This window comes from Danio rerio, chromosome 23 (assembly GCF_049306965.1).
Source record: "Danio rerio strain Tuebingen ecotype United States chromosome 23, GRCz12tu, whole genome shotgun sequence".
Classification (NCBI taxonomy): domain Eukaryota; kingdom Metazoa; phylum Chordata; class Actinopteri; order Cypriniformes; family Danionidae; genus Danio; species Danio rerio.
In genome coordinates this window covers 8,007,622-8,285,000 of record NC_133198.1, presented here as the reverse complement: position 1 = coordinate 8,285,000, position 277,379 = coordinate 8,007,622, and the positions used below count along the sequence as shown (strand labels likewise).

General features: G+C 35.9%; 2 protein-coding genes and 2 long non-coding RNA genes across 18 annotated transcripts in view; 2 read left to right on the top strand and 2 right to left on the bottom strand.

Moving 5' to 3' along the window:
- Positions 1 to 866, bottom strand: part of npbwr2b (neuropeptides B/W receptor 2b) — a 2,588-nt gene extending 1,722 nt beyond the window's left edge. The window contains exons 1-2 of one of the 3 annotated variants that reach the window (XM_005161940.5): positions 815 to 866; positions 1 to 615 (exon numbers count right to left, since the gene is read on the bottom strand). The exon at positions 1 to 615 is cut by the window's left edge and continues 1,722 nt beyond it. In XM_005161940.5, the coding sequence (XP_005161997.1) occupies positions 1 to 461 (461 nt within the window). In that variant the 5' untranslated portion in view covers positions 462 to 615; positions 815 to 866. 3 annotated transcript variants of the gene reach the window in all.
- A 43,274-nt stretch (positions 867 to 44,140) lies between these two features.
- LOC141380639 (uncharacterized) lies at positions 44,141 to 181,381 on the top strand. The gene is made up of 3 exons (XR_012398993.1): positions 44,141 to 44,469; positions 179,402 to 179,582; positions 179,645 to 181,381. It is a non-coding gene; the product is annotated as an uncharacterized lncRNA (long non-coding RNA).
- Positions 175,095 to 177,412, bottom strand: LOC137489086 (uncharacterized). The gene is made up of 5 exons (XR_011008411.2): positions 177,342 to 177,412; positions 176,253 to 176,379; positions 175,991 to 176,076; positions 175,700 to 175,742; positions 175,095 to 175,602 (listed from the first exon to the last, which is right to left on the bottom strand). It is a non-coding gene; the product is annotated as an uncharacterized lncRNA (long non-coding RNA).
- A 46,298-nt stretch (positions 181,382 to 227,679) lies between the features above and the next one.
- The window catches only part of myt1b (myelin transcription factor 1b), a 211,737-nt gene continuing 162,037 nt past the window's right edge, over positions 227,680 to 277,379 (top strand). For 7 of the 13 annotated variants that reach the window (XM_073939823.1, XM_073939820.1, XM_073939815.1 and 4 more), the window contains exons 1-6: positions 227,680 to 227,938; positions 229,392 to 229,439; positions 244,810 to 244,845; positions 249,152 to 249,234; positions 250,223 to 250,281; positions 255,779 to 255,880. In XM_073939823.1, the coding sequence (XP_073795924.1) occupies positions 255,790 to 255,880 (91 nt within the window). In that variant the 5' untranslated portion in view covers positions 227,680 to 227,938; positions 229,392 to 229,439; positions 244,810 to 244,845; ... (1 more) ...; positions 250,223 to 250,281; positions 255,779 to 255,789. Of the gene's footprint in view, positions 227,939 to 229,391; positions 229,440 to 244,809; positions 244,846 to 245,352; positions 245,436 to 248,960; positions 249,055 to 249,151; positions 249,235 to 250,222; positions 250,282 to 255,778; positions 255,881 to 277,379 lie in introns of all 13 variants that reach the window. The other 6 variants (XM_073939813.1, XM_068216861.2, XM_073939811.1 and 3 more) reach the window with 5 other exon arrangements.

The window sequence follows — 277,379 nt, the reverse complement described above, 5'->3', positions numbered from 1 at the left end:
TTGGAGCGCACAGTAGAGAGGACCACCAGGTACCGGTCCACACTCATTACCGTCAGGAAGTAGATGCTCGAAAAGATGTTATAGTGGTCGATGCTTAAGATGATCTTGCAGAGCACCTCACCGAACGGCCAGTAGTGTAACAGATGCTCCGCTATGTTGATGGGCAGCACTAAAGTGAAGAGGTCGTCGGCAATCGCCAAGTTTAGAATGAACATATTGGTCACCGTTTTCATTTTGGGTGCTTTGAGGATCACATATATGACCGCCGTGTTCCCTGTCAAACCTACGGCGCATATCACGGAGTAAATGACCGGGAGAACCACGTACAGATCTGCGTAAAAGAAGTAGTCAGCCGGCGGTGTGCAGTTCAGATCGCTCCGGTTGAAAGAGTTGTGATAGTATAAGTCCATGCTGAAGTTGCATGTCGGGTTTGGGATAAAGGGGCTCGTGATGTTCTCCATACTGTGACAGCTGAGCCTCCGGGGAAAAGTGCTTTACTTTATAAAGCTGCTCTTGTGCTTTCGCAGATCTCTCCACGAGTCTAAGGTGGTCGATGTCTTTCATCTGTCTCTTTGCACATCACGAGATCTGAGAGTGATACGAAACATTTACACTCTGCAGGAAACAGATTATGCACATTGAGAAACTTGGAGCGCGGTTGCGCGTATTATTTATACAACTTTGTTTTAAAGGTAAGGTTAAAAAAATTACTGTATACCTACACCTGTAGCATACACATTTATATAAAAAAACAAAAGCAAAGGCTACATCCAAAAAATGCGATAGCTTGCGGTGAAAATGTGCGAGAACTTACCGTGTAGGATTCTCTTTCTCCATGCGCGCGCTGCGCTTTCTCTCTCTGCATCAGGCAACCCAGCTCGCGCTTTTCCCAAATAGAAGGAAAGAAGCCCCACTGCTGACGTCACATTCTGTCGCGCGCTACCAACGTCTGCCTTTCTTTCTAAATGTTTATATGTGGGTTGTTACCTATATTAATTGAAATATAGTTATTGACATAGATGTCTATAATTTATAACATACATTAAACATTTTCATAGCACAAAATGATTCCTTTTATTAGTAAAAAGATCTTACACTGAGAAAAAAAAAAACAATTTTGTCAAATTTATTTGTTTTCTTAGTCAAAAATATTACATGTCCACACTATTTATACTGTATGGTGATTCTCTCTCTCTCTCTCTCTCTCTCTCTCTCTCTCTCTCTCTCTCTCTCTCTCTCTCTCTCTCTCTGTGTATGTGTTGTGAATATATACACTCACTGGCCACTTTATTATGTACACCTTACTAGTACCGTATTGGACCCCCTTCGCTATTACACCACCACCAGAGATGGTTATGCGTGAAATCCCAGTAGATCAGCAGTTTCTGAAATACTCAGAGCAGCCCGTCTGGCACCAAAAACCATGCCACATTCAAAGTCACTTAAATCAGATTGTCTTGACCATGTCCATAATCATGTCCATGTATGTATGTATGTGTGTGTGTATGTGTGTGTGTGTGTGTATGTATGTATGTATGTATGTATGTATGTATGTATGTATGTATATATATATATATATATGTATATATATATGTATTATATGTGTTTTACGAAGAAACACTGTTATTATACAGACTTTTTCTCGATTATTATGATCAAACATCATCAATAAAGTGCCTGCACTAAAAGTTCAAGAGAAAACAATGTTATTTAAAAGAATTTTCCCTAAATCATTACAATTAAACACCTTTAATAACATGTCAAGACATGCTCATGATCGTTATTTAACAGTTTTATTTTGGATCAAAAATTTTTGGAAAAAACAACAAACGAGATACAACTGATTAAAATTCTCACAACTTTAAAATTACAGTTGTTACATTTTATTAAATAGTGTTTATGTAAAATGTGTAGAGGTTTAAGTTATATGGAATGATTCAGTTACAGATCTTAAATAAAATGGAACTGTAACATGAAGGAGACCCTGACAAATGGGTGCAGATCCAAAGGCGAGCAACAGTCATCACAGGGGCAAATAGATGTAACATTTTGCAGGGAATCCAGAATCATGGTCAAATAACAGGCAAATGGTCAGTCCCGGCAGCAAACAACATAAACAATTAACAAACAAAGCAAGGCAAAAGAAGAGAAACGCGTCATAATGTTCACAGTAGCAGTATAACAAGACTAGGCAATTGGCGCGTGCGTCTGTGCTGCTTTTAAAGTGCATGTAATCAGTTCTTAACAGTCCTCTGACTGTGTGTGTGCAATCAGCGGAATCTAAAACAGGTGTATGTGAGCACTCTTAGTGTGTTACTTTATTAAATGGATTTGATAGTAATAATCTAGGAAAAGTCTGTAAAATAACAGTGTTTTTCTGTAAACATTTTAATGAAAATATCTGTAGATTTTTTATTTTATGCACTTTTTTTCAACAAAGAAATTTTACCTTAATTTTATGGTTTTTGTTTGGCAGCCGTAGCTGCCAGTCATTTAACCTTTTTTTTACTTTGTTTGTTTTTTTTACAGAGGCAGTAATTACAATTTATTACTTTAATTTTACGTAATTTTAAATGTACTTAAAAAACAGGAAAAAACACTAGTATGTCTTTTTTTTTTTAAAAAAACAGACAAATTGCTGTAATTTGTCATTACTTATAAAGTACATAAAATAACAGTCAAGCCGTTAATTTACTAATAATGTTTGTAATTTTTACGAACTTTTGAATATAATTTAAAATAACAGAAAAAATACTGTATAAATAATACTGTAATTTCCCTGTATAAAAAACACAAATGTCAGTAATTTGTCTTTAATAATAAAGTGCCTAAAATGACAGTCAAATGGTTAATTTAGAGAGATTGGTTGTCATTTTACTAAGTTTTGAATATAATGTGAAATGACAAAAAATTACTGTAAAAAATTTAAGGATATTTTCTGTAAAATTAGTTTTTTTTACAGCGTATATATATATATATATATATATATATATATATATATATATATATATATATATATATATATATATATATATATATATATATATATATGTGTGTGTGTGTGTGTGTGTGTGTATAGAGTTGTGTGAAGATTATCATCCGTTTGCGGGCATCCGAGAGACTCTCTAAAAGCGATATTCTACTGTTTAACATGACAGCGGGGGAGCCAGCATGTTGTCTGTCACATCATTTGGGATGCCATGTTGAGGGTTGCTGCACTGAAAACCTTATATTTTGTACTTATTCTCTTTCATCTCATTAGATATTAGTCTGAATCTAATTGTTCGGTTCGTAATGCATACCGAACCGGAAGTCTCGTACCGAACAGTTCAATGCGAATACGTGTATTGTTACACCCTTAATATATATATATATAGGAAATACATGACATATTCCCTAGAAAATCAATTTGTCAGAAAGACTGTGCAATCATGCATGAACTATTATCTGTCTTCTCTCATTATTTTAATTATCAAATATTAAGTGGGTAGAATACTTATCCAGCCAGGTGTCAGCACTCCAGACAAGTGCAACTTGACCTTAAGAAAAATCAGCTAACATTTTTCAGCAATTATTATTTTTCTTTTTAATTTTTTGCAAGCTGCATGATGTACAATAATAAAAAAAAAAAAGTAGTGAATGTGAGGCCAGTGATAGCTGACTGCTCAGTAAAACCACAGCCAGGTATGATAATCATGAATGACTGGGTTATTGTTCAGCATCAGATACCACTGATTGGCTCAGTGTGCCATGATCCAGTCATTTTAAGAGTGAGTGATTGGTATATTGTTAGGCTTAAGATGTGTTGATGGAGGATTCACAGCCTGCAAGCTTTGACTGACAGCCTGTAAAAATGACATGGAAGAACTCCAAAACCTATATATATATATATATATATATATATATATATATATATATATATATATATATATATATATATATATATATCGGTAAGACTTGAAGTGGTTGTTCATAAGACTGTCATAAACTCTTTATCATGACATGACAAATCTTTGATTTCTTTGTCTTTGGTTTCCTTTCTTGTGGAAATTCCTAAACGTGTGGCCATTGCTGTCTATAGAAAATAAAGGAGGTCTCAGAATTTATCTCAAATTTCATAGTTTGTGTTTCGAATATGAAGCTCTCAGGGGGTTTGAACAACACAAGGGTGTTATCAGTGGCAGAAGTTTAGTCATTGGGTAATCTAACTCAAATACAACGTGCAAGCTTTAAAAACCTTACAGTAAAAATGTCCAGTTTCAAAAATCAAGCTGTGCACTGTGTGTTGTTTAGATGTCAAGCTATCGACAGACCCTCTAGACATAAAACTGAAGTATACTTTGGGTTATTGGCTTGTCATGCATAAAGGTCTTTTGAAGAAAGTAAATTCTGACCTGCTGAGATCTACTTGTATAAAGGGTTTGAAATGAACACCCACCAAACACAGGTGGTAATTAAATGGGGCATGTAATGCAAATCAACCCACCAGCCAATTTGGCATGTTATGATTTATAAATAGTTTTCTATCACCTTGCACGCTATCAGAGCACATCTTTTGGGAGCCTAAAACATTATCAAAACAAACTTTAAAATGGGTCGCACACTGAGTGAAATCCTATCTTTTAAATTCAAACATAGAGTAATACAAATCTTGCTTTCTTTCACTTTCTCGCTGTTTTTGGCACTCATTAATTCAGATTCGCCAACACCACTTTGTTCTGTCATTGATCTTCAATCATGTCTAATACATTTGCGCAGTAGCACCCTTGCAACTTTCTAGCTACACACAGTTAAACGTGTACATTACCTTCAATATTGAAGTGAAAAGCATGAAAATGTTAGCGTTCAGAGAGTACTATAGGTGTCATGATATTTTGGGTCATGATTTTCATTATTTTTTATCTGATTTGTTTGGAGTGAAAATGAGTTGACTTTCTTTCAATGGATGTCATGACAGCTCAATAAGCTAAAGATCATTGACTGTGTGAGGAAACAGCTGATAACCTATTAATCTGACAGCCACTAATCTTCAGCATCTAAACATTGATAAAAAAATGCCAACAAAATAAAAGCTGACAGCATTTTTACAGAAATCTCTCCAAAAAAATGTTCAGATGCGAAAGACTTTAAATGCTGTCTGAACTTTTCTTCTATAATGAACATTTTTCTCAGCTTCCTATGTTTATGTTTATTTACTTAACTTTAACAGCAACGAAAAAAACAATTCATTGACATAAAAGTACATTAACATTACTGTTCCTACACATAGGAGCCTGAGAATAATGCTGATTTTAGAAGTACATCTCAGCAAGTGCCACGCAGTGGGTAGCACTGTCGCCTCACAGCAAGAAGGTCCCTGGCTGGGTCAGTTAACATTTCTGAGTGGAGTTTGCATGTTCTCTTTGTGTTTGCATGGGTTTCCTCCTGGTGCTCTGATTTTCCTCCACAAGTCCAAAGACATGCGCAAGGTGAATTAAGTAAGCAAGTAAGCTAGATTTTCCAAAGTTGTATGTGTGTAAATGCATGTGTATAGATGTTTCCCAGTAATAGGTTGCAGCTGGAAGGGCATCCGCTGAGTAGAACATATGTTAGAAATGTTGTAGGTTTGTTCCACTGTGGCAATCCCTGATTAATAAAGAAACTAAGCCGAAAAGAATATAAATGAGTAAACGAACAAACAAACGAACGAACAAACGAATGAAATTTTAGCAACAAGAGGATTTTGCATCTGAACTCTTCAGTTGTATCTGCAAACATTGACCAAGTCAGGAAAAAGCAATTTAGCCAATAATTGTTTTAGTAAACATGCATTTATCCTTTAGTAAATCTGTGACTAGTTCAGAGTGTTACAAAAAAGTACCAGTCCAGTCACATCAAGATAGATTTTTCCACATTTTAACAGCTGTAATGTGACCAGTTGGTTGAAGTTGTTAAAGATTGTCGTCCTTCTTTATAACTGTATTACTGTATGTGATCCTTGAATTTAGTTTGAGGAAGAGTTTCTGCTAAGGAATCGTGTACAAAATGCTATAATATACAGTCACTTCTTTTGTTTGTGACGCAGTGGCGCAGTAGGTAGTGCTGTTGCCTCACAGCAAGAAGGTCACTGGTTTGAGCCTCGGCTGGGTCAGTTGGCATTTCTGTGTGGAGTTTGCATGTTCTCCCTGCGTTCGCATGGGTTTCCTCCGGTTGCTCTAGCCTGCAACAGGTAAATTGGATAGGCTAAATTGCCCATAGTGTAAGAGTGTGTATGGAGAGAGATGGGTTGCAACTGGAAGGGCATCCACTGCGTAAAACAAATGCTGGATATGTCGGCGGTTCTAAGCTGAAAAGAAAATGAATGAATGAATGAATTACAGACACATGCAATGCAATATTGCCTCTTGGTGGCCTGGGTGCCACCTTGAATGAAGTCACTGCATGCGGATTTAAAATTTTCAAATCAGTCAGATAAGCGGTTCCTCGGTTAAACAATTTGCATTGTGGAACCACTATGTGGTCAAACTGCACTACTGTTTTTACAGTGACCTCAGATCAATCTTGTACAATCATTCATGAGTTTGGTAATGATATCATATTTCTCTTAAGAATTATCGAGATTTTTGAAAAAGTGGCCCTGGCCACTCTGGATGTTTGGTCATCTGGTGATGAACCTTGGTTGAAATGTCTCCAGACTCCAGATTATCTGATTACGCCACTTTCATTCAAATCAGGAAGAATCTAGCACTAGTTCACAAAAAAAGGTTTTTAAAATAAATGCAAAATACCTAAATATGTCTCCAGTGTGACAGCCAGATCTGCCACATGCCCCTTATAGTTCTTATGCCAAAGATTCCTATGATGTTCCTGTGATAGACTGAAGTTGAGTCTGTTGCCAGCAGTTTTAGTAGAGCAGCAGTACTGAGTGATTAGGTTTTTTAATAAAAATATTCAGGGTAAGCATCGGTGACACCCAATTAGTTTTAGGGCAGAAAAGTGGCCTTTGGGCTTTTGTACCACTTACAATATGGGATTCAAAACTACACTTAGGGCCCATTTACATTAATACAATTTTATTTTTACAATGATGTAAATTGTAAAACGTCCACACTGGTTTTCATCTAGCATTTCTGAAAAGCTCTCTGTCTACACTGCACCGCTAAAACGCACATCACGGGACCATACACACACTCTGACATGTACTGAAAGCTGTTTCAGCATATTCTTGAGCTCCAGGCAGTCAGCGGGAGCTTTGAGCACACCTGCCTATCTGAAAGCTGCCAAATGTTGGCCAGTCCATCCCAAATCTGCCTCTGGATGTCATCGCTCTGAAGTTGTTAAACGAGATCTATTAATCAACAATCTATTAAAAATCCCCACACACACACTACCCCAACCCACTCACTCACTCACTCACTCACTCACTCATGTGCCGTTCTCTAATCTGATCTTACAAGGAAACGTTTACGTTTTGTCAGTTTAGTGGCTAATTCGTAAGTTCTGACCAAATGAGCCTGTGTTGCATTTATTTGTCAGGTATGGCAACCAAAATCCAACGTGTGATAGATGAAATTTTTTTAGCATCCAAACAACATCAAGCTGTAACGTCATTAAACGTTGATATTTGGTTGATTTTAGGTTGCGTTGGAAATTAACTAAATTGCAATGTCTGACCAACATTGGACATTGACGTCGGCCTGATGTTGGGTTCTGACGTCACCTTCATTCATTTAATCTTTTTTTTTCAGCTTAGTCCCTTTATTATTCTGGGGTCGCCACAACCGAATTAACCGTCAACTTATCCAGCATATGTTTTATGCAGCGGGTGCTCATCCAGCCGTAACCCATTACTAGGAAACCCATACACACTCATTTGCAAACATACATACACTATGGACAATTTAGCCTACCCAATTTACCTATGACACATGTTTTGGACTGTGGAGGAAAGCAGAGCCCCATAGGAAACACACGCGAATGCAGGGAGAACATGAAAACTCCACACAGAAATGCCAACTGACCCAGCCGAGGCTCGAACCAGCGACCTTCTTGCTGTGAGGCAACAACCTGACGTCAATCTGATTTTAATTTTTTAAACAAAATACAATGTTCCATGACATTGGTATACAACCTCAACTGGATCTCATGTTGACATCTTGTGCCTACTAGTATTAAATTTGAAATGAAAATAAAAAAAAATATTATGCTGAAAAAAAATGTTAGTGAGCCAAATCAGTTAGAAGGTTCATTTCAAAGCACTGATTTCTTTCCACATATCAATATAGCTGCATTTGAAGAGATTAACAAAACAAAAACAAAAAATAAAACTGAAAAATGATTAAAACTCTATTACGGTCACATTTTGTCATATCCAAATCTATTCCTCTGGTGAGATCTTTTTTTTTTCTTCTCCTCAAAATGATTGCACTTGAATAAGTCATCCATGCCGTCAGTGGGTCTCTCTCTTGCTGTGCTTGATTGTTCTATTGTTGGAATAAAAGGATCAGACTCTGCTAATCAGAGTGACAGTGACACCTTAAAGCAGGTTTATTGGGGACCATGAGATGAGGTCACCCGAGGACAGGCCTTTTAATGGGGCACAAGCTTATTGTTAATGTCAATTTAAGGCTGAGCGTTATCAAATACTGATTGGCTTTTAAGAGACGTAACGTGTTAATTAGTGAGGTGGAAAACAGATATCCTGTGTGATGCCCCTGTTGTCATTTCAATTTCATCCCTTTTTTTTTTTTAATTACACCGCTTGTGTTTCTCATCACTACTTCATGATTAAAGGGAGAGATCCCTTTGGCTTTCTGCACCAATGTCTCAATGATGAGCTTCATGAGCTGGAGTACACGGCAGTTTCAGTGGGGACTTGTTGGTATGATTGTCTCTCTTTAGGACAATCAAAAGGAAATTGATTTAAGATCATCAATGCTAATTACCTGCGCATGCTGAGACTGGAGATTCAGAGCTTTCAAACCTGTGGGATAGGGTTGAATGAATGAACTATTATAGTAATAATCTGGAACCCTGGAAGTTCAGACAGCAGGAAAGACCTTTCAGATGTTTAGTAGTAATGTATGTCTCCATGTCTTGTGTGTGTGTGCGTGTGCGTGTGTGCGTGCGTGCGTGCGCGTGTGTGTGTGTGTGTGTTTGTGTGTGTGTGTGTGTGTGTGCTATACTGATCTATGTATAGATGTGCATTGGACCATATACATGATCCGAACCCTTGAAGATGGAAAAATGTATACATTTTATAATCAATCAAAATTGTGTAAAAATAAAGTTGCTAATAAGAACCATAAAGGGCTTTTTTGATGCATTGAAAAAATGTGATTTAGTTTAGCAATGAATCTTTTTAAAGAGCCCCTATTATGCATTAAAAATAGCCTGATCTCACGAGAAAACGTAAGTATTTTACGTTTTGCCAGTTTAGCGGCTAATTCGTACGAATTCGTACGAGTTCAGTCGTACGAAATGGTACGATTTTAAAAAGGAGGCGTGGCACCTGACCCCACCCCTAACCCCAACCGTCATTGGGGGATAAGCAAGTCGTACTAAATTGTACGAATTAGATCGTACGAATTCATACGAATTAGCCACTAAATGGAAAAAGTTACGAATTGCCGTGAGATTGTGTTGATTAAAAAGGGTAACATTTTGGTGTTGGGAGTCTCGTTCATTATCTTCTAAGATGCATTTATTTTTTACCTAGTTTCCTAACGACTCACATAAGATTAGTTCAGCAATTCATTTGTTCTCAAACCCCTCCTTAGCGTGATACTAATCTGCACTGATTGGTCCGATGAACCAGTCTGTTGTGATTGGTCGACTGCAGTCAGCTGGAGTATGGAGAGAAATGCCCACCATGGCTTATCAAAAACTTTGAAGTAGTCAGAGTGCAGAGTGTATGTTTGAGCCATGCAGTTTAACACTAGCATATTGCTCAGTTTCTAACCATAATTAAAAACAGTGACAGACATTCTGTTGTACAAAGTAAGTAGGCGGCTTACTTTGACAGGGTTGTCACTGGCAACGCAAATGAACTGGAAACTTACTTTTGGTTGTATTTGTGTTGATTCAAGTGATGTGACAGGTGCAGGTGTTGATTGTTAATAACATCACTTGCATAGGAAGCGTGGCTGCCTGAGAGTGCAAGCCTAAGAGTGGCTCAGTGACTTTTATCAATGTCCCAGCAGACACTTTTCATACTGGTTATCTAAATCAGAGAATCAATACAGATTATATCTAGAAATTTTAAGACAAAAATGATAAGATAAAAATGATAAGTAAATTGGTGTGTTGCTCATTCTTCTGACAGCTTGAAAGCTGTTAAATTTATATATATATATATATATATATATATATATATATATATATATATATATATATATATATATATATATATATTTCTTGCCGACTTAGTAATTAATCTCTGGGAAACATCCACACATACACACACACACTACGGACAATTTAGCCTACACAATTGAAACCCACGCGAACGCAGGGAGAACATGCAAACTCCACACAAAAACGCCAACTGAGCCGAGGATCGAACCAGCGACCCAACGACCTTCTTGCTGTGTGGCGTCGCCATATATATATATATATATATATATATATATATATATATATATATATATATATATATATATATATATATATATATATATATATATATATATATATATATATATATATATATAATTTATTTATTTATTTATTTATTTATTTATTTATTTATTTATTTTTTACGAAATCATAACATAACAAGAAAAAAAAAAACATTTGTTAGGTGATGCTGTCAATTGTAGCTGTTGCTTGGTAACAGTGTTGACAAAGTTGTTGCATCATGGTTTCTAGGAGAGTTTGTAGTTTTGTACATGCATCTGCAATGTTTTTTATTTATTTTTTTTATTTATTAGACAGAAGATTTTCATTGCTTATGAGCACTGACAGTTACTGCAGCCTGTTTCAAGTTCACTAATTAATTTAGCAGAAGTACTTACATGGCAGTTGCAGTCACTTGATGACTGTATTTAAAAATTAAGTGGTCATGTTACTAAATAGTTCTGTTCTCTCTACGAATCCTAGAAAACAGCATATCTGTTCCCACACAAGTTTAATCTTCAACATTAATCATATGAACATTTATTGATCTGCAAGCATAGAATGATTTACTCTTGATGTCTGCAATTGAAAGTTCAAGTTAAATAAAATGTTACATTATATATTTTTTTTTATTTCAGACTATCAGAAAATATCCTAGCAGCTGAGCTCCTGGCAATATTGATAATCCAGGAGCAATGGATCAACATTAGAAACGCCAACTGACCCAGCTGAGGCTCGAACCAGTGACCTTCTTGCTGAGGTGATAGCTCTACCTTCTGCACCATTGCATAGTCCCACTTCAAGATTTTGCTTTGTTATTGTTAAAAAAGCTATTATTATTATTATTATTATTATTATTATTATTTTTGTTGTTGTTGTTGTTGTGAGGGACCAAGCAGTCAAGGTCAATGAACACAAAGTTTCCAAAAGAAAATTAATTTATTAATTATGAACAAAGTTACAAATTAAAGCATTTGAATAAATTAAAGTCAAATCTAGACTTAAAGCCAACAAACATAACCAAATCAAACAAACAAACGAAGAGAAAAAGAAAAGCAGACCTCTCTTCAAACACACAAACGGGACTTAAATACACAAAAGACAGGGACTAGTTCATTACGAAAAAGAAATTAAACATCACAAACTAATACAAAACAACCACCAAACATATTCAAATAAGACACTTAAAATGAATTAACCAAAATATAAACAAACTAGCAATTCAAATACTACTAATAAACAAAAATAAAGAAATAAACATTCAAACACCCCCCTCAGCCAATTTGTATTTTGATTTAGTCAGGCGGAACAAAATGTCGGCAAATGTTGCCAGCCGGTCCCTTAGAGCAACCAGACCTCCATCTGGAGCACTGACCCATGCCATCCTGGATGCCACAGATAACTTAAACTCAAAGAAATAAATGTCAATAAACCTTGTCAAAAGAACTAGAAAGTGTGCACTCCAAACTAGTAACTTATGACATGAAATTATTGAAACTGAAAATAAAAATGTGAAGTGTATTAAACGGTGTCTGTCCTTATTGTGTAGAATCTGTAACTAATAAGAAATACTAAATTAAGAATTATAAAGTGTGGTTGTGTGTGTGTGTATATACCCATGTTTAATGTGGGTACACGTTGGCCATCACATTGTTGTTACTGTAAGTATTATCGTTGTTGTTGTTGTTGTCATTGTATTTTTCTATTTTTGTTATTATTATTATTACTTTTTATCGTTGTTGTTGTTCTATTTTTCTATTATTATTATTATTATTATTATTATTATTATTGTTGTTGTTGTTATTGCTGTTAGTGTTGTTGTTGTTATTCTATTATTGTATTGTTGTTGTTATAATAATAATAATAATAACAACAACAATATATATATATATATATATATATATATATATATATATAATTTTTTTTTTTTTTTTTTTTTTTTTTTTTTTTTTTTTTAGTGTTGTTGATGGTTGGGTTGTTAATATGTTGAGGTATTATTGCATTTACATGCAAAATTCTTATTAGATTATAAGTAGACTGTTGGGGCTGAGGTTAGGGTTAGTATAAGTTGACATGTACTGTACTTGCAAAGTTTCTTATAGTCAGTTAAAAGTCTGTTGAAGGAGCAGCATCAGCAGATATTACAGTTTTTCTCAAATGTTGGACACCTTCAGGCATATCGTATCCCTCCATTGTTAGCTATCTAACCCCACTAATGTATCCTCTTTTGCTCTGCAAGTTCTGTGCATTTAAACTGCATGTAATGCTTTGAATCCTGACAACTTTTGACAAGTACCATTTACCCTGAGCTCTGTAATCAAACATATTCAGTGGATCAAAGCTTCTACATTTTCTATACAGACAGCATAGCCTTTGCACACCGTAATTTACAGTATTGACATTTAATTTTATATTCATGCATTTGACGAAGGGAGTTTTTTTAAGAACCTGCCAATTAACGGGACTGGTAACTGAAAATACCAGTAAAATGCATAATCAGGCTCACATTTGAAATCATATACATGGTTTTCATAGTTTAATCCCAAAAAGACAGAAATATAATGAAAAGTTTTTACCTTTTTTATTGAGATCATGTGTTAAAGTATGCATGAAATCGAAGACGTGATCATCTTTTCCTCCCTGTTGTGATGTACAGTACTGTATGTCTCAGGGAAAAAGCGAACTGAATGAGAAATAAAAATGTTTGGTGGTATCTGATTTCATCCATGAGGAATTAATTGAAAGGTTGTGGTCTGATAGTGGTGAATCTCATGTAATTGACACCAGCAAACACATCATCATGGAAGGGAAGACGTAAAATAGAATTATATAATCGTTATTATAAAATAACAGTTTGGTTATGGAATTTAATTTAAATTTAATTATTTAAAGCTGATTATTTATTTATTGATCATTAATCCAGTATTCAGTGCTACATAGCAGTGGCTGGTAATGTGAGCATGTATACAGTATCTAATTAATAACAATTAAATAAATAAGCCAATGTTCCTGTTGCAATTATTGGGAGAGAATGCCCAGGGAGAAGTGAAATAGACTTCACAATACATTTAAACCCTTTGCTTTCTAGTACATGATGGATTTATTAAATGCAAAGAAAAAGATACAGTTATTAGTTGGTAAAAAGTGATAATACTCAATAGCTAAATTGTAAAAAAAAAAAAAAAATCCATAAATTAACAGTTTTTTGTTTGTTTATTTATGCCTTAGAATTGCAGAAACTGTCAATTAATAGATATTTTTACAATGTACATTTCCATCCAAAGATGCAAATTAAACTTGTGCACAAAACTGGAATATCGAATAAAACGGTTGAAAAAAAGGGCATAATTTTCATCCAAATCCAATGAGTCAAAGATAACAAAATTATCGCTTTCTGCTATTGCGCCAAATATCCAAAAGGAAAATTTTATTGGTGTCAGTAAGAGAAGCCAATGCGGGCCTTTTTTTATTTGCACCTTAGAAGATGAAGAAAATGAACAAGCTGTGACGTTTAGAGACCACTCTTTGGGAGCATAGGTGCTCAAGACAGGTCTGGGAGGTAATAATACTAAACCACTTTGATGACAGACTTTGGCTAAATTAACTTTATAATGACCAAAACTAAATTTTTGATGTTTTATTATGTGGTCGCTTCACTGGTTTGTTATCTCTTAATTGGTTAATACAAAATCACATGAAATTTTCTCATGCATAATATAATTTATTCTGTAAATGTGTTTTCATCCTAGTTTGTTAATGTGTTCATCTGATAAAAAAATGAATAGGTTGCTTTTTCAAAGTGTATGCATATCTTGCCATTTTCATTTAGAATTTTCATAAAATATTTCAAAATCCACATACAGTTAGGTCTATAAATAGTGGGATATCAACACAATTCTAACATTTTTGACTCTATACACCAACACAATGGATTTGCAACGAAACAAACAAGACGTGCTTTAGCTGCAGACTGTCAGCTTTAATTTGCTGACATTTAATTTGCTTTAATTTAACATCCAAATCAGGTGAACGGTATAGGAATTACAACAGTTGCATATGTGTCTCCCACTTGTTAAGGGACCAAAAGTAATTGGACAATTGGCTTCTCAGCTGTTCCGTGGTCAGATGTGTGCTTTTCCTTCATTATCCCACTTATAATGAGCAGATACAAGGTACAGAGTTAATTTCAAGTGTGTTATTTGCATTTGGAATCTGTTACTGTCAACTCTAAAGATCATTCAAGCAAGCCATCATTAATCTGAAAAAAAAAAAAACATCAGAGAGATAGCAGAAACATTAGGCATGGCCAAAACAACTGTTTGTAACATTCCTAAAAAGTAAGAATGCACCAGTGAGCTCCGCAACACCAAAAAACCTGGAAACCCATGGAAACAATTTTCCCTGGTGAAAAAAAAAAACACGCTTCACAACAGTTGAAGATCAAGAACACTCTGCAGAAGGTAGGTGTATGTGTGTCAGAGTCAACAATCAAGAAAGACTTCACTTAAGTGAATACAGAGGGTTCACCACAAGATGTAAACCATTGGTGAACCTCAAAAACAGGAAGGCCAGATAAGAGTTACAAAAAAGCCTTCACAGTTCTGGAATAACATCCTCTGGACATATGAGATCAAGATTAACTTGAACCAGAGTGATGGGAAGAGAAGAGTATGGAAAAGGAAAGGAATTGCTCATGATCCTAAGATGTGGAGCATGGTGGTAGTAGTGACATGGTGTGGGCATATATGGCAGCCAATGGAACTTGTTCTCTTGTATTAATTGGTGATGTGACTGTTGAAAAAAGTGTGACTAAAGTGTTTCGGGAAATATTATCTGCTCATATTCAGCCAAATGCTTTAGAATTCAGTGGATGGTTCTTCACAGTACAGATGGACAATGATCCAAAGCAGAGTTTTTGAAGGGAAAGAAGTGAAGTTTTATGTAATGGCCATGATTGAGCATGCATTTCACTTGCTGAAGACAAAAGCGAAGGGAAAATGCCCCCAAAACAAGCAGGAACTGAAGACAGTTGCTGAAGAAACCTGGCAGAGCATCACCAGGGATGAAGCCCAGTGTCTGGTGATGCCTATGCATTCCAGACTTCAGTCTGTAATTGAATGCAAAGGATTTGCTACCAAGTATTAAAAAGTGAAAGTTTGATTTAAGATTATTATTCTGTCCCAATACTTTTGGTCCCTTAACAAGCGGGAGGCACATAAACAAACAGTTGTAATTGCTAATTCCTACAGCGTTCACCTGATGTGGATATAAATACCCTCAAATTAAAGCTGGCAGTTTGCAGTTAAAGCCAAAAATGTAAGAATTGTGTTGATGACCCAATATTTATGGACCTGACTGTACATATAAAGAGGTGGGTGAAACCATAAAGTAGCTATTGTGAAGGTCATAAAAAATGTAAAATTAGATGCAGGATTTTTGAATGAAGAAATTTGCCTAAAACAGGTTATTAAAACAAATAAGTAATTGATTACTCACACAGACTCTAGATTTGTCTTCCAGTATGTTCCAGTACATGTTTGTAAGCTTTTACCAAAACAAAACTGTATCTGTACACTACCATAAATGCTTTTTTTTTTTTTTTTTGTTTTTTTTTTTTGTTATAATGACAGTATCAGTTTGGTATGATGCTAACAATGTTTGTAAATTTCATTTCTTAAGGTTTCCACAAAAAATAATTTGTTCCTCGATTTTTGATTTCATGTTGACATGTTTTTTGGGGTAATATAATGAAAACTTGGTGCAGAACTTGGTTTAGTTACAAGGATGGAGAAGTGCTTCCACTTTTGGCATTAGTTAACCCTCTACTGCATGGCGTCATGTTCATTTCCCTGTCACTGTTTTTTTAAGACCAACTTATTATTTTTTTTGTTGGAAAGAGAAGACCTTAGAGCAGCCAATGATGTGCTTTGGTTGAGTCACATGACATGCAGTGTTTTTCTGTAGCGCGATTTCTGACAGACAGGCGTTTATTGTGAGTAGTTGCTAAATGCAAATGTAAACGTTAATAAAAACAAAGGATCAAATTATCCACAAAAAAAAATCAGAAACATCACCTCCGGTAAGTTATGATGACATACTCACTACTCAAATTTTTTTTTTTGTCAAATTAGATTTTTGTAAATCGATCCAATGTGTGTGTTACCAAATGGCAAAACTGTGCAATAGTGGAACATGCAATATTGCAACGGGTTAGCTAGCTAGCAAGGTCAGCTGTGAAACTTTTAAGTTTTAACAATAAAAACATGAATGCTAGAAATATAATGTTGATAAGTTGTATGTTAATGACATTTGTATTATGGATAAAATCTAGTTTTATTGGCAATACTACTTTTGAATAGATATCAATACAGGGAACAGTGTATTAGTGAGCACCACCATGTTCTATGGTAATTTCAAGAAGAAAAGGACAGAACTGGCTCTTCCTGCAGTTGAAAGTGAGGGTGAGATGGGTTTTAGTGACCATGACTGAACATTTGATAGAGACAGTTCAGTTAAGTTAGCTCAGAGGCAGATAAGACAAGCGTAGTATAGTATATTGTATAATATATATATATATATATATATATATATATATATATATATATATATATATATATATATATATATATATATATATATATATATATATATATATATATATATATACACTTTATTAGCTAGTAGCTAATATTCTGATGCATCTGGACATATTAGACTTGTTATTTATTTGTTATATTTACTGGAGAAAATATTTATATTTACTGTATGATGTATATATGATAATACAATATTATTATTGTTTTCAACAATATTCAGCAAAAAAGAATGGAATAAATGAAAGCTGTTGGAATATGAGTTGTCGTAAATTATACATAAGGTGTTATTTATAAGTTCTGTGTTAAAGCTCATAATGCTGCAACACCAAATCAATTATTAATATATATATATGTAAATTAAAAGGAAAGTTTTAAATTTGAAATTTCTAAGGTAGATCCACTATTGGACGTTGTTGCCATATGGCAACATTTCATAAAGTATCCAAAAAAAACATTTTTTTTCACTCTTTTTTACAGCACCTCAAGTTAAGCCATTTTAAGAAAAGAAAAACAGTCAACTATTTTTGTACAGGTTTATCATAATGCGTGCGGTAGAGGGTTAAAAATAACTAACTGAAAATGTAAAGATGGTCTAAAATATATCAGTTAAGATGATGAGTGGGAGACCTTGAAATAGGTGCATCTAGAAGATGTGTCTCTTAAGCTGGATTTATACTTTCACCTGGCGCTGCATCACTTCCGAGGCTTTTATTCGCTGCGTTCGCCATTGTGACAGATAAACGGAGAGGTATTTCGGGAACTACGTCATACCATTAATATCATTCAGTATTTTTAAACTAATTATTTTTATGATTTTTATAAATTATTTGGTAACACTTTATAATAACCACACACTATGTATCATTTACTACGCATTAGCATCTAGTGAATTCATTATTTGTTAAGCATTAACTCTACATTAATAAACGTTAGTAAGCAGTTTATAACTGCAGCTACAAATGCTATACTCTTGACTTACAACCACATTTATAATGTGCCTAATAATTGTATTTTCATACTTTGTTAATAATTTATTTTTCATTAATAAATGAAGTATCGCATTATTTACAAATCATTTGTATTCAAAAGTAGTTGGTGGTTATTAAGATTTTTCAGAATGAGTTAGTAAATGATTAAAAAAACTATTGAAATCAACACTTATATATCATATTATTCAGGCATATATTAATGGTTACTATAAATGTTAATGAATGCTTTATTAACTCAATTTCATGCAGTTTTGTGACCTAATCTAAAGTGTGAACTATTTATGCTTTATAAATCCCTTTTTTTAAACATTTATGATTGTTGTAAGCAGTTTTGCAGCTTATTTATTTATTTATTTATTTATTTTTATTTTTTTATTTTATTTTTTTTTTTTTTTTGTGGAAACTGATACATTTCCGGTTAAAAGAATAAACAAAATTACATTGTTTGTTAACATTTATAATTATTAATAAATTATAAAATTATATTAAAATATGAATGACCACAGAACATGACTTACTCTACAAATAAATTGTATTATGGCAAGAATAAAAGCAAAAACAAAAACATACATCTACTAAAAAAATATAGATGTTTTTTTTAGATTTAGCCCGCTCCACAATTCACACATTACTGTCTGGTTAGTTTCTGTCCTTTACTTATGCTAAAAAGGCAATAATAATCCAACACTCATGCCCTTTATCACCAATGAAGCCTAAAGAAACAGGCCATCAGTATATTGTAAAGCAATAGGTTTGAATATTCCTTCCCAGTGATCAAAGAAATAATTCTGTGACTTCATTTTAGTTTTGTAACTATTAAATTGTTTAAAAAAAATAAATATAAAAATTATATAAATAAATAAATATATAAATCAGTGTTAAACCTATGACTGGTGAAAAACAATTGTGTAATTGTGTACCTGCGTCTCCACTTTTGCCATGACCTCTTTTGGCTTTAACAAACTCATCTCTCAGGTTTTTTTCGAGTATGAACCAGGCTTTAGGCTTCATTTGGACTGTCAAATCCAAATCAGATGTTCAGAAGCTCAGTGTGAGCTTGTTCCATCATTTATGTATAAGGATGAGATTTCTGGAATTTGCGAGATGCTGATGAGTAGGAGTTTGGAACAAGGTGACAGTTTGATGATAGTTTGAAGGTAGCAGGGAGACAGGCAGATTCCGGCAGCTGCTTACAGACTCAGAGCATGCACAAACTCTCAGCACTTAAATATATGATGATGGGCTTACAGATGACATACACATTTTTTATATGTATTTGACAGTAAATTTCGCTCTAGGTGTTATAAGATACATATGCAAGCCTGTAAGTTATGAAATCATAGTCGTATAATAATTCTGTTTGTATATTTGTTGCTGTGCCATGATGTATGAAATCAACACATAAACAATAAATAAAATAAACATGTCAAATTGTATACACAGTTTTGTGGTTGATTCTCAATATGTCAAATATATTCATATATATGAAATTTTCATATATTCACAGCTCTGTACAGGTAAGAAATGATGATAACAAAATCAATACCAGAGCCAAAGGTTTAATGTGCTGCTTGTGGCTGTTTTGAAACACTTTGATTTTGCTGTATTAATAATGTATACAATATCAGCAATCAGATGTTTGAGGTATGATTTTGTTTATTTATTGATTTTTTTTATCTCTCTTATTTTTGCCTTAACTGTAACAGTAAAAATGTGAAATATTATTCAACCCGGGCTCATTATGGAAACGTAGCCCCGCGGACATTTCTGTGGACCGCGATTTACGTCCCGGGAGGTACGTATTCGAGCAGTTTTTGTTTTCGCGGATCCGCGAGAGGCCGCTGTGCATGCTTTTTCGCGTCTCGGGCGCCTCTCGGAAGCGCGCGCTGTTCGAGCGCGAAAAGTCGCCGGATCGGCCGGCTCGGCCGCCCTCCTCTTCCTCCTCCTCCTTCCCTAAACCCGAGCGACGGTTCGCAAAAGCCATCCAGAAAAAAAAAAAAAGCAAAAGCCCTCGTTTTCAATTTCGACCGCGTTTTCGGATCCCGCCTCGTTTATTTTTTGGATTTCGTTTTCCTTCTTACCTGATTTCCGGGACCGCTGTTCCCCGGACTCGATCCCGGTCGTCGTCCCCGTGGCCGGCTCCTCCTCCTCCTCCTCCGGGGCCTCCGCTCCGCCGACGCAACGCTGTGAGCTAAGCGGACAAACTGGTTGCATCGGGAAAGCCCTCCACTCTGAGGCGAGCCGTTAGCCGGCGAGCGCGAAGAGGAGGGCCGGAGCGGCGCCACACCGCCCCGCAGCGTTCGCTCGAAAAAAACTAAACGCGGCCTTACGTACCTCCGGCCACGTAAATCGCGGTCTCCAGAAACGTCCGCGGGGCTACATTTCCAGAATGAACTTGATACTGATGATATTCTTACTGTTTTAAAGGGCACCTAGGTTACCCCTTTTTTCAGATTTAATATAAGTCTTTTGCGTCTCTAGAATGTGTATATAAAGTTTCCGCTCAAAACACCCATCAGATTATTCATTATACCTTTTACAAGATGCTGTTTTATACTGATTTCCAGCAGGGGGTGGTTTTGTCGTACTGCGCCTTTAAGGCGAGTTCTGCCTACTGTTTCTATGTGCCTTCCTGCGTGGTTTAATCTCCTCCCTCGGCTGCGTCAGACAACAGACAGACTTAAAGGAAGAAGGTCTCACGTAGCGTTTGTGAGAAATACTACAGTAAGAACTAACCTTTACTAATCAGTATTGTGAAGTTGCATTAATGAGTCATACACAATATCATTACAAAGTTCACGCATGCACACGCACACGCACACACACACACACGCACGCACGCACACACACATAGAGATACACACGCACACCTCAGCTGACACACACACATAGGCAGACAGACAGAGCGCGCTTAGCTTAGCACTGTTATTGGACTTGTGACAGGATACAGGCTAACCTCCAGTGCTGTGTGGATATCTGTTATGCTAGTGTACAAAATAAACCTGATTTAACTTCCACAAACCGGGATTGAAGCGTCTTCTTTTATAATTGTTCTGACACGCGGCTGTGCTGATGAAGTAAAGCTGAAGTAAATCGCTGTAACTAAATTACACACTTGCACTGTTTTAAAACACTTTAAACATGTGAAACTTACTCTTAATCACATTTGATGATGATTGCTGATCCTAGCGAATAGAACAGACTTATTCCCGGTTGCTTTGCGTATGTCTGTATGGTCTTGTTGACATATACGCGTGACTACCGAAACATGTTAATGCGCGCAGCTGTCAATCAATTTGGTGGGCGGGGGGATCGCACTCCTACGTAAAGTTGCGGTCGGTCTGAAAACCGCTCTAATTAGTCCACCGTTTTTATGTTGCTAAATAGTAAAAAAAGGACTGGGTGTGTTTATATCACCCCAATATGATGGTCTATATACTATATATACACATATGTTTGTCCAAACAGCTTGAAAAGTAGATTTTTCACCATAGATGTCCTTTAAATGAGTATTTTGTACTAAAAATCTAATTAAAGAACCCCTATTATGCATTACAAAAGGTCATATTTTGGTTTTGGGGGTCCCCAATAACAGGCTGATATGGATGCAAGGTCAAAAAACACTTTCATTGTCTTTTAATATGCGTTTATTTTGACCTAATTATTCTAACGACTCCTATATGATTTGTTCAGCGATTCATTTGTTCCTTAACCCTTCCTTTGTGTAAGGCTAATCTACGCTGATTAGCAAACTATAAAAAACGGGGCAACAATTTTATTTACACTTACATGTTATGATCTGGAGGAAAAAGAAACTAGTCCATATGAACTGTAACAGTTACTGACAAAGTCTAATACATAATAGTCTCTGCTCAGTGGCGTAGCGGACGGGCCCGCAGGGCACGCACCGTTAGGGGGCCCCGCGTCGTCGCGATTTTCAATAATTGAAAATACGGCAGCAATAATCAAACTCTTGGGAACAACTGTGGTCGGAACCAAAGGTGGACTACTTCATTCTGATTGCTTGCCGCCAATGTTGCCAACTTAGCGACTTTGTCGCTAGATTTAGCGACTTTTCAGACCCCCTAGCGACAAATCTAGCGACTTTTTTGTGTGTTATTGGGGATTTTTTTAGACTGTCATTTGTCCATATTGTACCGTCCCTACTCTTCTCAACGAGCTGCGTGTGATGCTGCCGGCCCCTCCCCCGCCTCACAGCACAGACAGGCGGCCCAGTCAATCCTCGTACAGCAGCCTCTCCCACCTGCAGCCCGAGAGCAGATCAACCCTCTGCGTACTGACGACAAATGATTTAGCACAGGCAGTGTGAAGGTATTTCCCTTGTACAGTCAAACCGATCTGCTTCTCCTTTATTTGACCAATTTAATTGGACCGTTTATTCTTTTCTTGTTCACAATCACAGATATTTTAGTAACAGTTTCTGAACTTGTCTGAGTTTATTACTAATGAGAGATCACTGCACATTCACTACACATCTATAATGACATACTGTATTCAAACAGCAATAAATTTAGTTAAATAAACATGCTAATATAAAGTGTAGTGCAATTATTAATACCCCTTTATTAACCATAGGCTGTTTTACAAACAGAAACGGTAGAACGTGATGACGTCAGTGATATGCAAATTGACGTACAACGTATCCCCCCCCCACACACACACACACACTTCATCAGGGGGCCCCGTCAGCGATCCCTGCAGGGGGGCCTCCGCATTTTGCGCTACGCCATTGTCTCTGCTGCTTCTTCCTTTAATAGCAAACAGCTGACGAATCCTGCATTGCAGTGTGGGTTATTGTATCGACAATCATAAAAATGACAGGAACAAACACAGCACATGCTTGGCTTTACTGTGGTATTGTTGTGAAAATTAACTTTAACCCTTTATTGCCCACAGCCAAAATTTCATCTGTCAGTGATAATCATCTGTATAAAGAGAAAGGCACGTTCATGTTTTACCGGATCTGGCACTACATATTTGGTGATATATGGTACTGACGTTGATGTGTTCAAGCAAAAGAACTAAATCCAACATGATTCATTTACGTATTCAACTCTGAGTCAACTACATTGTTAATGAATCAATAGTTTTAATCAGTTGCACTTTCAGATTTAAACCTCAGCTGGATCTTTTCATTCACTTTGTGCTGTTACACACTATGGAAGGTCATTTTCAAAAACTCATAATAAGAGCTCTTTAATTCTTGTGGAAATTTCAGAATTGTTACTGTAGTCTTCATTGTCAAATGATCTTTCCAAATCAATGTAATATACCGACTTAGAAACATTTACGATTGTTTTAAGCAGTTTTGCAGCTTATTTATTTATTCATTTATTTTTGTGGAAACTAATACATTTCCAGTTAAAAGAATAATCAAAATTACATTGTTAATACAGGGGCGAGGCAGTGGTGCAGTGGGTAGTGCTGACGCCTAACACCAAGAAGGTTGCTGGGTCGCTGGTTCGAACCTCGGCTCAGTTGGCGTTTCTGTTTGGAGTTTGCATGTTCTCCCTGCCTTCACATGGGATCCCTCTGGGTGCTCCGGTTTCCCCCACAGTCCAAAGACATGCGGAACAGGTGGATTGGGTAGGCTAAATTGTCTGTAGTGTATGAGTGTGTGTCTGGATGTTTCCCAGAGATGGGTTGCGGCTGGAAGGGCATCCGCTGCGTAAAAACTTGCTGGATAAGTTGGTGGTTCATTCCGCTGTGGCAACCCCGGATTAATAAAGGGACTAAGTCGACAAGAATATGAATAAATAATACAGTACAAAAAAATAACACAACATAATAAATTATTTTAAAAGTATATAAAAAAGTATTTCTGACTCCAAAAAGCAAAGCATGCTGAACACATTTTTGTGTGCTTTTTTATTTTATTTTTTTATTTTTAAACCAGTTTTGAGTGCATTAATTTGCTCAGAAACTCTGATTGCCTGTGATTCTACCTTTTGTTTAGGAGGTTGAGTATTTCACTTTTAACCAACAAACCTCTCTACCTAATTTGTCTTTCTCTCTTTGCAATTCTAATACACCATGTGACATTGAGACAAGGCTCTAAATTCAGCGGGAGGTCTATTTCACTCTTCCCTGGGCATTCTCTCCCAATAATTGCAACAGGAACATTGGCTTGTTTACTTGTTAGTAATTGGAGGATTTAGTCATGGAAGGCTGTTATCTGGTTGCATAGAGCTTCTAAAAAATTAAAAGCCTTTCCTATGAGAGTGATATTCAGTGCTGTGCTGTCTGTGTGGCCTAATTAAACTATTTTTTAAACATATATTGACCAAAATAGGATTAGAACTTACAAACTTATACAACAATAAGTGCTATAGAATGAAAATGTAAGCTTACAAAATCTTTTGTATCTCACACTTTATTAGAATTAACCCATTTGTGCCCAAAATTTCCCAAATGGTTTCATGCATGTAGCCTTGTTAATGGTGTCCTATATGAACATGTTTTGCATTTATTTTTTCCAGATTTGTATTTTTCCTAATATGACCTCCTAATAATTATCTATCATATAATTTCATGAATATGAAAAACACAAATAACTAAACCATTTGTCCTAAAGTGATTAAACACACATTTGTTTCCCCAACAAACAACTGTATGTCAAAAAGATAAATTATAATATTTACATTGTTGTTAATTATTAAAATATTAGTATATTAAAAATAATTCCATTGTCTAATTCTCTATTCAGCAAAATCCCAAGAGCAGAATATTTGGTCCCACACTGCAATTTTACAGCAGTCAAAGAAAAAATAACATAAAAAATCTCGAGTCAGAGCCCAAGTAAAGTAAATACTGCTTTCCACAATGGTGATGTCTAACAAAATGAGTATTTTTAGTAAATCTAACCATGACAAAAATAGGTAAACAGGTTAGTAATAAGTGAAGATGCTGATGCTGTTTGTAGAGTTGTTTAATTATCCTAATGAGCTGAGATTTTGAGAGATTCAATGAGTTTTCAGTTAGGTTCCTCTAACATGTTATTTTTGTAAACAAAAACAAAAAAGAAATTCTTCATTCTCTAAAACACCCTGGCACTTTTGAAATCTTCGCCCTGACAAGAGATTCAAACATTTGGCTCTCTGTGTTTGTGTTTTTGTGTGGATGAACTATCAAATGGTGTAAAAAAAAAGCTGCAATTTAGACAATACCCATGTTTGTGTGGAGCAGGGCTTAACTGAATGAAGTCAGATTTATTTGTATTTTTTATAAATTCTGCTTTAAAGTAAAGAAATCATTTAAATGGTTAAGTTAATTTTAGTTAAAATTAACTAGTTTATTTTAGTTAAAAAGTTCAATTTAAAGTTAATTTTAAATATAGTTTTTAGAACCCCCCCCCCCAAAAAAAAAAAAAAACATTAAGCAAGACCAATAACTATATATATTTTTAAACTTATTAACAAGATATTTCAGTTGCCACATTAAATTTTAACAAAGTTTACGAAAAACTCATAAATGCATGATTGTTTGCACACACACACACACACACACACACACACACACACACACACACACACATATATATATATATATATATATATATATATATATATATATATATATATATATTGAATTTAATTTTTCCTTTTTTAAATATTTCCATATGTTTAGATATTTTTTCTTCTAGAGAAAGTCTTGTTTGTTTTATATCCGCTAGAATAAAAGCAGTTTTAAATAATAATAATAATAAAAAAATCATTTTAAGGTCAAAATTATTAACCCCTTTAAGCTATATTGTTTTTCGATAGTCTACAGAACAAACCATCATTATCCAATAACTTGCTTAATTACCCTAACCTGCCTAGTTAACCTAATTAACCTAGTTAAGCCTTCAAATGTCACTTTAAGCTGTCTTTGTGTGAAGAAAAAAAAATGTTATGAAAACTACCCTAATTTGTGAGGGTTTGCATCCATCCTGGAATTAGGGATAGAAGTTCACGTGACAAGTAGCAAATCAGTTCATTTTTTTTTTCTTAAAATATTTTATTTGGTTGTTTGCTTATGTCATTGTAATGTATAATGTAATAATACATTAATAATCTCATGTAATAAAAGAAATGTATGGATACCATAATAAAAGAAAACTGGCAACTATAGTCACTGTTGGGCTTAAATAGGTTATTATAACTAATGTAATTTGTAACTGATTCTTGAAAAAAACTTGAAGTTTTTTTTTTTCAGCAAAATGTCATGAATTAAAGATATAAATGTTTCATAATTAGCAAAAAAAAAAAAAAAAAAAGCAAAACATATTTTCCATTGCATGTGTTCAAAAGACAAAGTTGAAATCTTTCTGTAAAACTGGCAATGATCAGTAGTTAAAATGGAAGATTTGTGAAACCACACAGTCTTGTTTTCCCTGCATATTAAATAAGCAGAACATCAGGGTTGTCATGCTTGCAGGTGAACCTCTAATGTTTGGGAAAACAATCTTGTTCAATCAAAGTTCTGGGTGGTCGTTTAAATAAATCATTTTGATGACAAACTGTGAAGACAAGAGGTTTTCTAAAAATCCAAATTAATAGCAATAATGGTATAGATATTAGGTAACTATTGGTGATTTATTTACAGTGCATGAGCTCCAGTTCAAAAACAACAACAGCTATATACAAGCACAATACAAAAAACAAACAGATATATTATTTACAACATGTAATGCTTTCATTTGTATTCTTTTGTGAGTGAGTTCCCATGATACATAGATTGCTGAGGGGAAAAGTTGGTGGTGCTGATCGGTTGTCAGTCAGTCAATTTTGAGTTCCTCAGGATACCACTTGAACAGTTGAAGTAGTCGATTGGAAGCCCTGTTTTCTGGTCGCCATGCTGTTTCACAATAAAGTCTCCCAATGTTTTGGAGAGCTACAGGAGGCAGAGTATTATCTTCTTCTGCAAGGTTCAAAGACGGCTCAAATGGAAGGGAAATTGAAATCCTCATTGGTGATGAGCAGTGCAGGCAGGTGGTATTTACTAGACCAAAGCTTAAGTTCTGGGTGCAAAAAAGTGTCACAAGATTTTTTTTTTAGTAATTCTGGCATTGGGACCACTATTACATGTCTGTTCTTTCCTGTTATGAACATGCATTCTGAGAGTTATCATCATAAAGTTTTGTTTGGCCATTCAGAGGATGATCATGTTTTAGAAGCCACATGGGGTCTTGTTCTTTAAACAGTTTTCACTGTTGACCACCTAGTTCAGAGTGTGCAGTTAAGACAGGGGTGTCAAACTCAATTCCTGGAGGGCCGAAGCCCTGCACAGTTTAGTTCCAACCCTGCTCCAACACACTTACCTGTAGGTTTTAAACAAGCCTGAAGGACTCAGGTGTGTTTAATTAGGGTTGGAACTAAACTGTGCAGAGACCCCTTTTGGAACTGAGTTTGACACCTGTGAGTTAAGAGGAAAGATGGTTGAGACAATTAGGACAATCAGGAACCACTGATTAGTTTTAAAGCCCATCCATGACTGGAGAGTTTCCTTGATCTCTGAGTCCCCATTTACACGAAAACATTTTAGTTTTAAAGTGCATAAGTTTTGCTACGGCTCCGCCTTCTGTCAACACTACCCTGGAGTTTTTGAGCCCGAAAATGGAGCGTTTTAAAAATGCTGAAAAGGCTTCTTTTTTTTTTTTTTTTTTTTTAATGCTGCTGCTCCATGTCAGTGTGGATGAGGGAAAACAGAGACATCTGGAAAGGTATTCGTAGCTGCAGACAGATCTGGTTAGGTTTTTTTTCTTTCTCAATATTAAGTGCACAAAGTTCTGTCTTGCATCCTTAAGTACAGACTTTGCGAGTTTGATCAGGAAAACAATCTCCCAAGGACACCTAGGGTAAAAACACTGTACTTTGCTTCACCCCGGTTAGGTTCTTAACAATAAAATGCAAATATCATATAAGGAACTGCCCATTTTCATTTTGATATTAACTTAACAGACACTAAAAATGTTGAGGCGTCATGTATCCACACTGAAAAAAATGATGTCTGCAAAATAGTTTCAAACAATTTATTTGTGTTGACTTTAAACAAACAAATTAAATTTGGTCATTTTCAACTTAGTTTGTTTGTTTAAATTCAGCCCAAATAAATTGTAACTTTAAACATTTTAGTAAATCCAAAGAGTCAGCTTCGAATTATTTTTTTCAGTGTACATATTTAAATGCCCGTCATCTTCACTGTATGCATATTTATAACAAAATGTAGCCTATAATATAGCTGCCTCCCCAGGGGCGTTGCTAGGGTCAAAAGGGATAAGGATCCCCCAAAAACAAAGTTCTAATTGAACCAGCTGAACACCTCCTGCAACAATAAATGGTCTATATGTGTTCTTCCAGCTATCTTTGGTATTTTCATTAGAATAAAGTCAATATATAACCTGATGCTAACTGACCTAGCATGTTACAGTAGAATATAGCCATAAAATAATATGCTAAATGCATGTGTGGTTTGGGGCGAAGCACTGGTGCAGTAGGTAGTGCTGTCGCCTCACAGCAAGAAGGTCGCTGGGTTGCTGGTTCAAACCTCGGCTCAGTTGGCGTTTCTGTGTGGAGTTTGCATGTTCTCCCTGCCTTCACGTGGGTTTCCTTCGGGTGCTCCGGTTTCCCCCACAGTCCAAAGACATGCGGTACAGGTGAATTGGGTAGGCTAAATTGTCCGTAGTGTATGAGTGTTTGTGTGAATGTGTGTGTGGATGTTTCCCAGAGATGGGTGGGGCTGGAAGGGCATCCACTGCGTAAAAACTTGCTGAATAAGTTGGTGGTTCATTCCGCTGTGGCGATCCCGGATTAATAAAGGAACTAAGCTGACAAAAAATGAATGAAATGAATGTGTGGTTTAACTATTACAGAAGCAGATGTGGCTGGCTACATCATATCTAGATAAATATAGATATCTATATCAAAGAAAGCTAGTACAATTTATGTTTCTCTAAAAGATTTGCACGTATTCACATTAATATGATGGATATTTTTTGATTACAGTTATTTTATTTCACCAAAACTACACACATTTTATACTGCGAAAACAAATATTGCCTCATCAGCTGTAGTTCCTCAAAATAATGAATGGATGACGACAGCGCAGTGGCGGTAGAAACAGGTACTGCTGAACAGCTGACTGTTTAAATATGTTAAGTGGAATGCGTGAGAGGTATGTGGTAATTTTAGGTACTTGGATAACAAAATAAATGTTATACAACCTATTTTTTACATATGCAGCATATTACAAAAGATCAGGGGCTTTTGACAATCCATTAGAGACTTAAGCCTCCAAAATGTCTGAAAAATATGAAACATACCCCGTCACTTTTACTGAATATTAATTCTACTCATCAATAATGGCTATTCTAATAAGTTTATACAATATAAAAAATAAAGGCAAGCAATCAGCCAATATGCAGAATTAGTGTACGTGGTTACATAAATTAATACAATAGCCAAACTTATCTTTGCGCTCAGCTAAAACATGTTACACGAGAACAAGTAATAGATTTAAAAGACCGATAGATAGAGACAAGATAAATTAGATATTACATTTAACAACTATAGTGAGATGAAATCTAGTGGAATATCCTTCATGAGCAGTCCGACCTGCACTGCTCTCACTTGGGGAGTTGTGCTCAAAGCACCAGCTGACTGTCTGGAGCTCAGACGTGTAGTGTGGATGGGGAGCTTTTCAGAGACGCTAGCTGAAATGCCAGTGTGGAAGTGGATCGTTTTCATAAACAGTGAAACGGTTTCTAAAACACTGTTTTGTTTCTAAAGTAGTTTTATTAAACAGTAATAGTCAGTAAAATAAATTGTAGTCACATTTTAATTTGAGTTTTTAGGATTAGAAAGATAGTACATTTGAATTAAATCACGTGTTGAAAAAACAACAATCTACACTATCTATCTATCTATCTATCTATCTATCTATCTATCTATCTATCTATCTATCTATCTATCTATCTATCTATCTATCTATCTATCTATCTATCTATCTATCTATCTATCTATCTATCTATCTATCTATCTATCTATGTATCTATCTATAATGATTTTAATTTTGCCACTTCACATGTCTATTGTTGAACAAATTATTTCGTAATTACTCTCTTTAACACGAAGTTTCATCTCTTGAACATTAATGAGAGAGTAAATGAGCCATGTGAGCAGGAATTAGATCTCACTGAAAAGCAGCTATTTCCTCAGAGAACAAAAACCTCATCAGAATTTTAATTGCATAAGTGGAGTGCGAGGCCATCATCCGTCACTCTGTGCGTTTATCCTCAGCAACGTGTTTAGTGTAGTTCAGTGTAGGCCGTATCATTAAACACAAACACACACACAGACACACACATACACACATCTGCGAGACCTCTACTGTGACCAGACAAAATGTTTATTATGTGATCCTGTCAATACTGTTCAGATTCAATGCTTTTTTACACCCACTGCTAATAGCTGAGACTGGCCATTGATGTGATGCAGGAGGTGAGCTCAGGAGTTTTACAAACACAAAACCTTACTTGCTTTAAATAAAAAGAGAGATTTCATTTCATGCTGGATTTGAAGCCGAATGAAAAACGAGTTAGTTTTAAGTCAGTGCACAGTTATATTCATATTTGGTTTTTATTCTGTTTATGTATTCCTCATGTTGACTCTCAGGTGCCGAACAGCGGGCTTTATTCTCTATCCAAGCTCCATTATATGTGGTTTATAAATACGGTTCACGGTGGTATGTTTTGGTCTGGATTGTGCAGTGACATTGAACATAAAACATGGATAAAATCTCAAAGACAATGCACTCTGTTCATTGTTCACTCTAAACCAGGTAAAACACGTTTTTTTAAACTAACAAAATAAAAGCTAAATAAAAACACAACATAATATGCAATGATATGCAATGACACTGAACATAAAACATGTGATCATGTTTCCATCCTAAACTATGAATTATCTTTATACGCAAAACTGGAATATTGCATAAAAGATGTACGAATAAAGCAGTGATTCCGTCCTGTCACTGACTCGGTCCCAGTCATTCCCCTCGCTGGCCAGCAGAGGTCATCATCACCGGACTATTGACATTACAGTACATCACCCATTCAGACACTGATTGCTACACACCTGCCACACATTACACTGATCACCTCCACACACATATAAGCAGCTCACACACACACACTCCAGTGCGAAGTCTTGTTCTGCCCCAGCTGACATTACTGAGCGTTTCTCATCCTTGCCTGATCTCCCCATTGCTAACCTGGACTGTTCCTCTACCTTGCCTTGCCTGCCCCCTGTCTTGAGCCCAGCCTTGAATATCGACACTGATCCTAGCCGCCTGCCTCTGACCCATGCCTGCTATATCGTCCTGTGTATGCCAGCCGTCAGCCTATCTATCATATACAACTGTGTTGGATGTGAGTTCGCACACAAGTGCATACTGTGTGCTCTTTATTAAACTGTGTTTAATAAATATACTGCAAATGGATCCCTCTGTGTCAGACCCTTCGTTACACATCCAACGAGTCAAAGTGAACCAAATCATCACTTCCTGATTATCTGTAGCCAATTATCAACAGTAAAAATTAAGTTTTGCCGTGATTGGAGAAGCTGCGTGAATCTTTCCTTCCTTTAATAAATGACTTGCACCTCAGAAATCATTCCTGACACGCAGTGGTCATGCGGTGGTGTTTAAAGTCGTGAGACGCGGAGCACAGATGCTCTTGATTCTCTACGTCATTAATAACATAATAACACTATCACTGAGATGGTTAAGGCATTTTAGAATGACCAAAACAACATTTCAGGTGTTTTACAGTGTGCTCAACCTGCTGGTGTGTCCATTCTCACACATTTTTATCATCACATGATCTCCTAACAAAATCACATGACTTTTTCAATGCGCATACTGGAATTTATGCACATCTTTTCTTATTAAAAGTAAAGTTTATCCTACTTAGTTATACGCATATGTTTTTTATGCCTATTTTTAAAAATCATGTGCATCTTGGTGTTTTCATCAACTGTTTTTTTTATGCAAATCTCAAAAAAGCTCATAAAAGTAGGTGGATGAAAACATAGCTAATGCCACCAAGAACTGTTCACTCTGCTCAATGTTCATTCTGAACAAAGTTAATAAAGGTATTTTAAAACTCACATGCTATCCTTCAGCTTAGTCCCTGATTTAACAGAGGTCACCACAGCAGAATGAACCGCCAATTACTATGGCATGTATTGTTTGCAGTGGGTGCCCTTCCAGCTGCAACCCAGCACTGGGAAACACTCACCTGATATCACCTGAGAACTGTTATGGAATTCCACGAGGCAAGACCACGAGAATTGTCAGACACTAAAACAATAAACTTGAGTAGATCAGCTAGGAAACCAGTTGTTCAACTGTCTCGATCATGCATGCTGAGCCCCACTCTCTGCCCTCTACTTTACCTTTTCAACCAGAGCAGCTCACTCACAAACCTCTAAGAATGTCCAAGTTTTAATATGGTGTATCTTGTGGTTCTATATTCATATTTGGTATCATTTTAAATGTCTCTGTGTGATTGGTAAAGTGGTCTCAATTTCACAGTAGTATTTTATAATTTCAGTTGTATTTGATTATCTGGGTTTTAGCTTTGATAAGATCTTTTCCAGATGCTCCACTCCAGGGAAATGGTCTTCACCTCAACTCCTGACCAGACAAGGGTCTGTGCAATGCTTTTACTGTCTCGAATTTATGATCGTTTGTTGTGATTTGAGTATTTAAGGGAAAGGTGCAGAAGTGTCTGTGGGATTCCCGTAGCCAGGATGCCCTGTTGCAGTGTGTGAGTCTCTGAGCTCTGCACTAAGATTTATATGCTGCAAAGTAATCCTACACGGTCAGGTATTCATCTCTAACTCTTAAATATATCTTTGGGTAATTGATGTTGTTCAATCTGAATTGGCTTATTTTGTTTAAATATGTGAATTGGAGTGTGAAGCAGGGGCGCAGTAGGTAGTGCTGTCGCCTCACAGCAAGAAGGTCGCTGGTTCGAGCCTCGGCTCAGTTGGCTTTTCTGTGTGGAGTTTGCATGTTCTCCCTGCGTTCGCGTGGGTTTCCTCCGGGTGCTCCGGTTTCCCCACAGTCCAAAGACATGCGGTGCAGGTGAATTGGGTAGGCTAAATTGTCCATAGTGTATGAGTGTGTGTGTGGATGATTCCCAGAGATGGGTTAACTTGCCTAATTACCCTAACCTGCCTAGTTAACCTAATTAACCTAGTTAAGCCTTTAAATGTAACTTTATGCTGTATAGAAGTGTATTGGAAACATAATTAGTCAAATATTATTTATTGTCATTAAGGCAAAGATCAAATAAATCAGTTAATATGAATGAGTTATTAAAACTATTATGTTTATAAATGTGTTGACAATCTTTTCACCGTTAAACAGAAATTAGGAACAAAATAAACAGGGGGGCTAATAATTCAGACTTCAGCAGTATAATCAGTTTGACACCATTAACATATACATGACAGCTCTGCAAAGGACTGATGAAATAAATTTTCTATTATAACTTTCAAGTAGTTCCAGGTTTGTTGTTTGTTTGAGATTCACAATGTACTTTATCATTTCTGTGGGAAGTATATTAAAACAAATAAATACAAAAAAAAAATAAGATGATTTATGAATGTAGTGAATTTTCATCCTGTAAACTATAAAAAAATATATGAAAACATAATAATATATTCCATATGAAAGTATTTTTCATTCTTACGAACGTTTAGAATTAATAATCAAGCTCATGCTGTTTTAATGATTGAAAATGAGCATACTTTCCATCATGTTTTTAGTATAACTGATATGTTTGTGACTAAACAAGAATTCACCATGGAAATCTGAAGGCGCAAGGAAATGGCTCATTCTTAGCTCGATGTTGTTGCAGGCAAATCAATATCCTGCTGTGAAACAAGTGTAAAACTGCCTGTATGCCTGTAACCCATGGCGCTTCATGATATGAATATTTTGCTCCAAGTTTAAAGGCTTGCCTGCTAGTTAAATGATGTTATCCTGTCTGCACCTAGCGATTCGCACTCTGCTCTTTGAAGAGGAACTATGGTAGGTTGAAGATGCACTGCAGTGAGTCTAGCTTCAAAACCCCTTTTAGCAACTGACTGCCATGATGAGGCTTTGATATGCCTGTAAGTGTGCCCACCCTTGAGGCTTGTTTTTAGCCTTCACTCTGTGGCTCCTGATTCTTTGTTTGAATCTATGCTTTTAAACCACAACTTTTTTTTTGTTAAATGTTAAACATTTAACCCTCAACGACAAATCTATTAATGAAGAATCAAGCAGTGAGTAAAGGCATTAATGCTTCATATAAAGTACTTAATTTGTGATATATTTTACATATAAAAATAGCTGTAATAAGTGTATTGAAAATAATGAAAATAATTGAAAAAAATAATATTTAACTGCATTTTAGTACAGTATTTTTATCCTCAAAAAAGAAATCAATTTCCAAATGGGTACCACATGTTATTTTGGATTTATATATATATATATATATATATATATATATATATATATATATATATATATATATATATATATATATATATATATATATATATATATATATTTTTTTTTTTTTTTTTTTTTTGACATTTAGAATTCGATTTAAGTAATTTAGCTGTTTTTGTCATATAAAATTGTGTATATAAAGTATTTATTTTATGGTTTAAGTTGTATTAAATGTGTATTTTTTTGTATTTTAAGAAAATATTGTTGCTGTTTCCTTGTTACAGTACATGAAACATTCAAGCTCAAAGAGGTATGTTTTCCACAATTACCTTTTTTTATTTTCAAACATGATTAATATTCAGTTTTATCATGTTTGAGAATATAAATGTAAAGTCTTCATTCAGTCTTGAAATGTTTCGATTTGCTTTCATTGAGAATGCCATGTACCTTTCATTTATTCATAATTTTGATTGATTTAGTGGCTGTCGTAAGTGAATGCTGAATGTACAATTGCTTTGAAACATTTCCATTAGTGTCAGACTTTAATTTCAAGTATTATACAGTACTAATCCTGCAGCATACACTTAAATATTAATCATTATGTGGGTTTGTAAAATTCCTTAGCTGTTGGCATTTCCTCACATTTCATATGGCACTCTACACAGATTTGCAAGTGTTATTCATCTATATATGGCACATATTTGGCACACAGAATGATCCCTTTTGACTAAAATAGTACTGCAGACAAAGCATCAAGCCAGAAATATTGAATTTGTCATTTTTTTTTTTTAAAGCCAGTAGCAAATTATTATTTATTTCAGTTTTTTTTGTAATAAATCTGCAAAAAAATGTTAACAATTCTGTATTTTTCTATCAATATTGGGTGCTGTGTATACATTAAGGGAAAAGAAATGACCTTATATGATTTTAGCAAATGTTTGTAATTTAACAAAGAGTGAAACATTTTGAATCGTCTGAATACTTTCCATACCCACTGTGTATGTATATATGTATATACAGTCATATATAGACTCACCGGCCACTTTTTTAGATACGCCTGTCGAACTGCTTGTTAACCCAAATTTCCAATCGGTCAATGGCTGCAGCTCAATATATTAAGGCATGTAGACATGGTCAAGACGATCTGCTATATATATATATATATATATATATATATATATATATATATATATATATATATATATATATATATATATATATATATATATATATATATATGTATATATATGTATATGTATATATATGTATATGTATATGTATATGTATGTATATGTATATATATATATATATATATATATATATATATATATATATATATATATATATATATATATAAAATTATTTTTTTATATAATTATATAATTTTTTTTTTTTTTTTCCTATCACTGTTTTTTCTCCCACCCATTTTTTTTTCTCCCACTCAGTTTTTTTTCTTCCACTCATTTTTTTCCCCACCATCACATCCCTTCCGGGTCTCCGTACATTTTAAGGTGAAGTGCAAGTGTAAATTTTAAAGTGATCATCATTGTCATCACTATTGAGCCCATCAGTGTTCACCGTGGTTATTCACGTCATCATTCAGACATGTGATTTTACCCTACAATTGCAGATTTTCTGATTCATATATTTATGTATGTGGGTTGAACTGTGTATTATATGTTCTATAATGTCTGCTACTAATATACAAGATAATATACAAGTCTTTTGTTTTTCACTGTGTCTATTCTGAATGATGGTTCTTTTGAGTCCTGCATTTCCCTTCAGGAGTCAATATATATCTAACTATAGGATGAATCAATCTGCATCTTCTCCATCATTAAATGGAGTTCTTGTTTGTCTCAGTCTGTGCTGTGTTGAAGATGAAGCTGGAACAGAATGGAGTTAGTCTGGTAATGTCTAACAGGATTCTTTCACCATTAGGAAGCTTCTGTGACCTTTAACCGAGATGGAGGTTGTGACAGCGGTGAAGGGCAGCTCAGTCTTGTTAAGGCTTAGCTCGAGGTGATGAGTAGATATCCATGTTGATGTCTCAGAAAGAAGGGTAGAGGTGTTCTCAGAGAAGTGGCGATGTTACTGACAGAAAACAATGAAATGTGTGACATTATGACAGAAGCACTAGGTTATTTATTATGTGGTCAAGATCAGATTCCCTTGAGGCACCAATGGATGAAACTCAGAACTTTGCAGCTGATTTGTTATAGGAACCCGTTGTCTCTGTAGAAAAGAAACCAGGAATAGACTAAATCAGAAATACTAGCAAAATGTATTGCAAATATGTCATTACTAAGTTATTACATCATAAATAGTTACACCTATATGTGATTTAGTTGTTATATTGATATTAGTAGTGTGTAATGAAGCTGTTTGTGATGATGTAGGTCTGCAAGGTTTAAAACGTCAAAGGATAAAGGACAAAGGAATAAAGGAGTAATTGTCTCCAAAATAAAACAACCAGTTGTGAACTGCCTAGAATCAGTCGTCAGTAATTCCAGTCCATTTTTGCACAAGCCTGTGTGTGTGAGTGTGTGTGTGTGTGTGTGTGTGTGTGTGTGTGTGTGTGTGTGTGTGTGTGTGTGTGTGTGTGTGTGTGTGTGTGTGTGTGTGTGTGTGTTTGTGTGTGTTTTTTTTATTTTTTATTTTTTACAAAATGGCAGTCAACATAATAGCGATCTTCAATGGCTTGCCACAAACAGTGTCTGCTATACTTTGACAATTCAAACTCTATGGTTGTAGCTGAGGCTTGGAGTTGGAAGAGTATATTTTGGTGTTGAGAAGACACTGTTTTCTGTGCTGTAAAAGCAAATACTTTTGCATACTTCCAAAAGCCTTTGGGGTGTTGCTGTGAATTGAAGAAGAGACTTTTCAGGTATCTTCAAAGGAGAATCCTGTAATAAGAACTCACCATTGCTTTGTTGTTCATCGAAAAATATGAACTAGTGCAGCAAGCACTCAATTAAATACAAAATTAAGGGGCAGTGCTTATTAGTAAAAACTGCAATAACAGGTATAGTTAAAAAGTATTTTGCCTGAAAGTATCATCTGGCCGATTGTTAGACAAAAAAACATTTTGCAATTTGCATTACTTTAGAGAAATTGTACTGTCTTTCACACATAGGCAGTCAAACCTGATTCCTCAGGATGCACCTTACAACAAGGACGGACTAGCCATCTGGCAGACTAAGCATTTTCCCGCTGGGTACTCTTTGGGCCGTGCTGATCATCTTCTTATGATCTGATTGGCCCATTAAAATCTTAACAGCCTATCATTTTTTGTGCATAATTAACTGATGATGCGTCTGTGACTTTCTTAAATAAGGAATTTATTTATTTATTTATTTTTTTGGACAGACCAGTCCATGTAACATAATCTGCAGCCCATTGTTTTTTTCTTCTTTATTGACATTGAGCTCACCCAATTACAAACTCCTATTTTGGGCTCTTTGAGAACGTTCAACGTTAGTGTGTATTTGTCAAAATAGTGGAGAGTCAGACAGATGGAGGAGAAATGGAAAGGAGGCGCAGAGAAATTGCAGGAAAAAAAAGAGACAGGCTTTTTAAACAGATGCCAAAAAATGCGTATGGGCACGTCTGAGCTCCAGCCAGTCAGCAAATGCTTTGAGCACAATACAGCGCACGACGGACAGTTCTTCATGTCACTATAGTTATTAAACGAGATTTTTAATTCATCTTGTTATCTACAGTATATCTAACGACTCTTTTGAATCTATTACTTGTTCTCAGGTAACTCATTTTAGCTGAGCGCAAAGATAAATAAATATATTAATTTAAGTTAGAGGGTACACTGATTCTGCATATTTGCTTGCTTATCTAGATTGCATAAACTTTTATAATGGCCATTATTTAATATTAAAACAGATGCTCAGCAAAAGAGATTGGGTATGTTTAATATGTTCAATAAAAAATTAAGGAGGCTGTTATGTTAGGCTCCATTTTGTTATAAATATGCATACAGTGAAGATGACGGTCATCTTAATATGTAGCTACACGATGCCTTAACATTTTTGGTGTCTGTTAAGTTGTTAATATCCAAAATGAAGAAAAGCATTTCCTTATATAATGTTTTAATTTCATTGTTAAAATGAAGTGAAACAAAGTAGCCTGCGGGATGATGTGAATGAGGTTCACTTAGAAGATTTACCCCTCACCAGGCAGTTTTTGTTATGTTCATTAAAGGAGGAATAAATAGAGTATTTTTTTTTTTTTTTAGAACCTAACAAAAATCTTCATGGACCATATACAGAAATTAAATTGAGATAAATTACTCTATTCATTTCTTCCTATACAGTACATGGCTTTTGTTTTTACATAGAATAGGAGTTGTTAAACATATTCAAGGACATGCAGAGATGGCATTTTGATTGTATATAGTGGGCCGCTCTGGCCCAAAATGCCAAGGCCGATGTTTTGTCCCAGTCCAGCCCTGCCTTACAATGTAAAAACACAAAATATATATTTAAAAAAAAAATTGTACTCTCAAAGGTGTCATAGTATATTTTGTCTTGTTGATTACTTTATAAAGTGGTGTGAGGAGTCCTATATTTTCATTTGAACCTATCTAGGGCAAAATACACGATTGTTGATTTTAGAAAACAAGTCCACCAAAATAAAGATCCATCTATTAAAAAATATTCCAAAAATGAAAACCGTTTGATGTATATCATGCATCATATTAGTTCAGAAAACTGATGATCACCTGTTCCTGTTGTAGACCCATCCAGTCTTGACATCATAGCTGTCTTATTTAATCCATTCAGTCACGCTTTCTTCAACTGCAATATACTTGCATACACACTATACTTTACACCCTCCCCCCACTCCCTTTCCCAACTGCTTCTACCTCAAGTTATTATCTGATTTATTTCCAAACTGTTTACATCATCAAATGAGTAAAAGCAAACTTGTTAGAAGAGGCTTAATTTTAAGGATATGTGACACATGAACAAAACTGTATCACAGGGAGTGACAGAGACAACTGAGGTTTGGATCCATTTGCAGGTTTATTCGGAGTCGGGCAAGCAATGGTCAATACGAGTGCAAACAGGTATGTAAAGGCAGTCCAGACTCCAGAATCGAAGTCAGTATAACAAGCGAGAGGTCAGAAGCCTGGCGGCAGACAGGAAGAACTGGATAAACAAGGCGAGGTAAATACACGGACAAACAAGACTAGAAAACGCGTTGAATCGTCACTTTAAAAGAAAACAAGACCCGGCAATGTGAATGAGTGAGTGTGCTGCTTAAACTGTGTGTAATCAGACTTTGACAATCCTCAGGTGGTGCGAGTGTAATCAGTCAGAATGAGGAAGCATGTGTGTGTGTGTGAGCAAAGTGCATGTATAAATATGTAGTCCAGAAATGGCGGATTTGTAGTCCATGGTTATTGTGAATGAGATCCAGCGATCTCTGAAGTTGCTGGTAATGGTGACAAAAACCAAACCAGGCTCTATCTTAAAATGTACCTCTATATACATTTCTGGATACTGCCAATTATGCACCAGGAGCTATGTTTTTTTTTTCTTTTTCTTTTAGTTTTTGTTTTCTCAAATCCACCAGTGTCCGTTGTGTACACTTTTTCGGATCTCAAATTTTCCTCGCAAGGCCGATATTGACGGACTGTTTGACTCACCGACTGACCAATTCCCCCCTCTCCTCCTTCTCTAAACCCAACCAATATTATTTTAAAAAGCACCATTTAACCCACCAACCCACTTCTCTATTTAAAAAAACAATCCAGAAAAAGAAAAAATCCCTCGCCTGATTTTTACAAAATTTTACCACATTTTCACCCTGTTATTTACTTGTTTATTTAATTTTTGGAATTGTGTTTTGGTTTCACCTGCTTTCAAGAACCGTTCTTAATCGAACTCGTACCCCCTCATTGTGGTCCTCTCCTCTCTGTATCTTAAGTCCACTGACGTACATGGTGAGCTAACTGGACAAACTGGTAACAGTGATCATCAGCTGATAAGTGCGAAAAGGAACAATGTCATACTGCCCTGTAGCATTCATTTTAAAGACAAAATGCAGCCATACATACTTCTGGCTACAAAATTCGTGATCACCAGAAATGCATATGGAGCCTGTGTTGAACAAAACACTCAAAAGCCAACTGAACATGTTGAATAGGCACTAGTAAGGTCAGAGAATATCAGAGAAGTTCACATTTTGTTTATTTTGTTGGCATCTGCAATGCGAATTGGCCTTAAGAATCATATGCCTTTGTTGGACAAAAAATGTAAATTCTGTAGTAATCCAAAAGGCAATGGCAAAATTCTATGGCTTTTTTGTTGAATTCTGTTGCACAATTGTGATGCAGACATATGGATTGGCCTCCGAAATATGTTATTACTGGTGCACTGCATTGCATTCCGAAGAAATTATCACAGAAAAGTTAAGAACAAATTTTGTGGTCAGAGTTTTTGCTTGTTTAAAAGTAATACTCTAAGCTTCAACCTTTTCAAGAACTTACCGTATGTTGCTTTTTCCTCGACAGAGTTGACTTTCAAAGGTTTGGGAGCATACAACTTGCAAAGTTTAACAAATATAGTGCTACCAATTCTTCCTCAGAAGTGCTCATTTTAGCAGCCTACTAACATCATCAAAAGCTCTGGTTCTGCAGGGAAACATAAAGCTGTCATAAGGTTCAACACAGCTTGGATGAGTCTGCAGCTTCATTAAATGGTAAGACAAATATTTATGAGCTGCCGTTCCGGAATATGCCGTTTTACTAAGCAGTTTTCATTCATTTAGATGATTACCAGTGGGATAATATCATGGCATTTTTTTACTGGAGCAATAAATTGTAAAACATTAAATAAATAAATAAAAAACTTCTCATATGAATTTTCTTACTAATGACAAATCAAACCTGTTAAAAGAATCCTAAAGCTGTAAGTGTGTGCGTGTGCTTCTAACCCTAACCCTTAATTTTTTGATTCACTTCAAATGTTGGTATATATATATATATATATATATATATATATATATATATATATATATATATATATATATATATATATATATATATATATATATATTAGGGATGCACGATATATCTGCGGCAATATTGTTATCAGTTGATAATGCTATTTTTAAGATTATCGTTATCGATCCGATACCTAAATTAGGCCAATATCTTTAAGACGATAAATTTCGTAATTGTACCTGCCTGCCTCGCCCATGCGTGGCCGGAACTAGTTTAGACTTGCCCAGTGCACTGTTCACCTTATTCTTCGCCGACGAGCGGGCGCAGTCATTTGAATCTTTTTGGCTCAAGACTTCCGGTCTCATTCACTTCCATTCATTTTTAGACATTACAAACAGCTCATTTTGCTGTTTGGTGTTGCAAACTGATATTGTATTATTATACTCTTCTACTTGATCTGTATAGTCATGCAAACATTTGCTTTTAGAGCAAGTAGTTTGACCATTTTCTGCCGTTTATTATCCCGTCATTTTTATTATTATTATTTTTAGAATGATTATTTATTTTTAGAATAAGGTCAATTTTAGAATAAGGTCAATAACTCACAGCGGTTTATCAATAACTTTCCATCAATAATTCCCCCCCAATTGACAGGAAGAATAAACATAGAAGCATGGCAAAACAACAAAAGAATCTAAAAACGCCTAATAGGATAAATTCATGCCACATTTTCTAAAGTAATACAACCTGTATCTTAGCTTTTCGTTTGTATGGTGGCTCTGAATTGTCAAAGCACCTCTAAAAAAGGCTTTTTCGAACATTACATATTTGTTCATATGTACATCACTGTAACACGTTTTATTCAAGAACATTTTGAGCTGGTTTCAGTCCTTGGCTCTTTCATTTTCATTTTATGTAAAACATATTTAACTTGCTTGTTGATTAAATCCCATTTTGTTATTTAACCTATTGTTTTATGCAACAGTCAGTTGTATGTTAATTTGCTATGAAGAAAAGGAAATAATTCATTTTTTTGCATGCGGATTTATGTAAAATCGTGAATAAAGGTCTATATGATCACCTTGCATTTTTGAAATTATAGCTTTTTTTGCTTTGAGTAAAGACTATTCAGTTCATAAGAGCAGTTTAATCTTTTATGAAGCTTGCTGTATAAAAATATTACATTTTGAAATATTTATAATCATCAGCCTATAAATAACAGCTATTTTCCTCCAAGTCTGAGGAAGTATCGGTTATCCGTATCGAGCAAAAATCTGTATCGGTGCATCCCCAATAGATATATATTCATTCATTCAATTTCTTTTCACCTTATTCCTTTATTAATCTGAGGTTGCCACATCGGAATGAACCACTAACTTTTCCAGCACATGTTTCATGCAGTGGATGCCCTTCCAGCTGCAACCCATCACTGTCATGGTCCTAACATGACAGTCTTCTCTGTCCTGTCGGTGTTTATTGTTTGCCTGTTTGTCCTGTGCTTATTTACATTGCTGTGTCTTAATTTGTGTTGGCCATGTGCTCCTCTTTTCTTTCCTTCTTGTTTTCAATTGTTTTCAATTACCCTGCCCTCTAATTTAGACCTTGTTATCCTGATTGTTTTCATCTGTCTCTTGTGCGCTTTCTTCTATATATTGTTCTGTGTTACTACTACTTTCTTTTACTTTTAGCTACTACTTTCTTTTGTTTGTTCCTAGTGTTTTGTTTTCTAATCTTTATCTTGCCTTTATCTCTCAAACCATTTTTGTTTAATTTTTCTGTCAGTCCCAGTCTTTTTAGTAGTTGATTATTAGTTGTTGTTGTTTGATTGTTTAATTACTCTCTTTAGGATTCTAGAAGTCTTTATTTCAGTTTCTGTTTCATCCAACTGCCAAAGTCAGTCTAGTATGTAAATTTAATTTAGTTAATTTAGATTTAGTTAGTTTTATTATTTTATAGTTTATTTTTGCTGTCTTGTCTAATAATTTTCCATTCCTATCCCATGTCCTGACCTCCCTGGCCTGCCAGTCAGGCATTTTACGTGGGTTGCTTCAGGATCTATCTCTTGTTTTGACCACTGTTGCTCCTACTCCTTGCTGGCTGTTAATTGTAGTACCATCTTGTCTCTACCACTGGCTTCCCTGTGTTGTTGCCCCCACCGTTTGGATCCTGTCTGTCTACTTATTCCTTCTTCTGTCAATAAACCCCTTTGTATAGTTCATTGCTGCAACTGGGTCTGGGTGCAACCAACCATGACAATCACTGAGAAACACTCATACACTCTCATTCACACTCATACACTATGGACAATTTAGCCTACCCAATTCACCTGAACTGCATGTCTTTGGACTGTGGGGGAAACAGGAGCACCCAGAGGAAATCTACGCAAATGTGGGGAGAACATACTGTGGCAAAATTAGATGCTCTCCCATTTTTTCAAAGTGCTACTAGGGGGCGCTGCTCTGACTTTCCCTTCCTAGAGCTTCCAAACCATACTTCCGGGGTCGGGAGGAAGCGGAAGGTCAGGTAGAGAATAGGAGACAATAAAAGAGGGAGGAAAGGCAGGAGAAAGGAGTTTTGTTTGTTTTTGCTGTCCGTGAGTGTTGGTGAAGACTTGGAGAGAGAAGAAAATAAAGATACAAAGGTGGAGAGTTGTTGGCTTTGAAGATGGAGTGTGTGAAGAAAAATACTGTGGTATGAAGGTGATCGTGGACATGCTGGCCAGGCAACTACACTATTGATTCAGTGCGAGGAGTCTGCTGGATCCTCAGGGAATCGAAAGAAAAGGTGGACCTGTGCAGATTCAGCGTTGTTTGCCCGGGTCAGTAACGTTAGTTAATTAACATTCACTCATATTTCCACACAATCCACACATGTTACAACTCCATTTCACAGGCTTTCTTTACATTTATTTTTCTTTCTTGTTTCCGTTATATCAGCCACAGATTATTATTGAATTGTTTGTTTGTTTGTTTCTTACTCTCTTTTCTTTTGTTGTTTCCTAAGCAGTGTTAATTTCGTTTATAGATCTTTAAAACTTTAAGACTGAATAGTGATGAAACTATATTTTTTGTTTAGAAAACATTTTCCTTGTACTGTCAAAAATATAACAGTTGATTTCATTTAAAAGTTTGTGTTGAGTTATATTTATTTCTCCTTTTCTTTTTTTATTGTGTATGGTGGTTGAGTGCTTGCCGCGGCTATCCGGGGTATTAGTGCATTTTTATTATTATTATTTTTTTGGCTAGGTAATCTTGTCTGGCGCTCAAAGGTTTAGTAAATAATACTGATATATATATATATATATATATATATATATATATATATATATATATATAAATATAAATATATATATTATTTTATTTATTTAATTTTTATTTTTTTTAAGGTCCACTGGGAGTGGGATTAAGGGATGTGGAAAAGCCAAACCTCACAGTGTTTATATGGACCAGTGGTTGAGATTTGTACTGCGGTGCAAGCAGCCACCAAAACTGATTTTTGAGATTTGAATTAAATTTTTTTTTTACTTTTCTTATTCCATATTATATCTAAGACTTATGTGATACAAACAACCACCGTCACACCATTACAATACAAACTCCATACAGAAATGCGAACTGACCCAGCCGATGCTTGAACCAGCGACCTTCTTGCTGAGAGGCAACATCACTACCTACTGCACCACCCCATTGCCTGTAATAATATGTATTATTTTACATGTATATATTAGTAAACATTAAAACTGACAATAATAATGATTGCTGTAGAAGTTTTTTTTTTTTGGTCAACTTTAACTAATAAACCTGAGCATAAATAATGGAGGAGGCAGGCCAATGACTGCTGATAGGGTTGAGGGAGCCTGGTGGAATCCAAAGACCAACGAAAAAGAGTGTGAAGCCAAAGAGAACCAGAACAGTTGGAAGGCCAAGATGGAGTCCAGAGCTCAATGGAGGTAATGGATTCTGTTTTCGCGACCGGAGACCATGCTTACTTTGGAATAATGCATGAGGGGATCTGGAACAGAAGGCGGGAGTGGTGGTCCAAACAGATCCATCAACAATGATGGAGATGTGGAGCTAATCAATCAATGAAGTATATGTGGGTCTGGACATCAAAGTAGGGGCTGGGTAAAAATATTTCTCTTTCATTTGCCTGAAATAAATTTCAGAAGCCAGCAGCAAGCTTGTGTGTGTAAACGACACAAAAATGCCCTCAGAAATTGGCTGTCTTACCTGCTCTCCACACCTGACCACACTCTCTAGGATGTTCTGGTTCTGGGGCAATAGGGGGCTCAGTCCTGTGATGATTGGCCTTGTCTCGCTGGCTACCTCCAACTTTTCCCTCATGGATTACTTTATGAAGCATGGATGCACATCAGATCTTCTGGTCTCACCTTGATGGAATAGGAAAGTCATGTTATCCTCAGTGAGGGAGATACAACTGGTTAACAGCACACACAAAGGCAAGGAAACACTTCCCAGCCCACATAAAGTAAATGCTACAGTAATTTCTAGTAAAAACATTATAGGTTATTTGAATCATAGGACAGTTACTTCAGTATTTTTTTTTTTTTTTTTTTGTGGTAATTTTCCATTATAATAAAATACAATTATATCAATAGAACTGTATTACCCAATATCACTAGGTTATACAACTCTATACAACACAAAACATTATTCTTTTAATAAAAGCTAAAGTACACTTTTTAAGTTTATTAGTTCAGAGTAGCACACAGTATACTGTAGCATTCATTAACATGTTGTAAAACAAAACAAACAAAAAAATTGTACTGTCCTAAATAACTGGTTCTAGTTGAATCAAATTAATGTTCTAGTCAACTTGCGTTGGTTAAACTGACTAAAATATTAAGTTTAATAAACTTTGTGTAACTTAGGCTACAAAATTGAGTTGAAACCTAGTAATTTATTAAAATAAGTTTGGCTCTTGGTCATTATTTTCACTGTGTATAATAGATGAAGAATAATACCCTTTACTATGGTATGGTTGAAAAATATAGTACCGTAGTATTTAATTTACTTTAGTATATTTTTATATGGAAAACCCTTCATCAGGTTCTTAAAGGAATGGTTGCTTAATCTGTCAAATTTTGCAATTTATTAATGTATTCTAAACTTTCAGAAAAAAAAAAAAAAAAACGGTACAATGCTGTACCAAAGAAGGTACAAACCCTTGTCACAAGGACAGTGCCTTTTTATATAAATGCACCTTTTCCATTTACAATAGAGAATAACAAAATAGTTTAACACAAATCAAAAGATCTTTTTTTTGTTTGTTTTTGCTAAACATTTCACACTTCGCAAAAATTGTTACAAAAATACATTCCCCCATGTACAATATAAACCTTTTTCTCCAATTTTCTCGCAATAATTTTGTAATCACTTAAAAGTTTATTTAATTGACTTAGTTTTGAAAATAGAAATAGAATTATGCAAACTAATTATGCACAACGATATGCACAATTTTTGATTAGATTTACAATACTAAAATGTCTGCATGAACAATTTGCATATGCAGGACTTTTGCCAGCTCATGTGCGTAGTGGAAAGCAAATGCCAAAAGCTGCGGATTTCAATAATGAGACTGTATATATTAGAAAATGCTCCCCAAATGTTTATTAAAATGCCTTAAATGTTTAGTTTACAATACCTATAGTTTTGTTTTACTAGTTTTGTATTATAGTAATTTAATAATTAATGTTTAGGAGCTTTTTTAAACATATACTTTTAAATAATGATTCATGTTTTAATATGGAAATTTTTCATAAAATCACTTTGGTTTTCCAGTGATATGTGTTTCATAGATATTGTAATAAAGAAGGTGTTGTCCAACACTTATGTACCTTTTTTATGGGAACAATTGTGTACCTTCATTTCAGTTGTACCAAAATGGTACAGAACAGTCTCATAAGAGGTCTTTTCTGTACCATATAAGGTACAACTTTTACAAAGGTACAAAACTGTTCCTTTGAAACAGTAGTTGTACCACCGTGTGCCTTTTTTCTGAGAGTGTTTTGTTCTTCTGCCACACAGCTACTTTTTTTTCTTCTTTAATAAATCCAACAAGAAACTCAAAGAACAAAATAAAAAGAGCTGTAATATGATTCTAGGAACTAGCAAATGATTCTTAGAATTTGCTTTAAAGCAAGACGATGGGATAAAGGAACTGTGGTTAGGTGACCTAATTAGAGACTAAAGAAACTAACCAGTGACAAGAAAATAAGGAACAATGGAAACTAGATCAAATTAGTTCGGAAACAAGACAACACCTATTGTAGCATACATGTGATTATTAACACTACTTTAGACAAAGCCCACATCACAAAATAATTGGGCTGATTTTGAGCCAATTTGTCCCCTTTCGTCAATTCTTGGTAATGTTCCCAGTATCATGGTTCCAAAGATAATCTTGTCAGATTTTCCTTTGGTGTGAGGTGTGTTAAAAGTGAATCAATATGCTCGGAAGAACGGTGGAAGTTTTCTGATGATGAGTTGTAAATATTTAGCATGTTGAATATTTACAGTCAGAAATTATGATGTGTAGAGGAACTCTGAGGACAAACATGCATACAAGTCAAAGATTATCACTTGAAACTAAACAATATCAGAAAGCAAGCTGACAGAAGCATAACAAACACAGACGTAAAGCAGCTCAAATGGAAATAATTTTGAACAGCTGAGATGGAGGATTATTTGGTTGATGTGTGGCAACAGCACAAATGTTTACTTGTTCATTCAGTACACAGCAAAAAATGCTTTTCTTACTTAGATTTTTTGTCTTGTTTCTAGTCCAAATATCTTAAAATTCCTAAATCAAGAATTATTTTCTAGACAAGAAAAACATATAGTCTTGTTTTCAGAAATAATATGCCAAAATTAGGTGATTTTTTTTTCCGTAAAACAAGCAAAATAATCTGCCAATGGGGTAAGCAAAATAATCTTGCGTCAAAAGAAAAAACAAGATTGATTTGCTTACCCCATTGGCAGATTATTTTGCTTGTTTTAAGGAAAAACTCACTTAATATTGGCATTTTATTTCTCAAAACAAGACAATATGTTTTGCTTGTCTAGAAAATGCTTCTTGATATAAGAAATGTTAAATATTTAGACTAGAAACAAGACAAAAAAATCGAAGCAAGAAAAGCATTTTTTGCAGTGTACATCTGCCATATTCTTTGAGATTTTATGTGTGCATATTCAGGACCTAAGCATTTGTTGGTGGGTTATGCCTTTTGACATATTACAGCACACTACAATCTAAAATCTATGAAATCTAGGATTTTTTGTCCTCATCTATATTATCTCATTTTGAAAAAATCGTATAAGTTGTAAAGGGCCATGAAACTCAATTCTTTCAGTTCAAGTCTACCTCAGAGTTAAAAAAAAATAAAAATAAAAATAAATGCTCCGATATGGAAGTGGAATGAAGAGAGCAGAGAGTCAGTTGGCTCACCAACTCAAGATAAAAAAAATAAATAAATAAATAAAAAAAAACATACAAAATGTGAGGAGACATGATTTTGTAGTTTACAAAGTTAAAATACAAAGAAATAAACAGTAAAATATTTAATGCTGGGACATCTACAATAGACTATTTGTAATTACATATAAAATAAAACCAGAATTTGTTATATCATTAAAAAGATAATCACTATAAAAGAGGAGGACTTCTCAGTACAGCAAGTCTCTTTCCCTATCTATTCCAATCATTAGACCTGCCCGTAATCCTGAGGATTTTAAACATAGGCGAACAGCAGCATGAATATAAGCGATGTGTCTGAATGGTAACAGACTCAATTGATAAAAGACAAAGTCCACCATTCTCCAACTCTCATACAGCTCTCCTGATAAAAATGCTTGCTGCACACAAGCCGGTTGGTTGTGTCGGTGGTCCTGACAGCATTGCGAAGAAGCCATACAACAAACTATCATGGAAACAAACACAAACAGTACAAGCCTTAATGAACGGCTAAATACTGCGTGTCCTGCACGGATGTTGTCTCAGCTTGGCAAGTCTGTGGTCTGTCATTGGAATACACCATAGATGAAAAGCACATGCTCTCATGAATAATTAAGAAAGAAGGGTCTTCTCATAGGATAAGAAAACTCTGCAATAAATAACAATGAGAAACCGATGCATCATCACTCCACTAGCAGATTCACACTACGTCACCGACTTTGATCCCACCCCAACAATTATTTTACACACAGAAGTTGAAATTAGCTGAGAAAAGCTCATAATGATCCTGTTTTCCCTACAAATAAAGCTAAAAGGTGCTAACATGGTCTGAAATGGTGACAAAATTTGGTAAAATCGTAAAATCTCAAAAAAGTACTCCAGGGTGTTTTGAACCTTTAAAAGATCTTTCAGTATAAACCCAACCCCATTGTGTACATTTTTAATTCTAGTTTTTTTTTTAATGTACTGATTGTTCATTGCTTTCTTACTGTAAATTATGTGGCATGTGTTGTAAAATTTGGTTCACACTTACGTTTTGTTAAAAAAAAAAAAAAAAGTTTTGATGGAATTAAAATGAACTACTGCTTTGTTTTTTGTAGTTCATTTGAAGAAGTGTGAACCCTGCATTGGGAACATTGTGTGCACTGAACAAATGGACTGAAACCTGTGAGGTGGGTGCTGTGTAACTCCAAACAAACTCTGGTGCATTTTAGGCTGGTTTCCACTGACTGGTACAGTACCGTATGGTTTGGGTCAGTACAGGTCACCTTTATCAGGCTTGCGTTTCCACTATCAAGGGTACCCTTTTGTTGGGCGTGGTGTATGACAAAGTTTAAGTCGCATCATTCTCGCTCGAGGAAATGTCTACAATTAAGCTGTATGAGTCGCTCACATATCAAATGAAAAGCACTTCTCACAAAACAGATGCTTTATACACAAATACTTCTGTATAAATGTTTATTACTTACTTTTCTATGAACAGGAGTTGATTATATCTGCAGATCAATTTCAGTGCGAAATAACCTACTGTAACGTCTGCAATTATATTAAAAAAATAAATACATGCAACGTATATGAACACATACAGCCCCTTACAGTCTCCGATATGTTACCAACTACAGAAAAACTACACACAGCATACATTTATTCCTTATTTAGGTTCAAAACAACACAAAATATAGCCTACAGTCAATGAAGACCTCTTATCTGTGTCTGTAATCTTCAGCAGCATGTGTAGCCTCTGTTAGAGAGTCATTCCATCATTCCCAGTTCATATTAGTCCAAAAGGTAACGATAAAAAGTAAAACAAGGCAGTTTGTTTATGTTTGCTAAAGAAATAATGTGCTCCTTTTTTTTCGTGCTTCACTCTCGCATTTGTCAGTGTCTGACAGGATCGGGTTTTAAAAGCACGCCAATAATCAAGCGCACATTATTATCATCAGCTCAAGAAGTTTATTCCAGATATAGATGCGCACGCAAGTGCAAGCAAGAAAGCGAAACCACTCACGCTTCAGACTGGCTCGTAAAAAACTACGACGCACAGGGTAGATTCTGCTCTACTCCATGGCTTTGTGGCTGTTCATCAAAACGATGACAATGTTTGTTTGAGCCCGGATCGACCATGGCTCATTATTATATGTATATGTAATTCTGCTGTAATCTCTCAGCTGTGTATTTTAAACATGGCGGTTTTTTTGTTTTCATTCTGGCTTGTTGCATAAGCGAATGACATATCTCTGTAAACCAATAGCGTTCAGCTGCGTGTCTAGCTCCATCTTTTGATACCCTTTCTCATGTTTGGTACCCTTTTGAAAGGGTGCCTGAAATAGTTGGTTCTGTTCGGTACACCTTTTGACAGTGGAAACGGCCATAAAAGCGTACCAAACCGAACTGTACCACTAGTGGAAACGGCCATTTGACTGACTAAAATATTCAGCCCAGTATTTTCAATTTGGTGCATCCCCTGTGTAAATGCTTAGCTAAGCACTGTCTATCGATGTATTATTTACGTTTTGGTTCTGATCAAACAAACTAAGTACAATGTTCACAATGTCAGAATTAATGAATCTGTCTCCTACATACACTGCCAAAAATGCTTTTCTCGCCTAGGTTTTGTATCTTGTTTTTAGTCCAAATGTCTAAACATTCTTAAATCAAGAAGCATTTTCCAGACAAGCAACACAAATTGTCTAATCGAATGTCGAAAGAAAAAACAAAATGATTTCTTGATTTAAGAGTTTTTAGATATTTGGACTAGAAACCAGACAAAAAATAAATAAATAAATAAAAATAAGTAAGTAAAAAAAGCATTTTTTTTTTGCAGTGTGGGTCACTGATATTGTGAATCACTGACTTTATTTATCTTATAATGTTTTTAAGCTCCCTGCAATGAATCCTGCTCATAATTTTGGGTTAATAGAGTGCAGCGCCACTGGTTTAGCGATACTAAACCTGAATGAAAAGCCTGTATGTGTGTGATTGTGCTTGTGTGAGTTGGTGGGGTGGGCAGAATGTTTCAATTAAGCATACGTTTGAAGGGTTGTCATGGTGCTGTGACACATCCTGCAGTCTAACGACAGCACAAATATGAATTGATTTTCAGCACAGCAGTAATTACTTAAAACCTTTCTCTATCGTCCTTGCTTCTTGCTTCCTTCACAAGACATACTCAGAAAAAAATAAATAAATAAAAAGCACAGTTTGCTTTGAAAAGTTTGGTGGTTTAAGAATTTACCTTTTAAAGTCTACTTCAAATAAAATGTCATGCAATTGAAGTCTTTAATTTGTGCTTGTATTTTAACCCAATGTAACAGCTCACGCTCGTTGATTGAACACTGAACAGCTGCTGTTTGTTCATTACGTTTTACATCTTGACTGTCATGTCTGATAATTGTGCATTCTATATTTACCACTCTATTACTGATCATTAAAGTCAAATGTGAAGCAAATCTATAAACGCAGAAATGAAAGTGTTTTTGAATCGTCTCTCCTCTAGTGTATGATTTGATTATTATTCATCTGACATTGGACAGATTAAAAATAAATAAATAAGAGGATATCTTGGGGGGAAATTGTTTGAGGATGTGTGGTGAAAATCACACATGGCAAGATCAGTGTTGGGTAAATTACTTCAAAAAGTAATCCGTTAATAATTACTCATTAAAATTTAATTAAGCTACATATTTATTAATAGTTAAAATGGTATTTCAGTCAAAGTAATTTAATTAGCCAACACTATAAAATTTAAACTTTGTTTAACAGGTAATTGTCAATTTATTTTTCAGAATTTTCCAGTTTGTTTATTTATTTATTTATTTATTTATTTATTTATTTATTTATTTATTTATTTATTTATTTATTTATTTATTTTCATACAGTGAAATAGCTGTTGTTTTAAAGATATGTTCTGCAATAAATAAATATTTTGGTAAAACAACATATTTCTGTTTTTTAAAGAAAATGTTCTGTATTTTCAGAGTAACACATAATTTTACATTAATATTTACAGATTATTTATTGATTAAAAGTCAGTCAAATTGTTTTTAGTGAAGATAGTAATCATATTAAGATTAACGTGAGGTTAATGATGTCAAAGTATAGCATATTGTTTGCATGTTGCATATAATGCACGCACTGTAAACTATAGAATGTTCATTTTACTACTCTAACAATGTTGCTATGCTAATTATTATAATGACCAGTGATTTAGCGGCTACGGATCGCTGGAAAACTACATACATGCTTCTTTATTTACTACAACTCCCAGCATGCACCTCACACATCCGGGTTCCTAATTTTAACTGATTACACACACAGTCAGGATCGTTATGGGCTGATTTCAAGGACTATAAACTCAGCACACACAGACACACTGTTGCTGAGTCTTAATGTTTAGTGAGCGTTATCATGCGCTTTCCCTTCCGCGTTTGACTTCTTTACTTTATTTTGTTTGCCCCCTTTACACTTAGGATTATCTCTATGCACCTGTTTGTTCCTGTTTCAACCTTTAATTGCAAGACAATTCTCTTAATCTATTTTATCCTCAACTTTGTTGTCTAAGCATCCTCACATGACACTAATCTTGTCTTTGTTGTTAAACCATGACCTAATGTGTTATTTGAAAAAAAAAAAAATAGATTTTTAACAGTTTTGTTTTTTTCAGGCAAATTATTTTGTAGTTTAACCTAAATATCCTAAAAATATTTGGTAAACTACATTATAGTTTATAGTTGTATTTACAGTATTTTATGACAACAGCAGTTATTTGTACCTGAGCTTTTTTTAATTATACTTTAAAGGTTTTTTTCCTGTTTTAAAGCAGTTTAAAGTGGAAAATTGTATGGATTATTTAATGCATAGTTGCATGAATTAATTAATAATTGAATAATAATTTATTTATTAATAACATTAATTAAAGTGTATAATTACAGTTATCACCTGCATAATTACAGTTATCATTATAAACACATTAATTTGTATAATTACAGTAATACTCTTTAAAATCACATTAATAATATACAATTATAATTACGATAACAAATTATATATTTACAGTAAAACTTTGTAAAATGACAGTAATAATCTGTATAATAGCAGTAATAATTGGTAAAATTTCAGTAATTAACATTTTTTTACAGTTTAAATGCAAATTATCAACAGTAACAAACTGTGATTTAATGAATTTTGACAGTAAAGTATGTTCTGTTTTTCTCTTTTTTTTTCTTTTTACAGTTTTTGCTTGTCATTTTGTGAAATAATTTTCTGTAATTTAATGGCAAATCTCTGGAAGCTCTGTTTACACAGATGTTTTTTTTTTTTTTTACAGTGTACTCAACTTTATCTAATGGGTTACAGTATTATCTTAATAATAATAATAATAATAATAATTATAATAATAATAATAAAACATTAGTTAAGAAGATTAAAATGTGGCAAAGGCATTAAATTCACAAATTCATTAATTTGCTTTTCTTGTTCATCTAAGGTTTACCTCTGTTTAGGCCATCACATCACACTACATTTTATCTGTACATAATATATTTCAACAGATATTAGATTAATAAAAATTGATAACAGACATGTTGTGCATTCCTGATCGTCATCAATACAGCAATACAGCAGTGTTTAAGTTACTAATTCAGTATGATTCACTGACTCATGAGTGATTTACTGTCAGTGTTTGTGTCATTTTTAACTTTATTTTTTTCCTCTTGCTTCCTATTTTGAATTTGGAACCAATCCTAACTTTTTTTTTTTTTTTTTTTTTTTTTACAAAATTCTTTTTTTTTTTTTTTTTTTTAGAAAATACAGTGACAAAAGACAAAATTATCATCTAAACATAGATTACTGAGCCACATTATTTGTAATTTGTTCTGCTTTTGGCAGATTGTGTTGATAATTGTAGAAATTAGCTGCTTCTTTGTTCTTAATTTTCCAATATATCCTCCAACTAATGCCACTAAATGGGTTGTTTGACTCTCCTGAAATTAGACCCATTAGAGCATTTACTAAAATAGGGCTCCTCTACAAGTAAGACATAATGCATTGTGTGTATTCATCGTTGAAGTTTGTGAATTGTGTATCTAAATTGGTGAGAGGTGTCTGGCTGCAGGCTCGGTGCAGTGCAATCAGAGCTGCATCCAATACTTTTTAATACGCTCAGCTAACCCCACCCCTAACCCTACCCATCACAGTGACATCACTCACTCCATTAAGTCCATTGTGTCTGACATTGCATCGATGAGCGATGCAATCTCAGCTTGCATCATAAAGGCTGCATCCAGATACTATTGAATTGGTAGAGCATTGCTTTGTAGTAGTACAACACGACAATTATATCCCAGAACACATACATTGGTACAATGTGTGCCTTGAACTGACTGTAAATCATGTTCTAAAGCCTCTGCCAAATATATCAATTTGGTGATTTTGAAAAAGGAAAAGTAGTAGTTAAGACACTAAGTAATCCACACACTTTTTTATTTTATTTTAATAGACCTACATTTTTGTTGGTTATGGTGAGTTTTATGATGGCGCTGAACTGAAAAGCTACTTGTGAAACGCCAACTGACCCAGCCGAGGCTCGAACCAGCGACCTTCTTGCTGTGAGGCAACAGCTCTAATTACTGCACCACTGCGTCACCCTTTCTCACACTCATCATGCTGAATTCACCTGATTTGCTGACAAATGGTTTGCTGATCCTATCTTTTGCAGTTTGTGGGTCCTTCACTGGGCCTTTTCCGTTTTGAAGAGGAACTTCCCACATACGTTTCTTACTCATTTTACTAGCTTGTGGGTTAAATTTTGGTGGTCAATATGCATTTTTAAATTAAAGACTTTTTATATTAACAGAACTTTCAGACCCAGAAAATAAATTAAATGGAAATAATTAATAGGCGAGGCAGTGGCGCAGTAGGTAGTGCTGTCGCCTCACAGCAAGTAAGGTCGCTGGGTCGCTGGTTCAAACCTCGGCTCAGTTGGCATTTCTGTGTGGAGTTTGCATGTTCTCCCTACCTTCGCGTGGGTTTCTTCCAGGTGCTCCAGTTTCTCCCACAGTCCAATGACATGCGGTACAGTTGAATTAGGTAGGCTAAATTGTCTATTGTGTGTGTGTGTGTGTGTGTGTGTGTGTGTGTGTGAATATGTGTGTGGATGTTTCCCAGAGATGGGTTGTGGCTGGAAGGGCATCTGCTGCATAAAAAATTGCTGGATAAGTTGGCTGTTCATTCCGCTGTGGCGACCCCAGATTAATAAAGGGACTAAGACGACAAGAAAATGAATGAATGAATAATGAATGATTTTTGTGCAGCTCTGTATCAATTGATCAACAAACCAGTACTAATCTGCGGCCCTGTATTTGGGGACCATGGCCTTAAAGGTAAAGTACATATTAGTACTGTGCCTACCTTTGTGGTATAGTACCAATTTACCTGTTTGAGGTATAGCACCAATAATGACACTTTAGGTACAAATGTGTACCTTTAGAAAAGGTAACGCTCCAGTGACCACCTTTGTACTTGTGATTTCTAAGAGTGTATAGATTCGTTTTCTCTGGTATTTAGTAATAACGTAGTGAAAAGGAAAGAATGCATGAAAGGACAAATGACTAATTTGATTCTAAAGATTTTTTCTAAAGTCCATTTTTTCTCTAGTCTGTTTTTCTCTTTCTCTCTCCATTCTCCACATGCCACTGTGATTTAGCATCAGGCTCAGTGTTGTTTGCTGAACTGTGAAACAAAGGCAGTGCTGTGGGACCACTGTGATACGCACAATCACTGTATCCAATAGACTGTTTATCTGCCTTCTCAGTCTGCCATCCTAACATTTTTCTTTTTTGTATTTCAACTCAATGAGCTTTTATACTGTTCCATGATTTAAAGAGTCAAATAAGGGCAGTGTTTTAGTTTCAAATGTGGGATTTCTCAAATAATTTTACTGAATTTTTTAAATCTTTGTTGGGTGATAAAAAATAAAATACAACTTTAAATTAATTATGCTCATACCTTATTTTTTTTGAATGTAAATGGTTGCATCACACTTACTATGGAAGCAAATGAGTAGCATAAATCATTTTTAAATGTAATATGCAAAATGGCTATGCAATATGTTGAATGTGTTGAAAATTAAATTAGATTGTTTGCATTTCTAATTTCAAACACGGTTTTGATATGTAAATTTCATCCACATTTTAATGCTTTATAAATTCCAAAATTAATTTGAATATGAAATACACAAACTAAATTTGATATGTATAAAGTACAAGCACTGTAGCAAAATGATAATTTCAATGTTATTTGTCCTAAATTTATCCTCACGTCTAGGTAACGCAGGATTACACATTCAGCACAACACCGTGGGATGTTTGTAGCAAAATTCATTTTAAAATGTAATACATAAAACGATAATTTCATTATATGTTTAATGGCAATGTATTTCTGTATTTCAGTTAACACTTTCCAAGACATTTGTGCAGTGTTTGCTGCAAAATGAAATCGAAAATGAAAACGATACCATACCAAGTAAGTTTATTTGATGTATTTGTGGTGGTGTGTATTCAAGCCTTTCTGAAATGATGAGTCACCAACACAATCTCACGGCAATTCGTAACTTTTTGATTTAGTGACTAATTTGTATGAATTTGTACAATCTAATTCGTACTATTTAGTACAATTTGCTCATCACCCAATAACAGTTGGGGTTAGCGGTGGGCTTAGGTGTTACGCCTGCTTTTTAAAATTGTACATTTTTGTACGACTGAACTTGTACAAATTCGTACTAATTAGCCACAAAATACTTACGTTTTCTCATGAGATCAGGCTGGATTCAAACACAAATGCTGTTTGCAGTACGCATACTGTACATATGTGCGTTTGCTGACACCATGTGGCCATGATGGTTATTGTGGTTAAAAATTACATTGTAATGTAATTGTCTTTATTACAAGCATGCTCTGTTTCAAAAACTTTTTAAACTTATGAAATGAATTATTGATGTGCACCTGATCATAAAGAATTGTAACCAGTGGTGGGCTGTTATCGGAGTTAACGTGCTGCATTAACGCTAGACTCTTATTGCGCGATTAAAAAAAATATCGCTGTTAATCTATTCTCAAAGTTGGGCTAGGAGGTGGGTCTATTCTACGCAAGCTATGATGACTTTCACCTTGATATTTTAGAGTGGATGTACCGTATACCTGACCGGTGAGGTGTCTGACAAAAAAAAGTGCCCTTCTAAATCAAATCAGCACTATGCCTGACTTTAACTGCAGTTTAATAGTTTCACTTTAACTCATGAACATTTCATTCATGCCCCTGTGACAAACTGGGGTATTGGACGCAAATAAGGAAGGACTGGTGAGAGTGTTGTGGAATTTGGAATGTGGAAACGCACATCAAATGGAAAGAAAAAAAAACTTCCGCATTTCGCAATGTGTGTTTGTGTGTGTGTGTTTGTGTGTGCGGTCCTTAACTGACAGCCGTGTGTGTGGATCTTGTCGCAGAATATGGCGAAAAGTCCTACATGACGGTACTAGTTTGATTGCAGTGTTTACTTCAATACTGCTACTAATATATGCATACTCCACATGTCTTAATTCCATTTCTGTTTAGTTCAGTTATGACTTAAGTCGGATTAAGGTAATCTAAAATCGCTGTTTTGAGCCTACAGTTCACAATTAATGTTTAACTGAATAAACAGTTAGTAAACACAAGTACATCTTGTTGAACCTCATTTTTTATCACCAATTATCAAAGTAGTACAGTTTCTCAAGCAGTTTGTGATGCATTTTGGAAACAGGAGATGAGCCCCTGGTCTAATACACCACCTGGCCTGAGAAACCCATTCTTGAAGACTTAATATTGGGGTAGCACATATTCTGAATGCCTTCGGCAGAATTCAAATGAGCCAATTTAATCTAGATTAATCTAGATTAATTGCGTGATTAATATAGGTTAAAACATTTTTTATCTATGCCCACCTATAATTGTAACATGTTTTAATCTCAGCTTCTTTGCAAAAAAATGTTTTGTGGATATGTGTATACATGTTATTAGAGAATAGCATCTGTTAATCAGTTCGGTGGGCAGGAAAAACAGCACTCTTACATCACGTTGCAGTGGGCCTCAAAATTACTGGCATTTGGATCCTATTTTACCATCAGGAAATTTAAAAAAAGATTCTTGTTGGGTTTATATTACTCCAATAAGTCAGTGGACACACTATACCTACACACAGTTCTGTCCAAACAGCTTACAAAATAGATTTTCATCATAGGTGCCCTTTAAGCAGCCTTTTTTTTTGCCTCACAAAACACATTGTCTGCATTTAGAGACAAAACAATGACATTCATCTCTTTTAATATATCTCACTGTAAATTCAAAATTTAATTTCAGACTGTTCAAACAAGGAATTTGGTTTAGGACTAGCCTTAAGCCTTGTCAGTGAAAAGTTTAGTATTTTGACTAGGGATAAGAACTTTGCTGCACTAAAAGTCATAATGAGACATGTTACTGCTCTTTTCTCTTGCTTCTGTCCAGCTGATTGGAGTGAGTCACTGTGAGCACAATGTCTGCCTGCTGCTGGGCATCCATAAACCTGTACACACCCTCTAATCAGCACACAACACAATCACTGAGAAGAGGCTAGAAATGATTATTTATTTTATTTCAATCATTACATTTTCCTCCGGTTATATTTAACTGTGGTTCACACACACACACACACACACATTTTTTTTTTTTTTTTTTGAAAAGTGGGTACATTGCATAGGTTTCCATTCATGTTACACTATCCAAAACATATATTGTATTGCCCTCACCCCACCCTACCCCTAAACCCAACCATCACAGGAGACTGTGTGCAACTTTACTCTCTGATTAAATTGACAGCCGTGTATGTGTGGATCTTGTCACAAAATGCGGCTTGACGGTAATAGTTTGATTGCGGTGTTTACCTCAATAATACCTCTAATACAGGGGTTCTCAACCTTTTTCACTTCGAGGCTCACCTCCCACTCTGAAAAATTTTTGAAGGCCCAAACTTATTATGTAGAGAAACTGTTTATTTTAAAGCTTTATTAATTAGCTTAATTTATTTATTTATTTTGCCTTCTATTATTCTTTTATTGTTCTACATCATTTTATTTTAAAAACAAGCAATGTATAATGTAAAATACACTGAAAAAAGTGTTGCATGCAGAACTGTTGCAAACAATTTATTTGTGTTGAATTTAAACAAACAAATTAAATTGAATAATGTTTAACTTAATTTGTTTGTTTAAATTCAACACAAATAAATTGTTTACAAACACTTAACATAAACATATTGAGTAAATCAAAGGAATCATCTTTGAATATTTTTTTTCAGTGTATAATAATATACATTTTAATATATATATATATATATATATATATATATATAACGCACAGACAAGTTCAAAGCTTCTGAATTCTTTATTTTAGTTATTTTTTTACAACTGCCAAGTATTTGGGCCTTTTCTTCAGTAAGTGAACCTGACAGGACTACAGGAAACGGCAAAAAAAATGAAAACTGCTGCTGCTTTAAATTAGACCGACTACTATTAATCTATTAATCTGCTGTTCATATCCATTAAAAATAAATGTAAAACACCATAAATCAAGCTAAATTTGTTGAAACGCATCGATCTGAAGGCGGTTGGGTTTGTAGCTGGACATTATTGAAGTTCGCTGACAGGAGTGAACCGCTGTTCACTGAAACACCACCGAGTCTCACTGCATCCTACTGTATGGGCGCGCGTCCTTTATAAAACACTCACAGGACGTTAATTTGAACAACTCTGCGGATATTTTAAAGTGTCCACTCAAAGAGAGCACGCATAGTTTGTGAATCAGCAGACTTGTGAGACTGTGATACAGTACAAGTCGCAGAAAAGCCACAGTCTGCATTTAACAGTGAGGCTGTTTTTCAACTGAGTCTGAATTAGCTCATTCAATCACAGAAAGCGGGAAATACCATTACTTGAATCGTTTTAAGATGACATTTAATAATGAAATCAAATAATTATAGTAGAATATTTAAGTTAATTTTAAGCCATCTCACCTGCAGGTTCGCTGAGGTCCACTAATAGGATGCGGCCCACCGGTTGAGAATCCCTGCTCTAATATATGCATACTCCACATGTCTTAATTCCATTTCCGTTAATTCAATTATGACTTTAGTGAGATTAAAGTAATCAAAAATTGCTGTTTACATGGTAGATTCTAATCACAGTATTGTCTTAATCTTATTAAAATCTTATTAAAGTATTGTTGCCCATGTAAACATACTCAATGTTCGATTCGACCCCACTGTCAAGGCTCTGCAATCTTGGCTTTGCGAAGCAGCATTTTCTGTTTGTACGTAGGCCTACATCAAAAGCAAGTATGCTATGGCTCACACTTATTGACAGTGGAAGATGATTTACGGTTAACGTTAGTCGTGTCAGGAATCCAACCACAGATTGGATGTGCAGCAAGTAATATGTGAATGATGTTTGCGCATACATTATAATTTTTTGGATAATTTGGGAGGGCATGTGTCCTAAAAGTTTGAAAACCTCTGCTTTAAACCACATACTGTAAGCACACACACACACACACACACACACACACACACACACACACACACACACACACACACACACACAGACACGCATCATTAAAGACCTGAGCATCTGGTGGCCTCAAGGATGGCTTTTTCTGCTTGAATGACCTGACCTGGGATTATTTTGTACTCACAGGAAGGTCAGTTAGATCACTTAAGTAACATTGCTATTATAAAACATTTAAAGCCTGTAACCACATGTCATGTATCAAAGGTCACCTTGCACACTCGTGGTATCAAATGTCATTGATTTAAATTATGTAACTATATGTAATGTGGCTGAATTCAGTGCAGCTCTTACTGAAGGACTGAAAATGACTATTAGAAGTTGCAGAATTTAACTTGCTTTTTTAAAGAATTAATTGAATTAATAAAACTGTTGTTTTTTAGAGTTTGAAAGACATGTCTGAAATAAAAATTGTTTTTGTTTGCAGAAAGTGGCTAAGTTACAGAGGCGTGCATGTTCAAAGGCATGGGATTCATAGATATATATATACACTACATATCGCATATAGACCCTGAGCATGTGTCAATAGCGCAGCCACATTTGCACAGTGCTCCCAGGACCAAAATTATTTAATGGCACTAGTCAAGACTAAAGCCAATGTGAAGATGCTGGACTTTAGTGCTGCATACAAGTGTAGTAACAAGCAAACAAAGAAAACAAAGCATAAAGGTAGATTATTTCATAAGTAAGATTTCTTTTTTTACATTTTTGTATGTTACGAAATTTTGTGCTAAACAAGTAATGTTATTGATGATACAGTCTCTTACTGCACTGACTATAAGGCAAAGTAGCACCAACTTGCACTAAATACTAGGCTTATGCTAGTTTTGTGGAATAAATTATTAAATATGACAACACGATGTGCTGCTAGAAATTTCCATTATTGTTGGCTAAGTGAACAAGTCATTCATAACGCAGATTCATTCACAAAATAATTGTTCCCTGCGTTAGAGTGAGAAGTGAAAGCAGGAGAGGGTGTGTTTCACGGAGTAAATCATATTGAACAAATATCGAGGAGAATACATTTATATGCACACATGCTCTTTTGGATCATTTCCACTGACTGGTACAGTACGGGACGGTTGGGATATGTACGAGTCAGCTTCATCAGGCTTGCTTTTTCCACTACCAAGGGTACCCGTTTGATGGACATGGTGTATAACAAAAAAGTTTCAGTCGACGTCATTTTCACTCGAGAAAATGTCTACATTGTCTACAAAAACAGATGCTTTATACACATAACTACTTCTGTATAAATGTTTATTTCTACCTTTTCTATGAACATGATTTGATTACAGCTGCAGATCAATAACAGTGCGAAATAACCTACTGTAATATCTGCAATTATATAAAATAAATAAATTCAACATATATGAACACATACAGCCCCTTACAGTCTCCAATATGTTACCAACTACATAAGAACTACACACAACATACATTTAGTCCTTATTTAGGTTTAAAAACAACAGGAAATGTAGCCCACAGTCAGAGCAAATCTCTCATCTGTGTCTGTAATCTTCAGCAGAACATGAGCACATGTAGCCTCTTGTAGAGAGCAATTCCATCTTTCTGAGTGTATAATAGTCCAAAAGTATAAGATCAGGGGCCTCATGTACGAAGACTTGCGTGGAAATCTTACTAAAACATTGCGTACGCACAAAGTTGCGAACTGCGTACACCGAATCTCACGCATATTCTTTTGTACATCCGAATGAACGTGAAACTGAGCGCAACATGCACGAGCGCAAAACCCCTCCCTGCCTCCTCCCCGTATGAATATGCTAATGACTATGCTAAAAACTTATTTGCAAGTTTTTCCTCCGGAATTAACAACAAAAGAAAAAAAAATAGAGTGGGAGAGTTTAGCTGATGCGGTTAACACAGTTGGGTCTGAACATTGCACTGAGCGCATTAAAAAAATAAATAGTCTGGTTTATATCTGTAAAATATTGCAGCAGTCTTAACAGTCTCAGTGGCGCGTTCGTAAGACACATGTCAACATGTTTTGACACGTTCGAGCATGAACTCGGCTCGAATCCAGCATCTGATGAACTCTTTCTTCTTTTTTTTCCCCGCTACATATCAGATTTTGCCAACTATTTATCACGAGAAAGACAAGTAGGAATCATCAATAAGTTTGTGCATCATATTTTATTTGCACATTTATTGAATGGAAATGTTTCTGATTAACGCATGCAAATTCATCTTCAGATAGTGTCTTTATAGCAATGTGCGTGCAGTAGATCGCTCAGATTACATTGGGAAAACAGGCGACCGCTGCAAATTGTGCTTTAATGTTTAGCTGCTCAACTGTATGGTATGGAAACCTTATTTACCTTCTAGATGAACCCGTCTCATACAGCTGCCATTGCAATGCTCAGACACTTTGTAGAGAGGAATTTAACACAACTGCCTCTAGGAGTCGCCAATGGAAATAAAACAGACACGCACAAAAAATACGCCTGCCAAAAAGCTGCCGTGAAGCTGCGCACATTCCCACGTTCAGTTCATTGTTAGTAAATCCAAACGTGAGCGATTCTGAGCGTGAAACCTGGCGTACGCAAAGTTTTTGTGCGTACGCGACGTTGATACATGAGGCCCCAGTGCTTTACATTAACTCTTTTGATCACCAGCCACAGTGGCTAGTAGATTTGCAATGTTACTAGCCACTCTGCATTTTTACTAGCCACAATTTTGTTGTTGGGAAAATATTTTTTTATATGCATAAAAATGACTTTGACATGCTAAAATTACTTGATTTAGATTTTGTGTTTTGTCCACATGCCCCCTCATTCATTCCCGTTTTGTGTGTCGTGTATTAGCAAATGGGTCATGGTTTCATAGTGTTACTGCAATTAGTTTTTATTTCACATGACTTTTCAGAACTCAGCATTGAGGATTTACCTAATTTATCTCTGACCACACCAAACAATAATTATTTCTTAGCCACAAATTTTAATTGTGTCAAAACAAGCTAAATATAGCTGTATACTATACTTTTTATTTAACAAAACATTTCTTAAAAAAAAAAAAAAAAAAAGAAAAACTATTTACTTATAGAGGTTAAATAATTATTGTCATGTATCAAAAATATGCACAGTAATCTGTCCTGGCTAAAGGTCTCTCAGATCACCAGTTAACTACACATAAATGGAGAGTTAATCTCATATTAAAGCAATTTTGTTGAACAAAAACTATAATTAAACCATATAAACAAAAATAACCATAAGCAAAAGAAAGCAGGTGAAAAACATATAGCCTACTGTGTGATAATGGAAAAATGATCAGACGGTTACGGCCAATTAATAATCTGTTCAAAGCGAAAGCAACCGGTGCAGCTTACAAAAAGACAAATTTGGAGCTCTTGAAAGCAACAAGACTGTGTGTGCATTAGCATTATTTTTTTTTGCCTGACTATTTGAAAGAGAACCGATCAGTGACGTTCCAAGCACGGTTGCTTCAAGGAAGGAAACAGGGGCGCGCATGCCCTTTAAACATTAGCGCGCATCACATTAGCTGTTAGTGCGACTGTTTATCCTCTCATTCGGTATTCATCTGCTTTTTTCTGCTCGCGCGAATGCAATTTTTTTTATTAGTCATGCTGTTTCTCCATTCTAAGATCACATTTGCACACATATTGGGTCATTCTTATAGTCATTTTTTAAGATATAGTCCGCTTTTAAGAAACCACAATTTAAAAATTATTTTCAACCAGCCAAAGTGGCTAGTGGAGGTGTCTGTCTAACTAGCTAAAGCTGAAATCTACCTGCATATGGCGGGTTGAAGGGTGTTAATGTTAAGCCCTGGTTAAGATAATAGTTAAACAAGACAGTTTGTTCACGTTTGCTGAAAAAAACTATGTGCTCCTTTTTTTCCGGCTTCTCCTTTGTTTTCCCACGCTTCACGACGAGCGCAAGCAAGAAAGCGTAATCGCTTACACTTCAGACTGGCACGTAAAAAAAAAAAAAAAAAAAAAAAAAAAAAAAGGCACAGGGTAAAATCTCCTTTTCTTTTTGGCTTTGTGGCTGTTTATCAAGAGGACGACAAGGTTTGTTTGAGCCTGGGTCGACCATGGCTCATTATTATATGTATATATAATTCCGCTGTAATCTCATGGCTGTGTATTTTTGACATGGTGTGCTTTTTTTTTTTTCATTCTGGCTTGTTGTGTAAGCGAATGACATATCTCTGTAAACCAATAGCGTTAAGCTGCGTGTCTAGCTCCGCCTTTTGGTACCCTTTCTCGTGTTTAGTACAGAAAAAGTGGTACGGTACGGTTCAGTACACCTTTTGACAGTGGAAATGGCCATAAAAGCATACCAAACCGAACCGTACAGTACCACTCAGTGGAAATGGGCCATTGGTCAGCAATACTCAAGCGCTCACGTATCTATCGATGGAAAAAAAGTGGTGTAAAATTATTAATAAAAAATATATATATTACCATACTGACCACCAGGAAAACTCCTGATCATAGATATATGTATATGTGTATATATCTCTGACTTTGGATGGCCAGTCCTCCACTGCACCTTGGTCCCACATTCGTTTCAAAAGAGCGGCTCAAAAAAATGGTGGATTTATTAACGCATTCCTTCCAATAGACAACAATTAAATTAAACTCATGTTTATTTAACACTTTTTTACAATGTAGTAGAACTGTGATCCTACACTGGTCTTACGGTTCGGTTTGGTTACGATTATCATGCCATTGATTCAGTTCAATTCGACATCTCTGTACATTGATGATTTACGAGCAATTCTTGTGTTAAAATTTATAAATATTATTATATTTCTATACTATTTGTAATACAAATTTGTCCTTTAATACAAACAGTCAGATATATAAACTGTACCGTTAAACAACACAAGCATTTATAGCAAATAAACAAATATAAATAATCCGCTCGTTTTCAGAGCCTTGTCTACCAAGTTCTTACACATCTTTGATTGGTCACGCGCTCAACAGAAAGAGCTGCGATTGGCTCTTGAGCACTGCTGCTCTTCACTTCAGTGACACTGATAAACGGCAGCGGCGATCACAACTGATCCATGATAGACATAGCACATAAAAAACGGTTATTATTATTACTGAACCCAGTGTTGGGCAGTAGCGTTGCTACAAGTAGTGACCTCCTAGCTTAACTACATTTCTCAGTAGTGTGGTGGTAGAGTCGCTTCTTTCTAAATCAAATAGCTTTTCAGTAGCAAAGCTATTTTATTAGTCGAGTAGCGCAGTAGCGTCCACACAAGCTGCATTTACCGATCGTGAATCAAAAAGTGACAGCACCGACATTCACGGAGCTGTGAGGCCGGTGTCTAGGGGATGAAAGTAAACCATATGATGGCGAGAATGAGGAATTCTTTTTCTTCCTGTTTTAAGCTGTTCAGCAACAAAGATTTTGGTGCATTACTGCCCCTCTGGTTGGCGATGTCGCCAACTAAAACTTGCTTGATTTAAAGATGACTGAAGGAGAGGAGTTATTTCTGAAGCAGGATTCCTCGTGACCTTACCTCTAGAAGTACATGTTAAGATGCAAAACCTAGTTTCTGATGCTGTGCTCAAAAAAAAATACTTTAGTGTGTGTGTGTGTGTGTGTGTGTGTGTGTGTGTGTGTGTGTGTGTGTGTGTATATATATATATATATATATATATATATATATATATATATATATATATATATGTATATATATATATATATATATATATATATATATATATATATATGTATATATATATATATATATATATATATATATATATATATATATATATATATATACTTAAATATATATATACATGGTTTGAGCCTCTGCAGGGTCAGTTGGCGTTTCTTTGTGGAGTTTGCATGTTCTCCCTGCGTTTGCATTTTTTTTCCTCTGGGTGCTTCGGCTTCCCCACAGTCCATAGACATGCGGTACAGGTAAATTGGAAAGGCTAAATTGTCTGTAGTGTATGAGTGTGAAAGAATGAGTGTGTGTGGATGTTTCCCAGAGATGGGTTGCGGCTGGAAGGGCATCCTCTGCGTAAAAACATGCTGGATAAGTTGGCAGTTCATTCCGATGTGGCGACCCCGCATTAAGAGACTACGCTGAAAAGAAAATGAATGAATATATATATATATATATATATATATATATATATATATATATATATATATATATATATATATATATATATATATACACACACACACATAATATAATGCTTATTCCAAAATATTTCCCTTTACTATAAATTACTATAGTATTTTAATTGTGTAACACCTGGTTTTATTGGATTTTTAGTTTTTGCTGTTACATACTAGAATTAGTTTCTGTTTACAGCATAATATTTACAGTTAATAACTGAACTATGCCTTCTATATTACATTGACTGTTTTATTGACTTGGATTTAAGCTGCTTTGATTTAAAAATGAAAATTGCAAAAATAGCTTAGATGTAGCTAAGCTACTTTTGCCTTGTAGCTTTTAGCTTAGCTTGCTACATTTCCTAGGGCGTAGCTTTTAGTGTAGTTAAGCTACATTTTAGGTACAGTAGCTAATAGCTTAGCTCAGTACATTTTCAAGTAGCTTGCCCAACACTGACTAAACCGATACCGAATTGTCAGTGTCTGCATCGCGGTGCACCAAGAAACGATTAATTTTGACACCCCTACAATGTACATTGTGTCAAAGCAGCTTAACATGGTTCTAGTGAAGTCTAAATTGCAGAGTTAAAGTTTTGTTTAGTTTCAGTAGCATACAATAGCGTAGGCAACATCTAATGTAAATATCTGTGCATGGGAAAAAAAAAATAGCGGATACTAAAATGCAAGCAGCCATTTTAAATATTATGGCCATTCCAGGTAGAAATACTCAGAACTGTTTTGTGTTTTGTACTTTTAATAAAATAAGATTGTTAGAATGAAATGCACATACACTTAGGAAATATTAGGCTACTGCAGTTTTTTTTAACAAGTTATTCAATTTAAAAACTGTCAAAAATGTCTGTCCCTGTGAATCCAGTGTTTAATAAAGATTCAAATATAAATACAAGCCTGTCAAGCTGTTCATGCATAAACACGTCAGTAAGATGTTGTCTGAATTGTGCATTTTCACAGAAGAAAACATAATTATGAATGGTTAATTGGAACAAAACCATTAAATTATTAATGCATGTGTTTGACAAACTGCAAAATCATTGAATATTGCATAAGATTTATCACTCGTGTGTGTGTGTGAACACGCAAGAGGCTGGTTTGGTAATTTACTTTTCTTAATATAGTCAATTAGATGCAAAATGTTATTCAGATGACATGACAGAAGATTGTGTTGCTAATCAAGCTCTGCACAATAAATCTGTGCGGATAAATACAATTGATTTTTGAAAGAATTCTAGTCTACATCACGTACAGGATAAATCTCAGTCCACTAAATATCTTAGTTGCAGTCCAGTGAGTTACTAAGTTAATTACTTTGCTCAATACTGTGTCACGTCAGCCATATTTAAAATAACATTGCTATTGAGTACTACTTTTTACAGCAAGCAGCAGTGCAGCATGACAAAATGCTGCCCTGCTGTTTTTTTATGACACACTGAATTGCACAAACTGCTTTAAAGTAGTTTCCCTATTAAAATGAAAAATGTCATAATTAATCAAATTTAGTGGCTTAAAGACAAACCAATGGCATAACTACCATGTCCTGACAAGCAGATTTAACAAATTAAAACACTCATTTGAAGGCATTAAACTGATTTAAAAACATTTGAATCTCAAAAAGCTCCAACACATGTCTTTAAATCAGAGCATCCCTAGTCATTTTAAAGTTCAATCCAACCAGATGTCTCGGCATATGGCAGTTGCAGCTTTACATGGACAGAAATAACCGCTGCCAGTCTTTAGACACTTGCAATCTAGACCTCTTCCTAGGAAATTCATATGCTTCTCCATATGGTGCCTGTAATTTCTCGCACTTGACAAAAAGATACATTATAAAGCTATTGAAAAAGAAACTTCAGTGGCACAAATTACAATTAAATATTAACGAAGATGTTATAAAATCATTAGACAGAGTAAAGACACTTTTAATGAAACATTTTAGTGGTAAATTAAATATTTACCACTGAAAAAAAGTTATCAGAAATATATTCAAGACAACTTTAATGTCCTTGTGACAATCATGTTTATGGCAGATTTATGACCAGTTTTGACTAAGCATGGGACGATAACCCTTTTCAAGGTTTGAAAAAGTCAGGGTTTTAAAATCATACAATTTTCTGCTCTACTGTTTCTAAGGTATGTGTACGATTTTGTATTTACGTTTTTTTTTTTACAGTATCCCCCGCAAATAATGTTTGCTTTTATGAATTGTAAAGAAAATTAATTAAAAAAATAACAATAAATAAAGTCAATAATTTATTTGAATTATTAAGCCTGAAATGTTATACTGCTCCAAAACATTTTAAATGTTTTTCAAAATAAAGTATATTGTGTTCAAAGGGAAAAAAATGTTTTTGATTATTACACAGACATTTAAAAATAATATATTTTAGAGCAGTGAAATCTTGATTTTATTTTATTTTTTTATTTATTTATTTTTTTATCCAAGGTTATCATTCTGTCAGAATCTGATACTGGCCCATGCCTAACAAAAACATCTTAAACAATGCCATTTTTGCTTTTATAATGTCATTCAAACTGCCAAAATTCCATTCTATAGGCCCAACAATGGAATCCAATGAATGGTCAAAGGTTAAATGCATGTGAGCCTTTTATATTGCTTCTGAAATTAATTCAGTTATTTGTTAGAACTTATTTAAACTTGTTTTCACATTCAATCTGACTCCAATTTGATTAGTTCAATTTTACCCTATATGTTTTTAGCTAGTCATATTACTAGTTATGATATAATTTTGATTTTTATATTTTCTTGGGTCTGATATTCTTAATTGTATGTTCATTAGGGACCAAATGCCGCTTAGAGTTCCACACCCTGTGATTGCGTTTCTTCTCACTGACTTATCATTCTGAAGTTAGTCAGAATATGTAGGGTTAACTAACCCCCCATTAGTGCAGTTGCCTCCTGCTCACTCGTACTAAAGGTTTAATTTTAATATGACTTGCTAATAGCAGTGATTCAATAATTAAAAGGTCTTCATGCTGCCTTGCCTCCTGCTCCATGTAGTCAAATGTGACTTAATAATCTATAAAATCATTTCACAACATAGAGGTAGCCCAGACTCCACATCATTTACTGCATACAATGTATTCAGGAGACTCCAGAATTAATCAAAAAGATTAACATTTATTTTCCAGATAAAAGTCTTTTATACCAATTACAGAATCAAACAATAAATTCACAAGTAAATATACAACATCAATTACTCAAAGATAAATCTAAGAGTTTAGATGGAGGTCCAAAGTATACATTGTGTTGAGCTTGACAGCTCTGCACTACGGGCCAGTCTGGATACAGACTTGCGACCCAGAGACATTTCTTCATTCTCTTCAAATTTAATTTAAAGATTTATTCCCAGTTGGGATTTTATCAACATTTATCAAAGATAGTGAACAAATCCTCATTACCAGTCTGTCAAAACTAGCAATCCAGGCTTGTAGATCGCTGGGAATCATTCACTTTCACTTAGGACTACAAATCTGTCTCAATATGGACTACAAATCCTGTCATGCACCACACACTTACACCTGTTCTGTTTTTTTTTTTTTTCGCTGATTGCTAACGCAAACAGCAGAAGCTGTTCAGAACTGATTGCATGGACTTCGAAAGCAGCACAGACACACACACACACACACACACACTATTTGCTGAGTCTTTTTAAACTGTAATCATTATGACGCATTTTCTTTGTCTTGTTTTGCTTTTTAATCTTCACTTTGTCTTATTGTTTATTCCTGTCTGCTGCCTGCCTTTTTGACTATTTACCATTTGTATGACTACGATTCTGAATTTGCCTGTATACATCTGTTTGCTCCTGTGTTGACTGTTGCTTGCCTGACCATTCTTGTTAATAAACCTGCATTTGGATCCGCACCTCCTGTTGTCAGAGTCCTATCACATTACACAGTCACACCTGAGTATTTATCAATATTAGAAGGGAAGGAAAGTTCAGGGAAGAGGAAACAAGAACGTGTCAAAGTCTTACCTGCGCCTTCTTCTTCAGATTCCAGAGTTTTTGGTTTTTTATTACAGGGCACATTTAAGTCCGAGTAACATCCCTCCCTACATCATGATTATAAAGGTGGCATGACAGTCTTAGTAAAGTAATGTGTTACCATACTAATTTCAGTTGAAAAAATTACCCAAAAAAGCAATGGTGTACACAGTATTGCTCCTCATGGAGTTGTATAGAATGTTACTTGTCTGAACACCTGTAAACAGATTGCAAACAATCGTAATACATTACTTTCATTTATTACAGTCATTTATCTTCATTGGCAGTTGGAACAAATGCTGTAGACCATTGTGTTTTATACCAACTGGTGCACCAACTGACAATTGCAAGTGATGTTACTTTTAAGAGGAAGCACTAACAGCAGACCAATTACATTTCTGTTGTTGTCAAAACAGGCATTTTCTTACAGTGAAGGTTGGGGAGGGAATATATATATATATATATATATATATATATATATATATATATATATATATATATATATATATATATATATATATATATATATACATACAGTATATATATATGTGTGTGTGTGTGTGTGTATATACAGTATACAGTATTTATACTTTTTTATTTATTTATTTTTTTTTATCAGATAAGGCATTAACAAGGTCATTACGTTTGTTTCAGTGCATGTGTAATTTGACACATTTGTACTGTTAGGCAACTCAGCATAACTTCCTTCCTAACAGACCATTGAGTAGAAAGCTTGTTTGAGGGACATGATACAAACTGGGGCTCCATCCTGTGCAGAAATGAGCTCTTGTGCTTTTGGCTTGGAGGACTTTCTTTCTGACTTTCAATCCAGCTTACTTTTTAACTGGGACACTCACTCAGAGATAACAACCATAGCCATTAGCTGCAGAATCTTTTCTCTGCTAATTTGATGGTTCGATCATGTGGAAAATGGAGCAGTATTCCAGCAACTGATGCATTTCATTATTTTATTTTAAGCATAGTTGCCCTAACAAATTAACCCCAGTGCTCACTGGACAAACATGACTAATGGTTTTGCAGTGCTCACAAAATGGTACCTGTATAATTTACTTAAACGTTCCATATAGTGCATTGATGCAATATGTAACATTTTCATCTGATACCTATGTGGTAGTCATATTGCTTAGGTGACTTTAAAAAAAAATCTCCAGAAACTGTTGCTCCTTGAATCAAGGTAAACGCTCCTTGAATTAAGGTAAAATCCTCCTTAAATCAGAAGCTTAAAATTACATATACTGTATGTGCAAATTACAATAACACTCGTCAAATGAACCAACTTAGATATTTTTTTAGAGTTGTATTTTGAAGCTTTAAGATGGAAACCATCAGGAATTAATATTAACATCTGCATAATTAGATGCAGTTTTTTTGTTGTTGTTGTTGTTTTTATTAAAGTAGGAGCTGAGTGATTACAGAACATTTAAATTAATTATTGTAAATTGTTTTCCAATTTTGATCCCAATAGTTTGCATCATCAGGTGCACTGAATATTTTCATTTAAGATGATTTCCCCCCTTCATTTTATTTAGGTATAGGTGCCCTAACAAATTAACTAAAGCTCACTGTTGCTCAAGTTGTAGTATACACTACCTGACAAAAGTCTTGTTGTTGATCTCAGTTGTAAGAGCAACAAATAATAACTTGACTTCTAGTTGATCATTTGGAAAAGTGGCAGAAGTTACATTTTTCAGATGAATTATCTGTTGAACTGCATCTCAATCATCACAAATACTGCAGATCTGGAACCAGCATGGACCCAAGATTCTCACTAAAATCAGTGAAGTTTGGTAAAAGAAAAATTATGGTTTGGGATTACATTCAGTATAGGGGTGTGTGCGAGATCTGCAGAATGGATGGCAACATCAACAGCCTGAAGTATCAAGTCATTTGTGCTGCCCATTACATTATAAACCACATGAGAGGCCAAATACTTTAGCAGGATAGCACTCCTTCTCATACTTCAGCCTCCAAATAAAGTTCCTGAAAGCAAAGAAGCTCAAGGTTCTCCAGAATTGGGCAGCCTAGTTACCAGAGATGAACATTATTGAGCATGTCTGGGGTAAGATGGATGAGGAGGCATTGAAGATAAATCCAAAGAATCTTGATGAACTCTAAGAGTTCTGCTAGAAAGCTTACTTTGCCATTCCAGATGGCAAAGACTTTATTAATGAGTTATTTGAGTCATTGGAGAGATGTATGGATGCAGTATTTCAAGCTCATGTGAGTCATATACAATATTCTACTGCACCATGGCTTTATATTCTATGATGTACATTATCTCTGTTAAGTGACAAGACTTTTGTCTAAGCAAAGTCAGACCTTACTGTCCTAATTAAATAATTATAAATCAAGCCATAATCATATTTTATTTTGGTAAAATAAGCATAATCTAGAGGCCTTTTTCGTTTCATTTGAGCCACTTCTGATACCAAATTATCAACTAGAAGTCAAGTTATTATTTTACTGATCCTAAAACTTGGATAGATGACAGGACTTTTGTAAGGTAGTGTACATCAGGAGTTTTACAGCTTTCAGCTAAAATTAACACAAGGCAGTTTGTTTTTTTTTACTCTCTTTCACGTGATCAGTTTTAGAGTAGACTAATGGCAAAATGTCTGGAATTCATTACAGTTTTCATTGACCAAGAACCAGCAATTTTAAACAATATAAAACAAAGTTACTTTTGTTTACTGCCATGTTTAGGGCCAAAAGATTTAAGGTAAATACATTAACATACATTACATAATACAGTAACAGTTCACTATAGAGCGAATGAATCATTTATTCACGAGAGAGAGTTCCATATGACTAGACTGAATGTTTTCAGTTATTTCTAATTACATGAAAGCCTATAACGCAATCAAAATAAAAATAAAAAAAAGGCTTCCGGGGATCAAGTAAAATATTCAGTCAAATTATTGTTTATTATTAATTACTTAAAAACATATTCACAGTTGCCATTATTTTTTATTATTACCTGTCTCACTTACACACTTACTCTGGTTTTTGCTTTCCAATGTAGGCGTCTGAGGACAGAACAGGAGAACAGAATGTATGTGTGTGTTTGCTCAAGGCCAGACCTGAAGCTGGCTGACTGTGGAGGCTTTCAACTGGCAGTCCTAACGCGCTCCGCTCTCTTAGCTTCAGCCTCCTGGCATCACCAGCCTCAAAACAGCCAGATAAAAAAAGACGAACATTTCTTACTCACTGCTCGGTAAGTCAGAGTATTAGGACAGCTCAGCAGCGCTCACAAAGGTTTTTGGAGACATATGTTCATGCTTTATTTTATGGCTTACGACATAAAACTGTATGTATGTTGATGGTTGTGCTTTAGCCTCTACAACAGCATAGGGTTTCACTAGTACTGCACTCAGGAGTACATATAAATACACAACAGCATACAAAACATTTGTGACACAAGACCACAAACCTTAAGTTAAGTTAGCACAGATCTTCCTTGCAGTGGGGTTTTATGAGTAGTTCTCTCTGATCTCTTCTCATAAAAGTATTATACATTTATTTCATGACATTCGTAAGAGTCATTTGATCTGTTTATCTCTTTTCCTGTCAGCTTTTTTGTTGTGTTTACCAAAAACTGCCAGCTATTTTAATTAAAAAAGCAATAGCCAAAAATGAATTGCTTGGGTCAAACTATACAAACCTTATTCTAATGTGAGTAAATTTATACTGAGTATGAAGGTTTTTATGCCAAAACCATTAGAATATTAAGTAAAGATCATAATCCATGAATATTTGTTTGTAATATCTTACTGTCAATATATCAGTAAGACTTTATTTTGATGGTCCCTGTTGCATATTCTGTTGACTAAAAGTTGCATTGCAACTATATGCCACTTAATTCTCACTTGAGTATTAGTAGACTGTCTGTTTAATGTGCTGATAGTGCTTCTTCAGCAGACATTTAACTGACTATAAGAAAGTTTGCAAGAACATGTCAATTTTCACTAACCCCAACCCAACATTCTACTTATAATCTAATAAGAATTAGTTGGCATGTAGATGCAATGTAACTTAAATTCAACATAATGCACTAAAGGGATCTTTAAAGGTAAATTTTTCAGGATTATTATTTTTTTAACCAGATTCCAGATATTCAAATGGTTGGTTTCTTTGCCAACTAAAATATTTTTCTATTCTACAAATCAATTCTCAGTCTAATTCTAATAAATTACACATAACTTTTTTTTTTGTTCCAAAATTAGATATGTAAATGCATTTGATTGAAAAAAAAATTATATATACATACATATATATATATATATATATATATATATATATATATATATATATATATATATATATATATATATATTTTTTTTTTTTTTTTATTTTTTTATTTATTAACTTTTTTTAACTGATTTACCAAATATTACATGCATCTGTTACTGTGTTTTATTAAAAAAATTGAGACAGCGCTGCTTTCCAAACAGATTGGGAAAAACTCGAAAAAATGTCCACAAACAAAGGTTTATGTTTTTATATGATGTGGTAAATTTTAAAAACTAAATTTGAAATATTGAGCTTTATTAGAATGATATGTAATATTTTAAATTGTAAATTAAAAAAAAAGTTTAGAAGAATATTTAATATTTTGAATCATAATTCTTTTGCTGTGGGGAGAATCAGTGTAGGTATGTCATTCTATAATATGTAACACTACATTTATCAAATGATACATTTTTTCTTAAAAATGATGACTTGATACCACTTCATTCTGACATCTTTAAAGGTGAATTTTTAAGTGATATTATTTTTGAACCAGATTCCAGATATTCAAATGATTGGTTTCTTTGCCAACTAGTGTTCTATCCTAACAAATCAATTTTAATTCTCATAAATCACACACGCGACGCAGTGGCGCAGTGGGTAGCACGTTCACCTCACAGCAAGAAGGTCGATGGGTTGCTGGTTCGATCCTCGGCTCAGTTGGCGTTTCTGTGTGGAGTTTACATGTTCTCCCTGCATTCGCGTGGGTTTCCTCCGGGTACTCTGGTTTCCTCCCACAGTCCAAAGACATGTGGTACAGGTGATTTGGGTAGGCTAAATTGTTTGTAGTGTGTGTGTGTGTGTGTGTGTTTCCCAGAGATGGCATCCGCTGCGTAAAAAAACTTGCTGGATAAGTTGGCGGTTCATTCCGCTGTGGCGACCCCGGATTAATAAAAGGGACAAAGCCGACAAGAAAATGAATGAATAAATCACACACAACTTGTTTTGTGTTCCAGGGTCAAGTATGCAAATACATTTGATAAAAAAATTACTAATTTACCAAAGATTACATGCATCTGTTACTGTATTTTATTACAAAATTTGAGACAGAGTATAGATTATCAGCAAAAAGTCTACGAGGCTTGTAAAAAAGCTAAAAGGTGCTAATAATGTACACTGTAGATGATAATATGTACTTGCAAAGATAATACTTTTTACCTTCAAAACTATACAAGTTATAACGATGTACATTTTTACTTTTGTACCTTGGTATATACTGCCAAAATCATAAGCTTTGTGCAAAAATACAAAATCAAACAAAAAGTGCTCAGGGGTAGCTTAAATAATGTGTCAGTGCTTTTTGGGTTTGTAATTTATCGGAATAAATAGCAAAAAGTAAGTCCAAGGCCCTCAAAAAATGTGGAAAAAATATTAAAAAGCCTTTATTGACATGGCTATTCCCTAAAACTGCACCTACTGTATGCGTTTCGGCAAGCCTTTGCCTTTATTAGGGTAACCAAGCTTTGTGCACTTTTTTTTTTTTTTTTTTCTGAGTGTGTACAGTACTGGTATATGGCATATAATTTGCTAAAAAGCTGCTTAGTGTGCTTTGAAAACTATTGTGTGAGAGCATTTGAAGTTTTTGTTTTGGGGTTAAGTTACAGGATTTAAGATTTAATGCCAAATCGCTTGAGTTTCAAGTTGGGCCCTTTAAGCTTTAGTTCATCTTTGCAGAAAAACAACATTGCATCAACCAATGTGTCCGAGAAGAATGGAGAAAGATGAGAAGCTGTAGAGGACACTCGCGTCTCCACGTTCTCTTTGAACATTTCAATAGAGCCCTCCTCCTCACTTTACCTTACAAGAGAGCTCTGAATGTTCCTTCACCTTAACACAGGCTTTCTTTCTCTCTTAACACACATACAAATCAAACTACTGTTATTTTAAGCTCTGTGTCCTGAGCACAAGCTTTCATATAGTGGTTTATTGTGGATTATGCTTATGACGTTAATGCTCGTGAATACAAAGACTGTGGCATTAAGTCAAGGCTAATTCCTTTTATTCTTTTATTGGTCTTTAAATTGGTCTTAATTATAATAGGTTATGTTGCCCTGGAAATAAGAGCTAGTGATTAATACAGATTCATGAGAGATGGCATTTGAAATTCATCATATGGTCAAGGGGTGCAAAACATCAAAATGCCTGCCGAGCTTTGACCAGTGGTATTAGAAAGAGAATAAATTAGAACATTTTAGATTTGAATAGAAATTCTATAAAAATAAATGACTGTACAGATTAAGATTCTGTTTTTCAATTCTTACGATTTAAGCTCAAACAATAATATAAGTTTATATAGAAAGTACTTTGAACAGTTGACTATGCAGTTTTTGAAGTTATTTTTCATTATTTATTATTAGGGATAATTGACGGCAGGCCATTCAATTACTAGAGAATAATTTAGTCTACTTAATTACTCTACTTAATTTAAATTATGGTTACCACACCAAAAGATACTGTTCAGATGTTGTATTTCAAGACATTTTTCAGGTTTGTATCATGTCTGTAAGATTTGTTTCCCTTCAGTCAAGCCAGGAATACACTGTGCTATTTTGGATCAGACTCTGTGCTGAATTTTAACCCGTGTGACTCTTCATTAAATCGGGGCAAATGTAAGCTTTGTACTGCTTTGTTTGACAAGCAACTAAATTCTCATGATTGGCAATGAAATGGTTGGATAATTGTCTGATATGGCTGAAATTTTAGACTGCCCTTGTTAGGAAATCATCAGTGGTGGAAAGAGTACTTGCCTAAATTGTAGTGCAAGTAGAGTAAAAGTATCTGTTGTAAATACTAATATTAACAGTATGAGTAAAAAGTAGACCTTTCAAAAGTACTCAAAACTAGTGAGTAGTGAGTATTACGCTGTAAAATGCTGATGCATTTACATGTCATTTGTGGATGTGTGTAAACGTAACATTCTGTAGTGCATTTAGTTATTGCACAGCAGGCACAGAATGTCACAAGACATTAAAATTAGGTTAGATTTAGGTTATGAAGTCAGGTGACCAAAATTCAGTGTCTAACCAGTGTCTAAGGACAATGTTATTTTGATGTCCAACAACGACGTCAAATGACGTTGATATTTGGTTGATTTTAAGTTGTGATGGAAAGTGACCAAAATCCAACCCCGAGCCAACAACTTAAACCAACATCATATTGATGTCAAAATACTGACATTTATTTGTCAGGTATGGCAACCAAAATCCAACATCTGATAGACGTCATAGTGGTAACGTCCACACAACATCAAGCTGTAACATCATTAGACATTGATATTTGGTTGATTTTAGGTTGGTCATTAGACATTGATGTTGGCCTGGTGTTGAGTTCTGACATCAGCTTGATTTTCATTTCCAAACAAAACGCAACGTCTTCACAAAGTTGGAGTACAACATCAATCTGATGTCATGTTGACTTCCTATGCCTGCTGGGTGTTTAAAGCCATTTTGGACATCATACAGTAAACTTCTGTCATCTTCTCCTCAGTGACATGCATCTAAACATTTTGTGGGTCAATGCGTGTAAAGATGTTGGACATTTTCTTGAACACTTGCTTCCAAAACAGTTTGCTGAAAGTATAAATCACCCTTGTCTTAAGGTTGTTCAGTATAATGCGATTTACCTTCTATATGCAATTTGATTGGACATGAATTACAAGACTGATTTTTCTAATCCCCATAGATAAGAAAAAATAAAGTAGTGACTGCAAGTTGCAGGAAGGTAATGGAGTAAAAGAACTAATACTGCACTAAAAATGTACTCAAAGGGAAAGTAAAAGTACAAATTTATAAAACAACTTAATAAATTACAATTCCTGAGAAAAACTACTGTTACAGTTATTTAAGTATTTGTAATTTGTTACTTTAAACCACTGGGAATTACAGAGTTAAATCAGAACTGCAACACTCACTGAACAAAACAGAAACAGACACACACACTTTCGGGTTCACAGAGGTACAGTGTTGCAATATTAAAGGATATATTCCAGAATACACAGAAACAATTGATATTCTGTTCAAGGCGATGTGGTGGCGCAGTTAGTAGCATGTTCGCCTCACAGCAAGAAGGCCGCTGGTTCGAGCCTCAGCTGAGTCAGTTGGCATTTCTGTCTGGAATTTGCATGTTTTCCCAGTGTTCACAAGGGTTTCCTCCGGATGCTCCGGCTTCCCCCACAGTCCAAAGACATGTGGTATAGGTGAATTGGGTAAGCTTAATTGGCTATAGTGTATGTGTGTGACTTAGTATGCATGGATGTTTCCAAGTGATGGGTTTTAGCTGGAAGGGCATCCTCTGCGTAAAACAGATTCTGGATACGTTGGCAGTTCATTCCGCTCTGGCGACCCCGGATTATTAAAGGGACTAAGCTGAGAAGAAAATGAATGAATGATATTCTGTTCATATTTGTGAGATACAGCTCTGATTAGAGCTTTGGCTTTACATTGCATGCAATCTTACCACACTGGTTGGTACCATGCTGAAATGACATTGAAGTTGCAGAGAGTCTATTCTTGGAATGACAGATTGGGAAATATCTTAGATGCTTAAACACTCTGAAATATATTAAAAAAAAAAAAAAAAACATGAAATGTCTATGAAATTGACAAGTGCAGGTCTGCAGGTGCAGCCACTTCATAATCAGAGGAGTATACAGGATCTTCTGCATGCTGTGCTCCTTTTGAGTTCCACTCTCCAGTGGTGCTACGACACATGCAGCGGTGGTCTATTCTGGATCACACCCATTGTTTAGGATTTTTCTAAATGATTTTAGGTGCTACTGTGCTTTAATGGTCGAGATGTTCAATGATGCTACTGTGCTTTAATGGTCCAGCTCATCAAATTAATTTAATTAATTTAATAAATCCATTTTACATTTGTGATCAGCTACTGCAAGGATTTTTATTATTATTATTATTATTATTCAAAAAATTATGGCTTAAATTTCAGTTTGATTTTCATATATTAGAAGACACTGAATGTACTGTATGAGTCATGTATTCCACTTTTTGGGCGCCTTTGTTTCGTTTTTATGCTTGTCTGCTTCAGTCAAACTTAATTGTGATTGCGTGGAGATAAGCTGGCAATCTTTAAATGTTCTGCTTTGTCTTCGATGGAAAAAGGAAAGATTGTCAGCTTGATGATGAGTAAATGATGACAATCTTCATTTTCAGTGGATAAAACAGACAACAGACTGACTCATACTGTCGTGTTCAAAAAGCTATATGGTGAAATATGTCTACACCACAAACTTTCATATTTACAGAGCTTCATCAACATTGAAAGAAAATATGTTTTAAATGCAATCGAAATCATCATGTGTTGCTTACGATCATGTTATAGTGTTTATGGTTACATTGAAAAGCACAGATCTTTACTTGCTCATCCATTCCGTCAATGACTTCTTAAGAAATGAAAGTGCGGAGGAAAGCTTTGCAGAACAAGTTGTAAAAGTAAAACGGAAGCCATTACGCATAAGGCATCAGGGGACATGGTTTGTTTCTCATAGAGCAATGCACTCAGATGGTAATTGCTTGGCATTCAGAATCTATTCCTGGCTAGGAGACAGAGCTGTGCGCTACTGCATTTGTGCACAGCATAACATGGAGCAGCAGGTGCAATGTGTGAAAAGAGCATTGGGTCAAATCTCTGAAACACAATCAGACAGCCAAGCAATTAAAATCGCAAAGTTCTCAATTAATACTTGAGCAGCCAGAAAGTGCACACTAAACAGTTTAGAGTGGATACTTTTAGATTCGTTTTTGGTACTGAACCCAGTCTGTTTGATGTGAGAGTTCAGTTAAAGTTCAAGTGGTTTCTGTGATTAATATTTCTGGGTTCAAGTGAACACCTGCATGGTTTGCTTGATTTAGGTTATTAATTGAGCAATCTGGCTTGTGCTGTAAAAAAGTGCTAATAGTATTTACCAAATACAAGTACTGTGATTTTCCATTTCTGATTTACAGTGGAAAAAAAAAAATCACAAATGAAAAGTTTCATTTTTGATACGTGAAGTGGACATTAGAGTGTTTTGGGTTACATTTCTGTGATTTAGATATGTTTATTGCATTATGTCAGTGTCATGTATAGTTCAAGTTCAAGTTTATTTATTTATAGAGCACATGTAAAAGCAGTCACAAGACTGACCAAAGTGCTGTACACGAGACAAGGTAAAAAGAAAAAGACAGTATATAAAAACATAGAAATAAGGCAAGAGAAACGCCTGTAAAAATGTAAAATTTAGCAGTAGAAAGGACTATTAAAATAATCTTAAAAAGCCAAGCTAAAAAGGTACGTTTTAAGAAGTGATTTAAAAATAGATAATGATGGAGCCATTCTAATCTCACTCTGTTGAAATAGTTGGGTTAAAAATACCCCAACATATAACCCAAATATAGGTTTTTATACATGTAGCACCTTCCCAGCTATGGGTTATTTTAACCCAATACATTGGGTTGTATAATTAAACCGGTCCCACTTTATATTAAGTGTTCTTAACTACTATGTACTTGCATCAAAAAATAAATACAATGTAATTGTGTTTATAATGTATTTGAGAACACTTGTGAAGCTTTTGAGTTGGGATAGAGGTTGGGTTATGGACAGGTTTGGCGGCATGGGTAGGTTTTAGGGTGGGTTAAGGTGTAAGGGATGGTCAACAGTGTATTTTCAAATGTAGTTACAAAAGTTATTTACAGATGTAATTACATATATATATATATTTAATCAAGCATAAGTACACAGTAAATACATGTATTTACACAATAAGTACATTGTAACAAACTATTACTTCTTGTGTAAGTACATGTTAGTTAAGGCCACTAATATTAAGTGGGACCACTAAACCCAATGCATGGTGAGTTATTTTGGTTAAATTATTTAGGTTATTAAATGAGCAATCTGGCTTGTGCTGTAAAAAAAAAGTGCTAATAGTATTTACCAAATACAAGTACTGTGAATTTCCATTTTGGATTTACAGTGGGGAAAAAAATCACATATGACTGTTTTATTTTATTTGAAAAGTTTTGTTTTTGATTTTTAAAGTTTTGGGTTACTTTTCTGTGATTTAGTTATGTTTATTATATTATGTCAGTGTCATGTATAGTTCAAGTTCAAGTTTAGTTATTTACAGAGCACATTTAAAAGCAGTCACAAGACTGACCAAAGTGCTGTGCACAAGACAAGGTAAAAAGAAAAAGACAGAATTTAAAAACAAATAATAAGGCAAGAGAAATGTCTGTAAAAATGTAAAATGTAGCAGTAGAAAGGACTATTAAAATAATCGTAAAAAGCCAAGCTAATTGGGTACGTTTTAAGAAGTGATTTAAAAATAGATTGTGATGAAGCCATTCTAATCTCACTCTGTTAAAATAGTTGGGTTCAAAATACCCCAATATATAACCCAAATGTAGGTTATTATAGCACCTTCCCAGCTATGGGTTATTTTAACCCAATGCAGTGGGCTGTATAATTAAACCCAATGCATGTTGAGTTATTTTGGTTAAATGTATTTTTTTTTCTATTCTGGTATTACTATTACTACTATTACTAGTATTACTAATTTTATAATTATGATTGTGTAAATAAAAGACAAACAGTATTCAAAAATATTGAAAATTATTTTTTTCCATTACATTTTAGTTCCAGACAGAAAACTAAAATGTTTTTTTTGACAAAAAACAATATTATTGTGTTATAGCTTAAATAAAATTTATAAGGCAAAAACAACATTACACACACATATTAATACAGCTGATTTGTGCTTGTTAAATCAGTTGACTGTTGAAATTTAAAATTTTTACCTAACTGGTTGAGTTATTAATTAAATAACCGAATAAAGAGATGACGCCTCACAGCAAGAAGGTGGCTGGTTCGATCCTCGGCTCAGTTGGTGTTTCTGTGTGGAGTTTGCATGTTCTCCCTGCGTTCGCGTGGGTTTCCTCCGGGTGCTCCGGTTTCCCCCACAGTCAAAAGACATGCAGTACAGGTGAATTGGACGACATTGGCTAAATTGTCTGTAGTGTATGAGTGTGTGTGTGTGTGAATGTGTGTGTGGATGTTTCCCAGAGATGGGTTGCGGCTGGAAGGGCATCCGCTGCGTAAAAACTTGCTGGATAAGCTGGCGGTTCATTCCGCTGTGACGACCCCGAATTAATAAAGGGACTAAGCTGACAAGAAAATGAATGAATGAATGAATGAATAACCCAAAAAGGCACCAAATATTTAACCAAACTGATTGAGTTATTAATAAATAGCTTAATGAAGGTTAAAAATAACCCAACAAAGCACCAAATATGTTTAACTCAACCATTAATTTAAATAAATAACATTTTTTGGGTGCAAGGGGCAAGGTGTTCCACAATCGACCACTGACCCACCACTATCCTCTCTACATTTCAGCCTGGACTGAAAAACTGAAAGAAGATTCCGATCACTTGACCTAAGAGATCTCACACAAGTGTAAAAATGAAGCAGCTCTGAGAGATAGGATGGGTCTAGATTATGGAGGGATCAGTAAAAGCACTTTAAAATCAATTCTGAATTGGACAAGTAGGCAATGAAGGCCCCTTAGAAGAGGGGTAATGTGGTCATGCTTTCTGCTATTACAAATATATCTAGCAGCAGCATTTTGGACTAACTGAAGGCGAGAAACCTGGGATTTTGACATGCCACAGTAAAGTGCATTGCAGTAGTCTAACCGTGATGTAATAAAAGCGTGGACAGCCATCTCTAGAGTGCCGGGATTTAAAAAGTGTTTAACTTTAGACAGCAAACATAGTTAATAAAAACTGGAGCCAATAACCGAACTGATCTGTTTATCTAGTTTCAGTGACTTATCAAGGATGACACCCAGATTGCGGACACGGGGGGATCTGAAGGCAGATAAGCAGCCCAAATCTAGGCCTGAACGTTATCAGTAGGGCTGAAGACAATCACCTCTGTTTTATCCTCATTTAATGATAGAAAATTGTGGGACAGCCAGATTTTGATCTCATCCAAGCAATTTAGTAAGGTACTAAGAGCGAGAAGATCATTCCTTCCTCTTAATAGGTAAGTAAATCTGGGTGTCATCAGCATAAAAACGAAAAGTCACCACATGGTTTAGTGTCTAACCCCATAAAACACTGTGCTCCATCAATACATATTATTGATTGAATATGGACTACGATGGACTACCTTTATTATTATGATGATGGTTAAAAGGCAGATTTTGGTAATTCAAGAAGGTTTATTAAAGGGGTGGTCCACTACAATATCATATTTGAAACTTTAGTTGATGTGTAATGTAGCTGTGTGAACATAAACAACATCTCTGAATGTAATATGCTCAAAGTCCAACGCAAAGAGAGACATTGGTTTTTAGAGAGTTAGCTTAGCAAAGCCTACAGTAAATGAAGTTTGGGGACTACAAAAGAATACCTCCGGGTTAATGAGAAACCCTTCAGAGAAGGGGCGTGGCCAGAGGTCTTGTTATATTATAAAAGAGAAGGCAAAAATGATATCCCAGTGTTGCTATTTTCACAGAGCTTGTTTTGTTTCTGTATTTGTGCTGCCAAAGGACATGACACAAAGAGAGAAGTGCTTACAGTTTAATTTTAATTATGTTCAAGAGAATTATAAAAAAGATATAGCTAGCATTTGACAAAGGATAGCTTCCAGAATCTCTCCCAGTTCAGTGCTGGATTTTACTAAAATCGCGTCAAAGAAGCAGCTCCAACCATGATACAAGAAGCTGTGGATTGGAAGTCACAACCTGTAAGTTTTTTTTATTTGGTAAAATTGATCTATTACATGCACCGTTTCTAGCGTTAACGGTATGTTGTAGGAAGGAACAATGAGAAATGCTGTTTGGCACCGTTAACAATTTAGCTACAAATTCATATTTATCTGTCAAATCAATGTAAACAGCTACAATCTTTTCCAGAGATGCTGTCTCTCTCTCTGTGCGACTGCTTTCTGTGAGTTCTACATTTTAAATAGCCAACTTGCAAAAGATGTGTGAACATTTAATTTTATTTACACATGCTTATAATCTGAATATATGTGAACGTTTGTCAGTTTTATTTTATAGAGCAGGCGCGATGTTCAGTTTTGTCCTCTCCATTTTCTGTCTAATTTAGGCTCAAACTGCTGCACCTAACAGTTACACTGAATGACAGTATTTACACAGCAAAGGCACAGTGCATGCTATTAAGAGGTGTGATGCTTTTCTTGGTGACGTGATCCACAAATCACTGCACATCATGTTAGCTGACCAATCAGAGCCTCTTGGGGGCGGGCTTTCAGATGATCTAGAAAATATGATTGTCATTTTTATGTTAGCTGAGTAGCTGGAAATAATTCAAATAATATATACAGTATGAAAAAAAATAATTTGATTTATTTATTTTTATTTATTTTTTTTTACAAGTGAAGCATGTGCACACATTAATTTGCATCTTATAAACACAACTAAGCCTTCAAAATACACATTGGACCACCCCTTTAACTTATTAATTTATAGGAAAAAAAACTGATAAGCTTGGTAAAATATACAGACTTTGTTGAAACTAAACACAATATCAGTAATGCAAATTTTGATTATGGGTATTTTTTATTATTAAGGTTTTAGTCGTTTTTGAATTTAGTTTAGGTCATAATTTGTGCCATATATTGGCTTAATACCTGTTTATTTTTAGGATATTACTGTTCATTAGTAGTTATATGTATGATCTTATTCTGCATTCCTAATCCTACCCAGAACCTAAACCCAACTTCTATCTAACTATCTATTAATAAACAGCTATTTAGTCGTTTATTAAGGTAGTAGTGTCAGGTAATGATTTGTTAAAGCCATGAATTGTGATCTAATGTAAAGGGTTACAGAATGTTTAAATAATATTCATTATCATTGTATAGAAATGTAAATTACATTTATGTGCATGTTTAATTTACTAATATAGTAAATATTTAGCTTATATTATTTATTTGTTTGTTTGTTTGTTTGTTTGTTTATGGGATTTGTATAAAAAAAAAATAATAATCTTCTAAAAATGAGGTTCATCTTAAGGATTTGTACACCACTAGACATATCATGGCTATAGACATTATTGAGTGTGCATTTGGTTTCACATAAATGCTTATGCACTCTGAATGAATTGTCATTTTAACACTTGCAAAGTGGCAGACAAATGCAAGTGCTGTTTTAAGTGCACAACTTTTGTGTGAAATCGATTGAGACACGCAACTCAGTTACAGCAAAACTGGCAGATATTCTACTCCTCATTATAGTAAAAACTTTAAGGGCTTTAGTGTTTTGGGCACAAAAGGATGATGCATTATCGGAAATGTTTTTGAGAGCTGTTAAATCCAGCTGCCTGGTGTCTGTCAGATAGATCTTTCACTATTCCATGTTGCAGGTAGAAAGCTGTCTTTACAGTCCATTGCATCAGAATGATTTCTCATTCATGCAAGGTTTACTTACAGCACACAATATTGACAACAGATAAGAATCGCTTTCCCATCATCCTTTATTAATATTGACAATATATCATCTGTTGCCAACAGATAGTGAAAGTCTAATTATACAAATACCAGGCTCTAAGGATTATGTGAGTTTGATGGGGAGACACCGACAGATAATCAGTAAATCTGTTTTAATGTCAATAGGATTCTGCTGAAGTATGATATAATTTCATAGTTTAACTATTAATCATATATCTGCATAATCATCATCTTCTTTTTCTTCTTTTTCTTGTCTTCTTCTTCTCCTTCTTCTTCTTCTTCTTCTTCTTCTTCTTCTTATTATTATTATTATTATTATTATTATTATTATTATTATTATTATCATTATTATTATTATTATTATTATTATTATTAATTTATTATTTTATTAATAATTAAATAATATTTCATGTTTTTCCAAATCTATGGTCACAAACACCAGAAGTGTCAGAAAAATCATTTGCATTTGTTTTTATTAAGATTTTTCATATTTTATTTTCTGGTAAGTATGAAGATTTATTAGGAGATTTAGACCATTTAAACATCAATATTTACTTTGCTGTTGATTTCAGATTTTGCAAGCACAAAGGTTTATGATCATTTTTATGATTTATTTATAATGATTCACGGACAAACTATGTTTCAACTAATTTACTGCTCATGCTTCTTTGCAAAGTGTAGTCAAATATATATTAATAAATTAAATAATGTTTTTATTAATGCAAGGACACATTCCGGTAATCAAAAACAGCACAGAAGTATATTTTGTTTACCTTGGCATTCCTTTAACCTTCTATTAACTTTTTAATCAAAAAACTTCATGTACTTTTAATTAATTTTAATCAAAAAATTTAACAAATATCAGTCATATACTCATATTAAACTCATATCAGTTTCCACACACGCACACATACACACAGAGAGACAGATCTGTGCATCTGCTGGCCTCAAGAATGGTTTACCGCTAGAACAATCTAACCTGGCATCTTTTTTTGCTTGTAGGAAGGTCAGCTAAATGCATTTACACATTATACATATGTGAAACGAACAGAAAAAAGAACAGAAAAAAAACACTGTTTAAGACTTTTATCAATCTGATAATTATATACAAAAAATCAGTGCAGGTTACTTTTTTTTTTTTTTGACAGAAGCAGAAGGATCACACATGAAACTTGAATGCTGTTTTTTTTCTCCCTTTTTTTTTGTTCCCTTGGCCCTTGAAACAGAGTATTAGGGGAACTTTTAGCTCTATTTAGAAGGAGAAGGATCACACATGAAACTTGAATGCTGTTTTTTTTTTTTTTTTGTAAACATAGCGGAATAATGATTAAACTTAAGCCCAATCCCAATTCTATTTTTGTACCCGTTCCATTGACCCTTGAAAGAGAGTATTAGGGGAAATTTTAGCTCTAAGAAATGGGACAGCACAACAACACCAGCACACATCAAATGTCATTGTGATCTCTTGCTTCATACGAGATCGATGGTAGCGACTAATGTAGTTATTCCAGTTGCGTATTTATTTATTTTTTCTTCTGGTATTTACCTTCAGGACATCACCGAAGGCAATGATATCATTTTATCATAATGATATATTGTGGCAATAAGCTACCTAACTGTACTGTGCAGTTTCACTGTTGGCATATTCAAATAAACAAAAACAACATTAACATCATACCAGACACTGCGATAATCTAGTTTCCAGCCACTAGACTTTTCTGACAGGGTATTTGAGTGTCAACGAGTGACAGAATGTTGTGTACCACAGAATGTATTATACGCGTACCACAGTTTGAGAACCACTGGCCTATTTATGTGAGGTCCAAGCAACATTTCCAGGTTTTGATGAATAGGCTACTATGTAAATGCTTTAGATTTAAGTACAGCAGTTTTCTTTTTAATTTTGAAGAACAGTGCCATTTTATGTGAACTATTAAAAGCACATTTTAATTTAAACATTTTTTTTTGTTCGTTTTTGTTTTTATCTGCAAGCACAGTTAATATTCAAACTTTTTATAATGTTTAAAGTGGGTGACAATAATACATATTCTTAATAATAGGAATTAATCAGCCTCGTTTTTAAACTGTGCACAGCTGTAGCTGCTTAATTAGGCCTACAACGCTATATTTTATTACTGGTCATTATGGTGGTACTTGGAGAGACAATTTTTTTCTGAGGTGGTACTTGGTGAAAAAAGTTTGAGAACCGCTGATTTAGAACATTCAGATTTTGAAATTATCATTCTGTGTAAGTAGAGCATGGAGAGAGGGTAGGTGAACAGGGATGCTTCAAATGTAATTGAAGGAATGGAGGGGAGCTGGTTTTCTCACGTTTACACCTAGTGGGTTGTGAAGCTGATTGTTTGTGTTTTTAGCTCATATTTGATTTGTCAAAGACATCAAAGTATTTGTGATGTCTCAAGTCTTACTTTAAAGTATGATGGTACAACATGAACGCGGTTATGGATGTATTAATCATATGCTTGCTTGTTGTGAAAATTAATTATATTAAAAAATATTACTAATTTGTGCATCTTCTTACGCCTGTGTGCAGAAATGCTGCCGTTGTAGATGGTGTATTCTGGGAAATGTTCATACTTCTTGGTTTCCAGTGTGGTTCAGGGCTATCTAGCCCTTCCCCTTAGCCCTACACCTTCAAGCTAAATGGAAATGGGACACCATTACTCCTTCACGTGAATGTGCAAAACGAAGGGTAGGGGTAAGGGGAAGGGCTAAGGTAGAGATTTGGGATTGGGCCTTAGGAAGGTATTGCTCTCATTCTGACACAATTTACAATGATACATTTTTCATCTGATTATGGTTAGAGAATGCTCTCTGCATACATTTTTGCTTGTTACTGCTGTGTTTTCTGCTTTGTTTAATTTAGTTACACGTTTTGTTTAGCTTTTGCTTTTAAAAATTCCAAAAATACATCGAAAGAACCAAATTAAAAGGAAAAATCCCACATCCAGATATGATAACATTATATTTTTTCATGTTTTTTGTTTTTGTTCTTTTTGTCAGCAAGCCGACTGCACATTAGCATTCATAAACACCTCAGATTATATATTGCGCTCATCAAACTGCAAATGCTCCTACAACACTCTTGACGACAAAGTTGAATAACATAAAAGCAAACTGCAGCATTTATTAATGTTAGAAATATAATGTTTTAATCTCTATATTTTAACTTTATCATTCAGGCTCAGTGTCACGCCCTGTCTCGGTTGTCTGCTTGAAAATCAAATTTACAGACACTCTGCTTCACTAGAAACTTAAAAACAAAAACATAGTTTGTTCTACTAGCTACTAAATGCCATGATAACACTTCAAATTAACAAAATGTGTTAATGGGGCATTTAAAATAATGAGACCATGTTTACACTTGACTTCCCCAAACTTATCCAACTGAAAGATTTTGACCATTTTTATCATTTTCCCACTTGTCCAAATCAATTTTTTTTATCTATAATAAGAGACACACATGAGGAATCCCCTTCCTTTTTTGATTGATTTTTTTTTCTAGATCATTTAGGAAATCTTTATAATCCACATACAAGGAAAAGTGGAAAAAAATAGCTTCCTTCATGGTGAACCTGGTCAAAAGCGTTTTCTTGATCCAAAGAGACCTAAACAGTATTCACACAAAAAATTGCACATATATCCAAAACACTCTAATTCCCCTTATTGAACCTTATGGGAACTTAATATGACTGAACCCTATGTACTATCAGTTCTAGAATATTTTTATTTATTTTTTTTAAACTATTTACTAGATGTCTTGATAAGATGACCTTTTCCTGTTTGATTTACATTAAGAACAATTACTTCTATCTATCTATCTATCTATCTATCTATCTATCTATCTATCTATCTATCTATCTATCTATCTATCTATCTATCTATCTATCTATCTATCATCTATCTATCATCATGAAATAATGTTTTTGTATGACCCATTCATCAGAAATTCCTCTCAGTTTCTTTATTAATATCCCTATAAGTCTTTTGTAGAAAAACATTATTATGCTTCTATTCAACAATTTCATTGAGAAGAGTGATGTCCTTCCCACAACAAAAATTAAGAGAACCTAAAAATTTTAATAAAACCAGAAAAAAAATAAATAAATAAAAATAAAATGGGAACCCAAGCAGGAGAAATCAAACAAAATGGATGTATAATTCTCTGGCTCAAATCCTGTTACAGACATTGGAGCCAAATCAGAGCATGAGAAAAAAAAAACTGAAGTGACAAAACCAAGCAAAAGATTGAAATTAAGAGGAAACACAAATGAGCTGGCTGTCATTTCCTTGCATGTCTTCAATATTTGCGAATTATATCAGATCATTTGCAAATTATATCATTTAATCAGAATCAGACATTTTTACAAACAAATTCCTCTGTGGTGAGTGAAAAGTACTGTGAAAATGGTTCTAAATCATAGCATGTTTATGGTCAAGCTGTTTCTCTTTGTGGAATGTGAAAACTGATTACTGCCACTCTAAGTGCACTCGAAGTCACAGGTGCAGAGTGTGCGCTAGGCCTGCATGATATTGGAAAAAAAAACTCACATTGCAGTATTTAGTTTTTTCCATGTTATATATTGAGATATTGATGTAATTTCATAATATGAGTGCAATAACTCTATTTGGTAAAAACAAATCATATTTTAAAGGTGCAGTAGGTGATTTGCCAAAAATGCTAACTGGTTAGCACAATATAAATGAAACACAGTCCCTTCCATGCCGTCCAAAGCCATACCTCCTGAAACACAAATGCGCATCCCTAAAACATGACAATAGACAGTCTACCAGATCATGTTATTCGCGAGTTAGGCCCCATTTACACTTAATGCCCAATTCCGATTTGCTGCCTATATCTGATTTGTTTGCCTGTTTGTTTACACGTTGTTTTAATTGTGACCCATATCCAATTTATGCGTTTACACTTGCCATGCAATTTACAATGTTGCGCATGCATAAAGGCGGGTTCTAGCATCTATGCCACACTAGCCACGATGAAAGAAATTGTCTTTTTTTTAGCTCTGCGGAATATGGGAAGTGTAGTATAAGCAGTGAATGGTTTAGTCCAGATTTACCCCCACACAGTTTATGTAATGGTATGGCCCTGATGTGTGTGTGTGTAGTTGAAGATGTAGCCTTTGCCTGTGCGCGCACTGGTGTTGGAGAGAATATTCGTATACGTAGCCCTATATTTTTACAGTCTATGGTGTAGCCCGCAGTGCGTCTATTAATAGCGACAAAAAGCAAAAGTTACACCCAACGACGTTCGCCCAAATTTAAAATGATTTTGAAGCAGAGGTGGGAAAGGGCCGCCATTGCAGCTTGCGCTTATGGTTTATATGCCTTGATGTCCTTCCCCATTCAGAGGAATTTGTGGGTACGAGAGAGATCTCAGGTCTGGTGGGAGCAAATTGTGGCGACTGACCACTTTCCTCCTCTGTGTTTCCTCTGATGTTGTTTACCGCGTCGGCATCTTCACACTTCTACGTCATTATTACGCAGAGAAGCTCCACATTGGCCCAAGTTTAACGATGTACAGAACGGAATGCCTCAATAAATCCGATCTGCCTGTTTACATGAAAGTTGCATTGTCACATATTCGATCTATATCTGATTTATTTCCAAATATGAAGGAGGCCTGAAACCGATGTCTAAATATCCGAATGTATGCGTTTTTTTCGTGTTTACACAGTCATAGAACAGATCCGATCTGTGTCACATATGAGTAAAAAAATCGGAATTGGGTCACATTTAACTGGCAGTGTAAACAGGGCCTTAGACAACTTTACAATAGTTTATAATACTACAATTCTTAGCGTAAAATAGCATTATATCGAGCACATTTTCAGTTAAGTAATCAAGCAAAACTTTTCATAATATGCAATATATCATGCATGCAAGCATCGGTGGTCTCACTTTCTCAACCGCTTTGTCCTAAAGCGACTACTGTATGCTTAGTGGTTGGCTGGTGGGATGCAGGAATTACACTTATTACTAAGTCAAACTTGTATGTTATTTCAGACCGAATATCAGAGTAGCATGGTAAACAATTACGGAGCGCATCACAGGTTGTCATTGTTCAAAAATGAACCGATGTGACTATAAAACTAATTTCACCTCAGTAAAGCAGGCTAGGCAGAATAGCGCTATTTACTTTTGTTGTTAAACTAAATTAAAATCTACATTATCGATTCTGTAAAAGGTCCCTTATGGAATTGAAAAGCACATCAGTCTTTCGCCGGAAGATTTCAGTGGCTTAAAAACACTTCTGTGCATATAACCAATTCATAACACGGCAAAATCTACATAAGCTTTGCTTGACTAAAATACTTTTAAATCATAACATTACCTAAAAGAAATACTTCAATATCATGTTTTCATTGTATTGTTAAAATAGTGAAACAGTGTAGCCAGGATGATGTGAACGACCACAAATCTAGAACTGCTCAATCTTGCAGATTTGCACTCTATAACATCAGAAAGGTCCGACCCTTCCTATCTAAACATGCAGCTCAACTCCTTGTTCAAGCTCTTGTTCTCTTCAGACTGGACTATTGCAACTCTCTACTAGCCGGGCTTCCAGCTAACTCTATCAAACCTCTTCAGCTGCTTCAGAACGCAGCAGCACGAATGGTCTTTAATGAACCTAAAAGAGCACATGTCACTCCGCTGCTCATCCGTTTGCACTGGCTGCCAGTTGCTGCTCGCATCAAATTCAAACCTCTGATGTTTGCTTACTAAGCCACCTCTGGCTTTGCTTCTTCTTATCTGCTCTCACTTTTGCAGATCTATGTGCCCTCCAGAAACTTGCGTTCTGTGAATGAACGTCGCCTCGTGGTTCCATCCCAAAGAGGGAAGAAATCACTTTCCCGAACACTCGTATTCAATCTGCCCAGTTGGTGGAATGAACTCCCTAACTGCATCAGAACGGCAGAGTCACTCACTGTCTTCAAGAAACGACCAGAAACACAACTATGTAGTCTCCACTTTCCTTCCTAATCTGCAATTGTCTCTCTGGCTCCACCACTAACTGTAAACAACTATAAAAACCTACATTTCTAATGTTTTGCTTCTTACGCTTTACACACCTGAAACTTGCCTACAGCACTTATTCATTGTTGCTCTTATAGTTGTGTAAATTGCTTCCTTGTCCTCATTTGTAAGTCGCTTTGGATAAAAGCATCTGCTAAATGACTAAATGTAAATGTAAAATGTGAATGAGGTTATCTAGTACACTGTTCCAGATTTTACCTGACGTGTCCTCGAGAGTGTTTTTCCATATCGAATTTGTAAAGTCTGAACTTACAAGGAGAGGGTGTAGGACTGAACTGTGTGTATGTGTTACGTAGCGCATGCACCTCGCTACGCACATAAGGTTAAGGATAACCTCTGTTAAAAGAGGTCAACCGGATTCCTTGTTCCTGCTCCCCAAGCACTCACACACAGGCCAAGTTGTCAAAAAAAGGGGTAACAGATTTATTAAACAAATATTCCAACATCAGAATCGATCTGCTCACACACACTTCGGCGTAGTGTAAACAGACGCCGTAACCGTAGCAAAATGTATGCGTTTTAAAAGACGTGAGGAGGCATGTGGATTGCTAGGGAGAAAATCTGAGAAGGGTTGTGTCACTAGAACAATGGCAAAAATATAAATATAAAACATAACAAAAAAATAACTTTGATGGGGAGGCTGTAGTGGATTGATAACCACTACTTCAAACTCTATGAAAGTGAATGACGAGGCTCTCGGCTACAGTTGACAATCCAGGGATTGTGCCAGCATGCCGGTGTTAGCTTCAATGTGGGGGACTGTGAAAGCACTTAGTGGATAAAACAGATGTTTAAGGTGTTGTCGCTCCAGGACACCTTTTAGCGAAGCTTTAGGAACTCACTGTGGGAAGGAGTTGTGAGAGGTGTTGTTTAATGACAGTTAAAGAGACTGCTGCTAGCTCTATTTTTTATTGTGGGTTGGTTCTTTTTTCAGAGCTGCTGTAAGCAAACAATCACAAATATCTTTAAATAACCTCCATCAAAGAAACAACTAGTAGAGGATCTACTAAGTAGATCAGAAGCCAGCAATGAGCAATCTAAGGCCTACACAAACAAAGGAAACTAAATGCAAGGCGGCATGTAAAGGAAATCAATAATGAGGCAAAACAAATTAGTGACTGCCAGAAAAGAATAAGCTGAAACAAAGAAAAAAGGGGACTTAGCAAAACAAAAAATAAAAAAAAAACAACCAACCAAAAATACAAATGTACCCCTGTCACAGTGGAGGTGTTTTAGTCTTAATATAGATACAGCATACAGCTTTCCATTCATCTTCACTGAAGAAGCTGAATTATGTATAACACGCTGTCTTAAGGCTCGTACACACCGGGACGCTTTTCGTTTGCATATATCTTTGGCGATTTTCAAGACTTTTTTCCGGATTCAAATCCAAAACGTTATGTCCGTAATTTTCACACGTTAAAAAAATAAATGTGACCTCATGTTGTGTGAATTCCGTTGACACACTGCCTCCGATACTTTTGTCCATCATAAAAAAAATTTGAACCAGGTTCGATTTTTTTTTTCTTTAGTTTTTTAAAAGCTCTTTGAGAGGTGTTTTGGGAATGCAGCGGCGCAGTAAGTAGTGCTGTTGCCTCACAGCAAGAAGGTTGCTGGTTCGAGCCTCGGCTGGGTCAGTTGGCGTTTCTGTGTGGAGTTTGCATGTTCTTCCTGTGTTCGCACGGGTTTTCTCCGGGTGCTCCGTTTTCCCCCACAGTCCATAGACATGTGGTACAGGTGAATTGGGTAGGCTAAATTGTTCAAAGTGTATGAGTGTGTGTGAATGCGTGTGTGTGAGTATTGGTTGCAGCTGGAAGGGCATCCACTGCGTGAACAAAGTGCTGGATAAGTTGGCGGTTCATTCCGCTGTAACAACCCCAAATTAATAACGGGACAAAGTGAGAACCAGACAAATTTTTCGAATATGAATACAAAAAGAAACACAAAATTTCAGACTTAAGTATGCAAAGATCTTCAGGCATAAGTGCCTTTTTTTGCTTCCTCGTTATGGAACGAGTGGAGTGGTATTGTGGTGGAAACACCCCCCTCTCTAAATTTCCAACGCAATCTCACGGCAATTCATAACTTTTTGATTTAGTGCCTAATTTGTATGAATTTAAACGATTTGCTCATCCCCCAATGGGTTAGGGGTGGGGTTGGGTGCCACGTCACCTTTTTAAAATCGTATATTTTCGTACTTGTACACTGAAAAATATGATTCAAAGATGATTCCTTGGATTTACTCAATTTTTTTTAAGTTAGGTGATTGTAAACAATTTATTTGGGCTGCATTTAAACAAACAAATTAAGTTGAACAATACTCAATTTAATTTCTTTGTTTAAATTCAACCCATATAAATTGTTCGCAACAGCTTTGCAGACATCATTTTTTTCAGAGTACAAATTAGCCACTAAACTGACAAAGCGTAAAATACTTATGTTTCATCGTGAGATCAGGCTTAAATTTCATAAAAAGGCTCTTATTGCCAATGCTTATTGAAACATACTTGTTATTTTATTTAGATTTTTTTTCTTTAAAATATTTGTTATAATGTGAAACTCTTTGTGCTGCCTTTTTGGCCAGGAATCTCTGGAAGAAGAGATCTCAAGTCTCATTGGGAATATCCTAGTAAAATAAAGATAAATAAAATAAAAAAAAATGGGACTTTCTCAGCACATCTGTATTGTATTGTGGTCTTAAGATGCACTTACAGTCTTTAATAATTATTATGGCCAGGCTTCTCCGTGTTACTAAGACTAAGAGCCTGGATTATGATGAGGATATTCAGTGATATGAAATGTTATAAAAGAGCAATGATACATGAAATGACAATTATCCTTTTGAAATCAGGGCGATAATCAGGAGACATTATAATCACTCATATAGTGGCTTTTCTAAAGCTTTGATCCACCCAGTGGCTTTCATGACTAAATGCCAAAGTGATTAGTCTTTCATCATGTCATATTTCATCTGCACATGTCACTGTTTATCAACCTTTGATGCTCATTTTCGTTGAAAGTGAAACTTGGTGATTTCCTGACGTGAAGTCATTTTGCTAAATGAAATGTTCAGATTCTGAAATTAGCTATATTAACAGAAAGACTCTGGTTTAATATCTTGTCTGATGATTATAAGAGTCCCTGCTCTGTCAAGAGGTTTATAACAGCAGGTTTTTAACAGCAACCCATTATCACAGGTGGTTTAATCCTGCACCGAGACACTTAAAAAATGATCGCCAACACTGATGGGAAACTTTCAGGGTTTCCTCGGCAACCATTCAGAAATGTGCAGTTGCCTGGAGATGTAACTTTTCCCTTTCAGTGTAGCATAGGTAGGTCACGTACCGGTCCAGGGGCATAAAATAACAGTTAGCTTCTTAGTAGACCATATACCTCTCCCTACGGGAATTAGTATCTTGTAGATGTATAGGTATATGGTTATTGGTGTAGTTTAAAGGGACAAGTTCACTCAAAAATTGAAATTGAGTTGTTGTTTACCCATCCTTTTTTTTTTCTCAGATATAAAGATGCAAAATTTGTCACTGTGGTTGTACCTTTTCAAAAGAGATGCATTATTCCTAATGGGTCCACACTATTACCTTAAAGGTACACTTAAAATGTACACTTACAGCACCTTTAAACACTTTTAAAAAAGATGTAGATGGTTGACTTTCTTTTGTTTATGAACCATAATGACATAAAAGTCCGTTCTTTACAAAGCAGTTGCATTCATGCAACTTGTGCCATGTATTCTATTCTAAGTGTTCTAGAGAACTTTGGATTATTTTTGGAATGAATTTCTTGGTGTTGAATTTCACGTCACTGATTACCTTTGATTTATCAAAATGGTGCATGTGTGCTTTATATGCATGTTGGAGTTGGAGTGCAGCGTATTATTAATTGAGTTAAGATCAATGGTCACTGTCATCTTTTATAACCAAAAATATTTGTAATATTTGTAGTTCCTTTACTCATTTTTGATACTTTTTTTCCTCATTTTGTTGTTAAAAAAGAAAGGCATTTGACATTGGGAAAATATATATATTTTTAATTTTATTTAATATTTGAATGATCTGTCAATTTAAGTGGTGCTTTGAGCTGATTATGGCCCATTTATTACCACAAATACCCCTGTGTCTTCATATCAGGCATTGATACTAGGATGTTAAATTTTCTATTATATTTTTAATATAGGCTTGTATTTTTATTATATTTATTAATTGTGTTCCTCCATAATAATCATGTGCCTCAACAAATACATTACAATATAAACTAATGTAATATAATACATACTAAAATGTTATATTATAAACTATTATAATATATTATAATATTATATTATATTATATTATATTATTATAATTAATTATAATAATATAATATAATTTATTACAATATAATAATATAACATAGGACATAGGTGTTCGTGTGAGTTTCCTCCGGGTGCTCCGGTTTCCCCTACAGTCCTAAGACATGCAGTACAGGTGAATTGGGTAGGCTAAATTATCCGTAGTGTATGTGTGTGTGTGAATGTGTGTGTGTGGATGTTTCCCAGAGATGGGTTGTGGCTGGAAGGGCATTCGCCGTGTAAAAAGGTGTTGGAAAAGTTGGCGGTTCATTCCACTGTGGCGACCCCAGAATAATAAATAAACTATGCCAAAAAGAATCATATAATATATAATTTAATATAATATAATATAATATAATTTATCCAAATATAATATAATATAATATAATATAATATAATATAATATAATATAATATAATATAATATAATATAATATAATATAATATAATATAATATAATTTTGAGGTACAATTTTTACTATTAACAAGCTATTAACTATGACTTTAAGCTACAAAAAAACTACATTTTTGTTTGTTAATAATGTTTATTAAAGTTGTTGGGTTTAGGAATTGGGCATAATTATGCATGTAGATTAAGATTATGCAGAAACACATCAAAAAAGTACAAAAAAACAGCTAATAGGCAGGTGAGGACTATCTAGTTAATGGCAAGAATTGGTACTTAAACTAAAGGGTTACCAATATAATACACTGTTTCAAATGTATAATTAGTATAGATGATTAAATAGCTTTGGCAAATTTTACACATTATTTACACCAGTAGTTAGTGTTAAAATTTGTTGTTAGTAGGCTATTAATCCATAATTCAACTCAAGTAAAGCCTCGGTCACACTGCACTTTTCTCCTCATAGACCTTCTATTCATATGGATACGAATGTGACAGACAGAAACGTAAGCTCATGCAACAAGTTTCACAGTTTACTACATTGTACAGTTCAGGCTTGGTAAACTCTGACCTCACATGATTGTGTGAGACTAGCCGAAATTCAAACATGACCTCTCTAGACAGAAATTAAAAAATGGACCAATCACTTGCCTCTTTTAATGTCTAATTCTTTTGTTTAATCCCGCCCCTTTTCCCAGCGCCGTACAACAGATTTCCCCATGCAAAGACTCTAGTGTGACCACAGCATAGCTTATATCAGATTGACATTTTCTTAAATAGCATAGCTTATCATTAGGCATATGTAATATGTTTGTGATTATAATAAATGAAATTCTAGCTTTGAAATTTGCTTCTGCCTTTTTTTTTTTTCGCAAAAATTTGTGTTTTTTTATAAAAACCCAATGTGTCATTTTAAATATGGTGGAAATATCTCATTACAATAGTTATGTTTCTATATAAATATGTATATTCAATGTACAGATAATGACATCACCATTATATCACATGATTTTAAACAACACAAGTAAAACTGACTACACAACCTTTGTTCAACCTTGTATGTTGATGGAAAAGACAGGCTTTCAGCTTCAAGTGATGATGGTGTTAAGCTTTGCGTTTGCTCCGCAGAGGCCTCAGAAAGCTGTTAATCATCCAGATATTGACAAGAAGACAACAACGATGCTGAAAAACTGTCTGGGGATTATTGTGTATCCATATATGTGTGTGTGTTGTGGAAATTGGGAGTAGTAAAGTTAGCCCAAGTCTTAATCACCATGATGTCGCCTGGCAAAGAAAAAGGAGGTCATGCTCTTTTCTGGAGTCTTCCTGAGGTGATAAACGAGTGTGTTTAGTGCAGTGGCAAAAATGAGAGAAGACACGGTCAAAGAAAGAAGTGTCAACATCTTGGTAAAAGGTAGAGCGAGTTGACAAAGAAAGAGAGAGGGAGACTGATGGACAGGAAGTGGGTGAGGATGATAAAAAGACAATATGCCACTTGAAATAAGTGAAAATAACATTGTAGAAATATACCACTGGCCTATCGGAAGGGGTACCAAAGAATATGAATGCATGGATTTAAAATGCTAAGTATTTAAAAAGTGTTGGTGTCCGCAGAATGCATTGTCCACATGTACCAGAGGCACAGGTGTCTGTGGTCTAGTCTGTGTATAAATAGAGCAAGACATGGCTTAAGGGAAGGCCATTGTGTCATTATGGCACAAGCACACCAATGCACGCACATTTTTTTTTTTTTCAAATTCTATTTATTTATTTTTTGTCATGGTGGAGATTTCAGTGCAGCTGCATTGTTTGTTTTCTTTGCTGATGATACAGTCATTCTCAGAACCTAAACTTAACCTTCAATTCATTTAGAATGAATCAGAGTGTCACATTATACTATGTCACTGGTTTCTATGTTTGTTTTGAAGGTGTCCGATTACATATTTACATGCATGCAAATGAAGATAGAAAACAAAAGAAGAATTTTTCTCATGATACAAATTTTACATCACCTCATTTCTCAGAGAGTCTCAAATTATCAATCTGAAGATTCTGTCTTTCCCAACCCCTCTTTCAAGAGTCTGCACTTTTCTGATTGGTTAGATTGCTAAGTCTGTCATGATTGGTCAACTGCTTACATTGTTTTGGACTGAGGCTCTCATTACCAGATCTGAAGCTCTGGAAGCTTCCTCAATTTGATTTTGCAAGCTGTAGAACAAAAGTAATGTTGAATAATTTGCCATGTCAGTTTGAGCCAAAGTCTGTTATGAAACACTGAATGAACTACTTGATCAGCCTAAACCTTCACCACAAGCACCAATGAGCAGGATGTTTCTAAGTGGTAAGTTTAAAGAATAATAACTAATCACACACATTTGAGCCTGCTGTCTCTCGAGGTTTTTGTTTTTTGCTTCACTTCGTCAATTGGTTAAGTTTTGATCCCCGCCACTGTCACCACTGGCTTGCTTGGATTGGGACGTGTGGAGATGCACATCAATGGATTTGCTCTTCAGTGTTTTAACCTTCAGCAATTAAATTTAAACCACACTAAACTAAACTGAAATTAGACTATGAAAACTGGACTGACACAGTTTCAGTTTACCAAAACGTCTATGTTTAGCGGTGTTGACACAATCTACATTGTAAAATCGCTATAGAAATAGATTTAGATTTAGAAATAGATTAATTGACCTGAATTTAAATAAATTAATTAAATTGAGCGTTTCTGATAAGCTTACGAAGCAATGCATAATCAGAAGCATTTTGATTAGTCTTTGCTGAATGAATTCTCCTCAGAAAAGAATTCTGCTGAAAGAAATCTCCTCAGAATTCTCTTCATTGACAACAAAATGCAAGAATGAACATTTTGTCTCAACAATAAATTAATCAATATACATTTATCAGTTGCTGATATAAAACTGAAGGGGAATCAATGGTTAAATTGGAAAACGAATCAGGCTCAAGTATTTGTTTCTAAAATTTGTTTCTGAGAAATAATAATAACAATAATACGGTAATAAAAACATAGTAAAGCATGCTGCATCCGGGTGTTTAAGTTTTTTCTACCCGAACATTTGTTTTCTTTTTTGCTTAAGGCTGATTTATACTTCTGCGTCAAGCACATGCGTGCTCCAGCACAGCCTGAGTGTAGTTGTATAGCCCTCGTCATGGGCGTGGCCGACGCTGACATGCAAACATTTAACTACACGTAGCAATGATGTGTAGCGCAAGCACTGTGATTGATCGGCTTGGTAGCACCGACGAGTGTAGGATGGACCGAGAGCCTCGCGTACCTGTTGGAACGAGTGTTTACTAGTGTCATGTCCTGTGAAGGAGGTCCACGTGGAAAGTTTTGTTTTGAATCTACTTTATGATTAAAGTTGTTGCACATCCGCCGGTTCCAGCCTTAAAATAAGTGAGTTTGAGCTACTTGTACATTAAGGTAGCTTTCAGAAATCACAGTGCACATTATACTATTTCAATGGTTAAATAGTATAATTTGATAATCACAGTGCTTGACACAGAAGTATAAATCAGCCTCAAGCCGAAAAGAAAACTTATTTTCTTTAGTTTTTAATCATGTGATGTGAGTTTTTGTATTTTGGTTTTGTGAATGTTTGCATGCATTTTATGTGTTTTATGGACAACAGTTTGGTAATCATTGTGGTTTGTGAAAGTGCTATAGAAATAAAGTGAGTTGAGTTAAGTTGAGTTGAGAAAAAAACAAAACCTAAGCGAAGAAACTCAACACAAAGAAACATAAAAACCTCACTGCCAGCTAGTGTTTTGGAAGTGTTATTGTAGAGCAACACACACGGCACACAGCACACAAGGCATGCACCGTGGGTCAAGCCGATCACTCGAAGCAGAAGTGTAAACTCACCATAACAAAATGAACCAAACCGTTTCAGCTGCAACCCATCAATGGGAAACACCCATACACACTCATTCATACACATACACTATGGACAATTTAGCTTACCTAATTCACCTATAGCAATGTGAGGAACCGGAGCACTCGGAGGAAACCCACACAAACACAGAGAGAGCCTGCAATTCCACACAGAAATGCCAACTGACCCATCCGAGGCTCGATAAATGAGAATTTGCATGTAATTGTTTTCGTTTTGTGGCTAATAGCTATGCAATTATTAATGTATACATCTAGCTTGGAAAAAGCCCTTCAATCATACACAGCAGCATTCCTCATTTATATCAGAACAATTTATTAGCATTATTTTATTTCATCATCAGACAATTCCTCGACATTTCTCTTGGCTGTAAAACATTTAGATGTACATTAATAAACAGGAATTAGAAAAAAAAATCCTTATTGTGCGATTGCCCCAAATGGAGTGCCACAAGTAACACTATTGTTGGATATGTTTGATTTTTTTATTTATTTTTTATTTTTTGCAATCTTATGGAAAGTAACATGAAAGTATGTGTTGTGTTATTGTGTTTGCTTGCTTTTAAGAGTAAACTAGGCTTTAAAAGCCTGAGCTGCCTCATTTGCTGCTGTTTCAGAAAAAAAATATTCACAGCATCCAGAATAACAAAGGTAAATTCTCTGGAAGGGTGAAAAGGTTTCCATTTAAAAACTCTTTGTATTCATGCACCACATTTTTCACATAGAAACACATGCCTCTGCCTTGACTTCAGTAAAAATGAAGTATTATCCACTCGGTATAAGTGAAACCCTACTGATTTTATGCTTCGTCAAAAGATCAAGGTAATTGTGTATTGTTCTGTGAGCTGTTTAATAAAATCAGCCAAATGTAGTGGTCAGTTATTTCATGTTAAAGGCAATGAAAATAACCCATTCTTTGTCAAAAAAAAAAAAAAAAAAAGTGAAATCAGAACTTACTTCAGAACATGCTGAGGAACAAAACAATTCTTATTTTAGAAGAACATTTCAGATGGCACTAAGAGGATTTTGCATCTGAACTCTGAACCCATGAAATTCAGATGTGTAGAAAGTACAATAGTCCCCCATGCTGAAGTAAAACGATATGTTACACCAATGGCATTTATTTTTGTTGTTGTTGTTGTTGTTAACAGATTAAGACCTATAAAGTATAATCAAAATGGAATTAAATTGTTTATTTCAAACAGCTATTCATCATTCTTTAAAAGTCAACCTAATTAAACCAAAAGGTGTTGGGTTTTGAAAAAACAAACACTATTTTACAAGATTTTAATGAGCAGGTCATTTTATCTCCTACCTGTTCTTGACTCGTCGTGTCTTTTCCTATTAGTAGAGTATTCTTAAGTCAAAAAAGATAATAGTGGCCTTTATGTGAGATGCTATTAAAAGCTGTTTGATGTCACACCCACAGCTGACATTTCTTTTAATTCATACCAAGATATCAAGAAGAAGATATCAATAGTATTTCTTTTCTCTCTCCTTCCCCCTTTTGTCCTTTGGAAGGAGAATTCAAAGAGATCTCGAAGCTTTTATTGCAGAGCTCTGGATGTGACTGCAACGGCTTGCCATGATACAGCCAATCTTGCTATACTCTGTCACACATTCATGTGGGGGAGTGAAAGAAAAAAAAAACAGAGAAATATATTCTAATTTATATCAAACTCAATAGTCTAAATATAGTGTTTCTTAGTATAAGGTTTCTTTGAAATTGCTTTTTTAAATTTACAAGCAATTTTGTTTAGTTTGAGCTTTATTGTATTGAACAGGCAGAAGTCAGTTTGATATACATCTGGCAAAATTGACTGTTTACAATATATACTTTCTGTGTTTTCATTTGTAAAATGTTCCAAAGAAACATCCCATATTTGATTGGATGTCATTTATTTAAGATAAAATAATGCCTGCATGTTGCAGTTTTTATTTTTTGGACACTTGTTAGCACTCACGTTACTGGCATCATTCATCTCTCACATCAACACTCCACAAATAATAATACTCTTTGAATTGTTAAGAAAACGATTGTCTTTACTTTTTTATTGAAATTTTTATTTATTTTTTTTCTTTTAAACCTTTCTTTCTCCAGACTTCCTGTTGATGTATTATACTTTATGTTGGCTCGAGAAAGTCACTGTTATACTGTTATGCTACTTAAACATTTTTATTTAGCCAAAAATTTACCAACTCCTTCTCCTCTTCGGGCTTTAATGTTATGACCACCAAACTTTGGCCAGACATTTAGACTAGTCAGACTGGAGTTGCTATATCTTTTCAAACTATTCTGACTTTCGGTTTTCCTGAAACTGACCCAGAAAACTCTGCTACATCCCTTTGACTTAACATTGGACCAAATTTTGAAGGATTATAACTTTGAAAGAGAAATTCTTGGAAACATGTGATCTTCCACAATTAAAGCTGTGTAAATCTACATATTAAACTGGGGTGTAAGTTGTACTTCTAGGGTGCAAGAGTGCCCCAAATTTGCCCATTGACTTACAATGGTTAAGAAACTATTTAGCTGGTCATTTTCCAGCCTGCCCAGCTAAGACAAGGCAGGAAACCAGCCTGAAAATGGCCAAAACCCCTCTAAAACCAGCCTGGTCGACCAGCTAAAACCCACCAACCAGCCTAGGCTGGTTTAAGCTGGATTTTTCAGCAGGGCATTAACAATGATTAGCCAAATGCTAACAATGATTAGCTACATGCTTTTAAGGATTTTCTAAGTGCAAAAACATATGCTAGAGTTTGTGTTAGCAACTACTTAGCAACCACCTATCGATGCCATCAACATTTTAGCAACTGCTCAGTAACCACTTAGCAACGGCTGTGTTTCCTGCCAACTGCTGTTCTCAATCTTAGTGCAGTCACATCGGCTTTCTTAAGCCAACATCAAAGTTCATCAATGAATTTTAGGTTCTAGTTTTTACTTAAAATCGTTTTCCACTCTGAAATGCATCAAATTAGATCAGACTTCACTGTATTTTTTTGTCAAGCTCATAGAGTTCTTCTTTCTATTCAGTATTAAAACAATAGCGAATAATCAAAACGAATACTACCTTTCGAACAAATGCTCAACTTTCTTTTCTCTCTGTGCAACGTTGAGAGTGTCACCAAAAGGCTGATTGGTTTGCGTCTCTTGAGACTTTGATGTTCTGGAAGAAAACTGAAGATTCTTTCCTAACAAGGTGTTTCGCTGAGCTTCCTGAGCTTGAGCCCTAAATAGAAAGCTTGCTCTACAATCTCTTTCTTCTCCACCTGTCCTCTTCTTCCAGGCTCGTCTTGTGTAATTGTTTTTTCCCCTTTGAATGCTCTCTCTCTGTGTGTTTTATGGAGATGTTCAGAAGACAGTGATAGGCCAGGCTGAACAGTGCTCATGCATAATGCAGCTGGACTAATGAGCTTCCAGAGTGTGTCATCCAACCAACACATTTACATGCATTTCAAGACCGCTGCTTAATCTGCTTTATGAATGTGTCCATGAGAGAATTATAAAGTCAGACAAGTAGATTTTAATTAAAACATCCCACACACTAACAAAAACATGCAATCGTCACAGTTGTGTTTGTGATTTCGAGCATTTGCCATGGTAATTGAGCGTTGGTTGAAATTGAAGGGTTGGTTGAAAGTCCTCTTTTGAAGCCAGGCTTGTTGCTGTCCAGGAGGATGTTCTGTGTAAGGCAGAGAGCTGATTGAACACAACATGAATGGAAGAAGGGATGCCAGTCTGTAGTTTTCAGAAAGTACTGGGTTAAGAGGGAGTTTTGTAAGGAGTGGTGTTTAAATCTTTTGGGAAAAGTACCAGTGTGAAGAGATTGATGTTGATGATGTGAGTGAGAGCAGGTATCTGGTTTGTGAGAAATGGGATGAGAAAAGATCAAGTGGAGCCCACTCACTCACTTTTCTTCAGCTTAGTCTGTATTTATCAGGGGTGGATACAGCAAAATGAACTTCCAAGTGTTTTGGCATATGTTCTAAACATACAAACTCCGGATAGAATAGCCTCTGGTCCATCCAGCAGTTAAACCAGTAACCTTCTTGCTGTGAGACTTCTTGCATGCCACCCCCTCAAGTGAAGCCATTGTTTGTTGTTGTTTAAAAAAATTAAATAAAAATAAAAAATAAAAAAAGCAGGAACACGTTTCTTATTAAATTTCCAAACCCTTGTCTGTGTGTGTGTGTGTGTGTGTGTGTGTGTGTGTGTGTGTGTGTGTGTGTGTGTGTGTGTGTGTGTGTGTGTGTGTGTGTGTGCACGTGTGTGTGTGTGCACGTGTGTGTCTGTACGTTTTTTAAAGACAATTGCCTTGATGATGGAACATGCTATTTACTAGTTATTTTGCAAAATATTATTTTAATTAACCTTTATAATCAAAATAAAGGTTTAATTAAGTTAAATAGGCAAATTATGTTAATTAGGCAAGTCATTGGGTAATAATGGTTTGTTTTGTAGCTAATGGAGAAAAAAGTATTTCTTAAGGGACCAATTATACTGACCTTCTTCTTTATTTTATTATTAAAAAACTGCAATTATTTCAGTCAAATATAATATATAACTGGACTGTGAAAAGGACCTTGCTCTGATAAACATCACATGGGAAATATATATATATACGGTAAATGCGTAAATGCGGTTAATCATTTTTGTCTGGGGCTGCCTGCTCCCTGGAGTCCTCTGGGGTTCTAGTTCTGAGTTCAAGTCTTTCTCTAGTCTGTAGTCTTCTAGTTCCTCTAGGGTGCGGCCTGAAGTCACAAGCTTTATAAGGATAGTTTTGTACCCATCCTTCAGAGTTGATTGATATGAAGTTAATGCAGAAATTGTCAAGTTTCTTAAATTGTTAACATGTTGCACAGGCATTAAAATGAAATGTAAACAAGTATTCAGCAAACCAAATTGACCCTTCACTAAGCCAAACCAAAACCGCCACCCACCAATCATGGCTTAGCAACCGTAGCTATGCGGAGGGGCTCTCTCAAGCTTTCGAGCGAGGGAAACAGGCCATAGCGTTGTGCTTATGGATTGTGCAAATCTGATACCTGGTATCCCAAAAGTTTGGACAGGGTGGTGGAGTTTTTTCCCTTTTCAAAACCAAAAACCCTAGAGGAGAAATGCCAGTGTGGATCAAGCTGCCTGAGGGGCGCTAAAGGAACGGAGCTAAGTTGGTTGTGTTTTGATATTCCTGACACATTCAGTGATGGCAATAACTCACACACCTCTTACTCTAAACAGATCTAACCTGTATATTACTACAAAAATACAAATCTGGTTATGTTTCACAGCTGTCTTTTTCTTCTTCTTTTTTTCTCTCGATATTATGAACAATGCTCCGTTTAAGCCTTCGCTATAGTAACGTTAGTCATACTAATAGCGAATAGGTCATAATGACATGAGTTATTGATCCGGAAAATACGAATCTGCGAATATGCTGCTAACTTTACTGAACTTCATATTTCCATCTATTTCAAGCTACGAATATTTGAAATTACAAATCAACAAAACAAAACAGAGATGTGATCACAAACACTTGCAATACATTACCAGCAGCTGTTTCTCAGTCATTTATAAAGAGCACACTGACAGTAATACAGTAGGTAACTTACTGTGTACATTGTTATGAGTCAATGATGCTAATATTCGGCACAAATCAATCAATTTCCCCTTTCTGGCTGCTCTTACTATGAATGAATTATGTAGAAGCTCTGTCCATGCGTGTTTCCTTGCCGTTTAGTAATGCGATATTTCATTGCACAACAATTAGTCTATCAGGCTTATTGGCTAAAAATAGAGAAATCACGGTTTAATTAGTTATTATTAGATTATTTTTAAATTTCACCTCTCATGCTGAGCATGAGCTAAGCTGTTGAAAGATCAGCGTTTGAGGTGGCTAGGCTAACCTAGCTTTAATTTTGATTGAATTATTTTCTTTTATCGTTTGCCTATTATGTCGTGAATATACTCCTGTAATGCAAACTGCAGTCCTTTTTTGTCTGGCTTTCTCGGATATCTCACCTGTTCACCAAAAATGACATTATATCCCTGGCAATGTCTGACACCGGCGCTTTCACATTGTAAAAGCCATGCCAGGCACGAAAGCTTGACAGGCATAGCAACAGCAACTAAGGAGGGCGGGGCTTAGCAAAGGGTCAATTAACTTTGCATGGACATCAAACATGAACCATCTATGATCTTGTTTAGCTGTTAAACATGGATTGCAGAAGTATTAAAACCATAATATTAATACATGAATAGAATAAAGAGAATAAAAGTTTACATTAAAAACATTAGTCTTAAGCAAGAAGCTTATAGAAGTTCTCTGTGTTTCCAGTTCTGAGCATTTCTTTGTGTCGTAAATACTTTAGGATTACAACTGACCATCCAGACTTTTCATGGGTAGGAGAAGTTGAGGGGTATTATTTGTTGATGAAAGCAGAATAATTATGTATCTGATCAGCCACAATTATTACAATACTTTAAGAACAGGAAAACCAAGTGAATTGTTAAATAACAGGCAGCTTTGACAATTTTGATTTAAAATCAATAATAAACCTCTATCAATTTTGTAATGTCTTTTGGTTTAAATACAACACGTTGAAAACAGGTTTCTAAGTCATGCCTAAACTGTCAAGAAGTTAATGGTTAGCAAAGTCTTCATTTAGACATGCTAACTTTGCACTGCAAGAAAACACAATTGTTTGAATCGCTCATATTTTAAAATGTCTCGAGCTATGACAAGTGAACTCTTTGAGCTGAGGAGCCTGGGATGCCTTTATTAAGAGCGACAGCATGCAACGGTAACACACTCGTAAAAATTCATCCCTGCCACACTGTCCTGTCAAAATGTCAACAGAATATGCCTTAAATCTCAGGTGTTGCTGGGGCACCCCATCTAGCAGACTGTCAACAGAACAACATACAAACTCTTCCCACGTTTCAAGAACATTTAATCCTTAAAATATTTAATGACTTGGTAAGAATGCTTAAACATTAAGAATGAATTGCTTAGTTAGCAGAGGGAACAATATTTACCTCATGGATGTGGCAGTGTATGAATTAGCAATCAAAACATGTGCATGATCGGCCACTGAAGCCAAGCAGAGCTGTGCCCGATCAGAACCTGGACGGTAGACCACATAGGAAAGCTAGGTTGCTGCCTGAAGTGGTGTAAGTGAAACCAGCAGGGGGCACTTATCCTGCAGTCTGTGTTGGTCCTAATGCCCCAGTATAGTTGTAACGAGGAGACTGACACGGAGGGATCCATTATGCAGTATTTATTAATCACAACTTCACTCAAACACACAATATGCACCTGAGTGCACACACACATCCACAGTAGTAGTAAGGGTATCAAGAATGATGATGAACAGACACAGAGTGAGTTACCAGGCATGAGTGGAGGGTAATGAGCGAGAATCAGAGTCCGTGTATCAGGCTTGGGTCGAGGGCAGGTAGCGAGTATCAGAGTCCGTATATCAGGCGTGGGTTGTGGGCAGGCAGAGAGAATCAGAGTCCGTATATCAGGCGTGGGTCGTGGGCAGGCAGAAGGCGAAGCAAAGTAAGAGACAGGCTGGAGTCGTACACAAGAGATCAGGCTGGGAATAATGCTCAGTAATGCTAGCCGGGGCTGAAAAAGACTTCGCACTGACTGAGTGTTTGAGTGCGGCTTATATGAGGTACGTGGGTCGTTAACAAGATTCAGATCAGGTGTATGCGCAATCAGTGTAGATGGATGATGTAATGCTAAAAGCCCGGAGATGGCGGCCTCTGCTGGCCAGCGAGGGGAATGACCGGGACCGAGTCGGTGACAATAGTGATGTGGACTCTATACTGCTTAGTGATTATACAGCTCTTTTATTATCAGCTGTCAGTCAGCACCCACTCTTTTTTTTTCCTGGTCATTGCATCTTCGCCATGTGCTGTGTAAATGCAGACAATCAGATATGAGTCACTTTTTAAAGATAATGTAGGCAGGTCAGCAAAAAAGTTGGATAGTCGGAATTGACCATCAAGATCTACAGTACAGTAAATGCAGTCTTAAAAGATTCGGTTAAAAAGAATGATTCATTCATGATCAGCATCACTAATACAGAAATAGAACCCATTGTTTTAAAGCAACAGCAAGGATGACTGGAGGAGGACCGGTGTCCTGACATTTTATTCTATCCATCAGACTATGCTACCAACCACTTTATTTGAATGATTTTGAGGTTGAGGTTAGGGACTATGTAAGGGCGTTGTTACAGCTTCATATCACACTACTCCACATTAAAATTTACACTGATAGCAAAATCTAATGGGTAGCATGTTGCATCATCAAAATGTGCTAACTACTTTTTGAAAGGGAGGTAGGACAATCTGACAAGGTAAGACAAAAGAACCACGGCTTGATCACGCCAATGGTATCAGGATTACAGACTCTGAAGCCGCCTTTCCACTGCACACGACATTTGGAAACGACTGTCAGAATACGCCCCCTTGTGGCAGTCGCACAATGTAAAAGCAGTTATCTGTGGTTGGTTAAATGAATGAATGAATACTAGAAATTTAGGCCGCAAAAAATATTGGAGGGAATGTGAAGATAACATAAAACATTAACTTTTTATTACTTTATTACTTGCATTTATGAATAGAATATATTTATATAACCAAATGAAGTCCTATTTCTCATCTCGCCCACACGGACCTGCTTGAACAACACTGGAAAATATCACATCCGGTCGGCTGGTCGCAGACGGTCTAGTCGCAGGAGTTCAAATATTTCAACGGATCCGCATCTCAATTCGGATCTGAATTTTCCACATACGGAAATGATCGGAACTCCAAGAAGCTCCTGGACTATTCTCCATTGGAAATGAATGACTTCCGGTCTGTTGCTTGTCGTGTGCAGTGGAAACGAGGCTTGAAGTGCCATACGGGTCAAAGACCTGCAGCGCAAATTTAATACATTTAATTCTAAAAGACACACCGCATATTAAATACATTTATAAAGACAATAACGAACAACGTTTTTGCTATATGTCCAGTTAGTTTCAGTTAGTTTTGTATCTATGCAAAACAGTTATAGTTAATTCTAGGTTTTTTTTAAAAAACTCTTATTTTTTTTATTTCAGATAATGATAATAAGTGTTTCTTTTTTTTTTTATTCTAGTTTTAATTTGATTTGTTCGTTTTCATACACTGTAACCTTGCAGCCTATTTGTAGTTTCTGCAAGAGAGTGCCCTCTGGTCTACGGATGAGTTTTCCTAGTGATCACAGAGCCATGCTTTCCTGACAAGATGTGCTTGACAATCAAATCGTTTGATGCATCGCAATTTCATTTTGACTTATCGTGAAGCCCTAATTCTAACTCACTTTCAAAAATTAGCCTAATGGAGAGCATAATGTAATTATACATATGCATTTCGCACCGAACTTTCCTTCATTCATTCATTCAAGTTCTTTTCAGCGCTGTCCCTTTATTAATCTGGGCTCAACACAGCAGAATGAACCGCCAACTAATCCAGCATATGTTTTACGCAGAGCACGCCCTTCCAGCTGCAAGTCATCACTGGGAAACAACATACACACTCAATCACACACATACACTACAGCCAGTTTAGCTTATCCAATTCACCTGTAATGCATGACTTGTGGGGGAAACTGGAGCACCCGGAGGAAGCCCACACCAACATGGAAAAAAACCTGCAAACACCACACAGAAATGCCAGCTGACACAGCCGAGGCTCGAACATGCTGTGAGGCGATTGTGCTACCCACTGCGCCACTGTGTTGCCCTAGCATGGACCTGATTTATAAAATTGTTCATCCACTTGCCATTTTTTTCCATTTATAGCATGTAGCACTTAGAAACAAACATAGGCCTTTATCTTCATTCTCGAAAGGAATGAGAAATTATAAATGTGGATCAAGTGCTGACATATTGTACAGTGCAAATCTTAATTTGCATAATTATTCATCCACCCATCAGACATCAATGTGTCTCATTATAACATCTTTTACATATAAAACATCTTAAAGAAATCACATTCAAGAAGGAACCAAATGGAAAATAAATTACGTAATAAAGTAAATCTTGTTCTGACTTATATAATGCAGATGTTTATTTATATAATTATTCGTTCACCTGCAATATGTCTGCATAGATTTGAGTAATTGCTTATCAAAACAACTTTTTTCTTATAACATTAAAGTAACATGTATCTAGTGCTGGTATTTATAATGTGTGGATCTGATTTGTGTAATTTATTCACATTTTTTTCTGTTTATAGCACTGTAGCGCTCATAAAAAAAAAATAATAATAATAAAACAAGTACACTACAAACTTACCTTCAAAAATAAACTAAAGGGAGATCAAAAGGAGGAATTAACCTAAACATTTTTAAATTAAAATGATGAATTATAAATAACAAATCTTGACATTATCATTAGTGGGTTTGATTGAATTTTGTTTGTTTGTGTGTTTTTAGCCTGTTAGCTCTCATAGAAACAAGCACACATCTGAAAGAATGCCAATTTGCTTTCAAAAATAAAAACAAAAGGAGATAGAAAAGGAGAAATTATACACAAGTATGTGTCTAGTGCTGATATTTATCTAGTGTGGCTTGAGTTTTATAATTATTCATAAGCCATTTCCCCCTTTTCAGTAAATTGCATTAGGAAGTTAGCGCTTACATGCACACACATCTTAAAGAATGCTAAGTCGCTTTGAAAAATAAACTAAAAGGATAACAAAAGAAGTGATTATAAAGACTTTGATTCATTCAGAGCTCTCGGATGCCTTATTTTCAGCTATTTATTCATAATTACAGCTGAATTGCGGGATAAAAAAAAAATGTTGCATCTTTGTTACTGCAGCCCACTTGCTGCCTTTTTATTTTGCACAAAGCCGCTTTGATTTCCGTTTTACACATGGGAGTGTGTGTGTCATAATTAAATCCATATTAAATATATTCAGCATGTTCACACATTCATAGATGAGGCTTAATTTATTCAACACAGGTTAAGACTCTGCACAGCATTACAAGACCCGTTGGAGTTAATGTGTGAGAGAGACATTGCTAATGAAAATATTCACAAATTCTCTGTAATTGGACCTGCTGTCTAATGCAATTAAACATGCTTTTTGTTTGCATTTAGATCTTTAAATAAATAAATAAATAATATGTTATGGCTTTAGTGCTTATACAAACCAGCAATTTTTTTGCTTTAATTATTTAAATTTTTTTTAATTTTCTTTTTATCTGATTTCTTGAGAACACTTTAGTTTGTCACAATTAATGCTATTTTACTACTCACTTATTACATGCCTATTATTGAAGTATTACCTTTTTAGTCCTTATAAAGTCTAATAAAGAATACGATTTTATTCTACAGGGAGGCCCATTTACATGGATACATCTTAATAACATGGGAATGGTTATGGAGTCAGAAAAGACTCAAAAGTAATTCACGCAAAAGACACGATGTACACATGCGTAGCCAAATTCACGTGCATAAAACATTTATTTATATTCACAAAAAAATTTCACGTGCACAGAATAAAAATGCATTTTCATAAAATACGTTTCACAAATGCAAAACACAATTTTCAAATGTATAAGAGTGTACAAAAAGTTTTGAATGTTTAAAACTTGCGAGTTCATCCTGAATGAGAATGTGCAATTCCTCTTTCACGTACGAATCCCCCCTGGATACGTGTGTGTGTATTTTTGAGACTTTTCTGCCAGAAGCAGGGCAACTCGTAGGTTGCATTGACAATGCAACTCAAGAGGGTTGCATTGACAATCCAACACTATGGGCAGCACATTGGATACATTTTAAAAGTGGTCAAAAACTTGTAAATAACTCATGAAAGAATAAATTTAAGTTAAAACCAAGCACACCATTGTTTTTCTTGTTGAATTCCCAATAAGTTTGATGTGTCAAATGATCCTGTTCCTATTGAAAAAACAAAAGTTGGACCCAAGCTGGCTGACTTTAAAATGGCCACCATGGTCACCACCCATCTTAAAAAGTTTGCCCCCTCAAATATACTAATGTGCCAAAAACAAGTCAATAATATAATCAACCATTCCCATTTTATTGGTGTATCCACATAAGTGTCCCACCCTGTACATCAGTACTCAAAACCTAAACCCAACTTTCACCTTACTAACTATTAATAAGCAGCTAATTAGCTATTTATTGAGCTAATAGTCTAAGTTAATGGTTCATTAATATAATGAATTTTGACTTGAAATAAAATGTTACTGTTTTCTCAGACCAATTTATACTGTCTGCAACTTATTCATGCATTCATTCATTTTCTTTTCGGCTTAGTCCTTTTAGTAATCCAAGGTAGTGGTCTGCATTCCCGCGGGCGCCGCAGGACCCGACCAGATTTCTGCGGCGCGGGAATAAATTTCCTAATAAATCGCGGGAGCGGTCGGTAACAGGTTTAATTTGGGACGGGAGCGGGCTGTCTAGCAATATCGCAGATATTGCTATGCGAATGAGAGAGAGAGAGAGAGAGAGAGAGAGAGAGAGAGAGCTTTGCCTGTGTGTGTGCTTGGTGCTTGTGTGTGTGTATGTTAGTGCACGCACGCGCGAATGAGAGAGAGAGAGCTTTCCCAGATAGCAAAATACACTTGGGCCAGTTCCGGCTAGATTCTCGCCTGCCGGAGACTTACCACTCAGCCCGGCTCCGGCTGCCGGACTCCGGATGCTTGTGGACTCACTGCCCGATTCCGGCCCGAATCAATCGGGCCAGATGCGGCGGCCGTAAGCGAGCCGACGCTGCCGCATCCGCGCCAGAATCGGCCCGAGGGTAATGTCCTTTTGGTATTACATTGGTACTTGATACATGGTACCACAAGCCTTTGAGTTGATATAACAGCAAACGCCTGTGTGTATGCTTGGTGCTTGTGTGTGTGTTAGTGCGCGTATGAGAGAGAGAGATTTGTCTGTGTGTGTGTGCTTGGTGCTGTGTGTGTGTGTTTGTACAGACAGCTTGGCTGTCTGGACTTTATAGCTGGGGGATTTTCGGTTTTGTTCTCCCCCTCTTTAGCGGGATCGGGCGCAGCGGCCAAAAAACGGGGCGGGTCGGGCAGCGGGACAATAAATTCTTAATATAAGCGGGAGCGGTCGGGTTCGGGCTAAAACCTGGCGGGTGTGGGCGGAGCGGGATTCAAAATTTAGTCCCGCGCAGATCTCTAATCCAAGGTCACCACAGCAGAAGGAACCGTTAACTTATCCAGCACGTTTTTATGAAGCGGATGCCCTTCCAGCCGCAACCCATCTCTGGGAAACATCCACACACACACACTCATTACCACACACACTCATACATACGGACAATTTAGCCTACTCAATTCACCTGTACCACATGTCTTTGGACCGTGGGGGAAACAGAAGCACCCGGAGAAAACCCACGCGAACGCAAGGAGAACATGCAAACTCCACACAGAATCGCAGAGGCTTGAACCAGCGACCTTCCTGTTGTGAGGCGACAGCACTACCTACTGCGCCACTGCGTCGCCCTCTGTCTGCAACTGCACAATCATAATATAAAGAATAAGACACAACAAAATGTCTTTCTGTCCATGCACTGAAGTTTTGTAACAAAAGTACATCCATTTCATTGGCTGATTAGATGCTTGACTGATGTTTCCTCTGTTTGTCCAGATATTAATCAGTGCTTTGAGTCTGCAGGGATGAAAATGAAGCATTAAATCTGCCTGTCTGTTCTTCCATATTTGAAATCCACAAAAAAAGCCTGATTTTCAATTAAACTATGTAAAACAAATGTGAGCTGGACATAAAAATTGCCTTTGTCCCTTTTAAAAGCAGCCAGTAAACTTAATTTGCAATAGGAGAAAAAAAAAAAACAGTGTTGTGCATGATGAGTCATATTTAATTTAATTAAATCTGTGAAGAGAGACATTAAAGTACTGCTCAAACCTGCACACTAGCACGGTGACATACTTTTTAAAAAGTACTCATATTTAAAAATAAAATAATATTCTTCAATGAAAACAGTAAACGCTAATGCCGTTAGTTAAATTCTGACTTACTTAAAAAGGAGCTAAAGGAATAGTTCACCTCCCTCAACAATTAATAATAAAAATGTCTTTAATTTACTTAAGAGTTGGAAAAAAAATAAACTAAATACTAAAGTAATAGCTGTGGATTCTGGTGTCACATTGCTAATCTTATGAATTGAAGTGTTCTGCAACAGAAACTGAACATTATTTAAGGTATTATCACTTCAAATTGACAGTAACAGCACTTTTCCTTTTTTATTTTATAATTATTCTCCATCAAATGTACTCTAAATATAATGTCACTACCTTCACAAGGACATGTGCTTAGTGTGTGCGTGTGTGTGTGTGTGTAGATGTGAGTGCTCATTTGCGTATTGCTCAGTTTGCGATGCAGTTTGCGAATGTTCGTTTGAGCGATGGATTTGGGAAATGGCAAATCAATTCACTACATTTGTAACGACAGAACTTGCGACCTTAGTTGGCTAACCGTGGGTTTGGGAAATGCACTTCTGATTTATGGCTTCACTTTCACATGTCTTTTGATTCTCAACTCGTTTCCTTATTACATAAATAAGGGTTAATATGAATAATCACTAAACCAGTGGCGTAGCGCAAAATGCGGAGGCCCCCCTGCAGGGATCACCGATGGGGCCCCCAAGTTGAAGCCGGGGGGGTTGGATATACACATATACACATAGATATACACATATATCTATGATCGGGAGTTTTCCTAGATGTTAGTATGCATTTTTTTTTAATTATGAAAATTTTTCTACATTGATGGATCACTTATCGCACGGGCATTCCTGACAAAAAGCTTGTGTTTGTGTGTATGGAAATGTACTATTCACTCTCCCTGTTAAATTTGATCTAATCATGTGCTGAAATACAGCTCCTCTTCTGCTTTCACTTCTCATACTGACGGAGGGAGCGATTCGTTTGTGAATGAAACTCCATTATGAACGACTCGTTCGCTAGCCGACAATAATACAAGTTTCTGGCAGTGCAGCATCTCTTTGTCATATTTCTTTTGCATTAATGCTGATTTATTCAACCAACCTAGCATAAACCGAGTGTTTAGTGCGAGTTGGTGCTACTTTGCCTTATGGTGAATGCAGTAAATGACTATAGCTATTATCAATAACGTGACCTGTTTAGCACAAATTTCAAAACATACAAAAACGTAAAAAACTTAATCCTATGAAATGTTCTGCCTTTGTGCTTTGTTTTCTTTGTTTTCTCGTTAATACACTCGTAGACAGCGCTTAAGTCGAGCATCTTCACGTAATAACACTGTCCTGACTAGTGCGGTTGAATGACATTTGTCTTGGGACCACTGTACCAATGTGGCAGCGCTATTGCACATGCTCAGGGTCCCTATGCGATATCTAGTGTATATATATCTATGTCACAAATTGAGGAGCGGGGAAAGGAGGCGGGGTGGCGTGACAACGCGGGGAATCTTTCACAAACTGAGGAGCGATCACAAACCGAAAGTGGCGAGAGCGTCAAAGTAGCCAGAAGTCATTCATTTTTTAACGAGAACCGGCGGCGAGAAACAGCGGCGCGTCTTCATTGGCTATGACGCGGTTCGGCGGCAAGCAATCAGAATGAAGTAGTCCACCGCTTGAGCGGAGTTCAGAGAACACAGACCTGTAAACTTTGGTTCCGGCCACAGTTGTTCCCAAGAGTTTGATTATTGCGGTTCCTGGATTTTCAATTATTAAAAATCGCGACGACGTGGAGCCCCCCAATCACGTGGGGCCCCCCCGCGGTGCGTGCCCTGCGGGCTCGTCCGCTACGCCACTGCACTAAACACCATGTTTCGACACATGTATTTGCCGGCAGCTAGTTCTCTGCAACTCTCACCACTGAAGCTAAGCAGGGCTGCACCCAGTCAGTACCTGAATGGGAGACCACATGGGAAAGCTATGTTGCTGCCTGAAGTGGTGTTAGTGAGACCAGCAGGGGGCGCCCAACCTGCGGTCTGTGTGGGTCCTATTTCCCCAGTATAGTGAGGTCCTGACTCTCAGTGGTCATTAAAAATCCCAGGATGTCCTTCAAAAAAGAGTAGGGGTTTAACCCCGGCATCCTGGCCAAATCTGCCCACTGGCCTCTGTCTATCAAGATCTCCAAACCCTCCCCATATCATAATTGGCTTCAACAGTCTATCTCCTCTCCACCAATCAGCTGGTGTGTGGTGTGCGGTCTGGTGCAAAATGGCTGCCATCGTGTCATCCAGGTGGATGCTGCACACTGGTGGTGGATGAGGAGATTCCTCCCTATGTGTTAAGTGCTTTGAGTGCCCAGAAAAGCAGTATATAAATCTGAGGAATTATTATTAATAATAATAATAATGATAATAATAATAATTATTATTATTATTATTATTATTATTATTATTATTATTATTATTATTATTATCATCATTATTAAATAGCTCATCTTAAGCTGACTTTAAATGTGTGTGCTCTCCTCCTCTCAGAGACTGACCTGAGCGCATCTCTTTCTCTGTCGTGAGATCTCTTTCGAAAGATCTCTTTCGTGCTTTTGAAAACATGAATGATTTGAATGTACATCAATGAATGATGCGCAACCCGTGCTGAAAAAGTTACATTACAGTACATGCTTTTAGTCATCTTCACGTGAAACTGAGCTTTGCAGAGCAACATATGTGTACAACTGGAAAGGGGCCAGTATATGATGCAATAATCATTTTTTATATGAATGTTTTTTTCATAATTGTTCGAAGCCAAAATTGAAATTAAAACTGAGTTTCGATTAATTTCACATTAATACAACACAGAGTAAATTGAAGACCAGTCACATTTGATATTTTTTTCTCTGCTTCATCCGCTCTCTGTCAATGTGCAGTGGTCAGGGAAAACTAGCTCAATTGCATTTAAAGGCACAGACATCTAAAATTCCCTCTGACCCGAGCGTTTACATTTTCAGCCGGGTGTAATAAATGATCTGACAGCTACTTTAAGATGAAACTTCACAGGCACAGTGTGGAAAGTCCAAAAGCTTATTTTTACATCTTGTAAAAAGGGACATAATAGGAGCTCTTTAAATTACTGTCATTAAATGAATACCTGACAAAAACCTTTTCAGCTGAACAGCGTTCTGCTTTTTCGTACATCACCCTATTTAGTTTTCATTCAAACCTTCATCTCATTCTCAATTTCGTGTCCTCACAGGACTGAGAGCAAGAGCATGAATGGATCTGAAGTGAAAAAAAAGCTGTCGGCCTAATGTGAGAGATGAATCGAAATATTCCTGTGTGAGGGTCGACCAAGGTGATCTCTTGCTCTTTAAAGTGTGTGGCAGCTGCACTTAGTCATGTAGATCAGGCTGGAAAAAAATGCTATTTATGAAAATGTGCAGTGAATATCACACATAAACAACATGTTTTAAGGCTTTAAGTACACTGCGCAAAAATATAATATAATCTCTTTGAAATACTGTTCAAACTTTTTTTTTTCCTTTTTTTGATGAAATCTCATTGAAGCAAAACTAATACATTAAAGCTGTGTCCCAAATCGCATACTTATGCACTATTCTACGCCATTTTGTAGTATAAATAGTGTAAATAGTGCGTTCACACTGAAAACTCTAAAAATAATAAGTGCACTTTAATTACCCGGATGATGCACTAATTCAGCCGCTAAAATGAAGTGTGGAATGATGGACACTTCACGCACTCAACGACCGCAGGATTGCTTATGTATCGGAAGGGGCGGAGCTATCGGACGCACATGTTGGATAACTTTATTTAATTTGGATGGTGAAAGCAAAATTCTCCTACGAGAGTGATTATAGCGCCTCCTGATGGTGAATGCAGTTATACTCATGGCAGGTATTATTTGATAATTCGGTCGTTTATATCACTGATTTGGCAACCGTCAACATCATCAGGGAAACGGTTTGAATTTCCGCTTAGTAAAAAAACATTAGTGTGCCATTTGGGACAACACTACATACATATACTATCCTGTTGAGTGTGTAAGTGCATAAGTACATAGTGCATAGTGTATAGTGTGCCATTTGGGACGCAGCTTAAGAAAGTTATTAGTTGTATTATTATCTCATATTTAAGCTAAGTTTTGTCACGGTTTTTGGGTCTGTGTGTCGTCAGTGTTGGATAGGTTACTTTAGAAATGTAATAGATTACATATTAAAAATTATCCTATTTAAGTAGTGTACCTTTTTGATTACTTTATAAAAGTAAAGTAACAAGTGGATATTTTCAACTAAATTATTTTCAAGCATTTATACCAGGCAGGTATGACCTTACAGTAGCACTCTGTTTACTGTTAAAAATTCAAAATCTTTCATCACTTGAATTAAGAATGTATGAAGAACGTACCCCTGGACACAAATACAGGGTGTGAAACAGAATAGCATGCACATAAATCAGCTATAACATACTAACAAACATGAAGGGAAATAACGTGGTATAAATAGGAAGAAGGGAAACGAGAGACAGGTGAAACAAGTTAGGTCAAATGACCTGTGCTTCTGTACTTACAAAAAAAAGTAGATGACAAGAGGTATTCTGTAAAATACAAGGTGACAGGGATGGTTATAAATCATTGCCATGGCAAAAAATGTAAAAATCAATTATCTGTTACTTACAACTTGATTTGAGTTGTAAAATATTTTAAAAGATATACAGATTTTCAGTGCTCTTATTTTCAAAGCTTATGAGCTTCTCATATATATAAAGTGTTTGTCCTGATATTGTTATTAAATCTTAATTAGAAACCTGAACAGCTTGTCCTGTATCCAAGAACACATTAACCAGTCAACAACTAAGGCCTTTGCTCACTCCTGTTTAGATCTTTGTATTTCACACCCACTGTCAGTAATTGTTTTATATGAATTGGATTCTGAAATCTGATCCCTGATGAGCATTAATGTAATATTTGTTCAGCTCAGGTGTATATAGTAAATACTGCAGGATTACTGATTTTAATTTCCCGGGATGCTTAATGGAGGCGTGAGTGGCTTGTTGCAATGTTTTTCTATGCAGGATTACATTCAGGAGGAGGTTGTTGTTTAGATAGTCGAATGTTTTTATAGATGAAGCTGAATTTACCAAGCAAGTAAAAATGAATGATGCAGACCTAGTGTGCCCTGGAGATCTTCTGTTTATTGCCTTTATGAGTGCAGGATTGTAGGGGGAAATGACAGCAGGTGGTGGGAATCTGAAATCTTTTAAAAGAGTTCCATATCTTTGAGATATGTGTGTACTGTGTTTTGAAGCAAAACGGATCACTTGTTATTCTTATAACACATGCATGTGACATGATGGGCTGAGGCAATGGCTAACTGAATTATTTTGAGCTTGTCTGATGATATATATTTTAGCTATATTTTAATAAATAACATAAACATACCAACAGACAGTGTTGTGATAACACATTACAAGTGACACGAGCAGAGCTGCCCGTGGGATAGGCAGTAGGCAAATGCTAAGGGCGCTGTACATCCAGGGGGGCACCAGAAATGAGGGAAGAAAAAGGCAACTTTCACTATTCTTAAAACTAGTTGATATTATGACTTATAAAATAATATGCCCACATTCATTTAACTGCAAAGTGCAAAGCCTATTAAGTAGTAGTATTATTAAATAATGCTAATATAGCCTAATCACCCAAGACACCTCCCCATTTGAATAATTAGACTTTACCTGCTACAAGTTGTTTGATTTTTTTATTGGTCAACAAGCTGAACATGTCAAAATGCCCCAAACTGCCTGGTGTGCAAGGGAGGCAAAAAGGAAAAGGAAGAAAAACGCGACAAAGACAAAGGTAATGTTACGAAAAAGATTATTATTTTGCTGTATTCAAGTGATGATTGATAACGCCATTAACAATTAGCATGACACATACCTGAACCTTTTAATTTCTCCATATTTCCCCCGTATGTTTAATCTTTATATGAAAAGTGAAAGTAGCAGTATAGAGCCGATCTCAAATGTGATAAAATTGCAAGACTTGCTCAAGATAATTAGCTACACTGTAAAAAAAAACCTAATTTTACAGAAAATATCCTTAAATTTTTTACAGTAATTTTTGCCATTTCACATTATATTCAAAACTTAGTAAAATTACAACCAATCTCTCTAAATTAACCGTTTGACTTTCATTTTAGGTACTTTATTATTAAAGACAAATTACTGACATTTGTGTTTTTTATACAGGGAAATTACAGTATTATTTATACAGTATTTTTTTTTTGTTATTTAAAATTATATTCAAAAGTTCGTAAAAATCACAAACATTATCTGTAAATTAACGGCTTGACTGTTATTTTATGTACTATATAAGTAATGACAAATTACAGCAATTTGTCTGTTTTTTACAAAAAAATTGACATATTATTTACAGTGTTTTTTGAACAGTGTTTTTTTAATTGTAATTACTTGCTCTGTAAAAAAAAAATAATAATCGTAAAAAAAAAGGTCAAATGACTGGCAGCTACGGCTGCCAAACAAAAACCATAAAATTAAGGTAAAATGTCCCTGTTGAAAAAAAGTGCAAAAAATAATAAATCTACAGATATTTTCATTAAAATGTTTACAGAGAAACACTGTTATTTTACAGACTTTTCCTAGAATATTACGATTAAATCCACCTTTTTTTTTTTACGATTTTTCTTACAGTGTATGCTTTTGCTTTATTTTAGCCTGAAAGCACGTTAAAATAAGCATAATATATGCAGTTACTTCTTTCCATTAAAGTTGCGTCGATCGTCGCAACCTCTGAATTCAGTAACTGTATGCATGCTGACTGACGGACGCGCTCCGTATGATAAACTGTTCCCAGATCAGCTTCTCTACACGCCATTTATAGAGGAGCAAAGGATTGGGATACTTTGGTGATTCAGGTGTGTGTTTAAACAGACAAACACACTTAAAATATGTAAACATGTCCGTCCTGTGTGTTTTATTTTAAAAAATAAACCTTTATAGGTCTGTGCATTCTTAAAGTGATACCTCTGATATCAAACAAAATACAATGAGAGATTAATTTGCTGCTCTACACTAAATCTAACACTAATAACTAACTTTAACCAATTTGCAAATACAATACAAAGTGAAGTAGGTTTTATAGCTTTATTTAATTTCTGTATGGGCCATTGATTTTAATAGGCTATACCTATTATTTTATTGTCAATTGTTTCTAATGTTTGCTATGTATTCTATCATTTAAACATATTTGTTGTCTCATATTTTTTTACATCCCAACGTTGACAGGTATGGCATAACATGGTTGCTAATCAATAAATAGCTATAGTGCTATATGTTAGTTTTAACATCAGCTAATGTTATGGAAGGGCACAGATGTTATGGAAAATAGTAATAGTAATGTAACTACCCCCATCATTCCTTCCTCAAGTAAATGTATAAATATTAGATATATTTAGCAATAACATTAATTGCATTGGAGTATTTATCTGATGTTTTCCCAGCTTGTAATAGTCAATCAAAAAGCTATTTAGTTTCTTAGGAATATATGTACACTAGCAGTGGAATTCACTGCAATGTGACTGGGCGCCACCTGAAATCTTGCCTAGGGCGCCAAATTGGTTAGTTATGTTATAATATTACTTTACAAATAATGAGTAGAGTAACTTAAGTAACTTAAAGCACTACTTTAAAAAAAATTAAGTAATAATATTTGAGTTGCTTTTTATAAAATGTGCATGGTTACTTAACATGTAATAGCAAGGACTAATAATTTATATATATATATATATATATATATATATATATATATATATATATATATATATATATATATATATATATATATATATATATATATATATATTGTCAGGGGTGGCAAGGAGGAGTCAAACTCAGTATAGACAGAGAACACAAGTTTTATTTACAGGAGAGACACAAGGCAATACAGAAAGACGGTCCACACAATAGTGCAGGGTGATGGCAGGAGAACAGGCTGGTGAGAGATGGAAACTCAGGATTTCAGGATGATACAGATGGGAGAGTCTTGTTGGAGTGGAAAAGGCTGGTCAGGAAAGGGGAAGTTATAAACTTCAGGACAAGCAGTCAGTAAGTAGCTAGCACAACCTCAGGTTTGGGACAGGGGTGACAAACAGATGGAACGTCAAGCCAAGCGGGGATCCAAAGTAGCGGAGACTTAGGAGGCAATTGACACAAGCAACACAACAGGACTAGACAGCTGGAAAGACAAGGAAATCTAAAAGAAAAGCAAGCAAAAACAAAATAGAACAAAGTAAAAACAAGAACTACTTAATAGGGGAAAATAGAGCTCAAGAAGGGCGACTAAGTGGTGGAGTAGGTAGTACTGTCGCTTCACAGCAAGAAGGTCGCTGGTTAGAATCTTGGCTCTGCTCAGTTGGCGTTTCTGTGTGGAGTTTGCATGTTCTCCCTGCGCTGCGTGGGTTTCCTCTGGGTGCTCCAGTTTCCCCCACAGTCCAAAGACATGCGGTACAGGTGAATTGGGTAGGCTAAATTGTCCGTAGTGTATGAGTGTGTGTATGAATGAGTGTGTGGATGTTTCCCAGATATGGGTTGCGGCTGGAAGGGCATCCACTGCGTAAAAACTTGCTGGATAAGTTGGCGGTTCATTTCGCTGTGGCGACCCCGGATTAATAAAATATATAAGCCGACAAGAAAAATGAATGAATAGAGCTCAAGAAATAAAATGAAACAAATAAGGCAGTAAATTAAACATCTAAATCTTTTTTTAAAAAAGGCCATAAGAAATAAGCTGCAGCTAGAAATTAAACCGAAAGTAAAACACAGCAAAAGGAACTAAAAATAAAGAACTAACAAAAGACTAGGGCTAGACTGAGACAAAGGATCAGGAAAATGGCAAGATCAAAACTTGAAATTAATTCTTGAACTATAAAAAGATATAAAAATGTAAATGACAGCAACTTTGCAGAGAGAAAAGAAAAAAGTATATATCAAAAGGGTAAATGAATTTGAGATAAAGATAAAAAAAGATTAAACTAGACTAAGACTAGACAAAAAAATAAAACTAGACTGTATAAAATATTTCAACTATCAAGCACACAAAAAGATAGTGTGACAAACCGTCAAGGACAAGGGGGGAAATCAAAACAATATAAAGGTATAAAGGTGAACTTACTGTTAATAGACAAACAAGGACTAAACAGGGGACAAGGCATAGGAAAACAAGGAAGCAGGACAAGAGGAGCACATGGCCAACACAACAAAAGAGACAGCCATGTGCCGATACACAAAACAAATAAAGAGACATTAAACAGGACTGTAAGGTTTGAATTCTGACAAATATATTGTGATTTCCTTTTATTACTTAAATTAAATACCATCATCCTTTCTTTATCTGCCTCCCACCATCTTCTCCCAAGCGACTTAATTTCTTTTTACAACTCTGCAATCTGCTGTTGTCTCCTCGTGGATCTGCTAGTACTTTGACCTTATATCCCTCCTTTTGTCCAAATGTGTCAAGGCATACCTGATACAGAATTTGTACCATGACCTTGACTTTGTTAACTGCATCACCCTCCTGGATGTTATCAAGGGTAATGCTTAGGTCTTCATCCATTTGTGCACATCTTCCATGTGACTCTTCGTACAGATGTCAGTTGATCTTTCTTTTCCAAAGCTCAATATTTTTATTTATTTATTTTTTTTTGGATCATTTTCAAATCAAACTGGAGAATCGGATCATGTAATGCCCATAATATAACGTGAAAAAAATCGAGTTAGTTCTATACATGTGAACCCTACACTCTTAGGGTGCACTCAGACTACACTCAAAAATATATATTTATTTTCCTCGTTCAAACTACTTATTTAAAATGAGCTGAAAAAACGCAATTATTGAGATTTTATTGGAACAACTTATTTTTTTATGTTTAGTCCACATAAATTTGTTAAAAGTGTAACGTTAACTAAATTTGTGTTGGGGCAACATGAATGACATGAATCCTGCATTATTTACAGTGTAGGTACAGTTGCCATGAACAGTGCTGAAGTGCAATTGTCCCCTCTCTCCCGACAACCTGCACTCACACTGCAATGTGCCTATTAAACCTGAGCATGCTTACATCATCGATGATGCCTTTGTTCAGTTTAACACTTGCTTAGCACAGTACACACTCTCAGAAATAAAGGTACATGAGCTGTCACTGGGGTGGTACCTTTTCAATTGGTACACATTTGTACTTAAGATTCCATATTGGTACCTCAAGAGTATATATTAGTAATTTGAAGAGGAACACTTTTGTACTTTTTAGGTACTAATGGGCACCATTGAGGTATTAATATGGACCTTTTAGGTACAAATTTGCAACTGTTGAAAAGGTACCACCCCAGTGACTGCTCACATACCTTTATTTCTAAGAGTGTACAGATTGCCTTGGTTTTTATCGTTTAAGTTGTTCAGGATGTGGTGACAGTGAAATTATTTTGCTGAACAGATCCACATCTTTTGACGGTCATAACAGTCCTCGCACTGCACTTATTTGGAGGTTTGCTGAAAATGCAGCTGACGTGCAGCGAGGGGTTTGCATCTTTAATAAACAATGACAGTTTTATGTTCATTGAAATTTAAGATTGATTAACTCAATCCATATGAAACAGTTTCCTAAAATTGATGTCAGTTTCGTACTTTGCACTGTACACTACAAGCATACCACACCGAAGGCAAACTGAACCGTGCTCTGGCACCTCTTCCAACCAGGGCTGGGCCAACTGAACCACGCCTGGGCCTGATTTAGAGCACTCACACTTGCCAAACTAACCGGAAAACACGCTTGGACACGTTAAAAGTGTAACGTTAACTGAATTAGTGCTGAAGTGCAATTGTCCCTTCTCTCCCGACGACCTGCACTCTCTCTGCATTTTGCCTTTTAAACCTGAGCATGCTTACGTCATCGATGATGCCTCTGTTCAGTTTAACACTTGCTTAGCACAGTACACACTCAGAAATAAAGGTACATGAGCTGTCACTGGGGTGGTACCTTTTCAACTGGTACACATTTGTACTTAAGATTCCATATTGGTACCTCAAGAGTATATATTAGTAATTTGAAGAGGAACACTTTTGTACTTTTTAGGTACTAATGGGCACCATTGAGGTATTAATATGGACCTTTTAGGTACAAATTTGCACCTTTTGAAAATGTACTACTCCAGTGACTGCTCACATACCTTTATTTCTGAGAGTGTACAGATTGCCTTGGTTATATTGTTTAAGTCGTTCAGGATCTGGTGACAGTGAAAATATTTAGCTGAACAGATCCACATCTTTTGACGGGTATAACAGTCCTCGCACTGCACTCATTAGGAGGTTTGGGGTTTGCATCTTTAATAAACTATGACAGTTTTATGTTCATTGAAATTTAAGATTGATTAACTCAATCCATATGAAACAGTTTCCTAAAAGTGATGTCAGTTTCATACTTCGCATTGTACACTACAAGCATACCACACCAAAGCCCAACTGAACCGTGCTCTGGCACCTCTTCCAACCAGGCTGGGGCCAACTGAACCACGCCTGTGGCCTGATTTAGAGCACTCACACTTGTTAAACTTACCTGAAAACACGCTTGGACATGTTTTAGATTGCATAGTGAGTAAAAGGTTGATGAAATAAGTATACATTTTGTACTTTCTAGGTTATAATAGGTACATTTAACATAATAAAGTTGGTTATGTGGGTACAAATGTGTACCCTTTAAAAAGGTCCAGCTTTTGTACCTTCATTTTCTGAGAACGTAGGTCTTTTAGACTTGTCCACAGTATCTGATTGCCAAGTAGTTCTGCTCTATTTTTTTTTTCTCCAGCTCTGCATTAGGAGGTGAGTTGTTGTGCTGCACACCTGCTGAGAGCGAGATTAAAGTGTTCTGCCCTTCAGCCAGACCTCGGTGATCAGAGATAGGGAAAGGACTGCGGCCAGAACTACCTTCATCATTCATTAAATTAATGTCACACAGGACCTTTAATACTGTAACATTAGACATTTAAATGTTATTAGCCCTTGCTATTGGTTATATTAGTATGATGAAGGATTTAAAGAGATGATAGATTTAGAGGGTGAGATATTTAAATCATACTATATCATGTCATTAATCATATTAATATTCAGGATCAGAACTATGATAAAATACAATCATTTTTGGTTGTTTAACATAATTAAATACATGTTATACTGACAGCCTTAAAGAGGTTAAGTCACTCAAAAATGATATTCACATATCATTTAATTATCATTTGGATTCTTTTTTCTGTTAAACACAAAGTAGATATTTTGAAGAAAGTTGGTAATCAGTAACCAGTAGTGTAGTTTTCCAGCTATTTGTATGCATATTTATATATTTTTTTTTATTTTTTTTTAAAGCTGTTTAGATTTTAAATCTTTTTATTTAAAAACAATGTTATGCACATACTGTTTGCTATATGGAATGCAAAAACTTTGAAGCTAAATATCTTAAAATCATTCAGAATGCAGATAGAACCTTATAATTCCATGGTGATGAAATGTCTTTATGAAAATGCCAAGATGTGCATATATTTTAAAAATACACATGATAAACTTATGCAACTGAGTAGAATAAAAGTTTTATCCAATAAGACAGGATTTGGAACCGCATTGATGGAAACAAATTTATTGAATAATTTCCAACATGGACATCTGAAAAAAAATGTAACAACAATAGGCAAATGATAACAAAGGAGGCATTAATTTACCAACTAATGGACCCACCACATTGCACAACATCTGGAATGTTTTTTCTGTCATATTAAAACGTCTTAGCCAAAAGTCCCTCATCAAAGTGGTTCACTATTATTACCACCCACCCAGAACTCTTGAGTGACTGCGCTCTCAAGCAGTGTTCATTGCATTTTGTTTTCATGTACTGAGGTGCAAGTAATGTCTTACATAAGATGAAAAGTCTTGTACCATAGTAAATACCGCTAATCCATACTGCCAATTAATAGTTAATCTAACTACATCTAGTTGTTATATGTGCCATGTCATTGGACATTCTTTGTAATTATAATAATGACAGTATTAATAAAGTAGGCTAATTTGATGATATTAAAGTGGGAATAGTAAGTTTGAGGTAAACAATTCTGTGTCTTGTTTGCAAAAAAACAAAAACAAATAAGTTTTGTTTTGTTTTTAGGTGATGCTTTTATTTTTATCTGGCAACGCATGCATTCTCAGCACTTAAACTGACAGACAACAATATAAAGGAAGTGTGTGAAAAGATTATATCTGAAAAAACCACATTTGATAAGACAAATGTAATAATCATCATGATATTAACTGTACATAACTTTCAAATGCTATCTAATGTATTATCCCTCAAATAACAGATCTGTCAAACAACATAAGGTAAAACACTGACCATGATTTATAGGCTGTGATTTTTCATCAAGTTTTGTATTTATCTTACCATTTACTGTGGATGTCATGCTATAATTGTGCTATGAAATAAACATTTAATTAACAATTATATAAACCATGTAGAGCATTTGTCATTCATAAAGCAAATCTTATTAAATAATGAAAATACAGTAAAATATAAATATTTTACGTAGTATATACATTATATATATACATATATATATATATATATATATATATATATATATATATATATATATAATCTTTACATTTTTATAGCAAATTGCACTTTAGATAGTTTTTATTTAGCTTAAACTAAAGTGTTAATTAATACAATGATTAACAAACATGAATTCACAGATAATTAAGGTAGCCATTATTCACACATGAACTCTTGACTCATGTTGTAGTTAAAGTTTGTTCTTGATTAGCGCATGACTTAACTTATCATTAGTTTAAAACACATTTATTTTTAGTCTACATATTTGTACATCATTATTTATTCACTGTTATTGTAAAGTTTTAACCTTTTTTCGCGAATTTTAAATTGAGTTTGTGCAAAATGTATGCTTTCTAAAAGGCTTGTTTTGTCACTGCTGTCATATGTTTGTTTAGAGAAAAATATAGCACATATTTATTTATCTAAAAGTCACTCTCTACTTTCATGTTTAATTACTCCAAGTAATATAATTCCTCTGTATGTTACTGTACACTGTGCTGAATGACTCATTGTTCGTTAAATCAACACACAGGTCACAAAGTTTGATAGCGATGTCTTAAGAAGTTGATACCAGAGGGCAGTGGTAATTACAGATGAGATCTCAGCAGTGGGTCTTCAGCGTGACATTTCAAAGTCTGGAGGGGGGAGGATATCTAAACAAGACGCCATATCTGATGTCTCTCAAATCCATCTCTTAATACACCACTGCCAGGGGAAAACTGTCAGAATCTGTTTTGAAAGCAGGGTGTAATCCCGTTTCTGCCCTTGGATCAGAAGAGATACCGGCTCTGTAGGTTAAAGCTTTGTTAGTTCAACTCAAACCATCTAAATTAATAAATGGACAATAAATGGTGTATTTCTGGGCTTCTGCCATTTTGTGAATCACATGCATATGTGTGAATGTGAACTCCGCCAGCTGAAGGCCAGTCACAGCTAATATGCGCCAGAACTCTTTGGCACTTGAAGCGGAGAGGAGATTTCTGAGCCACATCATTGATGGAGGATTACAGGAAAATCCCATTTCCACAGAGGATTTGAGGATCAGAAGATTTCTTACTAGCTAATATTTGAATTACAGCTAGAGAGCAGGGGCTGTTGGATACTTTTATTCAAGAGGCACTGCCTGGCTTCCAAATTATAGAGGCAATGCTTTTGCGGAGCAGTAGGATTTTGTGAATCTCTTATGCATGCACTTTCCTTGATGTTTAACACTGTAACTACCATAATTATGTAACTAACAATTGGCCATAGGTGTCGTGACTGTTCATATAAGACATCATATCGTCATGTCATATTTAAAGCTTCTATTTTAGAACTATTTTAGTATTATTTATATATTTTCTTTCTCTTTTTTTGAGAATTTTGAGTGTCTGTTGTTGTTTTTATAAGGTCAATGCCATAAATCTTTTTGATAACATGGCCTATAAATATGTATAAGTTACTAGACCACTCACAAATGTGCGCACCTCAGTTTGTTAGCAGGCAACTAGGCAACAGAGCCACACATATTCAAAGGCAAGGGAATAAGTACCACATACTGATAGACATGCGGTCAGTTTGACCGCTATGACAATTCAAGAAATACTCAGGACTCTTTTGTGTTTTGTAATTTTAGTATATTATAGTTATATGGATTTCATTTGAACAAAGTTATTAAATTACCAATTTTAAAAACAGTCAAAATTATTACCTTAGTAGTTCTAGTATTAACAATAGTATAAAAAGCAAGACATAATAAAATAAAAAAATTTTATTGTAAATTTGCCAAGATCATGTGGTGATTTTTCAATTGAAGTAATACAGCCATTGCCATATTTCAGCCATTGATAGAAAATAAAAGTCTGAATTTTGGAGGGGTTCATGAAGACCATTTCATTACTTCGGTACATAAAATATGAAGTCTAAAGAAATAGTTCATTCTAAAATAAAAATGCTAAAGAAAATTACTCATACTTGTTTCAAACTAGTTAGTTTTTTATAATATAATAATAATAATAATTATTATTATTATCATTATTATCATTATTGTTGTTATTGTTATTATTATTGTTGTTGTTGTTGTTTTGGTTCTGTTGAACATAAAAGAAGACATTTAGAAAAATGCTGGGAAGCTGTAACCACTGACATCTGTCGTAAAAAAAAAAATACTATGGTGACAGAATTTTTATTTATTTATTTATTTTTTTTAGGTGAACTTTCCTTTTTGGGAAACTTAAAGGAACACTCCACTTTTTTGGGAAAAATATTACAAGTATTATTAATATTACATATTACAAGTCTCCTAGAGATAAACAGTTGAGTTGAACCTTTTTTTTTAATTCACTCAGAGAAGTAAATTCAATCTGAGTGAATTCATGAATTCATTTTAACTTGTCTTAGCATAAAGCATTGGATCCAAAACCAAATCTGAAATTAACTGACCGTTACCATCCAATGAGTTTCCATAAATTTCCTATTCAATCTTTTTATTGTTTTTGCTTGATTTGATATTTGATTGGTTGATTATGAATTTTATAAAGGATTTGTTTATGATCGGTAGGTTGGTTTGTTGGTTGAAAAACCTGCAAGCATCCTATATCTGTTGTGTTTATGATGAGTGATGATTGAGCGTGTGTATCACCGATGTCTCCATGGTTGCAAGACAAACTCCCTGTGCAAGCAGGTGGTCACAGGTGGTCATACTGACAGAAACTAGACAATTTTCAGGCACTGCATAATAACATTATGGCTGCTGCATGGCAGCAAAATTGTTTGATTATTACACCATAATGAAAGTATAGTAAATAAAATAAGACATCATTTTCTGTTGGTCTCAGTACACAATGTAACTACAGAAGAGTCAGGCTCACTCACTGTCCTTTGGCTGACTTCCTGATTTAGCAGGGGTCAGCACTGGAAAAAATAGTCACGCTTTAAATGGAAAAATTATTGAAAATCTTTGCTCATTTTTAAAGTGAATTGCTAATAGTCTAATCTGAATAAATGAGTTATGCTAAGCTAAGTTAAAAGTGTCCCCGCTAGAGATCAGTTGAATAGAAAAAAAAAATGTGGTATACTGTACAATTCATTAAATGTTCTTCTTTTTTGTTTTGATTTCATGTATAATGATGTTTGTTCATAAAGTATTTGTAAACAGATTTTGCACACAAACTTGCCCATACATGTGCTTAGCAAGTGATTCTCATTATCATAATAACTGTCATTATTTCCTTAGGAATGGAGAAGCTGAAATGTTGAATTACTGGTTTATGTTCTTGACATTTATGAGTTATGTATTAGTTGTGTCTGACATTTAAAAGAGTTTCTGTTGTGGTGAAGTTTTTGTGTGATAACTTATCTTTAGGTTGTGGGTGGCTATGTGAAGGCACAATGCATTTATAATAAGAGGACTGGCTGTGCTGATAAACTCGGCAAGGCAAGTACATTTACACAATGGTATTCAAGCTGCTTTAGATGAACAAGAATATTAAAATATTCAACATAAGAAATAAAAACAAATAATTTACATGATTAAAAACAGATAATAATATGTTGATGAACGGAAGACACAAACATTGTAATCTGATGGACAAAGATCAGTGGTCAATCAGTAAAGGCACAGCTAAACAAAAAAATTGCAATGTAATGCAATGTATTACACTTTACTATTTGTTTTATTCAAATTTCTTTGCCATTTATAAAACTTTAAAGTTTACAGATAATGCAACCTCAAACCTTAAGGGCTCTATTTTGACGATCCATGCGCAAAGTGCAAAGCGCAGGGGGCAAACACATTAAGGGCATGTCAGAATCCACTTTTGCTATTTTAAGGACGAAAAAATCCACTTTGCGCCATGGTGCATGGTCTAAAAAGGTTGAGCTTATTTTTCTTAATGAGTTATAGGTGTGTTTTGAGAATAAACCAATCAGAGTCTCATCTCCCATTCCCTTTAGGAGTCAGTTGTGTTGCGCCATGGTGCATTTGCTATTTATATGATGATTTTGTCAGTGGAAAAACTGAACGCTTAACTAGAGAGAAAACAGTTAAAAAGATCATCTACAGCGCTAGAATGCGAGATGAGGCCTTCTCATTATCTGCTTTCACTTTCGCTCTCGTGGATAAGGAAACCTTGAATGCACACACATCAATTAGCCTGTAAATAATTAATTTAGTTTAAGAGAAAAGATTTTTTTTTTATTATTTCTAAATTCAGTTCTAATTTCCAGCAAACTAATAAATGAACAATAATAACAAAGTGTGCGGAAAAAAAATGAGTTATATCCAAATACACATGCTGTGTCTCATATGTCTAAAACTTGACAGGTATACAAATTTAAGCTTTTTTAAATAAAACAAATATAAACATGCAAACAATAAATATTACTGCTAATAAAAATAATAACATTATACAAAAGCAAATTGTCATAAATAAACTGAAAAAGCCTCCCGAGATGAAGAAGGCATGAAAGTATAGTTTTCATATTTATGTAGGAGGGAAAATGATAATTTTTGCAATATTTTAATCCTTTCTATTTATATCCCATGAATATAATTGTTTAATTAATTCTTTTTCATATGTAAAGATATTTGCCTATTGCTCCACATCTTGTGTGTACTAAGCAGTGTGTAAGCGAGGCGCACAACTAACGCGCTCTGTGCTGGACAATAGACCGGCTTTGTAGTGGTCCAAAGAACAGACTATTATAGTTTCTCAAAATAGCAATGTGCCTCAAAACGCCTCCCTTTTTAGACCAGAATGCCCATGGGCGCACATATGAGTTCAAATGCCTTCGCTATTTAAACAGCTTGGTGCAAAACGTCTAAACGACTCTTGCGCCAAGCTGAAACTACCAAACAACAATTGCGTCATGCCTTCCGTCACATTGCGTTGGGTGTATGATAGAACCCTTAAAGTTTCAAAAAGGTTAGGATGTACATTTTTTTAAAGCTTATTCTATTATTCTAAAACTTTTTTTTTCCAGATTTTCTTTCCAATTGATTTCACAAGATATTAATTAAACTCCAATTCACTATAAGTTAAATATAAAATAGAGGATAAATGATTGTCTAAAAAGGCCACGTTCTGTTTAAACAAACCTACATTTTCATTGGAAATAAGGTGAGGTGGTGGCGCATTAGGTTGTGTTGTCGCATCACAGCAATAAGGACGCTGGTTCGAGCTTCGGCTGGGTCAGTTGGCGTTTCTGTGTGGAGTTTGCATGTTCTCCCTGCATTCGCGTGGGTTTCCTCCGGGTGCTCCGGTTTTCCACACAGTCGAAAGACATGCGGTACAGGTGAATTGGGTAGGCTAAATTGTCCGTAGTGTATATGAGTGTGAATGAGTGTGTGTGTGAATGTTTCCATGAGATGGGTTGCAGCTGGAAGGGCATCCGCTGTGTGAAACATATGCTGAATAAGCTGGCGGTTCATTCTGCAGTGGCGACCCCAGATTAATAAAGGGACTAAGCCAAAAAGAAAATAATTTAAGTTTGTTGTACATGATCTCTTTTTTTCACGACTTATAGAAACCTAACATTAAATTTGTATTACAGGTCATAATAATCAGCCACAAACAAACAATTTGGTCAGCAGGAAACTCCAATAGCCTTTGCACAGCCATACACACGGACATCACACTAACAGCTTTCGTTTGCTGAGGACTGCCCGTTAGGCCAACTCACAAATTTCAGACCAACCTGTCACAGGTCATTTTGTTCAGAATTATGTTTAGGCGAACTAAGCAAACAATTCATTAGCAGACAACAGTGCTATCAATAAATCATTCGTGTTATTTTTTTGGTCAGTCATTCATAGACTATGTTGAACACATACTTCTGACTAAACACATATATATTAGTTGATCCTGATAGCAGTCATTGTTAGTTTTCTTCTGTTTGTTTTCAGGAAGACCATTAATAAAACTAAACATTCATTGGGCTCTATTTTGACGGTCTATGCGCAGAGCGCAAAACGCAGGGCGCAAACACTTTCAGGGCGTGTCAGGACGCATTTTTGCTAATTAAAGGACGGGAAATCTGCCTTGCGCCAAGGCGCATGGTCTAAAAGGGTTGGGTTTATTTTCTTAATGAGTTATAGGTATGTTTTGAGAATAAACCAATTAGAATCTCATCTCCCATTCCCTTTAAGAGTCAGCTGCGTCGCGCCAAGAGCGCATTCGCTTTTTACAGGATGCAAAGTAAGTCTAAGTGGAAAAAATTTGCATTTCACAAGCAAACAGTTAACAGTTTTTTTTAACAGAAAACTGTTAAACAGAGCATCTACTGCGTGAGAATGAGAGATAATGGATCACTTTCACTTTCGCTCTTGGATAGGGAAACCTTTACGCACAGACATCAATTAGTCTATAAGTAAATACTTTTGTTTGTTAAGCACAAATATTCGTTTCAAAACTATTTCTAAATTCAGTTCTAATTTCCAGCAAACGAATAAATGAATAATAAAAGCAAAATGTGCTTTTATATCCTAAAATACATGCTGTGCCCCATATGGTCTAAAACCTGACAGGTGGGCAAATCTAAGCTTGTTTTTAATAAAACAAATATACATATGGATATAATAAATAATACTGCTAATAATAATAACATTATAAAAAAGCAAACTGTTATGAATGAACTGAAGAAGCCTCCCGAGATGAAGAATACAATATAAGAATAATATGAGACATAAAAGCAGTGGTTTTTCATATTTATGTAGGCTAGAAAATAATATGTTTTGTAATATTTTAATCCTTTATATTTATATCCTATATCTAATCTTATTATATCCTATATATATCCTTAATATTTACATTTTTTAATATGTAAAGATATTTGCCTATTGCTCTCTTGTGCATATTAAGCAGTGCGTAAGCGAGGCGCAACTCTGCGCCGGAGTTTAGACCGGGTTAGTTTTGGTCTAATGAAAAATCTATTATAGATTGTCAAAATAGCGACGCGCCAGCGGTCCGCCTCAGAACGCCTTCCTTTTTAGACCAGAACGCCTAAAAATGCAAAAACGAGCACTAATGCATTTGCTATTTAAACAGCGTAGCGCAACGCCTCAAAACGACTTTTGCGCCAAGCTGAAACTACCAAAAGACTATTGCACCGCGCCTTGCGCCACACTGCGCCGGGTGTATGATAGGGCCCATTGTCTTAAAAAAACCCTACAGAATTCAATAAATTGAGCCACTGCCTAATGTATCTGACATTCAGTCAACAATGCATGGCTGTGACGTCTGAGCCTGAGACTATTGACCCACCAGTGATCTAATATATACAGTATCTATAATTCACTTGCCATTGATTGGCCACTGGCATTTATTGACAGCAGTCAATGAAAATTCCCCTCAGTTCCTCCTGCTTTAAATTCCCACTCTTCTTCACCCTTAAAAAAGAAATCACAAGTTGTGCAGTGATTAAGTTAGAGGTATAAATTACATTTAACCATAGCGTTTGTATTATGCCGCAGAGTCTGGGCTATAATTTAGCACCTCAATGTGAGCATTCATCCGTGACTTTAAACTTCAGACAGATATTCTGAGTGATATCTGCAATGGCACTATGATTAGCAAAGCTACCGAGCCATTGTATTGATCTATGATCACTGAAAAGGCTTTACAGACTGAGAGAAAATAACAAAGAAGAAGCTATTATTATGAAATTCTGTTGTATTGTCCCATGAAGTGCACAGCCTCATGAAGTCTGATTATTAGTGGCACACACTTACTTGAGCAATCAACAGCAACCAGGCACATTCATCGGTTTAAATCTGATCAATAAAGCACTGGTGGACAGCATGATGACACTCTGACTTCTGACCTTTAAACAGCAAGCAACCAATACAATTTTCAAAAAAACCAGCACAGTGATTATCTAACGTACAATCTGTGACTGTCAAAGGGATTTTTTGGATGGCAGCTGAGACGGGGGGCATTCTGAGGCTTTAGAAGTGGCAGCTTTTTAGCAATTGCAGTCTTTAAATTTAAATGAGCTGTTGTACAATTAAAGGTCTATTATCTTTACAGGAAATGTACTCTGTTTAGCAGTCAGTAATCTGATTGTTCTGTGCATAATAAAAATGCAGTTTTAATTACACAGATGGGAGGCATGGCATGAAAGAGGCTAATTAGAGACTCCTAAGTTTGTCACTGATGGATTTCCATCTTGGATTTGTTAAGCTAAAGATGACATCAGGTGTATCCATGGAAGACAATGGCTGTTTCTCAATTAGCCTTCTTTAGCCATCTTGCTATCTTGTGTAACTACATTATTAACTGCCAAAGTTCAGTTCCAAAACTCAAGTCCGCAAGAAAGAAGGATGTGTGAAAGTTCCCAGATGTGTATTTGAGGATGTCTGGATGCAGACTTAAGCACCGAACTCGCTCTAGAAGTCCCAGAAGTCATTGAAGCCCCGTTTACAATAAAGCACTGATGTATTACCAAGTAAATACATCAGTGGTTTACTTGGTATTACCAAGTAAACCAAGTTTTGCTATGGTTACGGCATCCGTCCACACTACGCCAGAGTTTTCGAGCCCCGAAAACGGAGCGTTTTGGAACGTTGCTGCTCCGTCTCAGTGTGGATGTGGGGAAACGGAGACATTTGAAAACGAAGGTGGGGCTGCTGACATTCACGTCTCTGATTGGGGCTTTTTTCTTAATATTAAGTAGCCTACACACACAGTTCAGTCTCGCATCCTCTAAGTTTAAGTTCGGGCTTCGCAAGTTTGATATGGAAAACAAACTCATAAAGTCATTCACATCACCCTGGCTATGTTGTTTTATAAACACCCTGGCTATGCTGTTTCACTGTCTTAACAATAAAATGAAAACATGATGTGAGGAACAGCTATTTTCATTTTTATATTAGCAACTTGACAGACATCAAAAAATGTTGAGGCGTCGTGTAGCTGCATAATATGAGCGTCATCTTCATGCATATTTATAACAAAACAGAGCCTATAACATTACTGCCTCCTTTCGTTTTCATTGAAAGTACGAAACATACCCTCTCTTTTTCTGAATATCAGTTTTAATAATCAATAATGGCCATTATAAGTATAATGAACAATAAGTACAATAGAGAAAGAAAGCAAGCAATCAGTCAGTTTTGCAGAATCGGTGTCCGCGATTACATTAATTTTTTTTACCTGAGAACAAGTAATAGATTCAAAAGACCAAAGTCGGGGAATATGTTGTTAGATATAGACAACAAGATAAATTATATATCACGTTTAACAAATACAGTGAGATTAGATCCAACGGGAGATCCTTAATAAACGGTCCGACGTGTACAGTTCTCATATGGGTATGTGCTCAAAGCACGCTGCAGCGCATGCCAGAGTGTGTGTGTCTCTGTGTTGTCACGTGATGTGTGTTTTCTCTGTTTTAATGTAGACGGAGAGTTGTTCAGAAACGCTGGGTAAAACGCTGGTGTGGATGCGGATCATTTTCATTCTAAAACGCCGTTTTAAAACTAAAATGCACAAGTGTAAACGGGGCCTGAGACTGAATGAAGGAGGTGGGAAGCACAGTGTTGTATGTAGATTTATTATTAAAGTTCAGAGATATCACTTATCTCAGGAGTTTCCCAAAATGAGACAGTGAAAGTAAACCTTACCATGAAAATCTTAATAAAGCCACAAAAACATTAAGGGTGTTTATTTGCTGAAATTGGTTATAAAATCTGTTTTGTTTGTATTGTGCAAATTATATTTGTAAGGTTTTTGTGCATGTTATATATATTTAAAAGAGGGAAATAATAACTCGTAGTATAAATGGTGTAATATTTAAATAATTTTCCGTAAAAAAAAATTTGTGGAAGAATGCTGGAAGAAAGAAGCATCTCATTTCTTACAAGACACATTCTCTCTTTTCGCTATCTCCCAAGTTTGTTCTTCTGAGGTGACCTGGCAACACCGGTTTTCACAAGAATGCAAGTCCAGTCACTGCCATCTTGGAATTGAGAAACAGTCCATGTCATTCCATGTTTATAAATACAGTTGAAGTCAGAATTATTTGCCCCCTCCAAATTTTTTTCTTCTTTTTTTTAATATTTCCCAAATGATGTTTAACAGAGCAAGCCATTTTTACAGTATGTCTGATCATATTTTTTCTTCTGAATAAAGTCTTATTTGTTTTATTTCGACTAAAATAAAAGCAGTTTTTAATTTTTTAAACTCCATTTTAGGGACAATTTTATTAGCCCCTTTACGCTATGTTTTTTTCTTGATAATCTACAGAACAAACCACTGTTATACAATAACTTGCCTAATTACCCTAATCTGCCGAGTTAACCTGATTAACCTAGTGAAGCCTTTAAATGTCACTTTAAGCTGTATATTAGTGTCTTGAAAAATATCTAGTCAAATATTGTTTACTGTCATCATGGCAAAGATAAAATAAATTTATTATTAGAGACCAGTTATTACAATTATTATGTTTAAAAATGTGTTAAAATATCTTCTCTTTGTCAAACAGAAATTGGGGGAAAAAATAAACAAGCGGCCTATTAATTCAGGGGGCTAATATTCTGACTTTAACTGTATATGATTTGATTTTCTACGTTTCAATTTGTCTTCTTAGTTACAAATTTTCCTCTTAGTTACCTGAGTATGTTTCTGACATGTTTTTATTTATTTATTTTTTTTAAAACTGATACTTCTGCTGGATGATGCTAAGCAATTTGGCATAGAGACCATCCCTCACATGCTAAATTGGCAGTGAAGGTCTGATGTTTTCATTTTCTTCATCTAGTTAATACATAAGCTCAATTCTCCCCTCACCACATAAACACTCACAGACGTGCACACACTCACTCACACCACACTGAGCAGTGTTTGATTGGATGAGCCCCACTTCACTGACCTGCAGGGCAGCACTCCGGCCAAATCAAATAAACACTGATTTACCAGACTGGCAGCAGGATGTGCTGAAGACTGGGTGTATTTTTATGACAAGCAGACAGTTTGTCAGATTCATTTGGCCACAAATCTGTGACATCAGATGATTTAGGTATTTAATTATTATTATTATTTTTTGTTTGTTTGTTTTGAATGAAATGAGTATGAAAGGTAAATTCGCCAAGAGATGGATGTTGTTATATCTTGGGGAGATTGTGACCTTGGATCACATGGGTCTTGTAAAACAATCTCATAAAAGGCCATGAGATTACTGCATCACCTTTGGTGCTACCACTTATCATTTATCCTTGAAAGTGACCTTAATGTATAATGCCATAAATCAGGGGTGAGGGGGATAAACATTTCAAAAAATGCTCTTAGAAAATGTCTAAAGGTGCTGTGGACTTGAAATTTAAACCAGATTTCAGAAACAACAAAAGTAATTCATGCATACAAAGAAAACAAAACACTAATTAGCTTAGTAATTACATTATGTGTAATAAATTAGAATGACACAGGAAAAAGGGATTGAGCACATGAAGAAAGATAGGTGTATAAAGACATGGAAAGCCCAGACAGCAGCTGAAATCTCTCAATAGTTATAAAGTAACCTGACCCTTTGGCAGTGTACATTGTTATTATCTGTTTTAGTCCCAACATCTACATTATTAAATCAAGGTGGACATTTTAGCAACACAATGATCTAATAACAGCCAAGAAATTATTGACTGGTTTCAGTAAAAGCTGCTAGATCAAAATTGATAGACGAGTCATGAATCGTCAATATTTTTGGCTTTGTTAAAGTCACACCTGAACAATGCAATGAAGTAAATTCTTCATACAAGAAACATCTTAAAGCCGTCATTACCAAAAAAGACTTTAAAATAAACTTAAGTACACATGGTGTTATTTCATTGTTGAAACCCAACACATAATTCAGAATGTTTTTTTTTTTTTTTTTTTTTTTTTGATTTGTGGGTTGATTTATTTATATGTTTGGATTGTTTGAGTTTTTACCAAATTTGGGTCAAATTAATGTCAACGGCTCCTTTATGATTATTTTTATCAGGTAAAATTATGATGCTTTCAATACTGTATATAGCTGAATCTACAGTTCTACTGTAAAATTACCTAAATTAGCAAACCTCCATAAAACACAATCCAAAAACAAACTTCTCAATAATTCTTTGTCAACTGAAAATTAGAAAACACATCTACTTTTTTCAACATCATGATGATCATCAGGATGATGATTTGCAATGAAAATTAAGGAAATTAAACTGGAATTAAACCATTTAAAATAGGGCAGAAATATATGAGAAATTTAAATTTTTATGGTAAATTACTGCATTTTTTACCTTTTTGTCATACAGCAACATTTTGAAGTACTAACATCTACACTTTTTAACTTTGTAACATGTACAGACGAAAAACACAACAAGCAAGTGTGGATGAAAAAGTCATGTGCATTATACAAGAGGAAAAAATACAAAAAATCACCACAGTAATGTCAACAAAAATCCACACGAATGCGGTTATGAATGCATTACACATATGCAAAATTGGCTGATCTGTTCGGTGATATAATTGACTGCATGTCACCGCATCCCAAATGACTAAAATTATATAACTAAAGAAATGTGGTGAGCAAGAGCCCTTACCGACTACAATGACTTAAGCATGGCCAGGCCCGAATGTAATGTGAGTGCGGGCTGTCGGGGAGACAGGAGAAGGCACAAGTGTGCTTTGGCCTGGTTTAGGCAACTGAGTACACCCTTAGTCCCTTTATTATTCTGGGGTTGCCACAGCGGAATAACCCGCCAACTCATCCAGCATATGTTTAATGCAGCACATGCCTTTTCAGCTGCAACCCATCACTGGGAAACATCCATACACACACATTCACACTCATAGACCAGGGACAATTTAGTCTTCCCAATTCTCCTACACCGCATGTCTTTAGATTTGTGGGAGAAACCCACGGGAACATGGGGAGAACATGTAAACTCCACACAAAAATGCCAACTAACCCAGCCGGGGCTCGAAGTGATCTTTTTGCTGTGAGGGGATTCTGCTACCCACTGCGTCACCGTGCTGCCCTGTAGATAGTGTATGATGGTATATTCTGGGAAATTTTCATTTCAAGGCCTACCTTCCCCTTCCCCTTAGCCTATTCCTTTAAGCTAAAGATTGTTGAGACACCCCTTCGCCTTCACATGAACGTGCAAAATGAGGTGTAGTGGGGAAGGGAAAAGGGGTAGAAAAGGGATTAGTCCGTTATCCTATTTTATTTGATCATCGGTTTTGATTATTGTTATATATTAACTTTCATTTGTATTTAAATATTCCTCTTTAATTAAGCCCTCTTTATTCATCATTAGCACATCTGTTATTCTCGGGTACTTGTACTCAAGTATTTATAACTGTTATTAATTTTATCATTATTTGAGCATATTGTGAGTAGTAGTTTTACTTACAGTATACTTGAGTAAACTTTTTGGCTAGTCTACGTACCCTTGAAAACTAATTACAAGCAACAAAAACTCCATTTATCTTTTAGGGCACTAGGAAACATTTGACTGGAAAGAACAGCATTTATTGAAGATTAGCAGCCTGTTTTTGTCATCAATTTTGATAAATTGAATACATCTTTGCAAAATACAAGCATTAATTTATTTTCAAACTGCCTTACCCCAGTCTGATGGTATGCTCCTTTATTATTGGTTTGCACATTGTCCTTTTCCCCCTAAAAATATCACGCGTTAAAACTGTCCCACCCAATCTTCTGTGTGTTGTTTTCATCATGTTACCCTCCCCATGTGCTCTTTTGTTCCCATTCTGTCCACTTGTTAATGTTTGTCTTATTATACATTGGCGAGGCAGTGGCGGAGTAGGTAGTGCTGTCGCCTCACAGCAAGAAGGCTGCTGAGTTGCTGGTTCCAACCTCGGCTCAGTTGGCGTTTCTGTGTGGAGTTTGCATGTTCTCCCTGCCTTCGCGTGGGTTTCCTTTGGGTGCTCCGGTTTCCCCCACAGTCGAAAGACATGCGGTACAGGTGAATTGGGTAGGCTAAATTGTCCATAGTGTATGAGTGTTTGTGTGTGTGGATGTTTCCCAGAGATGGGTTGCGGCTGAAAGGGCATCCGCTGCGGAAAAACTTGCTGGATAAGTTGGCGGTTCATTCCGCTGTGGCGACCCCGGATTAATAAAGGGACTAAGCCGACAAGAAAAAGAATGAATGAATGTTTATATGTTTGGCCAGAGGAGAAATGGTCGTATCCATCCAAGCCTGGTTCTCTCAATTTTTTTTTTTTTTCTTCACATTTGCCAATTGGTTAAGTTTTTTTTTTTTTTCTCGCCGCTACTGCCACAAGCTTGCGTGGTTCGAGATCTGTAGAGCTGTGCATCGATAGATTTGCTCTTCAGTGTTTGGACTTTCAGTAGTGATTATTAAACCACACTGAACTGAAGTAAACTGAACTGAACTTAAACTTTAAAAACTGAACTACACTATTTCAATTTACTATGATCTTTTATGTGAAGCTGCTTTGACACAATCTACATTGTAAAAGCGCTATACAAAAAAAAAAAAAAGTGAATTGAATTGAGTTATCTGTGTCACCTGTGTTGATCCCCTGTTGATAATCATTGTTATCCTCTCCAGTGTATTTAAGTCCCTGTGTTTAGTCATTCATGGTCTGGTATACTCTCTGTTAATGCGTCTCTTCATGTCATGTCCTTCCAGTGTTTTTCTCCTTGGGAGTAATTATAATAAATCTACATATTTGATAATGTTGCAAGCCTGTGCCTTCTTCCAGTGGACTCGAGGCATTACAATATTATTATATCACATTAGATGTACCAGTATCTGCCTCAGTGTTCCTTATTCAAGAGAGCAATTTTACAGTCACACTATGATACCAAACATTTTATAGCTCACTGCAGAGTGAATGTCATGGCAAACATGCGGAACAGTAGGCGATCAATTAGTCCATTTATTTATCTTTTATTAAGTGTTTGCACAGTTAATCAAATCACAGTTTGTTTAAAAAGCTTTTAGAGTGGTCTGTTTTTCTCCTCAGCCAAGACTAAAAACCTGTTATCGGACTGCCAAATGGTTCTTACCATGAATCTTGTGTAATCAGATTTACAGAAGTAAGAAGGGATGAGCTCGGAGGATGGATAAATCCTATTTAAAATGCCTCATAATATCTAATGAGATGATAGGCTCCATAAATGAGCACTTGAGCACACGGCATTCTTATTCTTAAAATGTCTTACACTGCAAATGCAAAATATCGAAAGGGAAAACACCAAAGTACACACACTTTTAAGCCACAAAGACAGCTAATAAATTGATTTAAATAATACTACAATGTTTGCACCTCTGGGATTTACTCTTTTTTTTCCCCTCTCCTTTTTTATGCCTACATAATGCCCATCTAATAGTCCTGGATCTTATCAATAGCAAATAACACAGAAAAAAAAAAAAAAAAATATATATATATATATATATATATATATATATATATATATATATATTTTTTTTTTTTTTTTTTTTAGAATATGCAAAAAGGTACATAAAATGGGATCATACAAATACAAAGAAACATCAACGAAAACAAAACAACAACAACAGTCAGGTACTGGTAGGTGCATGTGTGTGTGTGCGCCTGCGTGCAAGCGTGCGTGTATGTGTGAAGGTATCTTGGTGGACAGGTTAAAGTACATATATAAGGGACAATAACAGTCAATAAATGAAGAAAATATCACAGATAGAAATAAAACAGATAGAAAGAAACCAGTCAGTGGTAGGAAGCAATGATGCAAGTAATGTATGATAGTAATAATGACAGTAAAAAGAAAGAAAAAACAATAGTAAAAATTACTGACAACAACAATAATAATAATAAATCACAAGTGCTACACCAACTACTACTACTGAAAGTTAAGCAACTACTACTGCTGCTACTACAGCCACAACCACAAGTACTACTACTACTACTACAATGTCTACTAATACTGATACTACTATGACAACTACTACTACTGATACTACTACAGCGTCTGCTACAACTAATACTACTACAACAATATCTACTACTACTACTGACATAACTACCGCAATCACTGCTACTACAACATCTACATCGACAACATCTACTACTGATACTACTACACCAACAACGACTACTACTACTACTACTACAATGTCTACTAATACTGATACTACTACGACAACTACTACTACTGATACTACTACAGTGTCTGCTACAACTAATACTACTACAACAACTGACATAACTACCGCAATCACTGCTACTACAACATCTACATCAACAACATCTACTACTGATACAACTACACCAACAACTACTACTACTACAACTACAACAACACCTTCACTACTTCTGATACCACTATGCCAACGACCTCAACTACAGGAACTACTACTTCAATAATCACAACTACAATCGATACTGCTACTATGACTACTACTACTACTTTTACTACAACAACTACAGCAATCTTAATAACAACAATGGTATAAAAACTTATGATAATGATAATGTGGAGACAACAGGTGGAAAATATTTAAATATTAGAACAGAAAAATATTATAACATTTCATACAATATTTATTTATTTATTTGTTCACTCTAATCTGTCGTCAGTCATAAATACAAGCCAACATTCATGTCAGCAGGTTGGACAAAAAAATAAATAAAAATAAAAAACTAATATCCCTCTGGCAACTAATGCAGGTGTTTATCATGCTAATCAGTTGGCTTTCAAATAACATTCATTTAAAAGCAGTTTACTTCTTTGAACACATTTAACTCCCGTCTCCTCTAACTTTCATACTTAATCACTATATCTATATACTGTATTCTACATCACTCACATAAGTATTGTTTATCTGGGATAATAACGTCTGACATGAAATCTGAGAACGTTGTTCTAAAATGTTTTTCTGTCAACATAATGAGAACATTCATCAACGTACAAATCACTAAAGAACAAATCTATTAACATTATGAGAACAGTTATAAGTAACATCTTAAAAACTTTACAAGAACATTGTTCTGAGAATGATTCATATTAACATAATGGGCACATTCTTTATGTAAAAACAATCTCAATCATCAACAGTACTGTATGTGCATGTCAAGTACTTTTATTTTATGTAATTATTATTTTATATAGTTGTGTTTTTATTGCTTGAATAGTTTTATGTGCTAACATTTACAAATCTTTTTAAGGAACATTACTGAATGATCTGGGAGTGTTCCTTTGGTAACACTTTACATAAGGGGTGCTGATAAGACCATAAAAATATTCATGACACATGTCATGAAAATGAATGAGATTGTATGAATGCTTATGAGAACTGTCATTAAGTGTCATTTGCTTAGTGATGTCATTTTCAATGCAAATATCAAGTTGTTTGATACATATTTTGATATGGGGAATTGACAAACAAATACATCAAAAACTTTGTCTTTTTTAACTTGATATTCCTAAGACACAAGTTGTCATAAATCTGTCATAAACATGATTTTCATGAAACCATTATAATTTGTACCTGATTGCTTTGGCACTGCTTTGGAAGTGACGTTAATGAGCAGCACTGCATTTAAAAGTTGAATTATTTTAATTTGTCATTGCTAAAGATGCAAGCAATACAGTCATGTAAATTTATTAAGTGCATTTACATAGAAAAACTGTTGAAAAGTAAAAACACATTCTGTGTGATAGGGAAATTGTGAGCTGTGAAAGTTAGTTCTCATTTGCTTTAAGCTTACCGGATTCATTTGTCGCTTGTGTTGACAGAAATGTAATTAATATATACAATACACAACCACAAATTAGAAAAGTTGGGAGAGTATGGAAAATGCAAACAAAATAAAAAGTAGTGATTTCTAAATTTACTTTGACTTGTATTTAATTGCAAACAATACAACAACACATCACTTGATGTGTTCCCCATGGTTTTATTTAATTATTTTAACAATTATATTTTTTTTTAACATAGGCCCATCAAGTACCTGTATCCTCTTCCTCCGCAGCAAGGACTTTATAGTGTGTTCAGAATGTGGTTTTGGATTGTCTTGTTAAAATATGCATGGGAGTCCCTGAAAAAGAAGGCAGCATATTGTGTTCCAAAATCTCTATGTACTTTTCAGCATTAATAATGTCATCACAGAAGTACAAGTTACCTTTGCCAAGGGCACTGACACAACCTCACACTATGAGAGACCCTGGCTTTTGGAGAGGTTGCTTGTGACAGGCTGGATTATGCTTTTCTCTTTTGGTTCGGACCACACTGCGTCCATTTCTTCCAAAAAAAAATAGTATTAAGCTTGCTGATTTCCTTGCTGATTCATTTTACCACAGTACACTTCCTGATGGTCATCCCAGATAACCCAAGAAGACAACAGTGCTACTGGACACTGTTAACATAGGGCTTCCTTTTGAAACAGTACAATTTTCACTGGCATTTGTGAGTGTAACTATGTTTTGTGGTACTTGACAAAGGTTTGCCAAAGTAGTCCTGAGCCATGTGGTGATATCGCTTATAGATGAATGATGATTCTTGATGTAGTGCCGCCTAAGGAATCAAAGATCAGAGTAGTTCAGCTTAGGCTTGCACCCTTGTCCTTTACGAACTGCAATTTCTCCAGATTACTAGAATGTTTTAATTATGTTCTGCACTGTTGAATGTGAAACATCTGTCAGGGTTCTGCCACTCTGGTCTTGTAAATTCATATTTTGGTGGCAGAGTCCGGACATTGGCTCAGTCTTGTCCAGTTTCTGTCATTGTGTGTGTCTGTATGTGCGCCAATTGTAAACACGCTTGGATTGTGCGTGTTCTCACTTGATGCAGGCGCGTAAGGTCTATGCATGTTTGCTATTGCACGCTCCCATCCGGGTGTTCACGTTCATCTGTCTGGAGCGTGGTGTTTCATTCCTAGCGTCTCAGTCTAGTTGGTTTCGGTTCTGGTTGGTGCTGGGATGATACATGCACGCTAAGTGTTTGAGTGCACGGTGAGTGTTTTCATTCATCGTGTACTCGTGTCTCGCGTTCAGTCTTTTGTTGGTGTTGTGTTTAGTATGTGGTGTATGTTTACATGTACTGCGTGCTTGTGTTGTCATGAACATGCGGTTAAAGAGTTCTCTCATTGGCTGCGCGTTCTAATCTCATTTTATGTGAGCGCATAGCTTGTAGTGTCTCTTTGTGTCATGTGCTCTCCCATCTAGTGTCTAGTCCCACCCTCCTTGTTAACCCATTATTAGTTAATTATGTTCAACTGTTTGTCTTAATTTACTTCTCCTTATATTCTCCTCATGTCTGCTGTCCTGTGCCAGTTCGTCATCATATGTTGCGTTGCCCTGTTCCAGTCCCGTCCAGATTCCTGCCAGCCTGCCCAATCTTGTTCGTTTGTTTATTTATTTCATTATTGTTTTCCCCTCGGGTTGTTTATTTTGCTGTTTATTTTATTTTTACTATTAATAAATACCCATTTTCTTTGCATTTGAGTCCTCGCTCTTTTTCCCCACCACAAACCGTGACAACATCCAAATGCCTTCCTATCTTTCTTTGAGGAACATTGTTTATAAACATTTCAATCATTTTATCACGTATTTGTTGGCAAACTGGCGATACTCAGCCTATCTTTGCTCCTATAGGACTAGACCTTTCTTGGATGCTGCTTTTGTACCAAGTCATACTTAAAATCACCTGTTGAAATCACCTGTTTCAAATCACATAATTACCATTTTACCTGATTACTAGCCTAAACTGCTCCTTTCCCAACATTATTTATTTATTTATTTATTTTTTTTTTGGAATGTATTGCAGGTCTGAACGACAGGAAAGACTATATTTACAAATTAAATGATGTTCACTAGACAAAACATGAAAGAGTATGTGTTCATATTGCCAGCAATGAAATACAAGTCAAAGTAAAATTGGAAATCACTATTTTCTTTCTTTCTTTTTTTAATCTTTATTTACAATTTTCTATACTGTCCCGACTTTTTTTCTCTTTTGGGATTGTAAATATTGATAAAATAATGTTGTGACGTCTCATAACAAGACAACTATGAAAAATATGTAAGTCAAATCCCTTCATTCAATGGGGAATCATAGCTGGATCAGACTGAAATATTAGTCTCACCCACCATGATATGATCTAGCGGGCTTTATTGGTTTGTTTAGCCTGAACAGATATGCTACCTACTGTATAATGCCTAAGGGAAGACGGCCCTCAGAAAAATGGAATCTCAGAAGAGAAATGGTGATAACAAGAAATAAGCAAGAGAGGAGCTAGTGAAAAAATGAGCGTTTGTGAGCAACAAATCTCTTTCAGAGCAGAGCCGAGAGAAAGTCCTTATACAAATTTTAGTAAAGCCACATGTGTTTTATCTCACTCAAACAGTAGTGGCTTTGATTCTGTACAAAGGGCAAAATCCCAACAGTATTACACCACGGTTTCATATCCTCTGGATGTTCATTAGCTTCAATTCCCTGGAGATACTGCTTAGAAAGTCACAGAGAGAAATAGAGCTTAAACAAGACTGAGTGCCTCCTAACAATATTCCCCTGTCAGAGCAAATTTTGTCACAGTGTGTCATTTAGCAGGAGCTTGAAACAGAGCTGTAAAATTAATGATTGTTTGCAAACAAGTTTCAATTGGTCTACTGTTGTCAGAGTGGGGAATAAGGTTTTGATATATGCTGTATTTGGGGTTGCTAAACAGTGAAAATACAAATAAATAAATACAATGTGATTTGCCCATAAAGTTTATACCTTTATCTCTGTATTAATGTAAAGTAAAACCCATATTCTATGTTAAGCATTTTGCAGTAAATGTCTAATGAGGAAAGTACATATTCAGCAAAATATGTTTTTAAAATACTGCTATAATTTATTTTTTTTATTATTTTTAATTAATTAAATATGATGTATTGTAAAACAATATTTAACACACAGCAATATAAGTATGCCTGACAAATCAGTCCAATGAACAATGACCCTGTGTTGATAAACTATAGCAGGGTTTTTCAACCACTCTCCTGGAGGACCACCAACACTGCATGTTTCTTTCTCTGTCACACCCATTACAAGGGTTTCAGTCTCTGCTAATGAGCTGATGATCTGAATCAGGTGTGTTTAAGGAGACATGGCAAATGTGCAGAGTTGGTAATCCTCCACCAACATGGTTGAGATGCTGGATAGTTTGGTGGTTCATTCCGCTGTGGCGACCCCTGAATAATAAAGGGACTGAGGTGAAAATAAAATGAATACATGGATGAATGTTCATTAATATAATGAAATATAATATAATATAATATAACATTAAAGAAATACGCAGATGTAAAATTGCATATGTAAGGAATTATTTGTAATTATAATTATAATAAGGCACACCTAAGCCTCAACTCAAGTATGCTCCATTCATTCTAATATAGTCAAATACCTTAGTTAATTATCATTTCATAACTGAAAGAATTCATTGTAGTGATATGGAGCTGTAATGTGGTCAAGACCTGGGTATGCAATTCCATGAAAATAATTAAACAGTGTTCCTCTGCCAATCAGAACTGAGCAATCAACAGCACCATAACATAAAAATATAATAACGACACCTGTATTGTTTTTCTGGTATCACACACTCAAGTTAACAAATATGCAGCAATATTACATTACCTATAATCCAAAACTAATCAACATGTCAGGAGATTTGCATGTTATTGTATTATTTATTTCTGTGAAAAGATTTTCCCATAGGGTTCTCTGCCCAGGTTTGTTTGTTTGAAGTGCTCTCCAACACTGTGTGTCTGTGTGTTGCCTTATATCACAATGCATCAGATGGTACATGTAAATTCTGTTTTATCCTAAGTATAATTCCAACGCACTCCAGAGAATTCTTCAAACTGCGCTGTAGAGCTTTTGTTGTCCTCATTCATTATTCTCTCTCTGGGTGAGATGAGCTACCCCAGTCCACAGCCATCTTAGACTGCAGTAAATAGGTCATGCCAGTCCAGATGTCAGTCCCCGGGGCAGACATGAAGGTTTTGGGGCGAAGGGATGTAAGGGGATCAAACACGGCGTGCTGCACACCTGGAGCTGTTCAAAAGCATTACTGTCATCACAGGTGAGCTTCTATCAAGGCTGTGCACTGAGGACTGTAATCACAACACAGCTTTGTCTAAACTATAGCTATTACAGCTGAAACGGTGGATGTTAAATGACCACAAAGAGCTCCAAACAGATGAGGGCAGATTGCTGTAGCTGCATGTGGTAGCAGGCAAATATTAACACCTCTGCAGCTTTCATGTTCGGTGATGATGCCTTGCTGTCATTATTTAACACAATGGGTACTTCTTTTGGCAAATTTCATTGCTTTTCATAACAAACCTTTTATGTCTTGATTCAATCTTGAGACTTGCAACTTGCTTGACTAAATGGAGAAATCAACTATATTTTTGGCAAATTGTTTTAATTTGAAAATGAAAATATGGATTAAAAAGAAGCCTTGGTTCGAAAAACTAAACTATTGTTAAGTGTTCGGCTTTAAGTAATGAGTTTGCAAACACAGTACGAAGACATTGGTGAAGTTTATTTATAAACTAATTTCAAGAGGATCACATGCTTGTGATTGCCAGTCCCGCATTATTAAATTTGTGATTCACCAATCAGATGATTTCTAAGCCACTATAAATACCCTAAGTTCCATATAACAGCCATCTTCGTTTAGAAGAATCCCCCCTTCCACCCCTACTCCTCCTCCTTTTCTAGATGAGTGGCACGGTGGCCCAGTGGTTAGCACTGTTGCCTCACAGCCACAACGTCACTGGTTGTAGTCTTACCAAGCCAGCTGACGTTTCTGTGCGGAGTCTACACTTTCGCCCCATGCTCACATGGGTTTCCCTCGGAATTTTCTCCCACCAACCAAAAACATGCAACTTAAGTTAATTGACTAATCCAAATCGAGACCATAGACATGCTCCTAGTAAATAGTTATCTCCTAAGAGCAATCACTATGTGTTCGTTAGTTACTACAGCAGGGGAGTTCTCGAGATCTACCTGAGCTCAAACTCCCCTCTCGCCTTGCAAATGGGAGAGAGTTCCAGGCTCGAGGATCTCATGAGCTCAGGGCTCTCTCCCGGGTCAGCATGCCAAACAAGCTTTATAATCAATCATCAGCTAAGTGTGAACTCTTGAAGCATATTTTAAAATCAGATCCTGCTATGAGACACTGTTGTAAAGATCCTCCAGGAATTGTTTTTAAATGAGCCCCTAACTTGCGACAAATGTAAGTGAGAGTGGATCAAGGTTCTGAACGTTCTGATGATCCTTTCATAGTTCCTGAAGGTAATTATAGATGTGGTCATTGCTCACAGTGTAGCTTCACTACATGTAATTTTTTTAGTCATTCCCATTCAGGTAAGATTAAAGGTGTGATTTCTTGCAATACAAAAAATCTATTTCTGATCTATATGATTAAATGTCCTTGTAGTTTAGCTTATAACGGTTAAACAAGATAGTCTTTAAAAACACAAATTGCTGCACACAGAAGTAATATATGAATATATGATCAACAAAATCCTATTTCTGTTCGCTTTAATGCAGTGAAACAAAACATTTTGACATTACGATATATTGGCATTAAACAAGTGAAGTTCTGAGAAGAGGTGGGGATATTGATACACTTATTGCAGAGGGAAGCGTTTTACATTTACACATTAAATACTTTGTCTCCGAGATTAAATCTGGAATTATTACTATTATTACTATTAAATTTGGATTTTGATTTGAATTTTTTTTTTAGTAATTTTATTTATATGTCTTATATTGTCATATAAATATATGTGTGTATATATATTGATGCGATATATTTATACCAGCCTGATCTCACGAGAAAACGTAAGTATTTTACGTTTTGCCATTTTAGAGGCTAATTCGTACGATATTGTACGAGTTTAGTCGTATGAAATTGTACGATTTCAAAAAGAAGGCATGCCACCTAACCCCCCACCCCCACCCCACCCCACCCCCCCCCAAACCCAACCGTCATTGGGGGATGAGCTAATTGTACAAATTCATTAGAATTAGCCACTAAATGAAAAAGTTACGAATTGTCATGAGATTGTTTTGATTTATACACTGAACACTTTGTCTCCAAGGAAGTTAAAATTAGGATTTTTATTTGAAATCTTTTTTTGAAATGGTATGTATGCATCTCATATTGTCATATGTATATTGTTTTATGTGTGTGTGTGTGTGTGTGTGTGTGTGTGTGTGTGTGTGTGTGTGTGTGTGTGTGTGTGTGTGTGTGTGTGTGTGTGTGTGTTTGTTTACTGGCTTGTTGGCTGATTGGGGTAATTGTTTGCAGGTGTAGATGTTGTACTACTATTTCTTGAATTCTCCAATTGTATTGTTTAACCTGATTAAGACCATGTAGGTCAAAACATTGTGACATAAAAAGAGAGATTAAGTGTAGTGACAATAACATGAATAGATTGAGGAAACAATTTGATGTTCAGAATGCACTAAAGATTATCCACAGAGATGATAGTTATTTTTTTAATAAAAGAAAAAAATGCAAAAGCACACATCACAGTCCTTCACATTAAAACACCCAATTTACTTCTATTTTCAAGTGCCTTACTTTATGGTTTTTGTCCTGAATAGACTCAAAGTATTCTCTGTGCTAACACAAATGCTAATGGCTGCTTGACTTGTATTGAAGATGCTTACAATCTTTTTTCGGACTCATTCAGTTGGCATTGTTAAAACCTTAGCTCCACTGTTCATAAAAGTTAAACCTATTTCTTTCTTCGCTTTTAGTAGTTTGAAAGCCTCTATAAGCATTACCGAAGCATTCTCTGGTTAATTTGAGCTGAAGTTCAGGGCAGCAGAAACTGATATGTGTGTTTGAGAGGCAAGACTGCCGACAGTCAGATAACATCCTTTCTTTTACACTGTCACGGAGACTTTAATTAAATCTGGCAGGACATGAATGAAAAAGAAAATATATATGATGCCCTTATTTAATAGATCAATGCGCAATGTTACTTATTATTGCTTTTCATTTACCTGATAAGCTTGATCTGCTCAACTCTGAGGTCAAAGAGGAAATGAGCACAGCACCAATAAGGAATACAAAGATATTCATATCCTGAAACCCAGAACCACCACTGTATACAAGCCATTTATATATGTTTTTGATATTTGTACCACCTGAATATATTTATTCATGGTGAGTGTTTACTAATATTCTTATTATTACTATTTACTACTGATACTAGAGTATACTAATATTTGCAATTACATTTAAAGATATAGTTCATTCCAAAATGAAATTTCTGTCATAATTTACTCACTCTTTAAAATCATTTATATATATATATATATAAAATACTGCTAATAATAATACCATTTTACAAATACAAATTGTCATGAATACCAGCCTGATCTCACGAGAAAACATAAGTATTTTACGTTTTGCCAGTTTAGTGGCTAATTTGTACGAATTCGTTCGAGTTCAGTCGTACGAAATGTTACGATTTTAAAAATGAGGCGTGGCACCTAACCCCACCCCTAACCCCAACCGTCATTGGGGGATGAGCAAATCGTACTTAATTGTACGAATCAGATCGTACGAATTCATACGAATTAGCCACTAAATGAAAAAGTTACGAATTGCCGTGAGATTGTTTTGGAATAACAGAACCCCCCACAGAACCCACTAATTCCCCCCCCCCCCCCCMCCCCCCCCCCCAACTCCCATCCCCCACCCCCCCCCCCCCCCCCAATTAGTCCACTATGTGTTGCAAATGGATTTGCTATTTTGCTATTTAAACAACATAGTGCAAAACGTGAAATTCACAGTTGCACCGGTCTGAAAGTAGCAACAAACCACGCCATACATGCCTTGTGTATTATTGCGCGGGGTGTGCTGTTTCCATAATGTCCTGTTTAATGCATTCTATGTCACCAGAAGGCACTATCCTCAGAATACATAACTGTGTCAACTTCTTGTTCGCCATGTGTTTGCCAGCTGGTATTTTTTAAATAGTACACATAACAAGTGCAACTGAAGCTGTTTCCTGTCAGCTTTGATCAATTTTTATTTTTATTTGACAAGCACACAAACACATATGTTCTATTTAGTTTCTGACCAGACCAAGCAAATGATTTATAGTCTATTCCCTTTTTAGAAGCTATTTGAATGGAAATGTGATCCCACTCCTCATGTAAATTGGATCCCATCATGATTAAGTATTTAATAGTTTTCAGTTGCACACTCTTGATAATCATTTAATCATTCATGACTGTTATCAAAGAGTATTTTCAATGCAAAAACCCTGAAATGCATACAGCACAGTGATTCTGACTGTGTGAAAATGCAACAGGAGCATGTGAAATGAGCCTAAAATGAATTTTAATTAAATCCAGGATTTGCATTTGACACTCTTTGAAGATTTTGGGTCTCGCTACAGCTTTATCTAAGACTCAGTCCCTCCTCAAAGTCTCATTTACACAAAACTGAAAATCTAAATCTGTCATTACTGCTGATTGCTCTGAACTGTCTCGCCATATACCCATTAGAGAGAGATTGAGCTTTTAACTCATCTTTAAGTCTTTGAAGGGGTTCCAGAAGATTGTGCTCACTCTCCAGAGCACCTCTTATTACTGACAATAGAACAAACAGAGCAGTTTTACACTCTCTGAACTGACAATATCGCAGATCAGCAAGACGCAATGCCGCTTATCTTTTGTTTAAGAAGCACTTCAGATCATTTATTTTATAAGAGCTTAAGACAGTCTGAGGTCATTTGCTTTCCAAAATTCTCCCTTATGACTAGAGTAAAGATAAGAAAGTATGAGCAATTGAAGAAAAAATGACTAAATGTGTATAACTATTATATGGATATATTAAACCTTAAAGACTTGCTTTAAGAAGTTTTCTTTGCACTGGCATATGATAACATTAACATTGCAATGTCAGAAAATTGCATGTTTATTTAAGGAAATGTGACATTTTAACAGAAAAACACCTGCCTTTTCGTTTCGATTTTAGTGTACGGTATTGAAATTGACTAGACGCAGTTGGATTGTGGTGGAAAGAGAATGAGAACAAATGGAGTATGTTTATGCTAAGCAGCCCTGCAGCTCTATTATAACTGCATACCTTGGTCAAATAGGATATTCACACTGGATATCGACTCTGCTCTGGGGAAGCAATTGATTTTATATTGCATACAAAGGGGGGAAAAAATCACACATTTCTACTATTGCTTTCATAAATGGAGGTGGTAATGTTAGGGTTTGTGAAGTTGTTTCTATAGAAGTTGACCTGATTTTTATTTTTAATCTTCTTTGCATCTGTCACCCTGTCAAGAAGCTGTGGCTAATGAAGCTGTCAGCATTGTGAACTAATTTCCATCCTTCACACCGCCACCTCAACAAATGAATTAGACAGAGCGAACAACACAGATGCCGCACCCTGATTGGTTTAGTGACAAGAAAGTTCTGTACATTGCTGTCTCTACGGGAGACTCGTGGAGCAAAGATCTTAAACATGGCCAGAGAAACATCACTTTGTTCACCTCAATTAAGTTGAGTTCAATTAGATATTTAGACGCTATAGCCATGTTACAGTGACTTCTCATCTTTTAGTGTATTTATATTCATGTGATATACTGCCAAAGAAGGTTAGATAAAGATTTTTCTTTGCATATGTTGAATATACATTTCCTAATTTGATTCAAGTTTAGTGGTTCACAGTGGCTAATTCCTGTATTTTCCAGCATTTACAATGAAAGAAACTACAATGCAAATGTTAAATCTGCTCATAATTTTTAAACAGCTCAGAATAACATTGGTTTCCGTTATTTAAGTACTATACATTAGCCCAAAACTACTGTACACATATATGTGTGCTTCTAAAAAATTAAGGGGTATAGCTAAAATAGTGGCTACTTATGTGGTATTATGCTCTGTAATAAAACATTATTATTTGCCACTTCAACAGAAAGAAAGAAAGAAAAAGAAAGAAAGAAAAAGAAAGAAAGAAAGAAAGAAAGAAAGAAAGAAAGAAAGAAAGAAAGAAAAGCAAGTACACTGTGACAATGATTGTATTAAAATTGTGCAATAAAGTGCACAAAATCCTTTTGGTAGCGTTGGAAAACTAGAATTAAAACCACAAATCTATCAGCAAAATCATAAGAACAATACACAGACAAACAAAAGCATGAAACAAGCATAAAAAATCCCAATGATTAATGTAACAGACATTGAGGGCCTGTTAAAGAGAATGAATACACTTATGGTCAGCCATAAAGAATGAAAACACTGATGACCAGTCATACAGACTTAATACACCGATGTCATAGAATCACTGCTCAATCATCGTTTTCAATGATGGGGTTTTCTTCATCGCTATTTTCAATGATCTCTCATAAAACATCTTCTGAAGAGAAAATCATCATTAGTGATGAAGAACAATCTATTGAACAAGCTAATTATGGCCAAAAGTTGTTTACATGTACTCAGAAATGCTGATCACCTCTGAATGCACAGATAGGTAATTCATATGAATGCAATCACTGTCTTGTACATGAATACAACCATTTCTATTTTTAAACAAATGGGTTGTAGGTGGGCCAGGTTTGAAATATATTAGGAAACTTGATTAAGGATGATTAAGTGAAGTCAAGCTTTATAGTCATTCCGCTACATGTGTGGACATGCAGAGAAATGAAATTTTATGTCTCGGAGGGCAACGGTGCTTTGTAATTCATTCATAAGTACAAACGCAAAACTGCATTGTGGATCCATTGGCGCCGCTTTAGAGGCGTATCTCGCTGCAGAAGTTGGGACTAGCTCAACTTTACTAGTTAGTTACTATGACCATTTATGTGAAGCTGCTTTGACACAATCTACATTGTAAAAGCGCTATACAAATAAAGCTGAATTGAATTGAATTGAACTTTTCAAGCACTGACGGAAGCATCAGCCAATAAGATCACTGTATGCAAATACACCAGCTCAAGGCAAGGCAAGTTTATTTATATAGCACATTTCACACACAGTGGCAATTCAAAGTGCTGTACATAAACAATAATAAAAGTGACAAGTTTCAGAAAATAAAAAACAAATTATAAAAATTATTTAAAAAAACAGATAAAATGTGTTAAAATAGGTTAAGGGTGTCACGATCCTCCAAATCCTCGATTCGATTACATTTTCGATTCTAAGGCACGATTCGATTCGATTTTTGATTATGAATAATTAATTAATTAATGACCAATTAATTATTTGTAGCCTACCTTAAACTACCTGACCTGCATGGTCTTTGTTTTACCCATAAACAAATCATACAGTAAATTAATAAAGGCAAGTTACACACATAATTACCACCTGTCAATCACTTTTTCTGCTAGACTTGTGAATAGGCAGTGATCTGTGTCGTTATAATAGAGTCGGTAAAAAAAGAAACACAACCAACAGGAACCAGCCAACAGTATCTAAGGTGTGCGCTAAAATGACAAAGTACAAGTGAGTGAAAGATTGAAGCAGTCCTCTGACTGCCTGGACCTGCTGTCTCGAGCGCATGGCTGTGAGTGTGTCTGTGTCTGTGTGGTCATGTGATGTGCATTTTACAGGTAGAGAGGAAGGAGGGCTGCTCAGAAATGCTACACGCCACTGTGGATGTCAAATCGTTGTCGTTCTAAAATGCCATTTAAAAACAAAGACAGTGTAAACAGGGCCTGACTGTGTACTTTTTGCGAGCGGATTTGCAATGGGGGCGGGCGGAGGATCGCGATGCCGGTGTTGTCTATCGGACGAACCGTACGTAATACGTACATAGCAGAGCTTGCAAAACTGTGTTTTTTTGTGTGACAAGCACTTCAACAAGCCTGTTTTTTTCCCGCTTGGCAAACCAAGCTGATGTGACATGGGGGCGTGGCAGCATCGACGATTCTATTTTTTTATTCGATATTATCTTATAACTAGGGGTGTCACGATTTCGATTTTTAATCGAAATCGATCGAAAATTATGCTCAATTTCGATTAAAAATCGAAATCGTGACACCCCTAGTTATAAGATAAGGAAAAAGAAAAGAAAAACATAATAGCGCAGTCTGTCGGACATAGCACAGTGCTCATTCCGTAAAGGCACAGCTAAACAGATGTGTTTTCAGTCTTGGTTTGAATGTGCCTAATGTTGGAGCACATCTGATCATTTCTGGAAGCTGATTCCAGAGTGGCGTAGTAGCTGAAAGCAGATTCACCCTGCTTTGACTGAACTCTTGGAACTTTATAGTTTATATGATCCTAAAGATCTGAGCGATCTATTAGGTTTGTATTCAGTCAGCATATCTGTAATGTATTGAGGTCCTAGGCCATTTAGTGATTTATAGACAAGCAATAATACTTCAAAATCTATTCTGAATGTAACTGGGAGCCAGTGTAAAGACCTGAAGACAGGTGTGATGTGCTCTGATTTCCTGGTTCTGAACAGAATCCTGGCCGCAGCATTCTGGATGAGCTGCAACTGTCTGTCTTTTTGGTAAGACCAGTGAGGAGACCATTACAGTAATCCACCCTGCTGCTGATAAAAGCATGAACAACTTTCTCTAAATCCTCACTGGAACAAAGCATCTAATTCTTGTAATGTTTTTGAGATGATAGTAAGCTGATTCACTAACTGCTTTGACATGACTATTGAAACTGACTTCAGAGTCACACCAAGATTCTTGACCTTATTTTTTGTTGTTTAACCCTTAGTGTCAAGGTGCCCATTTACCTTGAGAACCTCATCTCTGTTCCCAAACGCAATGAATCAGTTTTCTCTTTATTAAACAGAAGAACGTTTTGGCACATCCAACTGTTAATTTCATCAATGCATTGGCAGAGGGTGTCAATGGGGCTGTAGTCATTAGGCAGTAAGGCTAAGTAGATAGCTGTGGTAGGAGATTTGGTTCTTGTTCATTATTTGGCTCAGAGGGAGCATATAAGGGTTGAACAGGAGAGGTGCCAGAATCGAGCCTTGTGGGACACCACATGCCATGGGTGTCCACCTTGACCTTTGGTTACCTATACTGACATAGTAACCTCTCCCTTCAAGGTAAGATATGAACCATTTGAGGATCGTCCCAGACTGCCCAACCCAGTTTTCCAGTCTATTTGTAAGTATGCTGTGATCGACAGTATCAAATGCAGCCCTGAAATCAAGCAGTAACAGCACTGTTAGTTTACCTGAATCTGTATTTAGGCGGATATCATTGATTATCTTTATAAGAGCGCTCTCTGTACTGTGATGTGGTCTGATACAAGGTTAAAAATTGTCTAAACACTCCTTGAAGTTTAAAAACTTGTTAATCTCGTTGAAAACAACTTTTTCAATGATTTGCTTATGAAAGAGAGATTTGGGATTGGCCTGTAGACAGTGGCTCAGACAGTAGCCTATTGCTGACTAATGTCATTGTCTGATGCTGCTGTGAAGATCGCGTCAGCCCCAACTTCACACAAGCCCTCTGTCAAGCGTTGACACTGAATCCCCGTGTGAATGGGGCGTAAGACTATACAAGTACTTTTACATGAGACTGAACAATGTTGTGCAGGATATTGTGCATTAGATGTATTAAAGATGAATATTGTGCAAGAGAGGTATAATGTTTTATATTGCGCAAATAGTTATTTAAGGTTGAAGCAAACAGTGCAACATGATTGTCGTACATTTATAGTAAACATAGTTTTTCTTGAATCCATGTAAGATGGAGTTTAAATAAAGTGCCGGGTGCATAAGAGAGAAGAGTGTTTCTACAGTTTTTCTACAGGTGGTTTGTCAAGCCCACTCACCTGCATGAAGCACAATTTGAAATGCACAATGTTTCCAAATATGGAATGATTAAGAAAGTGTCTATAGTGCAAATGTGCAGCTTGGTGCAAGAGTCAGAGAGATGAGAAGGTGTCTTTTCTACAGGTTTTTGTTAAGATTCCAATCCCATCAATGTGAATACATGGTTTTTGGAATTTATGAATTTTGTTGGCAAAAACTGCTGTTGAATGTTATTTTACTAGACACATCTCCCTTAATTTCTTTTGGCCTCTCCCTGTTTGCCACAGAAGATTTAATCGGCAATTACTCTGGCACACACTCTGTTTTACTGGTGGATCCCTTCCTGACGCAAACCCCACATCAAAAAATGCAACCCCCATCCAAACCGATTACTGTTTTATTATAAATATATGAAGTCCCATTTTGATTTTACACGTTCTCGTTTGTACTCCCAGAAAAAAATACTACAGTATATTGCTGTTCCTAATGGACTGTAAAGAGACTGGATACTGACTCTAAACTATCAGAGCTTTTAACTTATATGACTTGTCAGTGTTTGGAAGATTTGTGAACCCCTTAATGGTAAACTCTGTCCCTGCACTCTAAAAAATATTATTTAGACCAAAAAAAAAAATAATAATAATAATAATAATAATAACACAACAGTTTGCATCAATATATTCAAGTTAGACAACATCTAACAAAATGAATTTCGGACAACAAACTCTGTTAGCCTAATGACCTTTTCCTCTTCAATCAGATGCATTTTACCTAGCATAAGTTGCTCCAACAATTTTTGTAAATTAAAAATTAAAATAAATCAGTGTTATGTACTTAATTACCATAATTATACATGCAAGTTTTGTAGTTTAGAACTTAAGTAGCTGAAATTGTTGATTTGTTGTATATGTTTTCAAATTTACTGTTCATTTAGTTGCTTGCAAGAAATATATTCAACAGCATTTTTGTTTTCCAGTAATTTTTCTGTAATTTTTGTTGTTTTTTAGTATTTTACAAAACACAAATGTGTACTGTTCCTTATAAACAGTATGAAAAATAACAAAAAACATCAGTGTGTGGACTTAAAAATACAAACAACATAAAGTGCAACGTAAAGAGCAAAACTTTTTACTTTTGCACTGGCCTTCAGTCCATCAAGTTTGAGAAAATTCACAAGTATATTTAAGTTCCTTAGCTTAGATTCTGAGCATATATTATGCCCATCAGCAGAGCACAGCTCCTTGAGATATCCATTCCATTTAGGATTCTCATGCCCTTAACCATGATGGTATCCATCTTGGTGCTCAATTACAAAGTAGACTGCTCACCAATGATGGCAATTGTCATCATTTGTCTTTCAAGGTCCTCCTCAAATTCTTCTTGTAAAGCAAGAAAAAAACTTTGAGTTTAAAAAACACACTGCTAACATAAGCTGTATTTACCAGGAGTAGCCAACACTCTAGTGCAGGGGTCACCTAACTTGTTCCTGAAGGGCCGGTGTCCTGCAGATTTTAGCTCCAACCCTAATCAAACACACCTGAATAAGCTAATTAAGGTTTTACAAGGTATACTTGAAACACCCTGGCAGGTGTGTTGAGGCAAGTTGAAGCTAAAACCTGCAGGGACACTGGCCCTCCAGGACCGAGATTGGTGACCCCTGCTCTAGTGGAATGGAGAAAATTAATTTGGAAATTAAGTAAAACTCAGATATCTCACATTAAAATGTCTTTTGTGCCAAAAAGTCTGCCTTAAACTTTTCTGGGCTTGCTTCTTGCTTGTTCAATGGGAAGGAGCTTTGAAAATCAGAACATTGTTTCAAAGTAAAGGACAGACATATTTACCTATAAATTAGCCGCATTTTTTTAGTTGATGTAATTATTAATATTTTCCTGTTGTGAAAACTTAAGAAACATATTCTGACCACTTAAAAATTATAAATTGCTGATTAGATTAAAACTTTTAAGTTACAAAATCTATTAAAGTATGTAGTGGTAACAGACCTCTTAAGTTATTTTTAAGAGTGTGGGCTGGCCTCATAATTGTGTAAACTTGGGCATTTGTAAAGGTTTTTTACCCGACTATTGAAAAAAAAAACATTAAATACTGACAGATGTTTAGAAACCATGGCATGTACGAAAACAATTGAACAGACAGTTATTCATCTCAATATGTGTGTTCCGTGTTAGAATGCTGGTTACTGATTTGTGTTGTCCCATGGCCAATTGACCCAACAGTATTCAAGCAATCTGTATTGCCAGTTAGAGTAAAATGCAGCATATTGCAGCCAACTGAAGACAGTTAACAAACTGGGTCAGAGATCTCAAATTATACCCATCTTAACAAGCCAAAACACCATTAAGCTTAAAATCTATACGGCCAGAAATATCAATAAAACTGGATAAATATCCTTGAAGAATTTTAGGAATGAGGACAACTCCAAAGTATAAATTTGCAAATCAATGGGTGGTTCTTTTCAGAAAAACAGGCTTAGCTTTTTTCTGACAAAGTCATCTAGACAAGTTAGTTTAGAATTTATTATTTCAACAATAAAATCTTCTGCTCAGTAAACTTACGAAATGGCTGAAAGGTGTATGGAGCTATGGCAACAACACTCTAGGCTTCAGGAGCTTTCTTTGACACTTGTTTATGCTGTTGTTTACCGCCAAATCGACCGCTTGAAGGTAAAATCTCCAATAATGATCTAAGACAATGTGTAATTTATCCAGTACAAGCATGCATTTTCATCTAATTTATCAGCAGATTAAATTTGGCTCTCACATGGCTCAGAAAAATGAACTGTCAGTCATTCAATGCTCGAGCTTTAAATTAGAACTGACATTCAGATGGGATTTATCATTCTGAGCAGCTTCACAGCGCAAGGCTTCAGTCTCACAGACCTGACCCTCTTAACACTCTTAACACATGTAGAGAGCCTTGATATGCTTTTATAAAATTAATTTTCCTCCTTCAGCTTCAAAAGGAGCCGCATGCTTCAAAATGCAGGAGGCAGTAAATTCTCAGGCGTCCAATTTCCACACGTTTTTTTTAAGGGCAATCTGACTCTGGAGTCAGAATCAAAATACCTTGTGGGCTCCCTAGATGTGGAAATTATGAAATGGATTGTCCTGATATGACCATGTGGCTTTAGAAAGTCAGTCCTCATGCTGCCAAGGAAGAAATGAAGGGGCATTTGGAGGCATCTGCCAGCTTTTGTGCCAAAACAAACCAAAGTCATTTATTCTAATTTTATGGATTTTCATTCTTCCAGAATTTAAATTTTTAGGGTAACAAGAAAACAGACAAGAAAACAGATTTCCTGTCAAAACAGGATAGAAAAATATTATTTTTACCACCCACAAAAGTTTTCATGTTTTTCTGATACCTGTTGCGCAGCCCACCGATAACATCAATACATTTACTGACAGAACCACCTACTAGAGTCATAAAGCTGTGTTTTTCTCTGTATGAGCTCCTGCTTAATCTGCTGGGATATAATTTCCTGTGGATGTGGGCAGCAACAGAATAGCATGGCTACCTGATATGGCAAGCCCTTTTATCAATACATTTATGAAAAGCGACCAAAAAAGCTGCTCAATCTCATGACATTATTCTCTGTCTAGAAACAGTGAAATATGTGTATACAGTTGAATCAGAGTTATTAGCCCCACTTTCATTCATTTATTTATTTATTTTTTATTTTTTTACTTTTTTAAATATTTCTCAAATTATGTTTAACAGAGCAAGTAAATTTTCACAGCATGTCTGATAATATTTTTTTTTCTTCTGGAGAAAGTCTTATTTGTTTTATTTCGGCTAGAATAAAAGCAGTTATAATTAAAAAAAATAAAACACCACTTTAAGGACAAAATTATTAGCCCCTTTTAGCTATTTATTTATTTATTTATTTATTTATTTATTTATTTATTTATTTATTTATTTATTTATTTATTTATTATTTTGATAGGCTACAGAACAAACCATCATAATGCAATAACTTGCCCAATTACCCTAACCTGCCTGGTTAACCTAATTAACCTAGTTAAGCCTTTAAATGTCACTTTAAGCTGTATAAAAGTGTCTAACAATTTCTAGTAAAACATTGTGTACTGTCATCATGGCAAAGATAAAATAAATCAGTTATTAGAAATGAGTTATTAAAACTATTATGTTTAGAAATGTGTTGAAAAATATCTTCTCTTCGTTAAACAGAAATTGGGGTCAAAATAAACAAGCGGGGTGGGCTAATAATTCTGACTTCATATATATATATATATATATATATATATATGAACATTGAGTTTGCGTCAGCTTGCATCAACTATTTGAGCAATGTTATTATTCATCTATACCGCATGTCTTTAGACCAGGGGTGGGCAAACTCGGTCTTGGAGGGCCGGTGTCCTGCACAGTTTAGCTCCAACTCTAATTAAACACACCTGCTTAAAGATTTCTAGTGATCTTGAAGACACAGATTAGCATGTTCAGGTCTGTTTGATTAGTGTTGGAGCTAAACTATGCAGGATACCGGCCCTCCAGGACCCAGTTTGCCCACACCTGCTTTAGACTGTGGTTGCAACGGGTACTTTTTACTTATGTACAATTTTGAGGCCGTGCTTCTTTACTTTTACTTAAATACCTGAGTGTAGTCAATACTTCAACTTTTACCAGAGTCATTTTAAATATGAGTATCTTTACTTCTACTTAAGTAAAGGATTTGTGTAGTTTTGCCATCTTTGGTAACGTTACTTCACCCATTTTTTGACAGTTTATTTCCCCACAAGATTAATCTGAAATATTGAAGTATATTTTGCTCTCTTTATTGTTTTTTAAAAGCAGTGTTTTTCTATTAAACCTACTTTAATATGGACAAGCAGATGTTTGTCTTTGTCCTATCCCTCACAATAAACCTGCTGAAGAATAAAAGTTGCATAAATGAGAATTTAAAGCCCTTTTCCTTAAGCATACAAGCACATCTCTGTTTAAAGCGTGGATCTGTTATGGCAATTTAACATTTCGACGTGCAGGTTGTGAATGTCAACTGCTGATGCATAATGTTGACTTTGCTTTTGAAGAATTACCTCATAAAAAAGGTGTATAATTTGATGTGTGTCATGAGGAACGGATTGAAAATAATAAAAGAAACAGATTGGTTTAAAAAAAAGTTTTATAATGTTTCCAAGAGATTGGTTGAGACCGCAAATATCAAAGCAGTCAACAAATAATTCTTCAGATGCAATAGTTTTATCAAAGTGTTGTCTTTGATCAAATATTCATTTTTGTTCAGTGACATTTTAGTTAATCTTTTGCTTCCTCGAGCAATTTGAATAAAAAGTGAGAAGTTTTCTAAGTGATCATGCCTTTTTCTCTTTAATGTTTCTTTTTTTTAAGGTGGCCTCCCTCGGTTACTGGGAAAGCCTTGCTGTGACAGGGTTGTCATTAGAGTGGCCGTGAAAAGGGCACAAGAGTGACTCACTTTGAAAAATAATCCTCTTTTTTTCTTACGCTGTTATGACAACCCAAAACAACATCACGCCGGAATTCAAAGAGCATCGTGTTTGCATAAATAGGAAAAAAAACTAAATTAATTAATATAGATGTGGCTCTACAAGGTCTTGAAAACTTGACCTTCTCCACCTCTCCTCTATTCTGAGTATGCTAGATAATACAAATTGCTTCATTACCTAGTTAACAGGCTAGAATGCTCTCTAGCCATTAACCATAATGATATTCGCATTTGCATAGAGACAGAATTCAACCACCCACCGCTGCAGAAGCATCTCTAATTTATTCAAAAATGAAGAGATCAGGCATTTCTCGCATAGATTCTGATTACCCCCCCAGGACTTGCAAAAGCTATTAGTATAATAAATTTTCTCCATTCTTCTATTTTTTTTTTTTCTTAAAGGAGTTTTCAAAGTTTTTCCTATATATTTTTTTTTCTTCTAGGGAAATTCTGCTTTCTTTTATTTCGGCTAGAATAAAAGCTGTTTTTAATTAGGCAAGTTATTTTATAATGATGGTTTGCTCTGTAGACGATCGAAAAATATAAATACTGTAGCTTAAAGGGGCTAATAATTTTGTCCTTTAAATGGTGTTTAAAAAAATGAAAACTGCTTTTATTCTAGCCGAAATAAAACAAATAAGACTTTCTCCATTAGAAAAAATATATTATCAGACATACTGTGAAAATGTCCTTGCTGTGTTAAACAAAATTTGGGAAATATTTGTAAAAGAAAAAATCAAAGGGGGGCTAAAAATTCTGACTTCTACTGTATAGACTAATACAAATTTCACTAAAAGTCGCTCTTAAACGTGTTAAAACAATGCAAGTATTTCTTCAAAGAATAATATTTATATATTTTTTTTCTCAATAACAGTATATCTCAAGAAACTCACTCAAGAGGCCTTTCCCAATCTTAAATGATTGTACAAACTGTAGATCAGAACCAACAGCATTAGTTTTACAATATCAATTCATGGCCAAGCCTGTTCACCCATGTTCTTTGGCACTGATGATGACTTATTTTAGCAGTTCAGAATCAATTCTGTATTTTAGTATCTTTAATTCATTTTTTAGTAACTTGAATACATTTTTAAATCATAAACTTTGCTCTTAAAGTACAATACACTCTGCAACAAAGGTATATTTCAAATAAGAACTAGGATTAGGAGCACTTTAACCTTGTATGGTGGATACTACAGTACAGTACAGCGTGTGCATGCTTGCATGTGTGTACATAAATATTACTGTACATAATATGTCATTGTTGTTGATGATACATACATAAAGCTGTAGAGAAAATCACCCATTGGAATATGACAGCTCTGTTCCACAGTGGAAAAAAAGTGTGCTTAGTTTTAACCTCTAGCTCTTGCTGTAGTCTAACATCTGTGGCTTCAAACTGACATTTTCAGTTTCCTTCTGAAAGTTACATCATCTCTGCATAAATATTCTTCACAGCTCAACATCGGGAATGAAGTGTAAACTATACTAGGCTCCAAGCAAACAGCAATAAAGACAGCATTGCCTGACGGCTTTAAAAATTTGTGTTAACAAGACAAACACATGTTCTTGTCTAAAATCAGTTAAAGGCTAAATTGATTTCGTTTACTTCCTTACCACACTACTGGTCCTGTTATGCACATCTTCAGGTGAATGTCACATACACTCTTAAAAATAAAGGTGCCAGAAAAGAAGTAAAAAAAAAAAATACAGGGGGTGCCATAGAAGAATCTTTTTGGTACTCTCAAATAAACTTTAAGTAAATCTTAACTTTAAGTAGATCTTCAAATAATCTTTTTTTTTTTTTTTTTTTTTTTTTTGGTGAAGAAAAATTTGTCAGATTTATTTATAGTTTTGTCAACTGTAAAGAACATTTTGAGGAATGAAAAGAAACCATCAATTCCAATCAATGTTTTAAAGTGTATAGTTAATAATATTGCTTTTCTTTTTTTACCAACCATTTCTTATTTTTCTCTCAAGTTCTCCTCTATAACCAACTGCCATAAAGAGACCACTTTCATGACACCGTAATTGTTCTGATAGATAAATTCAAGTCCCAGCCTATATTTTTCTTTAATCTGTGGTCAACACAGAATAAGTGCTGTGTGAACATGCTGTGAATGAAGCAGAAGAGCCTGGCTGAAAGTGCATTAAAGAATTAGAGGCTTGGCCTTCATCGGTCATACCGCTCAAGAGACCCAGAGCATCTGCCACCAACCACACTCTTGCCTCCTCTCTTTCTCTCTCGCAGCATGATATTGTGCAATAACTCCTCCACCAGCTGTCTCAATTGTATTTTCTCTAATAGTGGTGCATCAGACATAGAAATTGGCTCTGACATGTCACTAAATATGGTCTTGCTGAAATATAGGCCATTCAAAAAAAAAAAAAAAAAAAAAAAGGCAGTCAGTGCCATTACTCTAGTAACTCTCATGTTCTGTTTAAATTACCCAGATTGGTTTGTATGTTTGCAGTGGCAGATTCTATTGATGAATGTGTAAAATATTAACAATATTACTTTCAAAATAAATAATTGTGTTCATTTTTTTTTAAAATTAAAGTAGACATTTTTTTAGTCATTGTGTTTGTTTACTCAAAGAGTCATGTTTTTCTTACATAAGTAGGATATTTAAGGTCCCCATGAAATAGTGATGTGCGTTATCACTGATTTCCTATCCGATACCAAGTAAAATAAAGGTGAGTATCGGCGATACCGATCCGATACTGATACTTTGCCCAAAAATTACTTTTTGAGGAATTAAAGTAATAAGTAGTGTATTTTAAAAGTGTGAATGAATATGATACATATTATGGATTATTCTTGTTTATTGATGAAGAATTACCATACAAAAAAAGCCAACTTACAAATTTATTGACATTTATTTGAGCATGTATATCTTAAAATGCCAGCCTGAACATCCTAATATAAAACATTTACACTTTTTATTTTAGTGACATGTTAATCCAGTCCCATTGAAGATTTTTAACCTTTTTCTTTTGTTTTATCATTGTCACAAAAAAAACCCAAGCCTCCAAAATACAGTCACATCACCACATTTTCTCTCTCTGTACCTGGATAGTGCCTGCCTGCTGTACCTAAGGACTCTGCAAACGATGTCTGTCTCGCCCTAGCAGCGCCTGTGCCTCTCCTTTCCTTGGTAACACTTTAGAATAACTATCCGTTATAACTAGTTAATAGACCATTAATAAACTGTTAGTTAACGAGTTATAAATGACTTGTTAAAAAAAGTTAATAGTTTGTTAATTGTTTACAACTGTGCCTTATAGAAGGGCAATGGATAACTTACAAGCAGTTAGTTAACAAGTTGTAAATGACTTCTTAACTGTATTTTAATGATTTATAACTATACCTAATAAATTATTAGGAGATCATGAACAAGCGGTTAGTAAATTACTTAAAAAAGGCTTGTTAAGTATCAGTTAATGGTGTATATATGTTATTGGGAGGTTATTCTAAAGTTGCAGCTATTTTTAATTTATTAACTGTTAGTAAATGAGGAATAGTTGCAACTTTAGAATAACATGCTTAAGCTAATAACTAGCACTTAACTATTATATTTACTCACATTTTACAGACGAGAGTTGTTCATTGTTTGCCAACCTTCTACTAATACCAGTGAATCTTTGTAGAAAAGCAAATGGATGGAACAAGTTCAAGCTACAGAAATTTGATGTAATATTTCAAATATAAAATGTTTGTATCTTAACCTTGGTCCACTCATAGGCTTTTCTGTGTGCTGTGTTTTACCAAAGAAACTCCACAGATGAAATGTTAAACATTGTGTTTAATGTATAGAAACACACATACTGAACCATCACATGGCAGTACAGCAGTATACAAGAATACAAACCCATGAAGTGCTAAACATGAAAACAAAATAAATAAAAATATATTTTATTAAAGTTCTACAAAGTTTCACTGGTGTTATTAGATGGTGAACAATTGATCTGTAAAGTGTGAGTAAATATAATAGTTAAGTGTTAGGTATTAGCTTAAGCATGTTATTGGGACGTTACTCTAAAGGTGCAACTTTCTCATTTACCAACCACTTGTTCATGATCTATTACTAATTTATTAGGTATAGTTATAAATCATTAAAATACAGTTAAGAAGTCATTTACAACTTGTTAACTAACAACTTGTAAGTGATCTATTAGCCATCTGTAAGGCACAGTTACAAATAATTAATAAACTATTAACTATTGTTTACCAAGTCGTTTATAACTTGTTAACTAACAGTTTGTTAATGGTTTATTAACTGGTTATAACGGATAGTTATTCTAAAGTGTTACCCTTTCCTCCTCTTCTGACCACCTAGTCATGACATAGTCATATTCTGTGTTGTGATTTATATGTAGGTGTTTGATTAGATTCGTGGTTTTACCACAGTACCTCACTGTTTTGTACACGTTTCACAAACAGCATCGTTTGAGTTTATGGAAGTGAAGTAGCTCCACACAAAACTTCGCTTGCAGTCACTCATATCCAATGACAGTGTGACTGAACAACCTGTGCCAGCGAACTGACTAAGTGGCTAGCTAGCGCGCTCTGCAGTTATACAGTGCCATATTTCGCACATGACTTGGCAGGCAGAAAAACAAGTAGTTCCGCCTAAGTTGGCAATATTCAGATGAGCTAGGGTAATTGTGGTTACTTTCCACTATATTTCTATTTCCAATAAAATACACATTTTCCCCAAATTATTGAAATATCGATATTTTAATAAGATAATCGATTCTAGAACATACAAAGCTGGTATCGGAGATATCGATATTTTAGTATCGATCCACATATGACTACCATGAAATCAAAACTAACCATATGATTTTGTTAGCTAACATTGCTAGTTTTATGGTGAGTAATTCATCTTTGCATGTTATTAAGAAAAAAATTATGAAAAAAAATTATTAAAGAGCCCTAATGGGTTTTTGAAAGTTGGAAGTGGATTAAAACCCAGCTGAGCTTTAAATCTGAAAGTCTTAAAATATTGATTGTTTTACAATGCTAGATTTTTTGCCTCATGATTTAAAATCTTTAGCCATTACATTGAGACGTCTGAACAAAACATTTCCCATATAAAGCGATAGACCCAGGAAAACTTGAACCTGCCCTTCCACGCAAAAACTGTAGCGTATTGTGTTGGATGGGATTGCATCATGCACCGCAGGCTTATTCTGTAGTCCCATGGATGTTTCTGGTGACAATACGACAATTTCTAGCGAAATACGTCTCAGGAGGTACGAATTTTTGCAGATTTTGTTTTCGTGAATCCAGAAGAGGCTGGTGTCTGCTCTTTTTCTTATCTCAAATCTCTCTCGCAAGTGCAGCTCATGCCCATGCTGTTCTCGTGTAAACCCACCAGAGGCCGCTGTCGAATGACTGTCTGTCTGACTGACTGACTGAATGATGGACTGGGCGACTGGCCAATCGGCTGATCCACCTTCTTCCTTCCCTAAACCCAACCAATTTTACCAATTGACCCACCCACCCACTTACTTCCCTAAACCCAACCAACAATTTACAAAAGCCGTCCAGAAAAAGAAAATCCCCCGTCTGATTTTTACCACATTTTCGAGCTAACTGGACAAACTGGTTGCTGCGGGAAAGCCCTCCACACGGAGGTAAGCGGTCAGCTTGTAAGCGCAAAAAGGAACGGCATCATACCGCCCCGTAGCGTTTGCCTAAAAAAATGAAATGCAGCCATACGTACCTCCGGCTACATTATTTGCAGTCTCCCGAAACATTCACAGGACTACGGTTTTCAGAATGAGCCAAGGTTGACATGAATATCACTGATTACTTTGAGCTGCCTAGAGTAGAGGCTGTGATGAAGTTTATTTTCACAACAATAACAAATTGTAGCCAACCTTGTGCGGTGTACCTGTCATTTTACTAAAGATTTTCACAATAACCTACCCTAAAATGCAGGATTCGTACACCATTTAAGGTAAGATTAGCACCAAAGACTATTAATGTATGGGACTTTGTCAGTAGTACACAGTTCATATTGACGAAGTCATGATGATAAAGAAAGAGCAGAGTTTATTGAGTGAGGTTTATGTATAAACTAATTTTGAGAAGTTTAGGTACTGATGATTGATCACGGCTGGTTCCGCATCAGCTTCACATATTGCGCCAATTAGATGAATACTAACTCAAATGACCAGAGTTTTTCACTTCAGTCATCTTCATCTTGAAGAATCCCTCCTTCCACCCCTCTTTCTCCCCCTTCTCCTGATAGATTGGCATGGCAGCCCAGTAATTAGCACGGTTGCCTCACAGCAAGAATGCCACTGGTTCGAGCTCCTACTGGGCCAGTCTGCGTTTCTATATGGAGTTTGCATGTTCTCCCTGTGCTCGCATGTTTTTTCCTCGGGTTTCCTCCCACTGTCCATAGACAAACAATATAAGTAAATTGACTAATCCAAAGTGGCATCATAAGTCAAACTCTTAGAAGCTATCTCTTAGCTATTCCTACACAGCAAAATATGGGGACCCAAAACAACTCTATGGGTGTTAATTTCAACACTTTGAAAGTGTCTCATGGGGTCCACTCAAAACAGAGTTAAATCAACACTTTCAAAAGGGTTGGCACATTGACACCGAAGTAAGGGTTAATTTTAACTCTGGGCAGAGTTAAAAAATGTAACTATATTTAACACTGCCTGGTGTAATATATTATTTTATTCAACTCTCTTGAGTGTAAATATGGTAAAAAACTCAAATAGACTGTAAATTACAAAAGAAAAAACATTTTATTTGAAAACATTCACCACTTCAACAATTCATTCAGTTTTTAAAATGCAACAATGTCAAATATGCTTTAAATGTTTTATTAGTACAGACAGTATCAACAAAATATGTATGACCAGTGCACAAAAAGGCTGTTTTAGTCCTTTGGTCCAAACTTGATGTTTCATCAGTTTTCTTCTGAACGCATAGTTTTCTTCTGAAATTACATTTTAAACAACTTGGTGTGCAAATCTTTCACTTCGGGTGTTTCCTTGGTCCTCCATATCAAACACAGCAGTTTAAATGAAGGTATAAATGCTGGAAACTTGTGTGAAAACAAACTGGAGCTAGGAAATCTCATCAAGCATGTCCTGTGAATGAAGTGCTTCCCAGCCACAGGATGACCTTTTTATCCATGACGATGTAGTAGCTGCTGATCGCTCGTCTGGTGGTTCCTGATGCACGGATATAGGGTGATGCTCTTCTAAGAACTCTTCAAGACTCCAGCATGACTAAGATAAATCTTTGAAAACAAATTGCAATCAAATTCTATGATATATTTAATAGAACATTTAAAGTAAATAAAACATTTAAGAAATCTAAACTCACCTTTTGAAAATTTTCATGATGATCCACAACTTGACTCTCCCAGCTGGTTGAGGTGACAGGATATGGAAAAGTAGAAAAAACACATACATCACTGTTGGATCTCCAAAAACAATTAGGTTAATCACTATGACTTTTCTATCTTTTATATCATTTAGTGATGCTGACTTCCCCAAAATATTGGCCACAGTGTAAAAAATATTCATAAACTTACAGTTTTCTGTAAGCGTGTGCGTGTGTGTGTGTGTGTGTGTGTGTGTGTGTGTGTGTGTGCGTGCGTGCGTGTTTCTTTACCAGATTCAACTTGTTGGGCCCTTTCAGGACCAGTATTGACGCCACCTTTCCTGGAGTCTAGCAGATGTTTCAGGTCCAAATATAATCTTAACTATTAGGATAAGCAGAAGAGGAAAAGTGCAAAGCAAAGAGCAAAACATTATTTAAGTAACAGTTCACCCACAATACAAAACTTATCACCTTCATGTCATTTGTTATTCTCTAATGCTCTAATACCCTCTCAGCTTATTGTGAAACAAATACAGAACTTTATCAAACATACCTTCATTATTATCACCACATATGACCAAGAAGGTGTGCTTGGTCATTTCACCAACTCTGGAAATACACCATCCGTCTCTAATCAGCCACCGTCACAGGGTCTTGTGTTATTGTATAGAGAACTGTGGCTGTTAAAAAACAACAAAACATTAGTATCTAACACATATGCATAACCTTCAGATAAAAAAAGAGAGATGAACATCACAAAGTATGCCGTTACACATTTTCAGATATATTTTGATTCAGATGTTGATTATTGATAATAAATCTACAAATCAAACCTGTATCATCATTAGGCTGCTCAAATATGAATCAGTTGATTAATTTTACAGACAGGTGGCTGTTTACAACGCACTAAATTGTCTTTAATAAAACGGAAATGTTGTGTACAGTACATGCTAAGTTTAGCCTAGTTGTAAGCACAATATCATGCGGGAGAAAAAGCTTGACTAAGATGTTCCTGACTACATAAATAGCCTAACTTACTAACGTCAGACATCCCGAGTTGGGAAAGTCATTTTCGGGGGATACAGGGTTGATTTGCGGGAGGTAGCGGGAGAGATGAGTACCTGAAGAGCGGTGGGGTGACTTGCGCGCGACGTACCTAAAGAGCGGTGGGGGTGACTTGCGCGCGACGTACCTGAAGAGCTAGGAGGGATGCGGTGGAGAGGGGTGTGCAAAGTGTTTAATGACCGGGCGGGAGACGCGCGATTTCCGGGAGATTATCATTCATTTGCGGGCATCTACTTAGGCATCTGGGAGTCTCTGTGCATTTGCGGGATAACGTTAATGTTAGTCCCGCAACTTCCGGGAGACTTCTGTAACGTCAAATGTCGGAGAAAGTGCAAACGCGGTCATTTAAAGACATTAATGTTAACATTCCGACTTTAATGGTTGTCAACACTTAATATAATTCAAGCGTACGTTATCACGCGAGTCTATGGACTAACGGTATATGGACGGCCACGAATGAACCAGTTTAAAAGGGCTGCGGTGTTTAAAATAACCAAATTAACATACACGGATAACAAACAATCATATGTTTTAGTCAGGAAGCCTTTTACAAGTAAGCATATGTTCATTTACTCACCAGATATGTTTTAGAAACTCTCCAGAGCTTATGGAAACCGTCCTGTGTTGCCGTTAGCATCCGGGAAGAGTAGGCTAGGCTGCTCCGGGAATTCCCTCGCTAGTTTGCTTCGAATTAAAGGAGAAGTGTCGATTTTATTTTACAGATGGGTAACAACGCACAAAATGGCATTAAGCGTGACAGAAATGTGTTGAACAAGTACATTTGATGTTTTTATGCACTATGTATGCGTGAGCATATATAAAAACATTCTTGAAAAGAAGTCGATAGTAATGCAGTTAAGCTAGATACACAAACGACCATGAATGAACCGCAGAAGATTAAAATTGTCACTACATTCTAAAGTTATTAACTTAACAATATGTTTACAACTGTATTTCCTTAAAGAAAGTCAGTAAAATACCAACATTTAGGTAGTTTGACTCACCAGTTGCTGTTCTAAACTTCAGATGGAAAATGGCGTCTGGAAAATTCTTCAGTGACTGGGGCTGCGTGAATTCCCGGATGTTGGAAATAACACCACCAAGTGTAAAAAAGATAACTCCTTGATTTCGCACTGAATAAAATCAATTCTAACTCTTATTATATTCATTTATCAAAATCTAACTCTTTAACGTCAACACTTTACTCTAAAATGCTTCAACACCGAGAATTTAACTCTGATGAATTTGCTGTGTAACACGTTCACAGGTAGGGAAGTTCTCGAGACCTCAAACTCCCCTCTCACCCTTCAAACGGGACGAGGCCCCGGGCTCGAGGATATTCTGCCAAACACGCATTATTAAAAATCATCAGCAAAGTGTGAACTCTTGAAATAATCTTAGTTGCATATGATTCAATGGTCAGACTTCGTTTGACCTCGATAAATCCAACAAGTGTTATTATACCACAAGCAATGAAACATTACTGCTTCACAACATTGTCCAGAGACAATAGGTACATTAAAATGGAGATATTCTCTTATCTCTTACTCATGAAAGCAAGTGTCACTTGAATCCACACAGTCATAAAAATTATGACAACGAGGAAAAGTGAAATAATAATAAACCAATAATTATAAGAAAATATTAATAATAGAATATTAAACATAATAAAATGACAAATAATAATGAATAATAATCAAATCATTAACTAATAATTAATTAAATTGTGTGATTAAAATGGATGCCTCCTTGTTTTCTGTAGTTTGCAAAATATGTATTAAATTGTGCTGTAATCACTCTATACAGATTGTATTGTATCTCTTTGGCTAACTCTTTAAAGTCCTATTGAAATATTGCATCTAAAAACATGCTGAAAACAGGACGTGTGCTGGTTCCTTTAGCAATTTTAATGTGATTCTGAGTTTGCAATCCCACAGCCTCTGTCATTGCTTGGCCACCATCAGCTGTTCATACAGTTCATGGACATCGAAAGCACTGCTTTTAAATGCTTAGAGTTTGATGTTTTATTGCTAACATGATTTTACAGATTTGTTTATGTAATGCTAGAACATTTGAACACACTACTAGCATGTTTTAGCATTGTTAGCATGCTGGTAAAATGATTTTTAACTTTACAATTTTACTACAATACCCATAGATTAGCATGGTGTTCTTGTGAAAAAAATAATTACTGTATTTTTACAATAATACCACCATGATTAATTTTAATTTTGAGCAAATTAAATGTATACATTTTAAGAGTTTAATCCTTATTGTCTAAAATATAATAAAAGACTTTATCCCTACTACTTTAAAAGGTAACAGCTAAATCCATTTGTATTTTTTAATTTGTGTGTAATGTAATGTATTTTAATGACAATCAGGTTTTCAAATAGAAATTTGGTCAAATCTCTGAAAATCAAAAGTAATTGTGCTTGTCTGGTGATCCATCTGATTATGCGTTCATCCATACCTTCATCTAAATGTCTTATTGGGTCTCACTCCCATATACTGACCATGCGGGTTCAGTCAGAAAAGGGACAGCAAGAGCTCAAACTAAAAAGCTGAACACATTTGGTGTGCTTTCATATGAATGTACTTCATATAGGTCTGCACTGTGTTTGTCCTCCCCCTCAGCTTTGTGTTTTAGTAGCACTCAACAGGAAGGCAGCGGTGGGTGACATGAGCTGGACTGGAGCCAGGGTTTGTTTGGAGCACTCAGAGCCCCATTAAGGCTAGCCATGTCGGTGATACTTTGAGCAGCAGGCAGAGGTGGATACTGATGAAGACAGTAAAGGCGGCTGGCATTTTTATGAAAGTAAGAAACAAGCAATAGTGCTGTCTCTGATCTTTAGGTTCACTCTTCACCTTTTCTTCCAGGCACAGTGGACGCACAGGCTGTCAGGAGCGATCACCAGCTGCCTGACTGCATCCCCAGCCCCTAGCCTGAGAGAACAGAGAGGAACAACGCAGGGATGAACATGAACATACTTTTTTTAGCCAACACTAACCACCTATCCAGTTGAACCAAGTGAATATCTGTAATATTTAATATGTGACATCTTGCTTAAGTTGATTTTTTATTAGACACTTGCATATTTTGTTTTATGAGTATCAAGAGACGTCCCAAAGCATTACATCCAACCCAGCTTCATTCTAAAAAACGTACCTCAATATACATTTCTGGAGACCACAAAATTTATCCAAGGAGGTACGTTTTTGTTTTAGCGAATCCACTAGAGGCCACTGTGTATGCTTTTTGAGATCTCAAATTTCTTTCGCGAGTGCCATTCGTGCCTGCTGTTCTCGCATAAACCCACCAGCAGCCTCTGTTGACTGACTGTTTGACTAACTAAATGACTAACTGACTGACCGACCAATCAACTGACCCACCCTCCTCACTTTCCTAAATCCAAACAACAATTTTCAGAAGCAATCCAGAAAAAGAAAAGCCCTCGTCTGATTTTTACATTTTCAGATGTTACCACATTCTCACCCTATTATTTACTTTTTATTTTTATTTATTTTATTTTTTTTGTTTATCTTACCTGCTTTCTGGAACCGTTCTTTACCGGACTCGAACCCCGTCGTCGTAGTCAATGCCTCTCTGCATCTTAAGTCAGCTGACGTACATGGCGAATAACAGGACAAACTGGTTACAGTGAAAAAGCCATCCGTCCAGAGGTAAGCGGACAGCTGGTAAGCACGAAAAGGAATGGTGTCATACCACCCCATAGCTCTTCATTTGAAAAATTTAATGCAGCCAAACATACCTCTGGCTACATAGTTTGCGGCCTCCAGAAATGTATATAGGACTACGTTTCAGAATGTTCCTATGTAATACGTCACCAGAAGCAACCAGAAATACTGACAAATTAAAGTAAATACAAGATTCAATGATGTCTATGCGAAATTAAGATCCTTCCAAGTGAATGTTGCTGTAGAAATCAAGACTAAATATTCAGAGTTTTCCATCTTCTGTTTTGAAGAGATGATTAGTGTCACCAGTTCTCTTAGGCTGCTGTAGCTTATTTTTTTCAAGTTTGGAAGGGTTGTGTGTTCAGTGATGCTCTTTTGCAGAATTTGGTTATACCAAATGGTTGTATGATTTTCTGTTGTCTTTCCATCAGCTAAGAAAAACAAGAGAGATGTGGATGCAGGCCATGTGCAGTTGTAATGTGAGCTGCATGCAATTCTTTTAATGCACACCCTAACCCCTCAAAGTGATGTCTCTAACTCTATTGAGAGCACTGTGTCTCACATTGTAAGTTTGAGTCCATGCAGTACCAGTCTAATGAGCTATTCAATCATTCTATGTATTAAAGTCATGGACCCTTTAAGAGGCAACAGGAGAGCAAGCGGAACACCACCGATACACCATATTTGGTTTAGAGAGCAAGTTATGATTGGAAAAGTTAAAGTTGAGACGGTTGAGAAAGTTACGGTTGAATGTTAAATGATTCAATTTAATTAAAGTCAATTCATCTTTATTTTAATACCGCTTTTACAATATAGATTGTGTCAAAGCAGCTTCACATTAAAGATTATAGTAAATTGAAACAGTTTGAGTTCAGTTTAGTTCAGTGTGGGTTAATTTTCACTGCTGAAAGTCCAAACACTGAAGAACAAATCCATCAATGTGCAACTCCACAACTCCGGAACTATGCAAGCCAGTGGTGACAGCAGCGAGGAACAAGCTTCGCTAATCTGCAAAAGTGAAGGAAAAAAACCTTGAGAGAAACCAGGCTCAGTTGGGCACAGCCATTTCTCCTATGGCCAAACGTCTTGTGCAGCGCTGCAGTCCAGCCGCCAGAGGCTGGAGAATGCTGGACGTCCATCGTGGAGAAGCTGCAGGTGGGAGAGGTCACCGGCTGGCCCACAGGATCAATTCTTGGACTCGTCTGTCACTGGTGTCTTACGGGAATCAGTCTCATGCTCTCCACTCCTCCTTGACCACCACAGCAGCTGCTAACAATACGGCCTGCTCCAGGATTATAGAAACCTCGAGAATAAAAAAAAAAAGACTTACATAAGCATAGATGCCGTTCCAAGTATATTGTCTTTTGGGAATTGTTCCTGGCTCCGGTTGCCCTAAATAATGCAGACTAACAATCATTCAGAAGATTTGGATTTCAAAAGCATTTGTGTTTTATGTGTATGCTAATGCAAAGAGATGTGTATGCAGATAGATAAACGAGAGATGAGACAAGACTGCAACAGAGGGAAATACGGAGCCCCTTCACATTCAGTAAGCGACAGCACCAAAACTGTCACAAAATTGAGACTGACGTCTGACCGAGAAATCATCATTGGATTGGGAAGCAGACATCTGAGCGAGAAGCGGATGTGGCAGAGCTTGTAGGCAAATACTACCACGGATCTGAAAAGAATTTTATTGATGAAATTACTTTTCACTTTGGCTGGGTTTTTTTATGTTAGTTGAAGCATCTATGACGAGTCCCTAGTTCATGCTGGGCTCAAGAGGTAAAATGTGTGTATGAAAGCCACATACAGAACTGATTCACCTGCTAGACTGTGTGTTTGAGCCATCGGATTGGCTGCATCCAGGTACTATTAAAAAAACCTGGCCATTCTCCTCAGACATCTGACCTCAACAAGACGTTTTCACCCACAAAGTTGCCACGAGTTGAATAACTTTACAGCTGCACATAAATACCTTTAGGGTACACATTTGTACCTTTAAGGTAAAGTTACTATGAGGTACTGATTTGTACTTTTTTTGGTATTAATATGTACCTTTAAGGGCCTGTTAAGGAACAAAAAAGTACATTTTGAAAAGGTACTGCCACAGTGACAGATTTTTTAGCCTTTTTACTTTGACTGATAAGTTTGAAATATGTCTTGACCATGTCAGAAGAAACACATTCCTAAGGTTTCTGTTGTGCGATTGGCTAATTGGAATTGTACATTAACAAGCAGGTAAATTAGTGCACCAATGAACAGTCAATGAATGTGTGTTGTATTTACTTTGTAGTTTCATTGTAACAGAGAGAATTCTGTGACTGGACAATCTGAGTGCACTTTTTTATTGCTATGGTTATAATGTACTGTTTTGTGATGCTTTCTTACATTTGCCACCACCAAATCAACCAATGACTACACTAAGGCCCAACACTATTTCATACCCATCCCCCTTGGTCCTTGAAACAAAGTTTAAATGGGTAGGAAAATAAATAATACCCTAAGAAATGGACACCATGCACATGTCTTCCTGTCGTCACTAGTGAAGATGAAGGGTAGAATGGCACTGTTTTCCAGAATGAACTAAAACCAGTGGAAACGATTGCTTGTTATTTCGCCATCATGTGCTCCAGCTTCAAGACTGTTGATGTAGTGGTTGCATAGTACCATAAAAAGTGCAGCACAATGCTCTAATATCAACAAAAAAGGTGGCAGAGCAGTGTGCCTTAGAAGAGAAAAATAGTTTTGGTGTGATCAAATCAAAGTTGTTTTGTTCTGTAATTGGACGAACGTTTACTCGGGAGTCCCTGTTACACCTGGTGGATCATGTTGTAAGAGGCACAAAAATGTAGTGAGTATCTATAAAGCGCACATATTCATTGATGTAACCAAAAGAAAACAATAATAATTTTGAACCAGACATGGTGTAAAAAGCTGATTTACTGCCACCAGAAGCTTTTGACAGACTAGCCTATTACGTCAAATTAATAGGTAAGAATTAGAATTGTTAGAATATGTTGTGTAATATTTTGCAGTGGTTTTTATGCTCTATGAGATTAGCACAGAAGTCCAATAACAGAACACCATTTGGGTTCAGATCAGGGAGGTCGTTCCTCCCAATCACGCCTCTTCAGGTATCACTGTCATTACCCACGTGGGCATTGAAGTCCCCCAGTAGAACAATGGAGGTCCTCAGTCTGAGCACCTTCCAGCATCCCTCCCAAGGACTCCAAGAAGGCCGGGTACTCTGCAATGATGTTTGGCCCGTAGGCACAAACCACAGTGAGAAACCTATCCCTGACCCTAAGGCACAGGGAGGCAACCCTCTTGCTCTCCGGGGAAAACTCCAACAAATGGTGGCTAAGTTGGGGAGCTATAAGCAAGCCCACACCAGCCCGCCGCCTTACACCGTGGGCAACTCCAGAGTAGTTCTGCCCTTCTCATAAAGTTAAGTTTCAGAGCCCCCGCTGTGCGTGGAGGTGAGCCCAACTATATCTAGTTGGTACTGTTCCACCTCTCACACTCAAGCTTCTTCCCTCCCAGCGAGGTGACATTCCATGTACCAGGAGCCAGTTTCTGTGCCCGATGATTGGGTTGGGTTGGTCCTAACCTTTGACCACCGGCCTTTCCACAATGCACCAGCCCCTTACGACTCCCCCTGTAGGTGGTGGGCCCGCAGGAGGATGGGACCACATCGCTTCTTCGGGCTAAGCCTGGCCAGGTTCCATGGGAAAAATATAATATAAAATATTACGGATACAAGCGGCAGAATTAAGTTTCCTTTATAGGGTGGCAGGGCGCACATTTAGGACTGATTTATACTTCTGCGTCAAGCTCAGGCGTATGCTAGGGCGCAGCTTACGCGTTGACGCATAGCCCTATGCTGTGGCCGTCAGCATTGCTGACGTGCACCTCTCAAAAAATTTAACTACACGTTGCACCGACACATATCGCAAGCTCTGTAATTGATTGGCTTGGTAGCGCTGACAAGTCAGGGCGGGACAGAGAGCCGTGCGAGCGGCGCGAGCATAATGGAGCGATTGTTTCCCGTAAAGGAGCTCCGGATTGGAAAGTTTTGTTTTGTGTTTACCTCATAGTTAAAGTTGTTGCACGTCCGTTGGTTCCTGCATCAAAATGAGGGAGTTTGAGCAACTTGTACATTCAGGAAGCGTTCAGATAAAATAAAAAAGCAGTGAAGAAACTTGACACAGAGGAACATTAACACCTCACTGCCCACTAGCATTTCGAAAGTGTTATTGCAGAACAACAGAGACAGCGCGCAGAAATATAAGAATCACTAAGGATTTTATAGTATATAAAATTTTAAAAGAATCACTAAGGACCACAGATTTAGCTATAAATTTGCTTTAATATTCTACTGAGGGAAAAAAGGTACCTACATCTTTGATGATCTGAGGAAATTGGATTTTTGGGTGAACTCTCCCTTTAACATCTCTGCAGTTGTTCTTTTTAGCAATGTGAAGTGAGATCTCACAGTCACAGTTTAGCACATTTTGAGGTGGTTATAATGAAATCCCCTCTGGCTGAAGTTCACACAGACAGCTCAAGCAACACCAGTTAACTCTTAGTGAATTTCTCCGATGGTTTCTTTATGATTTTTTTTCCTTTATTGCAAATTACTCACAAACTAAAGTTGTGTGTGTTGTCTGTTTCCTCAAAACTCTCACAAGTTGCTCCCAAATCCACCTCCACTACTCCCATTGTTTACAAGTGACTAATTTTGAGATAAATTAAGAATATGCTAAGGACACCTCAACGTTTAGAGTAAAGGCTGAGTGTTCTGGCGCCAGCGGAAGGCAATCATGGTCATCAAAGCTTAAGGTCACTGAGATGTTTATACATTTGAACCCAAGACAGCTGCAGTAGAGCATCCCATTAACTCTCTATTCTCCTCCTCCTAATCAGAATCTGTTATGGTTTTAAACAATCTAAGTTGGTCTTAAATCCTGCACTGATCATGTTCCACTCAGCCCTGTATTTCTATAATCTCAGTACTATATCTAATTAGAATAGTTAAAATGAGGCCCGCAGATTGAAGTGCTGCATATTACTGTACAAGAGACACTTGTATTGCTTTTCTGAGCCTTTCTAATTTGCATTTAAACGGGGAGGCATGTTGCTTTCGAGTGATACTCATGACAGTTGTAATATTTTACAGAAAATGAATTGAGCCCATTTTTTGTAGTAAAACTATTAAGTTGGAGGCCATGGTTGCAAATGAAGCTGTATCATTCAAGATTTATAATATACATTCGTTCTTTCAGCAAGGATGTAAGATAATAGGGTACAGTGCTTGGTTTGTATTTTTTCGATGGAATGCATATTATTTAATGTTTTCCACTTCACAGATGTCCTTAAGTGCACAAAGAGTATAACTCTTCCATTGCTTAGCAACTGCTGATTATATACAAGATCCCAAATTCTCAAGAGCATCTTCATCAGGCCAAAAAGAAATTCTACATGTTTCAAGAACAGATTGTAAAGGGAAAAATCACTTCAGATTTTAGGAGTAATTTCTTTTCTTTGAACAAACATTTGTTGTGTCTTTAAAACCCAAAATATCTAATTTTAAAATCTTAGAAAAGATTATAATGGGTCAGTTGGCATTTCTGTGTGGAGTTTGCACTTTCTTGCCGTGTTTCACGTGGGTTTCTCCTAATGCTCCAGTTTCCCCAACAAGTCAAAAGACATGTGCTATAGGTGAATTGGGGAAGCTAAATCGTCCGTAGTGTATGTGTGTATGTCCTGGTCCTCCAGGTTTGGGGTTGAGCATTGGGCTAACAACCTACCTCGTAAAAATTGACTGTTGCGAAACACCAATATGGTGCAACTAAATATCAACTTCAATGTAAACGGCCCTGAGAGCAAGTAAGAGTAAGTATAAAAGATTGCTAATTAGAAAACTAAAATCTTAGAAAAGTAGGAAATTGAGGCTGTAAAACCTTTCTGACCAAACTCCATAATATGTTTCAGCTTTTTTCTAACCAAGATTAAAAGAGGCTGACAAAGGTAACATCCACGACTCGGAAGCACAAATCAGAGCTGCTATTCCACTGTCAGACCACAGTGATGACAGAGAGGGTAAAGGTAATTCAGAAGCTGGAAGAAGTCCAGCAGAGAAAAGCACTATTGGAAATCTAGAAGTCTGTGACAGCAGCAAAGCGATGACCAAGGCTGAGTCAGAGGTATGAGGGACTCCTAGAGCTGTCAAATCATGGTGGAGCTGAAGAAGGGCATGAGCTTGTAGGCCCAGAATTAGATTCATAGGGCCGGAGGCTTGAGGTGAAGCCAGAGGATTCTCACTGCAATGGTGTCCTGTTTACATTAACACATTTTAGTTTTAAAACACATACATTTTACCATGGTTAAATCTACTGTCCACACTACCACAAAGTTTTTGACCCCTGAAAACTAAAACATTTGCAAGACGCTATTGTTGTTAGCTAGTTTCAACTTGGCAGAAGAGTCGTTTAGATGTTTTGCGCCACGCTGTTTCAATAGCAAATGCATTTGTGATCGTATGTGCGCCCATAGGCGTTCTGGTCTAAAAAAGAAGGCGTATTGAGGCTCGTATTGCTATTTTGAAGAACTTATAATAGAAGGTTCAAATAGATCAGATTAAATATTGTACAGCGCAGAGCACGTTAGTTGTGCGCCTCGCTTACACATTGCTTAATACAGACAGGGTGTACAGCAATACGCAAATATCTTTACATGTGAAAAAGAATTAAAATATTAAGGATATACATAGGATATAATAAGGATATATAGCCTATAAGATATAAATATAGAAATAATATGCCAAAATGGAGTTTTTTCCTCAAATCAAGCAAAATAATCTGCCAATGGGGTAAGCAAAATAATCTTGTTTTTCGATTTGTGATAAGATTATTTTGCCTAGCCCATTGGCAGATTATTTAGCTTGATTTATGGAAAAACTCACTTCATTTTGGCATATTATTTCTTAAAACAAGACAATATGTTTTGCTTATCTAAAAAATGCTTCTTGATTTAAGAACTTTTAGATATTTGGACTAGAAACAAGGCAAAAAATCTAGGTAAGAAAACCATTTTTTGCAATGTAAACATAAGCATCGTGAGGAGCAACTGCTGAATACTGTAAAATCCATTTAAAATATTGAGTTAAAGTAAATGTACATATTTTAAAGTCATGATGTTGAAACAGTCACACTTAATGCAGTGAGACCCACAATATATCATGTCTTAGTTGGGTAGTGAACATCAGTGTTTTTGAACATTCCATATTGTAAATGTGATGAGTTTATGATGGCAGTTTACTGGAAGGTTCAATAGGGTCTTGTCATTGGAAATCTCTTCCATATGAAACAGTTGTGACATTTAATTGTCCAGTGTAAAATCTTAGCCATATATATTTTATATGTACTCCGCATATAATAATTGAAGAGTTCAGATGCAAAAACCTCTAAACCCATCAGACTTTTTTCTTGTAAATGATAGGGTTATTAGCTGGTAAATAAAATACCTTTTTTTTTTAAATGTCACTTTAGATAATTATTTGTTTTTTAACAAAGTGAATTTTTATTTTGTGTCAAAACCAGCTAAATCTAGTTCTGCTTTTTATGCAAAACCCTCTAAATCCACCTATTGGAACAAGACAATTAGTTGAAAAATGAAGATGTCATTAGAAACTGTTTTACCAAACATAATACATTACACAAACCACCTGAAATTTAAAATATAAATCTGCCAAGTAAGTTTGGAGCAATTCTATTGTTGATTGTACTACGTGCCTAAAGCATTCACTTAATGTCATTATCTCATTTTTAACGGAAATGCCGTTTAGCGGCTTTTGCAACTGAACTCTTCAATTCTGGATGACATATACCTAAATGGATCTGATTAGTAATGGGACAGAAGAAAACAACACATATGGAAGTGTCAGGAAATGTGTTATCCATTCTCACCCACTTAACATTTTCATGCTCATGCTTAAAGGTGTGTTCTTTCCACATGACTTGCCAAAATAGCCGGAAGCATGCATTTCTTAAAACAGCAAAAACCTTTTTTCCGAAAGGTTGGTTTGTTCGCTTATTTTCTGGCCAACAGCAGCAAATGTCAAAAAAGGGTTGTTGAATGAATGCTTTCGACATTTCAATGAGACGTAAACGACAAGCCCATAGAACAGAGATGGAAGGGTGTAATTTTAATGTGGGTGGCACCACTTTTAGGTGTTCGTGTGTCATTCTAGGTCTATTGTTCATGTCTGTCAGTCTTGACAGGAGTAATTTTAAAGGAGCAATGTCTATTATTTTGATAACAAAGCTGCAACCGCTCTCTAAGCTTGAAAAGCAGCTCACATTTGACTGGATGTTTGTTAAGGCACCTTTATTGCTCAGTTTATCATATGGAGCATTAGTGAATCCACATTTGTAATTGTTTAAAAATGTGTTAATTTTATGCTTAAGGTTCTTTACTGTCCTATGTAGCACTGCTCTGTTTTGTCAATTAGAATGTATTATTCAAATGAAAAAATGACAAATTTGTAAGATCCAGCCAGTTAGTTCCACAACAGTATCCATTGGTGGATGACGGTTCACTGCCTGTTTGGTCTTTCCAGAACACAATGTTGATTTACTTTAATTTAACTCATATCCAACTCCAATTTTAGCATGAGGTGGTTTAAAATATGAACATATTTATTCTCGTTTTATCTGACTTCAGTCATAAAACATTGAAAATTAGTTTCTTTTGATATTATTTTAGATTATAAATGAATATTCTCTTCAATTCATTATTGTATGTTATTCTCGTGCATTCGGATTCCTATAACATCCTGAGTCTTGTACTGGCCGAGTATACATATCTCTTAAGCACAAGCATGTCAGTCTCGGTCATTAAACAGAGGCAATTAACCACTATTTTAAAAAGGCAAACCCCTACATACTCAGTTTAGAATATTTTTGTGTGGCCCCCATAAAATCTGCTATCTACCAAATCAAAACAAAACTACTTAATCATACCATGATCATTACTATAGAATTAGGCAGACCAAATTACTTTGAGTAATCATCATACAGTATGATTTAAATAGTATTATAAGTTTAGAGATGAAAGCCTACCCACATTTAGATACTGTGTAGATTTACACTGCAAGATGGATGGCGACAGGGGCTTTCACATTGCATGACTTTACAATAGTAAGAATCGCCGACAACTTCGTCCAAACTACGTCTCACAGCCAAAAACAGGTCGTATTCCTTTTGTTGATAACTACATAACGAGAAAGAAGCCTTTAATGGGGTAGAAAATGTACATTTTTGCTCACCTGGGTTTTAAGGGAATTAGCTATTTCTCCTCAACTTTCTTTAACTTTCTGTATGAAACGTCAAACAGACAAGGGTGCTCCTGTCAAACCTCCACTAGTTTTTCCTCCGTTTCTTGGGTCTACATAAACCAAAAACAACCCAAGCTCATTCTTGAAACAGCCCCGTGGACGTTTCTGGAGACCGCGATTTACGTGGCCGGAGGTACATACGGACGTGTTCAGTTTTTTTCGAGCGAACGCTGCGGGGCGGTGTGGTGCCGCTCCGCTCCTCCTCTTCGCGCTCGCCGGCTGACGGCTCGCCTCCGAGTGGAGGGCTTTCCCGATGCAACCAGTTTGTCCGCTTAGCTCACAGCGTTGCGTCGGCGGAGCGGAGGCCCCGGAGGAGAAGGAGAAGCCGGCCGCGGGGACGACGACCGGGATCGAGTCTGGGGAACAGCGGTTCCAGAAATCAGGTAAGACGAAAAACAGAATCCGAAAAAAAGGGCGAGAACGCGGCGGGATCCGAAAACGCGGTCGAAATCGAAGACGAGGGCTTTTGCTTTTTTTTTTCTGGATGGCTTTTGCAAACCGTCGCTCGGGATTAGGGAAGGAGGAGGAGGAAGAGGAGGGCGCGAAGAACAGTGCGGGCGCGAACGGCGCGCGCTCCCAAGAGGCGCCCGAGAAGCGAAAAAGCGAGCACAGCGGCCTCTCACGGATCCGCGAAAACAAAAAACACTCGAATATGTACCTCCCGGGACGTATCTCGCGGTCTGCAGAAACGAAAATGTTTCCACAATGAGCCCGGGTTGACCAAAAATTAACTCTTTTAACTTCTTCCTCAACCTCTCGCTGGCATGCAGGTAAACCAAACACACACCCACACACAAGTGAATGCAGCTCTCTCATTGGCTGTAGGCGATCAGTGATGTTCTTTTCAGTCAAAACTCATTTCACACGGCATGATTTGAATCACCGACAGCTTAAGATATTTAGCACGCCAAATATCTCACAGGCTTCGGCGATTCATCTACGATTCTCTCAGATTGCGACTTTGATAGTTCATACTGTTTGATTGTCACTCACATGCACGAGCACCAATTTGCCTGTGATTACAGGCGTTTGTCAGCGATTTCCTAAAACCTGTCGCCAAGTCAAAATCGGGGCTAAAATCATGCAGTCTGAACTCAGCATTAGTCGGAGCTCTAAGAACATTGTATAGTATACCACACTGCTCCGTCTATTGTGTTTTAATCCATTACTAACCTGTACAGGGGATGCTATGAACTTAACATAATCTACTGAAGATAATAATACAAAATCTGTTTGAATTATTCAAAACATAACAATTTACAGCATTGGTCAGTTAAAAGTGTATTATTCCAATTCATTCAAGTTAATTCATAAACAATCAATACAAAACATCAAATTCTCAAAGATAGATCTGAGGTCAAAAGATGCATACCTGATTTTAAAAAATACATAGGATGGAGCATGCAAGCTCCACACAATGGGCTAATCTGGTTACAGAATTGCCCTGAACCTCTTGACACTTTCCCTAAAACAGTCAGATCAGCAATCTCCTTCAAGGAGCGGTGTATGTGGAACAACAAAAGGCATTTGCATTTAGTGGCATGTTTGATCTGAAGAGTTACCGCCTATAGGGAACAAATGGTAATTTAAATAGAAACCCTCTAAGGCACATCCTTAGCAGTGGTTCAAAAGATACCTGAAGTTATATATCTATTGTTTGATTATGTCTATTTCTGAAGGAATGAGACCATTGTCATCAGTCGCACTGAGACATTTCAAATGATATCAAACATGATAGATAAAGTCATATGGATTGCTAAAGAACATTCATATTTTGAGATGACTATTCTGTGTGAGTTTGATGAAGAGGAGGATGAGTGAACAGAAGGGAGTGTGAGAGATGCTTCAAATGTAAAGGGAGGAAAGAAAAGGAGTGAACTTTCCCAAATTCCCACCTGGTGGGGTGTGGAGCCAGCCCATGCTTGTATTGTCAAAGACATCAAAGTATCTGTGGTATCTCAAATCTTAAATTCATCAAAACAAAAATCATCAAAGCAACTACAGATTTCTGCTTTAGCAAGTTTTTAATTAAAACCATGCTCACACTGTGTAACTTTATCCATAATTTGGTTGTCTGAGACAAATTTGGGATTTTGTAAAAGATGGTACCTTTTCAAAAGGTACAAATTTGTACCTAAAAGGTCCATATTAATACCTCAAGGGTATATATAAGTACCTAAAAATTACAAAAGTGTTCTTCTTAAATTTTTTAAGTACTAATAGGTACTTTTGAGGAACCAATATGGACCCTTTAAGTACAAATGTGTACCTTTTAAAAAGGTACCACCCCAGTGACAGCTCGCATACCTTTATTTCTAAGAGTGTACAGTCGATTAACATCTGTTTGATTCTGGAACATCATTGTTGTTCGAAAATTTAATCCAAATCTTATTCCTAACCCTAAACCGAACCCCAACAGTAAATTATTCCCAAACTCCCAGAAGATTACCAGATGGATAACTGTGAGTATGTTTACATGGACACCGATAATTAAAATAATACATCCAAGACAATACTCTGGTTAAGAGTCAAGCATGTAAACAGCGTTACATCTATACCTTAATTCGACTAAAGTAATAATATAACTAAAAAGAAATGTAATTAAGACGTGGAGTATGCCCAGTTTAGTCACATTACTGAAGTGCAGTACAGACATGTAAGCACCTTAATTAAACTATTACCGTCGTGAATGTATTTTCACTGCATATTGTGACTGGATAGTCGAAACAAACATGGCTGTTTGACACTATTCTTTGTTTCTACCGAGTGAGTAAAAGATCACAGATACCTGCATCGCGAAATGCTGAGTTTTTTTTTTTCCCCATATGGCGTGCGGTATCAAATTTAATTAATACAACCATAACAACAAGTTCATACTCGCATCCAATATCTCGTTTGTCACGGGGGCAAGAATGAAATGTTCCCTAGTGAAAGTGAAAGTGCCAAACTGCAGTTAAAGTTGACAAATTAAAAATGAAAAACCCCTAATTACATGAAACTCCAGAGGAAATGTGAATAGCGTGTCGACGCAATGACATTAATCAAGTTATGTGCTATAACATGTAAGACAGGATCATGAAAGGAACATTCAAAAAGCAACTCATGTAAACACCTTTATCATATTATTGTCTTATTCAAATTAAGACAAATAATTTGATTACTGATGTCCATGTAAATGTAGTCACTAATGTAGAAGCACATAACTAACTGTAAGTCTAAACTTAACATAAACTGGAAGTGTATCCTTTAAAGCTGACTCTAATGTTCTTCTAGGATCTGAAAAGATTTTAGAACTATATGTTATAACATAAGATGTTATAATAACCGATTCAGCTACAACAACTATAAAATGAAGAACCAATAGGAGCACTAAACGGACAGAATCTGCATGGCAACTTATAACCACCACCAGGAAGCATCAAAAAAGCTAATTTTTTGTAAGGTTTTACTATTAATACATGTTGTGAGCGACATGATGATATGATAGCTACTTAATACAGTAAATGAAGTGAAGTATGCTTATGAATGAGCAATTACCCATCAAGGAAATATATGTGAGATACAGTATACTGTACATGCAGTCTCTAATGGGTATACTGTACCTGTTTAACAGCTTGTTAACACAAGCATCTTATAAGCCAATCACATGACAGCAACTCAGTATTTTAAGTCATGAAATCTTGGTCCAGGCAGTTTGCTGATTTTCAAACCGAGCATCAGAATAGGAAATTTCCCACACAGCCATCTCGGGGATTTGCAGAGAGTGGCCTGAAAATGAGAACATATTCATTGAGCACAACTTCTATGGGTAAAAATTCCTTTGATGTCAGAGGAGAATTTAAAAACAGAGATCTGCAGAAAAGCATCTTTGAACACACACGACATGATAACCCTTGAAGCAAATGAACAACAGAAACAGAAGAAAAGCTTACTGACGCCACAATTAATATAAAAAGTCCATAACCTAAAACAAACATATAGGATAAAATAAGATATGTTAAAAATGACAAAAGTAAAGTTTTGAATCTATTTTTTAATTTCTAACTATGAATTTTGTCACTGTTTCATCAATATGTAGCATGCACTGCACTTCAACCAATCCATATTTGAAACAATACTGCCTACAGCCATGGGTAAACCTATTCATGGTACATATCGCTATCAATTTTACATTGTCCTGTTTTTTGGGAGTATGCTGTTGTATTTTGCACTGTTGTTGTATCTGCACTGTATGTATTTTGTACTGTCTGGAGCCAGCACCTAAGCATTTCACTCGTCATAGCACACGTGCTGCTGATGATGTGATAATAAAATTAATTTGATTTGATTTGATTTGATTTTGGAGCACACTAGCTAATAGATAACCTCCAGACTAACATATTGTCTCTAAAACCTAAAAAAAACTTGATTTTAATTTCACATGGGATTGATTTGTGTCATCAGCATGAAGATATGTTCCTAAAAAATTAGCCCAAAGGTAGCAAATATACTTCATCCGTTTGAAAACACACTAAAAAAGAAGCTTTACACAAATATGGTCACGCTGCGGTGATTTTACTCACACACACACAATTAGACAATCTCTCTCAATATCAGCTGTGGCTGTTTTTCATCTCAACAGACATAGTAGTAAAGAGCAAAAGCTCTCAATACACACACACACACACACCTTACAACATGCATATGAGATGTACAATATCACAGATTGCAAACAGAAATAATAGTAATGTAGTAGCAAGAATATGATAAATAATCTTTCTTAAATAAAAAACATAATAATTACTCACAACAACATTGGTTTCAGAGATATTAATCAACATTCCTGTATAACACACACACACACACAAAAAAACAATAAATGAAGAGAACTTTAACTAAGTACTGTAAAACCCAATAAGTTAAGGCAACTCAAACCGTTTGAGGAAACTGATTGCTACAAACCATTTGAGTTGAACTAATTTTAGTTGAAGTAATTCAATACCTTCAACACTGAGTTCAATAACACTGAGTAGAATTACTTTTCAGTTAATTTTGAGTTAACTACACTCATTTCATTTAATAAAGTTTACTGTTGGGTTTTGTAGTGTAGGAAAACTCCACAAGATATGTTTAAATACACAGATATTCAATTACAAAACACAATGCTGCAAAGCACATCCTATTAATAAAATACAATGCGTCTTTAGTGTGTTTACAAAATATGTATTTAAACTTATATACAGCTGAAGTCAAAATTATTAGCCCCCCTTTGAATTTTTTTTTCTTTTTCAAATATTTCCCAAATGAAGTTTAACAGAGCAAGGAAATTTTCACAGTATTTTTGATCATATTTTTCCTTCCAGAGAAACTCTTATTTGTTTTATTTCGGCTAAAATAAAAGCAGTTTTTAATTTTTTGAAACACCATTTTAAGGTCAAAATTAAGCTATTTTTAGCTGTTATCTATTTTTTTCTATAGTCTACAAAACAAACCATCGTTATTCAATAACTTGCCTAATTACCCTAACCTGCCTAGTTAACCTGATTAACCTAGTTGAGCCTTTAAATGTCACTTTAAGCTGTATAGAAGCGTTTTGAAACATATCTAGCCAAATATTATTTACTGTCATGGCAAAGATAAAATAAATCCGTTTTAAGAGATGAGTTATTAAAAGTATTATGTTTAGAAATGTGTTGAAAAAAATCTTCTCTCAGTTAAACATAAATTGGGAAAAAAAATAAACAGGAAGGCTAATTATTCTCACTTCAACTGTACATGTACATATAGTCATGATAAACATGATCAGGTGGCATTTGTGATTCACTCATATCGTAGTCAGATGGAGATGTCACTGGGACGAATCATCTAACTTAGGTTGATTATTCTAAGCTCTCAATGGGGGAAGAGTACAGTTGTTATGCGTAAAAACAAAGTTATCTTTAGGATGTACGCTACACACTAGTTTTTGTAGGACTGAAGTGATCCCAATGGAATTTGGATAACTACTGAGCATGAACTTCAGCATCAACAGGGAAAGAATGAAAGCAAATTCGTGCACTGCAGAAATGCAGTGAGGATGTCCTCTCCTGTCGCTGATAAACTACTTTGTTTTTCTTAAATTGCAGCACGTTAAGCTCTCTCGGCCACTGTGCAAATACAACAAAAATAAATCTATTCAACATGAAAATGAGCTCAATGTAGTCAACTGTCTTCCATTAATTGTCACTTTATTGTTTATTGTGCAGCCAATAAATATGCATCGACTGCATGATGCTAAAATATCAATATTATGGCTGTCAAAATCATTCAGGATGTTTTAATGAAATTTTATACTGCGTGGCGAACGAAAGGAAAAACCTCAGCATTTTGGGACCCGCGTGATCCTTTAAGATAATCAAAAATGGCTGCTTACATGGTAGACTCTTAATCAGTATTATCTTAATCATAAAAGCGGAGTATTGGTCTCCATGTAAATGAACTGTGGCAGATGAAAACTGCAGATGAAGTTGCAAACTATCAAAGACAGCCCTATTCTCTACCTTTAAGCTGCTTCCATGAGCCCTCACATTTCATAAGTTTGACGTGTTTCTCCCTACACGCAACTTTTGTAAAGTGTCTGCTACACTTTGCTGTGTCAGAATCCTTGCTTGTAAAATACAGCCATAGTTTAGAACGCTTAGTTTAAGCAAATTTGAAGAACGCGATCGTGCGTGTTGATGAATCTGAAGGGAACCCTCTCTCGCTCACCATGTGCCTTGTACTGCGTGTACTGCGTGTGTGTGTGTGTGTGTGTGTGTGTGTGTGTGTGTGTGTGTGTGTGTGTGTGTGTGTGTGTGTGTGTGTGTGTGTGTGTGTGTGTGTGTGTGTGTGCATGCGCGTGTGTGTGTGCGTGCATGTGTAGTCTATTTAGAATCCAACATGGAAATCATTTTGTATGTTATTGGCATTGATTGTTTTGAAATTCAAATGGCACTTACATGCCTGTGTTTTTATTTCTATAATAAATACGGAGTTTTGTGATTAATCATGATTAATTACAAAAAAACTTAAATTAATTACGTAATTTTTTTTTTTTTTATCATTTGACAGCCCTAGTCAATATGGATCAAACTATAGATCTGCGTGGGACTAAATTTTGAATTCCGCTCATGCCCGCTCCAGCCAGGTTTTAGCCCGAACCTGACCGCTCCCGCTTATATTCAGCATTTGTTGTCCCGCTGCCCGCCCCGCCCCGCCCCGCCCTGCCCCGTTTTCTAAAAGAGCAGGGGGAGAACAAAATCTAAATCCACCCAGCTATTCAGAGTCCAGACAGCCTACAACAAGGTGTCTGTATAAACACACACACACACACACACACAGACAAAGCTCTCTCTCTCATTCGCACACACACACACACAGCAACGAACAAACAAGCTAAACACAGCATTGCGCTGTTTCAGTCACACACATAACGTAACATACAAGTGCTTGCACGGTCGGGAGTCGGGAGCGATATTGCTAGACGGCCTACTCCCGTCCCAAATTAAACCTGTTACCGACCGCTCCCGCACTTTATTCGGACATTCATTCCGGCGCCGCAGAAATCTGTGCAGACCTCTAGATCAAATAGAGAATGCAGACCTGTAGATCAAAATACCTTGCTGAATCTATGGCACAAATCAATCTCACGGCAATTCATAACTTTTTGATTTAGTGGCTAATTCGTATGAATTCTTACAATCTAATTCATACAATTTAGTACAATTTGCTCATCACCCAATGATGATTGTGGATTTTTTTTTTAAATCGTACATTTTCGTACGACTGAACCCGAAGTAGCCACTAAACTGACAAAACGTAAAATACTTACATTTCCTCATGAGATCAGGCTGAAAATACCCAATAAAGTGGCATTTATTCATGCTGCAGTGCATGCTAGGAGCTCACAAACCCTTAACATCCCACCAACTAGAATATGTAGTTTAGTTCAGCAGCTATAGCAACAAACATGCATATTCACAATGAACTTCATTTTAATATTAAGATCCAGCAGAGCAACAGGCTCTTATGCATTTAAACATCAGAGGAATATGTTAAGAGAGCAACAAAGCATTACAAGCCAATTAACGCTTGAATTTGCTCCAAAGAGGTATTGTGGGAACCGCAAGCTTGGCTGATCAAATGCATTCACTCGAACAGCATGACTGATGGTGCTCGATGAACGCTGCCGCCTCTTGCCGACATTTAAATGACTCAAGGGGCTCTGACAACCCAGCGTTCCTTCGCTTCTGCTGGGAAGCCCATATCAAAGCTCTTAATATGTCTTGTCACTGTTGCTGGGCTAATTAGCGCACAGCAGCTGCAGCAGATGGCGACTCACTTTGGGCTGCTCTACCATGTACCTGTCACATTCCCTCTGGCCCGTTACCATCACCACGTTTGATTTCCACAGGTCTAATTGCTTTTTCAAAATCTCCTCTCTCTTTGAGAAAAAAGATAAAAAGGAGAAACATGCGATCAATTTGGCTGTTCTCCCAGGGGCTTGCCTCAATTCCAGTTTAATCTCTGTGGCAAATATAATTTCTGATGGGGGATGTAGGGTTAGGATGGATTTCGGGGGTGAGTGGGAACATGCCTCTCATGCTTTATCTGATCTTTAAAGACCAAGTCAACAGGAGAAGTAAACATGGTTAAGAGTGGATATATCTGCGTGAAATGTTGAGCGTCGTGTTTGAAATGGATGAAGCCGGCAATGAGGAGAGTCAGAAAAGGTCATTACAAGAGAGACAGCATGAGGAAATTACACAAAGTTATTGCAATATTAAAGCATTTGCATTTATTACTTTGGTTGGTCTTTGTGGAGAACAAGTCAGTTTGAAATGCTTTCAAAATACATCATATTATTCAATATATCACATTAATATTCAATATATTATATTATTATTCAACATATCATATTATTCATACAAATCAATACAAAAATAGATCAGAAATCTCTCTCTCTCTCTCTCTCTCTCTCTCTCTCTCTCTCTCTATATATATATATATATATATATATATATATATATATATATATATATATATATATATATATATATATATTAGGGATGTAACGGTATTGTAAATACCGTCATACCGCAATATAATTTTTTTTCGATATTACCGTAGTCGCATGACTCGGTAAAACTATAGGTCTTCTGAGAAAATTTGCTCAGGCGAATGAAGCAAACGGAAGGTACCGGAAACTACAATTCCCATCAGCCCAGGCTTGGTCATAATCCCTTGCGGTCTGTTGTCGCTACAGATCCAGTAATGTGGAAATGGAGGTAGCTGCTAGAAGCGGGGATCAAAAAGAGCTGGAAAACCCTAAAGCGGGTGTTGTCGCCGCGCGCGTACTGAATAGTGGTGTTGTCGCGCGAGTTCTTTTCAGCTGTGTTGTCGCACGCGTACTGAATAGCGGTGTTGTCGCACGAGTTCTATCAGCTGTGTTGTCGCGCGCGTACTGTAAAGCGGGGACGGAGGGTATGTCGCGTCGCGGGGGCACTTTTGATCATTTTGGAAGGGAACTTTCTATCCAAGACTAAAAAGGGCATGTGCACTGCACAGGTTGAGCACTGTGTGTGCACGTGCCTGCAAGTTGGGGAATACAACTAATAATCAGTCATGGGGACTGCAGAAACACAGCACACTGTTCAGATTGATGCAGACATGAGATCTCTATCTCACTCATGGTTTGTCCTCTCAAGTGGGGGAAAGACAATGCACAACATTACCCACTGCTGTCAACCTGGGCCAAGTCATATCTCTCTTGTCCCAGAAACCTCAGTCCCAAATGAGAGGGTTTTTTTTCTGTTGCAGGGGACATTGTAAATACCCAGAGATACCAGCTTTTACCAGATTATATTTATATGATCATTTTCCTTTAAACCCATCTCTGTCTAAGTGAGTGAGTGATTAAATGTTGAATGTGATGAGTTTTCAACACTACTAAATTGAAACTTAATTTTTTTACATGGTTTAATATTTTTTTGTTATTAAAATTGAAGTTCCTGTTTCAAAGCTTACAGATAGATGGCTAATTTGTATGTCATTGACACTTTTGGCACTTTTTTGGAGTATTTTCATAAGTTTTGTTTTTTCTTGTAAATGATTCAATAAATACCGTACCGTGACATTCATACCGAGGTATTACCGTACCGTGAAATTCTGATACCGTTACATCCCTAATAAATATATATATATATATATATATATATATATATATATATATATATATATATATATATATATATATATATATATATATATATATACAATTTATAGTCTAGAGCTGTAATTGTGCCATAAAAATTTGGCCGATATTGTCTCAAACCCAACAGAATTTGGCCTGAGCCCGAAAGGTACATTTTGATTGACAGCTTTATAAAGCCCGAACCAGTTATAGCCTGACACTATTCAAATGTGCACAGGCATACAGCTCTTTTGCCTTTTTTTCAAGAATGAGTCATTTACTGTATGTTTTAACATAATTTATTTGTAACAAACAAGCTGTAGGCCACTTGGAAGTTGGAACAAAGAAATAAAATAAGTCCTCTGTAACATCTCAGCACTCTAAATAGGCCTAGGTACATACAGTTAGCCTTCAAATTGGCCAACACACCAATGAAAAGAACACTTTCTTAACAAATTAAATTAAAATAAATTATAAATTATGACGGGTATTTGGCAATAATGAAATTAAGATAAAGGCTTTGCGAGACTTTTTCGGCCCAATCTGGCCCTAAGGCGATGGTGAAGCTGAATATTAAAAGAAAAGCCTAATGCCAACGTTAGCCTGTATACTCTGTCTACATTATTTGATTAATATTTATTTATAATTTAAAAACCCTTTACTCATCAAGATTAGGCTTGGTGTATAATAATAACTTGCCTATTTACCCTAACCTGCCTAGTTATCCTTATTAACCTAGTTAAGCATTTAAATGTCACTTTAAGCTGTATAGAAGTGTCTTGGAAAATATTTAAAATATTTTGTACTGTCATCATGGCAAAAATAAAATAAATCAGTTATTAGAAAGGAGTTATTAAAACTATTTTGTTTAGAAATGTGTTAAGAAAATCTTCTCTCTGTTAAACAGAATTTTAGGAAAAATAAACAGGGAGGCTAATAATTCAGGGGGGCTAATAATTCTGACTTCAAGTGTATGTGCATATGTATATGTTGGTGATATTTTCCAACAAATGAATATAATTAGTATCACCATCCTTTAAGATGCAGTTGACAGTAAATATTTCTTTGTTTTTCATGGTGTGGCAAGGAAAGTTCAATAAACTACATCTCTTTTAAACTAAATAAGTAAACGTAAAATAATTAGTAAATGCCTAATTTTACATCTGACTATTTTTGTAAATTGCAAGCAGTTTTTTTATCCATATGTTTTAAAAAAAAATACATTTTGTCTCTGAAAACCTTGGTGTGACACTATGCTAATTTTACATTGTCGATGCACAGAAAATTGTAGCTAGTCGAAATACCCCATTTAAAATCATGTGACTGAAGTCCACTGTGAAGCCCATGATGTGCACCTTTTTTTGTTTTTTTTGGGTTTGATTTTTTTTTCTTTTATGTATTTAACTTTTTTGAACCAGTGTAACTTGTTACATTTTGTTGTTCTTTGATATGATACCTCTGTTCATTGTAAGATTTTTTTTTTTTTTTTTATGTTCTCCTTTGGTGTTTTCTGCCTAGCACAAAGACAGTTGGAACATCTATTCTCGATCATTTACTTTCTCAATCTCCTCTTCTTTTTATATGTTCTATTCATCTTTTGATTAGGTTTAGCACATCCAATCAATGCATGCACTTGACTTGCCCTTCACCACATGCAGTTTCAATTTATGTCCAATCAAAGAATGCTCTTGGTTAAAAAAGGAGAAAAGAGAATGATATTTCCTACATGTGTGGATCATGTGAAAAAAACGTATGTTATGGCCCTACTTTACTCTAACTTTAAGGTGCTGTTCCCTTTTTATAATGCTGCCAACAAAGTAGCTCGGTCCTCTAGTTTCAGGACATCATCATGTTCTACTCTTTCTACTTAAAAGTCCATAATGACATCAGGGAAAAATATTCACCTATTATTAACATTCTGAGCTCGCCTGTCACACCGGCGGTAAGTTGTTTTGGTAACACTTTATAATTACTACACACTATAAATCATCTAATAAGCATTAAAAAATGGTGAATTCATTATCTGTTAAGTGTTAACTCTACATTAATAAGCGTCAGTAAGCAGTTTATAACTGCAGCTACAATTGCTCTATTCTTGACTTATAAGCATCTATATAATGGGTTCAATAATTGTATTTTCATTTAGTTAATGATTTATTTTTCATTACAAAATGAAGTATTGCATTATTTACAAACCAGTTGTATTGAAGAGTAGTTGAGGGTTTTTAGGATCATGCAGAATGAGTTTGTAAATGATTAATAAACTATTGAAATCAACATTTATATGTCTTATTATTCAGGCATATACTAATAGTTAACTAATATGTTAATAAATGCTTTATTAACTCAACGTCATGCAGTTTTGTGACCTAATCTAAAGTGTGGATTATTTTATGCTTTACAAATCCCTTATAAATGACAATTAAAGGCTCCGAATCAAATGAACAATAACCCTAGCAATCTTTCCTAAAAAGTAAAATTACTGTAAAGTTTAAACATTGCTAAATAACAGGAGTGTCAAAATACAACAACAATATAATAATATTTTAAAAATATAATAAGATGCAATGTTTAAACTCTACAGTGAGTTTATTTTAGATTAGGTTGCAAATATATATATGCATATTTTTCATTTAAAGTACAGTTTTATTTGTGTATCTTTAAATGAATAGGATTGAATAATGTGATTTTTCCTGTTTAGAATTTAACTGAGCCTTTATTTGTCATTTATAAGGGATTCATAAAGCATAAATAGTCCTCACTTTAGATTAGGTCACAAAACTAGATAAAGTTGAGTTAACAAAGCATTTATTAACATATATAATAACCATTAATATATTAATATTAATATATGCCTGAATAATAAAACATATAAACGTTGATTTCAATAGTTTATTAATCATTTACTAACTCATTTTGAATTATCCTAAAAACCCTCAACTACTCTTAAATACAAATGGTTTATAAATAATGCAATACTTCATTTAGTAATGAAAAATAAATCATTAACTAAGTATGAAAGTACAAATATTAAACACATTATATAGGTGCTTATAAGTCAAGAATAGAGCATTTGTAGCTGCAGTTATAAACTGCTTACTAGCGCTTATAAATGCAGAGTTAATGCTTAACAGATAATGAATTCACTATTTGCTAATGCTTAATAAATGATTTATAGTGTGTAGTTATTATAAAGTGTTACCGTTTTTTTCTAATAAAGAATACATTATGAATACTTTGTTGATTTTGGTCAAGCGAATAATTGCTATACATCATTCAAATCTGTTCGATGTCTTCTTTTAGGGGTGTATTCTTTGTCTCTCCACAAACTCTTTTTTAGAAATGCGTCATTAAAATTAACTGAAACTCTGTGAAAACGACACACAAACATGAGACATATCTAAAGAAAAGTTAGAGTCTACTTTTAAATGCAAAGAGTGCATGCTGAAAACAAATATTGTTTGGTAGAGTAATCAGTATGAAACCAACACTGTCTAGCTTCTCAGTCTAGTTTCATTATTTTTCAATTAAATCACATAGTTTTCAGTTGTAATTTTATTGTGTTTTATTATTTTATTTAGTTTTATTTTATCAAACTTTTTCTGTGTTCTCAGGAAGCAACAACCATACTAAAATCATTCAAAATGACTTGATTGGCTTGACCATGTGGAGTGACCATGCATAACAGTGAGTTACTGTTATGCATCTGACTGGTTAGAAATTTGTATTAAAGAGCCCCTACTATAGGTTTTTGAGAATGACCTACCATGTAGTGTGTAACAGCTCTAAGAGAAGTGAAATATCCAGCTTAGGCTGAAGTCTGAAAGTGTACAGTGTTTGAAACTATTGATTCATTTATAAAAGAGTTAACTCATAGTGCTTCAAATGAATCGTTTTGATAACGAGTCTTTCGTTTTATCGGCGTGAGGTCGATATGAAACTTAAGCCCCGCCTAATTGCAGTGACAAGTCACGAAGATGCTGTGCTGGATATTATTAGATATTATTAGATATTAGATATTATGGATATTATTAGAAGTGTGACGGAAAGTAAGTGGTATTTTCCAAAGATGAAGCTGTGAAGAGTCAGTGGTTGAGGTTTATTATTATGCTGTTATATATATAAATATAAATATATATATATATATATATATATATATATATATATATATATATATATATATATATATATATATATATATATAAAAATGTATATGTGTGTGTGTGACAGAATAAAATTGATTGTTTTTGGTCTATTTTGACAGCTGTTTGGGGGACTATTTTAAGAGGCCAAACTCTTACTTTGCTGTAGGCCTATATTGAAAGGCTGAATACGTTAAAGCCTACCTAATCACTGTATCCTGACAGTTGAACAAATACAATAAAAACCTTATTAATAAATGGCATATCTTGTAAGATACCACATGATCCATATATAGTATTATTTGCTAAATTTTGTAAGTTTTCATTACATTTTGGGCATGAAATCCACACTGAATCCACCCTTCTGATGGGATCAGTTTAATCCAGATTTTTTTTTTTTTTTATCAAAGTGATCCAAATCCTGCAAAAAAAGGTCTGAAAAACCCAAACTAAAGGTTTGATCCGGATCAAAACCAAGATTGGATTACGTGATCTAATATGATTATATAAAAAGTTTTTTTTCCTTTGAAAAACCCCATTTTCAAGATTTGATCCAATCCCTTTTCCAAAATCCCAGTGGATTACTTTTGAAAAATCAGGCCCTGGTGTTTAACTGCATTGGGCTCACACACATACCTGCCAACATCTGTTCCTGAAAATCCAGGAGACCGGGGGGTTTAGGTTAGGGGGTGAGATGTCTGAATAACACTGTTAAGAACAGAGTACTGTTTACTGTGGTGTTAGTAACTACTATGAAGCTTGTTATGGGCGTGTTTCCAAGACCAATGTTGGCGACCCGGGGGTTTCACAGACCAGACCAAAATGCTAAGGACCGGGGGGAGGTGGTTGAAATTACGGGAGTTTTCCGGGATAAATTGTCACCTTAGAATTATAAGGTTCTATCTGACACTTTTGTCAAAATTGAGTTATTGACATATTTTTATTAAATAACAAATTATTTACATGATGCTATGTTTTTGATAAGTTGTTTACATTTTAAGACTTTTTATTTAAAAAACAAATGTTACACGTACTGTTTGCTATGGAATGCAAAAACTTTCAAGCTCATTATCTCAAAATCATTCAGAACTCAGATAGAACCTTATAATTACAAGGTGACAAAATAACAAAATGGAGATAGGTCTGAAATACGGAAGACTCCTGGGGAAAAAAAATGAGTGTTGGCAGGCATGCTTACACCTACACTAAGCACTCTGACTACTTCAATATTGTTGATAAACCATGCTGGCCATTTCACTCTGTCTTTCGCTGAACGTTGTTGACCAGTCGCAACAGGCTGTCATTGTCTAATCAGCGTAGATTAGCTCTTTAATAAACAGTACAAGATTTGTACCTAATAAAGTGGCTAGCAAATGTACGTCATCATAGCATCAATCTATTAGCAAAGCCATTAAGTTTTCCACAGATCAAAACGTCGCTGTGTTTGCATGAGCGCTGTTGACATGAGTGATGATAGGCTGCTCACTTCCTAATGTTATAATCTCTCAGTGACGCAGCTCTATCTGCTTTTGCAGTCCTGCCTCTGTCTCATCTGTCTGGCCCTTTTGATTGGAGCTCATTAAAGCACATCACTTAAACTGCACCTTGTCAAAAGCCCCCTGTTTCCAGCTCACCACCAACCAGCTCTCCAAAAGGAGGTCACGCATTCACTCTCCCACCACACGCCAACGCTGCCCGAGTATCCATTATAACACAAGGATGGCTCTGTCTGCAGATACGGATGAGACAAGTGAGAAATGCGGCTTTAAAAATGGCACAGATCCTTAGGGGGGCTGCAAGGCGTCATTACGACCTGTCATTCTGATGCAGTTTTTGTTTTTTTCTTTCCTCTGCTCAGATTGATGTTTGGTGCCAAAGGGATGTTTAAATTCAATGGGTTACCGAGCTTGGATTGGTGAAAAGTTTTTGCCACTCAGCTGGCCGTTGTGTTAATTTGTAAAAGAGATTGTTATGGATGAAAACTAAATTCAGATGGTCCACTGAAAATTGTCTAGAATATATTAAATGACATATACTTTTCAAGCTGTTTGGACAGACATATATATTGGTATAGTGTTTAGACCGTCATATTGAGGTGAAATGAACACACTCAGTCCTTTTTTTCAATTTAACAACATAAAAACGGTGGACCAATTAGAGCAGTTTTCAAACCGATCGCAACTTGTTGTAGGAGTGCGGTTCCACCGCCCACCGAATTGATTGACAGCCTCGCGTAGCACGTCCCGGTAGTCACGTGTATAATCATGTCAACAAGACCAGACGTGCGCAAAGCAACCGGGAATAAAAGGTCTGTTCAGTTTGCTAGGATCATCAATCATCGTCAAATTTGATCAAGAGTAAGTTTCACATGTTTAAAATGTTTTATAACAGTGCACATGTGTAATGAAGTACAGCGATTTACTTCAGCTTTACTTCATCAGGACAGCCGATTGTCAGAACAATTATGAAAGAAGACGCTTCAATCCCGGTTTGTGGATGTTAAATCGGGTTTATTTTGTACATAATCATAACAGATATCCACACAGCAGTGGAGATTAACCTGTATCCTGTCACATTTGCGTGCAAAAAGAGTGGGAAGCTAATCACGCTCTGTCTGTCAGTGTGTGTGTGTCGGTCTGTATGTGTGTGTTTATCTCTGTGTGTGTGTGTGTGTGTGTGCACGCGCGTGAACTTTGTACATTGAAATTGTGTGTGTGACTCATCGATCATCTCCACAACAAATACTCATTGGTAAAGTTCTTACTGTAGTATTTCTCACAAACGCTACGTGAGATCTGCTTCCTAAGTCTGTCTGTCTGTTGTCTGACGCAGCTGAGGGAGGAGATTAAGGCACGTAGAAATGGTGGGCTGGGCGGACTATCCTTAAAGGCGCAGTACGATTAAACGGACCCCTGGTGGAAAAATGTTGAAAAAATGATCTTGGATCTCAGTTTATAGATCTGGCATCAATAAAGTCATCGTTTCATGTTTAGCAGGATATGAAGAAATGTCCTTTTCTGACATTGTGCTCATGTTTAGCTGTTTCACAAGTTCCCAGTTTTGGTAATGGGTTTGTTTGTTTTGTTGGATGAATAAAGTTAAAGGACGATGATGAGTCATCCTTCCATTCTGTAACTAAATGAACTTCAGCCTAGATTATAAATACTGGAATGTTTCATGATACCAAATTCATTCATTCGTTCATTCATTTTCTTTTCAGCTTAGTCCCTTTATTAATCAGGGGGTCGCCACAGCGGAATGAACCGCCAACTTATCCAGCATATTTTTCGCAACAGATGCCCTTCCAGTTGCAACCAATCACTGGGAAATATCCATACACTCTCATTCACACACATATACACGGACAGTTTAAGCTTACCTAATTCACCTTTAGTGCATGTTTATGGACTTTTGGGGGAAACTGGAACACTTTGAGGAAACACACACAAACACGGGGAGAACAAGCAAACTCCACAAAGAAATGCCACTTGACCCAGACAAGGCTCCAACCAATGACCTTCTTGCTGTGAGGCGACATAGCTAACTACTGCGTCACCGCGTCACTCGATATTAAATTACCTAAAGAAAAAAAATGTATATATACTTTTTTGTATTGATTCTTATCTTTGTACAGTACACTCTCAGAAATAAAGTTATGCAAGCTGTTACTGAGCTGGTATTTTTTCAAAATGTGCATATTTGTAATTAAAGGGTTAATATTGGTACCTTAAAAGTATATGTTAGTACCCAAAAATGTAAGAGGAACACTTTTGCACTTTAGGTACTAATATGTACCATTGAGGTATTAATATGGACATTTTAGGTACAAATAAGCACCTTTTAAAAAAGCTATAATCCCAGTGATAGCTTGCATACCTTTATTTCTGAGATTGTGTATATTTTACACAAATAGGGACCTAACAGAAAATTTATTCAAAGTCTATTTGAATTTAACTGTATTTCTGTTTTATTTTTCATAACATATTATCAATATATTAGTTTGATGAGATACTTAAAACTCTTAATATGTTCTTTCTGAGAGAATTGTTGTATCAAATCTTTTTTTTTTTTTTCTGCTTGAATTTAAGCCATAATTATAATTCATGTGAAGGCCTGGTCTGTTGTTAAGGAGATGAGGTGAATGCTTTCCTCCTACGCTTACTCTGTCTGGCCAGATGTGTGACATTAATGTTCCTAACCTCCCCTCATTATCCAGGTCTTTAATCAGAGCTACAGGTCGACTGTGAAACAGGTGAGGTGAAGAGAGACTGAGGCATGGGCCAAATTACAGGTATTAGATTTTTCCTCTAACAATCTCATTTTCATTCATAATAATTTGATGGATAATGAATTTTCATTTGAAACACTTATTGAGCATTGTGGTGGTTTGAGGTATATATTTTCAAGTTTTCTTTGAAATTCTACACTGAATATGGAAAGGCGAAGCAGTGGCGCAGTAGGTAGTGGGTAGGTAGTGGGTTGCTGGTTCGAGCCTTGGCTCAGTTCTGTGTGGAGTTTGCATGTTCTCCCTGCGTTTGCGTCTGTTTTCCTCCGGGTGTTCCGGTTTTCCCCACAGTCCAAAGACATGCGGTACAGGTGAATTGGGTAGGCTAAATTGTCCGTTGTGAGTGTGTGTGTGAATGTGTGTCTGGATGTTTCTCAGATATGGGTTGTGGCTGGAAGGGCATGCGTAAAAACTTGCTGGATAAGTTGGCGGTTCATTCTGCTGTGGTGACCCTGTATTAATAAAGGGACTAGGCCAACAAGAAAATGAATGAATGAATGAAAATGGAAAATCTGAGAACTTTCCAGTAGTCTCTTAATCGTTTTGAATCTAAATTTTCCTGCATTAGATCATGGTGTGCATTTACAAGCAGAATACAATGCTTGAATGTTGCACTGCTGCTCTAATGGCAACATTTCATATTGCATGTAGTAAGCACACACCCTGATAACTTGACATATAAGAGAAAACATTTGCCAACAAAGTTGTTCTTACAGTTTTTGTTATCTCAGACTTCATCAAAAATACCTTAATTTGTGTTTTTAAGGTGATTAAAGGTCTCAAGGCAGTGGTGTAAAGTAACAAATCACAAATACTCAAACTACTGTAATTGAATTGTTTTTCTCAGAAATTGTAATTTAACAAGTGTGTACTTTTACTTTCACTGAAGTACAATTTAAATCAGTATTGGTACTTTTACTCCACTATTTTCTTTCAACCTGCAGTCCCTACTTTATTTATTTTTTTTAGTTCTTTCAAATCAAATCACATCAATCAATCAAAGAAGGTAACTTGCATCATAATGTATTACCTCAAGACATGGGCACTTTCAAATTGCAGCAAACTATTTAGAAGAATTAAAAGTGTCCAAAGTAGTTGTCAAAAATCTTTACACACAATGATCCAGAGACTGTTTAAATGCATGTCACTGATGAAAAGATGACAGATGTTTACTGTATGATGAGCAAAATGGCCTTAAACAACCAGCAGGCACAAGATATCAACATGATGTGAGATAGACATTAAAACCCAAACATTGTGTGGATGTTGCATTTGTTTGGAAATGACAATCATGTTGACGTCAGAACCCAATGTCAGGATGACCTCAATGAATTTTGGTTGCCAAAATAATAAATTCTGAATAAATGTCAGTATTTGACATCAATATGATGTTGGATTTTAGTCAGTTTATACACAACCTAAAATTAACCAAATATCAACATCATTAAGACATCATTATTGGACGTCAAAATAACAATGTACTTAGATGCTGGTTAGACATTGAATTTTAGTTACCTGACGTCACAACCCAAATCTAATCTAATATTAATGTCTTATGATGTTGTGTCCCTGCTGGGCAAAAACTAAATGCACTACAGAATGTTACGTTTACACACTTCTCACTACTCCTGAGTACTTTTGAAAGATCATAGTTTGAGAAATATTTACAACAGATACTTTTATTTTACTTGCACTATGTTTTTGGGCAAGTATTAGTACTTTTACCAGAGATGTATAGTAGTAGAGACCCAGACTTAAGTAAAAGTACAAGTGCTCTATCAAAAAGTGACTTGAGTAGAAGTAGAAGTGCTCTTTAAGCACCACACTTGAGTGGAAGTTCTAAAGTATTCAACATTTTTTTGTACTTAAGTATTGCAAGTAGTTTATTTCAAAATTTACTACTCAATTACTCAAAGTAAAAGTACACGTATTGTGTAAAGTATTTATTAAAGAAAGCAATTAAAAGACATCATATTGTTTTGTCTATTTTAAATATCTTTTTCTTTTTTTTAAATATCGTGATAAAGTAGAACAAAAAGAAACATGGCTTACGATACTGTTTTTCTCTTGTGCTTGAACCACAGATCTGACAGATTGTAACAGCTTTAACACACACCTTTCAAAGTTGTGTGTCACAAAAACACTCCGTAATCCACTCAAAACGCTATTGATACCCATTTTCAGATCACAAATTATCGGTTGTAAACGGTGTTAACGGAAGTTATAAACATTCTACCAGAAGATGCTGGTCACTATGGCGCCCTCCATGCAGAAACCAAGAAAAAGGTCTATAATTGTAAGGAGTAGGGGTGTGAATCTAGACTGGTCTCACGGTTTGGTTCGGCATTATCATGCCATCGATTTGGTTCAATTCGATATCTCTATGCATCTCATTACACTGACGATGCTTTCCATACATAATTAGAATTTTTCTTCACAACACAATAATTTTTTTTTTATTAAAATGTCTAAATATATTTACATTTATATATTATTTGTAATACAATTTTGTTATTTAACACAGCAGTAAGATATATGAACTGTACCTTTAATTTGACCTGCTCAAAGAAAACACTCTTTCTGAATGTATCAAACAAAACTCCAATACATGCACAGAAGACAGCATGAGCATTTCTAGCAAATGAACTAATGTAAATATTATCCTTCTTGCTTTTTGAGCGCTGACAGGCGAGGTCTCTATGATTGGTTATAGTCTTCATCTGCTCAACAGAAAGGGCTGCTATCGGCTTTAGAAATTAAAGCGATGTTTACCGATGGTCAGACAGCTGCGGTTACAGTCTATATGTGCATAAATACGCGGTTATCATAGATAATCCATAATAGACACAGTGTAGAAGACTCGCACCTCAGGCACGCTTGTGTCTGGATCCAGAAGTATCGCTTTAACAGCCAAGAGCAGAGGAAAAGTTACCTCACAAACAGGCCAGTGGGTCAAATGTCTAAAGGAAGAGAGAGAGAGGGGTAAAGATAAGTTTTACAGCATTTCTCCATAGTAGTGAAATAGTGGCTCATGTGCTGTGCTTCATTGTAGTAAGTATTATTTACTCGCCCCCGCCTCCTTCGCCATAGTATTGCGATATCGCGCATAGGAGATAAATGACGTTTGTATGTAATAACCGGTTATGATCTATTACTGAACCGATATCGATAATTTTGACACCCCTAGCAACGAGTAACTATGCAGCACATAAAAATCTATCGGAGTAAAAGTATTAAACTCATCAAAAATATGTACTAAAGTAAAAGTGGGAGTAGGCGAAAAAAAGAATACTCCAGCGGAGTAAAGATACAACCTTTTAGTACTTAAGTACAGTAGTGAAGTAGTTCTACTTCATTACAATACATCTCTGACTTTTACCTAAGTATGATTTTTCAGTTCTCTTTCCACCACTGGTTTCAGGGCATTGAAATGACATGAGGGTGAGTAATTGATGACAGAATTTCCATTTTTTTGGGTGAACTACGTGAAGTTTATTTATAAACAAATTTTGAGAGGATCACGTGCCTATGTTTGTTCACAGCTGTTCCAACTTTAGCTAATGACTAATTATCCTATCAGAAGATCATTAACTCACTATAAATAACAAGAATTTTCTCATCTCAATATCTTTGTCTTGAAGACCTCCAATCCACCCCCCCCCCCCCAACCCTTCTTTTTCTCCTTTCAAACGGGCGACACGGTGGCCAGTGATTAGCGCTGTTGCCTCACAGCAAGAATGCTCCTGGTTTAATTTCCTTCTAAACCAGGCGACATTTCTGTGCGTTTCTGAGTTTTGCACGTTCTCCCCGTGATCGCGTGGGTTTTCCCCAGGTCCTCCGGTTTCCTTCCACAGTTCAAAAACAAGCACCCTAAACAATTAATCCAAAATATTTTAGCCAAACTCTGAGTACACCTTCTCAGCATCCATATCTGACACTGAGCTACAGTAAGCAGGAGGGGGAGTCATCGAGATCTACCTGAGCTCAAACTCCCCTCTCGCCTTGCAACTGGAGGGAGCCCAGGGCTCGAGGATCTTATAAGCTCAGGGCTCTCTCCCAGGACAGCACGCCAAACAAGCTTTATTATTAATTATCAGCTAAATGTGAACTCTTGAAGTCTTTATTTATTTATTTTCCATATATTTGTTTGATTTTTGAAAGCCATACAACGTGTGCAATCATTTTTGTTATCTATAAAAAGCCTACCACTTTTAATAATGTTAGAACGTAATACAGCAATTATATAATTCATCTTTTATTTCCTATCTTTATTATTTGAATATAATCTTGCCATAAAGAGCATGGACATGTTGACTGAAAGTGGAGAGTAAGGACTGTGGTTTCACAAAAATGCACGGAAATAAAGGCAAAAACATTTCAACTGTAGTCCACTATGTTGCCATGACTGCATTTTGAAAGAAGAAGAAAATAACATACAGAAAATTCTGAAGAGAAACATTTGTGCTCTGTCACATATACTATCAGATCAATTGTTTGCAGAGCTGGAACCAGTTTACTCAACAACACTTCTGGTTTTCAAAAGAAGAAATACTCAAGGGGATGCACAACTTCTGTCTGCGAGAGACCCGCAGATCTAAAATAGTTTTCTGATGTGAGCATCTGTTGTTTTCGGATTGTATTTTGATTTTCCATTTGGTCGGGACTCTCTGTTATTGTGTTAAATCCACAAACTGTCATCTTCAGCAGTTAAAAAGTTGCTGGAGCAGGTGCCATAAATAAGCAAAAACACCAAAGAATCAAAAACCACAGGAAACTGTTCATTAATGTATATATCTTAACAGGGAGGCTTGAAAAGCTGCTTATATTTTAAAATATATTGACCGAATTTACACACTAGACACAGTCCAACATGAATCTAGCCTGTTCGCTCTCGTATAAAAAGGAATTTGCTTTCAATATACACACAATGACAAGTCTGTGACATTTGACCTTTCAGTGAGCTGGCAATTTCCGCTTTGAAATGCAGAGGTACAGTGTGATGTGAATGTGAATTTTTCAGCTATTGTTTTTAGGAGACTCTCTCTAGTGTTAAACGCAAATGGAGCTTTCTTATCAGACCCTTTTTTTCAGACTAATTTTAGTTTCTCTTTGAGGATATGTTTCCTGTTTTGAGGATTTGTGAATGAGATGAGAGGTCTGCTGGTGACGTTAATAATTCAATAGGCCTTCAAAACATTCTGAATCTCTACAGAAAAATCAGCCTTTCAAGACAGAGAGAACTAGAAGTTATTTGCGATTGAAAGTTCATGGAGCATCTCCTCATACATTTGTTGTTTTTCATGTGTCAGATTCAGTAACGTCACACTTTATTTTAAAGTCTGCAGATTTACTGTTCTTATTTTTATATGTATATAGTTGTGCTTTTTATAAACAATCTGCATATTTCAGTATTTTGTAAATATTAATTTGCTTTTATAATATTTAATCGAATATCATAACCTCCCCTCCCCCCTAGAAATGACTTTGCTTCACTTCTGGTCACATGGAATGTTTTTAGGGAGGGGCTGTCTTGTTTCCGCCCTCTTTCTGTCTATTCAGCAATCTTGCTCAGTTTCATTAGCAATGCCCATCTTCCAATGATTTAAGCAGTTAGTGCAACACACTGCAAACTTTAAACTGAAAGTATAAATTTAGCTTATCATGTTACATCATAAGATAAGAAGTGTCTGCATAATATGTGTTCTTTTTAATAGTATCTGGCTACAGACTTACACTTGCAGTCTCAGACATGCGGTCTCTAACATGCAGTCTAAGACATGCCGTCTCAGACATGATTTGACAGGCAGCAGGTTCAGACATTACATGAAGAGTAATGGTAAGGGTGGGGTTAACTGTAAACATAACCATTAACACCCGGTCTGCAGCCAGACCCTTCTCCATTTCACCAATAGTATCTGCTGCAGACATGGAGTCTCAAACATGTAGTCTCAGACAGGATTTGTTATGCAGTCTCAGACATGCCATGAGGGGTAACGGTAAGGAAGGGGTTAGCTGTTGACATTAAAAGCATGCATGCCCTCTCAGCTTGCAGCCTATCTTTCTGTTGAGATTCAGACATGGGGCCTTTGACATGTGGCCTCAGACATGCAGCCTCAGACAAGTGGTCTGCAACTTCCAGTCTCAGACATGCAGTCTCCCACTCACAGTCTCAGACATGCGGTCTTAAACATGCAGTCACAAACATGTAGTCTCAGACATGCTGCCTCAGACATGCAGTCTCAGACATGCAGAAGACATGCAGTCTCAGACATGCCGCCTCATACATGCAGCCTCAAACTTCCAGTCTCAAACACTCTGTCTCCAACTTCCAATCTCAAACATGCAGTTTCAAACTTCCAGCCTCAGACATGCAATCTCAAACACTGTCTCCAACTTCCAGTATCAAACTTCCATCCTCAGACATGCAGCTTCAGACATGCAGCCTCAGACATGCAGTCTCAAACACTCTGTCTTCAACTTCCAGTCTCAAACATGCAGTCTCAAACTAATAGTTTCAGACATGCAGTCTCAGACATACAGCATCAGACATGCAGTCTCAGACATGCAGCCTCAGACATGCAGTCTCAAACTTCCAGTCTCAAACGGTCTGAGACATGTCATCTCAGGCACAATCAGTAGAGCTAGTGATGTCACTGTTAGGTGTCATCAAGAATGGGGTTAGCTGTAGACATTAAAAGCATACATGCAGTCTCAGCTTGCATGTGCACCTGCTCTGTAGCCAGACCCTTCTCCAATGTCTCAAAATAAAATTAGGGTTTATGCAGGTTTCATCAAGTCAAATTAAAGACTTCTAAGACCCTTTAAAGACCATTATGGATGAAATTTTAGACTTACAGGGCTAAACACGAATGACTATTTTTAATGGCCCGGTTTGTCACAAAAAAAAATCTAAATGTAATTATTTCTTAGTAACATACTAAGACAAATGTGTCAAAACAAACAAACAAAAAAATGTAGTTATATACCTTTAATCACCATAATATTTCTTTCTCTTTTTCAAATTGACAAGTTTAACATTGCTAAAACTCTATTTATTGTGGTGGCAATATCATACATAAATAATAAAAAAAATATATTTTTTTGGCTTTTGGTCCAAATTGATTGAGTATAACTTATATTCAACCTAATGTGTTTCTGTTGTAAACCCTTAAGTTTCATTCATTCATTTTCTTTTTAGCTCAGTCCCTTTATTAATCAGGGGTTGCCACAGCGCAATGACCCACCAACTTATCCAGCACGTTTTACGCAGTTAATGTCCTTCCAGCCGCAACCCATCTCTGGGACACATCCATACACACTCATACACTACGGACAATTTAGCCTACCCAATTCACCTGTACCACATATCTTTGGACTGTGGGGGAAACCGGAACACTCGGAGGAAACCCATGCGAATGCAGGGAGAACATGCAAACTCCACACAGAAACTCCAACTGACCCAGCCGAGGCTCGAACCATCGACCTTCTTGCTCTGAGGCGACAGCTCTACCTACTGACCCACTGCGTCGCCTTTTAAGTTTCATGCCTATTTATAAATATTATGTCTACTCCCTCTTTATTTGCGTTTTTTGTATGATTGAAAGATAATGTAAGGGAATACATTGCTCAGTTATCATCATCCGGAACTGTGTAATTGTTTTTAGTTTTCTTTATCTGATTTTATTAAGATGGATTGTTGGTGACTGGAAAGATGTCGGCCTGATTGGGTTTACTTGAACAGAGGAAAATTAAGACCCGTTTAAAATGATTTAACACACACAGCACAAAATTTCAGTCAATTTAAAACTTTTTAAAGCATAACATTTTTTGGAATTTTGGAAGTTTTGGAAATGTAAAACATTTTAAGATTTTTTAGACCTTGCAGACACCCTGAAAATCCTGGCTAAAAAGGCATAGATAATGGCAGGTAACAGGAACAAATAACATCAGTCATGTACATTCAACAACTGACACAGTCTGAGGCCCCGTTTACACTAGTGCGTTTTAGTTTTAAAACGGCGTTGTAGAATGAAAACGATCTGCGTCCACACTCGCGTTTTACTCAGCGTTTCTGAACAGCTCTCCGTCCACACCAAAACGCTGAAAACGCACATCACGTGACCACACACACACTCTCGGGCAAGCGCTCCAGCATTTCTACCCAGATGAGAGCTCTGCTTGTCGGACTGCTCATCACGCATCTCCCGCTGGATCTAATCTCACTATATTTGCTAAACGTGATATTTCATTCATGTTGTTGTCTTTATCTAACGACATAGGCCAATTCCCTGACTTTGGTCATTGGAATCTATTAAGTTACTTGTTCACGGGTAACATGTTTTGGTTAAGCGCAAAGATAAGTTAATGATTAATCCAGGTACATTGACTGATCGCTTGCCTTTATTTCCTACAATGTATAAACTTATTGTATGTTATACTTTTATAATTGTCGATTATTAAAACTGATATTCAGCAAAAGAGAGGGTGCGTTTCGTATTTTCACTGAAATTGAAAGGAGGCAGTTGTTATCGGCTCCGTTTTGTTATAAATATCCACACAGTGAAGATGACGCTTATATATGCAGCATGACGCCTCAACATTTCTGCTGTCTGTTAAGTTGCTAATATTAAAATGAAAATAGGCAGTTCCTTAAATCATGTTTACGTTTTATTGTTGAGAAAGGGAAACAACGTAGCCAAGGTGATGTGAATGAAGTTATAAAGTACACTGTTCCCTTTGAAGATTTGCCCGTGTCCTCGGTATGTTTTCCATATCAAACTGAGAAAAGAGACTGCAGCCTTGATCAAACTTGCGAAGTCTTAACTTACAAGAAGAGGATGCGAGACTGAACTGTGTGTGGGCTACTTAATATTGAGGATAAGCCCCAATCAGATAGGCGAACGTTTGCAGCCCCGCCTCCGTTTTCAGATGTCTCCGTCTTTCCCCATCCACACTGAGACGGAGCAGCAGCGTTTTAGAATGAAAACGGCCTCTCCAGCGTTTTCAAAAAGCTCCGTTTTCGGCGCTCGAGAACTCCAGCGTAGTGTGGACGGATGGCGTAACCGTAGCAAAACTTGTGCGTTTTCAAACTAAAACGCACTAGTGTAAACGGGGCCTGAAACAAGAGGGGCTTGTATGCACAAGGGCTAACAACATAATGATGTTAAAATAGGGTGGAAACTGGAGCAGCTAACTAAGGTAACCAAGTGTTTTTTGCCTGGTAACTAAGGCCAGGCAAATCACAGCACATGGGAGCAGAGCACAAAATAATTGACACAGGCCGTGGATATGACAGTATTGCTAAAAAGACAATAAATAAAACAAATAGACAGAAATACATACATTAGTGAAAGCCAGCAAGTTCAACATTTGTATTCTCTTACTGCATGCATTCTGGTTAAATGTCTGGTGCCTGTAGTTGTCAATTTGTCAAATGAATTGCTGTTTGCAGTCCATTACTTCCGTAATGAGAATTCACAACCCATTACTTCCAGCATGAATTTGAAGTTTAGATTTCATGTGAGCTTTAAAGTGTTCATCTGTAGCAGTGTTTTATAACGCCCATTGGATGTATACAGGTATGTATTTATTCGCTTCTCTTTAAAAAATTTCTTGAACTTGCATTGTTTTTAGAATCTCTGTTAAATGCTTACCATCTTAAATCTGCTTTAAAGGTGCTGCATGTGTGTTTTTGAGTCTTTTAAAGCATAAAAATGCCATAATATGTTTGCAGATATTTAAGAAACATGCTAAGAGAACATTCTTGTTTATTTAAAGTCAGATATTCTGCTTTGAAAATGTATTTTTCATGCTGGAATGCTGTCTTTGTTTTGGTTATTTAACCCACCTAATGCCAGTTTAGCCAATTTTATTTAAAAAGAAAAACACGTTTTATTTATTTATTTATTTATTTATTTATTTATTTATTTGGCTTGGTCCCTTTATTAATCTAATAAACCGAATAAACAGCCAACTTACAGCAAATGTTCCCTCCCAGGAACTCTATACGCTGAGTCCTTCCTTCTGGCCAGTCCATGACTGGCATCTGTAATGCAGCTGCGTGGTCTACCCCGCATAGCTTTATAAGATTTTATCAGTTGGATCTGGACCCTACTCCGGGTTCCAGTATCCTAGCATTGTAAGGAGAACTCATACCCAGCATATAAAACTATAGCTTGTTTGGGATAGTGTTCCCATTGTGTCTCCTAACAGAAGCAGAGTAGAGTTCCCGAGAGGGAACGTCTTGGGTTACAAATGTGTAACCATAGTTCCCTTAAGAGAACGAGACACTGCATCGATTTGCTATACTTTTCATACCTGGTGCGCACTGTTCGAGATGTATTGACCTTAATCTAAAATGCGGAAGTGCGCCTGTTTTCGTGATTGTCTTAGAACTTCCGTTTCAGTCGCCTATGTGAGAAATGACTAGGAATAATAAATGGCAAAAAACGGTCAAACTACTTGCTCTACAAACAAATGTTTTCATGACTATACAGACCAAGTAGAATAATATAAAAAGTAAATATCAGTTTGCAACATCAAACAGCGAAACAAGCAGTTTTTTATGTCTAAAAATGAATGGAAGAGAATGAGACCGGAAGTCTCATGCCAAAAAGATTCAAAGGGCTGCGCCCGCTTGTCCGTGGAGAATAAGGTGAATAAGCTGAAGTTCATTGTGTGTGTTGCTTTTATACATTTGGTCTGACGTCACACGCACGATACGTCCTGCCGATTACTTTGTATTGATTTCACCTGTGCTTCAGAAGGTTATAAGAGAGGGATGGTATCCCCATTGTGTCTCCTAACAGAGACGCAGCGTCCCGTTCCTTTAATGGAACCATGGTTACATTCATAACCTAAGACTTGTTTACACAGCAGATGCCCTTCCAGCTGCAACCAATCACTGGGAAACAACCATACACACTTATTCACAAACAAACACTACGGACAATTTTGCTTACCCAATTCACCTACACAACATGTTTTTGGACTTGTAAGGGAACTGGAGCACCCGGAGAAAACCCATGCGAACACAGTAAGAACATGTACACTCCACACAGAAACACCACCTGACCCAGCCAAGGCTTGAACCGATGACCGTCTGGCTGTGAGGCGACTATGCTACCCACTGCGCCACCGTGCAGCCCATATTTCATTCATTCATTCTGGAAGGCTCTGAAAGCATGCGCTCTTGACCAAAACGCGTCCTCCGGTGTACAGTAGCAGACTCTGAAATTAGGTTATTGAAAACCAAATGATAAAAATATTATGAACGTAAACAAGGGAGCAGGTTACATTGTAACCGAGTGTCCTAATAACACACCACATGACGAGATACGCAGTGATAAGCAATTTGGCTGTTTGCACTAGATAAAACATGATAGAAATTTAAATACAGCCATTCAGAAGCACAGAATATGCACTCACTCACTAAATGGTAAGGTTTTTAATGTTTTTAAATACATATTAACCCTCTAAATGTACATGGTAAATCACTGATATGTGTTTAGTTCTAAAGTTTAATTTCAAATGGTTTATTTCATTTTCAAGATCTGTGGTGAACTATCTGCTGCTGCTTTCAGTATATGGCAATAAATGTCACATTAAATGGGGTTCAAACTCACATTGTTACCATTTAACAGTGAATAAAGCACACAAGGTTTACCTGAGGTGATCATTGTCATAGTTTTCTGTTGTTCAGCTGCAAGAAACAGAAGCTGTTTCTAATTTATTAATTCGAGGTGTTAGGACAAAAACTCATTTTAATATGGAAAATAATGCTTCTATCGGGTGCCGTTGCATTTATATAGAACACGGTTTAAATCACTCGCTTTTCACCTCAATCTGGCAACCTGCCCTTGCGTTTGTTTTGATCCAGGAGTGCAATACCTAGTTCAACCACTGGGTGTCAAACTCACATGCTGCACCTTCAAGTTAAAATGTAGATCCAAAAAGCTGTTTACTTCATATACAAAATATTAGCGACTGCATCAAGTGCTCTTTGAAACATAGGGGTTTAGGGGTGGCTGGAGATATCTGAACAAATTTATGAATTAAATTTAATTAAATACATTCCTGCCATATAGATTTACTTTGAACACGACAGAATATTATAGAGGGCTTGGGTACCTATTTTAGATAACTTCTGTATGCTCTTCAATACTGTAGGCTACATTGTTCCGCAGATGTTGATTAACAATATGTTACAGACATTTAAAAAAAGTATAATTTAGCACTATTTTTTATAAACAATTTGGGTTATTTCACACTTGTCAACCATTTTAATTCAAAATTTGTGTGTGTGTGTGTGTGTGTGTGTGTGTGTGTGTGTGTGTGTGTGTGTGTGTGTGTGTGTGTGTAAAAATGTTTAATTATGTGTCTGAAATAGTTTTATACAGTATTTAGGAATTTTAAAATATGTTTTAACATGTCAGTATTACCTTATGAATTCGGAATCAAGGATGAATAGCATGTATTACTCTTAAACTGTGTATTCATTCCAAATAGAAAATTGTGTCAACATGTACTCACCTTCATTTTCTTCCAAACCCATTAGAAATTATAGGTGAACAAATTGGGTGAACTATATAGATGAATATAGGTAAACAGAAGGACAGAAATCCCTCTGTACAGAAACCCCTATGGTTTCTTTAAAATATGTTTATTTGTGTACCAAAGCAGAACACATTTATATTTGGTTTTGAACGACAATGAGGTGAGTAAATGTTGACATCTTAATTCTAATATATGCATATGTGTGTTTTTACATGATTACAATTTTGTGTAATAAACATTACATGTTATAATTAAAAGAGCAAAGTCAGACTGTGTTATGACACAGTATGCATTTTGAGGATGACTGATACCGTAAGTTTGGTTTCAAACAGCTCAGTATTTCGTCCCTGCCTTTGAACTGCCTCTCTCTCTCTCTCTCTCTCTCTCTCTCTCTCTCTCTCTCTCTCTCTCTCTCTYCCTCTTTCTCTCAAAATAATGGATAGCCATGCTTTATTAAATCAACATAGGACCAAAAAATGGACAATTCACATTAGGGAACACATTAGGGATGCTCCGATCGATCGGTTGGATATCAGTATTGGCCGATAATCACATTTTTGGACTCAATCGCTACTTTGGCCAATCACATGAAACGATTGGAGGTGTTCATTTACAGGTTTACAAGCGGAGGAAGATGCATTTATGCATTTAAACTTTGTATGCATCAAACATACACTCCAAACTTTTTCTTCATTGAGGCATGATGAATTATTCTTCCATCGTTTGCAATGTTTCTAAATTGCGTTGTTAATCATTTTTCTTACCATTATTTTTATCTGTTTTATCTAGTATTTTCTGTAAACTGCTTCTGACCATAATATGTCCACACTAAATGGTTATAAGAGATGTGTTTAAAGGATTATATTTAACATCCTTCATTTATTCTCTTAGGAAAAGAGAGATCTTCACTTACTGTAAGTATCGTACTAAGAGGGAAAATGTGCTTTATGCAGTTTTACAGTTTTATAAAGCTTGAAGCATTAGAATCGGTACTCTGTGTTGGATAATCACCATGACAAGCTATCGGTACTCGGTATTGGCTCCAAAATCTTAATCCTAAAAAAAAAAAAAAAAAAAAAAAACTCTTTATAATTACTCAGTTTTGTTAAAAAACATAATAATAACTTAATTATTTAAATTATTTTTTTAATAATCTATATTGTGTTGTACACTTGTTAACCATAAGAATGCACCTTTCTTTGTTAAATTCTAGTTCTAATAAATTGAAACTGTGTCAGTCCAGTGTTCAGAGTTGAAGTTCAGTTTAGTTCAGTTCAATGTGGTTTAAATTTCACTGCTGTAAGTCCAAGCACGGAAGAGCAAATCCATCGATGCGCAGCTTCACAAGTCCCAAACTAAGCAAGCCAGTGGCAACAGTGACGAGGATGACAAAACTTGGTGACAAAACTTCACCAATTGATGAAAGTGAAGGAAAAAATACCTTGAGATAAACCAGGCTCAGTTGGGACCATTTCTCCTCTGGCCAAACTTCTTGTACAGAGCTGCAGTCTGGGAGCCAAAGACTGGAAAACACTGGATGTCCATCGTGGAGAAGCTGCAGGTGAGAGTAGGTCACTGGTTGGTGTACAAGCTGCCCCACAGCATCAATGCGAAGACTTGTCTGTCACTGTGGTCTTTCAGGAATCTGTCTCATCCTCTCCATCCTTCATGACTGCCACAGAATCTGCACAGGATACAGCCTGGTCCAGGATTATGAATACCTCTAGAAGTCCGCTATTGTTGGCATCATCTCTTCGTATGTGTTGTTCTTAGGTCCTCGATGGTTGGCATCATCTCTTCACAGGTCTTGGATCACATCAATGGCGGTGCACAATCTCCAGAAGCCTCGGAATGAGTATCCCCTGGTGAAAATAGAGAACAAAGAAAACAATTAGTGTAGCTGTCTGCTCATAGTGTATTAGTGCCTGCCTGTTCATAGTGTAGAGATCTTACATGCAAAAATGAAGTGCCATAAATGAAAATAGCAGTTATATAACTAAACATAAAACAAACATCCAAAGCATTTGAGTATTTCTAACAAAATGTCTGGTGCATTAAGACAGGAGGAGTGTGTCCTACAGGTGGTTGTCAAGCCTACTGACCTGGATGGAGCACACTCATGCATCATACCGTTATGTCATGCATTGTAAATATGCTTTACTAAAATTGTAATCTAGTTCTGAATTGAGAGAGTGTGTCTGAGCCTCAGACATTATCAGAAAGGCTATTTCAGAGTTTAGGAAACATACATGAAAAAGCCTGACCTCCTTTAGTGGACTTTGTTATTCTGCACTGTATAAAAAATCCAGGTTGTTTAAAATTTTAAAGCTGAATCAAATGAATCTTATGTGTCCATTAAACTTATAATATGATAAACTGACTTAAAACTGCTTGCATAACTTAGAAAATTAAGTTAAAACATGATTAATTTAAATTAATTTGTTACAATGATTCAAAAACTTATGCTGTCAGGAATAATTGATCATATATTTTTTTACAGTGTGGGTACTACAAGAAGCCCTACGTTTTGAGATCAATATGGAAAACAGCTTAAATGTTAATAATAAATGATACACTTTTTCTATTTCTTTTTCATCTTTATACCTAGGCTTGCCTAGAGCACAATGGATGATAAATAAAGAGAAACATGAAATAATGTGTAAAAGAAAATCCACAATCATATATGAACAAAATTGAATAAGTTAAACTACAGTACTAGAAGCTTTCATGTGAACCTCTGCCATGACAGCATTATTGGACATCAGTTGCATATTAAATTTCACACACTTGTTTCAAAAACTATGAAAAAAATTGATTCTCACACACATTCTCTCCCTTCAAAGGGTTCTTTGAGAGGACTCTTTGAAGGGATGTTTTTTTATTGTCAGTGGGAAGCAAAATAAACCAGTTTGGTACTCCAACAGTGTACATGGCTATTTCCTTTGAGCATCAAAAATTGACTTGCAATGCAATCTTTTATCTTGTCACCCTTCCCTGTACATGACTGGCAAGAGTTTCACTAGATATAAATTGCATTCAGGGCTTAGACAACCCCCCACCCCACCCCCACCCCTGGCCCTAGCAGCTTTTGTTATTTGGGTGTTGTCTTATTTTTGTTTCCCTTTTCATATACGCACATATTAAGAGTACCCATGGCACATAGTGCATTCACTTCTAAGTTCTGGCCACTTCAGGGGTGGTCCCAGAGCTTAAACCCCTATTTACTCTCTAGTAGGAGTCTTCACCGCCCAAAGCCCAATTCCCCCAGACTCCTGCTAGAAACAGCCCCACTTTCCCCAGCTGTGACTACGAGCATGGGTCACGTCAATGTCAATCGTTCCCACATTATAAGATGTCGTGGCCACAAGAAATGCACATCGTTCTCTCATCATAAGACACCGTGGCCACAAGAAATGCACACCGTTCTCTCCTCAACATAAGATGTTGTGTCCACAAGAAATGCACATCGTTCCCTCATCAAACGACGTTGTGGCCACAAGAAATGCGCATCTCTCCCTTATCAAAAGATGTTGTGGCCACAAGAAATGCGCATCTTTCCCTCATCATAAGATGTTGTGGCCACAATAAATGCACATCGTTCCCTCATTATAAGATGTTATGGCCACAAGAAATGCACATCGTTCCCTCATCATAAGATGTTGTGGCCACAAGAAATACACATCTTTCCCTCATCATAAGATGTTATTGCCACAAAAAATACACATCGTTCCCTCATCATCAGACATGGTGGCCACAAGAAATGCACATTGTTCCCTCATCGTATCTTGGCCACAAAAAATGCACATCGTTCCCTCATCATAAGACGTCGTGGCCACAAGACATCGTGGCCACAGAAATGCACATCGTTCCCTCATCATAAGACGCCGTGGCCCCAAGACAACATGGCCACACAAAAAAATGCACATCGTTCCTTCATCATAAGACGCCGTGGCCACAAGAACTGCACATCGTTTTCTCATCATAAGATGTTGTGGCCACAAGAACTGCATATCATTCCCTCATCATAAAATGTCATGGCCACAAGAAATGCACATTGTTCCCTCATCATAAGACGCCATGGCCACAAGACAATGTGGCCACACAAAAAAATGCACATCGTTCCTTTATCATTAGACGCCGTGGCCACAAGCACTGCACATCGTTTTCTCATCATAAGATGTTGTGGCCACAAGAAATGCACATCGTTCTCTCATCATAAGACACCGAGGCCAAAAGAAATGCACATCGTTCTCTCATCATAAGACACCATGGCCACATGAAATGCACACCGTTCCCTCATCATAAGACACCGTGGTCATGAGAAATACACATCGTTCCCTCAACATAAGACGTTGTGGCCACAAGAAATGCACATCGTTCTCTCATCATAAGACACCGTGGCCACAAGAAATGCACACCGTTCCCTCATCATAAGACACCGTGGCCATGAGAAATACACATTGTTCCCTCAACATAAGACGTTGTGGCCACAAGAAATCTACATCGTTCCCTCATCAAAAGACGTTGTGGCCACAAGAAATGCGCATCGTTCCCTCATCATAAGATGTTGTGGCCACAAGAAATGCGCATCGTTCCCTCATCATAAGATGTTGTGGCCACAAGAAATGCGCATCGTTCCCTCATCATAAGATGTTGTGGCCACAAGAAATGCACATCGTTCCCTCATCATAAGATGTTGTGGCCACAAGAAATGCACATCATTCCCTCATCATAAGACATGGTGGCCATAAGAAATGCACATTGTTCCCTCATCGTATCTTGGCCACAAAAAATGCACATCGTTCCCTCATCATAAGACGCCGTGGCCACAAGACATCTTGGCCACAAGAAATGCACATCGTTCCCTCATCATAAGACGCCGTGGCCACAAGACAACGTGGCCACACAAAAAAATGCACATCGTTCCTTCATCATAAGATGCCGTGGCCACAAGAACTGCACATCGTTTTCTCTTCATAAAATGTTGTGGCCACAAGAACTGCACATCGTTCCCTCATCAAAAGACGTTGTGGCCACAAGAAATGCACATTGTTCCCTCATCATATGCATGCAGGTACAATTTCACATCATGTCATATGATCACACTTCCACGAGTTAATATGATGTTCCCACAACCTATTATCATGTTCCCGCAAGGTGTTTTGTCATGGCCACGACAAAAAAAGTGAGCCGAACATGTCCCCTTTCAGTCACTGTAGGTTTCACATTTAGGTCACTATTCATATTAGCTCTCATATTTCTTTTTATGTTATTGACATTTTATTTTAGTACTTTTCTTTTTGTCTATATAAAACTCTTCCATTCTTGAAAATGAGAGATTTATTCATATTAATGCTAAAGACTTCTCATTCCTATAACACTTATTGTTCATCTATAAAAAATTGTTTAGAATTAATATTTTTTTTATTGCTCTCCAGTTTAAACTCTGCCATTTTGCAAACACACATTTCCCACATTCTGCCTCACTTTGTGATGTTTCAAACATCCTGCTGTACAGGGAGAAGTGTGCATGAAAAAAGACAGTGTGTTATTTTTCGGTTACTCTTTTGCAGGATGTGATTTAAATGAAAGTTCCAAAAACATTTCCCTTTCACAAACTTCACAAAAAGGAACTAAAAGACATCATTGTTTACACCTAACTCCTGTGAAGAGGAATATTGCTGTACCCCAACTACTTTTCTTAGAGCAAATCCATATTTTTTATTTTACTGTATACTTATCAACTGCAAGAAGACCAGAAGCTCCAGAAGAGTATGTCATATCCATGAACAAATACTCTATACAACTTTTGTGTGAGGATCCTTGGAGCATTCCTTTAATTCTTTAAAGGAAAACTGAATACTTTAATGGGTTCTTAGCTTTGAAAAATTCCCTTGAATTATACGCTCTAAAGAACATCTTTTCATTTGTTTGTAGTAAAAGAAAATTGAATATCAGACCTATTCCATAGATTTTTTTATTATTCTAAGGCATGCTTGTGTTCACCTTAAGGCAAGTTGAACTGATATAAACTTTATGGAATATATATTTTTCTCTTTCTAAAACCTGACAAAGACCTGCTGGCTGATATTTGTAAGCCTGATTTATGCACAAATAAATGCACAATAAAATAAACTTTAGCTGTAAGAGATACATGTACTTAGATTTTCTGTACATGCAGAAGAATAGCATATAACACGTCTTTCACAGCAAAGATTTAACTGTTAAACGTGAAGCAAATATTTTTATAGATACAGTAATTATATCTAAAGATGCCTTTTTCTTTTAGACAAAAATCACTTAAATCAGTTAAAGATAAAGTATGTATTCAACGAAAAACTGAAAATTTCTTGCAATTATTGCTTCAAATAATGTTTAGCCCTTTAACATTTTAGCGATGCTGTTCATCGTCTAATTATTATTATTATTATTATTATTATTATTATTATTATTATTATTATTATTATTATTATAATTATTATTATTATTATTGGAGGATTTTGGTATTGTATATTTAGAATACATTTAGTTTGTTGTGTTCCTTGTTGCTTTGTGAAATGCAGACTGGTCTGTTTGTAATACTCGACTCTGATTGGCTAATCCGCTGCTGCCCTGAAAGTAGGCTCTCCAGTCACAACTCACTTCAAAATTAATCTCCTCCCTCTCTCTCCTTCTCTCGTTTGCTCTCGCTAATTTGATAAAGGTTGAAATACGTGTTATTTTAATTTATTCAAACAAGTTTAATATATGTTAAAAGTTCACACACAGTTGTAAAGCTCCCTTCAAAGCTGCCAACTCCCAGACACATGCACGAGCACAATCTGCTAAATAAATACCAAATCGCAATGATGAGGTTAGAAAGGATTCGAAGGCAACACTTCAGGTGATACTTCAACATTCACAGGTGAGAACACAAAACACATTGAATAATAATGAAGTGTGGGCTTGTTTATTACTTGATAGTTGTTTTTAGAGGCTAGCTGTTGTTAGCATTTAGCTAGCACTTTTTTAATGGTGATTAATAAAAATTAATCTAAACAAATTCTCGAGTGTTATGTTAATGTTAGCTGTCAAAATAAAAGTAAAAAATCGTTTCTTTTTCAGTAGAGGAATAAATGACATGTGTAATAAATTGTAATTTCCCCTTTTTATTTGTCCCATATTGGTAATTTTATCAACCAGACCGTTTTATTTACAAATAGAAGAGTAATTTGTATCACTTGAGATGAGTTTTTTACAATGAGGTTTTAATTTAATTTGTAAAATAACATCTGTCGTAAACACGTACTGCAGCAGGTATAGTTTGTTTTTTAGCATAAACTGCACCCCAAATGTTTTTAAAAACATTGCACCCCAACTGTTTTATACAATACAAACAATAGTCTAATAATATGCAGCCACAATAGTCATGTTTTTTTTTTTATTATGAATGTTTCTAATTTAACACATACAGTATTTTTTTTTATCATAACTTGAAAAAAAGCCCACTATAAAACTCCACAGAAAAGTCTTAAAGGGAACTTACAGAGAATAATTCCTTTGGGTTCTGATGCCATGGCTGCATCAATTATACATTCATTCATTTTCCTTCAACTCTGTCCCTTTATTCATCAGGGGTCGCCACATGGGAATGAACCACCAACTTATCCAGCATGTTTTACACAGCGGATGCCCTTTCAGCTGCAACCCAGTACTAGGAAACATCCATACACACTTATTCACACACATACACTACGACCAATTTAGTTTATTCAATTAACCTATACTGCATGTATTTGGACTCTGGGGGAAACAAATGCCCGACAGTATAGCACAAATGCCAACTGATCCGGCCGGGACTCCAACCAGCAACCTTCTTGCTGTGAGGCAAAAGTGCTAACCACTGAGCCACCTTGTCGCCCCTGCGACAATTAATTATATTAATTAATTCAGACCAATGTATGGATGCAGAACATGCACAAGAATTAGAGGCAGACTTCCTAATGGGAAGAGTGTATATTAGGCCAAAACTGTTGTATATAATATAATAGGCCAAAAAGTTGTTTGAACTCACGTCAAATATAGAGATAATATGGAAATATAGACCACTGAGTTACATTTTCTATTTAAAATTATGCAAAAATAATAATAATCCAGTGGTTGGGTTTGACTATATTTGAACAACTGAGCATTTAAGTGCTGCATGATGGAGGCTTGCCTTATTTTAATTATCTTTCACCAAACTCTGTTGTTTTTTTAAATGTATTAGAAAGATCTATAATACATCTATACAATAATATATGTACAGTAACTGTATAGTATCTTGGTTACTCTTTAGGCAAATGAAAAGCACTAAAATGTGAGTCTTTTACTTACAGGGCATCAGCATCTGCAGGAGGACCCGAGAAAAGGTCAGCGTCTCACAGGTAATGCTGTTAAAGTAATCAAACCAACCCCATGGTGTGGATGTTAGTTGCTTGCCATTTAAAAGATACCTTTGATTCAAAGTGACTCGCAGTTCACTAATTTAACATCAGTTCCCCTGGAGCACATCGGTGAAGCAGGTTCTGAGTCACTCACACAGTACCTTAAGCTGAACCCAACCTTAAATCATTGTGAGATTATATAAGGTTTTGAAAGTTTGATCTCCAAACTGTATTTTGCATGTTTTGTCAGGTAAAACATGACAGAGGTGTCAGTGAATGCATTTAAATATTTATATATACATTATGCATACATTATTATACTTTACAAATTACAGTATATATATATATATATATATATATATATATATATATATATATRTGTGTGTGTGTGTGTGTGTGTGTGTGTGTGTGTGTGTGTGTGTGTGTGTGTGTGTGTGTGTGTGTGTATATACATACACACACTCACACAACAGTTCGGTCTGGTTCTTGAATCTGATTGGCTGATAACTGTGCGATATTCAGCCTTTTCACCCTTGGGTATTACTCCCCCCACATACAGTAACAAACAGATGAAAACTCTACACTTTGACAAATATTGCTGCTGTTGAACAACATAATGTACTTTTGAGGCTTTTTAGTCAAGAATGTATTTGTTTAGATTGTATCTATATGTAGTTTATTTATAAGCGTTAAAGGCCATTAGCCTGAGCAGAGCAAGGACAGTTAACGTTGTCCATCCACAAGATGGCGACAGAGGCTGCATAATAAGCCCTTGGAAAAGAAAGCTGATCAACTCATCATCTGCGTCTCAAATGGCACACTATACACTATGCACTCATGCACTATGTACTTATGCGCTTACACACTCAACAGCATAATAGTGTCGCCCCAAATGGAAAACTAATCTTTTTTACTAAGTGGAAATTCAAACAGTTTCCCTGATGATTTTTGATGGCTGCCAAATCAGTGAAATAAATGACCAAACTAACAAATAATACCTGCCATGAATATAACCACATTCACCATCGGGAGTCGCTATAATCACTCTCGTTGGAGAATTTTGCTTTCACCGTTCAAAATAAATAAAGTTATCCAACATGTGCACCTGATAGCTCCACACCTTCCGCTACGTGAGCAAACCTGCGGTCGTTGAGTGCATGTGGTGTCCTTCATTCCACACTTCATTTTACCTGCTGAATTAGTGCATCATCCGGGTAATTAAAGTGCACTTAATATTTTTAGAGTTTTCAGTGTGAACGCACTACTTACACTATTTATTCTACACAATGATGTAGAATAGTGCATAAGTATGCGATTTGGGATGCAGCTATTATTAAAATGGTAATTGACTTTCTAAGTCGATCTCTCTGTAGCTGATTTATTTTGTGTTGGCCACTCTTTATATAACCCTGAGTTACTTTTTGGTTTCATCTGTTTGTTTCTAATGAGTCTCCTGTTTTTGTTACTGCAGACTAGTTCAGTAAAAAGTAAGAAGAAATGCCCGCATGTGTTTAGCATTTTTTTCTTATCGCTAACACAACAGCAATCTGATAGTGTTTGCTTTGCTTTGGCTAATTCAAGGATAATTATTGTGTTCTTCTCATTGCAACAGAGAAATACTGGAAAATCTCTGTAGACTGATGGCATTTCTACCGTTTAGCCTAATAATCTTAAAATGTGAGCAAAATCACCTGTTTTGTCATCACTTTAGACATTATGCTAGAGAATCATTCAAATACTAGCTCTGAGGCGACATTGGTGAAGTAGCAATGATTTCTGATAATCTGACATAAGCTGCTGATGTAAAGAAATGGCGGAAGAAAGTAGTTCCTCATACAAAAGAGTTTTAAGACTCTCTGTGTTTGAATTTATTTATTTTTTTTTGCAAATGATTATGCCGTCAATCTGTTTAAGACTCTCTGTGTTTGATTTGTTTATTTTTTTGATGCATATGATTATGCCGTCAAGCTGTTGTATGAACCCAATATCACACTCGTAGCAGTGCCGATATGGCTGTATATTGTCACTTGTGGGACACTAAGGCATGCCTCCCACTAGTGCCAATATACAGCCATATAAATTAAGTAATTTTAAGCAGGAAAGGCTGTTAGATGCAAAACATTTAAATGCATTATCATGGCAATTCAAAACTTTTAGGTTTAGCTAATTTGTATTAATCTTCCTATGGAGATCAGACTGTGCATTTGGTTGGTTTGAAAGTGGTTTTAGGAAGGTGGTACTTAGTATGTCTTTTCAGCGTAAGTATATCTGGCACAAATGCTGTTCTGTGCATGCAAAAGGCCACTGGGGACTGCTGTAAGACTAATTTAATAAAAATATATAATAATACATCATTAATCTCTATGTTTAGCGTAATTAATAGAAGACACTCCATAAAATATTGTTCAGTGTAACAATATATCTAAAAATTTTTGTTAGGCATATTGAAAACAAGAATCATTGATGGCACAATAAAACAGAAATACTAGTCTATTGTTACTTTAAATCAGTGGTCACCAAACTTGTTCCTGGAGGGCCGGTGTCCTGCAGATTTTAGCTCCAACCCTAATCAAACACACCTGAACAAGCTAATTAAGGTCTTACTTGGAATACTTGAAACATCCAGACAGGTGTGTTGAGGCAAGTTGGAGCTAAATCCTGCAGGGACACCGGCCGTCCAGGACCAGGATTGGTGACCCCTGCTTTAAATCTTCGTACTGTGCTACTATTCTTCATATAGTATTATGTTTTTACTTAAAGGGCATCTAGGTTACCCTTCTTTCAGATTTAATCTGAGTCTTTTGTGTCTCCAGAATGTGTCTGTAAAGTTTCAGTTTAAAACACCCATCAGATTTTTTTATTATACCTTTTATAAGTTTCTATTCTATACTTTTTAGCATGGGATAGCGGTTTTGTTGTATTGCACCTTTAAGGCTAGTCCTCCCCACCCACCGTTTCCACGTGCCTTTCTGCGTGCCTTAATGTCCTCCCTCTGCTGCGTCAGACAACAGACAGACATAAAGGAAGCAGATCTCACATAGTGTTTGTGAGAAATACTACAGTAATAATTTTACCAATGAGTATTTAATGCATTTGTTGTGTTAAGTTGCAACGAGTCACACACAATGTCATTACAAAGTTTTGGCGCGCACACAGATACACTTATTCACAGCACAGACACACACATTCACACAGACAGCGCTCGTTTAGCTTTGCACTCTTTTTGCACGCATATGTGACAGGATACAGGTAAATCTCCACTGCTGTATGGATATCTGTTATGTTAATGTACAAAATAAACCTGATGGAAGCGGGATTGAAGCGTCTTCTTGTATAATTGTAAAAGCTGAGTAAAAGTAAAGCTGAAGAAAATTGCTGTAATTTATTACATGCACTGTTATAAAACATTTTAATCTTGTAAAACGCACTCTTCTTGATCACATTTGATGATGATTGACGATCCTAGCAAGCTGAACAGACCTTTTATTCCTGGTTACTTTGCGCTCGTTCTCTCTTGTTGATATGATTATACACGTGACTACCGGAACATGTTAATATGAAGCTGTCAATCAATTCCATGAATGGGGGGGACCACAATCCTACGTCAAGTTGCGGTTAGTCTGAAAAAAACGCTCCAATTGGTCCACTATTTTTATGTTGTTAAATTGAAAAAAAAAAAACACTGGGTGTGTTATTATCACCCAAATATGACAGCCTATACACTACACCTACAAATGTCTGTCCAAACAGCTGGAAAAAAGAAGATTTTTCACCATAGGTGCCCTTTAATGGCAGGAAGAAGGTTTTGACCATTTAAAATATGAGCAGATTTAGATGAATTATTATTTCATATATTTCCATAAGTACACATCATAAAAGATAAGTTTATATCCACATGTTATACTAAGTGACAATGGTCTGACTTCACGATAACTTGTTTATAATTAATTGTAAAGCATTTATTAATGATAGTAATTAATTATATTCTTAAAATCCATTCAAGCTTGTTCACATTAGTAATGCATTTAATAGTTAGTTAATATTGACTAACAATGAACAACTTTATTTTCATTAAACAACAAAGATGAAAAAAATGTGATAAATATATTGCTCATTTCCGTTGTTCATGTTAGTAAATACATTATGTAACATTAACTTATACAGCACGTCATTATTGTGGCAATGAAACATTATTTCAATTATATTTATATATTTTGAAACATTAAAGTAGATTTTTTATTGCTTATTCTCTGAAAAGCAAAAGCACATTAACAAAAGCAATTTAAATACATCATGTTGCCATGACTGTGAGGCTTCCAGTGTTATTCTTATCCAGTGGCTTGAATTCAGTTGTGTGTAATCTGTCTTTTAGAGTTCTTTTGTTTTTTTTTCCCAGTCTTTGATGGTGTGTTATCGCTTCCAACCACTTCAACAGGCGTGACAAGGGCAGCACAAGATTAACCTTTAAAAAGACTAGATTTGACAGACATGCAGGAAATAAAAGTACCTTTATTCTCTTGCACAACCTTATCATTCTGTTCATCAGTTTGAGTATACGTTTTTATATTCATCCAAAAGATTATCGGACAGCATGAAGGACAAGCTATACAGGACATTTTCTATCCATTTTTCCTTCATGAAGCGAGGACTATAGGATTTGGATAAACAATGTTTCTTTGTGCTTTTTCAATATGTTTTTGAATTGTAAGGTCTCACATTGCTGCTTCTTATACATCACCCAAAATATGAAGATGAAATGACATCAGCCCTGTTGCCAAGAGTTCATCTTAAAGGCTTTTTATACTTGAGTCTTCCGCAAAAGAACAAATCTCAGCCTTTAAATAATTTGCATATTGAAAACTAGTTTGAGAAAATGCTAAAAGGGACTACATCACAAGACTTGTGCTATTAGTATGTTTAACAGATTACAATGCAAGCCTTTGCCTCTGCACTTTGAAACAGCACATGTAGAGCACTTTTTAATTGAGTCATGTTTTAGCCTTCTAATAATTGATGCTAATTTATCTCATTAAGCTTCCTTAAAGGAGTGGTCCAGAATGTAATTTTAAGGCTTGGTTGTGTTTATAAGATGTAAACCAATGTGTGCTCATGTTGCACATAAAGAAAATCATGTTATTTTTTTCATATATCTTACTTTTATTATATAGAGCTCCTCTGCTAACATGAAAATGACTCATATTTCCTAGTTCCTCCGAAAGGCACGCCGTCTAATGACTCTGATTGGTCATCTAACATAATGTGCTGTGATTTGTGAATCGGCTCCACGTCACGCACCTACAAGCACGCACTTTTGTGCTGTGTAAACAGTCCATCAACCTCATGCCCGCTCTCTACAATAAAATCTGACTAGTGTCTGTAAAGAGTGAAAACGAGCTCCTTTAAAGGGTCACGAAACACCAAAACACATTTTTTGAGCTGTTGACAGTCGTATATGTGTCCCACACTGCTAAAAACACTATTAGGACTCCTATATTTCACTAAAAAGTGTAAATTGGTTGTTTTTGCGTTATTTCAAGCAAATTCGTACTTCCGGTTTGAAACGAATTTTTGAAGCTGCGTCACGGCTATGAGATAATAGCGTGTATTCCAGCGTGCAGACTGGACGCCTGTGCCAGAGTGTGTCTTATTACGACTTACAGTGTGATGCATTAATGCATGAGTAAGGCTTGGTTCAAACCAATCAGCACGCTCTATTGTGCAACTTCATTAATATTCATTACTATCACCGTGTTTACAGGACAGAGACGCCACGTTGTGTTGGCAAAACAAGCGTGAAGTGTTGCTTTTATAGTTTGCTGCAGTTAAGTTTCGTTTTCATTTTCTCTCTGTGAGAGCTCATCTGGATCACGTGTGGATTAACAGTGTACGCGATGCTCGACAACAATAACTTACGTGTCTAAGGAGGATTATTGTTTACCTGAGAGCTGTTCTCATCTGCAAACGCTGAGATCCGGATTTGCTTGTAGTCTCCTCTTAATAAAGACGCGGCTCTAGTTGCTGGTGATTGTCCTGTCTCTACTGATTTGGTAAGTGAGCGACCAGCGCTCTTTGTTTATTCAGTTTGTTCGTATCGAACTAAGTTAACTATTGCACCGAGTGTAAACATGTTAGCACTACAACCAAACTTTAACCTCGTGTAGGGTTTTTACCACATTTTGTGAACGGAATAACACGCGGCATTCTGACGCTACCCGTGTGCATCTAAGTTTCCGGAAAATGCTGAGTTTTTTTTCTCTCATTCGCTGTGCGGTATCAAACATTGCATGAAAAATACACGCTTAGCAGATCCTCGAATCAAATATCTCATTTGTTGTTAGGGGCATGAATGAATTCCCTAATTGAAAGAGCCAAACTGCAGTTAAAGTCCACCATTTAATAATTTGGCAAATAATTCGACTACAGAGGTCCATGTAGGTTAAACACCATCACTTTCTCCTGTGTGTGAGTATTTTGACTGAAACTCGCACGTGCCCAAATAGACACTCCCACACCCTCCCACTTTAGTTCCTCCGACACTCCCCCCTAAACAGAGCACTTTTCTGACTTTTTCCAAAGTAGAGGTGTGAAAACACCCTGCTGAAACGAGGGGGTTTCATGGCCCTTTAAGAGAGATTGCCAACATGTGTGTCTGAACTGTCTGTAGACGCGTGTAAAATTGGTCCCGCTCACATGCGCTTTTCGTGTTTTTTGCAAAAAAAAAAAATCATATATGTTAGAAATTAGGTAGATTTAGTGATTTTGTACCGTTTGAATAAGCTCATGGCATGTTTGAGTCTTTTAACACTAGAACTACAGAGGCAGTCATTTTGACCATTTTTTAATTTTGCAATTAAATAGCTTTGTTGAAATAAAACACACATAACGTCTTGGTTACATACATAAGCCTCAGAGATATTTATGTCGTGTTGATCAATTATGTAATTCACTTAGAAGGACCAATCACTCTGATTTGTATAATAGGTCAATGGAATGCATATGAAATCGGTGAGCCCAGCTTTCACAGGTTTAGCCAATCCACAATTAGGAGTAAATAAGGCTGCCTTTAGCCACGATCACACTAGAGTTTCTGCTTGCGAAAAATCGGTCATAGAATGCTGTGAAACAGGAACACAAAAATTCATGTTTACATCTTACGCTAGACCTATCTTTTACCAACACATAGTTTATGGATATTTGGCATACTTTTAAATTATTCTTATTGTTTCTATGCTAGAGATATGTTGTTGTTGTTTTGTGTGTGTGCTAAGTGGTAACTTTTAAGCTACCTTATGAGAGAAAATGGAACTATCAAAGAGTTTAAAGAGGAAAGTTGACAGCCAAAATAGGACATATAAAGAAGAATCAAGAGACAACTATGCATTCATCCTACCTAGCAATCCATACACTCTTTTGAATGTCTTTTACAACTTTTCACATGAAAGATTTTCACTTAATTTAAAAATGAAGCATTGTTAAAAACAATCTCATACTTTTATTTTGAAGGCAAAATCATTAAGATAAAGTGATTGTGAGAAACTGTTGCTGTCATGACAGATCTATTTGAGAACCAGCCACTGTCAAAATAATCTGCTGCGGATGCACGAGCTGCCTGTTCTCACCACTGATCCACAGTACAGTTAAATCACTGTATTACTATGTATTTTAGGCTAATATATATATTTGTGTGTGTGTGTGTGTGTGTGTGTGTGTGTGTGTGTGTGTGTGTGTGTGTGTGTGTGTGTGTGTGTGTGTGTGTGTGTCATTTCTCTCTTTGGCACAGTGTTGCTTGTGTACTGTGCTCTGTGTATTGCCAGTTTCCCATGCCTACATTCAGTAACAGTTTTGTTTTATTTTAAAGGGAGCCAAAATGCTTTAACACATGCCAAGATACCCTGTTCATGTGAACATGGGACTGCTTTTTGTACGAGATATATCCAGCTGCAGAACCACACACGTTTCAGGCACACACAATCTAGCACACACGATTTAGACAAACCATATATGGTAATTAACTAACTCCTTAGCATTATCGCCACCTATTGAAGTTCACAAATATGGTTTCCCATTTCAGTCATTATTATTATATTGTAGCGATCATTTTAACATCTCTGCAGTTTCTAAACTCAAATTATGTAAATACAATAAACTGTTTAAAAACACGTATGACTTTATTCACGTGTCCACATGCACAAAGAAAACATTATAGACCGTCCAATTGTAGGATTAAGTGTAATAAACATATTCAGGATCTTAATATTATCATACTTGGTTAAAATCCTTTTGTTGTAAAATATAAAAGCAAACAATAATGTGTCACATTAAAATGAATTACTATGATTTAAACAATATATAATATAGTTATAAACTGTTTATCTTAACTAATTATCTGATTATAAACTATCTTTTACTAAACTGTAACAGCAGTTAGTTATATATTTATTTATATATAACTTTTATAGTTATATACATATTTACTTATTATTATTATTTTTAATTAATTATTAATAGTTAATTTGTTTCTATTGCTAAATTTTGGTTTAAAAACAATATATTGCTTACTATAAAGTACTACAGTATTTAATGTGGGAAATCATTAATTAAAAAGTTTTTAGAAAATTAAGCAAATACTCACTATTAAATCGCTTGAGTAAAATATTAATATAGTGTGATACATTTATTACATGTAAAAAGATTTTTATTACATATAAAATGTATCATTGCCTTTATTACTTTGCTATTATTTCCTTCATTATGAATGAATCCATTATATAAATTAAACTTGTCTAATTTAGGCTAGAGCTTTCAGCAAGGCCAGCAAACGAGTATCTGCTACAGTATATTGACTCTGTCAGATAAATAAAGACTGATCATGATGAATGAAAACCGTTCAGTCTATTATATTGAATGGCGATCAGAAATACTGCTCCCCGTTCGCCCGTCTCGATCGCAAAATTTGTAAAATAAAGTAAACACTATTAATTACTGTTTACAATATTTATTAACCATATATATCAAACTATATCGATGACGATGTCCAAGAAGACATTAATAACATTAACATCCGTCGTGGATTGTGTGTGCCAGATTGTGTGGGCCTGCAGTTGGATATTATTATTTTGCACAAATATTGCTAATTGTTAAGAAATTATTTGCCTATAAAATGAATATTTAAAACCAAAAGAACCGAGATGCCATTGCTTGTTTACTCAGCTGCTTGGCTTTTATAAAAAAGAGACCGTATTACTCCTGTATCGATTTCCGATTGATTACAGAATGAAATATAAAGTCTTTTATCAAGTTTGCTTCTGATTTAGTACATCAATCAAAGATCACTTTGCTTTAAGGATTCCAGATTCAAAGATTTAAAGTGTAGGTATGCACAGCAAGGAACGAGTTTCCTCTACAATTAAAATTCTTACTTTGCTGTACACACTGAATGCCAAGGAAGGTTTAAGATATATAAAAGTTTAAATAATTTACCAAAATAGGCAATTGGAATAGTGTGCAAAACAGTAAATATACATTTAAATGTACATAAATGTGTAAATGTTAAAGGTGCCATATACTGCATCGGTTTAAAAAGTTTTCTCTGATAGCAACATAGTAGGTTCATGGCTTCAGTAAGTAAAAAAAAAAATTTTTTAAATCTCCAGAAATGGTTTTACATGGCCATTTATTACTCAATTAAATACTCCTAGAATGAGAAGGTCCATAATTTACCTTATATGGATCGTGTCATGAATATTAATGAGCTCAGCAATCTCTCTCTCTCTCTCTCTCTCTCTCTCTCACACACACACACACACACACACACACACACACTGCATGATGTATGCTGAACATGGACAAATATAAACCCAATCAGAGTAACGTTCACCTATTTTGCACACAACATGTGTATAAAGGCTAAATTCAAACTAGGTTGTGCTTTAAAGCTATAATGTCAACAGATTACAGTTGAGCTGAGTGGTTTGACACAATTTAGCAGTCTATGTATATGTGTCTGTTGACACATGCGCTTAAACTTTCACTATAAACAAGATAAATTAACAAAAGACACAATAAAACATACTATGTGCCTCTTTGAAGTGGACCTAAATACATAATCTGTAAAGCCCTGGTCAGATCACACAATTTTTATTGTCGTTTACGAAAGTCACTATGTCAGATTATCATTCATTCATTCATTTTCTTGTCGGCTCAGTCCCTTTATTAATCTGGGGTTGCCACAGCGGAATGAACTACCAACTTATCCAGCATGTTCTTACGCAGCGGATGCCCTTCCAGCCGCAACCCATCTCTGGGAAATTTGTCAGATTATGCAAAATGTTTTTATTTATTTATTTTTTGACTTGTTGTGGGTAACAAATGGGCCAGACTACACGTTTCTTCGAGATCAGTCATCCCGTGACATCTACAATAAGCATTATTTCCCATTGCAGTCACAAATGTTGCTATAACTATTTTTTCTTATCTCAATTTAAAAAATGTTTCAATCTTATTTCAATCTCAATAATACTGATGCTTGCAGACAGCTAAAAACTTAAGGGCATTCCTTACGACATGGATAGGATTAAACTTATAAATCCTTTTTAATAAGATATTTTCTTTGAAATCTAGATGTATATTTTTCTGCCATGGGATTCTTATTAAACACTCTCTCGCCAGAACTTGCCTCGAGTTAGACGGAGAAAATGAATGCACCTCAGCAGCAGCAAGAAAAAATTTTAATAATATTTAAAACAATGAAATATGAATATATATTACTGAGATTTGGGATACAGTAAGCGTAAAGCATTCATTCATTCATTATTTTTCTTTTCGGCTTAATCCCTTTATTAATCTGGGGTCCCACAATGGAATGATCCACCAACTTATCCAGCACATGTTTTACGCAGCGGATGCTCTTCCAGCTGCAACCCATCTCTGGGAAATATCCATACACTCAAGACAATTTAGCCTACCCAATTCACTTATACCACATGTCTTTGGACTGTGGGGGAAAACGGAGCACCTAGAGGAAACCCATGCGAACGCAGGGACAACATGCAAACTCCACACAAAAAACGCCAACTGATCCAGCCGAGACTCGAACTAGCAACCTTCTTGCTCTGAGGCGACAGCACTACCTACTGCGCCACTGAGTTGCTGGTGAAACATTCATTAAATCCTTATTTTACTCAAAGTAAAACAAATCATCCACCAGTATAGTTGAGTAGTGGAGGGGCACAAACAAAAATTAAATTAGTAATAAAAGATATTTTATAACATTTTAAAATATACGATTGAAAAAAATTTAGTAAACAAAATAATAATCTAGCCTAAAATAAAATTAAAGTGAAAGTTTCAGAGAAGCCTATATTAAACTGTTTTTTTTTTTCTTTGAATAAGCAGGAAATGCTTTTGCATTGTATTTGCAGCACTGAACATGTTCTCATGTTACCTTGAAAGAACAAACTCGGTCAGAAGACAGAGAGAACTCAGAAACTCTATGTGAGAATGAAGATGTCTGCATATTTGTGCCACTCTGTCAGATAAAATTACTTAAAACACCTTAATATTTTTAAAGTTTATATTGATCTTATCCACCCCTGACCCACCCATAAGTTAATATGCAGCTTTTTTTATTACGTGACTGGCGCAATAACAGCAGCACCCACTAATTTAACCGAGAAATCATGTGCTCCTTATTGCACAGTGACGGAACTCATCATGAAAAACGAGAAAAAAATTAAACACGCTAGACTTTCTGTGACTGTGTCGTGAAGTGTCGCAGGCATGATATCAGTTGTCGTAAACTATGCCACATTACATAAGTAGAAATAATTTAATCTTGTGGCACCATGCCCATTTGTCGCTTACGAATCCCCACAACACCCTACCTCAGTAAAATCATGCCCAAATTGTGACAATTTCGTGTGATCTGACTGGGGCTTAAATCTTGCATGTTGCATTCTGACCCTAGTTTGAACATGTTGTATGAAGTCGTTGCCTTGTAACTTAATAAACAAGCTATGATTTACGTTTTCAACATAAAAGTCCCACATACTTAGTAAGTTAAATATAAGCTTTAAAATAACTAATGGAGGGAAACAATCATTTTTTTCTCACTAGAAAACATTATTGCTTATCAAACGCAGCCTGAGGCATGCATATGAATGTTCTCAGTCTGTGTTCTCTTGATGACGTCAGCTACTTGTCAGATCTCATCACAATTTGTTTTCTTCTCTGATTGGCCTGTTTGGTTTTACACTCGTGAACTTTACATGATAACAAGTAAACAATGATGTCTAAGGCTCACGGTATGTCTATTTCAGTAAACTGATTTCTTGTTATTCTGCTATGCCTTGGTATACCCATATTTTTTATTATAGGTCACCTTTACACACTGTTGTGCTATCTAAGTTTATAATTTGTTTATTATAATTTATGCAGTATGGAAGTTGGAAAGAAGCTTCGGATTAAGTCTGGACAGTCTGGACAGTGTCTTCTTGATGTGCGATAACCATAGGTGAAATAATTGATGGTCTGTTAAATTATTTAAAAAACACACAGCCAATGTGTAACAAATCTCTATTCCTTATGCATCCAGTATTCCCAGTTTTAGAGGTTTTTATGTGAAGGTATCTTAACTCTCTTTATTGACAGACAATAGCTTCAGGACCAGTCGAACACCTGTCCATTCTTGAGCTCTTGAAAAATGTCTCCTTGACATGACTACAGGAAGCCAGGCTGCTAAACCAGCCCTTGTCAGCACACATTATCTGAATGCACCTCCTCTACATAGTCGAGAAGCAGAAAAAATAATGGTGAAACCTCAAAGGTCATAATCACCCACGCTGCCAGACAAGATCAATAACTCATTAGCTCAGAAATAGCAGCAGTTAATCGTCCATCACTTTATACCTGAGCTACATGGCACAAGCTCATCTGACTGTTTTGTCAATCACTCATTCTTCATAAGAAAGATATACAAGTAGATCAGTTCCTCGAAATTGTAACAAAAGTAGTGGAAGTAATGCACTTGCCTGATAGTGTAATTTACTTCGTGTTGTCACAATCACCATTAAAGATTGTTTGTATTTCCTGTAATGTTCCTTCAAGGTATAATAACTTTTATTGTGTGATCAAATGACTTCTCTTGTGGGGTGAACTGGATATAATGTTGATTGAAAAGGGTAATAAAGATCTATGATTAGGCTTGTGCTGTGATGCAGCCCTAGGTGTCATAATGGAAGTTTCAGTTTTTGCTGCTCTTTGAGGTTGTGGCGCAAACCTCATTATAACCTAATCAGTTGAGTAACCAAGCAAAGGGAAGGAAAACATCCTGTGTAAAGTCGTTGACATTCATTAATGTCCGTTCAGCACAGCAAGTGAGTTTTAACCCAGGATTTAATTGGCCAGTAATGTAGTCTCAGCAGTGAGGCCGAGTGTGCACTGAGAATATAACATTTGTAATGTTTTGTTAAAATAATTATTCACTAAACTGTCCCCAGCGCAAATGAACAGATTCTTTATAACACATCCTTTTAGGCTTTTCCACTTCTGCAGTTGACACTATTGGCAAGTCGATAAATTATTTTGTTACTGAGGATAAAAAACCTAGACAGTTCAAGCTTAAACCAAAGTTGTGTTGTTTATGCAATCAATCTAAGTTTTTTTTGAGAGATTCATGAGTTTCTCTTTTCAAAACTCCAGCCGTTTTAATAAGATGAAAGTAATAGGGTTGTGATGATCATGCAACTAAATAATGGAGAAAACACAAACCATAAGCCACAGCCATAAACATTTGGCAAGATGTTAGGCGCGTTGCATTTATCAATTGCATATTTTAACCAACTCAAACTGTTGATGCCGATAACCCATTTCATTTAGCACATTTATACTACACATACCTACACTCACCGGCCACTTTGTTAGGTTCACCTGTCCAACTGCTTGTTAACGCAAATTTCTAATCAGCCAATCACATGGCAGCAACTCAATGCATTTACTGTAGGCATGTAGACATGGTCAAGATGATCTGCCGCAGCTCAAACCATGAATCAAAATGGGGAAGATAGGTGATTTAAGTGACTTTGATCTTGGCATGGTTGTTGGTGCCAGATGGGCTTTTCTGAGCATTTTAGAAACTGCTGATCTACTGGGATTATCATGCACAACCATCTGTAGAGTATACAGAGAATGGTCCAAAAAAGAGAAAATATCCAGTGAGTGGCAGTTTTGTACGTGCTAATGCCAAATTGATGTCAGAGGACTATAGCCAGAATGGTTTGAGCTGATAGAAAGGCAACAGTAACTCCAATAACAACTAGTTTCAACGAGCATCTCTGAATGCACAACATATCCAACCTTGAGGCGGATGGGCTACAGCAGCAGAAGACCACATTGAGTGCCACTCCTGTCAGCTAGGAACAGGAAACTGAGGCTACAATTCGCACAGGCTCAACAAAATTGGACAATCAAAGATTGGAAAAACGTTGCCTGGTCTAAAAAGTCTTGATTTCTGCTGCTACATTCGGGTAGGGTCAGAATTTGTTGTCAACAACATGAAAGCATGGATCCATATTGCCTTGTATCAATGGTTCAGGCTGGTGGTGGTGGTGTTATGGTGTGGAGGATATATTTTTTTATTATCATATTATCATATTATCAATACAGTATTATTGCTGTCCATGTCCATCCCTTTATGACCACAGTGTAACCATTTTCTGATGGCTATTTCCAGCAGGATAAAGCACCATGTCATAAAGCTTGAATCATCTCAGACTGGTTTCTTGAACATGACATTGAGTTCACTGTACTTAAATGGCCTCCGCAGTCACCAGATCGTAATCCAATAGAGCACCTTTGGGATGTGGTGGAACGAGAGATTCGCATCATGGATGTGCAGCCAACAAATCATGTCAATAGGGACCAACATCTATGAGGAATAGTTCCAGTACCTTGTTGAATCTATGCCATAAAGGATTAAGGCTATTCTGAAGGCAAAAGGGGGTTCAACCTGGTTCTAGTAAGGTGTACCTAATAATATTACACAATAATAATATGGTCTTTGCAAAATGAAAATCATGCCGAACCATGTCACATCTTCTAACAATGTTAGCATCAATTTAACGGACACTAGACAACTGGTAGTATTGCTATAAATAAAATGCACTTGATTGTTTACTTGCATTTGGCACTTGCAAATTGTACTTGCATTTGACATTTTCTTTTATGATTCCATTTAAAAAATAAAAACATGACAATTTTTTATTGTAATTTATCTTGCTATTTATTGAAAATCCAGCATTTTGCTGTGGATCATATTTGCATGTTTGTGTCAGTTTTAAAGACTTTTGAACATTTGAACTTTTGTGCTCCACAGAAAAAGAAAAACATCTGGGCTTGGAACAACATGAAGGTGAGTATATGATGATAGAATGTTTTGATGTAAAATATTCATATACAACACTAGTCAAATAAAATCATATACAACACCAAGTCAATGTGTTTCCAAGTATAATTAAATATTAACATTGCAACATAACTGAATTATTTGTTATCTTTTTTCTTTCAACACAAAATTGTTATGGTTAAGAAGTTCGCGATTAAAGTATTAGCTGCAAATTAAAAGAATCAGACAACATACTTGATGTTACATATTTTTATTCTCTATTTAATTTAAATCACACATCAAGTCACATTCATTTTAACAGTGTTTTATATGGTGGACATTTTTTAAAGCAGCTTCGCAGTGTTAAAAAGAAAAATAATCTATGATGAAACTTAAAACATTTAGACAAGTCAAAATTGTGCCACAGAGCAGCTGTTTCAAGACAACAGGGCAATTATTCAACTTACAGTGCTTCAGCTCAATATGTTTAGTGTTATTTACCGATTATTGGCAGATTTTTATTTCCCTAACTAGCAAGCCCAAAGTGACAGCAAAGAACGCAAACTCCAACAGAAAATGAGAACACAAATATCTCGGCAGAGACAGGCTCAGTCAAGGTACCATTTCATCTCTGGCCTAAATTCACTATTATAGTCTTATTCTTGCCATTTTTGACAGAGTCTGACATCAGTGTGAGAGCCAAGCTTTAAAGGGATTGTTCACCCAAAAATAAAAACCTAAATTTATTGTGTGTGTCATATAAAATGAGTCTGCACAGAGGTGTAAAAACCTCTTGAGTTTCATTAGGAGTGTTTTAGAAATATGTGTTGAATATATTTTAAACATATTTTCACACATCCCTCCTGTGAATTGAAGATTAATTAAAAATGATTACATTTAAAGTGCATTATTTCCTCTTTTTAAATTACACTTTGTTTTCATGGACAATTAATAAAGGCTCAGAAACCTCTCAGGTTTCATTACGAACTTCTTACTTTGTGAATTGAAGATTAAAATGCCTTATAATCTGGGGAATGACTTAAGAGTGTGTAAATTATTACAGAATTTTCTGTCACCCATCACCTTTATGTTTAAGTCCACAGGTAAAAGGATAATTTGTTCAAAATGAAAAATTCTGTCTGTACCCACCCTTCATTTGCTACAAACCTGTTTGAGTTTTTTTTTTTTTTTTTTTTTTTTTGGAAACACAAAATATGTTATTATGAGGAGGTTCATTCCACTGTGGCAACCCCTGATAAATAAGGGACTAAACCGAAGGAAATGGCAATGAATAAAGAGAAATGTTGAAACCTGTAACCACTGACTTTCATAATACTTGATTTTCTTTCTATGTGAGTCAATGGTTACAGGTTAACAGGTTAAAACATTTTTTTTTTTTCAAAAAAGCTCCTTTTGTATTCATCAGAAAAAAAGGAAACTCATAAAATAATGGAACCATTAGAGGGTAAGTACATTTTTTGGGGGTGTAAACTTTACCTTTAGATACATTTCACTCAGAAACACTCCGATGTTGGATCTTTGCCCTGATGAATCACCAAACAACCTGACAGAGAAATCTGTTGAGCAACAGTGTCACCTGCAGGGGGGTTTCTGATATAGACATTCTAGATTCACACATGTACTGACACGCACTCCATAATATTCTCATTCTCATCTTTTGTCATGGGAATTATCCACAAATTGGGTACAAAGTAAAGTAACATCTATCGTCTTTGAAAATGGTTAAAAAAAGTCAGTTATCTTGAAGAAAATGTGGAATATCAGAATCAGAACTGAACTGAATTGCCCTTACTCACATCAGTCATGGTATTGACTCTCCCCATTTACTGAGATTGAAACCTGAAACCTTTGGATTACAAATTTGACTCAAACTGTCAGTGCATGACTTATATATATATAACATATATATATATATATATATATATATATATATATATATATATATATATATATATATATATATATATATATATATATATATATATATATATATATATATAAACTTACATAATTAAATGTGTGATTAGCATTTACAACTAAATGCAGTAAGGACAATAAATAAAGGCATGGTATAAAAAATATAGTATATCTTTTTTTTTTTTTTTTAACAGAAACAACAACTAATCATGTTTGTAATAAATAAGTTGTGAGTAAATGATAGAACAATTTTCATTTTTGGTCATCTATCTCTTTACATTCTATACACCAGTGGTCACCAAACTTGTTCCTGGAGGGCCTGCAGATTTTAGCTCCAACCCTAATCAAACACACCTGAACAAGCTAATCAAGGTCTTACTAGGTATACTTGAAACATCCATTGTGTGTTGAGGCAAGATGGAGCTAAACCCTGCAGGGACACCGGCCCTCCAGGACCAGGATTTGTGACCCCTGCTATACACAATAACGATACACATACAAACATATGCAAATACAAGCTTTTATTTTGGATGAATCGTTTAACATCAATGGAGTCTAAATACTGATTTGAATAATGATCAACAAAGCCCTAACCTTAAAATGAATGTCCAAAGATGAAAATGTTTTGAAATGTTCAGCATTTTATTGTGGATTATATATACAGTATGTTGAATTACTTTTTTACATGTGACAGTAAACTACAGTACATTTAACATAACAATATGGCGAGTGTTTGCCAAAACCATTGAAAACTAAGGATGCAAATATACCGGTCACTACATCATGCATATACCAAAAGATACATCTACTGTGATAGTTCAGCCAAGTTATTGCTTAGGAAACACATCCCTGTATGATAATGCATGAAGCTGTGTGCTTGTATGTTTATTTTTTCTCACTTATGTCAGAATTCAATGCATTTCTAATGTGTTTGAAATCATTATTTACCCACACTAATTTAAAAACTCATATTTATGTAACAATTATTCTTGCTTGTTTGCATTAAACAGTGCGTTCTTGTTAAATCAGGAGTGTCTAAACCCAGTCCTGGAGGGCCAGTGCCCTTCAGATTTAAGCTCCAACTTGCCTCAACACACCTGCAAGGATGTTAGAAAGCTTAGTAGGAGGTTGATTATCTAGCCCAGGTGTGTTTGAATGGGGTTGGAACTAAACTTTGCAGGACACCGGCCCTGCAGGACCGAGTTTGGACATGCCTGTGTTAAATCCTTTTGCTCACAATATAAATGAAATTTGATTGACTATACAGTTATTATTACCCAGAAACTTTGGCTCCATTTATCCTCTACTAATTCAGTCCAAGACAACTGCCATAGCCTTTACCTTAATAATGGCTATTGCAACTTCTTTCATTTTCTTGTCGGCTTAGTCCCTTTATTAATCCAGGGTCGCCACAGTGGAATGAACCGCCAACTTATCCAGTGAGTTTTTACGCAGCGGATGCCCTTCCAGCCACAACCCATCTCTGGGAAAGGCCATTGCAATTTTCTTCTGTTAAACAAAAAGAAAGTCCATTGCATTTGGGAACAGAGAAGAGTTTCTCAAAGTGAATGCATACCTTGGCTCTAGGGGTCAAACAACAAAAAATAAGGTCAAGAATCTTGGTGTTATTCTGGAGTCAGATATGAGTTCAAGTAGTCATAAGCAGTAACTAAATCAGCATACTATCTCAAAAACATTGCAAGAATTAGATGCTTTGTATCCCGAAAGAACTTAGAGAAACCTGTTAATGCTTTTATCAGCAGCATGATGGATTACTGTAATGGAATCCCAAAAATGTGCGTCAACATTGTAGTCACATTCATATCAAAACTGAAAACGCATCTGTTTAGCTGTGCCTTTACTGGATGAGCACTGTGCTACGTCCGACAGATCGCACTATTACTGTATGTCTTTTTTTCTTTTTTTATTCCTTTAAAAACTTTTAACAAGTTTTAATCTGTATTTGTATGTTTTTAATCATTTTTATTCATTTTTTTTATTTTCTTACACTTGTTTCTTTTATTCCTGTTTATGTAAAGCACTTTGAGTTACCACATTAAATGTGCTATATAAATAAACTTGCCCTGTCTTGTCTTGCCTAGTATAAACACAACATATATTTTGTGATAGAGTCTTCTTTAACTTACTTTTGTAAAGCCATGATGTTTTTTCCAGCTTATTTACTTTTTTTTTCTTTTTCACAGAACAATTCTCCTTCCTTTAGTGTGCCTAGGTATAGTAAAGTAAGAGCAAGCAGAGCATATACTCCCTGGAAGCATGTGCCAAAAATATGCAAATGTATTCAAATTCAGGATTGGACACCACATAAATAAACATTGGTTGTTGTATGAGTTTGATTTGAATTTCAGGTGAACTCCTTTCTGTGTTTGCATAGGGAAATCACAGCAAAGCTTTCACTTTGTCCCAGAACCCCACCGTTTTTAACAGACAACAACAGATGGCATGCTACAAGTGAAGGTGAGTGTTCATATTTGTTCTGTTGCTTGATTTCTTATGTGATATTTTCACAGTCTGAAAGTTTGATTGCAAATGACTGTTCGATTTTTTTTTTTTTTGTTTGTTTGTTTTTTTTTTATGTTGTCTTGTATTTTCCAGTCAAGCAGTTTGGGGCTTGTCTGATTTTTTTTTCCTTGTTAAATCAGTTTTTGTTAGCTGGAAAGAAGCTGTTTAAAGAAAGTCACAAGACATGCAGCTGTAACGGCCGGCAGTGCTGAACTGAGCCTCTGTGTGTCAGCACTGCCCGAGGCGCTGGACAAATGCAGCTAAAGTCACTTTGAACTTTCTGAAGTTGCATACTTTTAACTTTCAGCTGCACAATGAGACATCACACTTCTCCAGAGTTATGTCTGGGACAAAGCAGTTGAGTTGTTTGGCAGTGTTTACTTACTTAAACTTTCTCTGACCTGAGACTGAACTGGGAAAAGTTTGAAAGTCTTCCATTCATAAAAGGGGTGCTAACTGCATATCTCTATAATCTTAATTGAAGTACATATATTGATTGTGAACATCCCGAGACATAATACATCAGGGTAGACCAAAAAGTAAGATTGGAAATTTGTGGTTCTATTTAGTTCACTTATAATGATGTACATTTAAAGTTTATGCTCACTAAACTAAGCAGATTAGACTGCTAGAGGACTCGGATACTATGCATTTTTAGGGGAAGTACGCTGTGCAGGGCCTCAGGCTATATTTTCATTTTTTTTAACTCTCCTATCTATCTAAAAGGATGGCATTGTGACTTTTTTTTTCTATTTTCCTCTATGCTTCTGTACCAACAAAACCACCCAGAAAAGGTTTTTCTTTTCTTTTTTTTTCTTTTTTCAAAAGCAGAACTTTTTCTATCTTTGCTGTCACGGTTCCTCAGAAACTATTTGGAGTTTCAAGTTGAAGGAGTTGGAGTTGATGAAAAAAGTTAAGCTTGTACTCTTTGTGTCATTTTCAGACCATCTCTTGAGGAAGTACAGTACATGTGCAAAAACTGCAGTAAAACTTTCAGTTAAGGTAGGTTTGGATTTTCTCGTTTATCTCTACTAAGATAATTCTATAAACTTTTTTTTAAAAAGTAACTAATTGGCTATAGTATTATTTGTAACACTTTATTTTGATGGTCTATTTAAGCATTAGTAGACTGCTTAATATGTTTATACTGCTCCTTCAACAGACATTTAACTAACTATCAGAAACTTTAGAAGTACATGTCAACTTCCACTAACCCTAACTCCAAGCTAACAGTCTACTTATAATCTTATGACAATTAGTTGGCATGTAGATGAAATTTAACTTTATTGAATGGACCATCAAAATAAAATGACCGTATTATTGAGTTGATATTTAGGATTTAATATATTAAGTTTGTGTTTGTGTTTTTATAAGCTCAATATTTTTTATCAATTTTTCTAAACTAAAACATTTGCAAAATTGTCATACTTTGTCAGTTGTCACAGACCTATAAATGCTATATATATATATATATATATATATATATATATATATATATATATATATATATATATATATATATATACATACATACATACATACATACATACATACATACATACATAATTTAAACCATTTTGAAATAAAAACATGCAAATATAGATTTGTTGGTGATTTATTTATTTAAGCTTTTGCCTCTCTGTCGCCATCTCTGTTTGAAACAGAATATGCTAGTAACTTGCAGATGTTAAGTTATTATTTCTTTATTTTATCCTTCATCACTGTGTTAAATAAGAGCAACAGATCTGTCTTGAAACATTGACGTGACTGTAAGCAGGGTTTCTGCAGGGTCTTAAAAAGTCTTAGAATGTCTTAAATCCCAGAATTAAAATTTATAGAAACATTGTGTTGTAGGTCTTAAATTTTTGTAAACTTAAATTTCCTTTGTTCATTTATTGCTACCCAATCTGGCCAAACAGTCACCAACAATGCATCTCAATAAAACTTTAACTGTTTATTTAAAAATGTCATTTTAACTCATAAGTTTATCATAGTAGTTTAATTATTTTCATAACAATAACATTTGTTTATTAGTGCTCCATGTATTTACTGATGAGGACACTGACCTTGGCAGATTGTTGTGCAGAGATTTAGTTTATTATAGTTTTTAAAACTTTTAAAACTTTTTTTTTTTAAGTTTATGTTGAAAAAAATGTGTATGGATATAAGTATAGCATGCTTGTTTTTACACAAAATGTAAAATATTTTGCAAAGAAATATCAAAAATATATATTTTTAAATATTATTAAATTATTATTGTATTACTAAATGTAGTAAATTATATATTTTTTTAATAGATCAAAAAATGTTTTCTATCTGGGCCATTCGAAATATCGTTTAGCACTTTATGAGTCTAAAACTTAATTAAAAAATGTCTTAAAAGTATTAAATTTAACTTAGTGTAACCTGCAGAAACCCTTTGTAAGAAGTATGTCCTACTAGATTCCAAAAGTTTTTATCTTTTTGGCAATATAACAATAAGTCCAAAAAAAAAAAAAAAAAGATAATCTGAACAACTTAGTAACATATCTGCCACCTATGTTATGACCAGATGAAAGCATAATTGCTCTAAAATAAATAACAGTTTTGACGTTTTTTTTTTTTTTTTATGTGTACTATTTGTATTCTTCTTTTAAACAAAAAAGTATACTTAACATTATATAAATTTACAAATCATATAAATTATGTACTTATCAGCAATTTTTTACCTAGGTTTATAGTCAGTGTTAATAGTTGTGATATTTGTTTAAGTATTGTAAATATATTGTTGAAGTCAAAATGGATAGCCTTCCTGTAAAATTGTTATTATTTCAAGAGTTCACACTTAGCTGATGATTGATTATAAAGCTTGTTTGGCATGCTGTCCCGGGAGAGAGCCCTGAACTCATAAGATCCTTGAGCCCGGGGCTCTCTCTCGTTTGCAAGGCAAGAGGGGAGTTTGAGCTCAGGTAGATCTCAAGAACCCCCTTACTGTAGAAGCTAATGAACAGATAGAGATTGCTCTTAAGAGATAACTACTTACCAGGAGCATGTCTATGGTGTCAATTTGGATTAGTCAATTAACTTAAGTAGCATGTTTTTGGACGGTGAGAGGAAACCGGGGAACCCGGGGGGAACCCATGTGAGCATGGGGAGAACGTGTAAACTCCGCAAAGAAACGTCGGCTGGCTTGGTGAGGACTAGAACCAGTGACGTTCTTGCTTTGAGGCAACAGTGCTATACACTATGCCACCATGCCACCCATCTAGAAAAGGAGTAGGTGTATGGGGTGGCTGTCAAATGGAACTTAGGGTATTTATATTGGCTTAGGAATCATCTAATTGGGGAATCATGAATTGAATAATGCGGGGCCGGCTGCAAGCAATCATAAACACGTGATCCTCTCAAAATTTGTTTATAAATAAACTTAAAAAAAAAAAAAAAAAAAAAAGCAGCTGGAAGGGCATCCGCTGCGAAAAACATATACTGGATAAGTTGACGATTCATTCCGCTGTGGCTAATAAAGGGATTAAGGCGAAAAAACATAATGAATGTATATAATTTCTTGATTATAATGTATACTTACTTTCTAATCATACTTTTTTTAACCTAAAACCTCTATATTTATTTTTCCCAAACTAAAAGAAATAAGACTTTATCCAGTAGGAAAAAAATTACAGGAAATACTACATGTCAGTATAGTATTACAGCACTTGCATAGTTTAACATGTTGTCTTATTATTATTTTTTGTTCAAGTTTATATATTGACAAGTTAACACTGATGTGGAAAAGGAAAGAAAAAAAAAACTGAATGGAATCGAAAACAATTTTCTTAGTACACACTAATTTTAACCCACAAAGTAACTTATTCACATTGACTTAGTATTACTGACTAATATTCCAGTACCAAAAGATAACTGATAAAAAAATAACACCTTCATATAACACAGTTCCTAATTGTGTAGTGACCTAGAATGCCCACAATGGCCACAATGACATTTCTGGACACTCCACTTGTAGCTTATGCAGAAAATCAATGGGAAAATACTTAAAACACAGTTACTAGAGACCTAATTAACTTGACAGATTGTCATTATGACATATAAGTTTCTTTGTGTACACAATATGACATTATTTTTCTGTGTGTACACAATATGACATTATTTTTCTGTGTGTACACAATATGACATTATTACCATAAAACAGTCAAATATTTTAAATAGTGTCAGAGCAGCTCTGTGGAGACGACAGATACTGATAACACCATGAGCATAACATGTGCTTCAGTATGTCTAAGCAAAACCACACCATTCATTCATAGAGAAACACAGAACATACTGTGGATTAATATATACAGACAACAATTTAAGTCTATGTACACTATTTTATTATTTAGAAATTTAAAATTGGCAAAAAATGCTACACAAAAACGTAAAAGTAGGCCTATAATAGCAGTACAAATGAAATGCTTCGTTGTAAACCAGTGGTGTTGTCAAAGTTTACCACTGTTACACCTAAAGTATTTTTAAAAGTTGCCTTATGTAAATTAAATTAAATTCACCTTTATTTGTGTAGCGCTTTTACAATGTAGATTGTGTCAAAGCAGCTTCACATGAAAATTCATAGTAAATTGAAACAGTGTAGTTCAGTTTTCAGAGTTTAGATTCAGTTCAGTTTAGCTCAGGTCAGTGTGATTAATAATCACTACTGAGAGCCTAAACACTAAAGAGCAAATCCATTGATGCGCAGCTCTACAGATCTTGAACCATCCAAGCCAGTGGCCTGGAAAAAACTTCACCAATCGGCGAAAGTGAAGGATTAAAAAATCTTGTAAGAAACCAGGCTCAGTTGGGCATGACCATTTCTCCACTGGCCAAACATCTTGTGCAAGATATGCAAACCTTGGGATCATCTTGTCGCTTGTCTTATCAATTCGGTGGCGCTGCATAGTCTGAGGGTCTCAGGATGAGTATCCCCAGGTCGAAATAGAGAAAAAAGAAAATAATTAGTGTAGCTGCTGTTCGTAGTGTGTATAAACGAGATGAAGAAACCTGTGTGGAGCACATTCATGTATCATACCGCTAATGATGCAATAAGTGTATGCTTTACTAAAAATAGGTCTTTAATCTAGGTTTGGGAGAGTGTGTCTGAGCCTCGGACATTATCAGGAAGCCTATTCCAGAGTTTAGGAGCCATAACCGAGAAAGCTTGACCTCCTTTACTCGACTTTGCTGTTCTAGGTATTACTAGAAGCCCTGAGTTTTGAGATCTTAAAGAGCGGATTGGATTGTAATGTAATGTAATGTAATGTGTATGTATATAGCGCATTTATTGTGTATGGCCATACACCAAAAGTGCTTCACAATCATGAGGGGTGGTCTCTTCACACCACCACCATTGTGCAGTATCCACTTGGATGATGCGACGGCAGCCACAGGACAACGGCGCCAGTGCGCTCACCACACACCAGCTATTGGTGGAGTTGGGAGAAGGTGATAGAGCCAATTCGATGGAAGGGGATGATTGGGAGGCCATGATTGTAAGGGCCGATAGAGGGACTTTGGCCAGGACACCGCGGTTACACCCCTGCTCTTTCACGAAAAGTGCCATGTGATTTTTAATGACCACAGACGGTCAGGACCTCGGTTTAACATCTTATCCGAGAGACGGAATCCGAAAGACGGATTGTAGCGAGACAGAAGGTTTGTTTAGATAAACAGGAGCTAGATTATTTTAAGCGTATTACTTTGATTACTTTAAGCTATATTAAGTTTGTTCATAGAGGATAATTAAATTGTCCAGTGAAGCTTTTGTGCTTTCTGCATGAAGAGTTTTAAAACAATTACAAGTATTAGTGATTACAAAAAGCAACTACAGATTGTTTACTCGCCAAAAGAGACCACTGCTAAATATTGATCACAAACGCAATATGTACAGGTTCTAATAAAGCAGGGGTTTAACCTTTTGCCCAGTTTTATGCAACTTTGTGCTTTGTGTAAGGCAAAAACAGTGGGTTTAATAGCACTGTGCCTTGGAGATATTTTATAAAATGTGAATGGGAGAATGTGTTTGGTGTGAGTCATGATTGTCCAGGTGGTGACAAACAGAACAAACAGAGGAAGAGATTGTGTGCTGATGCGTGCTGTGGAGAAAAGGACCAATGCAAACAAAAGATACCAGGTGCACTTTTCTCATTCACAGCAAGTGCTGAGAAAATATTAGTGGAAAACACTGCTGTAATTTGACATCAAGTGAAAGAGGAGGAAAAGGACATGGAGTAGCTGAAGGAAGCTTGTGGTGCACACAAAGGTCAATTTATTTGCTTGAAGGCACAATGCCAGTGGTCGGATGAGAGGCCTTGAGTGGGCTTTGATCCAGCAATCTTCTTTATGGCACGGAGATTCCACCTTCCCTCTAAACCCCATAATAGACAACACACACATACACACACACACACATCGCTCCCCCTTCAGGATGTTTTGAAAAATGAGTGAGCTGATGTCTCTTGTCTTCCTGTAGAGTGACCAGTGATGCATGCTGAGGCCAATCAGAATCAAAGAGCAGACGGTCAATCCAAAGAGTCGGGGACTGTTATGGAAGATATTAAGGTGTCAGAAAAAGGTAAAAATGGCACTAATAATTATTCTTTTGAGGTCTAAGGTTTGGGGTGGCTTCTAGGGCACTAGCCCCAAATGTTTTTGTAACCCTTTATAATTACAGACTATGAATCATTTATTAAGCATTAGCATCTAGTGAATTCATTATTTGTATTTGTTGTTTGGTAAAAATTAGTAAGCAGTTTATAACTACTGCTACAAATGCTGTATTCTTGATTTATAAGCACCTATAGACCTTTTTCATGGCTGCTGCATGGAGGGCGCCATAGCGACCAGCGTCTTCCAGTAGAATGCTAAAAACTTCCGTTTAAAGCGTGTACAACTGGTAATTTGCGCTCTGAAAATGGGTTTCAATAACGTTTTTAATGGATAACAGAGTGTTTTTGTGACACACAACTTAGAAATGTGTCTATTCAAGCCGTTATAATCTGTCACATGTGGTTCAAGCGCGTCAGAAATACGAAAAACGTTCTCCTAGTTCACGTGTTTGCCATCAGAAATACAGTGGGTGTGTGCGTTCCCCGCCTGTCAGCTGTTAGCTCAGCGGCTCTTTAACACACACACACACACACACACACACACACACAGAGAGAGAGCAAACCAGAGTACTGGCATGTAACTTAACAGGTATGAAAGTCGTGCAATTTACAAAAATGACCAATAAAAGTCTGTTATTGATACTCTGCTGGCTGATTTGCTGTTCATTCTAATCGCGAGCTGTTTGTGTTTTATTTCGTGTGTTGTATTCACCACGGTTTGTGTTTTTCTGTCATTTCGAAATGACACTAGCCTATATTTTCACTTTGTCACAGTTATTAAATCAGTGTGTCAGTGGCACAGTACAGGCTACGTGTGTGTGTCAAACATTTTGGTGAATTACATTTGTTTGGGCTGGTTATATATTTGAAATAAAGAGAAAATGTTGACTTTAGCGATGACGAGGCTTCATTTAAACTGCAGAAGATGCCGTCTGACAACGAGGGGAAAATGCCTCACAGCAGCTGTTTTCCATCCTATTAGATCGCATTTCTTTAAATGATCAGTCCAGGAGATGGTGCTGATGGACAACAGAGTTAGTTCAAAGATGATAAAAGCAGGTAAAATAGATTAAAACTGTCGTTTCAAAGCTGTCCATATGTGACTGTTTACACGCATCAGCTGCCGACCGGAAGTTCTTCGCATTCTCCTTGTGCATACACGCAAAGCATTATGGGTAATTTTGCATTCCAAGAAAAAGGTCTATATAATGTGCTTAATAATTGTGTTTTCTTACTTACTTAATAATTTATTTTTCATTCTACTTTACTATATTAAGTATTGCATTATTTACAAGCCAGTTGTATTTAAGAGTAGTTGAGGGTTTTTAGGATAATTCAGAATGTGTTAGTAAATGATTAATAAACTTTTAAAATCAACATTTATATATCTTATTATTCAGGCATATACTAATAGTGTACTAATATGTTAATAAATGCTTTATTAACTCAACTTCACACAGTTTTGTGACATAATCTAAAGTGAGAACTTTTCATGCTTTATAAATGCCTTATAAATCACAAATAAAGGCTCTGAAACAAATAAACAATAATATTTTGCAAAAAAAATAAAATTACTCTAGAGTTAAAACATTGCCATATAACAGGAGTGTCAAAATACGACATCAAACTGGATAAAACAACAACAAGATAATTTAACAATATAATAAAATGCAATGTTTAAACTGTGATTTTATTTTAGATAAGGTTGCAAAGAATTATTTTTCAATTAAAAAACAGTTTCATTTGAATATTGTAGTTTATGTCATTTTTCCTGTTTAGAATATAACTGAGCCTTTAATTGTCATTTTTAAGGGATTTATAAAGCATAAATTCTCCTCACTTTAGATTAGGTAACAAAACTGCATGAAGTTGAGTTAATAAAGCATTTATTACCATGCAAAGTAACCATTAATATATGCCTGAATAATAAGATATATAAACGTTAATTTCAATAGTTTATTAATCATTTAGTAACTCATTCTGAATGATCCTAAAAACCCTCAACTACACTTAAATACAACTGGTTTGTAAATAATGCAATACTTCGTTAAGTAATGAAAAATAAATCATTAACAAAGTATAAAAATACAATTATTAAGCACATTTTAAATATGTTTGTAAGTCAAACATACAGCATTTGTAGCTGCAGTTACAACCTTATTAATTATGTTTATTAATGTAGAGTTAATACTTAACAGATAATGAATTCACTATTTGCTAATGCTTAATAAATGATTTATAGTGTGTAGTTATTATAAAGTGTTACCGTTTTTTGTTTTATTTTCAAAAGTCTTTTGGGTTTGTTAAGTTTTGTCAAAAATGCCATGAAAAAATATTTAATTACAAATATTTAAAAAATAGGTCACTATTGCTTTTCCACAAGATAAATAAAACATAATAACCTGCTTTCTTACTCATTCTTCAATAGGGTGCATCTATGCACTTTGACTAAGCCCCACATATTAATAACGTCTACCCCTTCTCTAAGGTTTTTGACTTTTTTGTTGGTAAAATTAGTTTTAAAATGAATGCATTTGTGGTATAATAGTGGTTTTTTTATATATATTTACCTGATATTTTGTTTGATTTGTCACTATAATATATTCAAAAATAAAGTTTTAATAATATATTCAGAAATAAAGTAAGTTTTAATAATATCTTCAGAAATAAAGTAAGCATAATAAACATTTAGTAATATACAATAGGGGCAACGCAATGGCGCAGTATAGTGCTGTCGCCTCACAGCAAGAAGGCCACTGGATGGGTCAGTTGGCGTTTCTGTGTTAAACTGTTGCAATGCATCAACTGAAATGGCAGTGCATCTTTTTAGTGTGTATTTACAATGGCCTATGTAGAATTGGTCACACAAGTCTTAAAATGCTTTACATATTTCATGAATTGAAACTTCCTATTGTCTTGATCTTGATTTTGGGATTAAACATGACTCTGAAAGTTGCATACATTTTCCTATTAATGAGTACCCTACGCTTTTTTTTGTTTTGTGCCATATAGCATGCATATTGACGAAACAGCATCAAGGCAGTATCTCACTGCAAAGAAAAGCCTTACTTTATCAATATATTGTAGGAGAAAAATACATTTTCCTTGCAACTGCTCCCACTTGGCATTTAAGAATTAGATTTTCTGCATGAAGAAACCATTGTGTATGGCCTTCAGTGAGACGCTGGACTCATTTGCAGAATGGTTTCATAGGACCCCATAAAACATACCAATTTAGAGATGCACTTGAAAGCACAGACCATTAATTACAAAGAAGAGAGGTGAATAATTCATTATGCTTAGGTCACTACACAAGCAGCATGAGGTTGGAATTGTATGTTGGACAAAGGGCCTAGAAGAGAAGCTTTTAGCAAATGTTTCGGCCATAGCTGAGGAGAAGAAAGTGTGCAGAATAGATCCTATTGGGCATGCATGGAGGAAAAAAACTTCATTTGAGTCACTGTTGTCCATTCTTGAGTGCTCTGTTTTCAATGGGTGCATATCAGAGCCATTGAGGGAAAAAAAAAGGCTACCGAGGTGCAGTTTGTAAAGGCATGTAGTACTTACTCAATGGGCTGAGTGCTCTCAGGATATAGATGCAGAAATGGGACCTTCATGATGGACTCATCATTCTTCATTGAAGCCTTACAGGTAGATGGATAGATGGATGGATGGATGGATGGATGGATATATGGATGAATGGATGGATGGATGGGTGGATATATGAATAGATGGATGGATTAAACGATAGGTGGATGAATGGATGGATAGATGGATGGATGGATGGATGGATGGATGGATGGATGGATAAACGGATGAATAGATGGATGGATTAAACGATAGATGGATGAATGGATGGATGGATGAATGGATAGGTAGATAGACAGACAGACAGACAGACAGACAGATAGGTAGGTAGGTAAGTAGGTAGGTGGATGGATGGCTGGATGAATGGATGGATGGATGGATGGATGGATGGATAAACGGATGAATAGATGGATGGATTAAACGATAGATGGATGAATGGATGGATGGATGAATGGATAGGTAGATAGACAGACAGACAGACAGACAGACAGACAGATAGGTAGGTAGGTAAGTAGGTAGGTGGATGGATGGCTGGATGGATGGATGGATGGATGGATGGATGGATGGATGGATGGATGGATGGATGGATGGATGGATGGATGGATGGATGGATTAAACGATAGATGGATGGATAAATGGATAGATGGATGGATTAAACAATGGATGGATGGATGGATAGGTGGGTGGGTGGATGGATGGATTAAATGATGGATGGATGGATGGATGGATGGATGGATGGACAGACGGATGGATGGATATATAGTCTAAATGAGATAGATAGATAGATAGATAGATAGATAGATAGATAGATAGATAGATAGATAGATAGATAGATAGATAGATAGATAGATAGATAGATAGATAGATAGATAGATAGATAGATAGATAGATAGATAGATAGATAGATAGTTAATTTACACACATAAACAGAATCAATGATGAGCTAGAAATCTGTGGAATTCCAGGCAGATTCCGTTTGGGCCTAGTAATCAGTGATAAATTACATATTGGATACTTCATAAGGAGTCAATGGATCCTGACTTTCGATCTGTACACACATTGCACACATACACCACCTCTCACCATCTTCATGTGTAATAGTTTTTTATAGATTTGTGTCTATCACATAAAATCTTCTTTCATGCTGCTCACTGTCAGCTTTCCCATATTCTGGCGTTGTGACTTTGTTTGGCCACAAGGTGTCAGCATTGCAAAGAATACGCCGGCACTTCAACGCTAATTTTGGCCCCATAAATGAGAAGTGCACTTTCCTATTCTCATTTTGTGCCGTTCAAGTGGAGATCTCATTTTGTTGTTTATGTTTCTCTTCTTCCACTGGAATGAATTTATGATGGTATATGTAGTAGCAGTGCTCGCTCTCTTAATGAACTGAAGAATATCAACAATTCTAGTAAGCACACATGGGTAATGTTGGATGCATTTAGAACAGGATGCCATATAAAAAGCATTGTTTTTCTTTCAAAATAAATGTGAAATTAAAATGTACAACTTTACAGCACAGGTAACACTATGGCTCAGTCATTAGTACTGTCGCCTCATAGCAAAAAAGGTTCCTGGTCCGAGCCCCAGCTGTGTTAGTTGGCATTTCTGTGTGGAGTTTGCATGTTCTCCCTGTGTTTGCATGGGTTTTCTCCGAGTGCTCCAGTTTCCCCTTACAAGTCCAAAGACCGGTTGCAATAGCAAACATGTCGTGTTGTGGGGTAGAATGCCAAAAAAAAGTCAAAGTCAAAAAATAGAAACTTAAATTTTACCGTACACCACACTGCGTTTAATGCCAGCCACACACATCTTGAACTAAGAGCCATCAGAAGAGCTGAATGGTGTAAGGACCTAATTAAAAATGCTCAACTCGGGTAAGTTCACGCTATGCTAAATAATTCACATTACTCGTTTTTAATAGGAGCAATGATTTCAACAAAAACAGATAAATATGCTTAATTAAACTGTGGAAACTGAATGTTTAGAATGAAATGTAAAACTGTAAGTTCACATAGCTACTGCACAGGTGCAGTTCACTGTCACGCCCCATATTCACACGGCGTCAGCATCAACGCTTCCCATTTACTTTAAATGGGTGACGTCAAGCGTTGCCAAACTGCATTGTGGATCCGTCGGCGCCGCTTCAGAGGCGTTGCGAGCTGCAAAAGTTGGGACTAGCTCAACTTTTCAAGCGCCGACGGAAGCGTCAGCCAATCAGATCGCTGCATGCAAATACACCAGCTAGACAGTGGCCTATTGCTGACTGAAATTCATTGGCTGACGCTTCTATTACGATCGCTTCAGCCCCAACTTCAGACACGCCTTCAGTCAAGTGTTGACACTGAAGCCCCGTGTGAATGGGGCGTCAGAATGTAGTTGTTTTGCTTGTTGATGATTACCCATGCCTTGTACAGTTTCGTCTTCTTTCCTTGTCTTTTGCTAGGCAGAACCTCAGTTTTTAGCACTGCAAAGTTTTGAATCTGGTAATCATGGAGCATTATTTCTTGCACATGACCACACAGAACAATATTGTAGGCATCCAAAGACTTGTAGGCCTTTAACTTCTTTCTTGTAAAATCGTGTAGTTTCAATGATAGTTATATATTTCAGGCCAGACATGCTTGGGAGGGTGCTATCGCAAATAGACCTGTAAGATAAACGCTGCTCACGCTGCCAAATATCTGCTTATCACTGGGTGACAAGCTGTTACAATACGCTGAAAGCATTATGTAAACAATATGTATAATATGTAATCAATATAACATCTCTTATACAACGACAAACTCTGTAGCGCATCGGATGTCATTCCCTCATTGTAAATACTAGCACTCCCATTTTTTTTCTGCAACCTTGATGCTTACGCATTCTAAATGTTTACAAACCAGTAATACACCTATAGGAGAATTGGATAAGCTAAATTGTCCGTAGTGTATGTGTGTATGTCCTGGTCCTCCAGGTTGGGGGGTGAGCATTGGGCTTGAGTTGGGTTGAACGACCCACCAACATGGTGTGGCTAAATATTAACTTTCATATCAAAACGGCTCTGGGAGTAAGTTATCTTTAACCAAACCTTGACCAGTTGCTTCTGCATTTGGAGTGTTGGACCTTCTCTGTTGACGTCAATTTGACGACTTCAAACATATTATTTTTAACCACACCCCTCTTACCGTTAGTTTGCAATGAGGGAATGATGAAAGCCCGCCTCCTACTCAATATTCACCAAAATAAAATGCTAATTATCATAACAAATATAAAATAACTAAATAAATAAATTTTCCAAATGAAATTCATCACATTTTCACATTTGTTCGTAGTGTTCCACACTTCTGAGTTTTTGTTTTTTAAATGATAATTTAGCTTGCGATTTAAAGGTATAAACATATTGCAAAATTTCAGAATTATGTGATGTAATTCTGAATGTAGCATGTCACAATAGTTAGTTTATGTCTTGGAAAAAGTTAAATAATGTGATTAAACTTTAGATTAATTAATTTCATTTATAAAAGTACTCCAGATGACCTTCAGAAAAAAAGATGAGTCTTTAAAATTGATTTTAAAATAGATAGAGTGGGTGCTATTCTGATTTTTTATGGTAACTTATTTCATAGTTTCGAACCCACAACTGCAAATGCTCTATTCCTCCTGCATTTGAGACCGGATCAAAATTTAGCAAAAGATGGAATTTGATCTATACAATCGGGTATGGGCCTTAAAGTGATTAAATCAGAAAGCAAAACTTTTATTTAATCTTTACAATGTGAATCCTATTAGAGTCACTTATTTAGTAAACAAAGCAAATCTATTAAATAATACAGCTACCATATACTGTATCTACTAAAAGTCTACTAAATCTACTAAATTGTTACTTTCCAAACTTTAGGTTTTGAAAGTTTAGGCTTAGGTTTTAACTTTAAGTAAATCACATAAATATTTTCAAATTAGTCAGTATTATTACTAAAAATTAATTTAAAAACTGAAGAAATATAAATGTACACACATTCATACACAACTAAATGAATAGACTCGATGGGCTGAAAATCTGTGGATTTCTGCGCGCACAGATTCCTTGTGGCCCTAGCAATGACTGGTCAGGAAGCAATAGACCTATGTAGAGTACTCTGACATGTTTCATCCAAGTTCATTCATTTTCTTTTCGGCTTAGTCCCTTTATTCATGAGGGGTCGCCACAGCGAAATGAAGCGGCAACTTATCCAGCATATGTTTTACGCAGCGAATGCCTTTCCAGCCATAACCCATCACTGGGAAACACCCATTCTACACCGAAATGCCAACTGACCCAGCCGATGCTCGAACCAATGACCTTCTTACAGTGAGGTGACAGCGCCACCCACTGCGCCCCCTCTCTTATCCAAGACTCAGAACTGCATAATCTGACAAAGTGACAACTGTATCAGACCAAAATATAGTAGCCTTAACCAAGAATTACTTTTATTTTATTTCAAAAGTTTTTCAGAGTAAAAGCAGAAGTAACCTTTCTACAAACTTTAAGCTGTGTGTACGTCAGTGTGGAATTGTGTGGCTTGTTGACGGCTAACTCATTAAGGACTAAATGAAAGTGATGAGATGTGATTTTAGACCGCATCTGGAACAAATGGCCCAGGCGTTCCCTGTTCAGTCTGGCCAATTTCGGAGGCATGTACCAACCCACAACCCCCCTCTCCACCCTCTGCCAGCGTCCGACAGCACACACACACACACACAGGTTTAGATCTGATATTTATTTCATCGGGCTTGTGTACGCAGTTGGTCTGATGTGAATGTGATTCCACGCTTTGATGCAGAGACAGATTGTAAAGTGTGATTTTATTAAATCCTTCATTAGGATTCATCAGTGAGATTGGATCAGAAAAAGGTCACTGTGCAAATTCGGCCCACTCACCCCCCAACGGCAGCCCTCACTCGCGCCCTCCCTCTCGTTTGCCTTCGCTCTCTCATTTCTCTCTCATTTGCTCTAGTTGGAGGGGGTTGGCCGTCGCTACTGAAACGAATTTGCTGTGAAAATGGGGAAAAATGAGCATTATGGGCTGGCGGAGGAATACAAGGTGAAAGTGACATTATCTCCCCCTCCACGTCTCCTCCTTCTCTTCTTTTTCCCCTCCTCCTCCTCCTCTCCTTCCCCGTTTCCGTTCTCCGGCGCCTTTGCGGGACGATGGTGCCACAAATCATTTGTACGCTCTCATTTGGGTCTACAAGCTGCGAATGGTGCTTACTGCTCACGGAGCAGATGACTTTCAGAGAAGGGGGAGCAAAGGGGGGGACGGCTATTTTCTGGCACATGAAAACATCAGTTGGAGTTGGAGCTGAAATTGAGAGGGAAATTGTTCGCGCCATATGTCATCTTTCGCTGAGGGCTCTTTTTTTCCATTGGGCGCATGTTATGCATGCATCTGCGCATGAAGCAGTTTGCTTGGTGTTAATTGTTGTCATTGAAGTGTAATGTGTGGCCTAATGGGAACGCCAGTTTGTCTATATCTGCCGACCTGCTGGAGTTTAGTGTACTTAAAGGCATATGTGACTGAAAATCTGTGATTGTGTGATCTCTCTTTACATTTACAGATTTTTGTTGTTTGTATGTTTGTTTGTTTGTTAGTGTAGGCTGATGAATTGTAGATCTACAGAACCTACTGTGGTATCAGTAAAACAGTAGTTGTTTTACAACTATTTAAACAGTCTATTTTTTTACATGTTGATCATGTTCTGCCACTCTAACCTTAACATGATGCGTGAACAGAACAGTGGTGTATTCGCTTTGAGTAAAGAGCTTGTAAAACCAGCAATAAGTCATGAACTGACCACATGGTAAATAAATAAATTAGATTAAAATTGCCTTCTGTGTTGTCCAGACTTTTTTCAACATAGCCTCATTCTGAAAAAGTAGCCACATATACGTTTCTGGAGATCGTGAATTATGTAGCCAGAAGTCCGTATGGCTGCATTTTGTCTTAAAATGAATGATGCGAATGATTGTCTCGCTTACCAGCTGACCGCTTACCTCCATGTGGACGGCTTTCCCACCGTTACCAGTTTGTCCAGTAGCTAGACATGAACTTTGGCGGACTTCAGACGCAGAGAGGAGTTTAGGGCATTCAAGTCCGGTGAAGAACGGTTCCAGAAAGCGGATAAAACAAAAACAAAAGCCCCAAAATAGAATAAACAAGTAAATAACAGTGTGAGAATGTGGTAAAAAAACAGGCGAGGACTTGTCACCTGATAAAAGACAGGATCAATCCATGCTTTCATGTCGTTGATGCCAAATTCTGACCCTACTTTCTGAATGTCCCAGCAGAAATCGAGACTTATCAAACCAGGCAGCATTTTTCCAATCTTCTATTATGCGATTTTGGTGAGCCTGTGCCAATTGTAGCCTCAGTTTTCTGTTTTTAGCTGACAGGAGTGGCAAGGTGTGCTCTTCTGCTGCTGTAGCCCATCTGCCTCAAGGTTCAACATGTTGTGCATGTTGTGTCTTTTGTACACCTTGGTTGTAATGAGTGGTTATTTGAGTTACTGTTATCTTTCTATCAGCTTGAACCAGTCTGGCCATTCTCATCTGACCTCTGGCATCAAGGCATTTGTGCCCACAGAACTGCCACTCACTAGATATTTTCTCTTTTTCGGACCATTCTCTGTAAACCCTGGAGATGGTTGTGCATGAAAATCTCAGTAGATCAGCAGTTTCTGAAATCAGCAGATCATCTTGACCATGTCTACATGCCTACACGGCAAAAAATGCTTTTCTTAGATTTTTTTTGTCTTGTTTCTAGTCCAAATATCTACAAATTCTTAAATCAAGAAGCATTTTCTAGACAACCAAAACATATTATCTTGTTTTAAGAAATAATATGTCAAAATGAAGTGAGTTTTTCCTCAAATCAAGCAAAATAATCTGCCAATGGGGTAAGCAAAATAATCTTGTTTTTCGATTTGTGATAAAATTATTTTGCTTACCCCATTGGCAGATTATTTAGCTTGATTTAAGGAAAAACTCACTTCATTTTGGCATATTATTTCTTAAAACAAGGCAATATGTTTTGCTTGTCTAGAAAATGCTTCTTGATTTAAGAACATTTAAATAGATAGTAAGGAGTCATTTTTTGCAGTGTCAATGCTTTGAGTATCTGCCCTGTGCTTGGCTGATTAAAAAGTTGCATCAACAAGCAGTTGAACAGGTGTACCTAATAAAGTGGCCGGTGAGTGCATACAGGAATGTTTAGAATAAATGTGATGAATAAAATGGTTATCTGCACTAACAGTTTAAGTTGGTTATAATATGGAATTAATAATGCAACGCGCCTAATGTTTATGTCCTGATGTGTTCTCTAAATAACAAAAATATACAGACAAAAACAATGGCATCTGTAATAAAACAGCAGTTAAGCAGCATCTGATTGTAGTGATTCCCTGTCAAGTTGACAGCATGTCATGAAAACTTAGTTTGATTATAAATCATATTTGAGACCAGAGACTGTACATCATTTGAATAAATCCCTTTTTGCATGGCACACTGACAGAATTGCACAGAACAGCTTTTTTAGTTTGTTTTAAATATTGTACTATTTAAGCATTGTATTTTTGATTTTCCTTTCTAAAATAGTCAATTATGCATGATTTTAATGGGTTCATTAAAAGCATTTACTGTCTGGGCCACAATATCTCATATGCAGGGATTTCACGGCACTTTTCTTGTAGTTAAAGGTAAAGTTTGGCTTAAGCCTGTATAATCCCTGATGAGTCTTTCAATGTCTACTGTCCATTTTCCCAGAATCCCTTTCTTTTCACCCCATACAGACACAATTCTTCCACCACACTGGCTGCATTACCACTTGTGCCTGAACTGATCATCCAGTCCCTATGAATGACATTAGAGACAGGGATTATTCCCTCTCCTTCACACACACACTGCATATCGTATGCACATACACACATTTCCTGAATGGTCTGCTGTAGTTCTCAGATAGAAATACACCTGGGCAATCATGCGTGATTCATCTGTTACAGTCGCACGCTCTCAGACAAATGGGAGCGCATGAACACACATGTACAGATCATTCACACACTGTCGCGTGGCCTTACCCTGAAAAGCATGCATATACACAGGCCTTCAGTGCGAGAAATAAGAATCATGCCCTAAAGCAGACTTCTGCACTCTCCATGATGCTTCCACAGGGACCTCCATCTGTGAGATTCAAATGTAATATTTATCGCCAACCGAGACAAGTTATTAAAAACCATGTTTGTGAAAAGTGTGTGTGTGGGTGTGTGTACAGGTATGTATGCACATGCATGTGTCCATATGTGTTTTTTTATGTTTTATAATTACTAGGTGGTGCTTTGTTAAACAGAAGAGTTTGCTAATACTGATAAGCTCATTTAAGGAAGACTCTTCCTACCTCAAAGTGGAAAAAAGTAGTAATATGAGTATTAGTAATAATATAGAACAATGCTAATTATGCTCAGCATAACTGAGGACACCCCATTTTGAAAATGAACATTTTTATCCATTTCTCAGTGAATATAGGCAATGTATTTAGGTGAATTTAAACAAAACAGGTTTATCAAACATATATTTATTCAAATAATATTTTAGTCATCAAACAAATTTAGAAATTGAAATTTAATACAGTTAGCAAAATATTGCAAAAATATTACAAAAGCAAAATATATATATATATATATATATATATATATATATATATATATATATATATATATATATATATATATATATATATATATACAGCTTTTTATTAAAATATTAATTTAAAAGATATAATTGTGCGGCATGTACTTACAGGATATATTCTGAGCACTTTAAGTTTATTATTCTATTAAATGTTATTATATTTTTAATATAATTTTTATTTATTCATTTCATTCATTATATTTATATTAATATATAGAAGGTCACATTCACAATAAGATTTATTTAGTTCATTACTGTATTGTTATTTTACTAGCATAATGTAATAACGAATAACACTTTTACAGCGTTTATTAATTAAGGTTTAACATTTAATAATGCATTGCTAAAATAACATTTTTAAACAACATTTTGTGGTTTATTATTATAAATTATTAGCCCCTTTAAGCTATATATATATTTAAAAAAAAAAAAAAAGTTATACCACAACTTGCTTAATTACGCTAACCTGTCTAGTAAATCTAATTAACTTAGTTACTGCAAGCCTTTAAATGTCACTTTAAGCTGTATAGAAGTGTCTTGAAAAAATATTTCATCATGGCAAAGATAAAATAAATCCGTTATTAGAGATGAGTCATTAAAACTATTATGTTTAGAAATGTGTTGAAGTAATCTTCTCTCCGTTAAAAAAAAAAAAAAAATTGGAGAAAAAATAAAAAGGGGGGCTAATAATTCTGAATTTACCACAGGTGAACTCCAATTAAGCTGCTGAAACATCTCAAGAATGATCAGTGGAAACAGAATGTAACTGAGCTCAATGTAGAGCTTCACGGCGAAGGCTGTAAATACTTATGTACCTGATTTTTCTTTTTTTCTCTTTTTTCTTTTTTTAATAAATTTGCAACAATTTAAAAAAAATCTTTTTTCACATTGTCATTATGGGGTATTGTGTGTAGAATTTCAAGGAAATAAATAAATTTAATCCATTTTGGAATAAGGCTGTACCATAAAGAAATGTGTAAAAAGTGAAGTGCTAAAAATACTTTCCGGATGCACTGTATAAATAATTTTTGTGTGGCAAATTTCAAAGTCAAAGCATTTCTGTTCATAGTTTAGCATGATTTCAATTTCATACATTTTTTAAACTGAAGCCTCAAAATTAATCTCTTAAAAGTGAGATCTTCACTGATCTTATTTGAATATGTATGTTTTGTCCCATTTTATTCAAGCCCCCATACACCAATATTTACTTTAAAAAATAACATTGAAACCAATATTCTCTTTTAAATAGGAGGTTGAGTCAATTGTGTCTAAGTCTATGACAAATGAAATGATGATCAGAAATGATGATCCCATTTCTACTTTCCTAAACTTAGAGAGGTTAACTTGCTGTAAAAACTTTTATTAAAATCCCATTTGGCAAAGCCTAGATATGGCTGTAAACCATTTCTCCTCTCGGTTTCGAGTGAGTGAGAAGTGAATAAAAACTGCTGACGCTTCATGTTCTGCAAGTTCCACTTCAGTTCAGCCAGTTTAGAAGATTTCTCTAAACTCAGTTAAAAAATTTATATCCAGTCTAAAAACATGTATTCAGGAAACCCCTAATAATCCATAGCTGTTTTAAAACCTCTCCCAGCCCTACGTGTTGTTGTGTCTCCATTATTCTGCTCAAACTTGGCTGGACTGTTAAGAAATACTACACTGTTCCTGCTGTGTGGAGCATGGCATGTCTTTATAGTCTAAGCACCTCAGCCTTATCTGATGATTATGGGAACGTGCAGCTCTAAGGACTGATGGTTGAATGTTTAAGGTTTAAAAAGATAAATTGAAGGCTGCAAGGTGTGAAAGAAGCGCGAGCTTTTCCTTCCCTGCATCTTTGGATGCACATAATGGACTGAAAGGCTGAATCTGAAAAGTGAGTATGGATATACTCGCCGAAGAGAAAAATAAATAAATTGTACATGTATCTGCCCATTCCACTCAACATCTACTCTCATTTCTTTCCTTTCCCATTTCATTCATTTTCCCTGAGCAGTTTTTGAAAAGAAATATTGGATGTGTGGGTGAAAGAAGAAGCAATTCAAATACGTCGTGAAGTGTAGCAACAGTGAAAGCAAGAATTATACTAATCAACTTTGTAGAGAAAAATATAAATCCCAGAAGTCTGTAAGTAGCTATGCAGTGGTCCGCACTTTTACAACCATTGATGAAATGAGCTTGTCAAGCTGACCGCATCAAATAACCCATTGTAAAGCCTGTTGCTTTCACAGCGACATGCTTTGGAAACTCATTCTTGACCTTTCAGTCCTGGCTCCCGATAGATGCCAGATTGGCCCCAACTAAGGGGTCTAAGATTATCTCCTCCATAATTACCTCGCAAAGATGAAAGGAAAAAAAACACGCTGTTTTGCCTGCTTGCCGATATACATGGCGACCTGTGAGTTCCGCCAAAGACTCGAGAGTAGAGTTTGTATGTACATGTTAATGGCAGCTCAACCATGTAAGCCTTTTTCCCTTCCCAAGTCTCCTAAAAGCACTATGCTAAAAGCCCCTCGGAGCTTCTAGATGATCAGAGGCTAACAACCCATTCAAGAGCTTTCTCTCCACACACATCGCAATCGTACATGCTGTGTACTGGTAACTCGTTTGATACAGCAGTTATTTTGTGCATGTTATTTTGTGGGCCACATCACACGTTCAAATGGTTTCTTGAGGGTAAACAAAGTGCTTCACTTCACATGCTACACATTATTTGCCGCAGAATGGAACACAGGTTTATTTCACATGGGAAACATAAACTCTACTCACATATCTGTGTCTGTTCTCCTCCCATAGTATTTTTGTACATTTACTTCTTGGATCTCGTGGGATTGGTGGAATCTGAAAATTGAAAATATGTTTAGTACACTTCACCTAAAAGACCTTTGGGTGAAATCATTGTCTGATCTTGATTTTTTTTGGTGATGTCTGGTAAATTAGAGCTGAAGAAAGACTTTAGAATGAAACACATATACCAAATCCAAGTTTCATGGGGCCTAATGGTCAGTTGGACTTGTGAGACGAAGGTCCTAAAAACAACACAAGCTCATTCTGAAAATGTAACCCTACTGTATATGCATTTCTAGAGATTGCAAAATTATGTAGCGAGAGCTACATTTGGCTGCACTTTGTCTTTAAAACGAACTGTATGACGCCATTCTTTGTCGTGTTTACCAGCTGACCGCTGACCTCAAAATATACGGCTTTCTCCGTTACCGGTTTGTCCTGTAGCTCCCCATGTATGCGGACTTGAGACCCAGAGAGGAGTTGACCACAACAACAGGGTTTCAGGAGTCAGAAAAAGAAGAGTTCCAGAAAGCGAATAATACAAACGCTAAAAAATAAATAAATAAGTAAATAACAGGGTGAGAACGTGGTAAAATCTGAAAATGTGGTAAAAATCAGAGGGCTTTTCTTTTTCTCGATTGCTTTATAAAACACTGTCGGTTGGGTTTAGGGAAGTAGGTGGACACTGGTCAATTAGTGCTTTTGAAAACACTATTGGTTGGGTTTAGGGAAGGAAGAAGGTGGGGGAATCGGTCAGTCAGTCAGTAAATCAGTCTGTTGGCAGCAGCCTCTAGTGGATTTATGTGAGAACAGCAGGTATGAATGACACTTGCGAAAGTAATTTGAGATCTGAAAAAGCGTACACAGCGGCCTCTGGAGGACTCGTGAAAACAAAAACTGCAAAAAAAAGTACCTCCTTGAATGTATTTGGCACTCTCTAAAAATATATATAGGGGTATGTAATCAGAATGAGCCTGGGTTGTCTAAGAACATACAAACATGGAGTTAAAGAAAGTCAAAAATCTTCTTTTATATAGATTATTTGAGAAATAAATAAAATAATAATTTCACAACATTAAAAAGGTGTAGGCCTTGTTTTACGTTACAATTATTTAATTTTTGGTCATTGGTACAAGTTTAATGCTCATGACAGTCATTGCTTGATTGTCATACATTATTACGGACATTAACAAGTGAGATAGTGAGTTATCAAATAGAAACTTTTCATTTAAGTGGTGTATTTTATACTAGGGATCCAAGTGGTCAGTGCATCCTGAGGTGCACAGTGTGCAGAAGTTAACCTTCATTTATACACTGAAAAAAAATATGTCTGCAAAACTGTTGCAAACTATTTATTTATGTTGAATTTAAACAAATTAAATTGAATAAATAATTTAATATTTAAATTCAATAATTTGTTTAAAGTCAGCCCAAATAAATTGTTTACAGCCACTTAATGTAAATAAATTGAGTAAATCCAAGGAATCATCTCTGAATTTTTTTTTTTTTAGTGTACGGAGTAGTTACTGCATCTATAATGTATAAGTTAGTAATGATTATGGCTCACAATAAGTATTTATAATATAACAGGGCTCTTATCCACGATATTACACCATTCACTTATTTTACTACTAATTAGTGGGCCCACATGGAATTTGCACGCACAGAAACCCTCAGATTTGTAGCTCATTGAGTCTATTTGTTTACTAGTGTAAATGTGTGTACTTTTATTTTTATTCAGTTTTTAATTTCAGTAATAATATTGAGTAATATGAAAATGTTCATTCGATTTATTTACAATATAATTTGTAAAGTAATATTTTCTATCTTTTAGTCGATATATTATATGACAGACTTGCTTTGTTTACCAAGTGGATCTAATTGGATTTGCATTGTAAATATTAAATAAAAGTTAAAAAGGTATTACATTTCATATATTACGTTATTAGTTATGATACTCCAAAAATCAGTCCCCATAAATCTGCAGATATTTTACAAAAATCTGAGCAGAAATAGCCAAAATGTCCGCAGATTTTGTCTGGCCCAACAAATTAGTCTTTGCAACTGTATAACATTACATAATGATATTTTAACATTGCAGACTGCATCTTTGTAAATAAAATAATTTTATCCTCCTAGGGCTTGAGTGTCCACATACGTGGACGGCACATTTTAGCTCTTCAGTGGCTATTTAAAATAATTAGAATGTTTTATATTTTGTTACAGACATACGGTGTCATCCTGCAACTGTTTTGCAGCATATGTAATGTCCCAAACCCTTATTTTAACTGTCCAAAATGGGGAAAAAAATGTTGTTTTAACTCTCTGATAGTCAAAGTGAAATAAAGTTTCTATGTTATATATGCATTAAAAACATTCAGGAAAAATTGTTTTCTGTAAATTTAGACCACGAGTCCACATATATGGACATAATTTTTCTCTAAAAAAACATAATTTCAAAAGATGATACTTAGAGTTTTATTCTAATTAGGTTCCAATAAGCCCAAAGAGCAAAGAGAAATAAAAAAATAATGCATGTAAAAAACACCTTGGGCCTTAAGAGGATAAACTAATTAATAAGTATAAATCAGTCTGTGATGTGTCATGAACATGTATATTGAAAAATGAAAAGCACCACTAAGTATTAATATCACATCATGAATGTAGCTATAACTGACTATAATACTCTCTAATAGGATTAGTTACTGTTGTTTTTCTTTGTTTTTTCTTTTTTAAATATTTCCAAAACTATGTTTAACAGAGCAATGGAATTTTCACAGTATGTCTAATAATATTTTTTTTTTCTTCTGGAGAAAGTCTTATTTGTTTTATTTCGGCTAGAAAAAAAACAGTTAAAAAAATAATAAAATAAACATTTTAAGGTCAATATTATTAGCCCCTTTATTTTTTCGATAGTCTACAGAACAAACCATCATTATATAATAACTTACCTTATTACTCTAACCTCCCTAGTTAACCTAGTTAAGCCTTTCAATGTCACTTTAAGCTGTATTGAAAAGCATCTAGTCAAATAATATGTACTATCATCATGGCGAAGATAAAATAACTCAGTTATTAGAAATCAGTTATTAAAACTATTATGTTTAGGAATGTGTTGAAAAAATCTGTTAAACAGAAATTGGGGGAAAAATAAACAGGAGAGGGGGGGGTAATATTTCAGGGGGTTTATTAATTCTAAGATTATTGTATAATTCATTGTGAGCATGGGCTTCTTAGAAACTGTTACCAAGTTTTCATCTGCTCTAAAATGGCAGTTATGTTACCCTGACCTCTGGTCCCTCTTTTGTCTGAATGAGATTGAATCCTTGCATCCTTATTCCAACAGCTATTGAAAAACATTGCCACATGCATGTGATGTTCAGCTGTCCACACAATTTTGGCCCTATAGTGTATATTTCCATATAGTGTGAAAAAAGACTGGATTGTTCAATCAAATACTGTGTCCTCATCAAGTCATCAAAAATGATGCTAGTACTTTGTGTTTCCAAGTGATTCTGCTAAAGACCGTAAAATCCACTGGCACACTTTATAGCTCACGCAAGACTCCTCAAGGAAAGGTTTGTGCCTGCAACAGCTGTGTTCATGGCGCTTTTCATGTCACACCGCGTCTGTGCATGTGTGCATACAAGTGCATGAGTATTACAAAGTACACCTGCTCTGGAATGAAAAACTCCCTTGTCTGCAATTTACATGCAAATCCAAACGCATCTACTTTCAACCACAGCAATGCATTCTGGGATTGTCGGTTTCCTCTGGCCCTTGCAGGTCAAGCATAAGTTATTGTGCTTGTGTGTCACATTAAAAACATTCAATTGCATTAGTTTCCTTTTCCTTCGAGCAAAACTTGGGTTTTCACTCCTCTATCCACACTGTTAGAGTAGAAAATGGCCAGCTCTCTATTTAACCTCCATCGCCATATTTATATACCTATTTAACTTGTGCAGACCCCCAGTTATGATTTGATGGTTTCTGCGCGACCTCAGGCTCTGAATTATGGAATACCATTGAAGAGTCAGGTTGTTTTTCATCTTTGTTGTGAGGCGCTGTTTGTTCCCCCTACAGTTCCACATCGCTGCCTCTGATTGAACAGAAGGGGAAAAACTGTCAAACTATCATGGATCTCTCTCTCCCGCCCATCGTTTTTTTTCTTCTTCTTTACACTCTCATGCTTTAATATAGTATCTCTCTCATCCACACACCCTCTCATTCTCCTTCTTGTCGATTTCCCCAGTGTGCTCTTAAACTGCTAGTGTAATTTAAATACGGAGCTCCGCGTTAGCGGGAGGCACTTTGCCTCTATGATGGGGGAGAGGATAGCAGAACAATAAGGCGAATGAGATGGGGAGGGCGGAATGGGAATTGGCTTACATTATCACACAGCATCTAAAACCAGAGTGCAGAGGGCTTCAAACACAATGCGCACTAACAGCCCTGCCCTTGAATGCTAAGCAGTCCTATATAAAGCAGCACAAAGAGAGCAATTTGTGTTCCGTTTTGTTTCGTTGGGGCGTTTTTCTTGCAATTTCACTCCACGGCAGAACTTTATTGTGGAACGAAAAGAAATTCGACATCAAAATGCACCAAGCATAAGAGGGCGAACATCAACAGGGCTGCTCGGAGCAAGGATTGGCTGCGAGATTAGAAGCGTACGGCTCTTTCGGCCTGCAGTGGCACCTGCGCGTGTGTTGCAGGAGGGCCAAAACCTTTCCACAAAGTGCTGCACTGGAAAGATAACTGGAGTGTTGTGCCTGAGGGTCTCGCTGTGATGAAGCTTTTCCTTTGCTTCTGTCCCCAGCTAGGTGTTTTTGGACATTTCAGGAGGATGTCGGTTCTTTCTTGTCTTGTTGAAACAAAGCTGTTGAAAAAGTGCCACTTGTTCTCTGATCCATTGTCGTCTTCTGTCTGGTCTACTGGTGGTCCTGATTTTCCATGATATTGTCCTTTCTTCTTTTTTACTCGTCTTCCCCTCCCCCTGTTCCTCTGTGGTTTGTTCGGCATTATGACTAAGAGTCACTTTGAGATGCTGACCTGCTCTGTATTGATCGGGGTCGTATCTCCATCGCAGTTTCACTCAACTGGACCTCATCAATAAACAGATCCTCAAAATGATGAAGACTGGGATAGTTAGAGAGGCGTTTTCCTTAGGATTGGCTCTGAATGGGTGCAATTCGTTTTGGCGGCTGCCTTTTACTTCATTCTTATTTCTCATGGCCCTCGTACTTATTGATCTGAGAAATGTATTGTCTTTCTCTCAAGCTTCCTGCTTGTTTCGTCATTCTTGAGCAGCATGCAAGTCTATATGTCCCTTCTGTCTTAGTGATACTAATACTTCCTCTGAACGATCCAAAAGCTTAGATTTACAAATATACTGTTACCGAACACTGGTTCAATTTCCTGAGGAGTAAATAACCTCTGTCTAACTTCCTAACCTTTGAGTTATACCCACCCATTATCTTAAACTGAAGGGTCATTTGTGGTGTTACTGGCACATGTACAGTCTAGTGAATTGTGGGTATGACATAAGATTTAGGCTCAATTCCAAATATGCTTTATATCCATTTAGCTAGTCTTATGTCTACTCCTTCCCATTGCTACTTAAAATGAAGTGGAAAGAGGTAGGGGTGAAAACATGGCCCTAAGAAATAGGACACCATTACACGTCATCATGCATCATATACTGTCCGCATTAAATAAGCAAAATGCTGTTAGCGCTGTTGACATATTCATGGAGGTGACTAAAGAAAGCAACTAATGTTATGCATTATGCAACTGGAGTTTTATTTTGGACATGATAAGTTGTTAAGTCACTTGGTATCCAAGATGAAAATATGATGTGGGACTATTTTACTGCCAGGAAATGATGTTACTGAACTTTAGCAATTGTTTTAACATTTATTTAAAGAAAATGACTGTAAAGAAGAACAAAAGATTGAGTATAACACAAAACGGTTGATTATTTGTTATTCAAATCCTTATTACGCTACAGCGATTTCAATTTTTACTGTTTTTGAAATAAAATAAATAAAACCCATATAATTACAAAAAGATGGATTTAGATGAAGTATGGTGATCTTGTGGTTAGCATTCAAGGTGTTGTTTTCGTTGTAGTGCTTATTTGGACAATTAAGGTTTAAGTCATGTGGCATTTTTCCTATTGTCTTACTTAGGACTATACTTTATAAAATGACATGACAAAAAGTCATGACAAATTTTTAGTTTATAGTTAATTGTTTAGGGGCGAAGCAGTGGCGCAATAGGTAGTGCTGTCGACTCACAGCAAGAAGGTCGCTGGTTCGAGCCTCGGCTCAGTTGGCGTTTCTGTGTGGAGTTTGCATGTTTTCCCTGCTTTCGTGTAGGTTTCCTTGGGGTGC